The 252919-nt window shown below is 42.9% G+C and overlaps 10 protein-coding genes and 1 long non-coding RNA gene across 12 annotated transcripts; 2 read left to right on the top strand and 9 right to left on the bottom strand.

The window, feature by feature from the left end:
• Positions 1-5479: 5479 nt before the first annotated feature.
• On the bottom strand, positions 5480-34168 carry LOC139387088 (WW domain binding protein VOPP1-like). Its single transcript, XM_071133083.1, has 5 exons — positions 33741-34168; positions 30917-30975; positions 26643-26720; positions 7723-7853; positions 5480-6761 (listed from the first exon to the last, which is right to left on the bottom strand). The coding sequence occupies exons 1-5, from the start codon at positions 33786-33788 to the stop codon at positions 6562-6564; spliced, it is 516 nt and encodes a 171-aa protein (XP_070989184.1). The 5' UTR covers positions 33789-34168; the 3' UTR covers positions 5480-6561.
• Positions 34169-42186: 8018 nt separating this feature from the next.
• On the bottom strand, positions 42187-51648 carry LOC139386691 (biliverdin reductase A). 2 transcript variants are annotated; one of them, XM_071132511.1, is made up of 7 exons: positions 50879-51648; positions 48342-48462; positions 46907-47026; positions 45615-45712; positions 45340-45447; positions 44207-44375; positions 42187-44017 (listed from the first exon to the last, which is right to left on the bottom strand). In XM_071132511.1, exons 1-7 carry the CDS (start codon positions 50991-50993, stop codon positions 43738-43740), a joined length of 1011 nt encoding a protein of 336 aa, XP_070988612.1. In that variant the 5' UTR covers positions 50994-51648; the 3' UTR covers positions 42187-43737. The 2 variants fall into 2 exon arrangements, with proteins under 2 accessions (XP_070988612.1, XP_070988613.1); XM_071132512.1 differs by having other exon boundaries at positions 50883-51026.
• Positions 51027-56292, top strand: LOC139386692 (cytochrome C oxidase assembly factor 1). Its single transcript, XM_071132513.1, has 5 exons — positions 51027-51123; positions 54235-54388; positions 54514-54665; positions 54776-54852; positions 54989-56292. The coding sequence occupies exons 2-5, from the start codon at positions 54295-54297 to the stop codon at positions 55104-55106; spliced, it is 441 nt and encodes a 146-aa protein (XP_070988614.1). The 5' UTR covers positions 51027-51123; positions 54235-54294; the 3' UTR covers positions 55107-56292.
• Positions 56293-76550: 20258 nt separating this feature from the next.
• Positions 76551-138881, bottom strand: LOC139386702 (E3 ubiquitin-protein ligase HECW1-like). Its single transcript, XM_071132526.1, has 28 exons — positions 138741-138881; positions 127271-127604; positions 126708-126815; positions 122841-122935; positions 121570-121645; positions 120257-120426; positions 105209-105351; positions 104809-104909; positions 102904-104253; positions 102709-102810; positions 94106-94256; positions 92307-92431; positions 91967-92100; positions 91564-91749; positions 91189-91323; positions 90923-91028; positions 90727-90823; positions 89824-89907; positions 89628-89731; positions 89358-89472; positions 88591-88704; positions 88148-88300; positions 87726-87824; positions 87146-87275; positions 86815-86961; positions 79579-79693; positions 77450-77648; positions 76551-77238 (listed from the first exon to the last, which is right to left on the bottom strand). Exons 1-28 carry the CDS (start codon positions 138768-138770, stop codon positions 77127-77129), a joined length of 4815 nt encoding a protein of 1604 aa, XP_070988627.1. The 5' UTR covers positions 138771-138881; the 3' UTR covers positions 76551-77126.
• LOC139387406 (uncharacterized) lies at positions 130127-132635 on the bottom strand. Its single transcript, XR_011629157.1, has 3 exons — positions 132561-132635; positions 132037-132125; positions 130127-130362 (listed from the first exon to the last, which is right to left on the bottom strand). It is a non-coding gene; the product is annotated as an uncharacterized lncRNA (long non-coding RNA).
• A 6693-nt stretch (positions 138882-145574) lies between the features above and the next one.
• LOC139387453 (C-C chemokine receptor type 8-like) lies at positions 145575-148043 on the bottom strand. The gene is made up of 2 exons (XM_071133636.1): positions 147894-148043; positions 145575-147671 (listed from the first exon to the last, which is right to left on the bottom strand). The coding sequence occupies exon 2, from the start codon at positions 147651-147653 to the stop codon at positions 146538-146540; it is 1116 nt and encodes a 371-aa protein (XP_070989737.1). The 5' UTR covers positions 147654-147671; positions 147894-148043; the 3' UTR covers positions 145575-146537.
• A 506-nt stretch (positions 148044-148549) lies between these two features.
• Positions 148550-172088, bottom strand: LOC139387189 (collagen alpha-1(XXI) chain-like). The gene is made up of 28 exons (XM_071133254.1): positions 172011-172088; positions 171262-171822; positions 170954-171116; positions 170521-170752; positions 170176-170349; positions 169919-170012; positions 169590-169687; positions 169390-169443; positions 169242-169295; positions 169095-169148; positions 168737-168790; positions 168384-168434; positions 168222-168275; positions 167574-167627; positions 163007-163060; positions 158797-158841; positions 158522-158575; positions 157861-157914; positions 157625-157678; positions 154294-154365; positions 153784-153819; positions 153640-153684; positions 153459-153491; positions 150750-150896; positions 150575-150629; positions 149812-150006; positions 149596-149673; positions 148550-149384 (listed from the first exon to the last, which is right to left on the bottom strand). Exons 1-28 carry the CDS (start codon positions 172066-172068, stop codon positions 149197-149199), a joined length of 2865 nt encoding a protein of 954 aa, XP_070989355.1. The 5' UTR covers positions 172069-172088; the 3' UTR covers positions 148550-149196.
• Positions 172089-177681: 5593 nt separating this feature from the next.
• LOC139386975 (zinc finger CCHC domain-containing protein 2-like) lies at positions 177682-197665 on the top strand. The gene is made up of 13 exons (XM_071132896.1): positions 177682-178585; positions 180568-180682; positions 181238-181308; positions 184675-184746; positions 186681-186769; positions 192295-192374; positions 193008-193091; positions 193285-193345; positions 193439-193562; positions 193739-193880; positions 193990-194103; positions 194325-195656; positions 195979-197665. Exons 1-13 carry the CDS (start codon positions 177800-177802, stop codon positions 196035-196037), a joined length of 3129 nt encoding a protein of 1042 aa, XP_070988997.1. The 5' UTR covers positions 177682-177799; the 3' UTR covers positions 196038-197665.
• Positions 197666-201987: 4322 nt separating this feature from the next.
• LOC139387093 (exocyst complex component 3) lies at positions 201988-208740 on the bottom strand. Its single transcript, XM_071133092.1, has 13 exons — positions 208604-208740; positions 207901-208065; positions 207527-207746; positions 206711-207392; positions 205086-205203; positions 204757-204882; positions 204414-204514; positions 204161-204271; positions 203933-204074; positions 203704-203826; positions 203399-203560; positions 202845-202966; positions 201988-202666 (listed from the first exon to the last, which is right to left on the bottom strand). The coding sequence occupies exons 2-13, from the start codon at positions 208042-208044 to the stop codon at positions 202462-202464; spliced, it is 2256 nt and encodes a 751-aa protein (XP_070989193.1). The 5' UTR covers positions 208045-208065; positions 208604-208740; the 3' UTR covers positions 201988-202461.
• Positions 208741-210022: 1282 nt separating this feature from the next.
• LOC139387001 (aryl hydrocarbon receptor repressor-like) lies at positions 210023-238012 on the bottom strand. Its single transcript, XM_071132939.1, has 9 exons — positions 237946-238012; positions 237503-237567; positions 236137-236318; positions 216015-216148; positions 214847-214936; positions 212619-212754; positions 212159-212292; positions 211704-211906; positions 210023-211353 (listed from the first exon to the last, which is right to left on the bottom strand). Exons 2-9 carry the CDS (start codon positions 237565-237567, stop codon positions 210306-210308), a joined length of 1992 nt encoding a protein of 663 aa, XP_070989040.1. The 5' UTR covers positions 237946-238012; the 3' UTR covers positions 210023-210305.
• Positions 238013-239302: 1290 nt separating this feature from the next.
• On the bottom strand, positions 239303-244646 carry LOC139387050 (MCM6 minichromosome maintenance deficient 6, like). The gene is made up of 17 exons (XM_071133030.1): positions 244519-244646; positions 244288-244434; positions 243840-243950; positions 243499-243748; positions 243217-243382; positions 242916-243064; positions 242638-242788; positions 242412-242553; positions 241999-242140; positions 241775-241882; positions 241481-241636; positions 241228-241356; positions 240756-240917; positions 240411-240522; positions 240151-240327; positions 239565-239701; positions 239303-239425 (listed from the first exon to the last, which is right to left on the bottom strand). The coding sequence occupies exons 1-17, from the start codon at positions 244611-244613 to the stop codon at positions 239303-239305; spliced, it is 2457 nt and encodes an 818-aa protein (XP_070989131.1). The 5' UTR covers positions 244614-244646.
• Positions 244647-252919: the final 8273 nt, after the last annotated feature.

Genomic DNA, 252919 nt, shown 5'->3' with positions numbered 1-252919 from the left:
GCTCAAAAAAATAAAGGGAACACTAAAATAACACATCCCAGATCTGAATGAATGAAATATTCTTATTAAATACTTTTCTTTACATAGTTGAATGTGCTGACAACAAAATCATACAAAAATTATCAATGGAAATCTGGATTTGGAGTCACACAAAATTAAAGTGGAAAACCACACTACAGGCTGATCCAACTTTGATGTAATATCCTTAAAACAAGTCAAAATGAGGCTCAGTAGTGTGTGTGGCCTCCACGTGCTTGTATGACCTCCCTACAACGCCTGGGCATGCTCCTGATGAGGTGGCGAATGGTCTCCTGAGGGATCTCCTCCCAGACCTGGACTAAAGCATCCGCCAACTCCTGGACAGTCTGTGGTGCAACGTGGCGTTGGTGGATGGAGCGAGACATGATGTCCCAGATGTGCTCAATTGGATTCAGGTCTGGGGAACGGGCGGGTCAGTCCATAGCATCAATGCCTTCCTCTTGCAGGAACTGCTGACACACTCCAGCCACATGAGGTCTAGCATTGTCTTGCATTAGGAGGAACCCAGGGCCAACCGCACCAGCATATGGTCTCACAAGGGGTCTGGGGATCTCATCTCGGTACCTAATGGCAGTCAGGCTACCTCTGGCGAGCACATGGAGGGCTGTGCGGCCCCCCAAAGAAATGCCACCCCACACCATGACTGACCCACCGCCAAACCGGTCATGCTGAAGGATGTTGCAGGCAGCAGAACGTTCTACACAGCGTCTCCAGACTCTGTCACGTCTGTCACATGTGCTCAGTGTGAACCTGCTTTCATCTGTGAAGAGCACAGGGCGCCAGTGGCGAATTTGCCAATATTGGTGTTCTCTGGCAAATGCCAAACGTCCTGCACGGTGTTGGCCTGTAAGCACAACCCCCACCTGTGGACGTCGGGCCCTCATACCACCCTCATGGAGTCTGTTTCTGACCGTTTGAGCAGACACATGCACATTTGTGGCCTGCTGGAGGTCATTTTTCAGTGCTCCTCCTGCTCCTCCTTGCACAAAGGCGGAGGTAGCGGTCCTGCTGCAAGGTTGTTGCCCTCCTACGGCCTCCTCCACGTCTCCTGATGTATTGGCCTGTCTCCTAGTAGCGCCTCCATGCTCTGGACACTACGCTGACAGACACAGCAAACCTTGCCACAGCTCGCATTGATGTGCTATCCTGGATGAGCTGCACTACCTGAGCCACTTGTGTGGGTTGTAGACTCCGTCTCATGCTACCACTAGAGTGAAAGCACCGCCAGCATTCAAGTGACCAAAACATCAGCCAGGAAGCATAGGAACTGAGAAGTGGTCTGTGGTCACCACCTGCAGAACCACACCCTTAATTGGGGGTGTCTTGCTAATTGCCTATAATTTCCACCTGTTGTCTATTCCATTTGCACAACAGCATGTGAAATGTATTGTGAATCAGTGTTGCTTCCTAAGTGGACAGTTTGATTTCACAGAAGTGTGATTGACTTGGAGTTACATTGTGTTGTTTAAGTGTTCCCTTTATTTTTTTGAGCAGTGTATTTAGACCCCTTAATAGTTGGAAAAATTCATGTAACAGCCATATTCTGAAATTGAGGGAAAAATTTAAAAAAAATCTATGTACACACAATAACCCTTTATGACAATGCAAAAAACGCATTTTAGAAAATGTTAGCAAATTTATGAAAAAAAAATGATATCACATTTACATAAGTATTCAGACCCTTTTACTCAGTACTTTGTTGAAGCACCTTTGGCAGCGATTACAGGTTCAATTCTTCTTGGGTATGATGCTACAAGTTTGGCACACCTGTATTTGAGGAGTTTCTCCCATTCTTCTCTGCAGATCCTCTCAAGCTCTGTCAGGTTGGATGGGGAGCGTCGCTGCACAGATATTTTCAGGTCTCTCCAGAGATGTTCGATCGGGTTCAAGTCCGGGCTCTGGCTGACAGTGGTGTAAAGTACTTAAGTCAAAAATAAAGTACTACTATTTAAGCAGTTTTGGGGGGTATCTGTACATTACTTTACAATTTATATTTTTGACAACTTTTACTTTACTACATTCCTAAAGAAAATATTTTCCCTGACAACCCAATGTACTCTTTACATTTTGAATGCTTAGCAGGACAGGGACATTGTGAAATTTACGCACTTATTGTATATATTTTTTATTTTTCAATTGAACCTTTATTTAACTAGGCAAGTCAGTTAAGAACAAATTCTTATTTACAATGACGACCTACACCGGCCAAACCGGTGATGCTTGGCATTCAGGCCAAAGAGTTCAGTCTTCGCTTCATCAGACCAGAGAATCTTGTTTCTCATGGTCTGAGATTCTTTAGGTGCCTTTGGACAAACTCCAAGCGGGCTGTCGTGTGCCTTTTTATCAAGGAGTGGCATCCATCTGGTCACTCTACCATAAATGCCTGATTGGTGGAGTACTGTAGACATGGTTGTCCTTCTGGAAGTTTCTCTCATCACAGAGGAACTCTGGAGCTCTGTCAGTGGGATCATTGGGTTGTTGGTCACATCTCTGACATCTCCCCCGATTGCTCAATTTGGCCTGGTGGCAAGCTCTAGGAAGAGTCTAAACATGATGGACATGATGGAGGCCACCATGTTCTTTAGGACCTTCAATGCTGCAGACATGTTTAGGTACCCTTCCCCAGATGTGTCTCAAAACAATCCTGTCTCGGAGCTCTACGGACAATTCCTTCGACCTCATGGCGTATAGATTGCTGAGTATTTTTTTAATTTAATCCATTTTAGAATAAGGCTGTAATGTAACAAAGTGGAAAAAGTCAAGGGGTCTGAATACTTTCCGAAGGCACTGTATACCACAAATGCACTTAATTTTCATAAGACTTTGTGCGACAAGATTCCTTGTTTTTTTTAAAAGCCAAACAGATGGTCTCTGTTCTCCTTGACAAATTGATCGACTGCAAGTCAATTCTGTCACATCATGTGCTCTTCCCCAGCGGGGTCCACCCTATGTTCCCTGGGCCCTGTGCTCCCTCAGTCCCCACTGAACCAATTTCAATCAAAATTGGCACAAAAAACAAAAATATCAACGCAACATGTAAAATGTTGCTCCCATGTTTCATGATCTGAAATAAAAAATCCCTTACATTTTCCACATGCACAAAAAAAGCTTATTTCTCAAATGTTGTGCACATTTGTTTACATCCCTGTTAGTTTGCATTTCTTCTTTGCCAAGATAATCCATCCACCTGACAGGCGTGGCATATCAAGAAGCTGATTAAACCGCATGATAAAAGGCTACTCTAAAATGTTCAGTTTTGTCACAAGACAATGCCACAGATGAGTATTTCTGTCTGTAATAAAGCCCTTCTAATTGGCTGGGCCTAGCTCCCCAGTGGGTGGGCATATGCCCTCCCAGGCCCACCCATGGCTGTGCCCCTGCCCAGTCATGTGAAATCCATAGATTAGGGCCTAATTTATTTATTTCAATTTACTATTTGCTTATATGAATTGTAACACCAGTAAAATCATGAATTGTTGCATCTTGCATTAATATTTTTGTTCAGTATCATTTATATTGTTTTGGGGATGGAGATAATTAGAATAATACCCAGTGTGCTTTGCAAATGTTCATTTTCACACATTTGTCATTTAGCAGACATTTTTATCACACCAGAGTGGCATCACACTTCCATCACACAGTAAATTTGGGGTGATAGAGGGCCACAAAATTGTGAGATACTATTAAAATGTTATAGAAAAGTACTGTATGTTTTATTTAAATTGTAACTAATCACAAAATACATTGCATTGTAGTTCAAGCCAGTGAAATACACATTTCAATTGCTCTTGAGTATTTTGTATTTCAAAAACATGTACGGTAACAGAAATACTGCCCATCTCTGTTCAATCATGCAACAGTGGATCAACTCACCAAAAGGCATGAGTACATCAAGAGTGAAAAATATAAGCTATGTAAAATGTTATCACTCCCTTTTTAACCTGGGTAATATTATGCGTAGTGGAGGATGCAGGATGACACATGAATAAACACATAGCCATCCCAAAACTACACTGCCAGCTGTCCTGAGGCATGAGTAAATACACTTTTTATACTCTAGTAATACAGTGCCTTGCAAAAGTATTAATCCCCTTGGTGTTTTTTCTATTTTGTTGCATTACAACCTGTAATTGAAATTGATTTTTGTTTGGATTTCATGTAATGGACATACACAAAATAGTGAAAATTGGTGAAGTGAAAATTTAAAAATTACTTGTTTCAAACAACAACAACAAAAAAAAGTGGTGCGTGCATGTGTTCCCCCCTTTGCTATGAAGTCCCGAAATAAGATCTTGTGCAACCAATTGCCTCCAGAAGTCACACAATTAGTTAGATTGCACACAGGTGGACTTTATTTAAGTGTCACATGATCTGTCACATGATTTCAGTATATATACACCTGTTCTGAAAGGCCCCAGAGTCTGCAACACCACTAAGCAAGGGGCAACATGAAGACCAAGGAGCCACTGTATAGAGAAGCGATAGCTTTCTCAGAAAACTGAGAATTGACCCGGAGCAAAGTGCACTCGCAACAAACCAGTATATCTAGATTGAAGGTGCCTCAGTCAGAGCACATTTTTCAGGTAAGGTTTGAAAGTGGATGAGGTGAATCATGTAGTGCGGGTACACGCGCACACACACACAAGTTGTATGGACTACTGAGCATCATTGTGTAACAGTATCTTGTGATACAGAGAGCTCTTACTGTGAACAAATATTTTGAGTCGGTGGATTACATTTAGGATGTTGGATAAATAGCATGTAATCGCCGTCATTAAGCAATTGGGGACATTATGCTAATATCCTCAGGGTTTTGTATTCAGTGAAGAGAGTAATCCTGTGAGCCACTGACTGCTGCTGTGCTGCTGCTTCACACCAGGAAAATACATCTCTAGAAAGTCAGCTTCTCAGTGCTTGCAATGTCTGTAGTTCTCCATTCAGAGAACCGTTTTCTGTAACGAGTGTGGCTTACAGTAATTTAATTTCGTTCTGTATTAACAGTTGTTGAAAATAAACAAAGGGTTCATTTAACATGTTTTAAGCTTTTTAAATTAATCGATTAAAAAAAACTGCAGGACGTGTACAAAACACCCATTTATAGGATTTGATGTGTGGCATCCACTTAAAATGAAAATCCATTGGAAATGAGTGAACTAATGGGATACTGAAATCAATGGTTTGTGTTCTACATCAGTACAGCCCAACAGCTTGCCTCAAGTACAGAATATAAGAGCTGGATCATGCTTGAAAATCAGACATGTTACACAGATGTTGACTGACACCTGGTGGTTTAAAGTAATGTATTAGGATTATTGTTGAATGAGAAAAGTGAACACCAGAAACTTGTGATGGGAAATATTGGATTTGGAATCTGTGTACAGAGCATTGTAGTGACATTATCTTGAACCATTTGGAAGGAACACAATACATTTCCAGATTAATCACTTACCCCAGAGCCAAACTTTATTAGGCAAGCTGGTGATACATGTTAACTGTGTACTATGCTAATTCAGGATACCGTGAAAACATTGTGAGAAACAACAACCACAATCTACATCTGAATTCATTAGCAAATTGCATAGATTATTGGCAACACTACTTTAATAAAATATAGAACGCATCACAGGAGGTTGGTGGCACCTCAATTGGGAAGAACGGGTTTGTGGTAATGACTTGAGTGGAATCAGTGGAATGGTATCAAATACATCAAACATGGTTTCCATGTGTTTGATGCCATTCCATTTCCGTTTTCCCCTCCGCAGCCTCCACTGGAAGACATACACAAAATTCATTTTGAGGGACACAAAGGGAAACAGAGTTGGTATTTCTACAGTATGTCCACAGTATTATAGGCTACTAATCTGATCTAATCTACTGATCTGTACTAGGCTGCTGATCTGTACTAGAGATACTAAATGCTACTGATCTAATCTACTGATCTGTACTAGAAATACTAAAAGCTCTGACAGCAGTGATATTAAAAACATAACAGATAGTGGGCAATAATACAGTATCCTGAGTGGGTGATCTGAGTTATGCTCAGATAGATGCTGCTCTTCCAGCTGACACAGTGTTGTTGACAGAGCACCATGCAGGCAGGCAGGCTAGTTGTTAATAGACAAACTGTTTGGATCCATGTCTGTTTTATACCATTGGGTCTCACCTCTGGTCGACATCTTAGAGAGGTGACATGAAAACAAACACTGAGACAAATCCATTGTGATTCAAACTGAGGCTGCTCTCAGACACAGACTAAGCTTAGTCCCGGACTAAAAAGCTATTATAATACATGTTTCAATGCATGCTTTTTAGTCCAGGATCAGGGTTATTCTGTGTCCAGGAAACCAGCCCTTAATGAGCATGGATGTTTTAACCATCGAGATGCTATTCCATTACCATACCAGACTCGCTTTCTACTCGAACGTGGGCCAGTGACCCATCTCTGCACTCAGTTGTGGCAGGGTTGAGAACTCTAAAGGGTTTGAAATCATTTAATTCATTCCAATGTCTTTTTCCTCCTGGTTACCTCTTTTCCGAGGTCTGCAGCACCTGTTCGTAGGGTGGAGGAGGGAGGTTGCAGTAGGCGGGAGGGGGAGGGTGTGGGTAGGGTGCTGCCATGTGGGAGGGGTGGACCGGGTGGGGATGGGCTTGTATGGGGTATGTAGGTGTGAGTATCATCCCTCCTGAGGCTCCATAGTTTTGCATGCCGGGCTGCTGCAGTCCTAGAGGACAAAGAGAGTAGAGAAATGAATGGAATTTACCATGGTCACCATCTATGCACTATGTATTGTGTCAAGTTTTATTTCGTAAGGTTGACGTAAATAACGGGGCCAGCAATACAGGGCAGATCACAACACACACAACACACAATACCACTATCCTCTAGACGTCTGCATTGTGACTGCTACATTTCCTGACTGCTATAGTGAAAGCTGAACTGATGATGATGATGAGTGATGTTTGGGTTTAGAGAGTATGTGTTACAGGCATGAATATGAATAAGCAGCATTTCTCTCCAACAGCTCAGTTTCCATTGGTCCACTCAGGGACAAGGATGGACCATGGTGCAGGATTGAACTAGAACATATTACATTTTACACCTCAACACAGATAACATATGGAATATTAGCACCGTTATGTTTTACTCCAATTCCCTCCGGAGCCAGAACATTAAATATTAATACCAATATTTTCAGGTCAGTGACTGCAGGGTCTTGGAGGAGAGTGTGTGTGTATGAGAGAGAGAGAGGAGAAGGGAATAGGGTGCCATTTGGGACGCAGATCCAGAATCAGTAGTACAGTCAATCACTGTACTGTATGAGATCAGAGACACAGGTCCCATCTGTCCCGATATCAGAAGTTACTGAGGACTGGAGCAAACTGAGAAAAGTTCCTTTGTACTGCTGTGTATAAATTACTGTGGAATAGTTAGCAATGAAATGAGAAGGAGACAAGGACATGAGTAGACGGGTGGAGTGGGAGATAAAGTGAAGGAGATCTGGAGAGAGGATGTGGGAGTGGGTAGTTGAATGAGAAAATGAAGGAGGTGTACTTGGAAAGAAATAGGATATTTAGTGAGGGTAGGGAGAATGGGAGAGGGATTGGATGTATAAGTATGATATGAAGAGGAGGAAGTGGAGGAAGAGGACATGGCACAAGGCGGTTGGTGTGACTGTGACTCACCTGAAGCTGTCATTGGGTGTCTGGTGAATGACACATTGAAGGTGTCCTCAGGAAGTGGGGAGGGGTTCATGCGTCTGCGGATGAAAAACCCTGCCCCACAGCAGAACAATACGCCCATCATCAGCAGGAGCCTGCAAACACAGACAGCAAAACTTGAACGTTTATTCAGAACTTTATACGAGCATCGTCAACTCCAATGTAATATGTACATAGCCTTACAGCCAGAATGAGATACATGAAAGAAAGAGAGAGCTGGAAGATTTTCTGACCTTACAAGGGAAAGAGACCTCCATGCATTGAGTCCTCTGACATCAATGGTAGTCTTTGAAAGACCTTACATGCTCAATTTAATGAAGTTAGAGAGTTCATCCTTGACAGTCTGGACTCTTATTACACAAGTAAAATAATATCCCAATAGCCCAGTATCGATATAAATTGGACAATCATGTACAGTACCAGTCAAAAGCTACACACCTACTCATTCAAGGGTTTTTCTTTATTTTGACTATTTTCTACATTGTAGAATAATAGTGAAGACATCAAAAAAGACTAATCGAAATATGCAGTGCCTTGCGAAAGTATTCGGCCCCCTTGAACTTTGCGACCTTTTGCCACATTTCAGGCTTCAAACATAAAGATATAAAACTGTATTTTTTTGTGAAGAATCAACAAGTGGGACACAATCATGAAGTGGAACGACATTTATTGGATATTTCAAACTTTTTTAACAAATCAAAAACTGAAAAATTGGGCGTGCAAAATTATTCAGCCCCCTTAAGTTAATACTTTGTAGCGCCACCTTTTGCTGCGATTACAGCTGTAAGTCGCTTGGGGTATGTCTCTATCAGTTTTGCACATCGAGAGACTGAAATTTTTTCCCATTCCTCCTTGCAAAACAGCTCGAGCTCAGTGAGGTTGGATGGAGAGCATTTGTGAACAGCAGTTTTCAGTTCTTTCCACAGATTCTCGATTGGATTCAGGTCTGGACTTTGACTTGGCCATTCTAACACCTGGATATGTTTATTTTTGAACCATTCCATTGTAGATTTTGCTTTATGTTTTGGATCATTGTCTTGTTGGAAGACAAATCTCCATCCCAGTCTCAGGTCTTTTGCAGACTCCATCAGGTTTTCTTCCAGAATGGTCCTGTATTTGGCTCCATCCATCTTCCCATCAATTTTAACCATCTTCCCTGTCCCTGCTGAAGAAAAGCAGGCCCAAACCATGATGCTGCCACCACCATGTTTGACAGTGGGGATGGTGTGTTCAGCTGTATTGCTTTTACGCCAAACATAACGTTTTGCATTGTTGCCAAAAAGTTCCATTTTGGTTTCATCTGACCAGAGCACCTTCTTCCACATGTTTGGTGTGTCTCCCAGGTGGCTTGTGGCAAACTTTAAACAACACTTTTTATGGATATCTTTAAGAAATGGCTTTCTTCTTGCCACTCTTCCATAAAGGCCAGATTTGTGCAATATACGACTGATTGTTGTCCTATGGACAGAGTCTCCCACCTCAGCTGTAGATCTCTGCAGTTCATCCAGAGTGATCATGGGCCTCTTGGCTGCATCTCTGATCAGTCTTCTCCTTGTATGAGCTGAAAGTTTAGAGGGACGGCCAGGTCTTGGTAGATTTGCAGTGGTCTGATACTCCTTCCATTTCAATATTATCGCTTGCACAGTGCTCCTTGGGATGTTTAAAGCTTGGGAAATATTTTTGTATCCAAATCCGGCTTTAAACTTCTACACAACAGTATCTCGGACCTGCCTGGTGTGTTCCTTGTTCTTCATGATGCTCTCTGCGCTTTTAACGGACCTCTGAGACTATCACAGTGCAGGTGCATTTATACGTAGACTTGATTACACACAGGTGGATTGTATTTATCATCATTAGTCATTTAGGTCAACATTGGATCATTCAGAGATCCTCACTGAACTTCTGGAGAGAGTTTGCTGCACTGAAAGTAAAGGGGCTGAATAATTTTGCACGCCCAATTTTTCAGTTTTTGATTTGTTAAAAAAGTTTGAAATATCCAATAAATGTCGTTTCACTTCATGATTGTGTCCCACTTGTTGTTTATTCTTCACAAAAAAATACAGTTTTATATCTTTATGTTTGAAGCCTGAAATGTGGCAAAAGGTCGCAAAGTTCAAGGGGGCCGAATACTTTCGCAAGGCACTGTATTTAATATTTGAGATTCTTCAAAGTAGCCACCCTTTGCCTTGATGACAGCTTTGCACACTCTTGGCATTCTCTCAACCAGCTTCATGAGGTAGTCACATGGAATGCTTTTCCAACAGTCTTGAAGAACATATACTGAGCACTTGTTGGCTGCTTTTCCTTTACTCTGCGGTCCAACTCATCCCAAACCACCTCAATTGGGTTGAGGTTAGGTGATTGTGGAGGCCGGGTCATCTGATGCATCACTCTCCTTGTTGGTAAAATTGCCCTTACACAGCCTGGAGGTGTGTTTTGGGTCATTGTCCTGTTGAAAAACAAAGGACAGTCCCACCAAGCACAAACCAGATGGGGTGGCGTATCGCTGCAGAAACACTGACAGTGTCACCAGCAAAGCTCCTCCATGCTTCACGATGGGAACCACACAGGCGACCTCTGCGTCAAAGACACGGCGGTTGGAACTAAAAATATCAGACCAAAGGACATATTTCCACCGGTCTAATGTCCATTGCTCGTGTTTCTTGGCCCAAGCAATCTCTTCTTATTATCGGTGTCCTTAAGGAGTGGTTTCTTTGCAGCAATTTGACCATGAAGGCAGTTGATGTTGAACCATACTTAGGTAGCCTTTTCCCACCTGTGTGGTGTGGGTAGTTATTTTCTGTTTGGTGCGTTTTGCACCTGACGGAGCTGTTTCGGTTGTTCTTTTGTTGCTTGTTGTTTAGTGTTCAGCTAAATGATGAACACGTACCACACTGCGCTTTGGTCCTCACCTTCTTCCACCAACGGCCGTTACAATGAGACCAAAATGTAACTTTTTGGCCTGAACGCAAAACGATTTGTCTGGTGAAAACCCAATACATCTTTCCACCCAAAGAACACCATGCCTAAAGCAAGGCGGTGGCAGCATCCTGTTGTGGGGTTGTTTCTATTCAGCAGGGGCTGGAGCACTTGTCAGGATAAAAGGCAAAATGGAAAGTGCAAAATACCGACAGATTCTTGAGGAGAACCTGCAGCCTTGAATGTCCTTGAGTGGCCTAGTCAGAGCCCCGACATAAATGACTTAAAGAGTGCAGTCACCATGCAATTTGACTGAACTTGAACAATACTGCAAGGAAGAATGGACAAACATTGCACAGTCTAGGTGTGCAAAGTTAGTAGAGACGAAAACAAAGAGACTCATGGCTGTAATTCAAGCAAAAGGTGGTTCCACCAAGTATAACTCAGGGTGGTGTTCACTTATCCAAATAGGGTATTTTGCTGTTTTAATTTGAATTAATTTTCAGATTAAAAAAATAAAAAAAATATTTACCAGGCGACTGTGTGCAAATAAAGCCAGAAAAAGTCAGATTTTATGCGTTTCATTTCAGGCTGTAAGGCAACAAAATGTGAACATTTTGAAAGGGGGTGGTGACTTTCTATACCTGTTATGAATTTTATGAATAATGACTAAATAAATATAACATAGAATTATAACTAACAGAATCCTACCCTGTCACTGTATGATTGTATGAAATATATATCAGAATCAAAAATCTAAATCTGATGTGTGTAGTTCTAGTCAGAATTAGAACAAGGACTTTTTGTTCCTTTTTAATATGAAAGCAGGGTGCAAGTGTGAAACAAATGATAAGAAGAGCTATCAACCGACAATATGTTCTACTGTGTTCCTTACAGGACATTCTGTCCCCATCCAGGTAGGGGAGAGACCTTGGGCTTGTAGTAGATTGTATAACAGGTGGCAGACAATGTATGAGTAGGAGAAGACTTGTGAACTATATTGTCATTGTCTCTGAGAGGAGGAGGGACATTTATGACGAAATGTGAGGTATATAGACCAATGTACAGGAAATGATAAGCAGAGCTCTTGTAAATAAACATGCTGACTATGGTAGACTGGCACAGACAGAGTATTTTAATTGAAGTTCAGTTTATGAACATTGAGAACAAAATTATCTTAACAATATCCACTGTATATGTACATACAGTGCTTTCAGAAAGTATTCACACCCCTTTACTTTTCCAGATTTTTTTGGGTTACAGCCTGAATTTAAAATTGATTACATTTAGATGTTGTGTCACTTCTCTGCACACAATACCACATAATGTCAAAGTGGAATTTTGTTTGTAGAATTTTGGGGAAATTCATTAAAAAAAAATGTTTTTTTTAAATGTCTTGAGGCATTAAGTATTCAAACCCTTTGTTATGGCAAGCCTAAATAAATTCAGGGGAATAAATGTGCTTAAAAAATCCCATAAATTGCATGGACTCATTCTGTGTTCAAAAATATTGGTTAACATGATTTTTTAATGACTACCCCATCTCTGTACCACACACAATTATCTGTAAGGTCGCTCAATCAAGTAGTGAATTTGGTAGACGTGTGTTAAAAAAATATTGAGCATGGTGAAATTATTAATTAGGCTTTGGATGGTGTATCAATACACCCAGTCACTACAAAGATACCGGCATCCTTCCTAACTCATTCGCTGGAGAGAAAGGAAACTGCTCAGGGTTTTCCCCATGAGGCCAACAGTGATTTTAAAACAGTTACAGAGTTTGATGGTTGTGAAATGAGAAAGCTGAGGATGGATCAACAACATTGAGGTTACTCCACAATACTAACCTAAATGTCAGAGTGAAAAGAAGGAAGCTTGTACAGAATAAAAAATATATTTCAAAACATGCATCCTTTTTACAAGGCACTTACTGTAAGTAATACAGCAAAGAAAATGTTTTGTCCTGAATAAAAAGCATTATGTTTGGGGAAAATCCCACACAACCCATCACTGAGTACCACTTTTCATACTTTCAAGCATGGTGGTGGCTGCATCATGTTATGGGTATGCTTGTCATCGGCAAGGAATAGGGAGTTTTTTGTTGTTGATAGAAATAAACAGAATACAGATAAGCAAAAGGCAAAATCCTACAGGAAAATCTGGTTCAGTCTTCTTTCCAACTGACACTGGGAGACTAATTCACCTTTCAGCAGGACCATCACCTAAAACAGAAGGCCAAATCTACACTAGGGTTGCTTACCAAGATGACGTTTAATGTTCCCGAGTGTCCTAATTACAGTTCTGTCTAAATCGGTTTGAAAATCTATGGCAAGACTTGAAAATGGCTTTCTAGCAATGATCAACAACCAACTTGACAGAGCTTGAATAATTTTTAAAAGAGTAATGGGCAAATATTGTAGGTGTGCAAAGCTGTTAGAGACTTACCCAAAAAGACTCACAGCTGTAATCTCTGCCAAAGGTGTTTAACATATATTGTCTAAAGGGGGTGAATACTTATCTCCTCAATATATATTAGTGTTTTATTTTTCATACATTTTTTATAAATGTTAGAAATCTCTTCAATGTTATGGTATTTTGTGTAGATGGTTGATAAAAAGTCAAGTCAATCAATTTGAATCCCAATTTGTAACAACAAAATGTGTGAATACTTTCTGAAGGTACTCTACCTCAATTACCTCATACCCCTGCACATCGACTTGGTACTGGTCCTCAGTGTATAAAGCCAAGTTATCGTTAGCCCACTCATTGTGTATTTAGTTATCATGCTATAATTGTTCTATTATTTATCTCTGCATTGTTGGGAAGATATCATAAGTAAGCATTTCATTGTTAGTTTACACCTGTTGTTTTACGAAGCATGTGACAATAACATTTGATTTGAGGTGAAGGATTTGTTGTAAAATATAGTATAAGGACCTTTCTCTCAAACAGGTGTACTGAACTAAAGAACCAACCAAAGTCAAGATGAACCTCTACGCTGAAGCATGAACAGTCATGCATGCACTAGTTTGTCCACCCGCACCCGCTTGTAATTGCTAATAACCCATCCCTGAATGGGCAAGACAATAGATTTAAGTGCCTTTGAATGGGGTATGGTAGTAGGTGCCAGGCGCACCAGTTTGAGTATATCAAGAACTACAATTCTGCTGGGGTTTTCATGCTCAACAGTTTCCCGTGTATATTAAAAATGGTCCACCACCCAAAGAACATCCAGCGAACTTGACACAACTGTGGGAAGCATTGGAGTCAATATGAGCCAGCATGCTTTCAACACCTTGTCGTCCATGGTCCGAAAATTGAGACTGTTCTGAGGGCAAAAGTGGGTGCAACCCAATATTAGGAAGGTGTTCCTAATGTTTTGTACAATCAGTATAAGTTTCTGCTTATAAAACCAGACATTTTGGTAGGCTATTTCTTAGTCAACTTGTCTATAATTAGATACATGTAGCTTTTCTTGTCATTATGTTTCCATAGAAGACTAAATAAACCCTAGCTCACCAGAATATTGGTACGTCTGCTTCCAGCTAACACTCTCAAACATGTAGATCCCCTGAACGCAGCTCACTCTCCAGCTCACACTGTCAAACACGTATATGCCCTGAACGCAGCTCATTCTCCAGATCCCAATCACCTGAATTCGAATCACCTGTTCACACACCTGTATGTCATTATCACACAGTATTTAGTTCAGTTCTTTGCACCCCATCATTGTGAGATAGTTTGTTTTGTGACACACTTCTAGTCGGCACGCTGGTTTTCCTGTAATTTAATCCTCCCGTGTATGATTATTTTTGCATACCTCACTAAGACACCTTTTGCCTATTCCCTGCCTGTACTTTAGCCTATCGGATTTCCTGTTATCAACCTATTGCCTGATCTCCCAGACGACGTTACTAGCCTTTTCCCTGCCTGTACTGTTGCCTTTTTGGACCCCCTGTGTATGACCTTCTGCCTGCCCCTGGACCCAGCTACCTGCCTCCTCCTGTGGTCCTTTACAAATAAAACATCTGCTGCACCATGTGCTTGAAACCAGCTCTCTGTCTCTGTCCCTCGTGTTCATTACAAACATAAATCAAAAGAATGAATGCTTCAATCTAGGATGAACAAAAATATAAACGAAACATGCAAATTTATCAAGATTTTAGTTTAGTTCATATAAGGAAATCAGTCAATTGCAATAAATTCATTAGGCCCTAATCTATGGTTATCTATGGATTTCACACGGCTGGGAAGGGGGGAAGCCATGGGTGGGCCTGGAATGGGAGCTAGGTCCAGCCAATCAGAATGTGTTTTTCCCCACTAATGGGATTTATTACAGACAGAAACATTCCTCAGTTTCATCAGCTGTTTGTGCGGCTGGTCTCAGACAATCCCGCAGGTGAAGAAGCCGGTTTGGGGGTCCTGGCCTTGCCTGGTTACACATGGTCTGTGAATTTTTTCCGGGTTGGACTTACTGCCAAATTCTCTAAGACGACATTGGAGGCGGTTTATGGTAGAGAAATTGACATCAATTCTCTGGCAACAGCTCTGGTGGACATTCCTGCAGTCAGTATGCCAATTGCCTGCTCCCTCAAAACTTGAGACATCTGTGACATTGTGTTGCGTGACAAAACTGCACATTTTAGAGTAGCCTTTTATTGTCCACAACACAAGAGCACCTGTATAATGATCATGCTGTTTAATCAGCTTCTTGATATGCTACACCTGTCAGGTGGATGGATTATGTTTGCAAAGGAAAAATGCTCACATTTCTGGGATCTTTAATTTCAGCTCATGAAACATGGGATCAACAATTTACATGTTGCGTTTATATTTTTGTTCGGTGTATATATAGTTGACATCAGTAAAGTTTTTCTCTGTCATCTCTACTTTCGCGGAGCAAAGGCGTTTAGGGACCGGGGAGATAATGCAATAACTCTACCCAAAAAAATGTAAAGATTTTCTGTGCAAATTGTCCAAATGACACCAGTTTGACCGGCTTGTATTGGAAATAGAAAGCTGTGAAAACAATCCATGTTTCTGATAATATTTCAGTTTGGCTTGAATGCATATTTTATTTGGTTTAAATAGTATCAGCTTTAATGATGCTGATAAAGATAATGCCTTTTATAGAAGGTATCTAATTGTGCATTTGCATTCTCTCAGGATGCTGAAAGAAATAAATCATATTTCTCCACTCCTGTTCCAGAGTCAAAATGTAGCCAAAATGTATCATTTTACTGCGAGAAATGCTTAATTCTGAAGGAGTTAATATAAAGGTTATTGTAAATAAGAAAGTGTTCTAGCTTGTTATGGCTAGCGTTCCCCTAGGGGGTTATGAGCCCCTCCTTTATAGTAGAATCATACAACCAGAATCTAAAGACGGTGACATCTTGTGGAAGCCCTAGGAAGTGCATGCACATCCATATCTAAAATGGACATCAAATGGCACTGTTTTCAAAATCGAGTTCTCACTTCCTGTTTGGATTTCTTCTTGGGTTTTTGTCTGCCATATGAGTTCTGTTATACTCACAGACATAATTCAAACAGTTTTAGAAACTTCAGAGTGTTTTCTATCCACCAGTAATATGCATATATTCCCATCTGGGAAAGAGTAGGAGGCAGTTTACTCTGGGCACGCCTTTCATCCAAAAGTGAAAATGCTGCCCCCTAGCCCCAACATGTTGTTCTTAACTGACTTGCCTAGTTAAATAAAGGTTAAACAATAAAAAAATAATAGGTTATAGGCCCTACAGTCAGTGTCTGATCTGAAGAGTAGGCTACATACAGTTTCCTTGACATCTCATATGCCTACTTGAAGTCACCTTCTTGTGACTGTCGAATTTGTATAACACCTCATAATCATCACACATACACTTTCCCAAACATTACTTTTCTGGCCCTCCCTTCTCTTTATTTCCAACTCTATATTTGAATTAAACTCCGACATTGTCCTTTTTGCCTCAGTGGATTGATGTACATTTTTTCTGCCTGTTCCTAAAAGCATTTAGCCATGGCGTGTAGACAAGCGTACAGTTAGACCCTAAAGCTTAGGCTTACGCACTAATGCCAGATAGCCTAGAATAATTAATAAAAATTCATGGCTTTTTGTAGGTAGGCTATTGTTTCCTCTTTATTCAACCCACGCTTCAAACACACAATATTTAATGACCCTAAACACGCCTGACCTGTGGATATAACTGCGGGGACTGCAGTTTGAGTCAACCTGCGCATCACTAACATGCATGTATGTTAGGGCTGACCCCATTTAGTCGACTAGTCGATTGTTTGGTCGATAGGCTGTTGGTCGACCGAGATTTCTTTAGTTGAACATATAATCAATAGCCTAACTGTTAAATGTCCCTGGATTTATAAATCATCAATATATATACAGAAATAAGACCAGTTAGCCTCGTGCTAGCCTCATCTCCCGGCTAGCCAACAATGTAAACCAACTACAATATCTCTCTTGCCAATTGGCCTGGACCCGTTGTCGACACAGAGCCCTGCCAATCCATCACGACTGGTCTGCTGATGTAATTTGGCTCTCAACCGGCCTCTGCGTCGTGGATGTCAGTGAAGACCCATCTGCTAGCCCCAGCCCGCTAGCTTTCTGAACGCCGTGTCTCTCTCTCGCCTAGCGTAGTAACGACTACCGAACGGCTCCCTGTTTCATCACCTACTGGACTGTTCATTAACACGGTACTTCATTTTGTTTATCTGTCGGCCCCAGCCTCGAACTCAGGCCCTGTGTGTAGCTAACTGACTCGCTCTGCCCATTCATCAGCCTTTTACCCGTTGCTGTTGTCTTAGCTGTTTACCCGTTGTTGTCTTAACCCTTGTTGTCTTAGCTCTCCCAATCAAAACCTGTGATTGCTTTCTGCCTCTCTCTGTCAATATGCCTTGTATACTGTTGTTTAGGGTAGCTCTCATTGTTTTATTTACTGCGGAGCCCCTAGTCCCGCTCAACATGCCGTAGATAGCTCCTTTGTACCACCCCCCACACATGCGAAGACTTCACTTAGCTTAATTGGTGCCTCCAGAAATGCAACCTCTCTCATCGTCACTCAATGATTAGGTTTATCTCCACTGTACTCGCACTCTACCATACCCCTGTCTGTACATTATGCACTGAATCTATCCTACCACGGCCAGAAATCTGCTCCTTTAATTCTCTGTTCCCAACGCACTAGACAACCAGTTCTTATAGTCTTTAGCCATACCGTCATCCTACTCCTCCTCTGTTCCTCTGGTGATGTAGAGGTTAACCCAGGCCCTGTGTGTCCCCAGGCGCTCTCATTTGTTGACTTCTGTAACTGTAAAAGCCTTGGGTTCATGCATGTTAACATCAGAAGCCTCCTCCCTAAGTTTGCTTTATTCACTGCTTTAGCACACTCCGCCAACCCTGATGTCCTAGCCGTGTCTGAATCGTGGCTTAGGAAGGCCACCAAAAATTCTGAAATTTCCATCCACAACTACAACATTTTCCATCAAGATAGAACTGATAAAGGGGGAGGAGTTGCAATCTACTGCAGAGATAGCCTGCAGAGTTTTGTCATACTATCCAGGTATATGCGCAAACAGTTCGAGCTTCTACTTTTAAAAATCCATCTCTCCAGAAATAAGTCTCTCACTGTTGCCGCTTGTTATAGACCCCCCTCAGCTCCCAGCTGTGCCCTGGACACCATATGTGAATTGATTGCCCCCCCATCTATCTTCAGAGTTCATACTGTTAGGTGACCTAAACTGGGATATGCTTAACACCCCGGCTGTCCAACAATCTGAACTAGATGCCCTCAATCTCACACAAATGATCAAGAAACCTACCAGGTACAACCCTAAATCCGTAAACATGGGCACACTCATAGATATCCTCCTGACCAACTTGCCCTCTAAATACACCTCTGCTGTTTTCAACCAGGATCTCAGCGATCACTGCCTCATTGCCTGCGTCCGTTATGGGTCCATGGTCAAACGACCTGGCCTGGGTATCCATGAAGGATATTGACCTCATCCCGTCAGTAGAGGATGCCTGGTTGTTCTTTAAAAGTGCTTTCTTAAATATGCATGCCCCTTGAAAAAAAAGTAAAGTCTGGTTCACTCCAGACTTGACTGCCCTTGACCAGCACAAAAACATCCTGTTGCGTACTGCACTAGCTTCGAATAGTCCCCGCGATATGCAACTTTTCAGGCAAGTCAGGAACCAATATACAGAAAAGCAAAGGCTAGCTTTTCAAACAGAAATGTGCATCCTGCAGCACTAATTCCAAGGAGAATGGAGAATGAGAGCACCTCCTCCCAGCTGCCCACTGCACTGAGGCTAGGAAACACTGTCATCACCGATAAATTCACAATAATCGAGAATTTCTTTTTTTTTTACCCCTTTTTTCTCCCCAATTTTGTGGTATCAAATTGGTAGTAGTTACAGTCTTGTCTCATCGCTGCAACTCCTGTACGGACTCGGGAGAGGTGAAGGTCGAGAGCCATGCATCCTCCGAAACACAACCCAACCAAGCCACACTGCTTCTTGACACAATGCCCATCCAACCCGGAAGCCAGCCGCACCAAAGCGTCAGAGGAAACACCGTACACCTGGCGACCGTGTCAGCGTGCACTGCACCCGGCCCGCCACAGGAGTCGCTAGTGCGCGATGAGACAAGGATATCCCTGCCGGCCGAGCTGGTCACGGGTGCACCTCAGCCACACTCAAGGTACTAAACAATATCATAACCGCCATCGATAAAAGACAGTACTGTGCAGCCATCTTCATCGACCTGGCCAAGGCTTTCGACTCTTATCGGCAGACTTTGTTTCTTTAATGACTGCCTCACCTGGTTCACTAACTACTTCTCAGATAGAGTTCAGTGTGTCAAATCAGAAGGCCTGTTGTCCGGACCTCTGGGGGTGCCACAGGGTTCAATCCTCGGGCTGAATCTTTTCTCTGTTATACACTGCTCAAAAAAATAAAGGGAACACTTAAACAACACAATGTAACTCCAAGTCAATCACACTTCTGTGAAATCAAACTGTTCACTTAGGAAGCAACACTGATTGACAATACATTTCACATGCTGTTGTGCAAAAGGAATAGACAACAGGTGGAAATTATAGGCATTTAGCAAGACACCCCCAATAAAGGAGTGGTTCTGCAGGTGGGGACCACAGACCACTTCTCAGTTCCTATGCTTCCCGGCTGATGTTTTGGTCACTTTTGAATGCTGGCAGTGCTTTCACTCTAGTGGTGGCATGAGACGGAGTCTACAACCCACACAAGTGGCTCAGGTAGTGCAGCTCATCCAGGATGGCACATCAATGCGAGATGTGGCAAGAAGGTTTGCTGTGTCTGTCAGCGTAGTGTCCAGAGCATGGAGGCGCTACCAGGAGAAAGGCCAGTACATCAGGAGACGTGGAGGAGGCCGTAGGAGGGCAACAACCCAGCAGCAGGACAGCTACCTTCGCCTTTGTGCAAGGAGGAGCACTGCCAGAGCCCTGCAAAATGACCTCCAGCAGGCCACAAATGTGCATGGGTCTGCTCAAACGGTCAGAAACAGACTCCATGAGGGCGGTATGAGGGTCCGACGTCCACAGGTGGGGGTTTTGCTTACAGCCCAACACCGTGCAGGACGTTTGGCATTTGCCAGAGAACACCAAGATTGGCAAATTCGCCACTGGCGCCCTGTGCTCTTCACAGATGAAAGCAGGTTCATCTGAGAACATGTGACAGAGTCTGGAGACGCCGTGGAGAACGTTTTGCTGCCTGCAACATCCTCCAGCATGACCGGTTTGGCGGTGGGTCAGTCATGGTGTGGGGTGGCATTTCTTTGGGGGGCTGCACAGCCCTCCATGTGCTCGCCAGAGGTAGCCTGACTGCCATTAGGTACCGAGACCCCTTGTGAGACCATATGCTGGTGCGGTTGGCCCTGGGTTCCTCCTAATGCAAGACAATGTTAGACCTCATGTGGCTGGAGTGTGTCAGCAGTTCCTGCAAGAGGAAGGCATTGATGCTATTGACTGGCCCGCCCGTTCCCCAGACCTGAATCGAATTGAGCACATCTGGGACATCATGTCTCACTCCATCCACCAACGCCACGTCGCACCACAGACTGTCCAGGAGTTGGCGGATGCTTTAGTCCAGGTCTGGGAGGAGATCCCTCAGGAGACCATCCGCCACCTCATCAGGAGCATGCCCAGGCGTTGTAGGGAGGTCATACAGGCACGTGGAGGCCACACACACTACTAAGCCTCATTTTGACTTGTTTTAAGGACATTACATCAAAGTTGGATCAGCCTGTACTGTGGTTTTCCACTTTAATTTTGAGTGTGACTCCAAATCCCGACATTCATGGGTTGATAAATTTGATTTCCATTGATAATTTTTGTGTGATTTTGTTGTCAGCACATTCAACTATGTAAAGAAAAAAGTTTTTAATAAGAATATTTCATTCATTCAGATCTAGGATGTGTTATTTTAGTGTTCCCTTTCTTTTTTTGAGCAGTGTATATCAATGATGTCGCTCTTGATGTGGGTGATTCTTTGATCCACCTCTACGCAGACGACACCATTCTGTATACATGTAGCCCTTCTTTGGACACTGTGTTAACAAAACTCCAAACGAGCTTTAATGCCATACAACACTACTTCCGTGGCCACCAACTGCTTTTAAATGCTAGTAAAAACTAAATGCATGCTCTTCAACCGATCGCTGCCCGCACCCAAACGTCCTACTAGCATCACTACTCTGGATGGTTCAGACTTAAGAATATGTGGACAAATATAAACACCTAGGTGTCTGGTTAGACTGTAAACTCTCCTTCCAGACTCATATTAAGCATCTCCAATGCACAATTAAATCTAGAATAGGCTTCCTATTTCGCAACAAAGCCTCCTTCACTCATGCTGCCAAACATACCCTCGTAAAACTGACTATCCTACCGATCCTTGACTTTGGGGATGTCATTTACAAAATAGCCTCCAACACTCTACTCAGTAAATTGGATGCAGTCTATCACTGTGCCATCCATTTTGTCACCAAAGCCCCATATACTACCCACCACTGCGACCTGTATGCTCTCGTTGGCTGGTCCTCGCTACAGGTCATCTATAAGTCTATGCTAGGTAAAGCTCCGCCTTATATCAGCTCACTGGTCACCATAGCAACACCCACGCGCTCCAGCAGGTATATTTCACTGGTCATCCCCAAAGCCAACACCTCATTTGGCCGCCTTTCCTTACAGTTCTCTGCTGACAATGACTGGAACAAATTGCAAAAATCTCCCTCACTAACTTTAAGCGTCAGCTGTCAGAGCAGCTTACCGATCCCTGCAGCTGTACACAGCCAATCTGTAAATAGCCCATCCAACCAACTACCTACCTCATCCCATATTTGATTTTGTTTTTCTGCTCTTTTGTACACCGGTATTTCTACTTGCACATCCTCATCTATCACTCCAGTGTTAATTGATAAATTGTAATTACTTATTTATTGCCTTACCTCCTTACTACATTTGCACACACTGTATACAGATTTTTCTATTGTGTTATTGACTGTACATTTGTTTATGTGTTTTTGTTGCACTGCTTTGCTTTATCTTTGCCAGCTCGCAGTTGTAAATGAGAACTTGTTCTCAACTGGCCTACCTGGTTAAATAAAGGTGAAATAAAAATATATAAAAAATGTAGCAGATATTGGATATGGTATAAAGAGGATGTGGCCTACAGGCTGGAGATAAAATGTATGACAATGTAATGAGAAGGACGCTTTTTACATCATGCAGGTTCCTCAGATCAAACAGCCTAACCTATATGGGCACAATCAAATAAAATGTGAACTGTCATGTTAACAAACAACATATCCTAAAATCAGAACAGGCCAAAGTAAAATGGACATTATGGAATGGACAATCACTGTTGTCCAGGTGTTTCACCCCATTGCCATGATCAGTGGTTTCAAGTTTGTTTCTGTAAAAAAAATTGACAAGCTGATTACAGCGAGAAAAAATTGCTTCTGCATTACCCGCTGTGTAAACACATTGCGAATAGGCTCACTATACATCCTTATAAAGTTGGGTAACTGATACTCAGTGCATAAATAGCCAAATTGATTAGTCACAGGAATCAGGACAAATAAAGCCAACGCAATGGCCTGTTTTACAAATGGTGGGCCTACCACATGGATGGGCATCCATAAAATGCCCTTGGGCCGACATGGTAGGCTACAACCAAGTAAGCACAAGCAGACATCTTTTGGATGTCTTTTTTTGATATTGTCCGGACTTTGTTTTTTGGTGTTTTACAAATGGTAGGCTTACCACATAGATGGGCATTCATACAATTACATTTCAGGCAACACTGTAGGCTACACCTCAGTAAACATGGACCAACACCAACGCCTTTTGGACATATTTTCTTGGTGCAGTTCCAGACCGGCCTTGATTTCCACATCCACTGACATTGGTTTTTGGTCTAAATATAGACATCTATAAATGACGTATTCAACTTTCATTCAGAACCAAATATGAGCCTGATTTCAACACCCCCGTCTGTAAAGTATGTATTTTCAACATCTGGAAAATAAGTATTTTCAACCTTCATTCAGAACCGAAAATGAACCAAATTTCAACGTCTGGAAAGTACATCTTTTTCAACGTCTGGAAAAGATGCCTTTTCAGCGTCCTAGAAAATATACATTTGAACATTAAGAAAATACCTTTCACCCTTCCAGACTCATATCAAACATCTCCAATCTAAAATCAAATCTAGAGTCGGCTTTCTATTCCGCAACAAAGCCTCCTTCACTCACGCCGCCAAACTTACCCTAGTAAAACTGACTATCCTACCGATCCTCGACTTCGGCGATGTCATCTACAAAATAGATTCCAATACTCTACTCAGCAAACTGGATGCAGTTTATCACAGTGCCATCCGTTTTGTTACTAAAGCACCTAATACCACCCACCACTGCGACCTGTATGCTCTAGTCGGCTGGCCCTCGCTACATATTCGTCGCCAGACCCACTGGCTCCAGGTCATCTACAAGTCCATGCTAGGTAAAATGGCAACACCCACCCGTAGCACACGCTCCAACAGGTGTATCTCACTGATCATCCCTAAAGCCAACACCTCATTTGGCCGCCTTTCGTTCCAGTTCTCTGCTGCCTGTGACTGGAACGAATTGCAAAAACCGCTGAAGTTGGAGACTTTTATCTCCCTCACCAACTTCAAACATCTGCATTCTGAGCAGCTAACCGATCGCTGCAGCTGTACATAGTCTATCGGTAAATAGCCCACCCAATTTACCTACCTCATCCCCATGCTGTTTATATTTACTTACTTTTCTGCTCTTTTGCACACCAGTATCTCTACCTGTACATGACCATCTGATAAATCAAATCAAATCAAATCAAATCAAATTTTATTTGTCACATACACATGGTTAGCAGATGTTAATGCGAGTGTAGCGAAATGCTTGTGCTTCTAGTTCCGACAATGCAGTAATAACAAGTAATCTAACTAACAATTCCAAAACTACTGTCTTGTACACAGTGTAAGGGGATAAAGAATATGTACATAAGGATATATGAATGAGTGATGGTACAGAGCAGCATAGGCAAGATACAGTAGATGGTATCGGGTACAGTATGTACAAATGAGATGAGTATGTAAACAAAGTGGCATAGTATAGTATAAAGTGGCTAGTGATACATGTATTACATAAGGATACCGTCGATGATATAGAGTACAGTATATACGTATGCGTATGAGATGAATAATGTAGGGTAAGTAACATTTATATAAGGTAGCATTGTTTAAAGTGGCTAGTGATATATTTACATCATTTCCCATCAATTCCCATTATTAGGGTGGCTGGAGTTGAGTCAGTGTCAGTGTGTTGGCAGCAGCCACTCAGTGTTAGTGGTGGCTGTTTAACAGTCTGATGGCCTTGAGATAGAAGCTGTTTTTCAGTCTCTCGGTCCCAGCTTTGATGCACCTGTACTGACCTCGCCTTCTGGATGATAGCGGGGTGAACAGGCAGTGGCTCGGGTGGTTGATGTCCTTGATGATCTTTATGGCCTTCCTGTGACATCGGGTGGTGTAGGTGTCCTGGAGGGCAGGTAGTTTGCCCCCGGTGATGCGTTGTGCAGACCTCACTACCCTCTGGAGAGCCTTACGGTTGAGGGCGGTGCAGTTGCCATACCAGGCGGTGATACAGCCCGCCAGGATGCTCTCGATTGTGCATCTGTAGAAGTTTGTGAGTGCTTTTGGTGACAAGCCGAATTTCTTCAGCCTCCTGAGGTTGAAGAGGCGCTGCTGCGCCTTCTTCACGATGCTGTCTGTGTGAGTGGACCAATTCAGTTTGTCTGTGATGTGTATGCCGAGGAACTTAAAACTTGCTACCCTCTCCACTACTGTTCCATCGATGTGGATAGGGGGGTGTTCCCTCTGCTGTTTCCTGAAGTAATTTATCACTCCAGTGTTAATCTGCAAAATTGTAATTATTCGCCTACCTCCTCATGCCTTTTGCACACAATGTATATAGACTCTCTTTTTTTCTTTTTTTTTCTCTCCAGATCGCAACCCCATAGAAAATCTTTGGAGGGAGTTGAAAGTCCGTGTTGCCCAGCAACAGCCCCAAAATACTTATTTTCCACCATAATTTGCAAATAAATTCATTAAAAATCCTACAATGTGATTTTCTGGATTTTTTTTCTAATTTTGTCTGTCATAGTTGAAGTGTACCTATGATGAAAATTACAGGCCTCTCTCAACTTTTTAAGTGGGAGAACTTGCACAATTGGTGGCTGACTAAATACTTTTTTGCCCCACTGTATATTCACGCCTAGAATAAAAACCTCCAGGCTTGCATCCTAACTGCCAATTTATTCGGAAAAAATAAAGAATTACAGGGAGCAGTTTGAAAAATAATAATCCTGTCCGAATCATCTTCTGGAATAACTGACATTCTGGACTAATAGTTACATAACTGACGTTCTCTAGTAATACTAGTCCTGTGCGAATAGGTCTTTGGTCTAAAGAGAGCAAGGGATGAGGGAATAGGGAATGTTTTTCCTAAACAAATTAGGGATTTCAGAAACACAACTTTTCAGTCAAAAATAGCTTTAATTATGTTGCACCTTCAGCCACATGGACAGCGCAATAAACACTTTGATGTTCTGTGGTGTTCACTGCAGGAGGGAGGAGAAAGAGACAACTGGATGCTAGTCACAGTCACCCCGTGTTTGTTTTTTTAACACAGCGCAGCAAGTCTTAGCCTGGCCCAGCACTATTAAATCAATTTCTAGTCATTTGTGTGTCTTCGTTATTTAATCAAACTGTGTGCTTAAAGCATCAGACAAGCTCAGTGAATATTGTTGATTTGATTAAAACACATAGGATGTGTCAATATATGGAAAATATACGTTTAAAAATGTCAGACGATTCTTGGTCGACAAAGATTTGTTTTAGTCGGGACAGCCCTAATGCATGCACAGAGCAGTTTCTACAATGACTGAATTGCATATTAAGATCATGTCACAACAATCAACCCACTTGGCATACGCTGGTCAATCAATGTTGCTTCCACAATGAAATTTCATTGACCCAACGTGGCATTGATGTTGAATTGACGTCTGTGCCCAGTGGGAAGCATTTCACTGTGAGCCAGCGTAGCTATTCTAAGCTGCAGCAAGAAACCCTCACGTGAGGGCAAAGGTGCTCCCATAGGACCATAAACTCCATGAACAAACCAGTGTCTTATGCATAAATGCACACAAGTACATACAGGGGCTAAGTTGGGTAGAGACAGAGAGAGAAGAGGGTTGAGAGAGCGAGTGAGAGAGTAAGAGAGAGAAAGCGAGAGAGACAAAGAGAAAAGAGAGAGATAGAGCAGGGAGGGGAGTAGGAGGGAGTACATTAAATAGAGTAGGATGAGAAGTTAGACTGGCAAGCTAGTCTTGGGGGAACTCACCAGAAGTACCATAGTCTCTGGATGGAGAGAGCTCGGACACAGCACCGCGTCCCACAACAGTCCTCATACGACCGGCATCTACAACGCACACACACACACACACACACACACACAGACACAGACACAGACACACACACACACACACACAGAGGAAGCCTTACAATCACCAGCATCTAGAAAACTGAGAGAGAAGGCTTTTCTACAAACAGTACAGTCCTCCAATAACCCTCTCAAAACACATTAAGACAAATGGCAGTTCTCATATGCACAGTACTGAGATAAATGTCTGAGACAAATACCAAGAGGCCCAGGAGAATAGACATATCAAGCAGGTGACAAACGCTCTGCAGTCTAAGGTGAATATTAAGTAAACTATTGAGGGAGCACTAGAATTTGTTCCAATTTAATTTCAGTTTGTCTTGAGTCCCTGAGCTGAAGTTGGATATCTACAGTTGAAGTCGGAAGTTTACATACACTTAGGTTGGAGTCATTAAAACTTATTTTTCAACCACTCCACTAATTCCTTGTTAACAAACTATAGTTTTGGCAAGTCAGTTAGGACATCTACTTTGTGCATGACACAAGTAATTTTTCCAAAAATTGTTTACACAGAGATTATTTCACTTATAATTCACTGTATCACAATTCCAATGGGTCAGAAGTGTACATACACTAAGTTGACTGTGCCTTTAAACAGCTTGGAAAATGCCAGAAAATGATGTCATGGCTTTAAAAGCTTCTGATAGGCTAATTTACATAATTTGAGTCAATTGGAGGTGTACCTGTGGATGTATTTCAAGACCTACCTTCAAACTCTGTGCCTCTTGGCTTGAAATAATGGAAAAATCTAAAGAAATCATCCAAGACCTCAGAAAAAAAATTGTAGACCTCCACAAGTCTGGTTCATCCTTGGGAGCAAATTCCAAATGCTTGAAGGTACAACGTTCATCTGTACAAACAACAGTACGCAAGTCTAAACACCATGGGACCACGCAGCCGTCATACCGCTCAGGAAGGAGACGCGTTCTGTCTCCTAGAGATGAACATACTTTGGTGCGAAAAGTGCAAATCAATCCCAGAACAACAGCAAAGGACCTTGTGAAGATGCTGGAGGAAACAGGTACAAAATGATCTATATCCATAGTAAAAACAAGTCCTATGTCGACATAAACTGAAAGGCCGCTCAGCAAGCAAGAAGCCACTGCTCCAAAACCGCCATAAAAAAAAGCCAGACTACGGTTTGCAACTGCACATGGGGACAAAGATCATACTTTTGGAGAAATGTCCTCTTGTCTGATGAAACAAAAATAGAACTGTTTGGCCATAATGACCATCGTTATGTTTGGAGGAAAAAGTGGGAGGCTTGCAAGCCGAAGAACACCATCCGAACCTTGAAGCACGGGGGTGGCAGCATCATGTTGTGGGGGTGCTTTGCTGCAGGAGGGACTGGTGCACTTCACAAAATAGATGGCATCATGTTGAAGGAAAATTACGTGGATATATTGAAGCAACATCTCAAGACATCAGTCAGAAAGTTAAAGCTTGGTCGTAAATGGGTCTTCCAAATGGACATTGACCCCAAGCATACTTCCAAAGTTGTGGCAAAATGGCTTAAGGACAACAAAGTCAAGGTATTGGAGTGGCCATCACAAAGCCCTTACCTCAATCCCATAGAAGATTTGAGGGCAGAAATGAAAAAGCTTGTACGAGCAAGGAGGCCTACAAATCTGACTCAGTTACACCTGCTCTGTCAGGAGGAATGGGCCAAAATTCACCCAACTTATTGTGGGAAGCTTGTGGAAGGCTACCCGACATGTTTGACCCAAGTTACACAATTTAAAGGCAATGCTACCAAATACTAATTGAGTGTATGTAAAATTCTGCCCCACTGGGAACGTGATGAAAGAAATAAATGCTGAAATAAATAATTATCTCTACTATTATTCTGATATTTCACATTCTTAAAATAAAGTGGTGATCCTAATTGACCTAAAACAGGGATTTTTTACTTTTTTACTAGGATTAAATGTTAGGAATTGTGAAAAACTGAGTTTAAATGTATTTGGCTAAGGTGTATGTAAACTTCCGACTTCAACTCTATCTGAACCCCCTGCTGATCAATTGTCAGCATCTGTATGCAGGAGAGCTGATGATGAATGGCTCTCATTGTGATGCCTTTATTTGTATGGTAGGTTCAACGGAACCAAGAGTTTTCAAGTCTTGGTTCCATTGAACATGCCATGTAAATAAAGGCATTTTAATTAATGATATGAAGAGTGCCTTGGTCCTCCTTTCTCTTTGATGATTTTTTTTAACACGTTTTACCAAATAATAACTATCTACAAAGACCTACTATTGTTTACCCTGGCAGCACTTCCCTTCCTTTTTTTGCTACATGCTCTCATTGTGACTTGACTACTCTACACACACACACACACACGCAGGCACGCACGCACGCGCGCACACACACAAAATGTTTTATATGTCAAATACAGGAACCTTTAGGTAAGAATGAATCATACTTAGTCATTGAAGTAAGTAGAAACTCATTCATTTTAACAAATTACTTTTCTAGTTTTTTCTATGTCGATGGGGCAGTGCTTATTGTGTGAGGCAGAGACGTGATTTGGCAGTTCCAGGCTTCAGATCTGCAATGCGCAGAGAGCCGCGGTATCTGATGTTTTTCAAGGGCAGATAGCAGTTTCAGTTTTAAACATAGAAGAGATATGATCTATGGCATCATTACAGATTTCAGAGAAATGTTCATCATCCACTGATCTGCACCGAACATCCAAATCCTCTGGCTAAATCAACGGCAATCCACTTCCATGACAAATCCTCCACAACATTTGAAATACTCCCTCTCCTTCTGTCAGTATTTTGTACTGTATTTTAAAACCAGCAGTACTATAAGTGTGAGAGCTGAATTTCCGGCTTTCAGCATTAAGGCCATCCATTACACAAGTCATTAGCAGCACACCGCTAGGAGAGGGCATAGAGCTGAGCCAGCATTCTCTTAATAGTGCACTATTTCAATTCCACAGTCGCCCTGCAATATACTGTATTTCATTAGATCTGTGTGTGCACTATTTTACAGAGGCAATTCAATCCAAATCCCCCAGTCACTGCAGCATGCTAACTCCCAGTAATGCTTTCTTCTCTCTCCTACCATAACTCCAAGTCCATCCTTAGGCTTTACATTTTTTATAACTCCTACTGATGCACCACCACTGTAGTGCATTTTTAAAAGCTCCTCATACATTGAAAATGAGGCCTTTCTAAAAAGCAAGTGGTAGAATTCTGCAGCCAGCCTAGTGGCTAACATGTTTTTATAATTGCAAAGACTCTGTCTGAAGACTAATTATTAGCCCATTAGTTCAATGATTTAGATAGAAGTCAAAGAGCTTCTCCAATGTGATTTCTCAACCCAGTGGATGCTGTGTAGTCTCAAAAACCAGACCCTCGGCAACACAGTGACTATGGTCTGGTTTCATTGATGGAGTTTTTAGGCATAGAGGAACTACGTCACAGCCTACGTCACTACCTTTCCACTTAAATAAAATACTAAATAGTGGCTAGCAAGATGGAGAGCGCAAAGCTTATTTTTAATGAGTGCATTTTGCAAGTGGCTAGTTTGCATCAACTACCTTAACTAAAACCACTACAAAGGTTTTGTCTGCAAACTTTGGTTTTGAATCCCGACATTATGGCATATCTGCCTGGTGATTTGTTGGGAGTCCCCAGATTTTTTTCACCTTATCAATGTAGGCAGTGACGTAGGTATTCTATGCCAAAAGAGTCCATCGTAGAAGCCAAACCCTAATCACTGTGATGCCTAGGGTCAGGTCCTCGAGACTAGATGCTGTGTTGGATTTGATGATTGGATTTGGAAAAGCTACAGCTTATTCATTATTTCCCTTCGCCGCTTCGACAGCATGCTTTTTGAATGACTGCCAAAATGAGTCTGCTATGATAGTGGAGTGAGTCAAAGGCTGGTATTGACTCATAATAACGTTACCAACCTGGGTTATTTCTCTGTATTCATTTTCTTTAACCAAACACCACCCGGCCTTCAAACAAGCCAGAGGGAATCAATAGACTGCACTCTTTAAATTCACAGTTTAATCTGAATGGCAGAAGGTTGAAAACAAATAAATGTGTCTTATAAAATATTAATGTCTTACTATTAACAATTAATATACAGTATGCTGCAATGTAATTTTGTCTGTGCCCAGATGAATTATGTTACCCGTGTGTATGTACACTATACTTACATGAAATAGATTGGGTAGCCTCCTTCAAAATACCAGCAGTACTTCTTGGAAGCTGTGCACTGTATATGAGAAGAGGAAAACTGGTCATTGATTTATAGTTGCTGGTAGGAAATCAAAGACCAATCTCAGAGGGAAAATGAAGCATCATGATGAAATCATCTTGAAAGGCAGATAAGAAATGAGAGAACATGTTGAATGGCCATTGTGTTGGGCATGTAAACATGTCAACCATGTGAATTCCTTGTAGTTGAATTTCTCTGTGATGTGCCAAATGTGACCACCAAACAGGACTTGGTTGTCTTGTCATAAACATTGGTATTATAAATATCACTTACTTAAGCAAAGTTCATATTTCATGAACCAAACTTTTATTTCATGCTCTATGTTCAGAGGCCAACTCAAGATGATTGTGAACCGCTGACTGCAAAGTCCAGACGAGACCAGAACCCACTCTGCACACATACAATGCAGCCTCTGTCAGACCAGGCCCAGGGCTTTGTGTATAACAAGCCTCTAAATGAGATACTGGAGAAAAACAGGCTGTGGACTCACTATTACTGCCCTCACTGGGCATAATCACAAGCTATTCCACTGTGTTCTTTTCTGAGGCTCTGGCTTGTATGATGATGAGACGTCCACTTTGTTTGATGTCCTTCCATCACCATTTAAGGCATGTGTGACCTGTGAGGCGAGCCAGCTAGCATTCGCCCTTGTTTAATGGGAGTAATTGTGGGAAACACTCCAGCCTTTTTTCCACACCAGCCTGCCAGGTGGATGTTTGTCCACGGTCAATTGCAGCTAGCAGGGTGTCCCTTCCAAATACAGTCATGGCAGGGGGACACAAAGGCAGCCCCTGAGCAGGACTGGAGCCTGCCTTTGTGGTCACGGAAAGGACCACAAAGAGCTGTTTGTCACTGCTTCAGCTCAGTGACAATTAACAATGGTTAGCAGAGGAAGAGCTGCCTCGTGTGTGTGTGTGTGTGTGTGTGTGTCTGTGTGTGTCTGTGTGTGTCTGTGTGTGTCTGTGTGTCTGTGTGTCTGTGTGTCAGTGGAGGCTCCTCAGAGGAGGAAAGGGAAGACCATCCGTCTCAGCGAATTTCATAATAATAACATTGTGAAACATTAAAAAAGGTGATTGTTTTTAGATAAATCTATACTAAATATATTTATGTCACCAAATAATTTATTAAAACACACTATTTTGCCATAAAGGTCTACAGTAGTCTCAGCAGCACTCTTTAGGCTAGCACAATGGTGTAGCCAGGGGAGAGCAAGATTATGTCCTCCTCTGAGTACATTGACTTCAATACAAAACCTAGGAGGCTCATGGTTCTCAAACCTTTCCATAGACTTACACAGTAATTATGACAACTTCCGGAGGGCGTCCTCCAACCTATCAGAGCTCTTGCAGCATGAGCTGACATGTTGTCCACCCAATCAAAGGATCAGATAATTAATCTAGTTCTGAAAGCATAAGCTACAGCTAGATAGCACTGCAGTGTATAAAATGAGAGAGAAATACAATAGTTGAACAGTTTTGAATAAATAAATAATTTTCAAAATTAAGGAAAAGCAAGAGAGAGAAAGAGAGTTAAAAATATATACTGTGAAATATAGTTTTCACTTACTTAGCTAGCGTCAAATGCAGCTAGCTAATTTAGCCTACTCAAACACCCGGCTCAAACAAGGTCGGATGCTATGTTAGTTAGCTGGCTATGGGTATCCAACACTGGAACTCTTCCAAGTTAAGGTACGTTTTGGTTTTATTCATGTATTACCACCGGGGCCCACCGGTGTAACTGCTAAAGTGCTAAAGTGTTTGTTCTAGTAGCTATGTTGACTATGACGTGACAATGATGTAGGCTGTGTGTAGCGGATAGTAGTCATGATATGAAGGTTTGGCTTGGAAAGGTTTCTTCACCTAGATAGATGGAATTATATATACAAGAATTTGTGCGTGATCAGGGGTGTTTTCATTGTGCCTTTTCTGTTGAAAAACTTTTCTTAAACAGAAGCAAACGGAACGAAACATGTATAACCATATCTGAATTTGTCCACTCAAAACTCTTGTTTGCAGATGTTGGACTATTGATTACACCCTAGATCAGCTAGATGCACGCAAGAGTGTGCAAGGCGGCATTGAATGTGGCACTGTCTGTCACCTTGATTACTCAAAATTCTCTCGACCCGAATTACCTACATTGTCAACTTTCATTCATATGCTAGGTTGTAGCAACCTCATGAAAATTCGAATATCATGTAGTAGCCTAAACCTATCGATGTTACATTGAGCTGGGTGAATGGAATATGAATGACAGTCATCCAATATGCTGTAATAGGACATGTTCATAAAACAAAAATCATCCTTCCTCATCTTAAACGTCACCAACCACCATAGGTGTGTGTTGTCTCTTATTTGATGGAACCAAATGATCAGCGGCAAGACAAGGCCAAACTAATTCATATTGTGGTATGATATGATCCAGGCTGATGTAAATATGAGCCCAGTAAGATTGTTATGAAGGCTGAATTTTTCAAAATAATGTTTAATTTCAAGAACATAAAATAGATCTTAATACATTACCACAGAATAGCCTTCGATATACCACTGACTTATGTAACCTTACATAACTGCCTAACTTTCATACGCCTTAATAGTTTTCAATAGCCTACAATTTCTGCAGCAGCAAGGCACATTGTTATGTTGACATTTAATTGGCTTTAATTAATATTTGAGAGACCAACGAGTCAGAATCAAAAAGAGGGCAATAATTCTTCACTTTCATATTGATTGAATTACTGACTATAAATATCAGATACTCACCTCATCCACTAACCAAAACAGAAATATGATTCCACACAGAACTGCCATAATTCACGAGATGTCAACACCGGACAGTAGCCTTGTTCACCTAAACACCGTGATAATCCAAAATTCATCAGACATAGAAATCATTCTTTGTCCATCTCGTCGCATAGTGCGTTTGCAGTTTGGCGAGCCACGGGCCACGACTGTTCTGTGTTTATTTCGCGCTGTCAATCGGTGCCATTGGTTGGTGCGGCTTCAAACAGTCAAACAATCGGAGCTGATCTGTTCTTCACAGTTGAGTTCGTCACTGGCAATTAGCTTTAGCATCAAATCGTATTGTACATATTATTTTTTACAAACGTACGTGTTTTCCCTCTGCACACATACGCGTAAAGATGATCATGATCCACACGACACGCCCCTACAGTATCCCTAGGAACACTGCACTCAAGGACGCAGAAGCACTGCTTGAAAGCGCTCGCAGACCATTCATTCAGAACAATTTTTTTTAACCCATGACAGGCTATGACTCCACACTGCTATAGAGTTGAATACCCCTGCTATAGAGGTTTTGTCATTTGTAAGAGTAATGAGTAATGAATGAAGGATTTAATACATTAATATATTTTCTGATCTTATTGGTGTGGGTGTGTCTAAATGTTGCCTACATGTTGTCTAAATGTTTCATGAGTAGCCCATAGTGTTCTCTCTGATCGCCACCAGTTACTCTCTGTGAGTCTCACAACAGAAGTAGATGGCACAGGCAGGAGCAACACTCATGTCCATCGCCTGGCAACCATATATCCTTCAGATCAGACCAGTATCATGGCCCTGGGTCCGGGTTGCAACAGCTTGTGTGCTTGTGTGCTTGTGAAACATCAATACAGAATAGTTCTCATGCATGCCTCTACAATGCTTTATTATTGGTGGTTGCCTGCCTGAAATCTTAAGCTGTCAATCGGTGCGGCTTCAGACAGTCAAGCAATTGGAGCTGATCTGTTCTTCACAGTTGAGATTGTCACAGGCAAAGTCATTTCCGGGCAAGAGTGTCTGCTGGCATCATGCTTGATGAGTAAACAGTGTTTACTCATTAGGTGTGCTTGCTGAACACAAAGCACAACTCTTGATTTCTTACAAAGTCATATTTAGATGTGCTTGCTGAACACAAAGCACAACTCTTGATTTCTTACAAAGTCATATTTAGATGTGCTTGCTGAAGGCAAAGCACAACTCTTGATTTCTTACAAAGTCATATTTAGATGTGCTTGCGGAAGGCAAAGCACAACTCTAGATTTCTTACATAGTCATATTATTATTAGATTTCTTTAGCCAGCTCTAGAGCTTAAATCTCTGGAGTTTAAATATTTAAGACTGCCCCAACTCAGATTGCTTGAGGATTGTATTATAGAATTTATACTTTTTTAACTATAACAATATTTAAATTATCTCCCAATGCATTTCAATGGCATAAAAAGGCCTATAGACTTGAATGGTCAAAAAAAAGCTACAATTCTAGACCTTTCTCATACACGGTTTAAGCTGTCAACACCAAACCGACATTGAGATGTTCAGACTGGCCCAACTTAGATTTCTTGTCAAAGGATATATGATACTATGTATACCTTTGGAACTATACATTTTAAATTGGCATAAATTAACATGGGTTTGAATGAGAACCATAGGAATACAGTGGTTGCTATTCTAAATGGCCCTGCCCCTACAAGCTACAAGACCAACTTTAAAACGTTCAGGTTATCCTAACTTCAAATTCTCTAAAACCAGAATGAGACAAAATAATATGAGAATATTGTTCCTACTGGAAGATGAGGAAAAATGAGACCTTTCCAGCTACGTGATCATGCTGATATCGGAGGAGCTTGACATTGATGTATCAACGTAGGATCTGGAGCGATGCCATCGGATCAGCGTCAAACAGAAGAACGCTAAATATCCTTGCATGGTCACCTTTAAGCTGTGGAACTATAAGACCAAAGTCAACATTCTGAAGGCACAGGAGGGAAAGGAAATCAAAATCCATGGTCAGTACATTTGATTCCTCCAGGACCTGTCTGCTAAACTGAGGAAAAAACACAAGAGATTAATTCCGATCAGACAGTCACTGGAGGAAAAAGGTATCAAGTCTCAACTCCGATTCACGACAGTACTATGGGTATGAAAGGGAACACATAAAAAGCGATAAGTATACTAGGCTACATACAGTGATTCCCAAGACCAGCTCATCGTAAATTGAGACAATATGTGAGTGGGTGTATGTATGAGTCGGTGTATGTGTAGGTGATGTACAGTGCCTTGCGAAAGTATTCGGCCCCCTTGAACTTTGCGACCTTTTGCCACATTTCAGGCTTCAAACATAAAGATATAAAACTGTATTTTTTTGTGAAGAATCAACAACAAGTCGGACACAATCATGAAGTGGAACGACATTTATTGGATATTTCAAACATTTTTAACAAAATCAAAAACTGAAAAATTGGGTGTGCAAAATTATTCAGCCCCTTTACTTTCAGTGCAGCAAACTCTCTCCAGAAGTTCAGTGAGGATCTCTGAATGATCCAATGTTGACCTAAATTACTAATGATGATAAATACAATCCACCTGTGTGTAATCAAGTCTCTGTATAAATGCACCTGCACTGTGATAGTCTCAGAGGTCCGTTAAAAGCGCAGAGAGCATCATGAAGAACAAGGAACACACCAGGCAGGTCCGAGATACTGTTGTGAAGAAGTTTAAAGCCAGATTTGGATACAAAAAGATTTCCCAAGCTTTAAACATCCCAAGGAGCACTGTGCAAGCGATAATATTGAAATGGAAGGAGTATCAGACCACTGCAAATCTACCAAGACCTGGCCGTCCCTCTAAACTTTCAGCTCATACAAGGAGAAGACTGATCAGAGATGCAGCCAAGAGGCCCATGATCACTCTGGATGAACTGCAGAGATCTACAGCTGAGGTGGGAGACTCTGTCCATAGGACAACAATCAGTCGTATACTGCACAAATCTGGCCTTTATGGAAGAGTGGCAAGAAGAAAGCCATTTCTTAAAGATATCCATAAAAAGTGTTGTTTAAAGTTTGCCACAAGCCACCTGGGAGACACACCAAACATGTGGAAGAAGGTGCTCTGGTCAGATGAAACCAAAATTGAACTTTTTGGCAACAATGCAAAACGTTATGTTTGGCGTAAAAGCAACACAGCTCATCACCCTGAACACACCATCCCCACTGTCAAACATGGTGGTGGCAGCATCATGGTTTGGGCCTGCTTTTCTTCAGCAGGGACAGGGAAGATGGCTAAAATTGATGGGAAGATGGATGGAGCCAAATACAGGATCATTCTGGAAGAAAACCTGATGGAGTCTGCAAAAGACCTGAGACTGGGACGGAGATTTGTCTTCCAACAAGACAATGATCCAAAACATAAAGCAAAATCTACAATGGAATGGTTCAATAATAAACATATACAGGTGTTAGAATGGCCAAGTCAAAGTCCAGACCTGAATCCAATCGAGAATCTGTGGAAAGAACTGAAAACTGCTGTTCACAAATGCTCTCCATCCAACCTCACTGAGCTCGAGCTGTTTTGCAAGGAGGAATGGGAAAAGAATTTCAGTCTCTCGATGTGCAAAACTGATAGAGACATACCCCAAGCGACTTACAGCTGTAATCGCAGCAAAAGGTGGCGCTACAAAGTATTGACATAAGGGGGCTGAATAATTTTGCACACCCAATTTTTCAGTTTTTGTTTTGTTAAAAAAGTTTGAAATATCCAATAAATGTCGTTCCACTTCATGATTGTGTCCCACTTGTTGTTGATTCTTCACAAAAAAATACAGTTTTATATCTTTATGTTTGAAGCCTGAAATGTGGCAAAAGGTCGCAAAGTTCAAGGGGGCCGAATACTTTCGCAAGGCACTGTATGTGCATATGAATGGGAGAGTGAAGGGGGGTGAATATGAATATGTGTAGGAGTGCGGGCGGGAGAGAATGGGTGTGCGGAGGTATAGGGTGTATGTTGTGTGTGATTGAAGAAGAATGTATAAGTAAATGTATAGAGGGGTGTAAATGTGTCTGAGAAGAAGGGGGGGGGGGGGGGGGGCGGAGGTTGGGATAAACTAGGCCTGGGTGGGTAAGAGAGGGCAAGGATGGGAGGTGGTGATAATCTTGGCTTGTGGGAGCAAGGGTTTGTAAGGATGGGTGGCTGGTACTACATAGCTATACGGAATTGTTTTAAGAAATATATGTACTGTATAAAAAATGTGTTTGATTACAAATTATTTTTGGCCTTACTGCCCATGCAAAGGCATTGAATAACATATTCACTACATGGAACAACAGATAGTCACCCCCCAAAAAAAATCTGAAGGAAGTTTGTTCGGAAGAGTCTGTTCTATATCTGAGAGAAATAAGAAAGATTAGGAAACACTTTTTAATTATTATTTTTTACATATATTTAACTTCTTCTTTTTGGCACTAAACAGTCTCTATATATACTTCCATTCATTTTTCAACCGGTACTGGGGGACCTTCAGACCAGTCTTGTGAGGCCTGTGAGCATCCTACAGCAAAACAACAAACACGTGCGTGTTTGTGAGTCTCACCTGTCATTTTGGAGTCACTTTTATTATAAATAAGAATATGTTTCTAAATATTTCTTCACTACTGTGGATGCTATCATGATTACGGAAAATCCTGAATGAATTGGGAATAATGATGAGTGAGAAAGTTACAGACGCACAAATATCATACCCCCAAGACATGCTAACCTCTCACCATTACAATAACAGGGGAAGTTTTTTGGGGGGGGTATGATATTTGTGCTTCTGTAACTTTCTCACTCATCATTATACATGATTCATTCAGGACCTTCTGCAATCATGGTAGCATTCACATTAATGTGGAAGTGTTTGGAAACATTTTATTCTTATTTACAATAAAAGTGACTCTAAAATGACACAATACATTATTTACCATTCATTTCTATTGGGCACAAAATAATCTGAAACACAACCAAGACAAACAGCAAATAAATCCAACAAATTTGTAGAGTCATTGCGTGCAATGAATATGGGACCCAAATACTTAACTTTTTACTACTTTAATACACATACGGTATAAGTTAATTTGTCCCAATACTTTTGCTGCCTTAAAATGGGGAGACTATGTACAAAATGTGCTGTAATTGCTAAACTATTCACACGATATGGATAAAAAATACCCGCAAATTAAAGCTGACTGTCTCCCGAATTTTGTGATATCCAATTGTGATCTTGTCAAGTCTCAAACTTCGCCTCTTCCGAGGAGTTGCAGCGATGAGACAAGATCGTAATCACAAAATTGGGCAAATTTAAAAATAAAAAAAGGTACAGTGAGGTTGTGGATCAGAAAACCAGTCAGTATCTGGTGTGACCACCATATGCATCATGCAGCGTGACACATCTCCTTCACGTAGAGTTGATCAGACTGTTGATTGTGGCCTGTGGAATGTTGTCCTACTCTTCTTCAATGGCTGTGAGAAGTTGCTGAATATTGGTGGGAACTGGAACATGCTGTTGTAATCCACACCAAGTGAAATCACTGCAACACTTAAGCTGCAGTCAGGTTCAGAATGGGTGGAAAGAAATAAGTTAGAAATATGTTCGTTTCAAAAACTGAAAGCATTATATTTGGGACAAATCATTCACTAAACCCTAAACCTCAACAAAATCTTGTAACGAATAATGTGGTAATTGAGCAAGTTGAGGAGACTAAACCATGGATTCTAAACTGTCATGGTCAAAACATATTGATGCAACAGTAGCTAAGACGGGCACCGGTCTGTCCATAATAAAGCGCAGCTCTGCCTTCTAATCAACGCTATCAACAAGGCAGGTCCTACAGGCCCTAGTTTTGTTGCAACTGGACTACTGTCCAGTCGTGTGGTCAGGTGCCACAAAGAGGGATTTAGGAAAATTACAATTGGCCTAGAACAGGGCAACACGGCTGGCCCTTAAATGTACATGGAGAGCTAACATGAATAATACATATGTCAATCTCTCCTGACTCAAAATAGAGGAGAGATTGACTTCATCACCACTTTTTGTTGTGGGAAGTATTGACATGTTGTATGCACTGAGCTGTCTGTTTAAACTACTAAGGCAGCAGCTAATGGGGATCCATAATAAATACAAAACCTTCTCAGACCTTCTAACCCTCGCAAGGCTGCAGGCCCAGACGGCATCCCCGCTCGAGTCCTCAGAGCATGCGCAGACCAGCTGGCTGGTGTGTTTACGGACATATTCAATCAATCCTTATCCCAGTCTGCTGTTCCCACATGCTTCAAGAGGGCCACCATTGTTCCTGTTCCCAAGAAAGCTAAGGTAACTGAGCTAAATGACTACCGCCCTGTAGCACTCACTTCCGTCATCATGAAGTGCTCTGAGAGACTAGTCAAGGACCATATCACCTCAACCCTACCTGACACCCTAAACCCACTCCAATATGTTTACCGCCCCAATAGGTCCACTGACGACGCAATCGCCATCACACTGCACACTGCCCTAACCCATCGGCACAAGAAGAATACCTATGTAAGATTGCTGTTCATCAATTAAAGCTCAGCATTTAACACCATAGTGTCCTCCAAACTCGTCATTAAGCTCAAGAACCTGGGTTTCGACCCCGCCCTGTGCAACTGGGTCCTGGACTTCCTGACGGGCCGCCCCCAGGTGGTGAGGGTATGAGAGTAGGTAACAACATCTCCACCCCGCTGATCCTCAAAACTGGGTCCCCACTAGGGTGCGTTCTCAGCCCTCTCCTGTACTCCCTGTTCACCCACGACTGCGTGGCCATGCACACCTCCAACTCAATCATCAAGTTTGCAGACGACACTACAGTGGTAGGCTTGATTACCAACAACAATGAGACGGCCTACAGGGAGGAGGTGAGGCCCCCGGAGTGTGGTGTCAGGAAAATAACCTCACACTCAACGTCAACAAAACAAAGGAGATGATTGTGGGCTTCAGGAAACAGCAGAGGGAGCAGCCCCCTATCTACATTGACGGGACAGTAGTGGAGAGGGTGGAAAGTTTTAAGTTCCTCTGTGTACACATCACGGACAAACTGAAATGGTCCACCCACACAGACAGCATGGTGAAGAAGGCGCAGCAGCGCCTCTTCAACCTCAGGAGGCTGAAGAATTTGGCTTGTCACCAAAAACACTCACAAACTTTTACAGATGCACAATCGAGAGCATCCTGTCGGGCTGTATCACCGCCTGGTACGGCAGCTGCTCCGATGATAACCGTAAGGCTCTCCAGAGGGAAGTGAGGTCAGCACAACGCATCACAAGGGGCAAACTACCTGCCCTCCAGGACACCTACACCACCTGATGTCACAGGAAGGCCAAAAAGATCATCAAGGACAACAACCGAGCCACGGCCTGTTCACCCCGCTATCATCCAGAAGGCGAGGCCCGTACAGGTGCATCAAAGCAGGGACCGAGAGACTGAAAAACAGCTTCTATCTCAAGGCCATCAGACTGTTAAACAGCCATCACTAACATTGAGTGACTGCTGCCAACATACTGACTCAACTCTAGCCACTTTAATAATGGAAAAATTGATGTAATAAATGTATCACTAGCCACTTTAAACAATGCCACTTTATATGTTTACATACCCTACATTACTCATCTCATATGTATATACTGTACGCTATACCATCTACTGCATCTTGCCTATGCCGTTCGGCCATCACTCATTCATATATTTTTATGTACATATTCATTCCTTTACACTTTTGTGTATAATATAGTTGTTGTGAAATTGTAAGGTTAGATTACTTGTTAGATATTACTGCATGGTCGTAACTAGAAGCACAAGCATTTCGCTACACTCCCATTAACATCGGCTAACCAGGTGTATGTGACAAATAACATTTGATTTGATTCTCCCCTACCAACCTACACGTGCACTCCTGTGTGAATCACAGCAGGCCACCTTGTCATCCCCATGGCAAAGCTCCAGGGCTAAGCTTGGGCGGCAGGGCCTTCTCCAGGGTCGCTCCTCCCTCCAGCAATCTGTGGTTCTAAGTCCATCACCATCTTTCAGTCCATCCTGAAGCCCCACCGCTTTGACAAAGCCTATCCTTAATCCCCCCCCACCCACACACACACACAAAGAAATACACTACTCTCTTCACCATACTGAGCAGCACCTAACCCAAAGCCTTACCCTAAACTGTGTTCATATCCAAATCCCAACCCTACATCACACTCTATCCCTTTCTTGAGCCCACCCCTCTCTTTATTCATGTTCTTGTTTAGTCTGATGTTTTGACTCCTGTTAATTTGTTTGTTTTTGTAGTAACTTTGGGTCCTTGAAAAGCGCTCTATAAGTACCATGTACTATTATGACACACGGTGACTATTTCATCAAGGATGAAAAGCCAGAATCATACAGGAAGATGATCAATCAGGCACACTTTATTAATATGGATACCAGCAAATTATGAATCTTATAGCAAACTATACCGTTACAATACACTCAAAACATGTAAACATTCAGGCATTATAATCCAATATAACAGCACAATTCTCCCTCCTCAACTGATAAAGAAATGTCATTTCCTCTCCCTATAAATTGCTAATAACACTACAGTGACACCCAGTTAAGTGTCCAAACCACACTGGGTAGTGTGTACTTGTGTGACACGGGATGCGACCATAGATATCAATAGATGGGACTGACATGGATGTTAACAATGGAGAGAACTGAGCAGGCCAATAAGGCACCAATTCAGTCTGTCAGCATCCCGGAATTAAATACAACACTAATTTGGAGACCATTGAAATACTGGTTTCTGTTGTGGCCCCATTCAGAGGGATAGTCACTGGGGAGACAAAGAACAGGAGGACTTATTCTACCATCGAATTGCAACCTTAAGACTTTTTGGGGTGTACAGTTCAAGTTTTCACATAATCTTTTTTGTGTTTGTCTTTTAAGTTTCATCACCATCAGCCATGCAGAAGTAGTTTTGAAAAAGAGAGAAAAGGAGAAGGGAAGCGTGTTGCAAGAACAATCACAAGAGTGATTTATTTAGTGCTAACACCAGGGAAGTGTTTTCAGCCGTGGCGTCACGTCTTTGTAAATGAAAATGGCGCTTTATGGTTGAATAAATAGAATAAAGCAACACTGTCAATTTGTCAACACATGACAATACACTCCCTCTCCAAGGAATGAACATTAATCAAATAATACTTTAAAACAGATGTGCCAATTGCAGTCTAACAACATTTTGACAACTGAAGTTGCAGTGTAAATAACACACTTTCACCTGTCAGAGCTATCTAAATATTAATCCGTGCAATATTTAGCTGGGGTATCAGGCAAACACCTATTGTAGAGAGTGAATGATTTGAACATGCAAGGATCAGTATGACACCGTTTTGCTTTCCACTTCTGAGTGCACGTAGCTAAACGACATAAGTCAATAAATGTCATGAGATAAATAAGTAATGAACATATAAAAGCACCACCAGCTAATGCTAAAGCATCATGAGCTGTGTTCAACTACCAGAATGTTATAGTACATGTAATGTAGATTAACTTGAATAAGTAACACAATGCAAACATCAAACTATTAATGGACCTTTCATCAATGTGAAGATGTAGTACATCGGAGGTCTGTTGTGAGTAACAGCCTAACCCTAATATAATAAGCTGACATGCCTTAGAGACCTATCTATTTCTGAAAGGCATTGCACGTCTCCTTTCCCTCATTTATGAATAAAATCCCTTAACATTGCAAAGACGTTGCGAGTGCGTCTGTCAGTAGTACAGCAGGTTACAGTAGCTGTACTGTAGAAGGCTTATTTATGGCCGGATCTTGTGCGCTTGGACATCTACAAGTAGGCCGAGAAGAAAAAAACATAATTTCTAGAAAACCTGGGAATTATGGAAAAGTTACTGTAACTTTGCTGGGGCCCCCCGGTAGGCTGGGACCCCACTGTGTCTCTAGGCGTCCTGGGCTGATCCCTGGCCTTGCTGGCTCAGCTGCTGGATGCGGTCGGCCAGCTCCAGACAGTGGAGGACCCTGTGGCGCTCGGCATGGAGCTGGTCACGGGGGACCTGGCCCAGAAGCTTCTGACTGAAGAGCACCAGGTCCTGCATGAAGAGACCCACCGGCTCCCTGGCAGCCGGGGGAAGCTGGGTCATGGTGCATGAGTCAAAGCGGAAGTTGATATTCTTCACTCTGGGCAGGCCAGGACCCCGCTCCTCAATCCATGTGAGAGGCCTGTATTAAAACCATAATATGTTACAAGGAGGTTATAGTTAACCCAAAGTTTCAGGGCTGGACTACCAGTATTTTCTTTAGATGTAATAAAGGCAATTTTGTTTGAGGCTGGCCGAATAGCTAGGTTTGAGGTGTTGTGAAGGACACGTTATCTGATATTATTACTTGATCCTAATGTACAGTACATACTTCTGCTCTTTAGTCATGAGTTGAGTGGTCATCTTCATGTACTTGTTCTCCTGGTCTTCCTCCATGCTGGCAGCAGTGACAGACAGCTCTCCAAACAGATCCACCAGCCAGGTAAGCCGGGCGATGCCACTGAAAGCTGGAAACCCAAAGCCCGGCTTCAGAGGACCTCCTATCAGACGACACATAGGAACACTACAGTCAGAAGTAGTTGTAAAGGGACATGTAATCCATTGGCTCATTGTCAATCATCATCTGGTTACATTTAGGACTGGTTAGCACACATTTTGCATTGATTTTGTACTCATCACATTACAGTACATACACTGTTGTGGTGCGCATATATATATATATCACACCATAAAGCATAAAAGGAACATGAACCATTGAAGTGAATTTCCCAACAGATACAGTTATATTTCATTTGGTGCTTGCTGCCTCGTACAGTCCAACTCCTAAAACTGCCCTGACTCAAATGTCAGACACTACTCCCTCTGGCTCTTCGACTCGCTCTCCGCTACGATTCTTAGTCAAAAGTCAGCCGCTATAAAATATTGTCTGTCATCTGAGGTTGTGTGGAGCGTTTCAAGTTGAGAACTATGATTTATTATTCAGTCACGGCTGCTTTAGGTGAAGCCCATTCATATGCATTAACTAACTTGTTCCCCAGCAGTGCTCTGATGAATAGAACAGAGCTAGTTTGCATCCCAAATGGCACCCCATTCGCTATGTAGTACACTACCAATGACAATAGTGCACTATGTAGGGAATAGGGTGCTGTTTGACATGCACCTCTAGACTTCATCAATAACACCCTGCTGTATTTCACACCAGAGACCTGTCTGCCTGCCTCACTCCACAGGCTGGCTCTCTTTCACATCAACCTAAATGGGTGTACTGTGGAGACTGAGAAAACAACATTTTACAAGTCACTTTGATGGGAGCTATACTATATCAAAAGCTCTGGAATTAAATATTCATTCCGAACCCTGTGACCTGGACGATGTACATCAAATTGATACATGTTATGCAGTTATTGTAGTTGATGCATCAGTGTTGTATTTGAGGTGATGCATCAGTGGTGCTGGGATTTTTGTGTATTTGTGCTTTACTCCCTGTCCCAGTCTGTCTCTCACCTGTGAAGTGAAGGGATCCTTCCTCCAGCTTTTTCCCTGCTATGTCCTTCTTCAGCTGCTTAAAGTCGGCTGTCAAGAGTTCTATGTGCTCCTCATGCAGGACCACTCCTAGGTACATAGTAGACATAGAACATTAAATACATAGGTGATCAATACTAGTTAAGATACGCGTCTACTACATCATCCCCATAATGTAATCAATATTTCACCATGTCTTCTCTATACACTTCGAATTAACCAAAATAAATCTCTCCCAATGATTATGTCCAGCTCACCTTTTTCCTGAGCCAGGTCCCAGAGGTCCACGGCAGTCTTGTATGTCATGGCCATAGGATATTCCACACAGACATGCTTCCCAGCTTCCAGAAATGTCCTGTGCTCCGTTAGAATATGCAACATAGTATAGGATAATTGAGTTTGTTTGAGTAGCCAAGAAGGGTGTCAGAGACATTGCTTCAACAGAACATTAGTAAAAATTATGAAGACGATTTAAAAAGACTTCTGTACTAGGGAGATGCACAATTCAAATGTAACTTAATATCCCAAACTTCCCAGTAAGAGCCGTTGGTCAATGTTTCAATAACCCAGGGTGTTCAGAGTTTGGAAAAATTCACATTGACCACTCTTAAACTCCTTGTAACTTTCTCAAAAACATTGTTTCCAATTAAATTGACAACAAAAGAAGATAATGAAGTATCCTGTATGAAAAAGTCGTTCAAGAACATTTCAGGGCTCTCCCCCTTTACTTTTCGTTTCCTTTACAGTATGAAGGGCAGTACCTGCTGTTCCATTTAGACCGTTAGCCTGGAACTGTCTAGCAGTGAAACATGATGACTATGTTCTCAACACCCCTCATTAACCAGCCTAAAATAACTCTCCATTCTTTAACAGCCTGTCTAAGCCTCTCTGTACACTCCTAACATTTAGCAGTGAGAGGGAGAGTAGAAAGCATAATTTAAGAGTGTGTTTTCGCTACAGTTTGCAGTCATAATGAGGGCCCTTAGAGAGCAGTAGCCTTGGTCATGCTCTCCAGGGCTTGAGAGGTAGACATCAAACATCTACACATATTGTAATCAGCTGTGGGAGAGGGAGGAGACTGCTCAGGATAATGTGAATGCCAGAGCCCGGGCGACATTTGTTGATACAGCTCCGGAACCGCCTCAGATGTTACCTGATCGATTTACAGTGAAGCACCTATGAGGGTCAAGGACGAAATCTTGAACAACTTGCTAAACTGTCGTGTTACTGTGTGTCCCAACGTTGTATAATACATAGCTTATAAACTACAACTGTTAGACAGTTTGTCTGAGGGCCTGGTAAATGGATCAGGCTCAATGAATGGTTAATTAACCTACAGACTGAGCCTCAGTGGACTGAGAAAGAAAAGCAACAGTGTACTGAAGCTTGACACGTGTTCCAGTGCTGACTCCTAGTGGTGATTTGTAACATGGTGAAACTATAGCTCTGTTGTGTAAGAGCACTTCAGTCAGAAACAAAACTGATGACGGGATAACTAAACAACTACCACAGAGGACCGTCAGAGACATGGGGTCAGTGAGAGTTTTACCTGATGTTTTCCTCATGCACAGCGTTTTCAGTGCAGACGAAGGCCACCTTTATGTCATCTCTCCTCAGAGCATCCTCGATAGTGATCTGTTTCACTCCCTGCTGCTCCTCTAGGGTCCTCCTATGGGAAGACAGCACTAGAGTTGTATTCAGTAGGGGGAAAGTGATTTGAAAAAACATGAACTTGTCAAGAGCACAGTTGAATTGTTCCGTTGTGTAAAGGTTTGCTACAGTGTGCACGACCCAGGCAACATGGTCATCCACACATCCCAGCTGCTGCCTCTGTGATTGAGTACAGGACAGGTCAGTGATTATATATCACCATTAAACAAGATCACGTAATATGATTTTAATCGCCTGGAGCTTCACTCTACAATATTGAAGTATTACAAAAGTTAAAAAGCGCACAGTGAAAAATGACAGGTGACTGACCTTGACTTCAGTGCTTATTTATTTCATATTTTCAGTGCAACAAAGGTCATTGCACTGCAAATATACACTGAGTGTACAAAACATTAAGAACCCCTGCTCTTTCCATGACAGACTGATCAGGTGAAATGAAGGTGAAAGCTAGCTATGATCCCTTATTCATGTCACTTGTTAAATCCACTTCAATCAGTGTAGATGAAAGTGGGGGAAGACACATTAAATAAGGATTTTTAGGCCTTGAGACATGGACAGCTTGGAGCAGACATTTTCTCTCTCTCTCCTATTGAAAAAGTGAACAGTCCGGTTGAAATATTATTGATTATTTATTGTAAAAACAACCTGAGGATTGATTATAAAAAAACATTTAAAATGTTTCTACGAACTTTACGGATACTATTTGGAATTTTCGTCTGCCAGTTATGACATGCACGAGCCTGTAGATTTCTGAACAAAACACACCAACAAAATGGAGGTTTTTGGATATAAAAATAATCTTTATCGAACAAAAGGAACATTTATTGTGTAACTGGGAGTCTCGTGAGTGCAAACATCCGAAGATCATCAAAGGTAAGCGATTCATTTTATTGCTTTTCTGACTTTCGTGACCATTCTACTTTGCTGCTAGCTGTTTGTCTGCTGAGAGAGATGTCCTAACATAAACGCTTGGATAGCTTTTGCTGTAAAGCTTTTTTGAAATCTGACACGCCAGGTGGATTAACAACAAGCTAAGCTGTGTTTTGCTATATTGCACTTGTGATTTCATGAAAATTAAATATTTTTTGAAATTAAATTTGAATTTGGCGCTCTGCAATTCAGCGCATGTTGACGAAAATGATCCCGCTAAAGGGATGGGTGCGCCAAGAAGTTAATACTAGTTGTTCCTGCCAAAACCAGCACCTGGACACACTGCTGTGCACAAGGTTTCTATTTATTTAGTATATTGCAACCATTGTTTTTTGTGTGTTTTTTTTACTGTCAGCAAACAATGAGATGTCTTGGTGCCTCACCTGGAAATGAAGCCTTTGACACTGAGCTTCTCAGCTGCACTGGAAGGCAGAGGGGCTAGCATGTCCCTGATCCTCACAAAGCCTGCTGTCCCGATGCCCACCACTACTGAACCAAACATGTCTGACAGCAGAGAGGAACAGGGAGTTGGGAAGGAAATGGTTAGAAAGAAACCAGTGTCTTGCTCCTTTCAATTCTGTCAAAGCCAACCTACAGTGCATTCGGAAAGTATTCAGACCCCTTGACTTTTCCTAATTTTGTTACATTATAGGTGTTTAGAAATGTTTGAAAATGTATTAAAAATAAAAAAACGTGTTTACATAAGTATTCAGACCCTTTGCTATGAGACTCGAAATTGAGCTCAAGTGCATCCTGTTTCCATTGATCATCGTTGAGATGTTTCTAGAACTTGGAGTCCACCTGTGGTAAATTCTATTGATTGGAAATCATTTGGAAAGGCACACACCTGTCTATATAAGGTCCCACAGTTGACAGTGCACGTATGTGCAAAAACCAAGCCATGAGGTCGAAGGAATTGTCCGTAGAGCCCCGAGGTAGGATTATGTAATGTCAGAACATTTCTGCAGCATTGAAGGTCCCCAAGAACACAGTGGCCCCATAATGATAAAGTGAAAACAGGTTTAGAAATTTTAGCAAATGTATTAAATACAGAACTGAAATATCACATTTACATAAGTATTCAGACCCTTTACGCAGTACTTTGTTAAAGCACCTTTGGCAGCGAGTACAGCCTGAGTCTTCTTGGGTATGACGCTACAAACTTGGCACACCTGTATTTGGGGAATTTGTTCCCATCTTCTCTGCAGATCCTCTCAAGCTCTGTCAGGTTGGATGGGGAGCGTCGCTGCACAGCTATTTTCAGGTTCTTCAGAGATGTTCAATCTGGTTCAAGTCAGGGACTTGTTCAGGGACTTGTCCCGAATACACTCCTGCGTTGTCTTGGCTGTGTGCTTAGGGTCGTTGTCCTGTTGGAAGATGAACCTTCGTCCCAGTCTGAGGTCCTGAGCGCTCTGGAGCAGGGATCAAGGATCTCTCTGTACTTTGCACCGTTCATTTTTCCCTTGATCCAGACTAGTCTCCCAGTCCCTGTCGCTGAAAAAACATTCCCAGAGCATGATGCTGCCACCACCATGCTTCACCATAGGGATGGTGCCAGGTGTCCTCCAGACATAACGCTTGGCATTCAAGCGTTATGGCATTCAGGCCAAATAGTTCTTGGTTTCATGAGACCAGAGAATCACCTTTAGGTGCCTTTTGGCAAACTCCAAGTGCGCTGTCATGTGCCTTCTACTGAGGAGTGGCTTCCGTCTGGCCACTCTACCATAAAGGCCTGATTGGTAGAGTGCAGCAGAGATGGTTGTCCTTCTGGAAGGTTCTCCCATCGCCACAAAGGTACTCTGGAGCTCTGTCAGAGTGACCATCGGGTTCTTGGTCACCTCCCTGACCAAGGCCCTTCTTCGCCAATTGCTCAGTTTGGTCAGCTCTAGGAAGTCTTGGTGGTTCCAAACTTCTTCCCTTTAAGAATGATGGAGACCACTGTGTTCTTGGGGACCTTCCTTGCGGAATAAATGTTTTGGTACCCTTCCCTAGATCTGTATCTCGACACAATCCTGTCTCGGAGCTCTACGGACAATTCCTTCATTCAACCTCATGGCTTGGGTTTTTCTCTGGCATGCACTGTCAACTGTGGGACCTTATATAGACAGGTGTGTGCCTTTCGAAATCATGTCCATTCAAATGAATTTACCACAGGTGGACTCTAATCAAGTTGTAGAAACATCTCAAGGATGATCAATGTAAAAGGGATGCACCTGAGTTCAATTGAGTCTCATTGCAAAGGGTCTAAATACCTATGTAAATAATGTTTTGTGTGTGTGTGAATACATTTGAAAACATTTCTAAAAACCTGTTTTCACTTGGTCAATATGGGGTATTGTGTGTAGATTGATGAGGGGAAAATGTATTTAATCCATTTTAGAATAAGGATGTAACTTAACAAAATGTAGAAAAAGTCGAGGGGCCCGAAAACTTTCCGAATGCACTGTATGTCCAGGACATATCTTGGGTCTTTGTGCAATGTGCACAGTTGATAAAGGCTTCCTTCCTATCAGACCTAAAATGGTGCAGTGTAATAATGAGTACACTAACGTTAGCTATCATGGTGGGATGCCCCGCGACCCCGCGATAGCTATATACATCTCAAGGTATCCATATTACAGATATATAAACTAGAACTAGGGTGGGGTGCTGATCATTACAAATTACAAATGCAAATCATTACAAATAATAGGAACATTCGAGGTCTCCATTGATTTACAACAAGTAATTTTAAAATTAGACAAGAAATTGACATGAAAATGGTAAGTCTATGTTCTGCATGACATCAAGAACAAATACAGTAACACACGTACAACTTCACGAATTTCCTGGAAACAATGCTGCAATGCTGTCCTTGTTGAATGAGTTCCGCATTCAGCACTAATTAAAACTGGTTTACATACAAGCATGATGTCCTTACCTACTTTCTGTATTGCCCTCGACGACAGTAAGTTGACGCAGATGACTCGCTTATGTGAATAAAATGCTACTGTCGAGCTCTTGTCGCTGTGATATAACTGTGTAACAACTTTCATAACACATTTTTTTTTCCAAGACAGTTTGCGTGTGACGTGTACATAGAACGTGAAGTCTCATCACGTGATATGGACGTCTCGCCTCTTATGTGGTTGTACTTTTTGTTATAAAAACAAATTACGACATTAGGTAATTATTATCTTTTCGTTCATTTACATAACGTTTACATGTATTTTAAAATGTATGGATGTGTTTCAGCCAATGACTGGTTTTAGCTCAAGCCAGCTTTAGGTTCGATTTAGGTTTAGGCAGCAATATGGCGACTCCCATAAATACAGCATGAATGTCCTCAGTTCAGTCTCTAATTGAACTGTTGTTGTAGATGACATTCTGCATTATATTTTTAGAGTAGTGCATTTTCCTCTAAATTTAATTTGGTCGTAAAAGTCTTCGTACGAAATGCCTACACCAGATTACAAGAACGTTTAGCTTGAATGAATTTCCAAGGCTGCGCTACAGTGCTATCCTTGGTTGCGCTTACCCCCAAAAGACTAATTACACTTTGAATACCCTAGATGGCGATGTCACAAGAAGCCTAACCTATAACGTTACTGAACAAAAATTGTAACGCAACAATTTCAAAGATTTTACCGAGTTACAGTTCATATAAGGAAATCAATCAATTAAAATGCATTAGGTCCAAATCCATGGATTTCACATGACTGGGTAGGGGCGCAGCTATGGGTGGGCCTGGGAGGGCATAGACCCACCCACTTGGGAGCCAGGCCCATCCAATCAGAATTTGTTTTTCCCCACAAAAGGGCTTCATTACAGACAGAAATACTCCTCAGTTTCATCAGCTGTCCGGCTGGTTGTTCTCAGACAATCCCGTAGGCGTTAGGTGATCGCTGGATGTGGAGGTCCTGGGCTGGCCTGCTTACACTGGTCTGTGGTTATGAGGCCCGGTTGGGCGTACTGCCATATTCTCTAAAACGACGTTTGATAGAGTAATTAACATGAAATTGTCTGGCAACAGCTCTGGTGGACATTCATGCAGTCAGCATGCCAATTGCACACTCCCTCAAAACTTGAGACATCTGTGGCATTGTGTTGAGTGGCCTTTTATTGTCCCCAGCACAAGGTGAGCCTGTGTAATAATAATGTTTCAATAAGCTTCTTGATATGCCACACCTGTCAGGTGGATGGAGTATCTTGGAAAATGAGAAATGCTTACTAACAGGATGTAAACTCATGAAACATGGAACCAACCTTTTATAAGTTGCATTTCTATTTTTGATCAGTATAGATTGACACTAATATGAATATACTGTAGGGGATCATTTTAAGAAATACAGTGCCTATAGAAAGTCTACACTGTTGAACTGTTTACGTTTTGCTGTCAGAAAATTAAATCTAAAAAGGATTACGTTGCATTTGTTTTCATACAGATCTACACAACCTACTCTACTCTACATTTTCAAAGTCATAGAAAGTCATAGAACATTTTCCAAATTGGATAAGTCTCTACCCCCCTAAGTTAGTACTTGGTGGAAGCACCTTTTGGCAGCTGTCACAGCTGTGAATCATTTTTATAAAAATTCCACCAACTTTGCACAACTCTTAGGGTGACATATATCCATTGTTTTTGTCAAAATTGCTCAAGCTCATTCAATTTGGTTGGGAATCATTGATGGACGGCAATATTCAAACCTTGTTCTTTATTTTCAAGAACATTTAAGTCAGTACTGAGACTAGACCACCCAGGAACACACAACACCTATTGGAAAGCCATTCTGGTGTGTCTTTGGCATGAATATCTTTGTAATGTAAGATGCACAGGCGTCTTTCTTTTCACTTTGTCATACAGGCCAGTAATATGGAGTTAATGCAAAGTTGTTGATCCCTATGTATTTTTAAGTATTGTTGTGGATAAGCTTGTCACTGGCAGGAACTGGGGAACATTTTTCATAACTTTATTTTACTTTGAAAATGTGGAGCAGGTTGTGCAGACCTGTAGGAAAAATATCTAATGTAATCCCTTTTTAGATTTCATTAAAGGCAGAAAAATGTGAAAATAGCTCAAGACTTTCTATAGGCACTGTATTTTGTGCAAATTTGTACCTGTGTACAGGTCTTAAGTGGGTTCTCGGGGTAGTCTTGTGTTTTAAGTAGTCTTGTCTTGGCTTTCTCTGCTCCAAGACACTGGACTGTTACTCTCTCCCTGTCTACTTTTTAAAATATATATAAATAATGCCCTACCCAAACCTCGTTCTTTCCTTGTACAATTATAGGCCTACTGCACCCAGTCACACAGAATTTGGTCAGTAAAAGAGGAAATTGTCATTTTAATGTCTGACCTACCCTTAAAATTAGAATCCTTAGTTGCTACATCCATTTTTGTACTTATCAGATAATAAGGCTATTGATTATTGAGGAATATGACTAATAAATGCCTCATGAGCTTACTTAATGGTCGTAGCCCATCAGAACTTAAAATATAAGCTTGTTTTAGGCCTAATGATTGTAAGCAATGTAAATGTCAACACTGTATAGCCTCAAAACATTGTTAAATCTATAATTATGTTTATCATGGATGATCAGTCCTTGCATCCATAGCTATGTCTATACATTTGAGAGTAGTTACATTTATACAGGCACATCACTCAGCTTTTTACTAAAACACAGGCGGGGCGACCCTTTGTTATTGTTTCAACTAAAGATCTTAGCTTTAAAGGGATAGTTCACCCTAATTAGAAATATATATATTGGTTTCCTTGCCCTGTAAGCATTCTATGGACAAGGTAGGACACAAATCAATGCTTTGATTTAATCTGTGCTTCATGTCAAAATCATACTAAAGTATCAACAAAAATGTATTGTGTAACTCAATTAAGTTATTTACAGATGATGTGGACATGAAGCACGGAAATGTTAATGTAGGTACCATTGATTTGCATTGGATTTGTGTCAAACATGCTAAAAAGCTAGCATTTAAAACAGTGGCCAAGTAAACAAAACCAAAGCATTTTACTGCTGTCCATAGACTGCTTACAAGGTAAGGAAACCAATGTAATTTGGGTGAACTATCCCTTTAACAAAACAGATTTGATAAAGACGACAATAAAGAGTAACAGATCCAAAATAAATATTATTATTTTATGAGTTGGATGATCAATTGTGCAAATTATCTGAATGTATGCTCCTTTTGACTCAAAGATTCTGATGAAATGTGGGATGGTTTTGTGGAATTTGTACATTTTGGAGAACGTCTTTATAACTTGTATGTCTGTCATCAAACAGTCCACTCCCCAGGATATTCTTGTCACTGGTACTGTGAGTTTGCTACTCTAAGCAACAATCATGAGGGTCTCCACAAGCAAACTCCAGCAGATGGCCATCTACACCACCTTGTTGACTGGTGCTGGATGCGGCACAATGTATTACCTTCTGCAAAGTAAGTATCACTCAGTGTAGGTGTTGCCATGGATAATTCATGGTTCTTTAATGTAAGAAAGTGAATGAAAGCAAAATGTGCTCATGTAAGTATTTCTGCCTGCCACTCTTTGTTTTCTTTGCTAGAGAACTTCTCACGGTCGGACTACCACCGTCTAGCCCTGGAGCAGCTGAAAGCCAACCAGACAGCCATGGACAGTCTGGGAGCACCACCCCTGAAGGTCCACAACATCCACCTGTCTGACCGACACAACCGGGTGGAACCTTACACTGCTGAGGTAGCTCTCTGGGGATATTCCTCCTGTATGGGAACCAACTAGGAGCATCACCAGCATTACCATTATCCATCACTGTGTGCAAGATATTAATATTACTTTTTATGTTTCAGATCAAAATCCCAGTGACAGGATCTAAAGATGGTGGCTACCTCTACACATCCTCAGTAAGAGACCCCCAAACACTTGGGTATGTACTCTTCATCAATATTATTCTATATAAATACAGAGGAAATTAGAGGAAATTGATTGATCCATATAATGCAATTGAATGCTGTTGTTCATCAAACAGTAAGTACCCTTCTCTCTTTCCCTGGCGCCACTAGGTGGAATTTAACGCAGGCAGTGCTGCAGCTTAGAGAGGGTCAGCGTATTGACCTTCTCACATTCACACCACCGCCAAATAAGACAGAAGGACTTGAGACAGGCAACTGGTCCTCCTGATCTGCTCACCAGTCACCAAAACTACAGTGTGATGAAGGTGTCGCCATAGCTTAATGAATTGAAGTGTCATAGTCATATTTGAAAAAAGCACCAGAGTGCAGTGCTGGACACTTATTTAGACAAAAGGGTATACACAAGCTGCCTCTTGGTTTGGAATAACCACAGTAATGTTGATAATTTGACCAATGTTTATCGACGCTACTGTGTACATAACATTTACATACAGGGAAAATGAAAAAAGTGCTACGTCCATAAAATGTCATGCATATTCATTTTGCTCAGCGCTGTCCTGAGCAAAATGTTCATCCTACTGGTGAGAATGAAAGGACAATAACAGAGCAGCAATTGTGTCATATGCAGTGGTAAAAAACAACAACATATTCCTAGTATAATACAATGCATCTGATGAACATTTCTCCAGATTAACAATGTAAATTGACAGTGTTGGGGAAGCTATTCTGAAAAGAGTTTACCAGCCACCAATTACGTTAAGTAAACTATATTACTCAATCTGCAATGTCATAGAATATAAATAGCAAGAACAGATAACTATGTAATAAGATGTTAAGAGAATGTGTAATTTATCCTATTAAACACAAAAAAAAATGTTGTTTCAGGTGAGAATTAGCCAGGTCTGAAAATTAAGGAAATTCTTGCCTACCTCACCCATATTTTATTTTTGCAAAAAAAAGTAGTGTTTCATTCCATTAGTTACCTACACCACTAGATGGCAATAAAGTCATTAACTATTGAAAACACTACAAATATTTGAATTAGTTTAGTTTAATTACTAACTGAACCACATTCAGTACACCCCAACACTGGTAATTGCTTAGTCCAAAGCCATATCTTAATATCCAGCACTTGAGAAACATTTAGGCAATGGTTCCAGTTGTACTGTACAGTATCTGAACAACCAGAAATGTTGTCTCCCAAGGAGGTATTGTTCTATGTTTTCAGATTGATTTATTCGGATGTGACATTTTACAGTGAAAATTAGATCTGTAAAACGTGGAAAATAAACGTGGAAATAAACAGTCAAATGGCTTTATACAAGTTATGATAGCAAAATAAATTGTACTTGTGAATTCTGAACATACTGTATGAACATTAGGAAAAGAATGGCAAACAAGCTAAACATGAACCACAATATTAAACAGAAAGTGAAAGAATGGAACCAAACAAACAATGTCAGAAGTTTAATTCATTGAAATGCAATGCAGGCAAACAGATATATAGTTTGGCTTGTGGAGTACAGACAGTGTGGTGTGGTAAACAATATACAATCAGTAAAGAGTCCATCTACAGTAGAAGTGCTCATACCCATCTATCAGAAGATTATCTTCTGTAGGGAGCTGAATGACTCCTCGAACCTGAATCGCTTGGAGACGGCCTTGGCATCCTGAGACAGTCTCTGGGTCGGGCATCATCGTTTTGCATTATCCTATGGTGTAGGCAGCCACTACTATCAACTCATAAACAAACATGAAAATGCACATCCTGAGGCTCTGTTCCTAGTGGCCAGTGATTTTAATGAAGGGAAACTGAAATCAGTTTTACCCCATTTCTACCAGCATGTCACCTGTGCAACCAGAGGCGACAAAACTCTAGACCAATTACTCCAGCCACAGAAATGCATACAAAGCTCTCCCCTGCCCTCCCTTCAGCAAATCTGACCATAACTCTATCCTCCTGATTCCGGCTTACAAGCAAAACTCAAACAAGCAGGAAGTACCAGAGTGGTACAGAAGTGGTCCGACAAAGCAGATGCTAAGCTACCAAACTGTTTTGCTAGCAAAGACTGGAATATGTTCCAAATTCATCTGATAACATTGAGCGCTTTACCACATCAGTCACCGGCTTCATTAATAACTGCATCAACGACGTCATCCCCACAGTGAACGTACATATACAGTGCATTCGGAAGGTATTCAGACCCGTTGACTTTTCCACATTTTGTTACATTACAGCCTGAATCTACACACAATACCCCATATTGACAAAGCAAAAACAGTTTAGATATTTTTGCAAGTGTATAAAAGAAAATGGAATATCACATTTACACCAGTATTCAGACCATTTACTCAATACTTTGTTGAAGCAGCGACTACAGCCTTGAGTCTTCTTGGGTATGATGCTACAAGCTTGGCACGCCTGTATTTGGGGAGTTTATCCCATTCTTCACTGCAGATTCTCTCAAGCTCTGTCAGGTTGGATGGGGAGCGTCTCTGCACAGCCATTTTCAGGTCTCCAGAGCTGTTCAATCGGGTTCAAGTCCGGGCTCTGGCTGGGCCACTCAAGGATATTCAGAGACTTCTCCTTAAGCCACTCCTGCGTTGTCTTGGCTGTGTGCTTAGGGTCTTGGTCCTGTTGGAAGGTGAACCTTCACCCCAGTCTGAGGTCCTGAGTGCTCTGGAGCAGGTTTTCATCAAGGATCTCTCTGTATTTTTCTCTGTTCATTTTTCTCTCAATCCTGACTAGTCTCCCAGTCCCTTCCGCTGAAAAACATCTCCATAGCAGGATGCTGCCACCACCATGCTTCACCGTATGGATGGTGCCAGGTTTCCTCCAGGTGTGATGCTTGGCATTCAGGCCAAAGAGTTCAATCTTGGTTTCATCAGACCATATAATATTTTTTCACATGGTCTGAGAGTCCTTTAGGTACCTTTTGTCAAATTCTAAGCGACCTTTCATGTACCTTTTACTGAGGAGTGGCTTCCATCTGGACACTCTACCATAAAGGCCTGATTGGTGGAGTGCTACAGAGATGGTTGTCCTTCTGGAAGGTTCTCTGGAGCACTGTCAGAGTGGCCATCTCCCTGACCAAGGCCCTTCTCCCCCGATTGCTCAGTTTGGCCAGGTGGCCAGCTCTAGGAAGAGTCTTGGTGGTTCCAAACATCTTCCATTTAAGAATAATGGCCACTGTGTTCTTGGGGACCTTCAGTTCTGCAGAAATGTTTTGGTACCCTTCCCCAGATATGTGCCTCAACACAATCCTGTCTCAGAACTCTGGACAATTCCTTCAACTTCCCTCATTGCTTGGTTTTTGCTCTGACATGCACGGTGTCACTGTAGGACCTTATGTAGAAAAGTGTGTGCCTTTCCAAATAATGTCTAATCAATTGAATTTACCACAGGTGGACTCCAATCAAGTTGTAGAAACAACTCAAGGATGATCAATGGAAACAGGATGCATCTGAGCTCAATTTCGAGTCCCATAGCAAAGGGTCTGAATACTTATGTAAATAAGGCATTTCAATTGTATTTTTTTTACTACATTTGCAAACACCTGTTTTCGCTTTGTCGTTATGGGGTATTGTGTGTAGATTGAGGGAAACATTTATTTAATAAATTTTAGAATATGGCTGTAATGTAACAAAATGTGGAAAGGGGGAAGGGGTCTGAATACTTTCTGAATGCACTGTATCCCAATCAGAAGCCATGGATTACAGGCAATATCCGCACTGATCTAAAGGCTAGAGCTGCAGCTTTCAAGGAGCGGGACACTAATTTGGATGCTTATTAGAAATCCCGCTACGAACTCCGACGAGCCATCGAACGGGCAAAGCGTCAATATAAGACTAAGATTGGATCCAACTACGCCGGCTCTGACGCTCGTCGGACTTGGCAGCGCTGCAAACTATCACAGATTACAAAGCTGCCCAGACGAGATAAAAACCTTCTATTCCCGCTTCGAGGCATGCAAATATGAACCATGCATGAGAGCACCAAGACCTTCAAACAGGTTAACCTTCACAAGGCCGTGGGCCAGACGGATTACCAGGACACGTACTCGGAGCATGCGCCGACCACCTGGCAAGTGTCTTCACTGACATTTTCAACCTCTCCCTGACCCAGTCTGTAATACCTACATGTTTCAAGCAGACCACCATAGTCCCTGTGCCCAAGGACGCCAAGGTAACCTGTCTAAATGATTATTGCAACCCACACACTCACAGATACTTACACTGACTCTCCAACACACACACATGCATATTGACGCCACTTACACAGTTTTTTTTTTAATATCCTTGTGGCGACCAAAAAATGTGTTCCCTTTCAAAATCCTATTTTCCCTAAGCCTAACACTATACCTAACCCTAACTTCTAAACCTAACCCCCAACCTTAATCATAATTGTAACCCTAAATCAAATCAAATGTATTGGTCACATTTGTTTTAATGAACCTGTGCCTAAAATATAATTTTTCCTCATGGGGACTGGCGAAATGACCCTACTTCTCAGAATTTTCCTTTGAGGACTTCTGGTACCCACAAGGATAATGAAACAAAAACACACACACACACACACTTTTACACTGCACATTGACTCGGTACTGGTACTGCTTGTATATAGCCTTGTTATTGATATCAATTGTGTTATTATTTTCAAATGTTATTTTCTTACTTTTAACGCTGCATTGTTGGGAAAGGGCTTGTAAGCCTTTCACAGTAAAAGTATACAACTGTTGTATTTGGCACATGTGACAGAAGGTAGTTCCATGCTATTTACTACCGAAGTGAGAAAATGCTCATTATCTATTGTATTGTAGATGTCTCTGACCAAATAGTATGAGATCAATTCAATTCACAATGATTACCTTTTTTCAGAGCATTTCTGTTTGGTTTTTCTCTCCCGTGCACTGACGGACCACTCAATAGTGCAGAGAGTGATGCTTCAAAGTCAAGTTCCCTCACATTCCAATTTGTCTAGATTAGAGCTACTAGCCAAGCTAGCCAAGATATCACTAACTGGGCACTTTCAAACTCGAGATGAAAACATGAATACAATGTAACACAAACTAAATGTAATATGGTCAGAACTATAAATATCTCAGAATGAGTACTGCCGTTGACATACAGCAGCCCCAACACAATTATTAACACAAATATTCACCCACAATCCCACATCTGATGGTATTCCATTTTCAATAAGCATTTCAAATATCCTCACTTAGACTTGTGCAGTCATTGATTAGACATGTCAGGAATTAGACTACAGTCATTTGAGAGCCAAAATGGGCCAGTGAACAAACATATTGCATCATTGCACATGCAGTTTCAAATGAATAAGAAAGTTCAAGGCAAAGTTCACCAATGTTAAGATGGTGACCGTCAAACTATTCAATGTCTGGAATGCCTTGAACTTTATATTGAAGTCATTGGACTAATAATGAAACTAGTCACTTTAGTGCATATAGTTAGCAGATGAGCAGCTGGTCCTAATGGTAGTAAGAAGCTGCAGGTTTCTGCCATCCCTCTAGCCTGCTCTACTCTAGTCAGCGAGGCATTTCAGATGCTAGAGCAGGGTTTAGGTTTAGCTGGATTACCCTCCTACTCAGGCAGAGGGAGACAGGTGTTTTCCAACTCACTGCACAATAAATCCCCCATTCCCTGCAGTGGGGCTTGGGGTATTCACCGTTAGGAATGTGAGTGGCAACTTTCTTTCTGTAAGTTGCTGACTCTCCTCAGCTCTTACATTTTAGTAATTTAGCATATGTTCTTATCCAGAGAGACTTACAAAAGTGAGTGCAAACATTTTCATAACTTTTCTTTTCTGCGTACTGTTCTCAGCAGAGCAAAGCTGGAGGAGGGACCTTGCTCTGCAGTCCTGACCTTTCCTCCTCTTCTTCAGGAACATGGCTGTGTTCTCCATCCCTGTGCTCTTCTCCACACACCTCTTCACTATGGCAAACCTCCCCCTGGAGAAAGATAGGGGACTTAACGTTGAAGGACAAGCCTTAATAATGAGCACACTGCCCCTTACAACAGGATCAAAACACAGGACTACAACGTGATAAACCATTTCTTAATAGGTCTTAGAGAGAGGCTAACTATAGTGATGATAGTGATTGTTGATGTTGATTATGCATTTTAGTGGATAATCAAGATTGTAATTTACATCCAACTGGTCTGTCTTCCCTTGATTAGAAATGTATAGTGAAATTGAATGATTGGGAAATGGGCAATAAGGTGGCACAGACCATCGAATGTTGTCATGGTCACTGAATAGGTCTTTGTCTCCCTGCATTCCTTCTTGATTAAATCATTATTAAACCAAGGCGACCTTCAAGCTCACCCAACCATTCATTTTAATTACCCACTTTAATGCCCAGAAAGAGATCCTGGGTTCATCAATGACCTCATGCAGTATTATTGGCTAGCTAGCTGTCACATTGTGGCTCCCGGCTTAAGGCTCCAAAGACGGTCTCTACCCTCAGTTTATCACGTGCAGTGAGATTCAGGAGTCAGCAAATCAAGTCTTCATACATACACAAGTAAGGACTATAACATGTATCTAAACTATCTAGCATAAGGCCATACCCAATACTTTAACATAATTACAATATGTTTTCCAACTGTTGTAAATAAGTCTGTTAGTAGTAGTAGGTTCCGAGTAGTGCCATCCATGCCTCGATCCAGTTATTCACAGAGGTATGTCTCTAGCCTTTAGCCCTGGCTGACGTTGTAAACCCTGACACTGATAAACCCATTGATGTCCTCAGTGAGAGTCACACTGAGGACCAGGTGCATGGGCTCTCAGCTGTGTGCATGTGAGAAAGTGATTATAAAGCACAGGGTAGGTGGGTTAAGGTGAGAAGACACTCAGCCCAAACAGGATCACTCTCACCACAAATTAATGATCTTGAAAAAAAACAATAACTTAATATATATATTTACCTGATGTTACGAATCCCTTTTGGCCCGACAGTCTAGGGGGGATGGTAATGAGACGCGTAACATAACTCATGCAAATTATAATTGTGACAAAGTAAAAGTGTGAACGTAATAACCAGGACAACTGAAATCTACCGTCAAACTCAAGGTTTATTTGATAAACACACGGTAATGGGGGGAAGCAGGAAAAGGGGCTGAGCTGGACCCAAGGAAAGAAACAAATATGCAAAAACACCCCTAAGCTAGACTAGCCTATTTTAACAACAGCTAACTAACTAACCAAAAATACAGTGGGTGGTCCGTCCAGTTCTAACTAGTGTTTTTAACAAAGTTTACCTACGGGTAGTGTATGCCCATGGGCGACTTGTCTTGGTTTCCCCTTTTCCCACCAGCAAACACCATAAGCAAAAACAATACTCACAGGAGATGACAAAGTGCTATGGAGGTGCTCAAACAAAAGGAGAGGTTAATTAATACACAGAGAGCGAGTGAAAAACAGAGGTCTACAAACATGGCATTTACAAAGAGATTGAGCTCCTGAAATCTACAAAGAACAGAGATCTACAAACATGGCATTTACAAAGAGATTGAGCTCTAGAGCAAACAAATGATGGGGTTTTTAAACCATGGGGAAGGAACTGTGATAGGGTAGGAAACAGGAGGAGGTGTGTCTTCTGATTGATGGGTTGATTGTTGACTGATTGGGGAGTGATGATTTTCACCTGTGAGGGGAGAAGGAGAGAAAAGAAACACACACACACACAGGATACACACACAGGATAACTGTATCCGTAACACTCCCACCCTTAAAAGAGCAACCCTAGGGGGGATTGCGATCACAGTATTTCAATTAATACTCACAATAAAGCAACAACCTTGCAAAACATACAGAAAACATTAGACACAAGACAAAAACTGGTTACCCGATTGTCTTTGGTAACGGTCCGACATAATCAGCCACCACATGCTCAAATGGTTCACCTATGACAGGTATGGGACAAAGAGGAGCGGGAGGAATAACCTGATTTGGTTTTCCTGTTATCTGACAGGTGTGGCATGTCCGATAGAACTGCGCCACATCTTGTTTTAAACCCGGCCAAAAGAAATGTTGAAGGATCCGATCATACGTCTTTGTAATTCCTAAATGACCAGACCACTGGTGATCCTGAGCAAGGGATAACACATTTTGTCGAAAGGCTGTAGGAATCACTATTTGGTAAACAGCATTCCAATCTCCACCCGCGTCAACATGGGATTTCCATTTACGCATGAGGAGATTACCATCAATGAAGTAAGCCACGTTCTTCTTCTTCACCTCTTCCAATGAGACAACACTAGTAAAACATTTAGCAAGTTTGTCGTCAACCTTTTGGTTAGCAATCAGCTGCTCACGAGTGACTGGATTGCATCAGCAATAAGTTCAACGTTCTTTAATTCTTTCCTGGGCTGTTTGTCAGAGGTGATCAACTTCTCAGAGGTATCACACAATCCATCCTCTTGATCATCCTCTTTGAACAGAACAGTGTTCGACAAATCTATCACGTCACCCTCTTGTAGTGCCTGAGCACGAGTGACAGCACAAGCGGGGAACACATGTGGATAACTCTGTGCCAGCTCATTAGAGAGAGAGTGGTCACTTTTATCCAATACTTCCAATACGGGTACTACCTTTCCTCCGGCAATATCGTTACCCATTATAAAGGTCACACCTTTCACTGGCAACATAGGACGTACCCCCACTCTGAATATTCCACTGATTAACTCAGAGTGTACTTTCACAAAGTGCAATGGCACGGGGACAAAACCCATTTCAATACCCTGCACTAACACACTGGAACCACAGTATGTATCGTCAGATAAGGGCAACACATCAGACAATATAAATGACTGCGCCGCACCAGTATCTCTAAGGATTTTAACCGGACGCTGAGACGCTTCGTCATTCGTTAGGGACACAAACCCCTCGGAAATGAATGGTTCATAACTGCGGTCGGGGACTGAGACTTTCAAACTACAGTTACCCTGAGGCACCTGTTTTGTTGCAGACCTCACAACCGTATGAATTAGAGCAACACCTGTTGGTGGCTTGGCACGAAGAGGCATCCCTTGTTTGCGTTTAAGCAGGAAGCAATCATTAATCATATGTCCCACTTTATGACAATAGAAACAGGAACGCTCCTTCTTCTGGCGTGCTTGATATACTACTGCGGGTCGACTAGGGCTAAAGGTAGGAAACTCAGTGGTTCTACTCTCAGTTTGAGCCGAAAACACACTCTTGTGCGTCAACACAAACTCGTCTGCCAACACAGACGCTTCTGCCAGGGAGGATACTTTCTGTTCATTTAGGTAAACTACAATGCGTTCGGGTAAGCAATTTTTAAACTCTTCCAACAAGATTAACTCCCGGAGAGAGTTGAAATCAGTTACCTTACTAGCAGCATGCCATTTATCAAACAGATTTCCCTTGTCTCTAGCAAATTCCACATAAGTTTTACTAGAAGACTTTCTATGAGACCTAAACCTCTGTCGGTATGCCTCAGGCACAAGCTCATAGGCACGAAGAACAGTAGCTTTGACCACTTCATAATTCAAACTGTCCTCTAGAGGTAGCGCTGACAAAACCTCTTGGGCTTTACCAGTTAATTTACACTGAAGTAATAGGCACCATACCTCTTCAGGCCACTTCAATGCTACGGCTATACGCTCAAATACACAAAAATAGGAGTCAACCTCCGACTCTCTGAACAAAGGTACTAAGGCAATCTGCCTACTAATGTCAAACGTGTTTGAGGACACAGCAGGTGAGGACGACTCACTAACAGTGACAGCAGGAACGAAGGCTAGCCTCGCTGTCTCTGCCTCCAGTTCCATCTGGCGCATTTTAAACGTCATCTGCCTCTGTTCTCGTTCTTTTTCTGCCTCAATTTTACACATCTCCAAATGCCGCTGTTCTTTTTCTGCCTCAATTTTACCCATCTCCAAATCTAAATGCCGCTGTTCTCGTTCTTTTTCTGCCTCAATTTTACACATCTCCAACTGGAGAGTCTCTCGCCTAATTTGGGCTCTCTCTTCCACCTCTAGTTGGAACTGTGCTAAACGGACATCCCTCCTGGCATCACCGTTTGACAGTGGGGAGAGTGGTTCAAAATGGGACAATGTGGCTGGTGTTTTAGCCTCGCCCTCATTCTCAGATACCAATGGGCTTACAGGAGCAGCAACATCCCCTACAGGGGTAGTATGCTCAGGCAGCGGTAACACAAGCACCTGCTCTTCCAACAATACATTTAACACCAGCTTTTTAACCCCTGACTTAACTACATTCTGTGGAATCGATACTGAATAATGGTCAGCCAAGGTCATTAAATCAACTCTACGACATTTGTCAAAAACCTCCCACGAAGGGTTATCCAAAAAGGACTTAAAATCAAAAGTAGCCATCTTACACTACTTCACAAGAGCCAACAAAAATAGCAAACACTAATGCTACTTCAGCTATAACGTTCAACACTGAACTATACCACTACAACAATCTACATGAGCGGCATGGGTGTCAGTAAAGACAGATCCCGGATGAGCCTCCACTTATGTTACGAATCCCTTTTGGCCCGACAGTCTAGGGGGGATGGTAATGAGACGCGTAACAGAACTCATGCAAATTATAATTGTGACAAAGTAAAAGTGTGAACGTAATAACCAGGACAACTGAAATCTACCGTCAAACTCAAGGTTTATTTGATAAACACACGGTAATGGGGGGAAGCAGGAAAAGGGGCTGAGCTGGACCCAAGGAAAGAAACAAATATGCAAAAACACCCCTAAGCTAGACTAGCCTATTTTAACAACAGCTAACTAACTAACCAAAAATACAGTGGGTGGTCCGCCCAGTTCTAACTAGTGTTTTTAACAAAGTTTACCTACAGGTAATGTATGCCCATGGGCGGCTTGTCTTGGTTTCCCCTTTTCCCACCAGCAAACACCATAAGCAAAAACAATACTCACAGGAGATGAGAAAGTGCTATGGAGGTGCTCAAACAAAAGGAGAGGTTAATTAATACACAGAGAGCGAGTGAAAAACAGAGGTCTACAAACATGGCATTTACAAAGAGATTGAGCTCTAGAACAAACAAATGATGGGGTTTTTAAACCATGGGGAAGGAACTGTGATAGGGTAGGAAACAGGAGGAGGTGTGTCTTCTGATTGATGGGTTGATTGTTGACTGATTGGGGAGTGATGATTTTCACCTGTGAGGGGAGAAGGAGAGAAAGGAAACACACACACACAGGATACACACACAGGATAACTGTATCCGTAACACCTGACTAAGTGTTTACACGACTACCTGGACAAAATTGGCCCTGGCAAAACGTCCATGAGGGACTAAATTCAGCTCATTCCCAAGAGGCCTGATTACAGCACTCAAACTCATGTTATAAAGCCTGTGTGACTTGTAACTTATAAAAATTAAACTCCCACAAGCTATTTTACACATGGCCACTCATACACATGGTCACTCCTACACACATGGTCACTCCTACACACACACACAAACACACACTTAGATACTACTGCACTGTTGGAGCTAGGAACACAAGCATTTCACTACACCTGCAAGAAGATCTGCTAAATATGTGTATGTGACCAATACAATTTTATTTTATTTGACACACACACTTTGATAAACTAGCACAGAAGAGCGCTAATCAGCGCTAGTCACTAGTGTGTTTCCCCAACATCTCCAGGTTAAAGGTATGACCATGCAGCTACGGGAGGTCTGGCTCAAACTGGATTACAACATATTACCTCTGAATCGCAGACAGCTTGGCAGCCCAATTAGCATGGCTTTAGCCTACTCCTCTGTTGCACTGACCAAATCAAATGTTATTGGTCACATACACATGGTTAGCAGATGTTAATGCAAGAGTAGCGAAATGCTTGTGCTTCTAGTTCTGACAGTGCAGTAATCTAACAATTCCACAACAACTACCTAATACACACAAATCTAAAGGGGTGGATGAGAATATGTACATAGAAATATATGGATGAGCGGCATATGCAAGATGCAATAGATGGTATAAAATACAGTATATGCATATGAGTTGAGTAATGTAAGATATGTAAACATTGTTAAAGTGGCTTTATTTAAAGTGACTAGTGATCCATTTATTAAAGTGGCCAATGATTTGAGTCTGTATGAAGGCAGCAGCCTCTCTGTGTTAGTGCTGGCTCTCTGTTAGTGATACTATGTTGACTAATTACATTATTTAAGGGAATTAACTCACACTAGTACTGAACCTGGCCAACTGTAGTTTACAACTCAACAAGTTATGCACGGGAAAAGATTGTAATACTGTAACTTGTCTCAGCTGTCCAGACAAACCATGAAAAAAGATACATTGATAAGAGTGCTAATCAAAGAGTGTCCATGGTTTTGGAATAGATTACATGCTTTTGTACATGCTTTGGCATGACAAATCTCCTGTGACTTCAGTTCTCTTTATTTTCGGTATGTCAATGGCTAGATTCACTTGCCAGTCTTGCACCCACAGCTGGGGAAAATGACTAGTCAATGGGGATCTGTAATTGTATTTCTTTGTCATCCTGAGAATTTGGTTTGCTTTCTGGTGCAATGTCAAATACCTGAATCTATGTTTAAAAACAAAATAGTCCTTGAGTAAATGATTAGATGAACATACATCTAATGGATGGTGCCTGAAGTTGTTACCACATTGAACATTGATTGAAAAGGACAACCATGCACTATGATTGAAAGCATCCCGAGTTAGGAACATGATTAGAATATTATACACCAGGCAGAAAATAGCCTGTAGCTTTTTTAATAACCCCCAACCTCTTTGCCAGGTATAACGTTGTACACGTCCTGAAATGGCTCTGTCCTGATTGGGGTTTTGATGCTGTCCAGAAGAAGCGCAGTGGCTCCCCTCTCGTTGATGATCCATGGACTGGCTGGTGGAATCATTCTTGGTTAACTTGATGAATACTCTGTATACAGAAATGCGCGCTGTTGTGAGCGTAACAAAGTGTCTTTGTCTTTTATTGCGTTTTGGAGAAGTTTTCCATTTCTGACCAAATTTACAAATGTAATTCTAGCCAATCACCCTGTGTTTAAGTGTCACGTTCTGGCCTTTATTTCCTTTGTTTTGTCGTTATTTAGTATGGTCAGGGCGTGAGTTGGGGTAGGCAGTTTTTCTATGATTTTGGGATTTCTATGTTTTGGCCTAGTATGGTTCTCAATCAGAGGCAGGTGTCATTAGTTGTCTCTGATTGAGAATCATACTTAGGTAGCCTGGGTTTCACTGTTGGTTTGTGGGTGTTTGTTTCCGTGTCTGTGTTTGTTCACCACACGGTACTGTTTTCGGTTTCGGTTATTCACATTACGTTTATTGTTTTTGCATTTCATAGTGTTCAGTGTTGTTTTTGTTATTAAAAACGATCATGAACACTTACCACGCCGCATCTTGGTCCTCCTCTCCTTTAACGGAAGAAAGCCGTTACAGAAACACCCACCAACCAAGGACCAAGCGCCGTGGTAACAGGCAGCAGCAGGAGAGGCAGCACTATTTAGGACTTGGGAAGAGATCCTAGACGGGAAAGGACCCTGGGCACAGCCAGGAGAATATCGCCGCCCCAAAGAAGAGCTGGAGGCAGCGAAGGCGGAGAGGCGCTGGTATGAGGAGGCAGCACGGCGGCGCGATGGAAGCCCGAGAGTCAGCCCCAAAAAACTATTGGGGGAGGGACACAAGAAGTGTGGCGAAGCCAGGTAGGAGACCTGCGCCAACTTCCTGTGCTTACCGGAGGGCGAGAGAGACCGGGCAGGCACCGTGTTATGCTGTGGAGCGCATGGTGTCCCCAGTGCGGGTGCATAGCCCGGTGCGGTACATACCAGCTCCTCGTATCGGCCGGGCTAGAGTGGGCATCGAGCCAGGTGCCATGAAGCCTGCTCTACGCATCTGGTCTCCAGTGCGTCTCCTTGGGCCGGCGTACATGGCACCAGCCTTACGCATGGTGTCCCCGGTTCGCCTGCACAGCCCAGTGCGGGCTATTCCACCTCGCCGCACTGGCAGGGCAACCGGGAGCATTCAACCAGGTAAGGTTGGGCAGGCTCGGTGCTCAAGAGCTCCAGTGCGCCTGCACGGTCCGGTCTATCCAGTGCCACCTCCACGCACCAGCCCTCCGGTGGCAGCCCCCCGCACCAGGTTGTCTCTCCGTCTCAGCCCTATAGGTGCTCCCGCCTGTCCAGCGCTGCCAGAGCCTTCCTCCTCTCCAGCGCTGCCAGAGTCTCCCGTCTGTCCAGAGCTGCTAGATTCTCCCGCCTGTCCAGAGCTGCTAGATTCTCCTGCCTGTCCAGAGCTGCTAGATTCCCCCGCCTGTCCAGAGCTGCTAGAGTCTCCCGCCAGTCCAGAGCTGCTAGAGTCTCCCGCCAGTCCAGAGCTGCTAGAGTCTCCCGCCTGTCCAGAGCTGCTAGAGTCTCCCGCCTGTCCAGAGCTGCTAGAGTCTCCCGCCTGTCCAGAGCTGCTAGAGTCTCCCGCCTGTCCAGAGCTGCTAGAGTCTCCCGCCTGTCCAGAGCTGCTAGAGTCTCCCGCCTGTCCAGAGCTGCTAGAGTCTCCCGCCTGTCCAGAGCTGCTAGATTCCCCCGCCTGTCCAGAGCTGCTAGAGTCTCCCGCCAGTCCAGAGCTGCTAGAGTCTCCCGCCTGTCCAGAGCTGCTAGAGTCTCCCGCCTGTCCAGAGCTGCTAGAGTCTCCCGCCTGTCCAGAGCTGCTAGAGTCTCCCGCCTGTCCAGAGCTGCTAGAGTCTCCCGCCTGTCCAGAGCTGCTAGAGTCTCCCGCCTGTCCAGAGCTGCTAGAGTCTCCCGCCTGTCCAGAGCTGCTAGAGTCTCCCGCCTGTCCAGAGCTGCTAGATTCCCCCGCCTGTCCAGAGCTGCTAGAGTCTCCCGCCAGTCCAGAGCTGCTAGAGTCTCCCGCCTGTCCAGAGCTGCTAGAGTCTCCCGCCTGTCCAGAGATGCTAGAGTCTCCCGCCTGTCCAGAGCTGCTAGAGTCTCCCGCCTGTCCAGAGCTGCTAGAGTCTCCCGCCTGTCCAGAGCTGCTAGAGTCTCCCGCCTGTCCAGAGCTGCTAGAGTCTCCCGCCTGTCCAGAGCTGCTAGAGTCTCCCGCCTGTCCAGAGCTGCTAGAGTCTCCCGCCTGTCCAGAGCTGCTAGAGTCTCCCGTCTGTCATGAGCCGCCAGTCTGCAAGGAGCCGCCAGTCTGCAAGGAGCCGCCAGTCTGCAAGGAGCCGCCAGTCAGCCAGGATCCACCAGAGCCGCCAGTCAGCCAGGATCCGCCAGAGCTCTAGTCAGCCAGGATCCGCCAGAGCCACCAGTCAGCCAGGATCTGCCAGTCAGCCAGGATCCGCCAGAGTCGTCAGCCAGTCCGGAGATGACCTTCAGTCCGGAGATGCCCTTCAGTCCGGAGCTGCCCTTCAGTCCGGAGCTGCCCCTCAGTCCCGAGCTGCCCCTCAGTCCCGAGCTGCCCCTCAGTCCAGTGGGGCCATTTAGTAGGGTTGCCAATCCTAGGTCGGACAAAGACTGTGGTGAAGTGGGGTCCACGTCCCGCGCCAGAGCCGCCAGCGCGGACAGACGCCCACCCAGACCCTCCCCTATAGGTTCAGGTTTTGCGGCCGGAGTCAGCACCTTTGGGGGGGGGGGGGGGGGGGGGTACTGTCACGTTCTGACCTTTATTTCCTTTGTTTTGTCGTTATTTAGTATGGTCAGGGCGTGAGTTGGGGTGGGCAGTCTATGTTTGTTTTTCTATGATTTTGAGATTTCTATGTTTCGGCCTAGTATGGTTCTCAATCAGAGGCAGGTGTCATTAGTTGTCTCTGATTGAGAATCATACTTAGGTAGCCTGGGTTTCACTTAATTTTTGCATCGCCCGGTGCCCCGGTTGGACGGGGCTTGCTCATTTTAGACCATTCCATTGGTCGTAAAATAAAATCTCCACCCACCTTGGGCAATCTTGGAAAAATAAACATTTCCGAGTTAAAGGAGCAGGGCGGGGTCTTGAAATTAAAGGAATTTGATGTCCCTGGCATGCCCCTTGTGAACGGGGTTAGCATTGATTGTACTCATTTTGAAACCGGGCCTCCTGCAAGTGAACCGGGTGCCCCTGTCAAAGACGGCGAAGTCGGCTGAAAACAAAAGTGAGGTATGTCAAGCACGTGGAGTAATTAGTTAAGATTGTGTTTTCACATGCACAAGGGTTTGCTCTTTATTAAAACGTATATCGCTTTACCTGCTTTCCCAAGGAAAACTACAAAAATGGTAGCCTAATGTATAACCTATTTGATCGAAAATGTATGTTTTATGTTTCTGAACGATGCATCATGCTGTTTTGTTGACATTATGGCCCGGTGATGGTCGATTTGACCCTGTCCTCCTCCCTCCCATTTTTTGCACAGTGAGGTGAGGAGCCATATCCCAGTTTACCCCGGTTCAGTCTCATAGAACTCCCACCTTGATCTCATTATGTAGGTAGCCCAGGTTGAGTAGCTTCAAGGGATGACACGGAAACACTACACCCTACTGAGAAATGATATAGGATTGATGGTCATAGGAACAAGCATTAACAATTTATTTATTCACTTTTAAAAAGTCACAAATTTGACTTTGAGTCAAGTAATGCTCTTGGGCTGATGACTAGCTATAGCCGATAGCTGTTTATGTTCTTTCAAATATGAGAAAAGGATATTTGATTTGTCTATAAATAAGCCTATTGTTGTATTCAATGACAAAATAAAACGTCTCTATGAGGCTGGAATTATACTATGAAATTGTGAAAATTATGATAATACCCTTCAGTGTAAGAGCTGTTTGAAAATACTGCCTGAAATTTCAGCTCGTTTTGCATGGGTGGAGGGATATCACCAGGCAGCAGAGGTGGCACCACAGGTCACCTGATGGTAACCAGGTAAAACTCAGGAACCTAGTAAGGTTTGCCCTATTGCCTGGGGCAAGTGAACTAAGCAGTCGGACAAGTTAAGCCTTCTCTAAAGTTGCCCCAGGTGATTTATTTTGACTAAAAACAACAAAACTGTAGGGAATTCCAGTAGGCGTAGCCTAAAACGGATCTTTCTGGCTCATCCCCATTGTTTAAGTGAAAGAATGACAATTTATGGCATTTGAGATATCGCATTAAAGCACAGTTAACTACTATAACTCCCACCTTGAGCCAATCAGTGTAATTGTGTAAATGCCAGATCTCTATGGCAAGACACATCATTCACTCAAGTTTTGTCAAAATTGGCCCAGTGCTGTCTGAGATATTGTGTGTGACTAATAAACATACAAACGAATGTACAGAAGGAGGCAGATCCACTGTCCCTTCCCTGATTTCACAGTGGGGGACAACAATCACAGTAAGGTACTTAATTGTTACGCAGAAATTATTTGATATTGAGATAAAAACAGCTGCATTGGACCTTTTAAGAGGCATTTTAAAAGGGTGTTTCTATATGCAGAAACTCTGATGCAGGCATAGGTCAATTCAAAAGTCTTTGTAATCTAAAATCAAATCCACTCCCATATGAGATTACTATGATCTTACCACAGATGAAAGTTATAATTATTAGTTATAACAATCTTTGACCGTAGTGTCAGTGGCTCTGCCACACTTTGGATGTGTCACAGGACCAGCTACCACCGGCCTGAGGAGAGACACATGAAACGAGGGGTTAATACGATAATAGGAAGGGAGTTGTAATCTATAACACACCTCGTTTATCCTCCTCAGGACTTTGAAGGGCCCCACACACTGCGGCCCCAGCTTCCGGCAGGGCAAGCGGAGGGGTAGGTTTCGGGTCGAGAGCCAGACCCTGTCCCCCGGTACGAACACAGGGGCCTCACTGCGGTGGCGGTCAGCGCTCCTCTTCTGCTGTCTACTGGCTTGCTTGAGGGATTCCTGGACAGCCCTCCAGGTCTCCTTGGAGCGCTGCACCAACTCCTCCACCGCAGGAGCCTCGGTCTGACTCTGATGCCACGGCGCCAGGACCGGCTGGTAGCCCAACATGCATTGAAATGGTGACATGTTCGTGGAGGAGTGGCGGAGTGAGTTCTGTGCCAACTCCGCCCATGGGACGTACCTTGACCACTCCCCTGGCCGGTCCTGGCAATACGACCGCAGAAACCTACCCACCTCCTGGTTCACTCTCTCCACCTGCCCATTACTCTCGGGGTGATAACCAGAGGTCAAACTGACCGAGACCACCAGACGCCCTCCACACTCGGGATGTGAACTGGGGACCCCGATCAGAGACGATGTCCTCCGGCACCCCGTAGTGCCGGAAGATGTGGGTAAATAGAGCCTCCGCAGTCTGTAGGGCCATATGGAGACCAGGCAATGGGAGGAGGCGGCAGGACTTAGAAAACTGATCCACAACAACCAGGACTGTGGTGTTCCCTGAGACGGGGGAAGATTGGTAAGGAAGTCCACTGACAGGTGAGACCACGGCCGCTGTGTAACGGGGAGGGGCTGTAACTTCCCTCTAGGAAGGTGCCTAGGAGCCTTACTCTGGGCGCACACCGAACAGGAAGAGACATAGAACCGCACGTCCCTAGCCAAGGTGGGCCACCAGTACTTCCTCCTAAGACCCCGCACTGTCCTCGCCACACCAGGATGACCCGAAGAGGGTAGTGTGTGAGCCCACCGAATCAATTGATCACAAATACCAAGGGGCACGTACTTGCGACCCGTAGGACATTGTGGAGGCGCAGGTTCCACCCGTAACGCCCACTCAATGTCCACGTCCACCTCCCATACCACCGGTGCCACCAGCCTAGAGGCTGGAAGGATGGGAGTAGGACTGATGGGCCGATCCTCCGTGTCATAGAGTGAGTGCACGGGGAAGGGGGGGGATCTATCGGCACCAGCGGAATTCCCAGCTTGAGGGCGAGTCCACGATCCATAAAGTTCCCAGCTGCGCCTGAATTGACTAGCGCCTTATGCTGGGAAGAGGGTGAAAAATCAAGGAAAAAAATGTATACAAACATGTGACCAACAGGGGGCTCTGGGTGAGTTTGATGCTGACTCACCTGGGGTGACCGAGAAGTGTTCTGCCTGCCCTCTCAACTCCCAGACGAGCTCCTCCAGCACCGGTCGGCCGTGTGTCCTCTCCGACCACAGCTGGTGCAGGAGAAGCCTCCTCCTCCGGTACTCCTCGAAGCCGCCCCCCCTAACTCCATAGGAATGGGAGCGGGAGGGCTAGGAGGTGGAACTGACAGGACCCTTTCTGAACGGGAGTCGTGACAAGTTAACATATCCTGGGAACATATCACTATTCTTTGACACTCATAAAACTAGTGGAAGAAAGTAGGTGCTTAACGAAGTGATTTTTTTATTGACATTCGTTAACAGTATATTTGCTTGAATTGAAAGCGCAGCCTGAGAATTACTGAGCCCAACAGACAACCAAAGAATACTGTCGGGCCAAGAAAATCAAGGAGGACATAGTGGGGACAGACAGTGAAACATACAGTATATACCTCAGAGGGTTTCTGAGAACAAAATAATGGTTTTAAAACGTTCACTAGCTGCCATCTCTTAAAGAGGAAATATCATGTGAGATATTTTCAAAATAGGCAACAGATTGATGTTTGAAAACAACACAAAATGTGCATAGCATGAGACACATTTTCAACAGTAACTTAAACATACTGCATAAAAACATAGTGTAGAAAATAAATAAATAAAAATACATGAATAACTCCCTTCAAATCTTGTACTGTATATCTGACAGTTTGTCATTTCAAAATGATTTCAGGAACATCTTACTGAGTATATTAGACATTGTTATACATTTCCTGTATATCTTACAGCCTTTCAATTTTATAATAGCAACTGTAAATGCACTCACTATACATTCCAGAATCTTAGTTGTCCAAGGAAAGGAACACGAGATAAAGTGAACAGATTGGATCAGAAACATAGGTCATGTAAGTACAGTAGTGTTTAATGTAAGTTTCTGGTGTCTCTCTTCTAATATCAAACTACTATAACGATGCACATGAAAAGATGGGACATATACAATTATTGAATTGGTCTGCAATCAACTCAGTTATAGGCTTATGTCTGTGTGACAGTGGCATGTTGTCATATACAGTGTTTTCATGTTAAGGCATGGCATTTGCAGACTATAACAGCTGTCATATCCTATTATGATAAAGTCGCGATAGCATATGTGCATTAAATGTCAACACGAGGGTAAATTAATAAAGTAACCCTGTGGGGTCTGTCCTAAAGGGTGTGGCATGGCAACCTGGAACTGACAAAAGACACTCCAACATGACGTCCATTTTGAGTCAATTACATTTTCATCATGTCATAGCACATATGGCTGTGGGCAAGGGTAGACATACAGGCGTACACTGAAACAAAAGCAAACATGTTAACTCTGCTAAAACACAAGCGGTAACAGGTCAACAGCATTGTATGCTACTGTATTTATTTCAGCAAAAACTATATTTGCAAGTGATGTTACATTTAAAAATATATTGATTTTTGTTTGAATGGTGGTATACCTATTTCAGGTGAGTTTACTAAGTGTTAACTCCTTACAAGTGCAACAATTATTCAGGAAGAATAAGATCCAGTACAATCTAAACACCATACCCGCAAATTTACTTCAAATCATCTCTCTCTTGGTGTTTGAAAATGATAACAAAAAACTTCAATATGTCCTGTTGTGTTTTCCATGCTTGAAAAGATCTTGTAAAAAACACATTAAAATATATATTTTTAAATTTCCAAAATAATGTGTGGTGTTATTCCCAGTCTACCATATACAGATGAAACAAATACATTTTGTGATAATGAAACATTCATAATATCCTGACTGAATTGTGTTGAAACAAGAGAAAACGCATCTCATGTAAACATCAAATGGTTCTCAAAATCATAAGGGGAAAAATAAGTTTTCACATGGAACACATCAAAACAGTTATTCTTCTGATCAGACATTGGTAATAAAGTGGGTTTCTTCACCTCCCTTCACTCTAATCACTTACAGTGAAACTGTGGTTTGTGTTAATTTCCCAATCAACATCAAGGTTTACATCAATTCCACATATTTAGAGATAACACATCGTTTTGACTTCAGTTACAGTGCAGTATAACAACTAATATCCTTAGAATCCTCCAACAGTCATTTTGCAATTGTGGGAGGGTCTTGCTATATTTTGGAATCTCTCTTGATATATCACAATGTTCACAAAATCTTGGTAAAAATCATATTTACTTGAAGTTCTTTATGGACAATATGCTTTGGTTATTATTTTAGTAGTAATACCCTTCAGCAGCCATTTTGTCCTTGAGAGCTGATGATGAGCCAGTCCTTTGCTGATGTCCTATCCTGGGATAATCCCAGTCGCAGCAGTATTTGAAGTGGAATTGCTGAAGTTGGAACACAACATTTTGATATAATGTTGGTTGTAGTGGTTCTTCACGTGACAGTTTTTGAGGCATTTTTCTCCCTCTTATTATGTGAATTGAGGCATTTCTTTAGTGATAATTGTGGTTGTGATTGGTGATAGATTGTGACGATGCTAGCTGAGGCTGTTGGTGCAGAGATGGACTAGCCGATTCGTTGGTGTGATTTGTTGAGTCATGGCCCTGAGTACTGTTATAGGCTGAGGCCAAATAAGAGCTATTGCATACAACTTGGTTACTTTATGCAATATCCCCTTAACAAAGGTACATTGTAATAGGTGAGTAATGCATGCGGTGGTGGTTGGCTTTTCCTTTTTCTTGTACACTGTACATAGATTGTTAAAAAAGAGAAATGTACAGTCCTCTGGCTGTTGTATTGAAATGTACAGTAAAAAGGGAGCGTTGCATACAGTAGAATCCCCGGTCCTGAGGCACAGGATTCGACAGTAAGATCTTGACTGCTTTCCAAATGGAACCCTATTCCCTAGTGCAGGGTTCCGCACATGATGTTATTTACATGGACATAAAATACTTTAAAAACACCAGCAAATCAGCTCCAAGTAATTTTAACTTTGGAAATCTGTTCCAAAGTATTCCCACGCATAATAGCGAGATATTGTGATCATATACAAATGTAAGCAACGTTTGAAGTGAATGTTTTAGTGAAATATTATATCTGTTTGGGATTCTTGTGGTCAATTTGCAGTCTACAAATGATTTGTAATTACAGTATGTTCCGGCCCCCTGACCATCCCCTCAAGAAAAAATTGTCCCATGGCTAAATCTAGTTGATGATCCCTGCCCTAGTGCAATACTAAGGGCACTATACAGGTAATAGGGTCCCATTTGGGATGCACAATGTCTTTCTCCTTCACTCAAGGCCAAAGGTGCTGGTCTCCTCCACAGCGATAAGCAGTTTATCATAGAGCATGGTGTAGGAAAGGTACGGAGGGAGATCCAGCCGGTTGAAGCATGTGTGTGCCCTGGAAGATAGATATACTGTAGATCATCAGCATTAGACAACCACATCAACTGAATAGTTTTTTGCCAAATGCGTTGTATGTGAAAGTTATGCAGGGGTTTGAAGGATAACATAATTAGGAAAGTTTGAATCCAAAGCATGTACAGACCTATAATAGCCTATAATTTAATCATACAATTCTAGTCTTGGGTAAAGAGTTTACTGTATATTACCTGGGTAGAGCGGTGATCTTGCCCCACTTCTCGATACAGAAGCGTCGCAGGCCGTTGCTGCCCCGTAGTGCGGTGAAGCCCTCGTAGGGAACACTGGAGGTGCCCGTCACAAACTGCAGCAAACGCAACCTCTGCTCGTTGTTGAAGCGCTCCACTGCCCCCCAGAACCACCGGATCACTATGTGGCTGTCATGGTAGCCTGCAATGGAGAAGGCCAACGGAGGTGGTAGCTGGTCCCATACCGGATGTGCAGTAGCCAACTCCTTTATTGTTGCAATGCCATAGAAAAGTTGGCTACAGCATATACAGTTTAGGACCAGGGACTACAGGGGGGCTGGTTCAACAAGGGAATGTGGCATGTGTGTTCAGTCCATCTAACAAGATTGACAATTAAATGTCAATCAACATACAACATACAGTTGAAGTCGGAAATTTACATACACTTAGGTTGGAGTCATTAAAACCCGTTTTTCAACCACTCCACAAATTTCTTGTTAACAAACTATAGTTTTGGCAAGTCGGTTAGGACATCTACTTTGTGCATGACACAAGTAATTTTTCCAACAATTGTTTACAGACAGATTATTTCACTATTTCACTTTCACTGTATCACAATTCCAGTGGGTCAGAAGTTTACATACACTAAGTTGACTGTGCCTTTAAACAGCTTGGAAAATTCCAGAAAAGTATGTCATAGCTTTAGAAGCTTCTGATAGGCTAAGTGACATCATTTGAGTCAATTGGATGTGTACCTGTGGATGTATTTCAAGGCCACCTTCAAACTCAGTGCCTCTTTGCTTGACATCATGGGAAAATCAAAAGAAATCAGCCAAGACCTCAGAAAAAAATTGTAGACCTCAACAAGTCTGGTTCATCATTGGGAGCAATTTCCAAATGCCTGAAGGTACCACGTTCATCTGTACAAGGAATAGCACGCAAGTATAAACACCATCGGACCACGTAGCTATCATACCGCTCAGGAAGGAGACGTGTTCTGTCTCCTATAGATGAACGTTCTTTGGTGTGAAAAATGAGTCCAATATCGACATAACCTGAAAGGCCGATCAGCAAGGAAGAAGCCACTGCTCCAAAACCGCCATAAAAAAGCCAGACTACAGTTTGCAACTGCACATGGGGACAAAGATCGTACTTTTTGGAGAAATGTCCTCTGGTCTGATGAATCAAAAATATAACTTTTTGGCCATAATGACCATCGTTATGTTTGGAGGAAAAAGGGGGAGCCTTGCAAGCCGAAAAACACAGTCCCAACCGTGAAGCACGGGAGTGGCAGCATCATGTTGTGGGGGTGCTTTGCTGCAGGAGGGACTGGTGCTTCACAAAATAGATGGCATGAGGCAGGGAAATTATGTGGATATATTAAAGCAACATCTCAAGACATCAGTCAGGAAGTTGAAGCTTGATTGCAAATGGGTCTTCCAAATGGACAATGACCCCAAGCATACTTCCAAAGTTGTGGCAAAATGGCTTAAGGACAACACAGTCAAGACATGGGAGTGGCCATCACAAAGTACAGACCTCAATACCATGGAAAACTTGTGGGCAGAACTGAAAAAGCATGTGCGAGCAAGGAGGCCTACAAACCTGACTCAGTTACACCAGCTCTGTAAGGAGGAATGGACCAAAATTCACGCAACTTATTGTGGGAAGCTTGTGGAAGGCTACCTGAAACGTTTGACCCAAGTTAAACAATTTAAAGGCAATGCTACCAAATACTAATTGAGTGTATGTAAACTTCTGACCCACTGGGAATTTGATGAAAGAAATAAAAGCTGAAATAAATAATTCTCTCTACTATTATTCTGACATTTCACATTCCTAAAATAAAGTGGTGACTCAAACTGACCTAAGACAGGGAATTTTTACTAGGATTAACTGTCAGGAATTGTGAAAACTGAGTTTAAATGTATTTGGCTAAGGTGTATGTCAACTTCACAAACACATATTACCCATAAAAACATGTTGGGCTAGATTCCCTTACCCACTACATTCACCATAGTCCTACACGTTTTTTTAATTTTTTTTATTTAACCTTTAATTAACTAGGCATGTTCATTGAAGATTCTCCATTAGCTAAGGTCCAGTGATGTGCTTCACTGCAGTCTGCTCACCTCCTCTATACTCTGTGTTGTTCCTCCAGTCATTGAGGTCTATCTCAGCTGTCCCAGCAATGACCAGCTCCAACTCTCTGGCATCGAACACTGACACCAGCCGTGAGTCCACCACCTGGAGAAATATTGCAGGAACATAGAACATAAAAACGATGTAGGAGTGTACATACTGTATGTGACTTGTTTCAGGTAACTAGGCATATGTCGCACATCACTACTTCACAGGAGAGGCATTTGAATGAGAGAGAGAAAGACAGAGAGAAAGATTGCCAGCCGGGCCTGCCGGTGAAACTGCTAAACTGCTTTCTGACTGTACACTGTACCGCATGATTTTTACTAACGTGTTAGCTCTAGTAGCTATGTTGAGTAAACTTTGTAAGCTTGTAAACTTTAATTCATAGACTTCTGTAGGTTTTAGCAGCCTCATGATGGGTACAAGGAAAATGTGAGTATCATGTAGTAGCCTAAACCTAGCGATGTTGCATTGAGCTGGGCGAATGGAATATGAATGACAGTCATCCAATATGCTGTAATAGAAATAAGGTCATGCTAATAAAATAAATAACCATACTCCCTTGGCACTGACCGCCACTTGTGCAGATAATCCTTTCTACCGTAGCTTTTTTGAAAGATATCATGAAGAAGTACAAAAGCATTGCTAATGCTCTCCACTTTCTGGAAGAAGCTAGTGCCATGCTGACACTCTCTGGCTCTGAAAATGAATCAGATGATGAGGAAATCCCTGATGTAGGTAAAAACATTTTCATTGAATCAGATATTGTAGAGTCTTCTGATGACAGTGATGGGGAAGAAAATCAGTGGAATGCCCGATGGAAACAGATTATGATGGCTAAAGAGATGTTAAAAGTTCTGCTGTTCGATTGCAAATATGCGGAGGGAGTTGAAAAGAGAACACAGAAGGCTGTTGTATGAAACAACTGTCTCCGAATTTCATCTTCAAACTTAGGGCAACCATGGCATCTGACAGAGAGGGCGAAGTGTTCATCCATGTATACAAGTAAGATTCTAGCTAGCTACATTTTCAGATATTATATGTTTCTAATTTTGTCAGCAAGTCATTTTCACTGCAAGTTAAAGCTTACTGTTAGCTAGGTAGCTAACGTTAGCTGGCTGGCTCGAGTAGAAATATTATTCACATCTCAGAAATCTACTTGCATTGCTAGTTATAGCCTAATGTTAGCTAGCTATGCATGGTGGCTAGCTATGACAATCAGTATGGGTTGATATTATTGCCACATTCAAAACAACTGGGAACTCGAAACTAGGAACTCGGGAAATCTCAGACTTACAACTTCAGTGCTAATGTTAGCTACCTGATAAGATGGCGCCGGAGATGAAGGCTAACGTTTTGCGTGCCCCCAGCCGATTGTTTTCTTGTTCGTTTATTCGCGTTGATTGTAACTTATTTTTGTACTTATTTTGTACATAATGTTGCTGCTACCGTCTCTTATGACCGAAAATAACTTCTTGACATCAGGACTGTGATTACTCACCACGGACTAGCAGAATCCTTTTTTCCCTTTCATGACTCTGTCGAGCCCGACGCGAATGACATACTGCTTCCTCGGGAACAGGCCCCGATCCCCTTGATCTGCGTGAAGAGGTGGCGGAGAAAGAGGGGCCGAAGGTCAGGCTGCCTTCTGAGAATTCATAGGCGATCGAATAAACCCCCACTTCCCTCCATTCTGCCTGCAAACGTGCAATCTTTGGAGAATAAAATCGATGAGTTACGTGGAAGATTAAACTACCAACGGGACATTAAAACTGTAACATCTTATGCCTCATGGACTTGTGGCTGAACAACGACAATATCAACATACCGCTGGCTGGTTATGCGATGTACCGGCAGGATAATACAGCAGCGTCTTGTAAGACAAAGGGAGGCAGACTATGTATATTTGTAAACAACAGCTGGAGCACGATAACTAAGGAAGTCTTGAGCTATTGCTTGCCTGAGGTAGAGTATCTCATGATAAGCTGTAGACCACACTACCTACCGAGAAAGTTTTCATCTATATTTTTCGTAGCTGTTTACATACCACCACAGTCAGAGGCTGGCACTGTGAATGAGCTGTATTCCGCAATAAGCAAACAAGAGAACGCTCACCCAGAGGCGGTGACGCTCCTAGTAGCCAGGGGCTTTAATGCAGGGAAACTTAAATCCGTTTTACAACATTTCTATCAGCATGTTAGATGTGCAACCAGAGGAAAAAGAACTCTGGACCACCTATACGCCACACACAGAGACGCATACAAAGCTCTCCCTCGCTCTCCATTTGGAAAATCTGACCATAATTCTGTCCTCCTGATTCCTGCTTACAAGCAAAAATTAAAGCAGGAAGCACCAGTGACTAGATCAATAAAAAAGTGGTCAGAGGAAGCAGATGTTAAGCTACAGGACTGTTTTGCTAGCACAGACTGGAATATGTTCCAGGATTCCTCCAATGACATTGAGGAGTACACCACATCAGTCATTGGTTTCATCAATAAGTACATTGATGACATCGTCCCCACAGTGACCATAAGTACATACCCCAACCAAAAGCCATGGATTACAGGCAGCATCTGCACTGAGCTAAAGGTTAGAGCTGCAGCTTTCAAGGAGCGGATCTCTAACCCGGACGTTTATAAGAAATCCCGCTATGCCCTCCGATAAACCATCAAACATGCAAAGGGTCAATAAAGGACTAAGATCGAATCGTACTATGCCGGCTCTGATGCTCGTCGGAGGTGGCAGTGCTTGCAAACCATTACAGACTACAAAGGGAAGCACAGCCGAGAGCTGGCCAGTGACACAAGCCTACCAGATGAGCTACTTCTATGCTCGCTTCGAGGCAAACAACACTGAAACATGCATGAGAGCACCAGCTGTTCCGGAAGCCTGTGTGATCAAGAACTCCGCAGCCGATGTGAGTAAGACCTTTAAACAGGTCAACATTCACAATGGCGCAGGGAAAGACGGATTACCAGGACGTGTACTGTGAGCATGTGCTGACCAACTGGTGTCTTCACTGACATTTTCAACCTCTCCCTGTCTGAGTCTGTAGACCACCATAGTCTTTGTGTTCGAGAACTCTAAGGTAACCTGCCTAAATGACTACTGACCCGTAGCACTCACGTCTGTAGCCATGAAGTGCTTTGAAAGGCTGGTCATGGCTCACATCAACACCATCATCCCAGAAACCCTAGACCCACTCCAATTTGCATACCGCCCCAACAGATCCACAGATGATGCAATCTCTATTGCACCACACACGGCCCTTTCCCACCTGGATAAAAGCAACATCTGCGAGAATGCTATTCATTGACTACAGCTCAGCATTCAACACCATAATGCCCTCAAAGCTCATCAATAAGCTAAGGATCCTGGGACTAAATACCTCCCTCTGCAACTGGATCCTGGACTTCCTGACGGGCCGCCCCCAGGTGGTAAGGGTAGATAACAACACCTGCCACGCTGATCCTCAACACAGAAGCCCCTCAGGGGTGCGTGCTCAGTCCCCTCTTGTACTCCCTGTTCACTCATGACTGCACGGCCAGGCACGACTCCAACACCATCATTACATTTACAGATGACACAACAGTGGTAGGCCTGATCACTGACAACAACGAGACAGCCTATAGGGAGGAGGTCAGAGACTTGGTCGTGTGGTGCCAGGTTAACAACCTCTCTCTCACCGTGATCAAGACAAAGGAGATGATTGTGAACTACAGGAAAAAGAGGACTGAGCGCGCCCCCATTCTCATTGCCAGGGCAGCAGTAGAGCAGGTTGAGAGCTTCAAGTTCCTTGTTGTCCACATCACCAACAAACTAACATGGTCCAAGCACACAAAGACAGTCGTGAAGAGGGCACGACAAAACGTATTCTCCTCAGGAAACTGAAAAAGATTTGGCATGGGTCCTCAGAAGGTTCTACAGCTGCACCATCGAGAGCATCCTGACTGGATGCACCACTGCCTGGTATGGCAACTGCTCGGCCTCCGACCGCAAGGCACTACAGAGGGTATTGCGAATGGCCCAGTACATCACTGGGGCCAAGCTTCCTGCCTTCCAGGACCTCTATACCAGGCGGTGTCAGAGGAAGGCCCTAAAAACTGTCAATGACTCCAGCCACCCTTGTCATAGACTGTTCTCTCTGCTACCGCACGGCAAGTGGTACCTGAGCGCCAATTCTAGTCAACAGCTTCTACCCCAAGCCATAAGACTCCTGAACATCTAGTCAAATGGCTACCCAGGCTATTTGCAGTGCCTCCCCCCTCTTTACACAACTGCTACTCTGTTGCCATCCATGCATAGTCACTATAATAACTCTACCTACATGTACCCCCCCCACCCCCCCGTATATAGTCTCGCTATTGTTATTTTACTGCTGCTCTTTAATTACTTGTTACTTTTATGTCTTATTCTTATCCATATTTTTAAAACTGTATTGTTGGTTATTTCACTGTAAGGTACCTGTTTTATTCAGAGCATGAGACCAATACATTTGATTAGATTTTTTAAGCTACATGTCTAAACAAAAGACTCCCCTTTGCCAGATGATTACATGACCCATCAAGTTAGCCAGTTGTGTCTAGGGTTGATTACGGTCATCTATTTTATTTAATGAACATGTGTATATGTCTAGACCAGGTATTCATTTCCCCAGGGGTACGCGCAATGCCGTTGGGGGTACATCAAATAAAAATGTGATTTTTACATTTTTTTTCCTTCACATTTTCAAACAGTCCATTTATATTTTCCAACGGGGCTGTACATTTAGGTGAGTTTTTTCCCCGCCTGAGTAGCCTCGTTTTACTGCTAAAATAAACATTTTGCCATCTAGTGTTCAGCGAAATAACAACACAATGTCACATACAGGTAGCCTAGTCAAATAATTAACATCCAATCACATGAACCGTTACTCTCTCGTGGGAATTCCACTAACGGTCCGTATGTAGCTGCTGCTCCTGTTGGTATCTGTACTGATGGCGCAAAAGCCATAACAGAGAGACATAGTGGATTGGTAACGCGTGTGCAAGCAGTTGCTCTCGACGCCACTTGGGTACACTGCAGCATCCACGAGAGGCTCTTTCTGCGAAGGAAATGCCTGACAGCTTGAGAGACGTTTTCGATGCTACAGTGAAAATGGTTAACTTTGTTAAAGCAAGGCGTGCAGCGACCATGTAAGGCTTTTACAACATACAGAAGTGCACTGGTTATCAAGGGGCAAATTATTGACACGTTTTTTTCAATTGAGAGACGAGCTCAAAGTTTTCTTTAATGACCATAATTTTCACTTGTCTGACCGCTTGCATGATGACGAGTTTCTCACACGACTGGCCTATCTGGGTGATGTTTTTTCTCGCCTGAATGATCTGAATCTAGGATTACAGGGACTCTCCGAAAATATATTCAATGTTATGGACAAAACTGAAGCTATGATTAAGAAGGCAGAGCTCTTCTCTGTCTGCATTAACAAGGACACAGGTCTTTCCATCATTGCATGATTTTGTGTGTGCAAATGAACTCAAGCTTACGGACAATGTCAAATGTGATATAGCGAAGCACCTGAGTGAGTTGGGTGCGCAATTACGCAGGTACTTTCGTGAAACGGATGACACAAACAACTGGATTCGTTATCCCTTCATGCCCTGCCTCCAGTCCACTTACTGATATCTGAACAAGAGAGCCTCATTGAAATTGCAACAAGCGGTTCTGTGAAAATTGAATTGAATCAGAAGCGCCTACCCGATTTCTGGATTGGGCTGCCCTCAGAGTATCCTGCCTTGGCAAATCGAGCTGTTAAGACACTGATGCCCTTTGCAACCACATACCTATGTGAGAGTGGATTCTCGGTCCTCACTAGCATGAAAATGAAATACAGGCCCAGACTGTGTGTGTAAAATAATTTAAGACTCTGTCCAATACAACCCAACATTGCAGAGTTATGTGCAGCCTTTCAAGCACACCCTTCTCATTAACCTGTGGTGAGTTATTCAGAATTTTCGATGAACAAATAAGGTTTTATATGTAAGATGGTTAAATAAAGAGCAAAATTATTGATTATTATTATTTGTGCCCTGGTCCTATAAGAGCTCTTTGTCACTTACCACGAGCCAGGTTGTGACAAAAACTCACCCTCATTCTTATGTTTAATAAATGTATTGTATAGTGTGTGTGTGTAGCAGGTTTACAATGATGGCAAAAAACAACATTTGAGAGTGCGCTGACCCTGGTGCTAGAGGGGGTACGCAGCTGGAGGTTGAAAGTTTGAAGGGGTACGGGACAAAAAACAAGTTTGGGAACCACTGGTCTAGACAATAGTGACCCATCTACTTAGATAGATGTGGCTGGGGGGTGGTTATAGCATTTCTTTCACACGACCCATCAATTTAGACAAGTGTGTCTGGGTAAGAATCATTTAATATTTATAAAATATTTATCTGGGCACTTTCTATTTTTGATATTGCTACTATACAAATATGCAAGTAACCATTTCACTGTACCGTTTACACCTTCTGTATCCTGTGCATGTGACAAATAAACGTTGATTTTATTTGATATAGTCTGCGTTTGCCAGATGTGTGAATGTGAAGAACCACATGACCTGCACCATAGTCAGATTAGGATATTGGCCAAGGAATAGATAGTGTATTTTTGCTACTTCTTTCACCACTTCTATTCTTGAAATCTTTGGTAGTTTACTACACTACCTTACTCACTCTGTTTAGCACATGGCCTCAAATGTGAATCCTTAAAGATATGGGTGGGGCTAAGGCTTAAGAGGGTGTGAAGAAGAGCTCTCCAGTTGGTGTACCAAAACATTCAAGGGCCATTTTTTCAAAAGTGCGGTTACAAGTTTATTAACTTTCAAAGCAGAACTACTTTCCCAGTGTTCCTCAACTGCAGTGTATGATATACCATTTTCTAGCTCTGAGTTTCTACTTTTATCCAATATAAAAAACACAATTTCAAATAATTGTTTCAAATATGTAACCCAAGCCGGTCGGGTCACATATTTAGACACATTGCTCCCATCATTGATTTGGTGATTTCATTTGATAGTCATGTTCTATTGCATTCTAAGAAACTTTAAGAAATCATATTTGAAGTGCAAAGTGAAAACCCTCTTAAATCATAGCAAGGCTGGAAAAACAATAAACCAAATTGGAAATATTAGAGGGAAATCATGCCATGGCCAATGGTTGTTGCCCTGAGAGTGTTTGCTCTACCTCATAGAAGCCTCTGACCAGTGCCTCTGTCTGCTGGACCACTCCTCTCTCCACCCTCCACTTCACCATGCGGTCAATGTACTCCTTCTTATTCTTTTCTGTCACATTAATGTGGGCCCCTCCAGACTTCAGCTCTCTCTCTGTTACCTGCCCACAAAGAGAGTAATATCCATATAACAATACAGACAAATCTTACAAAGGAAAAGTCCCCATGAAAGTGTACAGTATACTGAAAGATATACACTGTAAAAAAAGAACATGTTATACAGTACTTCAGCTTGCTATGGGTGTATGTGTTTAGACATTGTACGTATTAGTACTTCACACATACCTGTCCGAAGACTTCCTCATTCACAGTGAAGGTAAGGTCCAGCACATCAGTGATGTCATTGTCTTTCATCCACTGTAGACTCTGATGGAACTCCTCATCTAGATACTCCAGATCACTCAGGTCAGTGGCTCTGCACAGGTAAACATATTTATCTCACAGATGAACACATACCTAAGAGGGTGTGAAGGTGTGGGTGTGTGGGGTTCACTAGCTATTACTGCACAAAGCAATCCATTGTCTTAAAGTCAATTAAGGGGAGTGATTAACTTTCTTTGTGTGTAAATGTAAAGGATGCTGATTCTGTCAGTTGTTCTGTCAGTAGCCTATCATCATCATCCAATCTGGAGAGACTTGTCTTTAGTTATCACGCTAGAAAGTCAATCTGGGTTGACTGTGTTAAGTCTAAAACTACTGGCAACATTTATGCCTGATTGCGCACTAATCAATTCTGGATAATGTTTCTTTCTTGTGTACGTGGCAGAGACATGTTTCCATATAGAATAATTGTAAAGGCCAATTCAGACAGACAGAGACAGAAACACAGACAGGCAGGCGTGCGGGCAGACAGACATAAACTCACAGTCTGAGGAGAGCCTTGTAAAAGGGACGCGTGAAGAAGGCATCCAGGAGATATTGGTGGATCAACGCCAGTCCCAAAATACGCCCACTAAACCGGAACCTGCACAAAAACACACAGAGACAAGTCTCACACACAATTACAAATCCAATGCAATGAAAGTGTTTAGGTCTCATCACATGAGACTTCCATGAAACCCATTCATTTTCTGTCTCCAATAAGTAAACGAAGAACAAGCCCATGGTCATGTTCATTAGGACAATGGAAAACACTTGAAAACGCTTTGCAACAGAACACAACAAAGATTGTTTCTCATTTGACAAGTCAAGGTCGTCCCTCACAGTTAGTCAGTTTTCTTCCCTTTGGTGCCTAATGAACACAACCCAGGACAAGTTTAAACCCAGGACGAACAGATGTCCTCTCACCATTCCAGATGGTTCTCTACGAAGGCAGACATGGGGCTGATCTGGACGGTGTACGTGTCGTTGGCTGAGTACTCAAACAGGCCATAGTAGGGGTTGAACAGCTCCTGAGACAGCAGGAAGAAAAACTCTCTGGATGGCCCACTGTAGTCCAGCCTGACGGTGTGGGAAGAGAAGAGACCAGTTATCTGTCAGTAGCAGTCAGTGATGCTAGAAGAATGAAACAGACATGCACTATCCTCTATATAGCCCAAAAACTAGCAGTTCATTCTTTAAAAGATGAGAGGGGGTTCTTTCTTGACACATGCATTACTTTTTCAAGTAACTTAATTGAATTCCATAATTGTAAAGACATGCACTTTCATGCAATGGTTGAACTCCACAGATCAACGTCCCTCTTTGTTGTAATGTCTGTGTTCAGGTCAATAGAAGCTGCTTTGGCTTACCCCTCCTCTCCTATGAAGGTGATGTAGAGCTTATTCCTCTGTAGTTCCTTGCGTGAGTAGGCCATGACCTGGTTAAAGGTACCCTCCAACAGGTGGTCTCTCCGGACAATAAGCCTGGAACACAACAACATCATAGGATGCTGAGCAACACAGACATGGATATACAACATGGTGCTAATTTGCACACACAACCCTAAAGTTTCTTAGAAACAGTAGGGTTGTGGCCTCCCAGGTGGCGCAGTGGTCTAGGGTACTGCATCGCAGCGCTAGCTGTGCCACCAGAAACTCTGGGTTCGCTCCCAGGCTCTGTCGCAGCCGGTCGCGACTGGGAGTTCTGTGGGGCGACGCATAATTGGCCTAGTGTCGTCCGGGTTAGGGAGGGTTTGGCCGGTAGGGATATCCTTGTCTCATCGCGCACCAGCGACTCCTGTGGCGGGCTGGGCGCAGTGCGCGCTAACCAAGGTCGCCAGGTGCGCGGTGTTTCCTCCGACACATTGCTGCGGCTGGCTTCCGGGTTGGATGCGCGCTGTGTTAAGAAGCAGTGCGGCTTGGTTGGATTGTGTTTCAGAGGACGAATGACTTTTGACCTTCGTCCCATACGGGAGTTGTAGCGATGAGACAAGATAGTAACTAATAATTGGATACTACGAAATTGGGGAGAAAAACGGGGTAAAATTTAAAGAGAAAATAAAAAGTAGGGTTGTATAGAGCTGTAACTATACTTGAAAAAGGTGTGAGTGATCATGTTGCTGGACAGTTTTCCTTACTTGATTTTTCCTGGGCCCTGGCCATAGCCTTTAGCCTCCAGTTTCCTGTAGAAGTTGCGTAGTTTGGCCTCAAAGTCTCTCCGGTACGGGGCAGGTGCTCTCGCTCTTGACATTCCTGTTGACAAGCGCATTCAACTCCATGACATGAGACACAGACCACACCAGGATAACCATCTGTGACGTTTTTATTTGACCAATTCTTGAGAATTAACCAAATGTGTGTACATTTTCAACCCACTATCTCTCCATTTGTCATTAGTGCAAACCCACCTGGAGAACTCTGTGGTGAAGACCCAGGTGAACAACGAGGAGAGAAGCTGAAGCCAGGATGGAAGGAGGGTGGAACATATGACATGATTTCCTCTTCAAACAAGCTGCATAGAGAACAAAAAGTCACAAAAATGAAAATAATTACAATACTACAACAGTTTTTTTTTCAGGGGTAATATGAACAGTTGCATCCTACCTCAATAGTATAACCAGGTCTGCATCACATGCCAGTTTCTCCAGTCTTTGGGTACCCTCTGTTCTGATGTAGTGGATCTTTTCCCTGCAAGCACACATGACACTATAATCTGGACTAGACTGGGTAGGTGTGTTTTATCAAATCTGACATAGAATAGAATAACTTTATCATCTTTATTACTGTGTAACTATTCCTATAATTACAGTGTAACAAGTACTCATTAATACACCGTACTTAGGGTTACTTCAGGGTTAGGGTTGAACCGAGATGTGGACATGAAGCTAGGGTTAAGGTTAGGGTTAGGGTTGAACCGAGATGTGGACATGAAGCTAGGGTAAAGGTTAGGGTTAGGGTTGTACCAAGATGTGGACATGAAGCTAGGGTTAAGGTTAGGGTTAGGGTTGTACCGAGATGTGGACATGAAGCTAGGGTTAAGGTTAGGGTTAGGGTTGTACCGAGATGTGGACATGAAGCTAGGGTTAAGGTTAGGGTTAGGGTTGTACCGAGATGTGGACATGAAGCTAGGGTTAAGGTTAGGGTTAGGGTTGTACCGAGATGTGGACATGAAGCTAGGGTTAAGGTTAGGGTTAGGGTTGTACCGAGATGTGGACATGAAGCTAGGGTTAGGGTTAGGGTTGAGGCTTGGGTTAGGGTTGAACCAGGATGTGGATATAATGCTAGGGGTAAGGTTATGGTTACTGCTATAAGTAATAATGAGTAATTACAAGACTTGTTACACTGTAATTACATGAGTAGTTACACAGTAATAAAGGCACTAATGTCAGGCGTTACCCTTTATTTCTCCCAAAGGAACCAATACAGTAGTGAGTGAGAAATATTCAGATTCTCTGAATCTACAAGGTCCTTATTTGAAAAACAAATTCAATTTATGTGTTTATCTACCTCAGGGAATGGTTCCTGGACAGGGCTGGCTGGCGCTCTGTTAGAACTTCTAGTATTCCAGGCTGACGCAGGAAGACCACTATCTTCTCATTATAAGCTGTGAGTGGAATTGAGTTCAGAAGACAGACTTACACAACAGAAACTATATGGTAAATGTGAATTATGACTGTGTTCTTTGTGTATGTACAGTACACACCTTGTGGCACTGGGTCTGGGGGATGCTGACTCCGTATTGCTGCCACCACACTGTTCCCTGGCCGTGACAACAAGGCCACACCTCGACTACGGGAGACCTCAGAGGCCTGAAAAAATACATATGAAAAAAGGATCAGTTATAAACAAGCAAATACATAAATTCAATTTCATATTTCCATCATTCTATTACATGATTGGTACTTATTAAACAGTTACTACACTTAAAAACAAGGAAATGTCTTCTGTGTGCTGTTTGACTCTCCTGACCTCTCCTGCGCTGTAGCTGCGTAGTCTCTGCAGGTGCTGCCTGTGGGTCAGGTGGTTGGGCAGGCAACCGTTCTGCAGGGGGATTCTGGGGTCGATGAACGTGGTCGCCCGGCTGTTGTGGTCCACAAAGAAGTTCTGGACCAAAGAGAAGATGTTACAGGTAAAAACTTACCAAAGTTAGAAACACAAATCTAAACACTGCTAGATCTGAAGGCAAATACCAAATCAATAGTATAATTAGTATACTTATTCAGCCCACCCCACCCCCTCAATCTTCCCACATATTTTCCATCTTTCAACCAAGGTACAATCAGCCCTTATGTGAATAGGTGGGTGAGTTATCTGTGGATGAACTGAGGATCTTTGTCTCTGCACCTTGCCCTGAGGGTCAGTCTTGATCTCCCAGCCCCGGGGCAGTTCCAGCTGGGCGTCAGCGAAGCGGTTGAGGAATGTGACCAGGTCTCTGTTGTGCTGGTACCTCTCAAGGTTACGAGCATCTCTACGAATCTTCAGGATCATGTGCTTCAGGCACGTACTGCTGGTGAACATGCGATAGGCCCCCTGAGAAGAGAAGAAGAGCTCGGCATGACCATGGAAACTAGAAACTCCATATGCAACCAATCTGAACCAAAATGGAAGAATATTCAGCATCTGTTACTGAAGACAATACGTTACTAAGCATTGATATTGCTGTTCAAAGGGAAATGATGCTTATTTGTCAGATGAGCCATGCTGACTGTGTAGAGTTATAAATGTCACTGGGGAGACAGGTACTCACATAGTTGGCGTGGAGGACAGTGAAGAACTCTGGGTGTGTGATGAACTTCACTGCTGGGCTCTGTAGCAGAGCTGTGATTTTCTGACTGTTGACTGGAGATGATGATGATGAGGAGGAGCTGTCTCTTCTCAGCTCTACACACACACACCAGGAGAAACAAAGGAACAATCCACTGAATGGTGACTTATGTACAATTTTGTATGTATGTAGTACTTTGATAAGTCTCTCACTAAACAGGATCTGTGTAGACCCATTAGTTTTACAAAGCAAGACTACACTTAAATAGCACATCAGCTTATTGCATTCTGTAATTGTGACATTGTGGTGTGGTCCTACTCACCATTAGCCATTGGAGGAGAGTCAGTCTCACTGCTGTTGTTGTTGAGGCTTGTTCTCTCACTCCTGCTTCTGCTTTCTTCATTCTCACTCCTGTCTGTGGCCATGGTCCTCTGGATGCTCTGGTACCTGACAAACACACCAGCACACATTTACCAAACATCCAGAAATCAGAGCACCGCTGCCTGCATATAGACCAATTCTTTAAGAGTGCAAGAAACTAGTGAACATGACTTATCATATACTATCTCTTATCTGAGTATGTTTACATGCACAGTAATAATTTGATTCTAAACTGACTATGGCAGTAGGCAGATTATGCAGTAATCATGTAAACACATTACCTCGAAGTAAACATAGGCAGATTAAAACAACTTGTTTTCTGAGCAATCTTTCAAATTATTAGAACATGTAAACATCTTAATCGGTGTTCCAGCGGTGTATTTGATCTGTGTATGTGCTAACACCAGCCGAGAGCCTCCCTCTTTAGACCGAATGAAGTGAGTTCGGAAACAACTGAATATGTGCGTCTTAGAAGTAGTTTTCACATACAAACTGTATATGTGCGAACTCAGAATCAAATATGCTTCCCAGAAATAACATGGACGCTGTGGTAGAACGTTTATTTTGATTGGTGATTTTCTGCATTTATCAGAGTGCATTCAGTAGACTGATTTCAGATCTGTCCATGGAAACAGGATTATGAGGGTATTGGGGTGTTGGTTTAACATGGAATTATGAATCGTTCTTCTTACAAAGCATGTCAACGTTTTAATCAAACTATTATAGTAATCTGACTATCAACAATAATTGCATTATTGTGTGCATGTAACCGTACTCATTGAGTCTATGCAGTCAAATCCAGCTTGAAAGGTCACAATTTGTCTGCCAGTAATATTTAGTGCAGATTCTTAACTGCCCGTAGGGATAAAATACAGTTGTATTCTATTGAATATGGACTTTTGTTATTGAATTCAATGTTAATTCATCCAGAGAAGAGGGGCAGAACTCAAGCTTATACTCACAAAGCCCCAGAGAGAGAGGAATTGAATTTGAGACCATTGATCAATGGATTATACCACCATAATAGTCTTCTACACATGTAAAGTCTGACAATGAAAAAGATCTCTGACACAGCCCTGACACTGTCCACTGCTCATGCTTCCAATTGGACACGCTTCTCATTCCAGACACACACAGCAAATTCCACCAGCGCAGCAATAACCATTTAAATGAATTTCTTCTCCCTCCCTTTCTGTCTCCCCAATCCCATTAAGAGATTTCATGCACTGCAGTTGTATAATAACACTTATGCAATAACACTTATTCACAGCCTGTTCTGCACATTTCTCATTTGATTTTTCTCCATCCAAAATATCTCAGGCATTTGATAGAGGGTTCTTCTGGTAATGGCTCTAATATTAGCCCACCCAAAAAATCACACCTTACATAGCAAGCAGCCACAGCACATACCAAATGTTCAGCACACAAAATATATTGGTATCAGAGATTCAATAATTTGATCTTAATACAAAACTCCCCAATACTCATAAAGAACTGAACCATTTCTATGAAAATCATCCAAAAAACAAAGAGCCTTTACATTCTTCCTACAACCACCAAATGACCCTATATAATGTATGTTTCAGTTGTGCTTTTTGAACATTAAATAAAGAAACAATTCCAAAAGTATCGTAGTGACTTCAAAAAAAGTGGAGTGACTACAACATGACTACAGAACTGTGTTTTGGACACTGTCTCCCTAGCTCTCTTCACTTTCTTACCCTCTACCCCTTCACTCACCTTCTATTGAGCTGTTCCATCTGCTGAACGGATCCGGACCTCCTCATGCCGTCGGGCGTGGCTGCTGAAGTGGGTCTCTGCCACGTGGTGGTCCTGTTGATGTGGTCCACATAGAACACACGACCATGGCTGTCCACACGTGCCTCCCAGTCTACACACACACACACACACACACACACACACACACACACACACACACACACACACACACACACACACACACACACACACACACACACACACACACACACACACACACACACACACACACATAAGCAAACAAGAAAATGCACATCCAGAGGTGGCACTCCTAGTGGCCAGTGATTTTAATGCAAGGAAACAAAAATTGTTTTTTACCAGCATGTCACCTAGAGGTGAAATAACTCTAGATCACCTTTACTACACACAAATCTGAAATCTGACCATAACTCTATCCTTCTGATTCCTGCTTACAAGCAAAAACTCAAACAGGAAGTACCAGTGATGTGCTCAATACAGAAGTGGTCCAATGAAGCAGATGCTTAGCTACAGCACTGTTTCGCTAGCACAGATGGGAATATGTTCCGGGATTCGTCCAATAACATTGAGGAGTTTACCACATCAGTCACCGGCTTCGTTAATAAGTGCATCGACAACATCATCCCCACAGTGATTGTATGTACAATATTAGTCAAAAGTTTGTACACACCTACTCATTTAAGTGTTTTTCTTTATTTTGATCGTAGCGGGATTTCTTATAAGTGTCTAGATTCGTGTCCCGCTCCTTGAAAGCGGCAGCTCTAGACTTTAGCTCAGTGGGGATGTTGCCTGTAATCCATGGCTTCTGGTTGGGATATGTACAGTACCAGTCAAAAGTTTGGACACACCTACTCATTTCAGTGTTTTTCTTTATTTTTACTATGTTCTACATTTTAGAATAATAGTGAATACATAAAAACTATGAAATAACACATGGAATCATGTAGTAACCAAAAAATATATATTTTATATTTGAGATTCTTCAAAATAGCCAAGCTTTGCCTTGAATAGCCAAGCTTTGCCTCATAAGCTTTACCTTTGCACACTCTTGGCATTCTCTTAACCAGCTTAATGAGATAGTCACCTGGAATGCATTTCAATTAACACGTGTGTCTTGTTAAGTTCATTTGTGCAATTTATTTCCTTCTTAATGTGTTTGAGCCAATCAATTGTGTTGTAACAAGGTAGGGGTAGTACAGTCGTGGCCAAAAGTTTTGAGAATGACACAAATATACATTTTCACAAAGTCTGCTGCCTCAGTTTGTATGATGGCAATTTGCATATACTCCAGAATGTTATGAACATTCAGATGAATTGCAATGAATTCCAAAGTCCCTCTTTAACACGCAAATTAACTGAATCCCCCCAAAATAGTTCACTGCATTACAGCCCTGCCACAAAAGGACCAGCTGACATCATGTCAGTGATTCTCTCGTTAACACAGGTGTGAGTGTTGACGAGGACAAGGCTGGAGATCACTCTGTCATGTTGATTGAGTTTGAATAACAGACTGGAAGCTTAAAAAGGAGGGTGGTGCTTAGAATCATTGTTCTTCCTCTGTAAAATATGGTCACCTGCAAGGAAACACATGCCGTCATCATTGCTTTGCACAAAAAGGGCTTCACAGGCAAGGATATTGCTGCCAGTAAGATTGCACCTAAATTAACCATTTATCGGATCATCAAGAACTTCAAGGAGAGCGGTTCAATTGTTGTGAAGAAGTCTTCAAGGCGCCCAAGAAAGTCCACCAAGCACCAGGACCGTCTCCTAAAGTTGATTCAGATACGGGATCGGGGCTCCACTAGTACAGAACTTACTCAGGAATGGCAGCAGGCAGGTGTGAGTGCATCTGCACGCACAGTGAGGCGTAGACTTTTGGAGGATTGCCTGGTGTCAAGAAGGGCAGCAAAGAAGCCACTTCTCTTCAGGGAAAAACATCAGGGACAGACTGATATTCTGCAAAAGGTACAGGGATTGGACTGCTGAGGACTGGGGTAAAGTAATTTTCTCTGATGAATCCCCTTTCCAATTGTCTGGGGCATCTGGAAAAAAGCTTGTCCGGAGAAGACAAGGTGAGCGCTACCATCAGTCCTGTGCCATGCCAACAGTAAAGCATCCTGAGACCATTCATGTGTGGGGTTGCTTCTCAGCCAAGGGAGTGGGCTCACTCACAATTTTGCCTAAGAACACAGCCATGAATAAAGAATGGTACCAACACATCCTCCGAGATCAACTTCTCCCAACCATCCAGGAACAGTTTGGTGACGAACAATGCCTTTTCCAGCATGATGGAGCACCATGCCATAAGGCAAAAGTGATAACTAAGTGGCTCGGGGAACAAAACAGCGATATTTGAGGTCATGCCGTCCCTTGGAGGGGTGCGTCACTTGAGTGGGTTGAGTCACTGACGTGATCTTCCTGTCTGGGTTGGCGCCCCCCCTTGGGTTGTGCCGTGGCGGAGATCTTTGTGGGCTATACTCGGCCTTGTCTCAGAATGGTAAGTTGGGGGTTGAAGATATCCCTCTAGTGGTGTGGGGGTTGTGCTTTGGCAAAGTGGGTGGGGTTATATCCTTCCTGTTTGGCCCTGTCCGGGGGTATCATCGGATGGGGCCACAGTGTCTCCTGACCCCTCCTGTCTCAGCCTCCAGTATTTATGCTGCAGTAGTTTATGTGTCGGGGGGCTAAGGTCAGTTTGTTATATCTGGAGTACTTCTCCTGTCTTATCCGGTGTCCTGTGTGAATTTAAGTATGCTCTCTCTAATTCTCTCTTTCTTTCTCTCTCTCGGAGGACCTGAGCCCTAGGACCATGCCTCAGGACTACCTGGCATGATGATTCCTTGCTGTCCCCAGTCCACCTGGCCGTGCTGCTGCTCCAGTTTCAACTGTTCTGCCTGCGGCTATGGAATCCTGACCTATTCACCGGACGTACTACCTGTCCCAGACCTGCTGTTTTCAACTCTCTAGAGACAGCAGGAGTGGTAGAGATACTCTTAATTATCGGCTATGAAAAGCCAACTGACATTTACTCCTGAGGTGCTGACTTGCTGCACCCTCAACAACTACTGTGATTATTATTATTTGACCATGCTGGTCATTTATGAATGTGTTAATGTTTGAACATTTGAACATCTTGGCCATGTTTTGTTATAATCTCCACCCGGCACAGCCAGAAGAGGACTGCACACCTCATAGCCTGGTTCCTCTCTAGGTTTCTTCCTAGGTTTTGGCCTTTTCTAGGGAGTTTTTCCTAGCCACCGTGCTTCTACACCTGCATTGCTTGCTGTTTGGGGTTTTAGACTGGGTTTCTGTACAGCACTTTGAGATATCAGCTGATGTACGAAGGGCTATATAAATACATTTGATTTGATTTATTTCGGGGCCATGGCCAGGAAACTCCCCAGACCTTAGTCCCATTGAGAACTTGTGGTCAATCCTCATAAGGCGGGTACAAACAAAAACCCACAAATTCTGACAAACTCCAAGCCTTGATTATGCAAGAATGGGCTGCCATCATTCAGGATGTGGACCAGAAGTTAATTGACAGCATGCCAGGGCAGATTGCAGAGGTCTTGAAAAAGAAGGGTCAACACTGCAAATTTTGACTCTGCATCAACTTCATGTAATTGTCAATAAAAGCCTTTGACACTTGTGAAATGCTTGTAATTATATTTCAGTATTCCATAGTAACATCTGACAAAAATATCTAAAGACACTGAGGCAGCAGACTTTGTGAAAATTAATATTTGTGTCATTCTCTAAACCCTTTGGCCAAGAGTGTATACAGAAGATCAGGAAACACAGGTCCGCGCCCAGGAGGTCCATGGGGCGATGCACAATTGGCCTAGCGTCGTCCGGGTTAGGGAGGGATTGGTCGGTAGGGATCTCCTTGTCTCATCGCGCTCCAGCGACTCCTGTGGCGGGCCGGGCGCAGTGCGCGCTAGCCAATGTTGTCAGGTGCACGGTGTAGCCTCCGACACATTGGTGTGGCTGGCTTCCGGGTTGGACACGCGCTGTGTTAAGAAGCAGTACGGCTGGTTGGGTTGTGTATCGGAGGACACATGACATTCAGCCTTCGTCTCTCCCGAGCCCGTACGGGAGTTGTAGCAATGAGACAAGATAGTAGCTACTACAACAATTGGATACCACGAAATTGGGGAGAAAAAGGGGTTAAATAAAAAATAAATAAAAAAATAAAAAAGATCAGGAAACAGACTCCAGTGTCAAATCTGCTGAATTGGAGAATCGCCTCTTGAATCGGGGCAACAGCGTTCAGGTCCCGAAAGATGCCGGTATAAGGGCTGGAATACTTGACAGAGATAACTTGTTGCGAAGGTGAGTGCCTTGTGATACATCAGAGAGTGTGTATTCTGTTACAAAATACAACACTGAAGCAGAGAACATTAAGAATCATCCAAAGTGATATGCTACTACGCCAAGTCTTCCCTGAGCCACCAGTCATACGCTTGTCCGACCCTAGATGTGCGACCCTAAATGACAAATTAGTCCACAGTTATCTTCCTGGGGACTCTCAAAAAACTTGGCTGGACCACAAACCCAGATGTAACCAGTGCAACCATTGCAGAAATATTGCACAGAATAAGTATTTTGTTGACACAGCTTCTAAAATGGAGTATTACGTCAAGCATTTCATTAACTGCAAAACCACTCATGTCATCTATAGATTGGAATGTCCACAGTGCAAGGTGTTCTACATTGGACGGACAAAGTGACGCCTTCAAGACTGCTTAGTGGAACACAAGTACGCCATACGGGTAGGCAATGAAGACGACCCCATGGCAAGGCACTACAAGTCCTTACACCATGGCAACCCTGCCTCCCTACAAGCTATGGGTATTGATCATGTTCCGGCCTCAATTAGAAAAGGGGACCGTCTTAAACAGTTAAATCAAAGGGAAAGTTTTGGAATTTACAAGCTACAGGCCACTAAGTACCCTGGTTTAAATGAAGATATGGATTTACAAGCTACAGGCCACTAAGTACCCTCGTTTAAATGAAGATATGGATTTCTCACCCTTCCTGTAGGGTAGTGATAGGTCCATTTGCTGTCATCTAGTGGACATTTTGCTCCATTGCCCTCAGCTATGTTTAGACTGTTGTTGTTCATGTTTGATGTGTTTGAGTGTACTATGGAATATATTGCTCTCTTATTCTTGACACTTCTCCTAGTCATTTTTAAGGTTATAACTACCTTTCTAGGCATTCTGATACTTCTAGCTTGGAGTTAAATTTTTTGATAACATAGCTACAGTATTTAACTTTTTAATGTGTATAATATTGCTTACTAGGTGTGTCCAATCAATTTTGCAACCAGTCCCTCTTCAAATTAGGGCTAATTGGAAAAGCTGTTCAAAAGAGGACATTGTATTATTTCTTTGTACCCACTGACGAAGGCCATAAAGCTGAAACACGTCAGACCCTTAAAACGTTGTTTCTATTGAACATGCCATACAAGGGCCTCCCGGGTGGCGCAGTGGTTAAGGGCGCTGTACTGCAGCACCAGCTGTGCCATCAGAGTCCCTGGGTTCGCGCCCAGGCTCTGTCGTAACCGGCCGCGACCGGGAGGTCTGTGGGGCGACGCACAATTGGCCTAGCGTCGTCTGGGATTGGTCAGTAGGGATCTCATTGTCTCATCGCGCACCAGCAACTCCTGTGGCTGGCAGTGCGCGCTAGCCGAGGTTGCCAGGTGCACGGTGTAGCCTCCGACACATTGGTGCGGCTGGCTTCCGGGTTGGATGCACGCTGTGTTAAGAAGCAGTACGGCTGGTTGGGTTGTGTCGGAGGACGCATGAGCCTTCGTCTCTCCCGAGCCCGTACAGGAGTTGTAGCAATGAGACAAGATGGATACCACGAAATTGGGGAGAAAAAAGGGTAATTTTTTTTTTTTAAACAAAAAAAAAAAAAAGAACATGCCATACAAATAAAGGCATTTTAATTAATTATATGAAGAGTGCCTTTGTCCTTCTTTCTTTTTAAGGTACACTTGTTAATTGACATGCATTCCAGGTGACTACCTCAAAGCTGGTTGAGAGAATGCCAACAGTGTGCAAAGCTGTCATCAAGGGTGGCTACTTTGAAGAACCTCAAATATAAAATATATTTTTATTTGGTTAATACATGATACATGATTCCATATGTGTTATGTAATAATTGTGATCACTATAGTTGTCTTCACTATTATTTTGCAATGTAGAAAATAGTAAAAATAAAGAAAAACCCTGAAATGAGTAGGTGTGTCCAAACTTTTGACTGGTACTGTACATTTCCCAACCAGAAGCCACGGATTACATGCAACATCCCCACTGAGCAAAAGTCTAGAGCTGCCGCTTTCAAGGAGCGGGAAACTAATCCAGACACTTATAAGAAATCCTGCTACGATCTTTGACAAGCCATTAAACCCTCAAATATCAGTACAGGACTAAGATTGAATCCTACTACAATGGCTCTGACACTCGTTAGATGTGGCAAGGCTTGCAAACTATCACTGATTACAAAGGGAAACCCTGCCGTGAGCTGCCCAGTGACACAAGCCTATCAGATGACCTAAATCCCTTCTATAACCACTATGATTATTATTTGACCCTGCTGGTCATGTATGAATGTTTTAACATCTTGAAAAACAATCTAGCCTTGTACTCCTATAATCTCCATCAGGACAGCCAGAAGAGGACTGGACAACCCTCAGAGCCTGGTTCCTCTCTAGGTTTCGTCCTAGGTTCCTTCTACATCTGCATTGCTTGCTTTTTGGGGTTTTAGGCTGGGTTTCTGTATAAGCACTTTGTGACACCTGGTGATGTAAAAAGGGCTTTATAAATACATTTGATTGATATGCTCGCATCGAGGCAAGCGACACTGAACTATGCATGAGAGCACCAGCTGTTCTGGACGACTGTGTTCTCTTGCTCTCCGTAGCAGGGCAATTTGTGACTTGTTTTGGTAATCAGTGGCTGTATCGGAGGAGGAGTGGTTTAATTTATTTTCTGAATGTATTTCACCAGCTTCTCAGGCTCAATCTCAGAGTGCTTCATTCTGTAACTAGAGGACTCCTGATATCTCCAGGAGTGGTAAGTATAATTTATTTTGTCTTTATCTGTTGTGGTCTAGTACTATCTTTTTGCTAGCTAGGGCCATCTACTTTAAGTGCTACATGTCTTCCCAGTGGCCTACTTGGTGTGTGAACTGCTGACTGCTCATAATTTAAAGATAGTTGTGACACATCAACCAGGATCAAAGGGCAGGGCAATTTGTAAATTGTTTTGGTAATCAGTGGCTGTATTGGACGGGGAGTGATGTCACCTCTTCTAGGCAATCAGCAATTACTACAGGGAGGTGTGCTCCACCTCTGCTAGGCAATTAACAATTAGTGTTAGTTCTTCAGTTTCCCCTGATTTCTCAGTGGCAACTGTATGCGACAGTCATGTCAGTGGCAGTTTTGTTGTGAAACTAAGACCGTCGCCAAAACATAGACTGTTCTGCAGAGTTATTCAAGGAAGGCTCCACACCACTCTCTCACTTGAGTATCTTACCCAGCTATTTACAGATCATCCCATTTCTCTTTTGTATCTTTGTCAACTATGTGTTTGTTTTCTATACCTGTTCACACCTCTCCCTGTAGGCTTTACAGATGCTCTTCACACCTTGGCTGCAACCCTTCTAATTTAGTGTACCCTGCACGCACAACCCATGTGGAATTCTGGGTCCCTGGCAGCATTTGAAACTGCCCATCTGCGGTAAAGAATGACAAGTTCATCTAAACCTACGCTGCCATTCAGTGCCCTTGGAAAGTTCCTCAATGAGCTTGACACCTTGATAAGCTAATTTCCTGACGATGGCATCTGCCTTTGATTAATTTCTTTCCAACTCTCTCCTTCCTCTTTGCCTCTTTTGACCTCACCATTTCCCAATCCTCTCCAACTCACCAGGCAGGCAATACACTTGACCTCATCTTTACTAGAGGCTGCTCGTCTTCTAATCTCACTCCAACACCCCCCCCCCCCATTCTCTGATCACTACTTTGTTTCATTTTCTCCCTTTCCTCCAACCCTAAACACTCAGCAGCTACCTAGATGGTCATGCGCTGTCGCAGGACCTATCATCCTTTCACTCCCTCCTCTCTACCTTCTCTTCCTCTGTATCCACTGCCAAAGCCACTTTCTACCACTCAACATTTCAAGCTTCTACCTCTAACCCTAGGGAACTCTTTTCCACCTTCTCCTCCCTTCTTAATCCTCCATCCCTCCCCCTCCCTCCGCCCTCTCTGCGGACGACTTTGTCTCCACTTTGAAAAAAAGGGTGACAACATCTGCTACCCTATTGAGTCCACTGGTCACACAGAACTACCCTACACCTTGAACTCTTTCTCCCCTCTCTCTCTGGATGACATCATGCAACTAGTGAGATCTGGCCGCCCGACAACCTGCGCGCTTGACCCCATCCCCTCCTCCCTTCTCCAGACCTCTGGATCTCAGATCTCTAGAGACCTTCTCCCATTCCTCATGCATATTCCTTGTTTATCAACAAGGAATATGCATGATTTAACTCAGACAACATTTATACCAAATGCTTACTTGGTGGCAGTGGTTCATCGATGGTGGGGTAGTGATGAGAATCAGGACGCAGAGCAGGAAGCTGGCTAACTGGAGGATGACTGGAAGGTAAGGGACAATCTCCTATGGGACGACAAAAACAGGTCAGTCTACCCTAAGTTATCCAAACTACATCTCCATATCTCAAGTTAGTATTCAGTGAGGAGCTCAACTCACGTCCTATCCTCCCACTGGGCCCAGCCACGGGTGACTCTCCATTTCCCATGAAGCTCTGGGGGCTCTGGACCTGCGTGGATGGGGCCTCTTGCCATTGGGGCATGCCATCCCCTGGCTCCCTGCTCTCTGCCCCGCTCACCTCCATGTCCTCATCCTCTTGGGAGGAGAAAGCACTGCTCCCCTCAGATGTCCTGCTTGCAGCCAGTAGAGGTGCCCGGGTGTGGCCTACTCGGCCCTCGTAGCATGAGCTACTACAGCAGGGCTCCATGTCATCCTCGTCGGATACTCTCTGGTGACCCCTGACCTGGCCCTGGGGGTGGCGGCCCTTGCTGTCCAGCAGCAGGGCCAGGTCGGACAGACGCTCAATGGACAGGCTGCGGGGAAGGGTCCTCCTTGGGCCAGGGGTCAGGGGCTCGGCCTTCTCATCCTCTTCTGAGCCATCCTGGTCCCTGGGGCTTAGCTGGTCAGGGCCTGGGTCTGGGTCTGGATCTGGGTCCAAGTCGGACTCCATCTCAGCCTCAGCCTGCTCTCCCTCCCCGTCCTCCTGGGTTTCTGGCTGGGCAGAGGGCAAGCTGTGGAGGAGGTGGTGGATGCGGATGTAGTGTGAGCGAGGGGTTTCAGGCTCCCCGCAAGCCGAGGCGATGACTGTCTCCAGCTCGGACACAGGCAGGGAGCAGGGCCGGTTCTTACGTCTAGGGGTGGTCCTGACGCGCAGGGAGCAGCAGTCCTCGTCTCCCTCTTCCTGCCCCACTGCCTGCTGTTCTGCTGGCCCTCGAGAGGCTCCAAACGCTGCACTCTCCATGTCCTGCACTACAGCAGAGTGTACTGCAGAGCTGAACTGACCCTCTACTGGGGCACTTTCCACCCCCTCTGCCCACTCAGCCTCCTGCCCAATAGCCCTCTGCTCCTCTGGGACAGCAGGCTGAGGACTAGTGGGGGTCTGCTGGTCCCCTTCCTCACTGTTCTCCTCTACCGTGGGTAGCTTCTCTGCAGCAGCCACAAACGCCTCCCCATGGGCACCATGGACTTCTGGTTCGCTTGGTTCTGTTTTTAGGGTCTCGGCTCTGGAACAGCCAGGCCCTGAGTCTCCATCTCCATCTGTGGGCTGCTTTGAACTCGAAGGCCTTGCTGGATCCCCCTCCATAGGAGTGTCAGTATCTGTATCCCCTCCAATAGGGAGTTCTGGAGCTCCAGTATATTCCTCCTCATCCATGGGGAGTTCAGGAGCCCCCGGATCCAGGCTCATGGTGTCCTCTGCCTGGCCTTGGGCCTGGGAGGACTGGCCTTCCCCTAGGTTCTCCTGCACAGCGGCACACTCAGGCTCCGTGCTGAGAGACATGTCCTCATCATCTGCAGGGGGAGAACAGAGCTCATTACCTCACAGTCAGGGGCCTGGCTACGACACAGTAGGGCATATCCACATTAACTCACACTCTTTTAACTCTTAATAGACTATTCTGTTTCTGCTATGGTATGTCAATAAATATAAAATATTGTATAGACCGAAGCAGCATGACAATATGGCACATGACAATACCAGAATAATCAATGCTTAATATCTGCCTGTCCAAACCTAGATATGACAGTTGATATTTACAGACATACAGTAGATATTATATATTCTAATTGTCCTACCTCTGTATTAAGAAACAGACTAATTGAACCTAAATGAGAGGAAGAAGACAAATAGGATGTGAACAAACCTGGGTTCAAATACTATGAGTTTTGATTGAGCCTACTGAGAGAACCAGATGGGTGGGGTTTGTAACTGTGGGACTATTCCCTGAGCTCCATTACGCCAGGCAAGTTTGATCAACTGCAGATAAAGTGTTTGAAGGAAAACTAGTACTATTTGAACCCAGGTCTGTACGTGTGTGAGATGATGTGTGTGAGAGAAAAAGGAACCTGGATGAATGGAGGAAGTGATCTCAAATCTGAACTGCAGCTGTCCACTGACATGTTCCGTCGGCAGCCTTCGGCCCAGTGTGTAGCTGACCACACGGTCACTATGGAGGAGGAAAGAAAGAGGGGAGGGAGAGAGGAGAGGTGAGAGATAAAGAGAGGGGGGTGAGAGAGGGAGAAAGAAAGAGAAAGAAAGGGAGGTGAACATAGGGTGAAGGGGGGGGGGGGGGGGGGGGGGTTGGGATTCAAGAGGGAGACGTGTTACTTTATGATTCAACCCCCCCACATTTTGGTGTTTGCCCTGAATTAGAGGGCTCTTGTAAAGGGTTTCCAAAATATCAACTCATAAGCATTTGATTATCCTGATAATCCTATGAGCGTCCTGTTTATTCCTGAGCCATACCCAATAGCATGCTTCTCCAGTAGCCGCTGCACAGGCATGGACAGCTTGCCCAGGAAACGTTTGATGATGGGACGACTCTTGGCAAACTTATCTTTCACCTCGATCTCCAGAACGTCCGTGGGCAGAGACACAAAGTTGAAGCGCTGAGGAGAGCGAGAAAGACATAGAATCCATTTTTAAATGCCTGTATAGGGGCTGTGTGTAAGTATGCGTGTAGTGTTAGAGATGCGTGTCACTGTGAGATGCTTGTGTAGTTGTTAGTAGTATTGAAAACACTTGCAGCTACAGGAAACAAAGAGGGAGCTTTCCATGGTGCTGAACTCAAAGTAAGACTAAGTTTAACTTTGGAATGGAGGGAATAATACATATGACACAATGCATTACCCAACCATGTGTAACCTCAAATGACAGTGATGGCAAAATGTAAAGGTAAAGAAAAAATGAAACCTCTTTAAATTGGACATCATTTTTTAAATTCACCCTGTGATCTCTATAACATATGAGCTATGAACTGGCATCCCTCCAGATATCTCTATATCTCTACATGAACTGACCTCTATGGTTGTAGCTTACTGTACTGTTCTGTAGTGTACTGTGCTGTTCTGTACTTGTAACAGAACATTAATGCATCAGATATCACTGGCTCAGTATTACAGTAGATAACCCCCTGCCTGCCTAAAGCATACAGCGAGCATGTTTGCATGCATTTTTTAAATAATTGTCCTAAATTGCAGGTCATATAGTAAAGGGATGTAAAAGTAGTCCATAATGTATACATACAATAGATATAGGATCTGTGGTAGTGGTAGTAGCAATAGTAGAAGAGGCAGTAGCAGTGGAGGCTCCTCAGAGGATGAAAGGGAAGCCCATCCTCAGTGAATTTCATAAAAATATAAATAGTGAAACAATGAAAAAGTTCCCTTACATTGGTATCCCAGGAAATTTGAGGTTTTATTACATACAGTCGGGAGGAACTACTGGAAATAAGAGCAACGTCAACTCACCATCATTACGACCAGGAATACGACTTTCCCGAAGCGGATCCTGTGTTTTGCCCACCACCCAGGACAATGGATCGGATCCCAACCGGCAAACCAAAACAACGACGCCGTAAAAGGGGCAGACGAAGCGGTCTTCTGGTCAGGCTCCGGAGACGGGCACATCGCACACTGCTCCCGAGCATACTACTCGCCAATGTCCAGTCTCTTACTACAAGTTTGATGACATCCGAGCAAGGGTAGCATTCCAGAGAGACATCAGAGACTGTAACATTCTTTGCTTCACGGAAACATGGCTCACTCGAGACACGCTATCGAAGTCGGTACAGCCAGCTGGTTTCTTCACGCATCGCACCGAGAGAAACTAGCATCTTTCTGGTAGAAGAGGGGCGGGGGGGGGGGGGGGGGGGGGGGGGGGGGTATGCCTTATGATTAACGAAACGTGGTGTGATCATAACAACATATAGGAACTCAAGTCCTTCTGTTCACCTGACTTAGAATTCCTCACAATCAAATGTTGACCGCATTATCTACCAAGAGAATTCTCTTCGATTATAATCACAGCATATATTCCCCCCCCCAAGCATCGATGGCCCTGAACAGACTTTATTTGACTCTATGTAAACTGGAAACCACATATCCTGAGGCTGCATTCATTGTAGCTGGGGATTTTAACAAGGCTAATCTGAAAACAAGACTCCCTAAATTCTATCAGCATATCGATTGTGCTACTAGGGCTGGTAAAACCCTAGATTATTGTTATTTTAACTTCCACGACGCATATAAGGCCCTCCCCCGCCCTCCTTTCGGAAAAGCTGACCACGACTCCATTTTGTTGCTTCCAGCCTACAGACAGAAACTAAAACAGGAAGCTCCCGCGCTCAGGTCTGTTCAATGCTGGTCCGACCAATCTGATTCCACACTTCAAGATTGCTTCAATCACGTGGATTGGGATATGTTCCGCATTGCGTCAAACAACAACAGTGACGAATACGCTGATTCGATGAGCGAGTTTATTAGCAAGTGCATCGGCGATGTCATACCCACAGCAACTATTAAAACATTCCCAAACCAGAAACCGTGGATTGATGACAGCATTCGCACGAAACAAAGCGCAAACCACTGCTTTTAACCAGGGCAAGGTGACCGGAAACATGACCGAATACAAACAGTGTAGCTATTCCCTCCGCAAGGCAATCAAACAAGCCAAGCGTCAGTATAGAGACAAAGGAGAGTCGCAATTCAACGGCTCAGACACAAGAGGTATGTGGCAGGGTCTACAGTCAATCACGGATTACAAAAAGAAAACCAGCCCCGTCGCGGTCCACGATGTCTTGCTCCCAGACAGACTAAACAACTTCTTTGCTCGCTTTGAGGTCAATACAGTGCAACTGACACGGCCCGCTACCAAAACCTGCGGACTCCCCTTCACTGCAGCCGACGTGAGTAAAACATTTAAATGTGTTAACCCTCGCAAGGCTGCAGGCCCAGACGGCATCCCCAGCCACGTCCTCAGCGCATGCGCAGACCAGCTGGCTGGTGTGTTTACGGACATATTCAATCAATCCTTATCCCAGTCTGCTGTTCCCACATGCTTCAAGAGGGCGACCATTGTTCCTGTTCCCAAAAAAGCTAAGGTAACTGAGCTAAACAACTACCGCCCCGTAGCACTCACTTCCGTCATCATGAAGTCCTTTGAGAGACTAGTCAAGGACCATATTATCTCCACCCTACCTGACACCCTAGACCCACTCCAATTTGCTTACCACCCCAAAAGGTCCACAGACGACGCAATCGCAACCACAATGCACAATGCCCTAACCCATCTGAACAAGAGGAATACCTATGAGAGAATGCTGTTTATCGACTACAACTCAGCATTTAACACCATAGTACCCTCCAAACTCGTCATCAAGCTCGAGACCCTGGGTCTCGACCCCGCCCTGTGCAACTGGGTACTGGACTTCCTGACGGGCCGCCCCCAGGTGGTGAGGGTAGGTAACAACATCTCCACCCCTCTGATCCTCAACACTGGGGCCCCACAAGGGTGCGTTCTGAGCTCTCTCCTGTACTCCCTGTTCACCCACGACTGCGTGGCCATGCACACCTCCAACTCAATCATCAAATTTGCAGACGACAGTGGTAGGCTTGATTAACAACAACTACGAGACGGCCTACAGAGAGGAGGTGAGGGCCCTCGGAGTGTGGTGTCAGGAAAATAACCTCACACTCAACGCCAACAAAACAAAGGAGATGATCGTGGACTTCAGGAAACAGCAGAGGGAGCACCCCCCTATCCACATCAACGGGACAGTAGTGGAGAGGGTAGTAAGTTTTGAGTTCCTCTGCGTACACATCACAGACAAACTGAATTGGTCCTCCCACACAGACAGCGTGGTGAAGAAGGCGCAGCAGCGCTTCTTCAACCACAGGAGGCTGAAGAAATTTGGCTTGTCACCAAAAGCACTCACAAACTTACAGATGCACAATCGAGAGCATCCTGTCGAGCTGTATCACCGCCTGGTACGGCAACTGCTCCGCCCACAACCATAAGGCTCTCCAGAGGGTAGAGAGGTCTGCACAATGCATCACCGTGAGAAAACTACCTGCCCTCCAGGACACCTACACCACCCGATGTCACAGGAAGGCCATAAAGATCATCAAGGACAACAACCACCCGAGCCACTGCCTGTACACCCTGTTATAATCCAGAAGATGAAGTCAGTACAGGTGCATCAAAGCAGGGACCGAGAGACTGAAAAACAGCTTCTATCTCAAGGCCATCAGGCTGTTAAACAGCCACCACTACCATTGAGTGGCTGCTGCCAACATACTGACTCAATTCCAGCCACTTTAATAATGTAAAAAATGTATCTCTAGCCACTTTAAACAATGCCACTTAATATAATGTTTACATACCCTACATTACTCATCTCATATGTATATACTGTACTCTATACCATCTACTGCATCTTGCCATCTTTATATAATACATGTATCACTAGCCACTTTAAACAATGGCACTTTTATATGTTTACATACCCTACATTACTCATCTCATATGTATATACTGTACTCGATACCATCTACTGCATCTTGCCTATGCCGTTCTGTACCATCACTCATTCATATATCTTTATGTACATATTCTTCATCTCTTTACACTTGTGTGTGTATAAGGTAGTTGTTGTGAAATTGTTAGGTTAGATTACTCGTTGGTTATTACTGCATTGTCGGAACTAGAAGCACAAGCATTTCGCTACACTTGCATTAACATCTGCTAACCATGTGTATATGACAAATACAATTTTATATGATTTTAATTTGAGATAAAACTACACTAAATATATTCACGCCTCAAAAGCACTCTGTAGGGTAGCTCCATGGTGTAGCCGGAGGACAACTAGTTTCCATCCTCCTCTGGGTACATTGACTTCAATACAAAACCTAGGAGGCTCGTGGTTCTCACCTCCTTCCATAGACTTCAAAGTAATTATTACTTACTTATTACTTCCGGAGGACGTCCTCCAACCTATCAGAGCTATTGCAGCATGAACTGACATGTTGTCCACCCAATCAAAGCATCAGATAATAAATTTTAGTACTGAAAGCATAAGCTACAACTAGATAGCACTGCAGTGCATACAATGTGGTGCGTAGTTGACTCAAAGAGAGAGAGAGAGAGAGAGAGAGAGAGAGAGAGAGAGAGAGAGAGAGAGAGAGAGAGAGAGAGAGACAATAGTGGAACAGTTTTTAACAAATACAATTCTTCAAAAATGAAGCAGAAGCAAGAGAAAGAGAGATTTTTAAAACTTTCACCTAGCTAGCAAATGCAACTAGCTAGGTAGTTTAGCCTACTCAAACAGAGAGGGATGCTACAGTATGTTACCTAGCTCACTATGGCTATCCAACACTGGAGCTCTTCCAAGTCAAGGTAAGCTTTACGTTTAATTCATTTATTGCCACCAGGGTCCGTCGGTAAAATTGCTAAACTGCTTGCAAACTGTACACTGTACTGCATGATTGTAGCGGGTTTACTAACGCGTTAGTTCTAGTAGCTATGTTGACTTGATGCCAGCTAATATGGTGACAATGATGTAGGCTGTGTGTGGTGGTTATGATATGAAGGTTTGGCTTGGAAAAGTTTTAATGTCTGGACACAGACAACTGACGTGTTGTGCACTGAAGTCTACAAGCGAAGCCAAAAGGTGAGAGGAGGAGAGAGAGTAGATGCGAGAAGGAATTTTACAACAATCTGGCTGCTATGAAAGTGAACTGTGTTTGCATGTGATCAGGGGTGTATTCATTCCACCGATTCTGTTGAAAAACGTTTCTTAAAAGGAAGCCAACGGAAAGAAACGGAGATAAACATAACTGAATTTGTCCAATAGAAATTTGTTTGCAACTGTTGGACTAATGATTACACCCTAAATCAGCTAGATGCAGGCAATATTGTGCAAGGCGGTATTGAATATGTCCATGTCTGTCACCTTGATTACTCAAATTTCTTTGCACCTACATTGTAAACTTTGATTCATAGGCTAGGTTGTAGCAACCTCATGATGGGGAATGATAGGGAAAATTTAAGTATCATGTAGTAAGTAGCCTAAACCTATCCATGTTACATTAAGCTGGGTAAATGGAATATGAATGCGTCATCTAATATGCTGCAATAGAAATAAGACCATGCTCATAAAAAATGTAAACGGCACAGACTGCCATTGGGCAGTAGTCATACTAATCATGGATTATACCACCACTCTCCTAGTTACTAGTGTGTTAGTGTGATGATTCAAGGTCAGTGTGTTCTGAACCTGCAGCATCATCACAAGCAGACAGGCCTAGCTGCATGGGCCAAGACTGTAGGGGAATGGGCCTGTGTTAGTTATTATCAGGATGATTGACTTTCACTTTTACTGTAGGCCACAGGCTGTAATGTAATGGCTGGGTGAGTCTAGACTAATTGTTCAACCCAAACAATGATTCACAAGTGAAGAGAGATTCCTTAATTTAACCCCTAGAGTTGGTGTCCACACCCCCGCGGATTTCAAATCAGCATAATAAAAAACTCACAATAAACGTCTGTTTTAAACTAGAGATATCTGGCTCTCACAAACACACAAATAACCTGGGCAAAGTGTCAAAAACATGAAAGGCTAATAGTAAAATGTTAAAGTAAACCAACCGATAGTAGACCAATCAGGCAAATCTTAGTCATAAGGCATATTGGGACAAGAGAGGTTTGTCTCAGTGACTTTATGTGCTAGCTAACATAAATTGATGTCCATGTTCTGCAGATTCGTGCATACAGTGCCTTCGGAAAGTATTAGGCCCCTTGACCTTTTCCACATTTTGTTACAACCTTAATCTAGAAGGTTGATTTATAAAAATATAAAAAAGGGATTTTCATAAGTATTCCGACCCTTTACTCAGTACTTTATTGAGGCACCTTTGGCAGCTATTACAGCCTTGATTCTTCTTGGGTATGGCGCTACACGCTTGGCACACCTGTATTTGGGGAGTTTCTCCTATTCTTCTCTAAAGATCCTCACAAGCTCTGTCAGGTTGGATGGGGAGCATTGTTGCACAGCTATTTTCAGGTCTCTCCAGAGATGTTCGATCAGGTTCAAGTCCGGGCTCTGGCTGGGCCACATAAGGACATTCAGAGACTTGTTTTCCGAAGCCACTCCTGCGTTGTCTTGGCTGTGTGCTTAGGGTCGTTGTCCTGTTGGAAGGTTAACCTTCCCCCAGTCTGAGGTCCTGAGTGCTCTGGAGCAGGTTTTCATCAAAGATCTCTCTGTACTTTGCTCCGTTTATCATTGCCTCGATCCTGACTAGTTTCGCAATCCCTGCCGCTGAACAACATCCCCACAGCATGATGCTGCCACCACCATGCTTCACCGTAGGGATGGTGCCAGGATTCCTGCAAACGTGACGCTTGCCATTCAGGGAAAAGAGTTCAAGCTTGATTTCATCTTACAAGAGAATCTTGTTTCTCATGGTCTGAGAGTCTTTTGGTGCCTTTTGACAAACTCCAAGTGGGCTGTCATGTGCCTTTTTACTAAGGAGGGGCTTCCGTCTGACCATCGGGTTCTTGGGCACCTACCTGACCAAGGTCCTTTTCCCCCGATTTCTCAGTTTCGCTGGGTGGCCAGTTCTAGGAAGAGTCTTGGTGGTTCCCAACTTCTTCCATTTAAGAATGATGGAGGCCATTGTGTTCTTGAGGACTTTCAATGCTGTAGACATTTTTTTCTACCCTACCCCAGATCAGTGCCTCGACACAATCCTGTCGCTGAGTTCTACAGAAAATGTATTTGACTTCATGGCTTGGTTTTTGCTCTGACATGCACTGTCAACTATATAGAGAGGTGTGTGCGCTTCCAAATCATGTCCAATCACTTGAATTTACCACAGGTGGATCAAGTTGTAGAAACATCTCAAGGATGATGAATTTCAAGTCAATTTCGAGTCTCATAGCAAAGGGTCAGAATATTTACAGTATGTACAGTTGAAGTCGGACGTTTACATACACCTTAGCCAAAAACATTTAAACTCCGTTTTTCACAATTCCTGACATTAATCCTAGTAAAAATTCCCTGTTTTAGGTCAGTTAGGATTACCACTTTATTTTAAGAATGTGAAATGTCAGAATAATAGAATGATTTATTTCAGCTTTTATTTCTTTCATCACAATCCCAGTGGGTCAGAAGTTTACATACACTCAATTAGTATTTGGTATTATTGCCTTTAAATTGTTTAACTTGGGTCAAACATTTTGGGTAGCCTTCCACAAGCTTCCCATAATAAGTTGGGTGAATTTTGGCCCATTCCTCTGAACAGAGCTGGTGTAACTGGGTCAAGTTTGTAGTGCTTCACGGATGGGATGGTGTTCTTCGGCTTGCAAGCCTCCCCCTTTTTCCTCCAAACATAATGATGGTCATTATTTTTGTTTCATCAGACCAGAGGACATTTCTCCAAAAAGTACGATCTTTGTCCCCATGTGCAGTTGCAAACTGTAGTCTGGCTTTTTTTATGGCGGTTTTGGAGCAGTGGCTTCTTCCTTGCTGAGCGGCCTTTCAGCTTATGTCGATATAGGACTAGTTTTACTGTGGATATAGATACTTTTGTACCTGTTTCCTCCAGCATCTTCACAAGGTCCTTTGCTGTTGTTCTGGGATTTATTTGCACTTTTCGCACAAAAGTATGTTCATCTCTATGAGACAGAATGTGTCTCCTTCCTGAGCGGTATGATGGCTGCGTGGTCCCATGGTTTTGATACTTGCTTACTATTGTTTGTACAGATGAACTTGGTACCTTCAGGCATTTGGAAATTGCTCCCAAGCATGAACCAGACTTGTGAAGGTCTACAATTTTTTTTCCTGAGGTCTTGGCTGATTTCTTTAGATTTTTCCATGATGTCAAGCAAAGAGACACTGAGTTTGAAGGTAGGCCTTGAAATACATCCACAGGTACACCTCCAAATGACTCAAATGATGTCAATTAGCCTATCAGAAGCTTCTAAAGCCATGACATCCTTTTCTGGAATTTTCCAAGCTGTTTAAAGGCACAGTCAACTTAGTGTATGTAAACTTCTGACACACTGGAATTGTGATACAGTGAAATAATCTGTCTGTAAACAATTGTTGGAAAAATTACTTGGTTCATGCACAAAGAAGATGTCGTAACCGATTTGCCAAAACTGTCGTTTGTTAACAAGAAATTTGGGAAGTGGTTGAAAAACGAGTTTTAATGACTCGAGCCTAGGTGTAGGTAATCTTCAACGGTAAATAAATTAGCAAAAAATTTGCTAAAAATATCTAAATACCCGTTTTCGCTTTGTCATTATGGGCTATTGAGTGTAGATTGCTGAGGATTACTATTTTTTTCAATCCATTTTAGAATAAGGCTGTAACGCATCAAAATGTGGAAAACATCAAGGGGTCTGAATACTTCCCGAAGGCACTGTATGTGTCTGGATGGAACACAGCACATGTTATAAAGAGGCCTTAATAATGGATCAATTAATCGAAGCACCACAGCCGGTACCCATCGTTAATCTTTGGAAACGAAGGTTGCCTCGTGCTGCTGCCCCATGAACAACATCCAGAAATAAAACTCAGCTTCAGCATTATGTTTATGCAAGCACGAAGAATGGTATGAGAAATAAATATTAATTTGTGATTGCAGCAGACAGTCATGTGATGTGATTCTGGAGCCCTATAGGAAGATGGAGTGGCTACATCCCAAATAGTACCCTAGTCCCTACATAGTGCACTACTTTTGACCAGAGTAGGCCGTGGTAAAAATAAGTGCACTATAAAGGGAATAGGGTGCTATTTGGGAGACAGAGGGGGAGATCTATTATTGAAAAGTGTTTCAGCTGCTGAGAATAGAACATGACGATGGTGTGAGGCTGTTTGCATTCCAAATGGCACCCTATTCCTTATATAGTAGATGGGCGCTGGTCAAAAGTAGTGCACTAGGAAATAGGGTGCCATTTGGGATGCACATGTGTGCCTGAGAGGCAGAAAGCTGGTGGTGGTGGGGTGCTGTGGTTTATATATAACCCTGGCCTGTACTGATGTGTGCCCTTACCTGTACTCCCATGACTCTCTCTGTCAGGGAGTCTTGAGGGAGCGAAGGAAGGCTGCGGCTGATCTGAATATCAAACAGGGGAGGGTGAGGGAGTAGGGTGCACTTTTCCGCTGCCTTCAGCCTTCCTCACAGAAGCCCTGGATAATTTTGAGGTACAAGTGGGAGACACGAAAAGGGAGGGACCTACTCTATTAGCTAAACTCTTCATTATACAGTCAGATCCAGCATGAAGCCTCCAGAAACCATCACCGCAGGTGTCATACCTCCCCTTATCCATACTGATCATTTCCAAGAATACAGAGTGGCGCTGCTATATCCTTCCCCTCAATATACTGAAGGGGTGTTGATACTGTACCAAAGCAGAGCTGGGTCCGTGACACATTTCCTGCCCTTTCAGGGCGACACCACTTAATTGAACCATTAGCTAAATGAGTACCGGTAACCCAGTAATAGCCTATTATAGGGAGAGAGAGGTGATTTTTACCAGCATGGTAATAAAAGAGGATTATCACATGAGGAAACTCTGAGTCACGGTGTAAATGTATAATTCATACATTATAAATTATAATGCATTTTGACTGTTCTTGTCCTTGAAATAGCTTTCGAAACCAAAGCCCCTGAATCAGAAGGAGACCCTGTCTGCTGAGTAAAGGAAGTGGAAGAAGGGTAATGATGAAGAATATAAAGAGGCAGGGAAGGAGGGAAGGAGGGAGGGAGGGAATACTGCTGTGTTCAGGAGGAGGAGATACAGGCAGGGAGGGAGGGAGTACTGCTGTGTTCGGGAGGAGGAGATACAGCCAGGGAGGGAGGGAGTACTGCTGTGTTCAGGAGGAGGAGATACAGCCAGGGAGGGAGGGAGTACTGCTGTGTTCGGGAGGAGGAGATACAGCCAGGGAGGGAGGGAGTACTGCTGTGTTCAGGAGGAGGAGATACAGCCAGGGAGGGAGGGAGTACTGCTGTGTTCAGGAGGAGGAGATACAGCCAGGGAGGGAGGGAGTACTGCTGTGTTCAGGAGGAGGAGATACAGCGAGGGAGGGGAATATCCCTCACTAAACAAGTCAAATGTTAATAAGCCTACTGCCTGCCAGTCCCTCAAATGTCTTTTCCCTTCCCTCTCTCTAAGAGACATGTAAAATAAAATTCCTCCTCTTTCCCACTTATCCTCCTACCCCCTCTACCTTCCTCTACTCTCTCTCTCTCTCGCTCCCTCTCTGTCTATCTCTGCCTGCCTGCATGCCTGCCTGTTTGACCAATTTTCCGACTGTATGTCCTCCAAAGCACTCTCCTCATTAGCAGTGTAAATGTAAATCCCCCCATGATGAGGAGGAGGAGGAACACAGCGGATGGGTTTAATGAGATCTCAGCATCCCTTGCAATACACATTGTTCCTCAAGTTAATATCGCTCACCAAACAACACTGTCACATTCATACACACTCACTGAATATACAAAATATTAGGAACACCTTTCTAATATTACGTTCCACCCCTTTTTGCCATCAGAACAGCCTCAATTCGTCAGGCATGGACTCTACAAGGTGTGAACGCGTTCCACAGGGATGCTGGCCCATGTTAACTCCAACGATTCCCGCCCATGTTGACTCCAATGCTTCCTGCCCATGTTGACTCTAATGCTTCCACAGTTGTGTCAAGTTGGCTGGATGTCCTTTGGGTGGTGGACTATTCTTGATACACACAGGAAACTGTTGAGAGTGAAAAACCCAGCAGCGTTGCAGTTCTTGACATACTCAAACCAGTGCGCCTGGCACCTACTAACATACCCTGTTCAATGGCACTTACATCTTTTCTCTTGCCCATTCACCCTCTGAATGGCAATCATACACAGTTCATGTCTCAATTGTCTCAAGGCTTAAAAATCGTACTTTAAACTGTCTCCTCCCCTTCATCTACACATTGAAGTGGATTTAACAGGTGACATCAATAATTTACATTTTTATTTATTATATTTAACCTTTATTTAACTAGACAAGCCAACAAGAGATACTAGCTTTCACCTGAGCTGTGTTCAAATACTCATACTAACCGCACTAACCGTACTATATGTGACTTGAATTGAGTATTTAGTGAATTGAGTATATAGTGAATTGAGTATATAGTGAATTGAGTATATAGTTATTGGTCATAGCATGGATATAGTTAGTATGCCAAAAGTTCACGGATGTCGAACTAAATTCGCCAAAATACGAAGTATACAAGCAGTGGACACTATTTCAGTGCATTTAGGGACCATAATGCAATTCTTCAGAAAATGGGCATAGCTTCACAACATTTTCAGATTTGTAGAAAATGGCGGAAAATATGCAGCCGAAGCAAAGAAGTCCTACAAGAGCGGATACAAACTCATTGCTTTAACTAATTATGTCAAATGTTAAGAAAATGTTGAGCAATGTAATAAAGTAATGGCTTTCAAATAAGTTACATTGCATGTTATGTTGGTTGACAATTTGTTAGCTATGCTATCCTTATGAACCGCATAGCATTACAGCAGCATCTACCGGTATGTTAGCTAGTTACCTAACATTAATTGGCTACTAATACATCGAACTTGCCAGGCAGTATATTAACTATATGCTATCTAACTAACTACCCAACATTTATTGACTTGATTATTCACACAATTCTTAGCTAAGTGGTATAGTCATTTTGCGTTTAAATGGACATGGTTAATTCTGGCTATCTACTCAGATTTCAGAGGACTCTCCCGCAGAATAACTGATAAATTTACAAACGCTTAACACGCATTGAATATGGCCGGTGTCTGTAAACTTCGGCAAAAAAAAAAGCAATTACATTTTTGCCAGCAGCACAGTTACAGTCACCAACGCTCTGGATAACATGAAAACAGCCTAACCAGCTCTGCTAGGGCAAGTAAAATGGTTAGAGTGAGGTGTTTTCTCATTTGTTTCTGGAATTATATAATCAACGTTAGCCAGTTAACTTGGCCGCTTGACTACAAATGAACGCTCCGAGAGCGAAACGCTCTAAATTTACGAGGGGACAATCTGACAATGTTCTGCATTTACAAACACCCAGAGTGCACTCTGCCGCACCAGATTGAATTTACAAACACACCGAAAATCATAAAATATTTAGCTAGTCATTTGATATGCTAACAAGCTAGCACGAGGTTGCATAGCAACAGCATCAACTTCCAGTAGACAGGCGAAGCTCTGGTACGCTCAACTGAAACAATACCGTTCACTTACAGTATACTAAAATGAACTAATAGTATGTAGTATATACTCATTAAGTATGTAGTATACGGTATGGGTATTCGAACACAGCCCTGGATTCACCTGGTCAGTCTACATCATGGAAAGAGTGGGTGTTCCTAATGTTTTGTGCACTCATTGTATTTAGAAAAAAAAAAGTATACAGTGCCTTCGGAAAGTATTCACATCCCTTGACATTTTCTAAAATGGATTAAGTAAAACATTTCCTCAGCAATCTACAAACAATACCCCATAATTACAAAGCGAAAACAGGTTTTTAGACATTTTTGCTAATGTATTCAGACCCTTTGCTATGAGAATTGAATTTGAGCTCAGGTACATCCTGTTTCCATTGATCATCTTTGAGATATTTCTACAACTTGATTGGAGTCTACCTGTGGGAAATTCAATTGATTGGACATTCATTTGGAAAGGCACACACGTCTATATAAGATCCCACATTTAACAGTGAATGTCAGAGCAAAAACAAAGCAATGAGGTCGAAGGAATTGTCCGTAGAGCACCGAGAAAGGATTGTGTCGAGGTACAGATCTGGGAAAGGGTATGAAAAAATGTCTGCAGCATTGAAGGTCCCCAAGAACATAGTGGCCTACATCATTCTTAAATGGAAGAAGTTTGGAACCACCAAGACTCTTCCTAGAGCTGGCCGCCCGACCACACAATCAGGGGGAAAGGACCTTGGTCAGGTAGGTGATCAAGAACCCGATGGTCCCTCTGACAGAGCTCTAGAGTTCCTCTGTGGAGATGGGTAAACCTTCCAGAAGGACAACCATCTCTGCAGCACTCCACCAATCAGGCCTTTATGGTAGAGTGGCCAGATGTAAGACACTCCTCAGTAAAAGGCACATGATAGCCCACTTGAAGTTTGTCAAAAGGCACCTAAATACTCTCAGATACTCTCTAGGAAAGACCCCAGCTGGGCCCCGAAGTGAGAGGGCCAGGAGGTATGCGGTCAACAATGCTTGACTCAGGGAGGAGGATGCCCCTGCCATGCATAGTCCCATGGGATGTTGGCTATCATCAACAAGGCAACTCCTATGACTAATTGGGAATGGGACGCAAGCGTAGGATTGATCACCCTGTCGCTGGCCGCCTTTGGGGAGCGTGTATAGTGTGAAAGGCCGAAACACCCTAGGAACCAAAGGTACACTACTGACGATGCGCTCCCCAAATTTCACCAGGCTCACTGTTCATTAACTCTTGGAAGTGCTTGCACAAAGGATAGTAACATCTTATCCTGTGTTCTTGGAATCAGACCATGAGAAACAAGATTCTCTGGTCTGATGAAATCAAGATTGAACTCTCTGGAGGAAACCTGGCACCACCATTTTCAGCTGCAGTGACTAGGAGTCTCGTCAGCAAAGATGAACGGAGCAAAGTACAGAGAGATCCTTGATGAAAACCTGCTCCAGAGTGCTCAGGACCTCGGACTGGGGCCCTAAGCACACACAGCCAAGACAACGCAGGAGTGGCTGCGGGACATGTCTCTGAATGTCCTTGAGTTGCTCAGCCAAAGCCCGGACTTGAGCATCTCTGGAGAGACCTGAAAATGGCTGTGCAGCAACGCTCCACATCCAACCTGACAGAGCTTGAGAGGATCTGCAGAGAAGAATGGGAGAAACTCCCCAAATACAGGTGTGCCAAGCTTGTAGCATCATACCCAAGAAGACTGGAGGCTGTAATCCCTGCCAAAGGTGCTTCAACAAAGTATTGAGTAAAGGGTCTGAATACTTAAATGTGAATGTGATATTTACAGCAAAAAACAAGTCTAAAAACCTGTTTTTGCTTTGTCATTATTGGGTACTGTGTGTAGATTGATGAGGAAAAAATAAAATATACTAGGGTCTAAATACTTCCTGAATGTTGCAGGGATAGTGCTATCAACTCATCACAACCAAACCACAACTGTTGTAACCCATTTTCAGCACTTGTTCTTTTGAGCAAAAACAAGAAAAACAACTTTGGTTACACCTGTGTAAATTCTGTACATCCCAGTTAGTGTTTCCATATGGTTCCAGGTCAACAGTACCTGTATAACATATTGTATAAAGCACCTTAAGACTGTCACTCTGCCTGACTTTATTGCCCTGTTACAGAGAGCATACTCAAGGTTGCTTGCTTTTTCATAGTCCTTTGAGCCAGATAGCAACAATTGTCTTGGAACACATAGAATATAAAGCCTTGTCAGGGCCCTCCTCTCACCTCTCTCTGCCAGCGGGGGTTGATGGTGTTACAGACGATGCTGGAGCGTTTCTCCTGGCCGTGGTGTGGCAGCGCTGGAAAGATGCTGTTCCTGCCGGGATGGATGGCGATCTTCAGGTAGGGGTCAGGGTTGAAGAACATCCCTTTCTTCAGCCCCGTGGCGTGGAAATCTACCAGAGACGATAAGAGTATAGAGGAGGAGACGATGAGGATAAACGGCTTTAAAATTACACCTTTAACGGCTTAAGAAAATCCCATACTTCTGACAAAGAAGAGCAGAGTGCAGTCAGCAGGAATGTCCTTGAGAAAGAGAATGTTCCTTTTAGCTCTGCAAATCAATTTGGTTCAATATCCTGTGTTGCCACAGTATGCTGTACTTCTACAATAGTAGTAGTATGTTCTACTATAGCAGAGCAGAGACAGAATAACTCTCCCTGAAAAATAGGTCTAGACAGAATTATTATTTTGCGTAGCGTTGCATTTAACTTGAACTTCTCTCCAACTCTGCTCTGTAATATTTGTGACAGACATGTCATACAGTAGCATAGCCTCCCAGTGATCTGGGACCAGACAGGGACTACTACAGTCAGTATGTTTGTTCAGTATTTGTAAGCCTGTGTTGATCAAAGCTGAAGACGAAAGGGGAAGAGCTGCTGTCTGAAATCCCATCTGCCTCCCCCTGACATCTCCCATGCAGCTGTGGGGGGAGAGAATCGTTTGGATACACGACTGAGCAAGCTGTCACACCCACCTTTCATCTGCACTACCTCACTGTGAATCAGGTGGAACTGGATCATGCCTCTACTGCTGCTGCTGCTGCTGCTGCATCCCTCAGTTAGGAATCCAACTCAACTCAAGACTGTCGGAAACACTTAGCACAATAGACTCACTGTGCTTTTCCTATGATGAGTCAGGATGTTAGGATGTTTTTGTGACATTTCTACAGATGTGATGTATTTCTTCATGCAGCGTTTGGGAATGAAACAGCGGCATTTAAGTATGGAAGTGTTAGGAGAAAGGAATCCTTTTCATCACCGTCATGTAAGTGTGGGTTTGTCGATATTTCTCTAACTGCTAGCATTCTGTATCATGCCAGTTGGCACAGAACATTCCTTCCTGTAATGCACATGATGTACTCCAGATGGATGATAGTACTGTATCTGAATCCTGGGATGAGTTGCTATGGAGACACAAGCTGTGTGTTGCCCTTTGCCACAGTAATGCTGGCACATGTGCTGGCCCAGCCCTGTAGAGATGCGTTGCCAAGGTAACGTGGTGGTAGGGGGGGGGGGGGGGGGGGGGGGCATGCTCACCTGAGAGGGAGAAGCTAATGAGTCTTCTGCTGCCTGTGCTCTGGGGGACTTCTTCATTTGTGACGGGCTTAAACACCTACACAGAGAGAGGGTGAGAAAGAGAGAGCGAAAGAAAGAGAGGGTTAGAGAGAGATAGAGAGCGAAAGAAAGAGAGGGTTAGAGAGAGATAGAGAGCGAGAGAGAGAGAGAGAGAGAGAGAGAGAGAGAGAGAGAGTAAGAAAAAGTCACATCAGCGCCCGCCTTTACAGCACCTCTCCTCCCTGTTCCTCCTCCACAGGTGTAAGCCTGCCCAAGGATCTTTATAGCAGGCAGGTGGATTTGTGGAAAATAGCCACTGAGAGATGATGGAGGGCCACTGAGAGGTGATGGAGGGCCACTGAGAGATGATGGAGGGCCACTGAGAGATGGAGGGCCACTGAGAGATGGGGGTGGAGGATAAGGGTCATATGCAAACGCACGCACACACACCATCACAGCAGTAACAATACAATGGCATTTTGACAGGCTGTGGCATTGATGTGTTTCTGAGATTGTTCCTCTGGGTGTGATCTCTAGGAGGACAAGTGAGTAGTCATTACAGCAGTGTGGGGGTATGTAGGCTGTGGGGGCAGGGCCTGCATAGGCCTGGGCTAATGCATTTCACTCCCTGGCTGCAGTGGGCCTCCAGCAGACAGCTGGAGTGCCCACAGGGGACCTCTACTACAGTGTACTCCACAGGGACAACACAAGGACATTATCTGATTCCCCTCTCTGTTCACCTCTGGCTGTGGCGTATCTGTCTGTCTATCTCTCAGACTGCTGTCTGTCTGTGTGTGATCTCTCTCAAGACAGGCAATGTCAACCAGCCAATAAGCATACAATAATTTACACTTAGCACCACTTTCAATTTCAGGATTTTCTTTTCCAGTCAATGAGAAAAGAAGGGTAACCAATCTAATGGATTGCTAAACCCATTATATCTGCCCTTTAAATCACGTCTGATAACCCCTAGTAATGCAGGTAACACTGGACAACAGATGACATGCTAACCCCTTTCTGGAACAGTCAGGATTTTTGTTCTTACTTTTCTTACCACTCTAGGCTCTAGTGATAAGCTTCAACCCAGACAATGGAAAAATATATCGTTTAGATGGAAAGACATACAGTAGATCCGTTGTAGTAATTCATCATCTCTTCCCTTCAGTACCCCTTGAGAAGCCCATATGAACATATAGCGCCCATGTACAGTAGCACTAATACCAGGCTGGGACTAAGTAGTCTTACACGCTCACCGGAACTGAGGGGTTCTTCACAGTCAAACTGGGGGTGGTGGCTCGCAGGGCCCCGCTCACACCATGGTAGTATTTAAAACAGATCTTGGTCTCCACTGAGAGGAAAGAAGAGACAGATGACAGAAGAGAGGACAGAAGTTCATTTAAGAGAGATTGTCCTATCTTTTTAGAATGACCTACTGTTTGCATTATACACTATTTCTCTGTTTATTGGCACCTTAATCAGGTTTCACAGTTGGAAAGCTCTCAAAAACAGGCCAGAGACACACCAGCGTGACCTAAGAAAGCTGTTGTGAGCAGCATGCCAATAAACTGGGGGAGAGAGAGCAGACGGTCCTCAGCTACATGGTTATTAGCAGCGGAGCCTGACACAGAGAGATAATACTATCCCTTTAATTACACAGAGAGATAATACTATCTATTTAATTACACAGAGGGATAATACTATCAATTTAATTACACAGAGATAAGAATCTCAGTGGCTGCTTTCCAAGCTGCTAATCTACTGTGGTAGCTAAATGGAGATGCTTGAGAATCAACACCATTGAGCCTACAGGGTGGCACACAGGCACGAGCGAATGGTATTGGCCAAAAGATTGATTGCTGTCTCTGCCTGGCCGGTTCCCTTCTCTCCACTGGGATTCTCTGCCTCTAACCCTATTACGGGGGCTGAGTCCCTGGCATACTGGTGCTCTTCCATGCCGTCCCTAGGAGGGGTGCGTCACTTGAGTGTGTTGAGTCACTGACGTGATCTTCCTGTCTGGGTTGGCACAACCCCTCAGGTTCGTTTCGTGGGCTATACTCGGCCTTGTCTCAGGGTAGTAGGTTAGCCTAGTGGTTAGAGCGTTGGACTAGTAACCGAAAGGTTGCAAGTTCAAACCCCTGAGCTGACAAGGTACCAATCTGTCGTTCTGCCCCTGAACAGGTAGTTAACCCACTGTTCCTAGAATGTCATTGAAAATAAGAATTTGTTCTTAACTGACTTGCCTAGTTAAATAAAGGTAAAAAAATAGGTTGGTGGTGTGGGGGCTTTGCCTTGGCAAAGTGGGTGATGTTATATCCTGTCTGTTTGGCCCTGTTTGGGTATTTATGCTACAGTAGTTTATGTGTCGGGGGCAAGGGTGAGTCTTTTATATCTGGAGCATTTCTCATGTTTAGTCCTGTGTGAATTTAAGTATGCTCTCTCTAATTCTCTCTCTTTCTTTTTCTCTCGGAGGACCTGAGCCCTAGGACCATGCCTCAGGACTACCTGGCATGATGACTCCTTGCTGTCCCCAGTCCACCTGGTCATGCTGCTCCTCCAGTTTCAACTGTTCTGACCTGTTCACTGGACGTGCTACCTTGTCCCGGAACTGCTGTTTTGGACTCTCTCTACCGCACCTGCTGTCTCTAACTCTGAATGATCGGCTATGAAAAGCCAACTGACATTTACTGCTGAGGTGCTGTCCTGTTGCACCCTCTACAACCACTGTGATTATTTTTATCTGACCCCGCTGGTCATCTATGAACGTTTTAACATCTTGGCCATGTTCTGTTATAATCTCCACCCGGCACAGCCAGAAGAGGACTGGCCACCCCTCAGAGCCTGGTTCCTCTCTAGGTTTCTTCATAGGTTCTGGCCTTTCTAGGGAGTTTTTCTTAGCCACCGTACTTCTACATCTGCATTGCTTGCTGTTTGGGGTTTAAGGCTGGGTTTATTTTATATCGGCTGATGTAAAAAGGGCTTTATAAATAAATGTGATTGATTGATTGATAGATATCTGATTCTTGCGAATGAGCTGTCCCTACTGATGAGGTGGGAGGAGCTCTTTGAGGGATGAGTCTTACTTTAGGTAAATAAACAGAAGCAGTGTTAGCTAAATAACAAAATCACCCACAGATGACAACGTATTACTTTAGCAGAACCAGATGAGGGGAGGATAGCACTATGGTAGTTACTCATAGCTGCACTTTGTGTCTAAGCAGAGCTGTCCACACCGGGGCCTACTGTACTATACAGTCAGTGTCGGTTCTCTAGTCTAGAGGAACTAATGGGATCATTTGGCTGTATAAATTATGTCAATTATTTTATTTATGGAATCTCTTCCAAATAGACTTGCTTTAATCTGTACAGAGTAAGAAGGATTTGTGATTCTAAAGGGAAATCCTGAAACTTATGGAATTCTGAAGATACAAAATGGTCACAATGGTAATGAGAAACAAAATGGTTATGAGATAGTTTCAGTGTTACAGTGGGGCAAAAAAGTACTTAGTCAGCCACCAATTGTGCAAGTTCTCCCACTTAAAAAGATGAGAGAGGCCTGTAATTTTCATCTTAGGTACACTTCAACTATGACAGACAAAATAAGGGGAAAAACATCCAGAAAATCACATTGTAGGATTTTTAATAAATTTATTTGCAAATTATGGTGGAAAATAAGTATTTGGTCACCTACAAACAAGCAAGATTTCTGGCTCTCACAGACTTGTAACTTCTTCTTTAAGAGGCTCCTCTGTCCTCCACTCGTTACCTGTATTAATGGCACCTGTTTGAACTTGTTATCAGTATAAAAGACACCTGTCCACAACCTCAAACAGTCACACTCCAAACTCCACTATGGCCAAGACCAAAGAGCTGTCAAAGGACACCAGAAACAAAATTATTAGGAAATGGAAGACATACAAGACCACTGATAATCTCCCTCGATCTGGGGCTCCACGCAAGATCTCACCCCGTGGGGTTAAAATGATCACAAGAACGGTGAGCAAAAATCCCAGAACCACACGGGGGGACCTAGTGAATGACTTGCAGAGAGCTGGGACCAAAGTAACAAAGCCTACCATCAGTAACACACTACGCTGCAAGGGACTCAAATCCTGCAGTGCCAGACGTGTCCCCCTGCTTAAGCCAGTACATGTCCAGGCCCGTCTGAAGTTTGCTAGAGAGCATTTGGAGGATCCAGAAGAAGATTGGGAGAATGTCATATGGTCAGATCAAACCAAAATATAACTTTTTTGTAAAAACTCAGCTCTTCGTGTTTGGAGGACAAAGAATGCAGAGTTGCATCCAAAGAACACCATACCTACTGTGAAGCATGGGGGTGGAAACATGCTTTGGGGCTGTTTTTCTGAAAAGGGACCAGGACGACTGATCCGTGTAAAGGAAAGAATGAATGGGGCCATGTATCGTGAGATTTTGAGTGAAAACCTCTTTCCATCAGCAAGGGCATTGAAGATGAAACGTGGCTGGGTCTTTCAGCATGACAATGATCCCAAACACACCGCCCGGGCAACGAAGGAGTGGCTTCGTAAGAAGCATTTCAAGGTCCTGGAATGGCCTAGCCAGTCTCCAGATCTCAACCCCATAGAAAATCTTTGGAGGGAGTTGAAAGTCCATGTTGCCCAGCAACAGCCCCAAAACATCAATGCTCTAGAGGAGATCTGCATGGAGGATTGGGCCAAAATACCAGCAACAGTGTGTGAAAACCTTGTGAAGACTTACAGAAAACGTTTGACCTCTGTCATTGCCAACAAAAGGTATATAACAAAATATTGAGATAAACTTTTGTTATTGACCAAATACTTATTTTCCACCATAGTTTGCAAATAAATTCATTAAAAATCCTACAATGTGATTTTCTGGATTTTTTTCTAATTTTGTCTGTCATAGTTGAAGTGTACCTATGATGAAAATTACAGGCCTCTCTCATCTTTTTAAGTGGGAGAACTTGCACAATTGGTGGCTGACTAAATACTTTTTTGCCCCACTGTATGTAAAGATTTAGTGGTATATGCTACATCCGTTATAAAACAGCTCTCTCAGTGTGTGGGGGATGTAGTGTACTGTAATGTAGCTGGTTTTGGATGTATTTCCAGAAATGCACTTACGCTCCACAAAATAGGAGTTGGCCTCAATTTTCCACACTATCTGGCCCTTGTGCGAACCATTCACTCCGCGGCTCTTGTAGTCTAGAAAGTTCTCAGACGAAACTTCTTCTGAGAGAGTTGAAAGGGAGGGAGGTGAAGGTGAGATACAAAGTCCCATTACAGTATCACACAAGCATTGTCAGTTCCCTGTGGATACGTAACATTAACTGTGTCTGAGCACCACAACACCACCTTCAGATAACCTCAAATGATAAGGGAAGGCAGACTGGACATGACCTGACCTAACATGACCTGAGTCATCGCATTGCTCTCTATGTAGTGTCCATACAGTCCCTTTCAAATACTGTAGACTTGAATGAACACATTCTAGTTCTTGTCCTACACACCTATTCCTCTTCCCCAAAAGCTAACTCCAAAGAAGATCACATGCAGTATGTATAACAGTTTACAAGATTTGAAATAAGCTGCTCTTCATCTCACTGTCTCTAGCTGCCTCACTATCATCTACTATTACGTATTGCTTTGGTCCCTTCTATGAAAATTACTGTTATGGCAGTGCTCACCGATGAGGTACATGCCAATCCAGTCCCCAGCGTCCACCTCCTCCTTGATGTCCCAGCAGATGAGGATGTCCTGGGTCTGACCGATGGCATAGAGCGAGGTGCTGACGGTGAGCGTTGAACGGCTGTGTGATGTCACCAGGTCTGTGTCGCTGGTCGAGCGGTGCATAGTCGCCACGACCTCAGGAAAGCCGTTCTGGAAGTTGACGTTAGGGAACTGCTCGGGATTGTAGCTGTGGCGGATCGGGTGCTTACAGCGCCGGCGGTTCTGGGACGAACGTGACGGGGATGCCATTGCTGCTCGTCCAAGTCCGAGAAACCTGTTCTGGTACAAGTTCTGGAGAAGAGGAGAGGAAAGAAGGAGAGAAACTGTGAATGGGGAGGATGGAGAGCTAGTACTGGAGAGATTTTTAGGAGGCCAAATGTTAGCATGGCTATTTCTGCGTTTTTGAGATAAAATTCAAAACTTTAATCGCCATCTTTAAGAACATTGCAGGTGTGTTTTTCTGTTGGTTTATTCTGGCAGACTAAGAGGTAGTGATTTGTACCATCCTGCAGAGAAAGTGGAGCTATAGTGGGAATATTACCAGCAGGAAATATAATCCTAAAATCTTTCGGAAGTTTTTCCAATATGTAGCAATAACTTCTGAGTGGGAGGAGAGACAACAATGCCTAGTTAGTGAAGAGGGAGCAACACAGTGCTATGAGTGAGGAACACTCCAAGGTCCTGTCCTGCTCAGACTGTTCAGAGGTGACTGAGTGTGCTGCCTCTCTCTCTCATATGTTTACATTGCCAAAGCAAGTGAAATAGCTAATAAACAAAAGTTAAACAATAAAATAATGAACAGTAAACATTATACACTAAGTTCCAAAGGAATGGAGAGTGTTCAAAACAGTCTGAATGGATTTAACGAAGCCTATGGATTGAGTAGAATATAATATAACTTTATTGCGCCAAGGATGCATGTAGTTACATGTAGTTAATACCAAGCATGAGATTCCCACATTGTAGCCTGTACATTGAATGTATTCACTGATCATGTACTCTACCTTTGCAAATAAAGGTGCGGTTCAGGTATGAACGTCTGTGAGACGTTCCTTTACAGTCATATCCAATAACAGGAGTATCAAACTCCAGTATTTGATGCTGTGTATGTATCTATTACAATCATACCAGCAGCGCAAGAAGTGGGGTGGCATAATATATATATATTTTTTGATCCAGTCGGATAAACACTCCAAATAGCCTTCAACTGCTTGGTGGCATCCGCATGGTCCTAAAGCACATCGTTGCTTTGTTTTTTATAATATTCCAATGATAATACTGGGGAGGCACAAAAATGCCATTTCAGAAAGTGAAAGTTGCACCCCTAAATTATACACTTCAACAGTGTTTACCAATCATGCCCATGGGACAGCAATGGTTACACATTATAACTATGCAATAGACTAGAAACATGATTTAACTGGTTAAAGGCTGATTTGTAACTGATATACACAGAAACAGAATTTAAAAATAGTACACTATACTTCCTATGCATTATGTAAATACTCTAAAACCGGTTCATCTCAATATCTACTTTCCTTCATCTGCACTGATCTGAGGACACAGGATTGGTGTAGTATTTAATCAAATGAGAGACTTAATTTCAACTAGGATAGAATGTGAAACGCTTTATTGAAAGAAGTTATCCAAGTGTTATAAATACATAATACATGCATTATAAATATTATAATTGTAATCTTATATTATAAATAGAAGTTCAGTCTGTTGTTCAATGCACATCTGGTGTGCATGATAAACACAGAGGAATAAAGAGGAGATGAGGAGAGAGGTGTGAGAAAAAGTGTAGTAGACAGAAAGGAAAAGAGGAGCAGGGATGACAGCATATGATTCATGAATTACAGTGCGACTAAATGTAATATTCTCTCAGTTCATCACAATTGTATAATAGTGTCTCTCGTGGTGTCTCCCCAGTTGGCCCGAGCGGGTGAGGTGGCGATGATGGGACTGGGGGTTTGCATCCTCTCTCACATCAAGACATACCTGTAGACGAGAGACAGATATAGCATGCTTAAGCCTTGTGGGTTTTTTATTCTAACACTGTCAGTCATCATAATCATCAGGAGGTGAAATGCAAAACTGACCTTGGATCATTAACTCTGGGATTACTACATCTCTAGCTGCATTTCAGTGTAAAGCATCTATTTAATAATACTTCCTGTTGACACGACCAAGTGACCTCTCACCTCTGATCATACTGTGCCCTCTATGTAGCCAGTTCAGATTCCTGAACTATAACCTTGAGGATTTAGGCAGAAGGGGGGAAGAGGGAGGAAGTGAAGGAGAGAGACGGTTATTGAGAAAATAAGGTAGTTGAAGAGACAGTGTTCAACAGGAATCTGTGTGTCGTCTCACCCGTTGTCCACACTAAGTGGCTGAAAAGTACTTTATACTGGAAAACATACAGACACACGATGACAAACAATATATTGTTTTCTACATTATTTTCTACATAAATAGAAATAATGACCATGTCTTACTATTCTCCATGGTTGGCCCTTTTGCCTGTTCTTTGAAGGTGGAAGGAGCCACAGTTACACACCTGAGCCAGCTTACTGCACAACACAATCCATCAATCAGATTGATACACGAATGTGTAGCTGTGGGTTATAGGGTGTCTAATTGTTCTTCTATTTCAATATGGGTGACTCTTAAAGGAGCCTGTTCTGTTTTTGTACAGACATTACCCTTACCTAAACTGTGAATTGAATAAATGCAGTTGACATAGCAAAGTAAATGGAAGAATACACTTATTACAATGTGGATGGCTCTTAAGAGCCTTTGGTTGTGCATAGTCTAGTCTTTGGTGTTGCCAAGGAACAGCACCCTCTTCGAAGAAGTAGGAGGTGAAGATCTCCCGCACACGGATTGCCTCCTGTGCTGCGTTGTTAGCGCCCATCCTTGAAAAATCCTGCAGATCCCCTCCTGGTCCTCATCTACATCCTCATGAAGTTCTGCAGGACACAGGTAGGCAATCTCAGATGGCCGTGGTAACCAAATCGTTTTGAAGGAATCACCAGTTGCAAGGTATCTGTAGGAATATGGAAGATAGTCAATATTAGACTTTGACATCCCCAGGTCATTGTGGATTTCTAAAGTATAATATCTCTTATAACAAACCATGATAACATTGGATAGACAGATGCATGTGCACACACATGGGCATGTGTAGCAAACAATAGCAGGATCATATCAAGGATAGCATCACAAATAATAATACGGTTGAAGTCTGAAGTTTACATACACCTGAGCCAAATACATTTAAACTCAGCTTTTCACAATTACTGACATTTAATCATAGTAAAAATTCCCTGCCTTAGGTCAGTTAGGATCACCACTTTATTTTAAGAATGTGAAATGTCAGAATAAAAGTAGAGAGAAAGATTTATTTCAGTCACATTCCCAGTGGGTCAGAAGTTTACATACACTCAATTAGTATTTGGCAGCATTGCCTTTAAATTATTTAACTTGGGTCAAACATTTTTGGTAGCCTTCCACAAGATTCCCATAATAAGTTGGGTGAATTTTGTCTCCTGACAGAGCAGGTGTAATGGAGTCGGGTTTGTAGGTCTCCTTGCTCATTCACGCTTTTTCAGTTCTGCCCACAAATTTTCTATGGGATTGAGGTCAGGGCTTTGTGTTGGCCAATCCAATACCTTGACTTTGTTGTCCTTAAGCCATTTTGCCACAACTTTGGAAGTATGCTTGGGGTCATTGTCCATTTAGAAGACCCATTTGTGACCAAGCTTTAACTTCCTGACTGATGTCTTGAGATGTTGCTTCAATATATCCACATACTTTTCCTGCCTCATGATGCCATCTATTTTGTGTGCAGCAAAGCACTCCCACAACATGATGCTGCCACCCCCGTGCTTCATGGTTGGGATGGTGTTCTTCGGCTTGCAAGCCTCCCCCTTTTTCCTGAAAACATAACTATGGCCATTATGGCTAAACAGTTCTACTTTTGTTTCATCAGACCAGAGGACATTTCTCCAAAAAGTACGATCTTTGTCCCAAGGTGCAGTTGCAAACCGTAGTCTAGCTTTTTTTAATGGTGGTTTTGGAGCAGTGGCTTCTTGCTTGCTGAGCGGCCTTTCAGGTTATGTCGATACAGGACTCGTTTTACTGTGGATATAGATACTTTTGTACCTGTTTCCTCCAGCATCTTCACAAGGTCCTTTGCTGTTGTTCTGGGATTGATTTGCACTTTTTGCATCAAAGTACGTTCATCTCTAGGAGACAGAGCGTGTCTCTTTCTTTTTTCACCTCAAATTGACTCAAATGATGTCAATTAGCCTATCAGAAGCTTCTAAAGCCATTTTTCCAAGCTGTTTAAAGGCAGCATGGAAATTTAGTGTATGTAAACTTAGTGTATGTAAACATACACAGTCAATTTAGCGTATGTAAACTTCTGACCCACTGGTATTGTGATACAGTAAATTACAAGTGAAATTATCTGTCTGTAAACAATTGTTGGAAAGATTACTTGTGTCATGCACAAAGTAAATGTCCTAACCGACTTGCCAAAACTATAGTTTGTTAACAAGAAATTTGTGGTGGTTGAAAAACTAGTTTTAATGACTCCAACCTAAGTATATGCAAACTTCCGACTTCAACTGCACATAAATACCACTTGAAGCTTGATGATGAGTTGATCATTTGAATCCGCTCTGTAGTGCTAAGCTAAAAACTAAAATGTGCACACCCCTCTGAGTCCCCAGGACCAGGACTGAGAACCACTGCTCTTCATTGGGACCTCTTCATCTGCAGACAGGCTTTCAAAGCTCTCTGTATCTGAGGGCATAAAACATTGCAATAAACAGACTTCATTTTACTCAAATTAGACAGCACTGAATATTATGTTACTATATCTCTGTTCTCACTTCTAGGGACTGGAACTACACAAAAGTACCCGCCCTATCCAGAATAGCCTACTCTCTCACTTTGACAATTGGGGCTGCTGTCCTTTCACCGTTCTCAATGGCTGTTACCTAGCTACCTACAAATGCATTTGGAGTTTGTTTTTACAATGATAAATACATCAAGACACCTAGCTAAAATTAAGTTAGGTATCTGGTGATATTTAATTAACTTAGCTACACAGTATGTAAAGTTGGCTAGATAGCGAACTGCTACGTTAGCAGTTCATTTGAGTTAGCCTGCACTATAGCTAGTTAGCTAATAATACATTGTTTAAAAAGCTTTTTTTTTTTTACTGTATTTACTTACTTGAATAGGTTCTCCCAGCCATGTGAACGATTGGAAACAGGACAGCAAAGTTTGTTTGTCACCAAAGCGGTTTAGAGCATATTACTATTTACCTGTGAATAAATTCATGAAATAAAGAATGGATTAAACTATTTACTAACCAGACCTTCATACAAACTTGCTATGCTGAATCTCGAACGTGCTGCTACATGCTGCTCGCACACCCACAAGTGAGCCACTCTGGGCGGCACAGAGTACTAATGTACACAAGCTATTATTGTTATTTTATTGTGTTACTAGTTCGTTTTTTTTTTTTTGCTAATCTTTTCTTACTTTTTAATTCTGCATTGCTGGGAAAGGGCTCGTAAGTAAGTATTTCACAATAAAGTCTACACCTGTTGTCTTTGTGTGACAAATACCATTTTATTTGATGTAGGCTAAATTTGGACTCAGGATCAGGAGTGTCGAAATATGATTTCTTTCAGCATCTGAGAGCATCTTCAGAGAATGCTAATGCACACTTAGATAGGTTCTGTAGAGGTGTTACCTTATCAGCATCATAAAAGCTGATAGTATTTCAATCACATCAAATATGCATTCATGCCAAACTGAAATATTATCAGAAACATGTTGGGTTGTTTTCACAGCTTTCTATTTTCTTACAAATGGTCAAACTGATGTCATTTGGAAATGTTCCACAGAAAAACTCCAGTATTTTTGTTCTTGCATTTTCTCCCCATTTCCTAAACGTCTTTGCTGTGTGAAAGAAGCAGAGATGACAAACAAAACTTTACCAATGTCAACTAGATTGAAGCATTCCTTTTATCAATTTATGACATTATTCTGGTGAGCAAGGGTTTATTTAGTGTTCTAGGGCAACATATAATGACAGAAGAGAAGCTCCATATACAGTATCTAATTATAGACAAGTTGACAGCCATCTCGGACTGTAGCCTACGGCGCATTTTTTATATTAGCGCGTTAGGGTCGGGTGCAGGCCTCAGATTTTCACTTTATCACATACAGGAAAGTATTCAGACCCCTTAACTTTTTCCACATTTTGTTACCTTACAGCCTTAATTACAAAGCAAAAACAGGTTTAGACAATTTTGGAAATATATTAAAAATAAAAACAGAAATACCTTATTTACATGTATTCAGACCCTTTGCTATTAGAGTCGAAATTGAGCTCCGGTGCATCCTGTTTCCATTGATCATCCTTGAGATGTTTCTACAACTTGATTGGAGTCCACCTGTGGTAAATTCAATTGAATGGACATGATTTGGAAACACACACACCTGTCTATACAAAGGTCCTACAGTTCACAGTGCATGTCAGAGCAAAAACGAAGCTATGAGGTCGAAGGAATTGTCCGTAGAGCTCTGAGACAGGATTGTGTCGACGCACTGACCCGGGAAAGGGAACCAAAACATTTCTGCAGCATTGAAGGTCCCCAAGAACACAATGGCCTCCATCATTCTGAAATTGAAGAAGTATGGAACCACCAAGACTCTTCCTAGAGCTGAGCAATTGGGGGAGAAGAACCTTGGTCAGGGAGGTGATGGATAACCTTCCAGAAGGACAACCATCTCTGCAGCACTTCACCAATCAGGGCTTTATGGTAGAGTGGCCAGACAGAAGCCACTCCTCAGTAAATGGCACATGACAGCGTGCTTGGAGTTTTCCAAAAGGCACTTAAAGACTATCAGACCATGAGAAAGAAATATACTCTGGTCTGATGAAACCAAGATTAAACTCTTTGGCCTGAATGCCAAAGCGACATGTCTGGAGGAAACTTGGCACCATCCCTACGGTGAAGCATGGTGGTGGCGACATCATGCTGTGGGGATGTTTTTCAGCGTCACAGACCGGGAGACTAGAGACTATTGAGGAAAAAATGAACGGAGCAAAGTACAGACAGATCCTTTTATTTACCCCTTTTTCTCCCCAATTTCGTGGTATCCAATTGTTTTAGTAGCTACTATCTTGTCTCATGGCTACAACATGCGTCCTCCGATACACAACCCAACCAAGCCGCACTGCTTCTTAACCACCAATGTGTCAGAGAAAACACTGTGCACCTGGCAACCTTGGTTAGCGTGCACTGCGCCCAGCCCGCCACAGGAGTCGCTGGTGCGCGATGAGACAAGGATATCCCTACCGGCCAAAACCTCCCTAACCCAGACGATGCTAGGCCAATTGTGCATTGTCCCACGGACCTCCCGGTCGCAGTCAGTTGCGACAGAGCCTGGGCGCGAACCCAGGGTCTCTGTGGTCTCTGTGGTTAAGGGCGCTGCAGTACAGCGCCCTTAACCACTGCGCCACCCGGGAAGGCCACAGACAGATCCTTGATGAAAACCTGTTCCAGAGCGCTCAGGACCTCAAACTAGGGTGACGGTTCACCTTCCAAGGGGACAACAACCCTAAGCACACAGCCAAGACAACACAGGAGTGTCTTCCGGACATGTCTCTGAATGTCCTTGAGTAGCCCAGCCAGAGCCCGGACTTTAACCCGATCGAACATCTCTGGAAAGACCTGAAAATAGCTGTGCAGCAAAACTCCCCATCCAACCTGATAGAGCTTCAGAGGATCTGCAGAGAAGAATGGGAGAAACTCCCCAAATACAGGTGTGCCAAGCTTGCAGCATCATACCCAAGAAGACTTGATGCTGTAATCGCTACAAAAAGGTGCTTCAACAAAGTACTGAATAAAAGGGTCTGAATACCTACGTAACTGTGAGATTTTTGTTTTTTAAATTTAAAAAAAATAAATTAGCAACATTTTCTAAAAACCTGTTTTTGCTTTGCTATTATGGGGTATTGTGTGTAGATTGATGATATATATATCATATATATATCACACACACACACACACACACACACACACACACACACACACACACATAGTCTCTACTCAGTCACTACTCAGTCAATGCTGGCCAAGTGAAAGATGAAGATATGTCTGTTAGTCTGCCCGGGCAGCTGGGCAACACAATAGACCAGACCCCCACTCCGCGCTGAGAACAATCCACCAACACAATGACCCCTCAATAGCCTGTCTCATTAGAGCCATTTTCTGGCCCTCCAGTGTGGAAGTACATGCAGCTGCCAAGCATCCTCTTCAACAACTATGTCACTGTTCTTCAGCAACAAGGTCACTTGTCTGCCTTGATACAACCTCTGTATGGATGGAATGCCACCATACACAACACACACTGTTTAAGAAATATTTGAGCGGAAGTAAAAAAGAGAAAGGGAAGAGCAGGGAAGAATGTGACAATTTGACTTGTCAATCTCTGCTGTGTGTGCAGGTTAAGTAGAATAATTGAGTAGATAGAATAGTTGAGTAGATAAAATACTGAAATGGTGAATAAGCGAGTGTAAAAAAAGGTTAAGGTATACAGTAAAAGATTCATATTAAAACACCAGACAATACTACAGTACAGTGGTTTACTCTCTGTCTATCACTTAACTCCTTTTAGGAGCCATATGAGATAACGTGGCTCAGTGATCATCCGTTTCCCTGTACTATCTGCACTGTGCAGCAACTGAAGACATTAGTCCACTTACATAATACAGCAGGCCAGGCCTACATAGCTCTTCTTTCACATAAGCTCCCAACCAGTTAATACATGCAGGGATGCAGACAGTAAAATTACCCTCCGTATCACCTTTAAAGGCTGCCAACTCATTATAACAATATCACTATACTAGTAGAATGAAGCAGAGTTGTAAATCCCTTGTGATTAAAAACAGTAAAAAGGGTTGAGTGAAATACAAAGACATTTTGTGGAGAAGTCTTGCTATAAAAAGAAAAGGTGCCTCTACAAAGTTGGACAGTTGCCAGCATGATGCATGGAAATGCCCCACTGTAATGAATCCCATACTGTAGGCTAACTACCTCTACATAAAGCTCATGATTTTAATCTAATTGGATTTACTCACTGAGACGAATCTGAAGAATAGGACCTGGTGCACTATCATCCCGCCATCACAAATTATACTACAGCGAATCAGCAGCGTGAGGCTAAACAAACCACATAGCTGATCGCAGCGTGCAATGTGCAACCATGGGAACGCAGCTAGGACAATATGTCTGCATTTAGACAGGCAGCCCAATTCGGATGTTTTTTTCGATAATTGGTCTTTTGACCAATCAGACCAACTCTGAAAAATATCTGATGTGAAAAGATCTGATGTGATTGGTCAAAAGACAAATTAGTGGAAAAAATATCAGAAATAGGCTGCCTGTCTAAAAACAGTCTATATAGCATTATGTTGCATCCAGATACTGAGGTCCTGATACTGAGTGTCTTATTCACAGCACTAGATTAGCAGCAACATCAAAAAAATATCCTTCCAGTCAAAGGAGCAATGTTCAGTCCTCCTAATGCAGCTCAGCACTGGGACTGCCTAGCTGGTTGGTTAGATGACTCACTCAATGCATTTTTTAACTATGTATTGAGCGGTGGCTCAGCATTCTACTTCCTTCTGCTCATTTAAATCCACAGGGCTAAACCAAGCAGGGCTGGAGCAGGGAGGTGCATTTTGGGGGATTTTGTAAAAGTGCTCTCCCATCTCTCATCCATTTAGGAGCTCTACTGTTACTACTCCATGCCCAGAGACGTGAGGAAGACAATAGATTCATCTTGATTAAATGTGCTCAGTAACGTGTATCAAATAGATCAATTCTCCTTCAAATACATGACAGTATAGTAGGTCTAATATATACCAGCCAATAAGAGGCGGTAGGGGTGATCAATTAGGCCCTCAAATCCATTCCAAATGTAAGTGTATAATGGCTGCAGACACTTGGCAGGCAGGGAAATACAATCCCTCTCCAACTTGTATGAGTCTGGGAGAAAAGTGAGTATTGGAGGCAGCAGAGAACAGAGAGTTTACAAGTGGATCCTGACTAGACAAAAGCCTGAAGGAGCTTGAGGAACAAAGAAAGAAATAGTTCAAATTAGTGTGAATTGCTACAAATCCACATGGAGAGTTTAATCAGAAATTCGAAGATATGGAGAGACAAGGGGTAGGATAAAACAGGGTATTATGTGGTTATGTCTCCTTGTTGTTTTAATAAATCAGCAACTCCGGTCAGTGTCTCTGTCATAAGTTGCCCCAGGCAGTTTTACTATATTTTCTTTACACTGAACTATCCCACTTGACTTACACTGAGTAAAACCAAGTAAAGAAAATGCTGTATAAACGCTTAGCAGCATTGCCAGTTCATAAAAGATTGTCTATGGGGGCAACCCACACATGCCAAATAAAATGTATTACATTTTACTTTCCTTGATCGACAATATGACAGACACTGAAACTGTAACAGGAATATTAGCTTGATTTTCCATGTACCTTTCTGGTATTCATAGACCTTTCACTGTGAACAAGCTGTCTCCTCCACAGTGGTGATTTTAACATGGATCAATAGACTGCAGGTCCCCCTTCTACATGGTAGCTTGAGTCTTTGGCAGTTACAGGTGAATCAATAGTAATCTGGTCAATCTCTCTGCTACTGATCAGGATTACTGCTGTTACTGCTACTCATGAGCACTGCCTGCCTTTTATAATGAAAACAGTCTCTATCTCCCTGTGCTGTGTTGAACGGGCTGGAACAGGCTGTGTGTTGTAGGCGGCCTATGGTAGCAGTAGTACTGTGGTAGCAGTACTACTATAGTAGTAATTTAGTAAATTACAAATATTGCCTTCCTCCTTATCTAACCACTCCATTCTATGTAGTGTTGTATTTTAGATTCAAACACAGACACAGAGCAAGAGACTCTCTCTCTCGCTCTCTCTCTCATTTTATGGTGGGGCATCCCTATAGGATTGACCTACTCTGACTTGGTTATACAGACTCGATCAAAACACACCCTACGAATGGAATGTCTAAATCAATACTCACTTTCTAATATCAACAAACACTTCGAGACCTCTCATAGTCAGCCATAGTAGTAAGCTACAGTACAGGGGTGATTTTTAGTGGCTGGCCATGATTTAGAGCACCCATGGAAACAATTTCGTTGTTTGAGAAAATACGAGGCGTCAACCTCAGTCAGTATTATTTTGTAGCACATAGAACTCGTGATCCCATGCATCAAAATTAACTAGCGCTCGATTCAGACACGAGCACGTATCAATTTAGCCACGACTATCTTATTCACAGATGGACAAATAAATGTATCTAAACGTACCTGGGTCAGTGTCACCTGCCTTTGAATCATACTAGATGAAACTTCTCATTCTTATGGCATTTCTCATGTGTGGGTGTTTTAAGAATAAGATATAGCATATCCTCCGTTGGGCCATGTTCCAGGTTTGTTGGACGATTTTCTGGTCATTCGTACGGCGATGCTGCTGTGCAGTGGTCTTTCTCTTGGGTACCACAATGCTTCGACCAATAGCGGACCATTTTGCATCAATTTAGCCTCTGTTTCGCTGCCCCCGCCCATGCACGCATCACGCACAAATTAAAGGCCTACGCTTTGCAAGGCACTCGCACGCATATCACAATTACGTATTTATACTGAACAAAAATATAAACGCAACATGCAACACTTTTACAGTTCATATAAGTACATCAATCAATTGAAATAAATGAATTAGTCCCTAATCTATGGATTTCACATAACTGGGCAGGGATGCAGGCCCACCCACTGGGGAGCCAGGACCAGCCAATCAGAATGAGATTTTCCCCACGAAAGACCTTTATGACAGACAGAAATACTCCTCAATAAAATTTGAGAGAAATAAGCATTTCGTGCTATGAAAAATGTATGGGATTTTCTATTTCGGCTCATGAAACGTGGGACCAAGACTTTACATTTATATATTTGTTCAGTGTATATAAACTCAGCAAAAATATAAACGTGCTCTCACTGTCAACTGCGTTTATTTTCAGCGAACTGGTCCTGGCTCCCCAGTGGGTGGGCCTGCATCCCTGCCCAGTTATGTGAAATCCATAGATTAGGGACTAATTCATGTATTTCAATTGATTGATGTCCTTATATGAACTGTAAAAGTGTTGCATGTTGCGTTTATATTTTTGTTCAGTATAAATACGTAATTGTGATATGCGTGCGAGTGCCTTGCAAAGCGTAGGCCTTTAATTTGTGCGTGATGCGTGCATGGGCGGGGGCAGCGAAACAGAGGCTAAAATGATCCCGCTCCAGAGTACAGGCCACATGTGTAAATATTTGTATGAACATAACAAGATTCAACAACTGAGACATAAACTGAACAAGTTCCACTGATATGTGACTAACATAAATTGAATAACTTGTTCCTAAACAAAGGGGGGGTCAAAATCAAAAGTAACAGTCAGTATCTGGTGTGGCCACCAGCTGCATTAAGTATTTCAGTGCATCTCCTCCTCGTGGACTGTACCAGATTTGCCAGTTCTTACTGTGAGAATTTGCCAGTTCTTGCTGTGAGATGTCACCCCACTCTTCCATCAAGGCACCTGCAAGTTCATGGACATTTCTGGGGGGAATGGCCCTAGCCCTCACCCTCTGATCCAACAGGTCCCAAACGTGCTCAAAGGGATTGAGATCCGAGCTCTTCGCTGGTCATGGCAGAATACTGACATTCCTGTCTTGCAGGAAATCACACACAGGACAAGCAGTATGGCTGGTGGCATTGTCATGCTGAAGGGTCATGTCAGGATGAGCCTGCAAGAAGGGTACCACATGAGGGAGGAGGATGTATTCCCTGTAACGCACAGCGTTGAGATTGCCTGCAATGACAACAAGCTCAGTCCGATGATGCTGTGACACACCGCCCCAGACCATGGCGGACCCTCCACCTCCAAATCGATCCCGCTCCAGAGTACAGGCCTCGGTGTAACGCTCATTCCTTCGACAATAAACGCGAATCCGACCATCCCCCCTGGTGAGACAAAACCACGACTCGCCAGTGAAGAGCACTTTTGCCAGTCCTGTCTGGTCCACCAACGTTGGGATTGTGTCCATAGGCGACGTTGTTGCTGGTGATGTCTGGTGAGGACCTGCCTTACAACAGGACTACAAGCCCTCAGTCCAGCCTCTCTCAGCCTATTGCGGACAGTCTGAGCACTGATGGAGGGATTGTGCATTCCTGGTGTAACCCGGGTAGTTTTTTTAGCCATACTGTACCTGTCCTGCAGGAGTGATGTTCGGGTGTACCGATCCTGTGCAGGTGTTGTTTCACGTGGTCTGCCACTGCGAAGACGATCAGCTGTCCATGCTGTCTCCCTGTAGCGCTGTCTTAGGTGTCTCACAGTACGGACATTGCAATTTATTGCCCTGGCCACATCTGCAGTCCTCATACCAAATTGAGATGGTTTGGGATGAGTCTAACTGCAGAGTGAAGGAAAAGCAGCCACCAAGTGTTCAGCATATGTGGGAACTGCTTCAAGACTGTTGGAAAAGCATTCCAGGTGAAGCTGGTTGAGAGAATGCCAAGAGTGTGCAAAGCTGTCATGAAGGCAAAGGGTGGCTACTTTAGGAATCTCAAATATAAAATATATTTTGATTTGTTTAACACTTTTTTGGTTACTACATGATTCCATATGTGTTATTTCATAGTTTTGATGTCTTCACTATTTTTTACAATGTAGAAAATAGTAAAAATAAAGAAAAACCCTTGAATGAGTAGGTGTTCTAAAACTTTTGACCGGTAGTGTACATGTAGGTAGAGTTAAAGTGACAATTCATATATTATAAACAGAGTAGGAGCAGCGTAAAAGAGGGGTCTGGTAAGCCCTTTGATTAGCTGTTCAGGAGTCTTAAGCCTTGGGCGTAGAAGCTGTTAAGGAGCCTTTTTGGACCTAGACTTGGCGCTCTGGTACCGTTTGCCATGTGGTAGCAGAGAGAACAGTCTATGACTAGGGTGGCTGGGATCTTTGACAATTTTTAGGGCCTTCCTCTGACACCGCCTGATATAGAGGTCCTGGATGGCAGGAAGTGTGGCCCCAATGATGTATTGGGCCGTACGCCCCATCCTCTGTAGTGCCTTGCGGTCAGAGGCAGAGCAGTTGCCATACCAGGCAGTCAGGATGCTCTCGATGGTGCAGCTGTAGAACCTTTTGAGGATCTGAGGACCCATGCCAAGTCTTTTCAGTCTCTGGAGGGGGAATAGGCTTTGTCGTGCCCTCTTCACGACTGTCTTAGTGTGTTTGGACCATGATAGTTTGTTGGTGATGTGTACACCAAGGTACTTGAAGCTCTCAACCTGCTCCACTACAGCCCCGTCGATGAGAAGGGGGCCTCCTTGGTCCTCCTTTTCCTATAGTCCACAATCATCTCCTTTGTCTTGATCACGTTGAGGGAGAGGTTGTTTCCCTGGCACCACACGACCAGGTCTCTGACCTCCTCTCTATAGGCTGTCTCATCGTTGTCGGTGATCAGGCCTACCACCATCGGCAAACATATTGATGGTGTTGGAGTCGTGCCTGGCTGTGTAGTCATGGGTGAACAAGAGTACAATAGAGGACTGAGCACGCACCCCTGAGGGGTCTCAGTGTTGAGGATCAGAGTGGCGGATGTGTTGTTACCTACCCTTACCACCTGGGGGTGGCCCCTCAGGAAGTCCAGGATCCAGTTGCAGAGGGAGGTGTTTAGTCCCAGGGTCCTTAGCTTAGTGATGAGCTTTGAGGGCACCATGGTGTTGAACGCTGAGCTGTAGTCAATGAATAGCATTCTCATATAGGTGTTCCTTTTGTCCAGGTGGGAAAGGGCAGTGTGGAGTGCAATAGAGATAGCATCATCTGTGGATCTGTTGGTGCGGTATGCAAATTGGAGTGGGTCTGGGGTTTCTGAGATAATGGTGTTGATGTGAGCCATGACCAGCCTTTCAAAGCACTTCATTGCTACAGACGTGAGTGCTACGGGTCGGTTGTCATTTAGGCAGGTTACCTTAGTGTTCTTGGGGACAGGGACTATGGTGGTCTGCTTGAAATATGTAGCTATTACAGACTCAGTCAGGGATAGGTTAAAAATGTCAGTGAAGACACTTGCCAGTTGGTCAGCATATGCTCGGAGTACACGTCCTGGTAATCAGTCTGGCCCTGCTACACTGTGAATGTTCATCTGTTTAAAGGTCTTAAGCACATCGGCTATGGAGAGCGTGATCACACAGTCGTCCGGAACAGCTGGTGCTCTTATGCAACAACGCCTCCTCAACCTCAGAAGGCTGAAGAAATTTGGCTTGTCACCTAAAACCCTGACAAACTTTTACAAACGCACAATTGAGAGCATCCTGTTGGGCTGTATCATTGCCTGGTATGGCAACTGGACCTCCCTCAACAACAAGGCTCTCCAGAGGGTGGTGCGCAACGCAAACTACCTGCCCTCCAGGACACCTACAGCACCCAATGTCACAGGAAGGCCAAAAAGATCATCAAGAACAACAACCACCCGAGCCCCTGCCTGTTCACCAAGCTAACATCCAGAAGGAGAGGTCAGTACAGATGCATCAAAGCTGGGACCGAGAGACTGAAAAACAGCTTCTATCTCAAGGTCATCAGACTGCTTAACAGCAATCACTAACTCAGAGAGGCTGCTGCCTACATAGAGACTCACTAGTCACAATAAACAATGCCACTTAAATAAAGTTTACATATCTTACATTACTCATCTCATATTTTTATACTGTATCTTATACCATCTATTGCATTTTGCCTATGCCACTTGGCCATCGCTCATCCATATGTTTATATTAACATATTCTTATTCCATCCCTTTAGATTTGTCTGTATTAGGTCGTTGTTGGGGAATTGTTAGATTACTTGTTAGATAGTACTGCACTGTCAGAACTAGAAGCACAAGCATTTCGCTACACTTTTCGCTAACCATGTGTTTGTGGCCAATAGAATTTGATTTGATTTGATCAACTGTAGCCTACTGCTAACAACTTCAGCTGCAGGTAGCCTAGAGAAGACTAAGCGCCCTGATCCTCTCTGGCCAGGGGAAATGAAGAGGTAATGTCATGTATTTATAGCCTAAACTGTGTATTTATAGCCTAAAATAGGCCTATTTATTTGTATTAAGAGAAAATGTGAATGTGATCAAATTGGTTTTACATTCAAACTTTGGGTGGCTAGGCTACCTTATCAATCCACAATGATTGATTGTAATGAATCAATCAAGACAATAGTCATGACATACTGTGTGAGTCACTTCTTAATACAAATGCAAAGGCCTACCTGATGCAACCCTGCATAAAGCAAACTCAGCCCTTTTAGTTCTATTGTCCAATTGCAGTTGTTGCCCATTTTATTTTAAACCATATGACCTGATTTAAAAAAAAACTCTGGTCCCATCATAACCCATATAAAACCGTTTTACAGCTGATTTATTACTATGTCAGACCCTTGAACTTGGGTCCAGATTGGACCTGGTTAGGTTAGCCCAGTGGTTCTCAAAACTCTTCTCAGGGACCCCCAGATGTTTCAAAATGTCATTTTAGCCCTGAACTACTTCACCTGATTCACCTAATCATGGGTTAGTTGACAAGTTGAATCTCGTGTGCTAGCTTTGGAATATTTCAAATACATGAACCGGCTGGGAGTCCCCAAAGAGTGGTTTGAGAACCACTGGGTTAGCCTACCAGATCAGGAAAAACTCTGGGTCCCAGGAAAACTTAGTATCTCAGTATTTCAAAATGTTTACTTACTTATCTAAAAATGTCAACTTAGTGTGTAGATATTTTTAGATAGTTTCTCGAGATTTTGACTTGCGTATCTCAAAATTTTTAGATAGTATCTCGAAATATTTTGTTGTATAATTTTTTTTAATTCTTGGCGGGAATGGGCTTCCATACCTTGAGTATCAATTATAGACCATGGGCTACTAGAGATTGTGAAACCTTGGAGACTGAAATCATTGATAAATTAAATTCTTTAGTAGTCTTATGTGTCACTTTTGAATAAAGCTATAGTTCCTCTGTGTTATAGAAGGCTTGCTTGCCAGGCTTATGTTTCCTTTGTACTGTGATGAATAGTGCCACCATGTGCCCATTAAGTGTTGCATCACCCTCCCTGAGACCTAAAGTAACTTGTGCTTCTGACATTCACAGAAGCCTGTTTACCTCTGCCATCTGAGTGCTGGCTTTTAAAGGAGGCTCTGTTTGTAAAGATAAGGGTATGTGTTTTCTCACCTGTCTTAGTTGAACACACAAATTGTAAGTCAGGTTAAGCATTTTTTTTAAAATGTTTACCTTTATTTAACTAGGCAAGTCAGTTAAGAACAAATTCTCTGGTTCAGGACAACATATTTTTATCTTGTCAGCTCAAGGATTTGACCTTGCAACCTTTCGATTACTAATAAAACACTCTAACCACTAGGCTACCTGCCGCCCAATCATCTGGTAAATCACTGGTGAACAATTCCACTGAAGAATGATTTTGTAATATTGTTAGGGCTGGTTTCTCGGACACAGATTAAGCCTAGTCCTAGACTAAAAACATGTTCAATGGAGAACCTTCATTGAACATGCTTTTTAGTCCAGGGCTAGACTGTTAGAAAAATTGTTTCTATCTGTAACCTAAAAGGGTTCTTCGGCTGTCCCCATAGGAGAACCATTTGAAGAACCCTTTTGGGTTCCATGTACAACTTTTTCCACAGAGAGTTCTATATGGAACAAAAACGGTTCTACCTAGAACCAAAAATAGTTATCCTATGGGGAGAACCCTTTTGAATCCTTTTGTTTCTAACAGTGTAGGCTTAATCTCTGTCCGGGCAAACCGTCCCTAAATGTTAAGCAAAGTGAAATATAAATAATAGGATGAGTAACAGGATGCTCTCCAACCAGTTTCTGAGAAGAGAAGTGTGAGTAGGGGAAGTCTGAGTAATACCAAGAACAGGCTGCTCTGAAAATAGCTATATTGAATAAATTGTTGGTTTTCTTTCACCATAGTTATGGCAACTAGAATATGGTATGATAGGCCTACAGTACATAGAGTATGATCGAGCATATAATATGCATCTCTCTCAACAGGTAGACCGATATTCAGTTGCTCAACATTCAGAGCCACAAGGCACAAATATATATTTTATTTTATTAGAAATGTAATGCACAGATTCAAAGATAGTAACATCTCAAGTTCCTGAAGCAAATCAAATGTACACTTTCTTTTATAGAATCAAATGATTTAAAATGTCATTTGTATTGTAACTTACAATTTAGCAACAAATGTTGAGTACATCAAGTCAGAAGCAAAAGTACACATAATTGTAATTGCATGTACACATTGTGCTGCGCTGAAATTCCCTGAGAACATTAACATAAAACCCTCCTCAAAGCATGCAAACAGAGCTAAACATCTTGGAAAACATGTACCTTATCAGACATCTTGTACATCATTTACAAATCATATCAACAGTTTGTCCTCTGTAGCTCAACCTGGTAGAGCCTGACACTTCCAATGCCAGGATTGTGGGTTCAACTCCTAGGACCACCCATATGTGGAATGTATGCATGCATAAGTCAATTTGGATACAAGTGTCTGCTAAATGGCATGTTTTTGACCTGGCAGGAGCTCACTAGAGCCACTGTAAGTACCAGCACAAAATGTTCTACTGCTTGAGCTCCTGTTCCTCTTGTAGAATATTAACTCAAGGGGCCTCCTGAGTGATGCAGCCATATAAGGCATTGCATCGCAGTGCTTGAGGTGTCACTACAGACCTGGGTTTGACCCCAGGCTGTGTCGTGACAGGGAGTCACATAGTGCGACGCACAATTGGCCATCTGGGTTAGGGGAGAGTTTGGCTGGGATCTTCAGATGAGCTGTGTTTCCTCCGAACATATTGGTACAGCCGGGTTAAGGAGCGCGGTTTGGCGGGTCATGTTTCGGAGGAGGTATGACTCTACCGAGCCCGTTGGGCAGTTGCAGCAATGAGACAAGATTGTAATTGAAAAAGGGGGTAAAAAAAAAAGAATATTAGCTCAAAAGTATTGTGGAGATCCTGCACCTAAATTTAAACAGTACCGGCACCCTAAATGGGTACCGGAACCTATGCTCTGGCTTGAAGACCAGTTCCTTTCTCATATTCATACATGGTATGTGGACTTTTCTGAGAAGTTATTCTACTGTTGCCACTTTGGCTAGTCATGATATGTCTCTTCAGACATGGGATGCGCTTTGCAAGTAGTTGCCAGAAGTGACTCTGAAACTTTTTCCCAACAAACGTGTAAAAGACAGGGCTCACACAACAGTAGAGGTATGCTATATTCCTAGTGACATACATAGCGTGGTTAAGCACTTCAGAACATGACTCAGAATCATCACTGGTGGAGATCTGGAGGGCCCTCAACAGAATTACAACATTGTATGGGGTCCAGCACACAAAAAACGTGAATATAATCACGAAAATCAGCTTGACTGCCCTGCACTTCCCTCTCATCTGGGTTGACATGATTCGGACCGTGATTCTAACATAGCAGTACATGACCATAGCCAAGGGAAACAGGAAGAAGATCACAAACTGCTGATAGTAACCAACCAGCTGCCATTTTATCATGATCGCATTGGAGAAGCCCGTCTCCTCACAAAGGTATCCGTCACGAGGATCCTCCCGGACATTGTATAGAACCAACTCCTTGACACTGGCCAGCAGGCTGATACACCACACGACTGCCGAGGAGACACAGGCGTAGATCTTCCTCCTCCATTTGGGGGCGTTGATGGCATGGACCACAGCCAGGTACCGGTCAAAGGTCATGAGAGTGAGGAAGAGGATGGAGCTGTAGAATCCTAAGAAGTACAAGCTACCCACTAGCTTGCACATGACCGAGTCAAAGATCCACCCATAGAGGTGGTACAAGGCCCAGAAGGGCAAACTGGAGGCGAACAGCAGGTCAGAGATGACCAGGTTGAGGAGGAAGATGTTGGTGATGGAAGTGAGCTTCTCGTATTTGTAAATAATGCACAGAACCAGCCCATTCCCAATGATGCTTAGCAGGAAATTGATGGTGTACAATATTGGTGTGAACTTGGCTCCAAATCTGTTCACATCAGCTGTGGCACAAAGATTCACCAGTTTATCCACAACATAGATGGGGTCTGTGTAGTTATAATCCATGTCATTTTCATCGCTGAACAAATCCAAGAAGTCTTTGTACTCCGCCATGGTTGTCAGTCTCTTAACCTGTTTAAAGGTTGTAAATATGTTTTATTTTCTGGTCTGCTATTATTAGTATTTGCAGATTGCAAGATAAACACAATATTTAGCTGGTAAATATGCTTTAATTTCTTTAATAAAATTAAGTAAATACAGAGAAACTACTAATTTAAACTACTTAATTTCTCAGTAAATACCCTACAATCTGCAAGTGGACTGTATACTTAAAGCAATACTTTAACAACTTACCAGTGTGACTTTTCTTGGTCCTGGTGTTGTGATTGTCAGAAAGGAAGTGTTGTTTTCCTGTTAAAGTGTCAATGCTAGTATAGTAGGTTGAAGCTTTGTGTGCGAGAGGTGTTGGTACTGCTAGAGATATGTGATCTACTCCAGCCTAAGAGCCTCCCAAACAAGTGGATTTCTTGACACTGTTCAATAGAGGAACCATATTCAAATGAGTAATAAATAGATTGTAACAGGGGATTCAACTACAAGACTACAACAGAAGTTTATTCAAAAAAGACTTCACAGTCAACAGTGTTTTCTCTGATAAGAAAATACATGGAGAAATGTATACATTTGTTTTGAAAATGTGGAAATCAAAATAAGAAAGTCAATTGTAACAGGCCAACAATATTTGAAAAGTATACTACAAACTGTATCAAAATAGCCCATTTGATATATTAAAACATATTGTGAGGAAGAATAATAATAAGATAGATGGAAGTTAAATCAGGAAAAACTGTTCATGGTTACTACAGACAGACGACGCATACTGACAGTAAACATGCTAGTTTCCATCCAGCAGGAGGTTCACTGAACACTGAGAGGAAAATGCAGAAGTTGTGTAACAATAAGCATATCTATGATGACGAGGACAATAAATATGTTTATACCCGTAGAAGTGAAGCAAATTAATGACTGACAAGCTTGATTGAAAAGGAAAATAAATTACTTATAAAAGTAATTTCTACATATAAAAAATATAGTACTTTGTAGTGAAGAGCTAGTAGTTTTAAAGTGAAAGACTTCTGATGCAGAGTCGTATGTTCCTAGTGTTGCTCTTGAACATACAGTAAATCATTTGGGAGAAAACTTTTTCACAATTGCTACCTGTCACTCCAGATCATGTTTAATGCTTTGGATCCAACAAAGAGGTAGTTTAACTAAGGCAGTGCAATTCTCATTGTACGTTTCTATACCTCCTCAACACTGATAGACAGTAAAAACAACATTGTCACTCGGATATTATGAGCCAGTGATGGGGTAATAATATCCCTAATCCCCACTTGTCCTCATCACTTCTGCCTGTTCACTGAATTACCCCTGGCCTGAAGACAGTGTCAAACAACCCTGTTTGGCTGGATACCAATTTGCGTCACTTTGTTGCCCTATATCCTCTGTTTCTTTATCTCAAGTTTGAGTGGATCATCCCACATGAAACAAAGGGTTAACTCACTCACTCCAGCAGCCCTTGATTTTTCAGTGAGCAGTCCTTGACTTAGTTAGTCTTAAAATGTCAAATTAAAATGTCCTGCTTTCCTTGTGAGGCCTAGAAGTTGGGTCCTTTGCTGTAGCGTTCCTCTCTGAGAATAGCCTGGTAGCAGGAGGTGGGGTCACATACGCCATTGGCCCCAGGAGGGCCACGCTTCCCTGGGATGCCGGGGATTCCTGACTTCCCTGGTTCACCTGGAGGCCCTGAGACACCGTGGCCGTCACTGCCTCTGGGCCCCTGGAGACCTGCAGAGGTGGAAGATAAAGACACAAAGAGTATAATTGTTTATCACATATCCCTGACAGCCACAGGGACAATCTACAGACTCCTACATGTTGATCAATTGGTCAGACAGTATGTTGGTCAGTATTCAATTGTAGATGACTGGTATAAATTTGTTTGTGAAAACATGAATAGCATCACTCAACATTCCTACAAGAAGTGGGGGATTCTTACCTGCTGGGCCGGGAGGACCTGTCAACCCTGTGTCTCCATCTCCTTTGGACCCCTTTAACCCCATTGGTCCAATATCACCTGCACATAAGAGCATAGCAAAAACAGCCAGCAAGGTTACTTAATCCCAAAACCATGGAATTGCAATTTACATCAACAGCACTACATAGACTGAAGTCAAATTCTTTGACCGTCAATCCCTGTAACCCACTGTGTTACCTTTATGCCCATGAGGCCCCATCCGGCCTGGCTGTCCTGGGTAACCCTGTAAACCGAGCGTGCCAGGGTACCCTGGCGTTCCACTGGGGCCCTTGGGGCCGGCAGGGCCTGGCTCACCAGGTGGCCCCTTCACTGTCTCACACTGCCCACATTGACTTTTTGGTGCCATCATTGCCAGGAGCTGCGGCAGCTGATCTGGATAGGGAAAATTAGCATTTGTTCTGTATGCAGCACACAATACTAACTAGTCTTGTTTCTGTATTGACACAAAGTACATTGTTGCAATGACCAGTAGTAAGTCTATGACATTTCTTTAGTTTGGAGCCAGATCCTAATTTTCAGGACTACTGTCGGTCTATTATTGTGTAATCTCTCCAAGAGTGTTGCGTGTCAAAAATAGCAACTTGTTCTGACACATGCCCAGACACAGTGATTAGGAAACCATGCACATTGCAGAGGATGCACTTTTGTCACCAAATTGCAGAAATGAAATCTGCATTGGTGCGCTAGATGGAGGCGTGCTGCTGTACACATAGTTCAACAGGATACTACTGTATGTATAGACCTACAGTTACCAACATAGTCACTATTTTGAAACGGCATGGATTTGTGCACTTGGTGAAAAAACAAAACAATGGACGATTGCCTAAATTCCTAGCAAGCATTTTGAAGTTTATCATTTTTAACAGCTGAAAATCTTCAAGAATCCATACAACAGATAATGGTCATGCTCATGCATAAAATAAAAAAGCAGGAAACATACTCCGAAGAACATTAGCGCAAAGCGTCATCAAGTGGTCATCAGTTGGTGGCTTCCCCTGAAAGACAATACATTCACATCAGTATGCTGGTAGTTAATGAGCTGGTAATGACTCTATTGACATTTTTGGGCAAATGGCTTTGACTCGAGTCTAGAGGAACAGATGTGGTCAACTTACAGGTTTGCCTGGGTATCCCAGCTCTCCTGGTTGCCCTGGTAACCCATCTTGTCCAGGAGAGCCGCGAGGTCCAGCAGCTCCCATCAGACCCACGTCCCCCTTCCTCCCCTCCGCCCCTCTGGCTCCAGTATCTCCTGATAGGCCTTTCTAGTGGGGGACAACATCACAGCTAATTCAGTTGGTGTATTGTTGTATGTTTGCAAACATACGAGTATGCAAACAATTAAACAGACAGCAGTCTGTTTAATTCACTTGACTTTTGAAAGCAATGTCTGCATAGGATGGTGTCATTCTGTTCAATATCTTTTTTATTTAATTGAATATGTTCAATGTGAAGACGGAGGGGGAATTTCCAAACCACATACACTACCATTTTCAATGAAAACATACATGAAATTAGTTGCAAAGGGAATAGGAAATATAGGCAAGATGATGACAAGGTTATAAATAATGATTTTTTATTTAAATAATAATTGTGTCCCAAAACATTCCTATATTTGCAGAAATTACAGCCTTGCAGACCTTTGTTTGGCATTCTAGTTGTCAATTTGTTGAGGTAATCTGAAGAGATTTCACCCCATGTTTCCTGAAGCACCTCCCACAAGTTGGATTGGCTTGATGGGCACTTCTTACGTACCATACGGTCAAGCTGCTCCCATAACTGCTCAATAGGGTTAAGATCCAGAGACTGTGCTGGCCACTCCATTATAGACAGAATACAAGCTTACTGCTTCTTCCCTAAATAGTTTTTGCATAGTTTTTCACTGTGCTTTGGGTCATTGTCCTGTTGTGGGAGGAAATTGGCTCCAATTAAGCGCCGTCCACAGGGTATGGCATGGTGTTGCAAAATGGAGTGATAGCCTTCCATCTTCGAGATCCCTTTTACCCTGTACAAATCTCCCACTTTACTACCACCAAAGCACCCCCAGACCATCACATTGCCTCCACCATGCTTCACAGATGGCGTCAAGCATTCCTCCAGCATCTTTTTATTTTTTCTGTGTCTCACAAATGTTCTTCTTTGTGATCCGAACACCTCAAACTTCGATTCGTCTGTCCATAACACTTTTTTCCAATCTTCCTCTGTTCAGTGTCTGTGTTCTTTTGTCCATCTTAATATTTTATTTTTATTGGCCAGTCTGAGATATGGCTTTGTCTTTGCAACTCTGCCTAGAAGGCCAGAATCCCGGAGTCACCTCTTCACTGTTGATGTTGAGACTGGTGTTTTGCGGGTATTATTTAATGAAGCTGCCAGTTGAGGACTTGTGAGGTGTCTGTTTCTCAAAATAGATACTCTAATGTACTTGTCCTCTTGCTCAGTTGTGCACCGGGGCCTCCCACTCTTTCTATTCTGGTTAGAGGCAGTTTGCGCTGTTCTGTGAAGGGAGTAGTTCACAGCGTTGTATCAGATCTTCAGTTTCTTGGCAATGTCTCGCATGGCATAGCGTTAATTTCTCAGAACAAGAATAGACTGACGAGTTTCAGAAGAAAGGTCTTTGTTTCTGACCATTTTGAGCATGTAATCGAACCCACAAATGCTGATGCTCCAGTCTAAAGAAGGCCAGTTTGATTACTTCTTTAATCAGAACAACAGTTTTCAGCTGTGGTAACATAATTGTAAACGGGTTTTCTAATGATCAATTAGCCTTTTAAAATGATAAACTTGGATTAGCTAACACTACGTGTCATTGGAACACAGAAGTGATTGTTGCTGATAATGGGCCTCTGTACGCCTATGTAGATATTCCATAAAAAATACAATTTAAAAAATAAATAAAATCAGCCTTTTCCATCTACAATAGTAATTTACAACATTAACAATGTCGACACTGTATTTCAGATCAATTTGATGTTATTTTAAATGGACAAAAAAAATGTGCTTTTCTTTCAAAAACAAGGACATTTCTTTTTATTTATTTTTTAATTTAATTTTACCCCTTTTTCGTGGTATCCAATTGTTAGTAGCTACTATCTTGTCTCATCGCTACAACTCCCGTATGGGCTCGGGAGAGACAAAGGTTGAAAGTCATGCGTCCTCCGATACACAACCCAATCAAGCCACACTGCTTCTTAACACAGCGCGCATCCAACCCGGAAGCCAGCCGCACCAATGTGTCGGAGGGAACACCGTGCACCGGGAAATCTTGGTTAGCGTGCACTGCGCCCGGCCCACCACAGGAGTCGCTGGTGCGCGATGAGACAAGGATATCCCTACCGGCCAAACCCTCCCTAACCCGGACGACGCTAGGCCAATTGTGCGTCGCCCCACGGACATCCCGGTCGCGGCCGGTTAAGACAGAGCCTGGGCGCGAACCCAGAGTCTGGCGTCCAGCAGTACAGCGCCCATAACCACTGCCCCACCCGGGGGCCACAAGGACATTTCTAAGTGACCCCAAACTTTTGAACGGCAGTGTATATCTGTTTGTTTTCATAGACCATTAGGTTCTCATGAGAGAGTAGAGAATGCAGAACTGACTACTAGATACATTTCCCTTCCCTTCATCAGAATTTGTTTCTATTTGTTAGCATGATAGGACAAATCGTCTTCTAAATACACCTTCTGTACCATAGGTGCACTTTTCAATTACTCATTGTACAACTGAAAAGTTACATTTGTAAATTGAACTTCGACCTATGTCAAATGAAAGGATAAAGTAGAACATGAACTCTCTAAGATGAAATGAATCAGATCAAACTAGTTAAACTCACCTCTCCTTTGCTTCCTTTGAGTCCAGTTTCTCCCTGCAGTGGCAATCATTCACAACATGAGGATAAAAACACTGAAATAAATGGATGGTCTAAAAGGCAGTATGAATATCCTTTAGTTACAGTATCATTGATGCATGCCTCCTAAACAGAGTTAAGAGGTGAAAGGTTAAATGTTACATACGTTTGCCCCAGTGTTCCCAGGAACTCCATTGTTACCTCTCTCACCCTGGAGATATAGGAGGGTAAGGGTGGTGATGAAAAACACCATTCAATGCTGTTGCTCATAATATAACATACATTTCAGATTTCTTGTATTGTATTATACCTGGCTTCCTTTGGGACCAGGTTCACCAGTTTCCCCCTGAAAACCATGACAGATATGTTATCTCGAGTCAGTCATTTTATTATTTTTTATTATATGTATTTGTTTACAAATTGAACCTTTATTTAACTAGGCAAGTCAGTTAAGAACAAAATCTTATTTCACAATGATGGCCTACACCGGCCAAACCCGGACGACGCTGGGCCAACTTTGCGCTGCCCTATGGGACTCCCAATCACGGCCAGTTGTGATACAGCCTGGATTTGAACCAGGGTGTCTGTAGTGACGCCTCTAGCATTGAGATGAGGGCTTGTAAGTAAGCATTTCACTGTCACATGGGCACATGTGACAAATACAATTTGATTTGATTTAGACCGCTGCACCAATTGATAACAGTTAATAAACCAAAAAGCCACTCTACTCTAGTTAAGTTACTTTTGTAATGTAGTTTATACATAAGTACTTACTGAATCAAGCATATGTGAAAGTGTTTATCATTTTGTAATTCATTACCTTGTGACCTTTGAACCCTGGCAGTCCTCGGTCACCAGGTAACCCTTGAACCCCCTGCTCTCCCTCCAGTCCCTGGAGAATCAACAAGAAACCCATTCTTCATAATGGCTTCAACAAAACATAACAGTTCCACTACTGTATAACAATCATACATGTACAGCGGCTTCCGAAAGTATTCTCCCATGGCATTTTTCCTATTTTGTTGCCTTACAACCTGGAGTTGGGGGATTTGTATCATTTGATGTACACAATATACCGACCACTTTGAAGATGCAAAATAGTTTTTATTGTGAACCAAACAAGAAATAAGACAAAAAACAGAACTTGAGCATGCATAACTATTACCCCTCCAAAGTCAATACTTTGTAGAGCCACCTTATGCAGCAATTACAGCTGCAAGTCTCTTGGGGTATGTCTCTATACGCTTGGCACATCTAGCCACTGGGACATTTGCTCTTTCTTCTAGGCAAAACTGCTCCAACTTCTTCAAGTTGGATGGGATCCGCTGGTGTACAGCAATCTTTAAGTCATACCACAAATTCTCAATTGGATTGAGGTCTGGGCTTTGACTAGACCATTCCAAGACATTTAAATGTTTCCCCTTAAACCAGTTAAGTGTTGCTTAGGGTCATTGTCCCACTGGAAGGTGAACCTCCGTTCCAGTCTCAAATCTCTGAAAGACTGAAATGGGTATCTCTCCAGAATTTCCCTGTATTTAGCACCATCCATCATTCCTTAAATTCTGACCAGTCTCCCAGTCCCTTTAGATGAAAAACATCCCCACAGCATGATGCTGCCATCACCATGCTTCACTGTGGGGATGGTGTTCTCGGGGTGATGGGAGGTGTTGGGTTTGCGCCAGACATAACGTTTTCCTTGATGGCCAAAAAGCTCAATTATAGTCTCATCTGACCAGAGTACCTTCTTCCATATGTTTGGGGAGTCTCCCACATGCCTTTTGGCGAACACCAAACATGTTTGCAAATTGTTTTCTTTAAGCAATGGCTTTTTTCTGGCCACTCTTCCGTAAAGCCCAGCTCTGTGGAGTGTAGGGTTTAAAGTGGTCCTATGGACAGATACTCCCATCTCCACTGTGGAGCTTTGCAGCTCCATCTTTGGTCTCTTTGTTGCCTCTCTGATTAATGCCCTTCTTGCCTGGTCCATGAGGTTTGGTGGACGGCCCTCTCTTGGCAGGTTTGTTGTGGTGCCATATTCTTTACATTTTTTAACAACGGATTTAATGGTGCTCCGTGGGATGTTTAAAGTTTCTGATATTTTTTTAGAACCGACCCCCCTGATCTGTACTTCTCCACAACTTTGCCCCTAACCTGTTTGGAGAGCTCCTTGGTCTTCATGGTGCCGCTTGCTTGGTGGTGCCCCTTGCTTAGTGGTGTTGCAGACTCAGGGCTCTTTCAGAACAGGTGTATATATACTGAGATCATGTGACACTTAAATAAAGTCAACCTGTGTGCAATCTAACTAATTATGTGACTTCTGAAGGTAATTGGTTGCACCAGATCTTAATTAGAGACTTTATAGCAAAGGGGGTGAATACATATGCACACACCACTTTTCTGTTTAAAAATATTTAGAATATTTTGAAACAAGTACATTTTTTTATTTCACTTCACCAATTTGGACTATTTTGTGTATGTCCATTACATGAAATCCAAATAAAAGTCTATTTAAATTACAGGTTGTAATGAAACAAAATAGGAAAAACGGCAAGGGGGATGAATACTTTTTCCAAGGCACTGTACATTCAAGTAGTTAGATTCCGTCTTTGTGACAGAGAGCAAAATGAGCCACACACACAGAACATTACTTATTTCCTTTCCATGTACAGTAGTGCAATTTGTATTTTATTCTTCGGGGACTTCTACTTGTTAGTACTGAATGGCACAAGGCCAAAAGCACATGAACCATAGGTCTACAGCAGTAAAACATAATGATATGTATTGTGAGTTATAATGATGCTGAGAGATATGTCCCAATTCGAAGTCTTCTGCCTGAGGTGAATCCTGTATGGAAAAACCCAATTTGCACCCACCAGTACTGAAATACTGTATATAGAGTTGAAGTCAGAAGTTCACATATACTTAGGTTGGAGTCATTAAAACTCGTTTTTAACCACTCAAAAAATGTATTGTTAACAAACTATAGTTTTGGCAAGTCAGTTAGGACATCTACTTTCTGCATGACACAAGTAATTTTTCCAACAATTGTTTACAGACAGATTATTTCACTGTATCACAATTCCAGTTGGTCAGAAGTTTACATACACTAAGTTGACTGCCTTTAAACAGCTTGGAAAATTCCAGAAAATGATGTCATGGCTTTAGAAGCTTCTGATAGGCTCACTAACATAATTTGAGTCAATTGGAGATGTACCAGTGGATGTATTTCAAGGCCTACTTTCAAACCCAGTGCCTCTTTGCTTGACATCATGGGAAAATCAAAAGAAATCCGCCAAGACCTCAGAAAAAAAATTCTAGACCTCGACAATCTAGTTCATCCTTAGGAGCAATTTCCAAATGCCTGAAGGTACCACGTTCATCTGTACAGAAACAGGTACAAAAGTAAAAAGTTTGGCCATAATGACCATCGTTATGTTTGGAGGAAAAAGGGGGAGGCTTGCAAGCCGAAGAACACCATCCCAACCGTGAAGCACAGGGGTGGCAGCATCATGTTGTGGGGGTGCTTTTTTGCAGGAGGGACTGGTGCACTTCATAAAATAGATGGCATCAGGAGGAAGGGAAATTATGCGGATATATTGAAGCAACATCTCAAGACATCAGTTAAATCTTGGTTGCAAATGGGTCTTCCAAATGGACAATGACCCCAAGCATACTTCCAAAGTTGTGGCAAAATGGCCTAAGGACAACAAAGTCAAGGTATTGGAGTGGCCATCACAAAGCCCTGACCTCAATCCCATAGAAAATTTGTGGGCAGAACTGAAAAAGCGTGGAGGCCTATAAAACTGATTCAGTTCACCAGCTCTGTCAGGAGGAATGGGCCAAAATTCACCCAACTTATTGTGGGAAGCTTGTGGAAGGCTACCCGAAATGTTTGACCCAAGTTAAACTATTTAAAGGCAATGCTGCCAAATACTAATTGAGTGTATGTAAACTTCTGACCCACTGGGAATGTGATGAATTAAATCATTCTCTCTACTATTATTCTCTCTACATAAAATAAAGTGGTGGTCCTAACTGACCTAAGACAGGGAATTTTACTGACTTTAAATGTATTTGGCTAAGGCGTATTTAAACTTCCGACTTCAACTGTATAGCATCTTTCACCTATCCCCAAACAGCTGACAAATACCTACATTCAGTCCAGGTGTCCCAGGATGTCCTTCTGATCCACGTGCACCTTGGGCCCCCTACACATGTAGAGATGTGTTAACACACACATTAACACTCCCAGAACACACACAAACTACATCACGAAAAGCACATGTACATAACAGAATACATACACAGACAAAGTATATGCAGCTCATACATACACACACACTCACTAAGGATAGGGGAAATGCAGTAGCGGCAAGAATTCACTAGTTACCTTTGAACCTTCAAGTCCGTAAGTTCCAGGTGGACCAATCGGACCCTGAAGACCCTGTACATGAGTGAAAATTGTTTTTAAAACAATGGCTTAATCATCTGTAAGGCATAATGAAATGAACCTCATTAAAATAATGTGATTTTAAATCATGTTAAATTCTGAGGACTAGACTTTATTATAGATCAAAGGCGAGGCAAATAGTTACTTTTATCACACCAAATGGTATAGGGACAAAAACAAATTGAAAGATACACAGAAAATAATTGGTGAAGAAAATTGTGAAAATGTGAGAATGATTTGAAATCACATGACAATACAATACAATGTCCTCATTGACTTTTCAGTTCTTCTAAAGTGGTCATGTAAGCCACAAGTCGGATAGAAGAACCTCAGTTAAATTCAAGCATAGAGTTGCAATGTCTTGACATTCCAATTGAGGGCAGCAAAGTTGAGGTTCAGCAATGACACTTAAATGTGCTGTACAGTTCCTACTTACACGTACATTCCTATTTTGTGGAGGATCTCGCTCTGAATTTTGCAGAGGAGCGTTATGGAGCAGCAAAATAATTATTTAATTTTCAATAGGGTGAAAAGAAAGGAGAAAGAAAATATGTAATGAACATCAAGCATACTGTACTTTCAGGTCCGATCCGTCACCTACCTCTTGTCCTTTTGGTCCAACCAGCCCCTCTTGTCCGGGTGGGCCTCTCTCCCCCTTGTAAAAACAAGGTCAAATCAAATGTATTAAAAAGGCATTTTATATTGTTTTCAACACACGTTTTACAGTTACTCTTTCACTGAATATTTCATTAGTCATTTGCTGTCTTAGGAGGCAAAGAGAATGTCATAATGACACAGAGGGTGAGCCAACCAAGTCATTGATTGCGCCATGGCCAACTACTGGATTATATTGTCTAAGTTTGATCTGTTTATTACCCGAGGTCCAGCAGGCCCCATCTGCCCGGGAAGGCCTCGGATTCCCTATGAAGATTATGAAAAAACAGAGATATCACACTCAGGAGAACTATGAAAAAGGCAAATATCTACAGTACCAGTCAAAAGTTTGGACACACCTATTCATTCAAGGGTTTTTCTTTATTTTTACTATTTTCTACATTGTAGAATAATAGTGAAGACACCTAAACTATTAGTAACCAAAAAAGTGCTAAACAAATATAAATATATTTAATATATTTGAGATTCTTCAAAGTAGCCACCCTTTGCCTTCATGACAGCATTGCACACTCTTGGCATTCTCTCAACCAGCATCACCTGGAATGCTTTTCCAACAGTCTTGAAGCAGTTTCCACATATGCTGAACACTTGTTGACTGCTTTTCCTTCACTCTTCGGTCCAACTCATCCCAAACCATCTCAATTGGGTTGAGGTTGGGTGATTGTGGAGGTCATCTGATGCAGCACTCCATCTCCTTCTTGGTCAAATAGCCCTTGCACAGCCTGTAGGTGTGTTGGGTCATTGTCCTGTTGAAAAACAAATGATAGTCCCACTCAGCCCAAATCAAATGGGATGGTGTATCGCTGCAGAATTCTGTGGTAGCCATGCTGTTTAAGTGTACCTTGCATTCTAAATGAAACAGTGTGATTGTGTGACACCTCCACACCATCACAGCTCTCCTCCATGCTTCACGGTGGGAACCACACATGTGGAGATCATCCATTCACCTACTCTGCGTCTCACAAAGACACTGCGGTTGGTAACCAAAAATCTCAAATTGGGACTCATCAGACCAAAGGACACATTTCCACTGGTCTAATGTTCTTTTCTCGTGTTTCTTGTCCTCCTGAAAGTCTCTTCTTCTTATTGGTGTCAATTAGTAGTTGTTTTCTTGCAGCAATAAAACAATGAAGGCCTGATTCACAAAGTCTCCTCTGAACAGTTGAATTGTGTCTGTTACTTGAACTCTGTGAAGCGTTTATTTGGGCTGCAATTTCTGAGGCTGGTAACTTGCAGCAGAGGTAATGCTGGGTCTTCCATTCCTGTGGTGGTACTCATGAGAGCCAGTTTCATCATAGCAACTACACTTGAAACGTTCAAAGTTCTTGACAATTTCCGGATTGACTGACATTCATGTCTTAAAGTAATGATGGACTGTCATTTCTCTTTGCTTATTTGAGCGGATCTTGCCATAATATGGAATTGGTATTTTACTAAATTGGGCTATCTTCTGTATACTTCCCCTAGCTTGTCACAGCACAACTGATTGGCTCAAACGCATTAAGGAAATAAATTCCATAAATGAACTTTTAACAAGGCACACCTCTTAATTGAAATGCATTCCACATGAAGCTGGTTGAGAGAATGCCAAGAGTGTACAAAGCTGTCATCAAGGCAAAGAGTGGCTACTTTGAAGAATCTCAAATATAAAATATATTTTGATTTGTTTAACACTTTTTTCGTTACTACTATGTGTAGTAATATATATGTGTTATTTCATAGTTTGTGTTCACTATTATTCTACAATGTAGAAAATAGTAAAAATAAAGAAAAACCCTGTAATGAGTAGGTGTGTCAAAACTTTTGACTGGTACTGTATATCAATAAACATGTACAGTATCATTTCTACAGCTCTATTTCAGCACAGCTGAGGGTCTCTTACTGCTCTTGAAATATCCTGGAAACTGGGAAGAAAGCTGTATCATGATGATGATGATATTGTGCACATGAAATTAGAGGCCCACTTTCTATTTCCAGTTCCCATGTTTACCCGGCTGGCAATGACCACAATATCAACCTAGTTTACAGCCAGTCAGAGCTTTCACCCATTATCTACAGTAAGTAATGACACTCATGGGACTTAGGGAGGGAGCCATGATGATGATTAAAGTTAGCAGAGAGGACAACATAAACTGTTAGTTCCACTCCTTGTGATGCATTGCAGGATTTTACAGTTGTAGGATGGCTTGGCTGACTGGCTCATTAGGACTTTCATACATTTTTCAATACAGTTAGATTTTACTTGATTTCCCCATAAACAGGAACATTGTAATTATGGGCAAAGTGGCACAGCAGAATGGCATCTGAGGGCACTGGGCACCACACCTAAGTTCAAATAGTATTTGTTTTCTTTCAAATACTCTGAGCTTGATTGGAGAATGGCATGCGAGGGCACTGGCTACATTAGCTACATGTCGAGCCACAGGGTTTAATGTTGTGCGAGAGCCAGACTACAGGCTCGTACATTTTTGGGGAGTCAATATTTAATGGTATAATATTAATCAAACTCCTCTTGATATTTTTGGTAAGCACATTAGGTGCTGTATCCATTTTCAAACAGACCAGCTTAAATTCAATGTTGTCTGTGAAATGCTCAAAAAAAACAGGCTTGCATTGCATTAGACAGAGACCAGATAGACAAATACAGTTGTCAATATAATCGTCTATCTCCACCTGGTGGCCTTTCAGTGGTCTCTTTAAATAGGTTGAAAACAGGAAAGAACGTCCCAATGTTTACCTCATCCACCTCATTGAGGTGAGAACTGGTAGTTACTAAAGTCTTTTTGATTAGCCTCTAGGACTAGGTGTACTTCTGCATTAATCATTCATTTGATCCCACATAACCCTTGTTTACTCAATGGAGCAGTGGAGGCTGGTGGGAGGAGCTATTGGATGACGGGCTCATAGTAATGGCTGGAATGGAAAAAATTGAATGGAGACCTCCCTGACCAAGGCCCTTCTCCCCCGATTACTCAGTTTTTCCGGGCAGCCAGTTCTAGGAAGAGTCTTGGTGGTTCCATACTTCTTCAATTTAAGAATGATGGAGGTCACTGTGTTCCTGGGGACCTTCAATGCTGAAGAAATGTTTTGGTACCCTTCCCCAGATCTGTGCCTCGACACAATCCTGTCTCGGAGCTCTACGGACAATTCCTTTGATCTCATGGCTTGGTTTTTGCTCTGACATGCACTGTCAACTGTAGGACCTTACATAGACAGATATGTGCCTTCCCAAATCATGTCCAATCAATTGAATTTACCACAGGTGGACTCCAATCAAGTTGTAGAAACATCTCAAGGGTGATCAATGGAAACAGGTTGCACCTGAGCTCAATTTCGAGTCTCATAGCAAAGGGTCTGAATAAATAAGGTAATCTACGTTTAAAAAAATATATATTTACAAAAAAAAAAATACATGTTTTTGCTTTGTCATTATAGGTTATTGTGTGTAGATTGATGAGGGGGGGAAAACAATTTAGTCCATTTTAGAATAAGGCTGTAATGTAACAAAACGTGGAAAAAGTCAAGGGGTCTGAATACTTTCCGAAGGCACTGTACGCAGTATTTCCAAAGACTATGAAAGAGGAGACTGAATATTACATCATAGTGGTTCTCATCATATTTCTATGGTTTGGAAAAAGGAAATTAAGGTTGTTAGAGATCAACACTTAATCTTCTTTAGTAGAAACAAGGTAGTTAGTGGATGTAGGCTACATATGGATTACACACAGATGCTATCAGGTCTTTTTAGCAATTGGTCAAAATTATTTTTAGTGAAAGGTTTAACCCAAAGACAGATTCTGCCAAGATGGTTGTGGTTATTGGTGCTCCCTCAGCCAGCTGGTTCAGATTCTGGCCAGGGGACACAGTACCACACTAAAACATTAGCTGCATATATTACTCAAGGTTTTCATGCTACTATTGTGGACAAGGAGGAAATGTGGCTTAAAATATTTTTTTGTGGACACGGTAGGGACAATGTTTATTATTTTATGTGTTATATCAATGTGTATTTTAATTTTTCTGACAGATGATAAACATAGACAAATAAGCTTAGACATGTTTTTATGTTTAATCATATGAATAGTTTTCTATACACCAAGTGTGGATCCTGGGGTCATGTATACACCAAGTAGCAAACATTGTGGTTGGATGAACACCACATTTGGAGAAAAATCTACGCAAACACCATGACTATTTTGAGTTAAAAGTCCTTAATGTCATTTTAGGTGACTTTATAAACGATCCATGGTTTTAGTGTATATTGGAAAAATATAGTTGCTATGATCATTTAAAGGGAGCAGGTAGTAGAATGCATAGGAGTGGATGAGGATGATGAGTAAATGGACTGGCTTAGTGAATGGTTCCAGCTTTTATTAAGAAATAACGTTTCATTTGAACAATGAAGACTCACCGGAACTCCAATCTGTCCATCACCACCATGAACCCCAACGTCTCCTTTCTCGCCCTAAACATAATAAAACAGAAGTATGATATTCGCATACTTGATATACTGAAATAGCTACTGTAACATGTGAAAATATCCATTGAGCTTTGAGACAAATGACCGCCTCAAGTTGGGGGGGTTTCCATACCCCGTCAGTGAGGTATAAAACTATCAGTCTCAACAAAAAAATGTAACAAAAAATGTATTCTAAATCCTCACTAACACAACATACACAATATTAATTTTCCAAGGTGAGTGTAGAGTGCAGCAGTAGAACAGAGTGCACGAGAGAAGAGACGATCCTTCTCAAACACTCATACACCTCCAACATAGGTTTATGATATAAACCACAGACCACAGTACACGCTGCTCAGTCAGGTTTTCAATAATAAAGGAGGTAAGCAGGGAAAGCTGTGGGTTTATAGGTCCTGACACACAGAGGGCGGCATTTGAAGTGCTTTGCCTTCCTGAACATCTAACAGGCACACGTGCGACAAAGAGCCTATCATTAGCAACATAAGAGGTCTGTATGATCTTATAAAAAGACATGGTAAAACTGTAATGGCTGTAAATATTGAGGATGACAAGTGTTGATTATGGCTTTCAAAATGTGTAACCAACACAGTGTGGGAGATGTTATCCAGAAAAGGAGTTAGTATCTACCGTCAAACTTATTGAATGCTCTTCAGTTTTAGCCATGCTAACTACATCTCTGCAATAATGCATGTTCAATTACATAAAAGCTCAGAAATTAAAACTGCAACCAAGGCATGAAATCAAGAAAAACCCTGTTATCAACATCTCAAATTACATAGCACCCAAAAATGCTATAATGAATACTGTATACTATATCACAATTACTCATGTGATTCGCCAAATTACAAGACATTAGTTACATTTTTAAGACACTGGAATCCTATTTTGGAACACTCTTAGTAAAAAGGGTGTTGGATGTTGAATTGTGTTCTTGTCTTGTGTGTTTTAAATATAGCATTGATTACTGTACTCACATACAGAATGAACATGTTCTGAACAAGTTCACACAAGTCAGTCATCAATTTAACCTTTCATGTCAATACACGGAATCTATCTATTTTAATCTAAAATGTTGGTTATGCAAAATTAAAGTCTGAAAGATTGTTGAAAATGCTAAAGTGTATCACATCAATCACACATCATGGTCAAAACTTGATTGAGTATGAGTCACTTACAGTGGGGAGAACAAGTATTTGATACACTGCCGAATATGCAGGTTTTCCTAATTACAAAGCATGTAGAGGTCTGTAATTTTTATCATATGTACACTTCAACTGTGAGAGACGGAATCTAAAACAAAAATGCAGAAAATCACATTGTATGATTTTTAAGTAATTAATTTGCATTTTATTGCATGGCATAAGTATTTGATCACCTACCAACCAGTGAGAAATCCGGCTCTCACAGACCTGTTAGTTTTTCTTTAAGAAGCCCTCCTGTTCTCCACTCATTACCTGTATTAACTGCACTTGTTTGAACTCGTTACCTGTATAAAAAACACCTGGATTTCTGGATTTTTGTTTTAGATTCCGTCTCTCACAGTTGAAGTGTACCTATGATAAAAATTACAGACCTCTACATGATTTGTAAGTAGGAAAACCTGCAAAATCGGCAGTGTATCAAATACTTGTTCTCCCCACTGTAGGGGAAGTACTTCAAAGTATTGTGATTTTTCATGCACAGGAAGGAACAATGTTTCTCCCCGTGTGGAACGAAGCATTCTATTTGACATGGATGTTTAGGCAAGATTGTGCAAAAATGAGTATTCTTCTCTTGCTTTTGAGGCTGTGCCTTACTCTAAAGCAGGGCTCTCTAGCCATGTTCCTGGAGAGCTAGCCTCTTGTAGGTTTTCAATCCAACCCTAATCTAGCGCACTTGATTCCATTATATTAACCAGATACTCCAGTGACCGCTCTATCAATTTAAACAAATATCTTCAAAAATGGAAAGCAGTCGGGAGGAGGCAAGACCATTCTAGCAAATGAGAGGGCAGAGACACGTGTGAACAACAGGCACAACTCCAATATAAAGTGTTTTTTCTCAAAGTTGCCAGGATGTCATGTGACCTACTTATATCAGTACATTCATAACAACCTAAGCATTACGAAACATCTATTCAATCAAATAAGCCACACGTAGCAAATAAACCATTACATTTTTTGTTAACCAAAGTCAACACTCTCATTGAACTCCGTACAAAACCTCCTTGAGTGAAACAAACAAACAAAACTGCACCTGCTAGAGAAAACATATTTGGGGCCCAGTTATCCCTCTCGTCTTGCCTCTTCCTCTCTGCTGATTCTAATAATTAGCTGGTTGATAATCTGAATCATGTTAGTTACAACTGGGGTTGGATTGAAAGCCTACAGGAGGGCCAGCTCTCCAGGGACAGGATTGGAGAGCCATGTTTTAGAGTAAGGCACAGCCTCAAAAGCAAGAGCAGAAAACCCATCTTTGCACAATCTTGCTTCATTCTACATGCGGCGGAACATTGTTCCTTCCCGTGCATGAAAAATCACAAGAACTTATTTGATACAGGACCTCACACCAAGCTGTTTTCTGAATTACAACAGGAATCCTTTGTAACTTAAAACTATGAAATTATTTCCACACAACCATTTTTACTCATCTAGGATAGCAATTACCCAAAACTTTATGAGACTTCATCTGACATGTAACTTTCATTCAAGTTTTACATGGAATTTTATGCATGCGTCTCAAAACATTCCTGTGCATTTTGATCCAAGTGTAGCCTGGTACTGATAGACTTTTTTTCCTATTGTTGTCAATGCAAGTACGCTGGCTGGTTAAACCAAACCTCTCCGACATCTAAAGTATGGTGTGTCTGGTTTTTACAGCTGCTGTGTCCTGTGAGCTTCAGGGCCGTGATTACAGAGTGCAGCAGCCAAGCCCGCTGCTGCGCCATGCCGCACTGTGAAAACCCAACCCAATGAACAGGCTTTCATCTGGGCCACCACATCAAACCAGTCGGTTAGCTGATCATGCACTGGATCCAGACCAGCAGGCTAGAACTGGGGGTGGGACTGGGGATGGGGAGCTGGGCTGGAAAAGCTGGGGTTTTGCTTGAAGAATTATTTGGGGACCTTGGCTTCTAATCCAAAATGAGAGGGAAGGTTGGGAAAAAATGTATATAAAAAAATACATATTTAGGACACATTTAGCTGATAATAAGCCAAGGAGTTCCAAAAAAAGTATTTATTCAATGAATTTGAGCGAGAGGATGACCATTAGCCATGACAGTGACTCACTGCAATTACAAACTACACTCAAAATAATATGTCACCAAGATAAATATTATCTGTGTACAGAAGATTTTTACAGTTAAATCAAATGGTGGCATCCCTGGTGTTTTACAATTTCAGCAAACCAGTGTGAGGTTTCACTTGTACTTTTCATGGTTACAATGCGCAAATGTCACATCCCTCACAAAACCGTTCCTCTCCAATTGCAAGACGACACAAACATCTTACTAAGCCAAGACCTTTATCAAAGCTACTTTACGGGTAAGTGTGCATAGTTTAATAAGCCGGTAAATGGTAGGGTGTCACTAATTTACACCACTCCAAAAGGAAGGGACATGTTCCCTGGGCGATAAACAGATGCTGGGGCAGATGCAGAGCTCTGAAAATAGATTGCAGGAACAGAAGCCACGCTCCGCTCTGCAGCGCTCACCCCTCATTATAGAACACCGAACTCACGCCAGGCAGCGAGCCAGGTTACACATACTACTACTGGAAGCTGAAACGATCCTTTGTGTCCCTGGATCTCCTAGATCCACTACAGATCCAGCCCACACACCACAAAGTTCCCTCAGGAAAAATAAACCTTTTAAGTCTAAGGCTAGTTTACTAGGTACTGATGGGCATATGAGTATTCATTGAATATAGCCTGCATTACAGTATGTAGTTGAAAGCATCATCAGTTCAACATCTAATTAAACACAGGGTTATAGGGTTTAGCTACAAAAGTAATTATCCACAAATGGGGTAATGAAATGATCCCCATTCATTAAAAAAAAATAAAAAAATAACTGAACATATATACAGTTCAAATCTGGGTAACCTGCTTCCTGTTCTTTCCAACCAAAGCAAAGAACATCAAATATACTTTAGTCAATGTTTACAAGTGAACTAACAATGTTCCTACCTCCCGCACCCACCACCTCAACTCTAGAATTAGCTTATGCAGACTTTCCGCCACCTAGACTAGCTTGTGGAAGTGTCTTTATATAGAACTCTGAGTGAAACTCTAACATTTCAAACCTCCTCCTATGGAACCACCAACTCCATAGGAAAAGGAAAGATTAACCACAAATATTCCCTCTGAACCCCCCCCCCCCCCCCAAAAAAAACCCCACAGATATCATCTCTAACAAGATGTCACATAGCTCGCAGTCCCTTGCATGTCACATCTGCCATCGCCTACAGACGATTCCATGTCACTTTATGAAGGAATGTGAAATGAAATCTCAACTCACCTTCACTCCAGCTGGTCCAACAAAACCATCCTTTCCTACTGGCCCTGTGTCCCCCTGCACAGAAAACAACATAATTTCAATTATAAAATGCTGTATAGTAACCCTGGACTTCCCTCTGACCAACAAGCAAACTGATACTGTACTGTTGTCATTGGATGTTTTGTTATACAGAATAGGGTTGGGCCAACATGATTAAATCAAATATTGTGATGTTTTATATTGGCGTTAAGTGCAAGACTACTCTATTTGAACTTTACAAATCAAAAAACTGTTCAGTTTTATATGTTAGGGTGTTGTGTTGAAAATGAAAATATGTTTAAAATTAAGTCTAAATGAATACTCTAAGCTTTATTTTTTTCGCCATACTGAGGTTATTTAATGAGAATGTGACTTTAATATAAAGAAAAATATAAGCATAAAAATTGCAGTCTGGAACTATCTAGTCATTAACGGTGCAAAGTTATTAACAACGGATATCACAATATATTGTAGAAGAGGTCTCCTTAGATATCGCCCAACCCTAGTACAGGATAAATAGCACTTCTCATACAGCGATGAAGAAAATGCTGTTGAATACCAGACAGTTCCACACCTTACACAGATATGAACATGAAGGTCAACATACATAATAGGTGTATACAAGCTTACATGTGGTCCATGCTCCCCTGGTGGTCCCTGAGCTCCTGCTTCACCTGGACTTCCCTGTACATATGAAAATGTTGGAGAAAAAATGTCTGCATTAAAGAGTCAACAAAATATAGCACTACATTCAATTGCCATAAAATATTTCTGACAAAGTTTGTCTCTTACCTTTTCTCCTGGAATTCCTGTGGCCTCCAATTTAAGTTGTCTCTCAGGTCCCTACAATGGAAACAGTCTTTTAAAACCCTTGTCCATTGGCACCGCCACCATTATATGGTCTTTAAGACCTGACTCCCTCGGAGTATGTAGTGTGTTATTAAGGTAGTCTGAGAATACGTCTATCGTCTACAAACACTAAATTAAACTGGATATTGGCATTTTGTTTTCATCATTCATGTCTACACTACTTGCACCTGCTTAGTAGTCTGCCTATTACGCTGGGCTGCTCTCACAGCCGTGTGTGTGTGTGGGTGTGTGTGTGTCTCTCTATAATTACACTTTATTAAAGGGTCATGACTCACTGTAGGTCCTGGAGGGCCAGGTCTGCCTTCAAGGCCTGGTGCTCCCTTGTCACCCTGCAGCCAGGATGAATCAGCTCAATCACAAAGACATGACCTCAATTCAAAACTACAGTAACATGGTTTAGGCCCGGGGCCTTTAGATCTAATAGCGAGATCAAATCAAATCAAATTGTATTTGTCACATACACATGGTTAGCAGATGTTAATGCGAGTGTAGAGAAATGCTTGTGCTTCTAGTTCCAATCATGCAGTAATATCTAACAAGTGATCTAACCTAACATGATGAACCATACAAAGAATTATGTGATATGAAAATTATTTGTTACAGTATATTGTGAACCTATCTCATGATGCTTACTTTGGCCCCATTGAGTCCTGCTTCGCCCTTATGCCCTGGTATGCCCGCTTTGCCCTAAGTTGAATAATGAAACCAACATTACAAACACAGTGGCAGTAAGTATAATCAGCAAAATGCAGAAATTGTAGTGACATATATTTCACTCACATTGTTCCCATTCTTCCCGAGTTCTCCTGCCATTCCACGTTCACCTGGCTTCCCCTTCACAAAGAAAATTAGCAACAATTCATCAGAATCACCATTGATCCTCATGTTTTGAAATGAGATATATTTAAGATAGATAGCCAGTACTCACAGGCTTACCGTCAGGACCAGGTGGCCCCTCCCTCCCTTTCTCACCTCGGAAGCCCTACAGGGTTCAAACAGACAAGCTATGAACTAGAGATTTACATACAGTCATCCATCTGATGGAGTTGGCATTTTGTTCTGTACAGCTGTTTTGTCATAAATCTCTCAATCAATTTATGATTTAATTATTTATGATTTAATTATCACCATAGGCCCAGGAAGACCAGGAGGCCCAGGTTTCCCCTGAGGGCAGTTACAGCTCTCCACTGCTGCAGGTTGTCTTTCCAGAGGACACTGGGAGCAGAAAACAATTTAATATAACAGGAACAACCCAACAAGTCTACAAATGTAATGTAATAATTACAATGTAATGTAAAGACAGACAACCAACAAACATACTCACCCTGTCATCCTCCTGTATAGAAATAAATAGAGAACGATAATGATATGAAGATGAAATTATCTTTGCCCCCCCCCCACCTTCAATAGAAACCTTCAGTGACATGTGGAAGTAAATTATGAGTCTCGTAGTTACAGTATCATTACACTCACCACAGAGTATATTTCACACGCTGTCTCTTTCTCACTTTGCTCTGGATCGCAGTAAAGCCTCAGTTTTTGTATCTCAATCTAAAGAAGGATTACAAGACGAACATAGTCATGTTACTGTGTCATTATAGTAAATAAAGTTCATCTAAATATAGAAGCTCCCTTAAAAAGAAAGCAAACCATTATTTGTACATATATGGTTGTTGCATTTCTTCAAGTTTGCACAACACCCATTGTTACTCACAGGAACAGTTGCTTCCATCTTGACCTTCTTGGCGACCTGTATCTTTCCTTTGATGTAGATGGGAAATACAGGTTCTAGTAGCTGCTCCTCTATCTGCATGTCGTCCAGGTAACAGATGATACGTCTGGGTTTAACAAGCAGCTTCAACTGGTGCCACTCTGAGTCAAAGAGTCTCTGTAGAAAAAGTAAAACTTGTTGAGTAGGTAACTATCATTTCAAAACATAAAGAGCTGGTTTCCCCAGACACATTTAACATGCGTTTTAGTCCAGCACTAGGATTAATATGTGTCCAGGAAACCAGTCCAAAGGTGTTGGGGGTCGTTATGTCAGTGTGTTTCTATAGACCTTAATTCCTCTGTCATTGAAAATGACACACTGTTCTTTCTTGTTGACACTGGTGGTTGTGCTGGTGAAGATGACAGACTTGTCCAGTCCATTGAGGGTCACAGCGAACTGTTTCAGCCCGTCCTGAGAGAGCACTCTGATCAGGTCCAACTTCAAATGGTTGGTGGGTCTCTTCAGGCGTAGAGTGGCCACAAACACATAGGAGGGAGGCAGACCCTCAGGGAAGATGGCCCTGGAGGATCAATAAAAATGGGTTATACTGTATGTAGAAGTGTGTTACAGAAATCTCATGTGAGCTCTAAGGAGTTTACTGTCAGAGTGTGTGTGTGTGTGTGTGTGTGTGTGTGTGTGTGTGTGTGTGTGTGTGTGTGTGTGTGTGTGTGTGTGTGTGTGTGTGTGTGTGTGTGTGTGTGTGAACGGTCAGTCCCCCTACCTGGTGCTGTCGGTGAGGTCCAGTCGGGGGCTAAGCAAGTAGGAAGTCTCTGACATCAGCGAGCCCTGGACTTTCTTTGCTTTCATGTCGATCTGCATTCTGGACAGCAGCTCAAATCCCTTTACATTGGCTGTTCCAGGGATCTGCATTGGGCACACAGACTCTGAGAGAGAGACAAACAGACATAGAGAGCAAGTCAGTTTAGACCACAGTTATTTCATCTTGGAGGTTTATGACACATGCACTGTGCATTATGGAAATGTCTCAAAATAAGCTATCTAAGCTATCATTAGCCATCCCAGACTCACCCTCACACAGCTTCTGCTCCATGGCGTCTCGGATGTTAGCGATAGAGCTGTAGTCCTCAGCGTAGAGAACATATGTAGAGGGGGGATTGTTGGCCATGGACACCAGCTCGGAGTTGGTGATCTCGTTGCCCACGCCCACAGCGAACAGGATAATATTCTGGGCCTTGGCTTCCACGGCAGCGTCCACCACGTCGTCCTGGCTACGGCCATCTGTCAGCACCACAGCAATGCGGTTCCTGGCAGGCTGTGTGCGGTTGGAGGACGGGAAGACGTGCTGCGTGGCAAATTTGATGGCCCTGCCCGTCTGGGTGTTGCCCCCCAGGTACCGGATGGTGTTGATGGCGCTGACCAGTTCCTGGCTGCTCAGGTGTTTGCCCAGCGGAATCTCCAGACGGGGCGTGTCGCTGTACTGGACCACGCCCACCTGGGTGTGACGGGAGCTCACGTCAAAGCCTCTGGTGATATTGACCAGCCATCGTTTGGCCAAGTCAAAGTCTGGAGTGCCCACGCTGGAGGAACCGTCGATTATGTAAATCAGGTCGTTTGATGCTGTGCTACAGCCTGGAATCAAGGAAAGAAGAAATCTTACCCACCTCGCTGGCTAACGACATCAAAACCAGTCATTATAAATCTGCATTAATATGACAATATTGACATTATAGGCCTGTGTACAGTAGTAATATTAGTTAGAAATTGCAGGCACAATGTTAATCATTATCATTAATTGCAATACATAAAAATGTATTTACCCGCTTGAACGTCAACATCTTCCACTAAATTATCTCCCCTCAGATGTGGAAGGAACATCCATGTTAATACAGATCCTAATATCCATTTCTTCATTGTTGATCAACAGTACTGCAAAGTTCTCCTTGAATTAAATGAAGATGGAGGATACAAACTAAATGGCAAAATACATATTGTAAATATGTAATAAGCTAGCAAAACATGATTAAGCCAATAATAGCAAAACATGTAAAAATGACTTTCAAAGTCCTATGCGATAAATTAATGTTGTAACCAAAACTGCACATTGATTGTACATGTTTTACAGGAATATCAATTTGACTTTTGCCCATTACTCCAGTACATTTTTAAGAGAAACTTTAACAATTGTTAAGACAGTTATCTTACCTTCACTCTTTACTCATCAGCTGCCAATATACCAGTCATCAATGTAAATGCAAACAGTCCTGCAGTAACACAGCGCGTCTAGATTTACTGAAACAGGCTACTTACTCCCTGCTGTACAAGATGACAGGCTGTAACATAGCTAGCAGACATGAATAGATGTTCCTGGAAGCCTTTTTATACCAAACCAAACTGTGACGTGGACCTGAGACTTCTCAATGAGAACCTAGTGGCTTTGGGTTGGGATGTGGATTATAGGGGAGTGGTTACACCCAGCCTCTGAAGCATGCGTGTCTGCAGCCACCTGAGAGAGGTACTGTAGCGTCAAATCTGTTGCTGAAATCATATGCTGCTTTATAGGTCAAATATACTTGCTTGTATATCTGGTTCCATTTTGTGGAACAGACGGTTAAAAGCCCTTGCTGCTGAATCCAAAGCTCCCATTGTACATTGTGGTAGTTTAGCAGACACTCTTATCCAGAGCGACTTGGAAATGTTTTTTGGGGGATTCAGTTCATTTGCATGGCAAAGAGGGACTTTGGAAATAATTGCAATTCATCTGATCACTCTTCATAACATTCTGGAGTATATGCAAATTGCCATCATACAAACTGAGGCAGCAGACTTGGTGAAAATTAATATTTGTGTCATTCTCAAAACTTTTGGCCAAGACTGTACATATGGACGAGCAATGTCAGAGCAATACGGACTAAGATACAGTACACTAGTATAGAAAACAGTATATACACATGAGATGAGTAATGCCAATATGTAAACATTAAGTGACTAAGATACAGTAGAATAGTATAGAATACAGCATATACAGTGCCTTGCGAAAATATTCGGCCCCCTTGAACTTTGCGACCTTTTGCCACATTTCAGGCTTCAAACAAAAAGATATAAAACTGTATTTTTTTGTGAAGAATCAACAACAAGTGGGACACAATCATGAAGTGGAACGACATTTATTGGATATTTCAAACTTTTTTAACAAATCAAAAACTGAAAAATTGGGCGTGCAAAATTATTCAGCCCCTTTACTTTCAGTGCAGCAAACTCTCTCCAGAAGTTCAGTGAGGATCTCTGAATGATCCAATGTTGACCTAAATGACTAATGATGATAAATACAATCCCCACCTGTGTGTAATCAAGTCTCCGTATAAATGCACCTGCACTGTGATAGTCTCAGAGGTCCGTTAAAAGCGCAGAGAGCATCATGAAGAACAAGGAACACACCAGGCAGGTCCGAGATACTGTTGTGAAGAAGTTTAAAGCCGGATTTGGATACAAAAAGATTTCCCAAGCTTTAAACATCCCAAGGAGCACTGTGCAAGCGATAATATTGAAATGGAAGAAGTATCAGACCACTGCAAATCTACCAAGACCTGGCCGTCCCTCTAAACTTTCAGCTCATACAAGGAGAAGACTGATCAGAGATGCAGCCAAGAGGCCCATGATCACTCTGGATGAACTGCAGAGATCTACAGCTGAGGTGGGAGACTCTGTCCATAGGACAACAATCAGTCGTATATTGCACAAATCTGGCCTTTATGGAAGAGTGGCAAGAAGAAAGCCATTTCTTAAAGATATCCATAAAAAGTGTCGTTTAAAGTTTGCCACAAGCCACCTGGGAGACACACCAAACATGTGGAAGAAGGTGCTCTGGTCAGATGAAACCAAAATTGAACTTTTTGGCAACAATGCAAAACGTTATGTTTGGCGTAAAAGCAACACAGCTCATCACCCTGAACACACCATCCCCACTGTCAAACATGGTGGTGGCAGCATCATGGTTTGGGCCTGCTTTTCTTCAGCAGGGACAGGGAAGATGGTTAAAATTGATGGGAAGATGGATGGAGCCAAATACAGGACCATTCTGGAAGAAAATCTGATGGAGTCTACAAAAGACCTGAGACTGGGACGGAGATTTGTCTTCCAACAAGACATTGATCCAAAACATAAAGCAAAATCTACAATGGAATGGTTCAAAAATAAACATATCCAGGTGTTAGAATGGCCAAGTCAAAGTCCAGACCTGAATCCAATCGAGAATCTGTGGAAAGAACTGAAAACTGCTGTTCACAAATGCTCTCCATCCAACCTCACTGAGCTCGAGCTGTTTTGCAAGGAGGAATGGGAAAAAAATTCAGTCTCTCGATGTGCAAAACTGATAGAGACATACCCCAAGCGACTTACAGCTGTAATCGCAGCAAAAGGTGGCGCTACAAAGTATTAACTTAAGGGGGCTGAATAATTTTGCACGCCCAATTTTTCAGTTTTTGATTTGTTAAAAAAGTTTGAAATATCCAATAAATGTCGTTCCACTTCATGATTGTGTCCCACTTGTTGTTGATTCTTCACACAAAAATACAGTTTTATATCTTTATGTTTGAAGCCTGAAATGTGGCAAAAGGTCGCAAAGTTCAAGGGGGCCGAATACTTTCGCAAGGCACTGTACATATGAGTTGAGTAATGCCAGATATGTAAACATTATTAAAGTGAGTAGTGTTCTATTCCTTGAAGTGGCATGTGATTCTTAGTCTATACCAATTGATCACATTTTGGCTGAAATTTGTAAGTTACCTGGTAGTGTTTCATAACGCATTTATTCAAGACAAGAGTAGGTCTATACAGTGTTTGGTGTAATCTACTGAAGCAAACTACAGGGCCTGGTGGATTGTAATGAAATACTGCCATCTGTCGACAAAGATAAGAAAACTCATACAGAATAATACAACCCAATTTATTAGATGACCTTTATCTGAGATATTGAATGAAAACTACACTGTGAGCAATATTGTGTGAATATATTTCAGTGAACTGCGCGTTTAACAGTTTCATGCCACATATAGCAAATATAATTAAATAAAATGTTATAGAACGGAATAATAATGTATTGAAACAAATATTTAAAAAAACATGTTGTTAGCGTTCATGAGCGAATATAACTCGGGTGCAATGAGTTATCACCATTATCACCACCCGATGTCCTGCTAGATGAAGTTAGGACCCAGCAGCAGCTAATGAAAGTTGGGAGGAGTCAGCGATGCAATTTCGAGTGGTATAGTCATGAGCGCTCGTAAATATTACCGTTCTCCTAACAGCAGGATATTGTTGGCAGCACGATCGCTGATTTTTGTTAAAACATTTTTTTTAAAGAGTCCCCCTGCAAAGACATGCTAGACTGGCAATATCAAATTTATTTTTGCACTTTCTAAAGAAATGCTGATATAAATAATACTTTTTATATTGTATGTCAAATTACCCATTTATTTTTTCAAAGGTGATTGAAACCACCTTTGAAAAACGTCTTTGATAATTTGATATTTAATTAATTTATACCAGAATTTCTTTAGAAAGTTTACACCAATACTGGTATGTTGAAAGCTATCTTGTACGCTATATTTAAATAAATATACTTTTAATAAAATACAAATATATGTAATTGAAATAACTCAATAGAGCCTGCAAAACTTAAATTAGTCACTTGTGCTGGGCATTGGGTTTAATACAATGTGCTGGTGACTCATTACTCCACCCACTCCATTCACTGCAATATAATGTATATGGAATTACATATTTGTTTACAGAGAAAAATAATAATTCTTTGCAGAGGTAAAAGTGGGGTTGGGAATAATCAGTAGCATGGTCTGTAGAGTCCATATATGGTTTTATTTCTTGGGCAACTGATGTCTAAATAGCCAGCAGTACTTTTCACTCCACTCATTCCATTGGTCCCATAGTGTATTGCATTGGGACCAATGGTGTGGCTGGAGTAGAAAGTGCTGCTGGGTATTTAGACCTCAGTCCCCCAAGAAATGACACCATCTATAGATTCCATAGACCCAAGTGAGTGATCCCAACCCCACTTTTACCTCGGCACATAGAATTGTTTTTCTCTATAAGCCAATATGTAATTTATAGGCCTAGAATGTATTGCATTGCAGTGAATGGAACTGGTGGAGGAGAAAGTGCTATTGGGCATTTAGACCTCAGTCCCCCAAGTAATAACACCACATATAGATTCTACAGATCCTACTGAGTATTTCCAACCCCACTTTTACCTCAGCACATAGAATAGTTCTCTCTATAGCCCATTGTTGTTAACATAACAATATGAACATTGTATTTTCGATAGTGATCTTAAATGTTTTTAGAAGCATATTTGTAAATGCTTCCATAAAGTCATTATTGCATTTGCTTATAAGCACAATAAAAACAGACATTAATAAAAATGTAATATATTTTGAATTACACTGTAAAAAAATATAAATGCAATATATAATGTGCTGGCTCCATGTTTCATGAGCTGAAATAAAATATCCCAGAAATGTTCCATACGCACAAAAAGGTGACTTCCCTCAAATTGTATGGACAAATTTGTTTACATCCCTGTTAGTGAGCATTTTATCCTTTGTTAAGATAATCCATCCAGCTGACATGTGTGGCATATCAAGAAGCTGATTAAACAGCATGATCATTACACAGGTGCACCTTGTGCTGGGTACAATAAAAGGCCACTCTAAAATGTGCAGTTTTGTGACAACACAATGCCACAAATCAATTCAAATTGTATTTGTCACATGCACCGAATACAACAGTTGTAGACCTTACAGTGAAATTATTACTTACAAGCCCTTAACCAACAATTATTTAAGAAGTTAAGAAAAACAGGAGTGTGCAATTGGCATAATGACTGCAGGAATGTCCACCAGAGCTGTTGCCAGAGAATTGAACGTTAATTTCTCTACCATAAGCGGCCTCCAAGTTCGTTTTAGATAATTTGGCAGTACATCCAACCGGCCTCACAACCGCAGACCACGTATTACCATGCCAGCCCAGGAACTCCACATCCGGCTTCTTCACCTGTGGGCTTGTCAGACACGGAGGTAGGTGGGTGCTCAGGAGTATTTCTGTCTGTAATAAAGCCCTTTTGCAGGAAAAAAGGAATTCTGATTGGATGCAGCTGGCTCCCCAGTGGGTCAGCCTGGCCCACCCATGGCTGGGCCCCTGCCCAGTCATGTGAAATCCATAGATTAGGCCCTCATTTATTTATTTGAATTGACTGATTTCCTTATATGAACTGTAACTCAGCAATATCTTTGAAATTGTTGCATATTGTTTATATTTTGAATCAGTATAATGAGCCACATTGTAATGTTTAGAAATGAGGGCCTTTAATCTGAAGGTTTTTAATAAGGTACAACGTGACGTCATCGTTTGTGCTGCTGGCAGAATACTAGTCTTGAAAATTTGTTACTGAGCCAGCTATAATCGCAGTAATTTCCGTCGAATATCACATAACCACTCGGCTGCGGTGTACGGATGAGTACTGAACGATTATGTAAAGTTCTGACACATTTGAATGAATTGATAATTGCTAACAAGTCCTGCCGAAGAGTTGATCATGCTGAAAATTAAGATTCCCATTCGAACGGCGGAAGGAGACCATACCGTCGAAGACGAGCAGGAAAATACCGATTGCAGCAGTCACACTATTGATTCGGTTCCATATTGTAGTGTGAGGTTCAAACATTCAACGGGGGAGTCAGATCGCCAGTGGCAAATTGACAAGAAGGCTGTGTTTGAGTGGTTCGGCTTGCACCTCAGCCCAGCGAAGCGGATAGAGTTTATGTACGGACTACTTCATATGTGTCAACCACTTGAGATTCGCTTTTTGGGATCATGTCTTGAGGATCTTGCACGGAAAGATGTCCACGTTTTCCGGGACTTTGAGATAACAGCAAACTGTCAAACTGACTTGGCCTTCCTTAAGGACGTTAGCGACCCTGTTGTGCGTTCCAAACTACTTGTCTACCTGTCACTTTTGCGATCTGGAAACAGAGAATGTGCGGACACACTGTATCGTGCTTTGAGCCATATAGACCCAGCGCTGTACTTAAATACTTATCATGGCGTTCCTTTATCTCCACGTGGTGGGAACACTCAGAATGTACCTGATCAACATTGCCCTCGCGAGGGTGGAATTGAGTCTGGGAGATCTGTGCATCCCAGCGGGACTCCACTGGAGGCAGAGTCGGGTTCCCTGGAGCACTTGGCGCTGCTTTTCACCATGGCCTCACTACACCCTGCGTTCCCTTTTTACCAGAGGGATACTGTCAGACACCAGTTGGATAATGTGGAACTGGTCTTAGAGGAGAGAATGGATTGCCACAAACGCATGAGTTTCCAGGTAAACACCACTTGACAGTGGCATGTTTATAGTGACCGCCATTGTAAACAAACTCGTACTATTTGGGACCGTGGGAGGAGGGGCTGTCTTGTATTTAGAGTTTATAGTCTCCGGGTTACGGCGTATTCCCGTGATTGACTGAAGTGCAGCTCAAGAGTTGAATTTGTTTCTTCCTCATTTTACCACCTCTCCTTAGATTAGCTTCTTACTTACCTCACTCCTTATGGTCACAGGGCAGGTGAAAGTAGCTAACTCCTCTGATTGGCTTCCACCATATTTACTATCCAGTGTCATTAGATCATTACAGGTGAGGAAACGACAAGAAAGCCAGTGAAGGCACTGGTACTGTGACTATTGAGATGCATCCCCTGGGGGCCTCAATAAGACTTTCTCGAGAATTACTTTGACAAGAATGAACTATATGTATTATTAAACAAGGATCACCCCTTTTTCTAAAATGTTACTGGCCACCTTAGCCATAGGAATGAACAGATGACGTTTTAATCAAAGTCTCTATATAGAATCAAATATTCTCAATTTCAGCCATCTTAGTTTAGATGGCATAATGTAGCAATTTATTTCTGGTAAATTGGGGCCAAATAATTGATGTAGGAATATGCTGTAATAACATGTACTGGCTTGTGGGGTCAGTAAAGAGGTTCAACCCTTTCATGCCAAGTAGTAATGCAAAGCACTGTTTAATTTCCAAGAACAGTCGTGAATGCCATGGCCATATGACTACAGACTGAGTTCATTGCGCTGTCACAAAAGGACAGACACCATAGACTTTGAATGAAGATCACTTTCTCAATTTGCCTTAGGGCAATTCCACATTAATGGAATTATGCTGAGACTCCGATTTTTCAATTTAAAATGTATGCCAAACAAAAAACATTGATTTCAAAGTTTCACAAACCATACAACTCTATGCGCAATGACTAATTTGAACAATTTACACAGTAAAACAAAAACATTTACTGGAAAACTGTGCAGATGCAAAGTTTGTTAACAGAATTGCAGTAAAATATCCCTCTGTTATTCTGTTACCAAACTTTGTATCACAGTTCTTTCTGTAAATGTGTTTTTGTAAAATGGTCAGTGGAAATTGTCAAAAGTAGTCCTTGTGCATAGAGTTGTATTGTTGGTTAAATGTTCAAATCAATGGTGTTGGTTTGGTATACATTTTAAAGTGAAACATCTGACACTGTAATTCCGTTACCATGGAATTGCCCCTTGTGCACCAGGAGAATAGAGAGAGAGTTTATCTGGCTTTAGCAGACATTCTGGCCATGGCTACTGTGTCTTCTGTCATCTTGTCCACAGCAGCTAGCTACAGTAGCCTATATGAATGGGAACACCCAGCATTCTTGTTTATGATTGCATTGTGATCTAACTTTGCATTGTGTTGGAGAAACCTCTCTCTCTCTCTCTGTGATCCAGTGAAAAAGCCAAGCGTTTTAATGAGACACACCCTCTTACTCATGTCTGGCTGGCTGACTGCTCTCTTACAGGGACATTCTGTAATTCCGTCTTTTTATTTATCTGTTATTTTACCAGGTAAGTTGACTGAGAACATGTTCTCATTTGCAGCAACGACCTGGGGAATAGTTACAGGGGAGAGGAGGGGGATGAATGATCCAATTGTAAACTGGCTCTCAGCATAATGGCTTGTCTTGGCTGGCTCTCAGCATAATGACTTGTCTCATTCAGACAGTTAGTTAGCCTACACTTTCCTGTGGATTGGCAGTATTTCTAATCCAAATGGAGATGATTTATGAATAGAAATGAAACTGAAAAGAGAGTTATTCTCAAAGCATGCGGAGAGGAGAAAATTAGTATTGGTTCCAGTTGTTCAGTGCTGTAAGGGGGCAGTTGTTTGAAAGGTATTTGACTGTACTTGTGCATGTGACATTGAAACTTGATTGGGGGAGAAAGCACAAATGCATACTAAACCATCAATCTCTTCACTTTCCTGGTTGCAGCAGAAGCAGCATGCCCTTCGAAGGGAGGATCTCAGCCCCAGGAGCACTGACAAGGGTCAGTCGGCCTGCTGTATTCCCAATCAACTCCCCAACAGGACATCATCCCAGAGAGAAGGTAGTCTCAATCCGGTTTGTCATTGTGTCCTCTGAGGTCTCTCATTCCCATGTTGAGAGGAGTGTTCAAAGCAAGATGTATTTTAGCCTAGTGCATTTGAGGTGAAACGAGACCCAAACTATCAGATATGATACAATAGACAGGATATATTTTAAATTATCTGTATTTTGAACAGTAATCGAAATTACATTTAGATGAACACAGTGGCATACTGCAGTTTTGTGGAAAATTGATAACTTCCTGCAATTCTACACATTTATGTCATGGGGCAAAGAGAAACATTTGCAAAATGTTTGTTTTTTTTGTTCATGCAATATTTTATGCCACATTGGCAATCTGAAGCTCAGGACCCCAAAATGTCAGTTTTATAGCTAATCTCATGCTATTTTACACATTTTGCCATGAGGCTGAGAGAATATTTTGCAGGTAATTTTAAAGATAATTTCCATTGCTTATGACATGTTCATATACTATCTGGGGAGGGGAGTGCAGGGGTATGGGTGAACAGCAATTAAATACTCAAGAAAATAACCCTGGTCTTCTCTCTTCTTGCAGAAGTTCACATTGACAAGATTGTGCTAAAGACGATATCTTGGAACCGAGTAAACAGTGAATACAGTATTGAGGTATGTACTGTAGGTTCATGTTTGGACTCTGTGCCTTGGTATGTTATTTTCCTGTGTATTTTATTCTTCTACATTTTGAGGCATACCTGCTGAAGGATCTAGATATACTTTATGTTTTATTAGGTGCATATATGGTGGGCCACCAGATTACTTTGTGCTACCTCCCATTCATCATGCAACATTCTCTTACAACATCTGGACAGGCAGAGATCTAAGACTTTGCCTGTCCCTTAATCAATTGGCCCAGCGTCGTCCGCATTAGGGTTTGGCCGGGATAGGCCGTCATTGTAAATAAGAAATTGTTCTTAACTGACTTGCTTAGTTAAATAAAGGTAAAATAAAAATCAACAGTCAGGACTGTATGGCCAGGCATCATTATGACAGGCAGGACTGTGCTAAGGATGAGAGCAAGACAGAGAGAGAGCCAGGTTAAATAGGACAGCAGGAAGGATTGCGCCCACCTAATCGCATGCTGTCCTCCGTTGCATGAGAACACAATCTGGTGGAAATATGTCCTAGCTCGTTTGCCACGCCAAAACATCTGCCGTGACTGTTTTTACAAGCCTGCGGCGGCGGCATATCAGCCTGTAAAAACGTACGGTCTTCAATTTAGACTAGAGGTTTGAAGGACTTGAGGTTAGCTCCAGGATTTTACAGCACTGAAATGATGAGGGGTCATCTTGACTGCTTTCGCTCAGATAGCGGTAGTAGTAATAAAATAGACTAACATCTGACCAAAGTTGTCCTTATCTGTGGACTAGTCATGTAGCTTGTTGAGTAGCTAGAACAAACTAAACGGTTCAAATCAGATCTATGTTATGTGGATAGCAAGATGGGCTGTATTGAGACTTCTGAATAACATCAGTTAAAGGAAAAGGACACAAACTATATTTTGGTATTTGTTTCATTCATCCATTTCTGCATGTCACCAATCAAGTTTAAGATGTATGACTTTCAAAATACAGAAATGATCCCTGTATGATGCATTTTGTGTCGTGATGCAAAATAATAATTCATTTAATTTTTCTGCTTAGTCTGCTCTACAGAGACAGTGGTACTGAGTGTGCACTAGTGTGACCTGTGTGGAGGTGTGTCACTGATATGAATGTCTAGGCTAGATGATGATGGCCTATCTATGATGGAAGTGAGGGATTTTTATTTTTCCCTTGGTCTATGGGAAAGACATGTCTCAGTCGAGGGGATTGTGTCCAACAGGGCATAGATAGAACCTCGCTTTCCAGTTTTTACGGGTGGTAGAGAAGTAGAAGGGTTTAATATGTTATTGAACCCTACTGTCTTATAGCCTACTTGAAAAGGATGCAGTTAAGAGGCACTGTGTTAGAAATCAACTGGCACGCTCTTGGCTGAAATGTGGAAGGGGACAGTGATAAAATGTTGTTGCCAGCCAGTGCTAGAAACACACACTAGAGAGAGGGGTGGCTTGCTGGGCAGTGCCATCTGCTCCGCTGGGCATGGTGTATTAGTATGTTAAAGAGACCAGAACATGATCTTCAGCACAGGATGCACGTCACTCTGTCTACTCTAGGCCTGCCCCAGATGTCCAGGCTACTCTTCATGGTGTTGTGAGAGTACCCTGTACAACTAGGGCTGTGCTGAGGCCTACAGAGTTTTGTGTAAAACAATGCTGTGAGAGTCTGTTTACTATGCCTAGGCTACCTCTCACAGTGCGTGCCACTGGTGATGTACAGCACTTTGCCGGACATGCTAGCTGTTTTCGGCGGCACATCATCACTTCAAACGCATTCCGTCGTGGTGTTATCGGTTGGCCTACTACTACTGGTAGTACCGGTAAAGTGTAAGTTATGAATCATAAATCACCATACAGCTGACACATTTTGATTTCATAAATAATTTTGAGTTCAAGTTGGTTGTCCAACATACTATCAGCTGGCACTACATCTTTGCTGATGAATGTCCTGATCTCTGTCCAGTCTATTGGTTAAATTACATTGTTGTTTCGTCTTTTAATCGCTTCTAATAGATCTGAAAATGATACAATAACCATTCATTCAACCGACTGTTTGTTTATAATGAGGGACGTCCCACGTTTAACCTGGACACACAAATAGTAGGAATTTGCGCAGACTTCAGTCATGACTGCATGAGAGAGAAATGAAACATCTGCATGTCGCCTGCAGGTGCGAGTGTGTGTTTCACTGTCCAATCCCAGGTTTGAACATGATCCGAGCGTGTGATCTGAGGCTGTTCGGTCTCTTGGGCATCAACTTGGGAAAGCCTCAAGGGAGAGCAGACAGTGCATTATAAACAAAGAGCCGCATATATTGGCCAAAAAATAACACATCTGATATATCTATATATATATATTTTTTTTTTTTCGGTGTGTAGAGAAAAGTAAGGTGGGGCATCCGACAAATTAAACTTTGTCCGGCCTTACTGTTCTGGCTTGTTAAATTTGAATTTGACAAAGAGCAACAGATTTGTCATATCCCACTTCAAGTTGTGAGTGCTTTTGCATTCACCTTTGTCAGATCAGGGATCATGATGAAGATGGAATAGGGTGCTGTTTGGGGACTCCACTCAGCCATTTGAACTGTTTCCCCTAGAATTTAGCTAGGGGGGTCCGGGGGCACCAAAACATTTTTGAGGCCCTTGTTGGCTGCAGAGACATTTAGCTTCTTCTTTTTTTTAAGTGAATTTCTTGCAATTATACACATTTTGCCATGGGGCAAAAACAAAAAAAAGTTTTGAAGATGCACTATGCAGAAATCCCTCAGCCAGTTCCTGGTTGCTAAAATTCTAATAGTTTGCCTGATTTCCGTTTATGTGATCAAACAAGCAAGTATAGTGTAGAGAATCATTGTACCATCTAAACTGCTGGGAAATATCTTTTCCATAACCAAAAATATTGTTACTCTGTGATGGACAGGGTAGAGTAGAGAATGCCAGTCCGTGAAAGAGCTGTTTTTAAATTGACACAATACCTCTTAGCAAAAGTGTCAGCTAGAGATTACATGCAAGAGCTTGTAGGGATTTGTAGTTTTGCATAGTCTACTTTGATGCTAATTAGTATTTCCAAATCTGAGAGTAAATAGAGCCGAGTACATTGATAAAAGTGACCTTGTCTGAGAGAGATTTACACGCCTATGAAAAAGTCACGCCAGGGTAAGCCTACATGAAACTTTACTTTAAGTGGTTCTAAAATCCACTATGGGAAAAAATTTATGATTGGAGCCATTTCCATATTTGACCGCTAGGTTTAATGGGTATTATAACTCATACAGTGGTACTCTATTGCATCATGCTGTCAAAAGCAATGTATCGGATGTGTGTTTAGTAAAGCATACTTATGATGTGATGTTGTCTCCTTCTCTTCCCCTCTTCTAGGTCCAGTGGTCTGACTCAACATGGACCACAGTGACCAAGACTCACCATGAGCTGGGCGACTTCCTGTCCAAGGTACAAGAGAAAAAACACATCCCCATCAATAGATTATAGGCCTAGAATATACTGGATTTAATGTCAGGAGAAATGAAATCACACACTCCTCCATTTGTACAGAGAGGTCTCTAAATGTTGTCTTATAAAGGTCAACCCAGATGCTGTTTTACTTTCCAAATGTTGTCATGTGTTTTCTAGTCACTGAATGCTCTGTGTGCATGCTAATAGAACTAATGCTAATACTGTGACTTTCTGTATTCAAATGTATTTCTTCGTCTAGCTTAAAGTATGGGAACCCTTGGATTTAATAACTGGTTGACCCGCCTTTTGGTAGCAATAAGCTCAACCAAACGTTTTCTGTAGTTATGGATCAGACCTGCACAACGGTCAGGAGGAATTTTGGACCATTCCTCTTTACAAAACTGTTTCAGTTCCACAATATTCTTGGTATGTCTGGCGTGAACCGCTCTCTTGAGGGCATGCCACAGCATCTCAATCGGGTTGAAGTCAGGACTCTGACTGGGCCACTCCAGAAGGTGTATTTTCTTCTGTTGAAGCCATTCTGCCATTCTGTTGTTGATTTAACTTCTGTGTTTTCGGTTGTCTTGTTGCATCACCCAACTTCTGTTGAGCTTCAATTGGCGGACAGATAGCCTAACATTCTCCTGCAAAATGTCTTGATAAACTTGGGAATTCATTTTTCCGTCGACTATAGAAAGCTGTCCTGGCCTTGAGGCAGCAAAGCATCCCCAAACCATGATGCTCCCTCCACCATACTTTACAGTTGGGATGAGGTTTTGACGTTGGTGTGCTGTGCCTTTTTTTTTCTCCACACATAGTGTTGTGTGTTCCTTCCAAACAACACAACTTTAGTTTAATCTCACCACAGAATATTTTGCCAGTAGCGCTGTGGAACATCCAGGTGCACTTTTGCAAACTTCAGACGTGCAGCAATGTTTTTTTTGGACAGCAGTGGCTTCTTCCATGGTGTCCTCCCATGAACACCATTCTTGTTTAGTGTTTTACGTATCGTAAACTCATCAACAGAGATGTTAGCATGTTAGAGATTTCTGTAAGTCTTTAGCTGACACTCTACGATTCTTCTTAACCTCATTGAGCATTCTGCGCTGTGCTCTTGCAGCCATCGTTGCAGGACGGCCACTCCTAGGGAGAGTAGCAACAGTGCTGAACTTTCTCCATTTTATACACAATTTGTCTTACCGTGGACTGATGAACATCAAGGCTTTTAGAGATACTTTTGTAACCCTTTCCAGCTTTATGCAAATCAACAATTCTTAATCTTAGTTCTTCTGAGATGTCTTTTGTTTGAGGCATGGTTCACATCAGGCAATGCTTCTTGTGAATAGGAAACTCAAATGTTGAGTTTTTTTATAGGGCAGGGCAGCTCTAACCAACATCTCTAATCTTGTCTCATTGATTGGACTCCAGGTTAACTGACTCCTGACTCCAATTAGCTTTTGGAGAAGTCATTAGCCTAGGGGTTCACATACTTTTCCCAACCTACACTGAATGTTGAATAAAAAAAAATAAAACCTGTATTTAACTTGGCAAGTCAGTTAAGAACAAATTATTTTTTACAATGACGGCTTAGGAGCAGGTGGTTAACTGCCTTGTTCAGGGGCAGAACGACAGATTTCTACCTTGTCAGCTCGGGTATTCGATCTAGCAACCTTTTGGTTACTGGCCCAACTCTCTAACCACTAGGCTACCTGCTGCCTTGTATTCAATATAGACAAGAAAAATACAATAATTTGTGTTATTAGTGTAAGCACACTATGTTTGTCTATTGTTGTGACTTAGATGAAGATCAGATCAAATTTGATGAAAAATGTATGCAAAAATCCAGGTAATTCCAAAGTGTTCACGTGCTTTTTCTTGCCACTGTATGAATGTATATGATAACCGCTCGTGATTCCCTGAACCCCATACAGAGGTCCACTGAGCCCTTTGAGAAGGGCCTGGTGAGGTTACTGGCCCAGGAAGAGCAGTATGAGCCCAGGGACCTGGAGAGGACACTACAGTGAGTTTGTTTGTCTTTGTTTTTGTCTTTGTTTGATCATTAAGCTCAGAGCAGCACAAAGCGTAATTGGAAATCTCAACAGGGTTTTTATAATGTCAATACAAAAATATACACTGCTCTAAAAAATAAAGGGAACACTAAAATAACACATCCCAGATCTGAATGAATGAAATATTCTTATTAAATACTTTTTTCTTTACATAGTTGAATGTGCTGACAACAAAATCACACAAATTACCAATGGAAATCAAATTTATCAACTCATGGAGGTCTGGATTTGGAGTCACACTCAAAATTAAAGTGGAAAACCACACTACAGGCTGATCCAACTTTGATGTAATGTCCTTAAAACAAGTCAAAATGAGGCTCAGTAGTGTGTGACCTCCATGTGCCTGTATGACCTCCCTACAATGCCTGGGCATGCTCCTGATGAGGTGGCGGATGGTCTCCTGAGGGATCTCCTCCCAGACCTGGACTAAAGCATCCACCAACTCCTGGACAGTCTGTGGTGCAACGTGGAATTGGTGGATGGAGCGAGACGGAGCGTGGATGGAGCGTGATGTCCCAGATGTGCTCAATTGGATTCAGGTCTGGGGAACGGGCGGGCCAGTCCATAGCATCAATGCCTTCCTCTTACAGGAACTGCTGACACACTCCAGCCACATGAGGTCTAGCATTGTCTTGCATTAGGAGGAACCCAGGGCCATCCGCACCAGCATATGGTCTCACAAGGGGTCTGAGGATCTCATCTCGGTACCTAATGGCAGTCAGGCTACCTCTGGCGAGCACATGGAGGTGTGCGGCCCCCCAAAGAAATGCCACCCCACACCATGACTGACCCACCGCCAAACCGGTCATGCTGGAGGATGTTGCAGGCAGCAGAACGTTCTCCACGGCGTCTCCAGACTCTGTCACGTTCTCAGTGTGAACCTGCTTTCATCTGTGAAGAGCACAGGGCGCCAGTGGCGAATCTGCCAATATTGTTGTTCTCTGGCAAATGCCAAACGTCCTGCACGGTGTTGGGCTGTAAGCACAACCCCTACCTGTGGACGTTGGGCCCTCATACCACCCTCAAGGAGTCTGTTTCTGACCATTTGAGCAGACACATGCACATTTGTGGCCTGCTGGAGGTCATTTTCCAGGGCTCTGGCAGTGCTCCTCCTGCTCCTCCTTGCACAAAGGTGGAGGTAGCGGTCCTGCTGCTGGGTTGTTGCCCTCCTACAGCCTCCTCCACGTCTCCTGATGTATTGGCCTGTCTCCTGGTAGCGCCTCCATGCTCTGGACACTACGCTGACAGACACAGCAAACCTTGCCACAGCTCGCATTGATGTGCCATCCTGGATGAGCTGCACTACCTGAGCCACTTGTGTGGGTTGTAGACTCCGTCTCATGCTACCACTAGAATGAAAGCACCGCCAGCATTCAAAAGTGACCAAAACATCAGCCAGGAAGCATAGGAACTGAGAAGTGGCCTGTGGTCACCACCTGCAGAACCACTCCTTTATTGGGGGTGTCTTGCTAATTGCCTATTATTTCCACCTGTTGTCTATTTCATTTGCACAACAGCATGTGAATTGTATTGTCAATCAGTGTTGCTTCCTAAGTGGACAGTTTGATTTCACAGAAGTGTGATTGACTTGGAGTTACATTGTGTTGTTTAAGTGTTCCCTTTATTTTTTTGAGCAGTGTGTGTGTATATATATATTTTTTTACCCCTCCACCACCTCTTCGGAGGACAACTATCCTAGTTTTTTTTACAGCTTTTTTGCTACATATACATACATGGTACTTTTATATATAACAACAATACATTACCAAACAAACTCTTTAATCCCAACCCTCAGACACGCTCATCTCGTCCCACCTATCACCATAGACCACCCTCTCAGCCCATCCCACCTATCACCATAGACCACCCTCTCAGCCCATCCCACCTATCAGCATAGACCGCCCTTGTTTGGTTTCCATGTGCCATGTATTTTTCAATTGTTCTGTGATGTTATACAACATTTTTTAATCTTTCTAATAGTATATTATCCACAGATTGTGAGCTAAAGATGAAAACCTTTCCTGCGAGTATTATTATATTATTTATTGATTGTCTATGGCTTTCTAGATCGCCCAACACTGCTATTTGTAAGGTTCATTTTAAGTGTATGTTGTGATTTGTTTATTTTTTTACCCATTCCTGAACCTGTGACCAGAAACAAGCTACATAGTGGCAATACCAGAATAAGTGATCTATTGATTTTGTCTGTTTGCAACAAAATCTACAGAGCTGAGATTGTTGTATGCCATATATATATATATATATATATATATATACAGTGCCTTGCGAAAGTATTCGGCCCCCTTGAACTGTGCGACCTTTTGCTACATTTCAGGCTTCAAACATAAAGATATAAAACTGTATTTTTTTGTGAAGAATCAACAACAAGTGGGACACAATCATGAAGTGGAACGACATTTATTGGATATTTCAAACTTTTTTAACAAATCAAAACTGAAAAATTGGGCGTGCAAAATTATTCAGCCCCTTTACTTTCAGTGCAGCAAACTCTCTCCAGAAGTTCAGTGAGGATCTCTGAATGATCCAATGTTGACCTAAATGACTAATGATGATAAATACAATCCACCTGTGTGTAATCAAGTCTCCGTATAAATGCACCTGCACTGTGATAGTCTCAGAGGTCCGTTAAAAGCGCAGAGAGCATCATGAAGAACAAGGAACACACCAGGCAGGTCCGAGATACTGTTGTGAAGAAGTTTAAAGCCGGATTTGGATACAAAAAGATTTTCCAAGCTTTAAATATCCCAAGGAGCACTGTGCAAGCGATAATATTGAAATGGAAGGAGTATCAGACCACTGCAAATCTACCAAGACCTGGCCGTCCCTCTAAACTTTCAGCTCATACAAGGAGAAGACTGATCAGAGATGCAGCCAAGAGGCCCATGATCACTCTGGATGAACTGCAGAGATCTACAGCTGAGGTGGGAGACTCTGTCCATAGGACAACAATCAGTCGTATATTGCACAAATCTGGCCTTTATGGAAGAGTGGCAAGAAGAAAGCCATTTCTTAAAGATATCCATAAAAAGTGTCGTTTAAAGTTTGCCACAAGCCACCTGGGAGACACACCAAACATGTGGAAGAAGGTGCTCTGGTCAGATGAAACCAAAATTGAACTTTTTGGCAACAACGCAAAACGTTATGTTTGGCGTAAAAGCAACACAGCTGAACACACCATCCCCACTGTCAAAAATGGTGGTGGCAGCATCATGGTTTGGGCCTGCTTTTCTTCAGCAGGGACAGGGAAGATGGTTAAAATTGATGGGAAGATGGATGGAGCCAAATACCGGACCATTCTGGAAGAAAACCTGATGGACTCTGCAAAAGACCTGAGACTGGGACGGAGATTTGTCTTCCAACAAGACAATGATCCAAAACATAAAGCAAAATCTACAATGGAATGGTTCAAAAATAAACATATCCAGGTGTTAGAATGGCCAAGTCAAAGTCCAAACCTGAATCCAATCGAGAATCTGTGGAAAGAACTGAAAACTGCTGTTCACAAATGCTCTCCATCCAACCTCACTGAGCTCGAGCTGTTTTGCAAGGAGGAATGGGAAAAAAATTCAGTCTCTCGATGTGCAAAACTGATAGAGACATACCCCAAGCGACTTACAGCTGTAATCGCAGCAAAAGGTGGCGCTACAAAGTATTAACTTAAGGGGGCTGAATAATTTTGCACGCCCAATTTTTCAGTTTTTGATTTGTTAAAAAAGTTTGAAATATCCAATAAATGTCGTTCCACTTCATAATTGTGTCCCACTTGTTGTTGATTCTTCACAAAAAAAATACAGTTTTATATCTTTATGTTTGAAGCCTGAAATGTGGCAAAAGGTCGCAAAGTTCAAGGGGGCCAAATACTTTCGCAAGGCACTGTATATGTATGTGTGTGTATATATATACATATATATATATGGCAAGAATTTTATATAATCATTTTAATTGAAAAACTCTTAAGTGTTGAATCAAGTGTAGTTTTTTTGTACCAATTCATAAACCATGTGCCATGGAATTGGTACATCAAATCTCCTCCCATATATTTTGCAACCTGTATGGTGCAGCTGTCAACAGTTTTGTCCTCAGATGAAACTGGTATATTTTTCTATTTATGCCAATTCCTTTCAGCCAATTTGTATCTTTAATATATGGCAGGCAAACAAGTTCCCAACCTTCTCCCTTTTCCACTTGCCTCCTCCATTTTTGTGGTAGTGCTGCAATCCAGTTAGTTGTACATTTGGATTGAGCAGATATTCCCATATATTTTCGATAACTGCATATGTGACATATCTCCTCCATTTCTATTCATAATGTCATTAATAAATATAATACCATGAAATAATGTTTTTCTTATTAATCAATATATTTGAGTTTAACCATAACATTTGTTGTAATATTTGTTCTATCTTTTCTGGAGGATAAAACTGAAATTGTAACCAGCTTTGTATGGCTTGTTTAAGAAAGGGCTATACCTTAAGCTAAATTTCATTTTCAATTAGTTGGAAACGAGAAGTTGTAATCTGTATGAAAGCAAAAAAGCAATTTTGAACAACGGATGAGCTTTTCTTAATAATCTACTGGAGAACCATTTTGCGTTTAAGTATAACTTATGTATGAGTGAAGCTTTAACAGAGAGGTTTAAAGCTTTAGTATTTAATCATTTTAACCCCCCAAACTCATATTCATTATGCAAATAGGCATGTTTAATTTTGTCTGGCTTAGCATTCCAAAAAGAATGAAATATGTTTTGCTCATATGATTTTAAAAACAAATCCTCTGGAGTAGGCAATGCCGTTAGTATGTAAGTAAGTAAACTGTGATAGGACCAAATAGTTTATCAATGGAATTTTCCATAAATAGGCAAGTATTTACATCTCCATGGTTGCAAAGTCTCTCTATTTTTGCTAGCTTTCTATTGAAATGAATTGTGGTAAGTTCATTTATAATTTGAGATGTGAATACCAAGTATGATACTTGAAGCTCAAGCACTTTCCTGTTACCTTTTTTACATGTTGCTTTACTCTCAAGCCTCAATATTGTGTAGAAAGTAGAGTAGTCTACCCTCTAGTTGTTGTCACCAACGCTTCCATAAGCTCCAGTGTTGTCAGTTATGGTGAAGAACCTCAGGCTTCACATATGTCAGAACCATAGAACCCAGGCAATGATATCTAGGTCAATGGTGATGATGTCATTACCAGAGGGATTCGCTGGCCATCCTTTACAGATATGGATGGGATCACTTTTTCTGCCCTTCCACTCCCATTCAAGCCCCACCAGCACTTTGACTTCCCACTCAAAGTGTACCATAACCATACCTTGCTGTTTGATGTACTAGTATACAACAGGTGATTGTACACATGAAATTTCAATTTCCAAGTCACCTTCTCTCTCCCTCTTTCCCTCTGTATAATTTATATCTCTAACCCCCCCCCCCCCCCATCTCTCTCCACTGTGACAGGGAGATGCTTCTGTCAGCCCCAGCAGCCTTCAGGCGGAGACGAGAGGTCTGCAGGTTCCTCCTCCCCCACTGCAGCCACTGTAAGTGTCTGTGCCCCTGTCTCAGCCTTCAGGGGGGTGAGATATCATATGCTCCACTGACCTTTACAGGAATGCATGTCTACATGAACCATCCACATGATTGGTTGGGGATACCTTGGAACTCGGAGCACAATTACCCCTCTCTCTTCTCAAATAATTTGTATGTGGATTGATCTGGTCGGTTCCTAATGACTAATCGTACCAATGAACATCTTCTCAGTCATCCTAACTCCATATTTTTCACTTCCTTTGACAACGCCCTGAGTCATGTTTCAGTAGTGCTACCAGGGGACATGTAAATCCTCCAGAAATAAGACACGCACTGCTTGATGGCAAGCTTAGAGAATAAACCCAGCTTCACAGTGAACACTTCTCAGCATAGCTGCAGGGCCAGGAGGCTGTTTTACCACATGAAACCCCAGCCATTATAAATTGACTTAGTGAAATTATTATAGTTTCCTCAAGCATCCATTGCTGGTTGGTTTTACACAGCTGCATCAAATTGACCACAGAAATTCATAAACCAAGAGTGTATTTCTTTTGTTAGAGATGTGGAAAAGTTGTGATGTTGTGTAGGCAGGAGGTCTCGTCGCACATTCCCTAATATCTCACCATCCGGTCTCTCCTACCCAGATAACACAGTACCTCCTGGAAAGACCTGTAAGGCACCTGAGCACTTTAAAGAAGACTGCACTGAGCCATCCAGTCAGGACCATGGTGTGTGTGCTGTATGGTATTAGTTATATTGTCTTTAGGCAGAGTAATGATTTATTTAGCATGTCTGTCATTCTTTGTGGGGTTGAAATGACATCGTATTTGTAAATGGCTATTTCATAGAGACAGATATTCGTTGCCTGTAGTTGAAGTTCACTAGTACTTCTCTCTCATCATTCTCCTCTCCCTCACCCAGACATAGGTTCTCACCATCTAAGGCATCAGACGGCGTGCAGCAGCAAGAGGCTAGGCCAGGGGTAAGAGCTCTACATGTTCAGTCCAAGACTTGTGACCTTGTGTCTGATGCACTGATGGGTTATACTAAGAGGATCCCTGCTTTCACTTTACAGCACACGGATGACAAAGAGCAGCCAGAGTGAGAGCCAGAGGCCTGCTGTTCACGCAGAGCACAATGGAGTGATGCAGAGGAGGAGGAAACCAGGCATCATGACCTGTAGGCCAGACCCACATCAGGTCAGTCGCACTGGCCTCTCCTTTCTCTCTCTGGCCTGGCCATTAGAGACGCTGGTAGGTTGGCGGTGGAGGACTGTCAATGTGCTGTATACTGCTGACTGGCATTTGTTATTTTTTGTTTCGATAATACTCATTTGAATCTGTTTAGGGTGTTAAATAACCTCCTCTCTCTTCAGAACGCAGATGAGAAATGGGCTTTCACTCCAGAAAAAAAGAGCAGAAGAAGACTTGGTGGAAGGAGAAGTGATGGGGCTAAAGGCTACATACCCAGCAGCTTCATCAGACCACAGTCAACACACATGACCAGACAGGGTGCCAGTAAGAGGAAGTAACCAATGGGTGTAGCAATAGCCTACCCTATTTGTTTTCCAGCTTGACAATTAACATTATAACAACATGTATGTTGTGTGTTCCTTTACCACTGTAGAGCCGGTCCAGAACAGGTATGGAGACACGTGGTCCGATAGCTCCAGTACTCCCTCCAGTCCCCAGCACGAGGCACATGAGAGCCTGGATAATGAGGACCTGGAGGACGAGAGAGGTGAGTGGCCCCTCTAAACCCTGTCTGCCCCCCTCTCTTTTCTGTCGGGAACTCATGGGGTTTAATCCTAGTCCTGAACTAAATAGCACTTTCATTGGAGATTCTCCATTTTAGTCAAGGACAAGGCTTTAACTGGTTCTGGGAAACCGGACCGTGACATCGGAGTCTTTAGTGCTGTTGAAACTCAAGATGTCTTTTTAATGATAGCTTCTCTCCCCCAGACACTGCTGAGAGTTACTCAGACCACTCCATCCAGGAGAAGAGGGCGAGTGATCACAGCAGGGTGGAAGTTGTAGCTACTGTACACGCTATAGTCCCTGTCCCCTACAGAGAAGAGACATCCTACACTGGCAGTCCCCTGAGTGTACACACTCTATCAATGACGGTCCAGAATGGGAAAACCATGCCAGACAGGACGGTCATGGTCACTCCACAGCCGGGGGACTGTTCACCAGCAGATGGGGCACTGACTGGGACCACCTCCATGGTTCCTCAGGAGTCCATCCCAAGCCAAGCTTCCCTGGGAGACCCTGAGAGGCAGAGGCACGTGTCTGCCCCCCTGAGCTCACCTCAGCTAGCCAATGCAGGATCCAGCATTCACCTAAAGCCCCAGTGTTATATGACCCCTACCAGCCCAGAGAGTAGAAGTACTAACCCCCATCACCAGCCCCCAATGAGCGCCATCAGTGTCATCCCCCTGACCTTCCACGTGTGCCCCCTGAGGCCAGCATACACCAGCACTGACCCAGCCTCCACCGCCACCCTACCCCTAGCAGCCTCTCTCCCTGACCCTAGCACCAGGACCCAAGCCCTGGCTACGCCCACCAGCCTACCCACCCCTACCTCCGTGACACCCTCCTCAGTGGCCACTGCCACTCCAGCTGCAATCAGCCAGGTTCAGGCCACTCTGCCCCCAGCCATCCCCACTCACACCCCCGGCCCCGTGGCCAGCCCAGCCCTGACCCTCATCCACAGCACAGCCCAGGGAGATGGTGCCTCCTTCAGCAGCTCTTGGGTGGCAGCAGGGCAGTCCCAGACCCAGCAGCAGGCCCTCCCTCCACAACAACAGCAGATGAGCTGCAATTCCTGTGGTTGCCGTGGCAGCTGTGGTAATAGCCACTCTACCGCCCCCAGCCCCAACTTCTCCTTCCCTCCCCAGCTGGGGCGCCAGGTCTTCAGCAATGCCCACCTCCCTCTCTTCCACCTCCCATCCATGTGCAGCACTGGATATCCCAGCCACCGCAGCCAGGTCCAACACCAGAGCAACGCCACCACCCAGCTACCTTTCTACCCCCCTCCACCTCACACGGCCACCCCCACCTCCACGCCACCTCCACGCCACTCCCACCACATGCTGGTCACCCAGGCTGGTTACAACCTGCAGCAGATGGCAGCGGCTCCCTTCAACAGCTTCTACACGCCCATGTTCTCCTCGTTGGGACTGGGCACGGGCACGATGAAGAGCAGTGCCAACGTCTCTTGCTATAACTGTGGGCTAACCGGGCATTATGCCCAGGACTGCAAACAGCCCTCCATGGACGCCGGGCAGCAAGGTAATATTGGCCAGGCTAGTGGCAGAGAGAGGAGGTGAAGTCTCTCAGAGATTCCTCATCCTTAGTTTCAGCATAGGAAGGCAAAGCTTTATTTGGTAACGTGTTTGTTTTTTTTGTTCACTGTGTTTTGCACTGTCCAACATTTTTATGTCTGAAGCTGGATTGTCTGAATGAGCTCTATTAAATACCCAGGCCAAGTGTTAAAACATGTTTTGATAGGACTGACTCTGAATCTGAAAGACTAGCATAGACTATGGACATCACATTTCTTTAGGTTACTTGTTAGGCACGCGACACTGACACACTCCTGTGTGTGTTTCAGGTGACTTTCGGCTGAAGTACACGGCCGCCCACTTCTTTGAAGCAGACCAAACTGACTGACATGAGGGGACCAAGGCAATGCTTTGTTTCTCACTACAGTAAAGATTCCAGAAAATGTTTTCGTGGGTTGAGTTTTTCACCAATTGTATTACTTTGCAAATATCCAGACTTGTTTCTCAGCAGAGAATGGAATCCTGTATCATTCTCAGACTTTTCAGGACGGTGGTATTTTGCCCTGAAGTACAAGACAGGCTCACGTTTCCAGACTAGTCTATTAAAGAAAGAGAACCACGTCTTTAAATGGTGCGGTGGTAAACTTGCATTTAATAAGGATTAATGGATTGGCTGAAGGTTGTTATATCCATATTTCAAAGGTCTTTTTAGTACTTTTCAATTAGTTTCTTACTTTTTTATATTATCTCATAGGTGTTCAAAATGCAAGATACAGTTTCAAAGCAGCTAGTCGTTAACCAGCTAATTTTATTCATGTGAGAACAAAATATGTGACGAACCTCACGCTCCTATTTTTTGGGGATTGTGATAAAGCGGAGAAAAGATGCATGGTTTCTAAGATAAATATGTATGACATAATTAGGTTTTTGACAGAATATGCTGACTACCATAAATACCCTGTATTTGATTTGTTTTACAAGCTAATGGTATTCCATTGGAGGGAAATTTTGTACGAAAAAATTGTTTTATTGCCGTTTGTTACCACTTGATATAATGTGAAGCGTGTATTAAGTCAATCCTGTCTCATTCATGATGTTAATGCTGCTGCTGTTTGGTTTGTTTCCTGGGGGCAAAAATGCACTAATTTGTGTGTATGTGGGTGGGTCATGTCCCCAATGCTCTCAGGCAATGAGGGTACTCTTGTGGTTGTATCCCTTGAGCGTCTCTCCTCTATGAAGAGATTTATTGAGGTCCAAATCAACCCCCCACCCACCCCTAGGCACTTGGGTCGATCCAAAATCACCCTAGCCACTTCGGAAATCTGAATGCATTGGATAGGTTAAATCAATGGTGAAAGCTTTACCTGAGCTTGCCTTCTGATAAGCCAAGTGGAACTCTTGCCATATTGCCTTCACCTAATACAATACTTCCTGATCTAAGGTTTGATTTTTGGATTGGGCTACAGAATCAATGGTCCCTTGTCCTACCGCCATGCATGTACTGTACCTGTTGAATGTGTGGCTCCTGCCTGTTTGTGTAGGCGTGTCCAGCTCTTTGTTGCCAGAACGTATGTGCCATATTCCTCCTTTCTCATGCAGCAAGGAGGTTGTATTATGCATGTAAGTGTGTATTTGTGCACAGCAGTAAGGGGCTAACTTCACACACATACCTTGCCTGTATGATTGACAACTATACAGAATAACTTCTGTATTAGAAAAAAGGTAACACGGTCGTTTGTGGGTTTGAAAGCCACTTGTCTTTCACTGTTCGTTGAGGTGGATTGTTTTGTGTTTTCCACACACAGGCAAAAAATATGTAAACTATTTGAAATTACATTCAGGTAAAATCACTGTTTTATAAAGTGGAACTTATCCTCTGTTTTTCTGTAAGCAGCTTTTAATTTTTTAATTTTTTTTAAGCATTTTCTATTGGATTTCAGAGGCCAAGTTGTTGACTTTATTTTAATGAATATCTTTATTTTGATAAAGAACATTAAAGTTGAGTGGAAAAATAGACTATCAAGCTTGGGTTGTATTTGTTTAACTTCTCTATAGTTAAAGATGCTGTGCTGTAGATTAAGGTAGTGTTACCTCTGATGCGATGACTGTATTACTAAATGTTAACATGTAGTTACTGAAAGGGAAGAAGACAATAGTTCCTTCCTGTGCTAAATTAAGCTACCAGAATGTTTTTCAGTTAAGTTGGTAGCAATCAAACAGCTAAGTTTTTATATGGCGAGAAACCCATACTATAATGAACAAAAATAAATGTGTTACAGTTCATATGAGGAAATCAGTCTATTTAAATAAACAAATTTGGTCCTAATGTATGGATTGTACATGACTGGGAATACCGATATTTATTTATTTATTTATTTATTTATTTATTTATTTATTTTATCTGTTATTTTACCAGGTAAGTTGACTGAGAACATGTTCTCATTTGCAGCAACGACCTGGGGAATAGTTACAGGGGAGAGGAGGGGGATGAATGAGCCAATTGTAAACTGGGGATTATTAGGTGACCGTGATGGTTTGAGGGTCAGATTGGGAATTTAGCCAGGACACTGGGGTTAACACCCCTACTCTTACGATAAGTGCCATGGGATCTTTAATGACCTCAGAGAGTCAGGACACCCGTTTAACGTCCCATCCGAAAGACGACACCCTACACAGGGCAATGTCCCCAATCACTGCTATGGGGCATTGGGATATTTATTTTTTTTAGACCAGAGGAAAGAGTGCCTCCTACTGGCCCTCAAACACCACTTCCAGCAGCATCTGGTCTCCCATCCAGGGACATCAGCAAACCGCTCCCCCACACGATGCCATACACATGGTCTGCGGTTGAGGCTGGTTGCCAAATTCTCTAAAATGGCGTTGGAGGCGGCTTAAGGTAGAGAAATGAACATTACATTTTCTGACAACCGCTCTAGTGGACACTTCTGCAGTCAGCATGCCAATTGCATGTGCCCTCAACTTGATACATCTGTAGCATTGTGACAAAACGGCACATTTTAGAGTGGTCTTTTGTCCCCAGCTCAAGGTGTACCTGTGTAATGATCATGCTGTTTAATCAGCTTTTTGATATGTCACACCTAACATGATCCAAGTGAATGGTTTATCTTGGTAATGGACAAATGCTCACTAACAGGAATGTAAAAAAAAATTGTGCACAAAATCTTGAGAAATACACTTTTTGTGTGTATGGAGCATTTCAGGGATCTTCTATTTCAGCTCAGGAAACATGGGACCAACACTTTACATGTATTAATAATTTTGTTCAGTGTATATCGTGTTGGCAAAATAAATTCTTCAGTGTTTTTATCCTTTGATTTTGAATATCTAAGGTCTTTTCAGTGTTATCTCCATTGAACAATGCTTTTGACTATTTACTATTGTATTAACGTTTTTCACTTGTCCCGGGTCAAATCAATTCTGTACTGTACAGTCACCAGCCAGAAGGTGGCAGTGTATGTTAAGTGTAGATATCAATGTTGTACTTGATGAGAACAGTATTTATAGTAGGAGCAGTAAGGTTTTTTTTTTTTTTTTTGATATTGAGTCCAGGTTGAAAATAATACTGATCAGAAAGAGGGGTTTCTGTATTTCAACATTGCATAGAACTATGTCAAATCGTCAATGTCGAGGAAGAAATCTTATTTCATCAGCATAGTAAAATGTGTAAGTCAGAGACATCTAGATATAACTAAGGCTATTACTTATTTCACTACATTGACAACAATTCAATGTAACAAGCAGAAAACAGAATCGTCCTGCCAACCATTTGAAAATGTATTCTGTATACCAAATGCATTGAGCATGCTTCCTCTCTCACTTAAATTAATCTGTTGTAGCCTATTTAGATCATGACTGAAGCCAGTGAAACCCTGTTGACCAGACAGTCTGTTAGCATTAGGAGATTTTCTTGGAATAGTCAAGTCAAAGCAAGGTTTTAGTAGCCAGCCATTGGCACTGTGTGTAAAGAAGAGTGGTGGATCAGTTGAGTGACTGATGACTCTGTGATAGAGCTGCCAGTGGCGCGTTCAGCAGGATGGAACATTCAGATAGAAATAGGCTATGTAGATCAAACATGCCTCTGACATGTAGAATAAAGAATCACATCAGCTATATTCATGGCCTTTCTATCTGCAACGTTCGGCCCAGTAGTCTCATTTGAACTGGAAACCAGACCATGCAGGGCTGCAGCTGACTGGAGCACGCAAGCCTGTGCTCTTGCATGGCACACGCATCATCAACCCGAAACCCTGGATGACATACACAAACTACTGTTTGTTTGGGTGTATGTCATCCAGGGTTTCGGGTTGATGATGCGTGTGCCATGCAAGAGCACAGGCTTGCGTGCTCCAGTCAGCTGCAGCCCTGCATGGTCTTGTTTCCAGTCACAGCATGGCAAACGCAGCCCTGTCATTGGACCACACTGAAGCATATGGAGAAAACGGAAAGACATGTTTAGTATCCCCATCATACCTGATCCCGTATCAACTGTAAACTTCATGTTAAATTTGGGACAACCTCATTTTAATTCTAATGGAAGTATACAAATGACACTAAAATCTCAATATCACAAAGCTACCCGTTTCAAAACTAACACCAATCACAGCTAGGGGTGGGTGTTTCTAAGCTCACAGAGAGCCAATGGGACAGAGCCCATAATTATGAATGGTCACGCAACATTCTGATGGGATTACGCAGGCCTCCTAATTGTCCCTAGAATTTCTAAGCAAACAGCTGAAGGCAGGGCTTTCTCCTATAGAGCTCCATTTTTATGGAATGGTCTGCCTACCCATGTGGGAGACGCAAACTCGGTCTCAACCTTTAAGTCTTTACTGAAGACTCATCTCTTCAGTGGGTCATATGATTGAGTGTAGTTTGGCCCAGGAGTGTGAAGGTGAACGGAAAGGCTCTGGAGCAGCCTTTGCTGTCTCTGCCTGGCCGGTTCCCCTCTTTCCACTGGGATTCTCTGCCTCTAACCCTATTACAGGGGCTGAGTCACTGGCTCACTGGTGCTATTTCATGCCGTCCCTAGGAGGGGTGTGTCACTTGAGTGGGTTGAGTCACTGATGTGATCTTCCTGTCTGGGTTGGTGCCCCCCCTTGGGTTGTGCCGTGGCGGAGATCTTTGTGGGCTATACTCGGATGGTAAATTGGTGGTTGAAGATATCGCTCTAGTGGTGTGGGGGCTGTGCTTTGGCAAAGTGGGTGAGGTTATATCCTTCCTGTTTGGCCCTGTCCGGGGGTGTCCTTGGACGGGGCCACAGTGTCTCCTGACCCCTCCTGTCTCAGCCTCCAGTATTTATGCTGCAGTAGTTTGTGTCGGGGGGCTAGGGTCAGTTTGTTATATCTGGAGTACTTCTCCTGTCTTATCCGGTGTCCTGTGTGAATTTAAGTATGCTCTCTCTAATTCTCTTTCTCTCAGAGGACCTGAGTCCTAGGACCATGCCTCAGGACTACCTGGCATGATGACTCCTTGCTGTCCCCAGTCCACCTGGCCGTGCTGCTACTCCAGTTTCAACTGTTCTGCCTGTGGTTATTATTATTTGACCATGCTGGTCATTTATTAACATTTGAACATCTTGGCCATGTTCTGTTATAATCTCCACCCGGCACAGCCAGAGGAGGACTGGGCCATCCCTCATAGCCTGGTTCCTCTAGGTTTCTTCCTAGATTTGGCCTTTCTAGGGAGTTTTTCCTAGCCACCGTGCTTCTACACCTGCATTGTTTGGGGTTTTAGCCTGGGTTTCTGTACAGCACTTTGAGATATCAGCTGATGTATGAAGGGCTATATAAATAAATTTGATTGATTGATTACTAACACCACTGAAAAACTGGCCCCACCCCTCCCCTGCAGCTGTCACTGTGGTTCCCCCCTCTCCTTCCACTAGGCTTTGCTACCCTACCCAGTGTGATGTGTCCCCTCTGGCTGTTTGTGCCTTTCCCCTTCCGCTGCTCGGTTAGTCACAACAGATAGCGTGCAGCCTGATTAAACATTTAGAGATATTACACAGGCAGGGAAAGAGGAGAGTACCCATACCTCTTAAATCAAGAGGCAGCATGCTGCAACAGTCACACGCGGAGAGGGAGCAAGATTAATGAAGGAGATCTCAATCGTATTGTTGTGAGGAAGGATGCAGTAGGGCAGGCAGACAGGTGCTTCTGCAAAGTAATGTCTTAACTGAAGCTTTTTCACAGCAGGCCTCAAATGAGCTCAGCCAACCAATTCAGGGTTTCCATGTGTGAGTGCACTGTACAGTAGTTTGGCATGTTTCAGCATGTTAACACCTCTCCCTGACAGAAGAGTAAATTAGGAAAACAGACTGACAGGGGAAAGGATTTATTTAATAGATGTTCTAACAGACATTCAGCATCACGGACTGACAAAGTTTCTTACTGGAACAATTTCTGTTCATTGTACATGGAGGGGTGGGTGGTGAGTCCCATTTCAGTAACAAAATCGCTTGTTAGTGTTCGACGGTTGTTTCATCAAGTATCATATCCTTACAGATCCTTAAGGACTACAGTCCAAGCCTTTCATTGGATGTCAGTGGAATCGGATTCACAAGTGCAAAAAGTGACAAATCTGGATTCGGTGATTTTCTGCAGTCTCTTTTCTTCGTGCCCTGTGAGCCAGGGTCGTAATCTCTAGGCACCAAACAAAAAACAACTGAAACAGGGAGGGACTATCCGAACTTGTCCAACAAGGAATGCTTGTTTTCGTTTTCTGTTGCAAAACATTTTGCTACGTTGTGCATGAATGAATACGACCCAGGTGTATCTCTCCAGACTGGTTATTTATTTCAGCAGTTTGTTGGCAGTGGCGGCCATAGAGGAGGACATGGAGGTCATGGTCACGGTGGGGACGGTGATGTCCTTGAAGATGGGCTGGGTGATCCCTGCGTAGGTAGGCTTATTCTGGTTCAGTGTCTCCATGATCATCTGCTTCATATCTCGGCTGGCATCCCCTCTCATCGCCAGTAAGGCCACGATGTGCTCCTCCCTATGGGCCAACAGAGGACAGACACAATCAGACACCTATGATAGCAATGGCTATCATAAACAATCTATAGTAGTAACAAAACATTGTATATATCTGGAGTAAATTCTACTGCCAAAATGGTTCTATCGAAAACCATGATACCCATCTAGCCTGTGTGTTCAGTGAGGTATGATCTGACCTGATGTCAGGGTATTTGGACACCAGCGTGGAGACCTCCAGGTAGAGCAGGGTGGGGTCTGTGAGTTTGAACACCTCGGCTATAGCAGCGATGGCATCACACAGCCGGTCAGTCTCCTCACCCTGGAAGAAGACAGAGACAATAACTTAAAGCATTACAAACACACACTATAAATACTAATTACTGTAACAGAGGATGAAATGATCAGATAAGTAGTCTTCATTACATCAAATGACTGAAGGAATGAAACGTACAGTAAATCAAGAGTCAGGGAATTTAGAACTAATTCAGTGTTTCCCAAACCTGGTCCTACAGTTTCTTTGTAGCCCTTGACAAACACACCTCATTCAGCTCAATGAGTACTTGATGATTATTTGACTAGTTGAATCAGGTGTGCTTGTCCAGGGTTACAAAACACACGTGTACTGTTGGGGTAATGGAGGACCAGGGTTATAATTGACTAAAAAAAGGTATCAAGATGCCAGTGGTTTCTAATCCAGATTTCTTTAGGGGGAAAAAATCTTCCAGTATCAAGTTGAAATAAAACCACTCACAGCAGTGAGTTTCCTGAAGAGGAACTTGAACTGCTCAGCCTCCTTAATCATCCTGTCTGCTCCCTCCCTCCTCTCATCTGCGTTCTTGAAGGTGATCCGTTTCTGCATCACAGCCTTGATATACTCCACCACCACCCTGCGATGGGCCTCGCTGGTCATCTCCTAAACATATCACACAACACACTCAGTCACATACACAGGATGTACATGCCAAACTGCTCTCGGTATGGATTTCTCCATATCAATCAATTGGCCAAGCCTTTAATTTGATATGATGATATCAATTGATTGATTTCGCCATGTACCGTATTGAAAGGCTTCTTGATCTTGGCGAAATCGTTGAAGTAATCTTCGACTGTCACACAGATCGTGTCCACTGCATGGGTCCCAGTCAACCACTTCCTGGTCAGCAACTCATTGAGATGATGCTGTAGAAATCAAAACCATGGAATGTTACCACAGAATCTACATTCAACATAACCGGATTCATGGCAAACATTCTGACAGTCTATAAATATTAGACTAAGTTCTGACCTCCAAATCTAGGAAGACTTCATCCAATAGAAACTGGCAGCCGTCTTTGGCCACGTCGTTCAGGGTCTTCTCTATGGCAGCGTCATTCTGGGTGGGCTCCGTAGATTTAAAGTATTTCTTCTTTAGACTGTTAATAGACTCCCTAGGGGCAGAGGTATGGTTAGGTACACATTAGCCACATTAGGTTAGAGACTGAAATATTTACAGAGAAATGTCAACGGGACTCACTTGAATGTATGACAGTTGTTTATAATGGCGATCATGTATTGGACGTAGCACTGAGGGAGCTGCCGGTCTCTCAAGTGGTCCTCCTTGTAGGCAATCGCCTCTTCCCTGTACCTGAACAGAAATACAAAACAATTGTAGATGTCAAATACAGTATATCAGGGATGGAATGCTTTGTAACGCACCTTTACTGCCATCAATGTAAACAACTAAACACTACACAATTACTAACACAACATTATGAAACCCTTGTTACCTGACGAGAAATGAATTCATCTGTTTTAAACAGAGCTTCAGGACCTGCTCTTTGAATGTCTCATTGATCTGGGCTGCCACTTGGAGATTCTGCTCAAACATCTGATGAGGACAGAAGAACAAACATGTCAGATGATGACACCCCCCCCTCCTCTTCCAATAGACTTAAAGTACACACTAGTGACTCACTGTAGTATTTATTCAGCCAATTCTAAGATCCCAATTTTGTTATATACACATTGTCTGGTATAGTAACCTTACTATAGTAGCAACTAGTCCACTTAATCTCTAACCCACGACTGGACTCAGGGTGATGTCCCAGAGAGGTGGATACTGTGTTATACCTGGAAGACGATGGCAGGGAGGGTGGTCTGGTAGTACCCGTCTTGATCCGCCTCTGGTTCTGTCTCTTTAAACCAGTCCTTCTTGTCTGTCTCCAGAGCCTTGCGCAGCCAGCCAGTGATGTTGGACTGTTGAAGGGTGAGAGAGGGTCAGCCAGAGCCCTATTAACTTTGTCTTTAACAATTCATGAAACATTTCATTAAAGGCGGATTCCCTTGTAAAGACTTCGAATGGCAAGTCCAGGTTTACAAACGCGGAGACTGGGTTGTATATCTGACAAGAGCTGTCATAGAGTATGTCACTGTAATCATAGTGTGTTGTCTGGACTTACAGTGAAGGTCTGCAGGTATTTGCTGAGCAGCTCATCCACCACCTCTTGAGGCAGCAGAGGATCCATCAGGTTGATGTCATACTCTGTCAGCAGCTCTGGGTGACCCATCATCTCCTCACTGGAACAAACACAGTGGGGTGTGGGAATATTGAAAGAGAACCCTGACTGTACTATACTGTTTGTGGAAATTCATATGTTGCATGTCTTTTAATGTAACAGACCGACAGACAGCTACAGACAGAACACCATGGCATGCTCGTGCACATACGGCAGGGTTCCCTAACTGGCAGCTGGCGGTTTTATTTGCCCCCCCAAGTTTGAGCAAAACAATGTGGAATTTTTATTGTCTGACATTTTAAGACTGTAAAAACACCAAGAAATCAGCTCCAAGTGATTTTAATTGAAGACATCTGTTCCCGAGTATTCGCACGCATAATAGAGACGTGATTGTATACAAATGTAAGCAAAGTTTGAAATGACTATGTTTAAATCAAACATTATATATGTTTGGGCTTCTTGCAGACAAATTGCAGTCTACAAATGTCTTGTAATTATGTTCTGTCCCCCCGACCATCCAGAAAAATATAAAAATTGGCCCGTGGCTGAATCTAGTTGACAATCCCTGACATACGGCAATGCCTGAATATAAATGATATACACAGATACCCAGAAATATAGGCTACTCACAAGCAGTCACACAAACACACGTACTCAGAAACACACACAAATTCACAGAAAATCAGAGTGAATATCTATAATTAAACAGCATCAGTCAATCGGTGGTTGTGGTTTCCATGGTAGCCTAATGCTCAGCAGGCTGATGCTCAAGTCATAATTGGATATAAGGCTAGTTCTTTGTGTTTTGAATGTGCATACATTACATCCCCAAGCTGTTCATTAATCTTTCTCTGTTCAATTCTGTTGTTGCATGCGATGTGCATTCATTGGATTATCCACACCAGTTTTGCTTAAATCACATGCCATGCCCTACCTCTTGTGCCTGGGGACTTTAGCTTTAAATATTGAGTTAATTACTCTTTGCAGCACTTACAAGTCCTTCCCATATAAGGAGAGTACAACAGTATTTCCGTGACTATGTTCCCTCTATATCATTATAATGATTTTGACAGAGTGTGAAATAAGTTTCCTCTCTACACACACACGAGATAAGTTACCTCTCCACAGACACGAGGAGAGAGGTTAAAATGGTGCAGGCCAACATTTTTATAATGGGAATACCTCCTCCTCTCTCTCCTTAGTGTTCAACTCTTCACATTGTAAATTCAAACAAGATATTCCTACAATGGAATGAACGGTATAACTATGACAACAAGATCTATAAAGATATTCAGCAGCCTAAACTGGTTGCAGCAGCACAGAGCTAATGTACTACAACTCCTGCATATTGCACTCAGCTATGATTGGACTGGTGCCCAGTTATCACTGATGCGACAGCAGTCAGAGATGGAAGATCAGAGCATCACCTGTATTCAAAAAGCGTGCTGATCTAGGATCAGGCTCCCCCTGTCCATATAATCTTATTCACTATTATCTAAAAGGCTAAACTGATCCTGTATCAGCACTCCTACTTTGAAACTCAGTGAATACGGGCCAAGACAGGATACCTTTTGTATGTGTTGAGGACCCAGGTGAGGAGGGACACAATTTCATTGGCCTCCAGGTCTTCTGCAGCCAGCTCCTGCACCCGCATGGACACGGCGTTGTGGTAGAGCTTAAAGAATCTGTCAAAGGTGTTGTAGTGTGGTGGGAAGCACTGCACCATCAGGTTCTTCACCACAATCAGGTCGTCCAGTACGTACTTCCTGGTGATCTCTAGCAGCCTCACCATCCACATCTTGTCTGCCTCACGCGTCACCGACTGGCTGCCCTCGATGCGTGTGGTGACTGTGCCTTCCAGCACTTCAAACATCTTCTCTTTCCAGCTCTTGGGCCGGCCCGGGGGGATAAAGCCGGTCTGCTTCTTGCGGTCCAGCATGCGCCGGTCGATCTTCTCCTCACGCTCAATGATGCGCACCACTGAGACCAGCATGGTGGGGTCGCGGCGCACCGTGCCCATGGCGCGCTGCAGCACCATCCACAGCTGCTTGGCCAGATCGTCAGATAGGCCCTGCACCTCGCCAAAGTAGTTGCGGATCAGGTTCATGTCGTGAGTGTTTTTGCTGTCCATTCGGTACTGCTCGTACATGAGGTCGTCCCGCGAACACTCCAGATCCATGAGTTTACGGTGGGCCTCTAGCAGCTCGGCCTGCTCAATCAGAACCTGGGTGTCTGCGACTATCTCAGGCACTGCACAGGAAGGTGATGATATACATTAATAATATATTGTAACAATAGTCAGTAATTACACAAATGCACAGCGACACAACAATAATAGTTTCTAATTAAGTGGTATCTCTGAGGTATGTAGTTGTGTAGCGTACCTGAGAAGATATTCTTTAAGTTCTCGACGGCTGAGGCAAGCTGACTGTGTTGGACCACGGCGTCTTTTACATCTTTGAGGTTTTCAATAGTGTTGATACTCTGCCTCCAGTCCTTACTAACATCTGCCAGGGAGTTCTGGATGTCCTTTACATCCCCAAGGGCATTGTGGAGCTGACTGAGACCTGTGCGGACCCCATCCAACTGGGACTGGATGGCAGCCTGGGGAGAGTGATACAGACCATGTAAGGTGCTTCAGGCCAGAGCCATGTACTTACAATAAATATACAGCTCTCATTCAGACAATAGTTAGGGCTTTATGAATAATAGGGCTGTACAGAATGTATTATGTCTTCTTAGAGTCATAATTTTCTACCTTCAGTCGGGCTTCTACTGAAGCTTTCTTGCGGGCCTCTCGCCGGCGATACTGCTCCACTTTGTCCAACTGGTCTGAGCGCTGCAGCATCCCTGCCACTCTCTGCACGGCCGTAGCAACCGCCTCCCTGTTCGTCTCCTCCATGACAACGACGGCAAGTTGTGTCTATCAAAGATCAAGATGTTCACGAAACTGAATTTTACAAGTTGTGATTACGACCAAAATGCTGAAACGCCCTGTTGATAGGTCGACGACGTTATTAATCCGTTGGTACTAACGGTGTGTGGAGAGGGTGCTCATTGCATAGCAGGGTAACGTTAGCTAGACCAACAGTTAGCTAGCCTGCTTGCTAACGCTAGCAGCCTTGGCTAATGCTACTTAATATTGCTATAAAATGTCAGCAAAACGTTAGCTAGCTACTACAAGCTGGAAGCGAAGACAACTGTCTCATAAAATGTATTTTACTGGAGTACAGTAACTATTGACTACCTAGCAAGCAGCGGCCCATTTGCAATCATGGTAGGGTTGCCATCTAGCAGCCAAACTAGCTAACGTTAGCAAGACAACTAAGTTAGCTTGCTAACTAACGATACCGAGGTCGACGAGAGGAAGGACACACACGGGCCATTAGATAAACACAACGCTATCCCGTGTACAAAACACGGGATAAACATTTGTACACGAGATAAACACAATATCTTACCAACTCCAATAATCGGTTTGAATAAGTAAGAAGTCGTTCGATTAATATGATATTAATTCCAACACCATCAACTGCTTTTCCTGGTTGACAGGTCCCGAGCGCCGCCCAGCTGACTGCAGCGCCCTCGAGAGGATCCTCTGTGTGCAATTTTTGGCAGACTACGCAATTTCTCAATACTTCATTTTATAATCCCTTTGCTTTTTATACAAGTCAGTAGCTACTATGTGTAAGCGCATAAAATTGTTTTTATTTCCCCAACTGTACTAAGCACTAAATGCAGACACATTCTCATAATAAATAGCATTGCTTTCTATACCGGCATCCAGCATCAATTAAATTCAATAGGCATCTAACCTACAATTGTATTTTTTTTGGCACAATGAAATTATAAAACAGATGATACTATTTCGTTTATTTTAACAATGATAAGAGTATTATCCGTTTTATGATATTATTGTGCTAAATAGTGTAATATTCTATGTTAGATGCCTATTGAATTTAATTGATATCTGAAACTTGTATGACTGTAATCCTTCCTGAAAAATGTAGCATACAGTGCAACAAGCAGGCTGTTGTATCGATTCATTGTTACACTGTATTACTACAAATCTTTTATTGTTTCACTCATGTCGGGTTGGACTGGCCATCTGGGCAAATGGCAGAAATACCAGTAATAAAAAATACACAAATAAAAAGTGTTACCAAAAGTTGTTTAGAAACAAGTCTGCAATTAAAGTATTACAATTTGTAGAATAGCTTTGAAAGAAAGAAATTCATTTACAGATTTTTATTTTAAAAACAGCATAATAGAATGCTGTAGAAATGTTGCAGCTATGCAGCTATGGAATATGTAAGGGAATATGTCATAATTTCACATACTGTATTTTTTTCAATCTTTTCAAAATATAATAAAACATTGGCTTCATAAAACAGAACTACAGTTCCTAACATTTCTTTTGAATGTACTACAATTTTACAAAAATGTACAAATATAACAATGGACCACGAACATAAATTAAAGTATTGCTGTGCAATACATTTGGACATTATTATGTTCAGATACCGCCTTAGACATTAATGTGTGTAAATAGCTGTTAAGTGACGCTTTGTTAAATCTCAATTTATAACACTGTCTTTAAAACAAAAATGACAAACTCACTGTTAAAATAATACATTAATTCAACCTATCAAAGAATAATTCATTTAATTCACTTTTAACAAGCAACACCTGTTAATTGAAATGCAATCCAGGTGACTACCTCATGAAGCTGGTTGAGATAATGCCAAGAGTGTGCAAAGCTGTCATCAAGGTAAAGGTGGCTACTTTGAAGAATATAAAATCTAAAATCTATTTTGATTTGTTTAACACTTTTTTGGTTACTACATGATTCCATATGTGTTCTTTCATAGTTTTGATGTCCTCACTATTATTCTACAATGTAAAAAATAAAGAAAAACCATGGAATTAGTAGGTGTCCAAACTTTTGACTGGTCCTGTAAATCTGAAAAAAAGTTATATTTATCTTGTGTGTCTTATGTACAAAGTCCTTATTAAAACACCTCTCTTTGCTTCCATATATTTTTGCTTTGTAACACTGCTGATTACCTGAGATTAAATAACTACCCACCCTGCCATATTATGCATCAATACAATAAAGAAGCAAGGTGGTGCCCAGATGGTTTATGAGATTTTTCATTGACCTCATTGCATGTAGATATATGGGTTTGGTTTGTGTACAATATCATTCAATGCACAGTTGTGAATCATATTTCTCTGCAGGGGTATTTGGCTAATGTCATGTCCATTGTCAGACCAAGGAGGTGAGTCCATGGGTTCCCTCTTTATAGAGTGGACCAGATGATTCCTGAACTCGTAGTTCAGTTTGTTGTCTTGCTGTATGTAGCCTTCATGCTCCACAGTACCATTCCCATACACATTGCTGACCATACAGTTTGCTCCCTGACTGCTACACAGAGGGTCTGAGTAAAGTATCCTATGATCCTTCTGAGCCCTGCTCCCCACTGGGTATAAGTATTTGTGGTATCCGTTGAGCGTTGGGCTCATGTTGGTCTTGTTCCTTTGGCAGGTGGTGTATTGGTCATAGTAGTCAGCCTCCGACTTCACCTGTGGTTCTTCTGAGTAGGCCATGCTGTAGCGCTTCTCATTCCCCACCCAGGCTAGGTTGTGGGGCATGCTGTAGATGTTGCAACCGTTCTCAGAGTCAGAGTCCTGCTCTGTCTTTATGGCTGTCTCAGGCAACACCATGCCATTGTAACAGTCAAGATGGCCGCCCATGTAGTTGTTGTCTGCCTTCATGCCGTCCTCACAGAAGCTCTCCGCCTCTGGGCTGTGGAGGCCTCCGTACAGTTTGTTCTGAGAGGCATCCTGTCTTTTAGCGTGATATCCTGGAGACATCCTGTAAGGTCCAGACTTCCCCAGGTTGTTGTACTTGCCTTGTCTGCATGGTATGTAGCTGCTGCTGGGGCCCTTTCTTATGGTGGACCCGGTGCGGATGTCCCATGGGTGATTAACGCTCTGAGCTTTGGGCCCACCACCCATGGAAGACAGGCAGAAGTTGATGGGCTCCTCCTGGGTGTAGTAACCATTGTTCCTATACCTGATGCCGTCTTTGGAGAGGGGTGTCCATGGGGTATAGTGGCAAGGGTCTCTGCTAGAGCTGCTGGACCAATTCAGAAGCAATACGTCACTGCTGTCACATGAACCTCTGGTGTTTCGATGCCTCTTGTCACTGTGGGAACACAAACAAAGATGACAGACAGCATTCCTTTATTTAGGAAAATGGCTAAGGAAAATATATCCATGGTCATGTATGCATTATATAATATTCTAGTTGTGTACATTTACAGTATGAAGTAGTAATTTGACTGAATTCAGCATACCCAGTGATTGGATTCTGAAACTGATGCTGTAATAAACATGCGTCTTAAAATGTAAATTGATTGTAAGCTAAATGGTGTACATGCCTGGCTCCTTCAAAAAGTGTTTAGTAAAACCATGATATAGACAAACACAGTATTTAAAAAAGAATGCTCACTGCTCAGCTCTCCCCATGCTCACCACTCCCACAGTACTGCTTACCTGTGCTTATCTGGTGTGGGGATGACGGGGCCCTTGTTCTTGTTCCTGATCGTCGTGCTCTTCATCTTCGGCTCTGTGATGGAGGGAATCATGAGGGGCACGGCCACACAGAACAGGGCCAGCTGGGGGGGCAGCAGTGCCCCGGAGTCTGTCTTTTGCTTCTGGCCCTGCAGGAACTTCAGGCTGCCCTGGAACTGCATGCTCTGCCAAACATAAAAAATCAATCAAACAATCAAAGTGAACTATAAAGCCCTTTTTATGTCAACATATATCTTCATAGTATTTGTGCTTTACAGTAACAGTAACCTAATCTAGACCCCCAAGGAGAAAGTGCACATACATTACTGAATAGCCAATCAGAATTGACTTCATACTGTGTGGAGCATAGCGGTTAATGCCGTTTGTAAAAGAGTGGATATTGTCAGGTACTTGTGCGAGCCAAGGTACTCACTCACCAGGAAGCCTGAGGTGCTGTCCAGCAAGCAACGGACTCGGGAAATGAAACAGCGCGTGAGGAAGGAGGTGCGCTCTAGAGGAACACCGTCAGGCTCCTGGGCATGGAAGAGACTGCTCATCACAAAGTCATCACCTACAGGACAGCCAAAGCATTTTTGTTAGTACAACCTATGTAATAAACGCTCTACTTTAAATTTGTTTTGGTCTCCTAACCACCAATATTACAGTGAGGGGTTTAGGATAGTATTGCAAATGACAAATAAAATACAGTATCCTTTCTTTCTTTCTGTGTCTTGTATACAGCAACTAATGTACTAATCCCTTTGTCCCTCTACAAAATGGTCATGAATGGAAACTAATGTAAATGACAAGTTGCATGTGATCATGAGGGGCTTTCCTGCATCCTTTAGCAGTTCCACAGAGAGACAAAGGTTCTGTTGATGGAAATGATCTACACACCAATTCCTGTGGCTGAGTGCTGGTCCAGGGAGGCCCCCTGGGTCCCGGGGTTCATGGCCCAGTGGAGTTGTCTTCTGAACTCCTGCCGCTCTTCCACATGGATATAATCAAAAACATTCTGGTGCATCACATCCGTCTACGGAGGAGAAGAGGGAGAGGGGAGGAGATGGGGAGGAGACGGGGAGGAGAGGGGAGGAGATGGGGAGGAGATGGGGAGGAGACGGGAGGAGACGGGGAGGAGACGGGGAGGAGACGGGGAGGAGATGGGGAGGAGAGGGGAGGAGAGGGGAGGAGACGGGGAGGAGACGGGGAGGAGATGGGGAGGAGACGGGGAGGTGACGGGGAGGTGACGGGGAGGAGAGGGGAGGAGACGGGGAGGAGATGGGGAGGAGACGGGGAGGAGATGGGGAGGAGACGGGGAGGAGACGGGGAGGAGACGGGGAGGAGACGGGGAGGAGTGGGGAGGAGACGGGGAGGAGACGGGGAGGAGACGGGGAGGAGACGGGGAGGAGAGGGGAGGAGAGGGGAGGAGACGGGGAGGAGATGGGGAGGAGACGGGGAGGAGACGGGGAGGAGAGGGGAGGAGAGGGGAGGAGACGGGGAGGAGACGGGGAGGAGATGGGGAGGAGAGGGGAGGAGACGGGGAGGAGACGGGGAGGAGAGGGGAGGAGACGGGGAGGAGATGGGGAGGAGAGGGGGAGGAGACGGGGAGGTGACGGGGAGGAGCAGTGGTAAAGGAGGAACGAGTCATCAAACATTCAGCCCTCCAACCAATTAACCCCCAGTTGTGTTTGGTCAACGCATTGACCTCCCCACTTAACCTGTGTCACGGTCGGGTGAAACACATCTATGGTCAGACGCCATGGAGGTTTCTAGACAGACACCGCAAGTGTCAGCCTGCAGCGAGCCCACTGAGAATTTAACTCTTCTGTTTTTCGGTTTCCCACCGCTGACCAGAAGGGTGTGGGAGGGAGGGAGGACCTTCTGTGACAGACTCGGTTCAATCAGCATCCCTCCCTCTATGTGGGAGATCTTGATTCTAAACATGGCATAAACTTCTTTTTTCAAATAATTGTTTTTGTAGATGAAAAGCTTAGATGTGAAACGAAAAGTCAGAATGTATAAAGAGCTTGTAACTGTGCTGTCATCATTACCGAGTGTGTTCAGTCATTTCAAACTGCTTTGTTTAACTGTTTGCCAGTCAAAGATCTATAAATGATGATTTAAATAAATAAAACTGAGGAGTAAATAGTGAAAGCATTAAGTAATGACTTATATACAATGTGTATCACAGCAGGGTAATTGGTGACAACAGTTGAATCGGTGAGGGATGAGTTATGACTCCCTGCAGTTTGCATGTATAATATAGATCCCCGACCTCCCCTCTCCTCAGTTAGTGGGATGATGGGTGGCCCTCCTCGCTGCCTTGTTTGTGCTTTGCGTGACACTAGAGCTGCTTGCATGAGGACAGACGCAACACTATCCTGATGAAAAACCCTGCAACCCCAGCCCACACTCGTAATTCCTCTCTTTTTTCCATCTCAGCTATACCCTCTGTTCATAAAACGACAGACTCCCACTAATATATTCAACCTTCCCATAATATCCGCTTCTTTTGCATGCAACGCTTTGAACACTTGCCCTGTGAAGCGCCCCGCTTGTTGAACACACAGCAACACCATCTCAATTCCCATCAGAGGAACGATCACTGTCTCTTTAGTCTCCTTCCCATGTTAAAACCCCAGCTTTAAATTAGGCCTAATAGAAAGCTATTCACTCAAAAAGGACAGTTACAAACTTGCAAAGTAAATTAAATGGAAAAGTTCCAGCTGTTTGCTTCTAGAATAAAATAAATGTTGTTAAAATCCAGTGAACTACACAATTGGCTATTTTCAACTTTTGACATGGTTGGTCATATGAATCTTTTTCATTCAACCACAGTTTGATTTCTGTTATGTTTAATTTAATTACTAAAAGGGCATGGCCTTGTAATAAAAAACAATTCTATGTCAATTTTGTTATGTTTTCTATTGTTGGTGGTTTACTATAAAACAGTTTTACAATGCTGTATAATGTTTCCTCAGAATGTAATTTTCTATGAAAGGCTTGTACAATGGTACTGTACTTCAACTACATTTATTACGGCTTGATTGATCATTGACCCTCAGTAGCAAAGTGAATTCTGATTTATCATGACTTTGAGAACACAAGGTGTGATTGAAACATACCTGATGAAAGCCCAAGTAGTCAACAATGGAGGTGGAGGTATAGAAGATCAACCCATCTGTGCTCACCACCAAGGCAAACCCAGTCAGGGACTAGAAGAGACAAGAGACAGACCCACATGTTAATACACAACGGCATTAACAGTCATGTTAAATGTCTGAACATGAATTCAGGATATCATCTCTTTTAATTGAATCAGAAAATGTTCTGTATATTTGTCCTCTGTATTTCTTATACTTTTCCAACACTTTCAGTATTACCAAAGTCAACATTTTGTTTGCCTTAAAACTTACATAATAAATGTCATTCATGCTGTATGTGTGTACTAAGAACACACAGGGGACAAACTTCAGTTGCACTTGATTGATGAGTAGTTTGTTGATAAATGTTTATTTCCGATAATGAATGGATATCGGAATGAAACATGCAAAATATTCTCTTCATGCCTCCTGATTTGAAGAGAAAAACAGGGAGAACTGGAGGAAACAACACACAAAGTTCCTCATTGACTTCTCTGTGTTGGCTGGTGCTGGAGCTGTTGTGTTTGACATTGTCGTGACTCTGGCCTGCTCCTTGGCAGGCCCTGTCACCTCCCGTCTAATTCAAGTCAGCCCAGGTCAGCTGGGCCCTCTTTTCCCACTCTCTGGTGTGATACTGACCTAACCGTGTCACCATCTTCATTCAGCAGCATCATGGTCGGCTGCTTTGGTGTCACGCTATTGTGGGAGGGGAGGGCGGGAGTTCGGGCAGGGCGGGGGTTTGGGGAGGACGGGTATTCTGAGACACGGAGGGCTGAGGGTAGTTCCGGGCGGAGGGTTGGTCTTACTCATCATCCAACCAGCTCCACTTTTGTGCCACGATATCATCAAGACATGTTCTAAACCTCAATAATCAATGTGGCTAAATTCAACTTTGTGTCATTTTTTCATTCAACAATTGTATTTATTGTGTATTTTAAGAAAAAACACAGTCAGGGCAGACTGCATTTCATTCTGTTTAATGAACATGTTGTATTTATGGTTTGTTAGTCTTAAGCTTAAGCTTTCACCAACTGGGCACAAGACTATGATGTCCCATTCCTTTCTGTTTTCCAGCCCTATCAGTCCTCTCATCAGTGATCTCTTGGGAGGACAAATCACAACCTGACCCTTCTGCTCCACTTGGTCTCACCTCCAGTAAGAGGTCACTCTCCACCACGCTGCTGCTGGTCCCCGGGGTCCCCATGGACAGGCTCTCTTTCCTGGTATCCTGGTGGTTCCCAGGCGACTCCATGATGTGCTTTCTGCATGGCTTCTCCTGGATGGCTGGATGAGAGAAAAAAAGACAACTTTCAAGGGACTAACAGGTTTATTACTGTAGATGTGGAGTGTATGATAAGTAATCAAAAAAATGTTTTGCCTTTACCTCCCTTATCTCACCTCATTTGCTCACATTGTATATAGACTTATTTTTCTATTGTATTATTGACTGCATGTTTGTTTTACTCCATGTGTAACTCTGTGTTGTTATTTGTGTCGAACTGCTTTGCTTTATCTTGGCTAGGTTGCAATTGAATAATGAGAACTTGTTCTCAACTTGCCTACCTGGTTAAATAAAGGTGAAATAAAAATGAAATAAATATCAGACGATTAGGGTACATTAAAAAAGGTAACTAATTCTCCATTCCAAAAGAACAATTCTCACAATTCAGATTTCAATTCATACTGATATGAACTCATTACTGCAATATGCACACACAGAGAGGCAGTACAGTACACACACACTGTGGTGACATGTTCCTAAAGGGTTCATATTTTCCGTTTATGAGGTATTTAACTTTTTTTACAGCATCATTTCCTATCTCCCTTTTTCTTGAAGTTATGATTAAAGGGTGTGTGGATCCTGCATTCTGTGTCCAGAGAGAGGCAGTGTTTACACCTGTCTCCCTGGGAAACACAGAGGAGAGAGAGGCAGTACAGTACCAGGCTGCCCCTGCTCCTGGTCCGCTCTGCTGCTTCCCTGTGCTGTGGCATCTTCCGGACGGCAAAGGAAGGGAGAGCACAGAGCAGAAGTGACTGTGCCCAGAGTGCGTGTGAGAGTCCCTGCTGTCTGACAGCCTTTGCGTGTTCACAGCACAAAGATACAGTATATTCACCAGCGGCACAAGGGGGTCAGGGAGGAAAATGGGCGGGAAATTGGCCCCAAGCCACCTCATTAGCGTATTCCCACCCTCCTGGCTCCCTGGCTGCCCCCTCCATGACTAAACCAGGAAATCCAGGTCAGGATCACTAGAGGGAGGAAGGGAGAAATGGATAGAGAGAGAGGGGGAGAGAGAGGGAGTAGGAGCTGGCTGGCTGAGGTGACACTGTCACGCAACTAAAACGTCTGTCAATCTCCTCCACATCCCTAACAGTGGTCTGGCGCCTGTTCAAGCCATTGCATGTAAGATGGCAAGCTACATTAGCCTACAAAGAATTTCATAATACCTACAGCTGTTAAATATTGACGACCGCTAACTTACACAGAATTCTCTGCCTAAACATTAGGCCCAAAATGCAACTGAAACAACATACCTAGTAGATGGGATAAATAATGCATGCAGTTACATTTATATGTATAGTGTTACGTACAAACATACGCTGTCAGGGTAATAACTAAGACTGTGGGAAATCCATGGCATTATTCCTTATGGAATTGTCCAAACATCATGTCCTTAAGTTGATATACCTTTTAGCATCAACAGTCTATACTGCATGCCATGACAACTGCATTGGTGAAAGCATGGATAACATGGAAATGCACTCTATCAATTGTATTATTTCTACTTTTAGGAGTGCGCTAATGGAGCTAACCCACAAACACATAGGCAAGCAGGCAAACACATGCACGGACATGAGCTAACACACACACGCTTGGTGGCAGGCACACACACACACACACACACACACACACCTCTGGGGATGATATGAAAAAAAACTGAATAGTAGTAATAGCAATCGTGCCAACAAATCCTCTTCCAGCCATTCCCTATTGGTCGGAAACGGCCAGCATATGCTTTGCTGGGAATTACTACAGACAACTTGGTATGTTTCATAGAAGGCACATTCAATATAATTTCCACTCACAATGGATGTTAATGCTCACTTACAACAAAGAGGTCACGACTTATATGAGGGCAATGATGAAGAGCACGCACATCTTTGCCCTTCCTAAGATAATGATACCACATACAGTACAAAGCATCTGAGCCTCATCTGGAAGAACCAGTGAAAACAAGAGAAAATTGTTTGCACAATATGTCCAGTTAGATTACCACTGGTTTGACATTTCCACATTCAGACAAACTGCTTGAACTGACCACAGGAACTCAATGGGAGAGGTGCCATTGTTACAGTCAATGATCATTACGCCTCAATCACAGCGGATCCAGTGAAATGTAAACACAAGCTTCCTTTAATACACTTGCCCTCAAACACACAATGGGCCATTCATATTTGCTTCTGTTGTCCTCACAGTCACAGCAAGGGCAAGGCATAAATCATTCAGATGACGTTTCATTCTTTAATCACGTTTACTGTACTCTTCCTTCAGAGGCTTGTGATGAGTATCTACTGTATCTGTTCTAGATGTTGTTTTATTCAGTAGGTTGTATGAGATGAACACTAAGCACTGCTTGTGACTGTATACAATAAGTATGATCAAATGGATCATATGGAGGGAGTGATCTTTGTCAAAGGTACGCACGCATTGTTACACGAGATGGAGAGGAGCCATACTAGTTAACTAGGTATGCCCAAAAAATGGACCTATTACCATCAACTGAAGAGTACATGGTGTGCTTGCTAGTTCTTAATTCACTGATGTATTTACAACGGAATCCACTAAAGTGGCTCTGGTTCATAACCACATCACAGCACCAATCACTCTTCATCAGGAGACTGAAGCTTTTGAAAGTACACCCAAATTGACTTTGACATTGAATTGCCTGGATGCTATTCCCTCTACTCCACGTAGTTTATTCTCTCTATAGTTGTCTCATGGCGTGATTCAAGCAGATAGAGTTGACTTCATCGGTCTGCCTGTGACACGATTTCTAATGAATGTTCCCTCCACAGTCCATGGAAATCCGACTCATCACAAGGATTCCTCATGTGATCGGTTGCAGGGCAAATCAGCACGCTAATCCAGGCCATGATTTCATTATCACGTGCTCCAGTTGGAGGTTTGGCTCTCCATTATCAATACAAACAGCAGTTTTCATCACGCAAGCCTGAAGTGGGGATCTGGGAGTGGTGCGTTGGGGTAGGAGGGGTGGGATTGCTGCTGGATGGATCCCAGCATCCACCACCACTACACATCACCTTTAAGGCCACATAACATCCCACCAACCCAGCAATCAGGCAGAGGCATACACCTGCTAGCGGGGAGGGAGAGATAAAGGGAAGAAGGGATGTGTAGCTGTGGAGGGGAAGGAACGACCGACTGAAGATAGAGTCAAGCAGTGGCGAGTGGCAAGCCAACAGTTACCTACCACCACTCACATCACCAGCCATTCCTTCTGTTCTGTCCATCACTCCCAGGCTGTGGGGAGTGGGCACGGGCAGGCAACCACTGCTTAGGACTTCAGAATAGCATGACATATACAGTACCAATCAAAGGTTTGGAGACACCTACTTAAACAAATCTAAATATATTTTCTATTTGAGATTCTTCAAAGTAGCCACCCTTTGCCTTGATGACAGCTTTGTACACTCTTGGCATTCTCTCAACCAGCTTCACCTGGAATGCTTTTCCAACAGTATTGAAGGAGTTCCCACATATGCTGAGCACTTGATGGCTGCTTTTCCTTCACTCCGGGGTCCAACTCATCCCAAACCATGTCAATTGGGTTGAGGTCGGGTGATTGTGGAGGCCAGGTCATCTGATGCAGCACTCCATCACTCTCCTTCTTGGTTAAATAGCCTTTACACAGCCTGGATGTGTGTTTGGTCATTGTCCTGTTGAAAAACAAATGATCAGTTCTTGCAATAATATGGACTTGGTATTTTACCAAATAGGGCTATCTTCTGTATACCACCCCTACCTTGTCACAACTGATTGGCTCAAACGCAATAAGAAGGAAATCAATTCTACAAATGAACTTTAACAAGGCACACCTGTTTATTGAAATACATTCCAGGTGACTACCTCATGAAGCTGGTTAAGAGCATGCCAAGAGTGTGCAAAGTTGTCATCAAGGCAAAGGGTGGCTACTTTGATGAATCTCAAATATAAAATATATTTTGATTTGTTTAACACTTTTTTGGTTATTACATGATTACATATGTGTTATTTCATAGTTTTGATGTCTTCACTAGTATTCTACAATGTAGAAAATAATGAAAATAAAGACAAACCCTGGAATGAGTAGGTGTGTCCAAACCTTTGACTGGTACTGTAAGTCAAACGACTGTAGCCAGCAATAGCATCCATGTTAATGTTGATGTGATGCTGCCTTGGAGGAAATAGCAGGAAAACTAATGATGCACTTGTGTTATGAAGCTCCAATATTAACACAGTCTTAAAGAGGTACAGTATCTATGGCTGGATGTTGTACTCTTAGTTGCCAAAATGTCCCTCTGGTGACTATTGACATGGGTTGGTCACTGCTGCTATACTGGCAGACTCTCACCAGAAACAAAAGAGGACAAAGTCAATTGTCCACAGACCATAAAAATGAAGGAATTGTTATTAGTGGACCAGACTTAATTCAGCTGAATGTTAACATGGTGAGACTGTTGAGGTCAAACTAGAAAATGTGAGAATACAAACCACCCATTTAAAGATGTTAAAAGCAAGCTTGGATCCCACAGTTTCTGTGCCAGGACTTAGTGACACGTTGACTGTGTCTGAAAAACAATACCATCCTTTATATATGAATATTGAAGCGGTTGTAAGATTGTCTGAGCGGTTTGCTGAGTGGCAGAAGAATCCTATTGTCTACCATCAGACAACGGACCCCTCCCCACTAGCTTCAACTATGTCATTGCTGACCTGAGCCAACACCCCAGAATAGTTCAAAACTACCTGGTGATATAAGAATAGGGGATTTGGAAACTCAAAAGTGTTTTGTTCTTTGGGAATAAGTCAAAGAGGAAAGAAATAGAGTGAATAAAAAAAAAGAGATAGCAAGCAACACCATTGCATGACTATTGCCTCTCCTGTACCAGTGTGAGAGAAACAGAAGAATGTGTGGGTGTGATTTCACCTGTTTTGTGTCAGCTGAGTAAATACTTCCTATCGAGAATGGGGAGGGGAACAGAAAATAACAGAGCAGGGAATTATTAGGTAAAAGGGGGGGAAGAGAGTGTGAAGCTGTGGGACTCCCAAAGCGTGCCGTGTAAATCCTTCCCCTGCACGGAATCCCAGGCGTTGCGTGAGGGGGGTTCCGGCGGCTCCCGCTCCTGCTCTCCTCCCGCCTGGCTCTGAGCGTGCTCTCTTTCAGTAACATCCCAACACTTTTCTGTGGTGTGCGGCATCACTCCACAACAGGCCCTGACAGGGTCAATGAGGCCTGAACACTTCAGGTTAAAAGCCTGCGGTGTGACAGACCCAACAGTGTTCAGACGTTTTAATCTGTCACCCTCATGGCACTCAACGCCTGTGCTGTGTTTCCGAGCCCAAATGGGGAGAATTTCACAGCAGACAATGGCTCATATACTGACACATATACATACTGTAATTTACACGCAATCCACTGACTGGAGCCAGGGCAGCTTTCAGTGCTTGACTGGAAAAACATGGTGGGGAGAATCTTTAAATCTGTGGTCTAAAAGGAAAGCAGATGTCTGCTACTTCACACATTGACACGGAACACATGAAAACAAAAGGTCCATAAACCAAGCTTCATTACTATAGGGGCATGCTGCACATCCAAATGCCGTATCTTTTTAAATAAAGAGTCAAATACAACAAGAATGTTTTCAGTTATAGAGCCGTTGTTGTAATAGTGAGGACAGTTAGCAACAGTCAAATAAAATTCCTACAGGTTGTTGTAAAAATACTCAGAGGACCACTAAGTAATATCGCTGAACTGAAGAATTGCATAGTTCATTGTTAATTTCAACAATATCTCAATTTGTGGTTGAAAATAGTATTTTTTCCCCACAGAAAAAGTTTGGTTCCAAATACACATTCCTTTCTCATATACTGTATCAGGCCTGATGCAACAGCTATCTGACTCTGACATGATAGATATACCTACAGCATGAAAGCTACAAAACTGTATCTTTATCTTTTGTTTTAGTAAAGAATATATTGAAAAGGACCAACCCTCTCTCTCCCTGGGATACACTGCTGGGGCTGTTGTTGATGGGAGGATACATGCTAATCAAACCCAGACACTCCCCTGACAGACAGTCAACGTTACATTTACAACCAGATGTGTGTTTATGCAGGGGAAATAGTGTCGGTGGGAATGGAATGACAACACTGCCCAAATGCTCTGGTTCATGATCTTTTTGTTGCGGTGCGTGAATGAGGACCCAAAAGCGAATCAACTTAAACAGAGCTTCTTTAATTACCAAACATAGGTAGGCTCAGATGGACCGGCAGATTCCGACAGGACAGGACAAGGTTACAGCAAACATGACGACAGTCTGGTTCAGGCATGAATGACACAAACAAACAAGAATCCGACAAGGACAGGAGCAGAAACAGAGAGAGATATAGGGACCTAATCAGAGGGAAAAAGGGAACAGGTGGGGAACGGGGTGAATGGGTAGTTAGAGGAGACAAGGGACAGCTGGGGGAAAGCGGGGGAGAAAAGGTAACCTAACACGACCAGCAGAGGGAGACAGGGTGAAGGGAAAGGACAGAGACAAGACAACATGACAGTACATGACAGTACCCCCCCACTCACCGAGCGCCTCCTGGCGCACTCGAGGAGGAAACCTGGCGGCAACGGAGGAAATCATCAATCAGCGCACGGTCCAGCACGTCCCGAGAGGGAACCCAACTCCTCTCCTCAGGACCGTACCCCTCCCAGTCAACTAGGTACTGATGACCACGGCCCCGAGGACGCATGTCCAAGATTTTACGGACCCTGTAGATAGGTGCGCCCTCGACAAGGATGGGGGGGGGGGGGGAAGACGAGCGGGGGCGCGAAGAACGGGCTTAACACAGGAGACATGGAAGACCGGGTGGACGCGACGAAGATATCGCGGAAGAAGAAGTCGCACTGCGACAGGATTAATGACCTGAGAGATACGGAATGGACCAATGAACCGCGGGGTCAACTTGCGAGAAGCCGTCTTAAGGGGAAGGTTCTGAGTGGAGAGCCAAACTCTCTGACCGCGACAATACCTAGGGCTCTTAGTTCTACGCTTATTAGCAGCTCTCACAGTCTGCGCCCTATAACGGCAAAGTGCAGACCTGACCCTCTTCCAGGTGCGCTCGCAACGTTGGACAAAAGCCTGAGCGGAGGGGACGCTGGACTCGGCGAACTGAGATGAGAACAACGGAGGCTGGTACCCGAGGCTACTCTGAAAAGGAGATAGCCCGGTCGCAGACGAAGGAAGCGAGTTGTGGGCGTATTCTGCCCAGGGGAGCTGTTCTGACCAAGACGCAGGGTTGCGAAAAGAAAGACTGCGTAAGATGCGACCAATAGTCTGATTGGCCCGTTCTGCTTGACCGTTAGACTGGGGGTGAAAGCCGGAAGAGAGACTGACGGAAGCCCCAATCAAACGGCAAAACTCCCTCCAAAATTGAGACGTGAATTGCGAACCTCTGTCCGAAACGACGTCTGACGGAAGGCCATGAATTCTGAAAACATTCTCGATGATGATTTGTGCCGTCTCTTTAGCAGAAGGAAGCTTAGCAAGGGGAATGAAATGAGCCGCCTTAGAGAACCTATCGACAACCGTAAGAATAACAGTCTTCCCCGCTGACGAAGGCAGTCCGGTGACAAAATCTAAGGCGATGTGAGACCACGGTCGAGAGGGAATAGGAAGCGGCCTGAGACGGCCGGCAGGAGGTGAGAAAAATACGCGCATGGGTGGACCTTGTCGTCAGAGAGGGAGCGCTGAGAAAGGATGGCTCCCACTCCCACCTCTGACGCGTCAACCTCGACAACGAACTGTCTAGAGACGTCAGGTGTAACAAGGATAGGAGCGGATGTAAAACGATTCTTGAGGAGATCAAAAGCTCCCTGGGCGGAAACGGACCACTTAAAGCACGTCTTGACAGAAGTAAGGGCTGTGAGAGGAGCTGCCACCTGACCGAAATTACGGATGAAACGACGATAGAAGTTCGCGAAGCCGAGAAAGCGCTGCAGCTCGACGCGTGACTTAGGGACGGGCCAATCAATGACAGCTTGGACCTTAGCGGGATCCATCTTAATGCCTTCAGCGGAAATAACAGAACCGAGAAATGTGACGGAGGAGGCATGAAAGGTGCACTTCTCAGCCTTCACAAAAAGACAATTCTCTAAAAGGCGCTGGAGGACACGTCGAACGTGCTGAACATGAATCTGGAGTGACGGTGAAAAAATCAGGATATCGTCAAGGTAAACGAAAACAAAGATGTTCAGCATGTCTCTCAGGACATCATTGACTAATGCCTGAAAGACAGCTGGAGCGTTAGCGAGGCCGAAAGGAAGAACCCGGTATTCAAAGTGCCCTAACGGAGTGTTAAACGCCGTCTTCCACTCGTCCCCCTCCCTGATGCGCACGAGATGGTAAGCGTTACGAAGGTCCAACTTAGTGAAAAACCTGGCTCCCTGCAGGATCTCGAAGGCTGAAGACATAAGAGGAAGCGGATAACGATTCTTCACTGTTATGTCATTCAGCCCTCGATAATCTATGCAGGGGCGCAGAGACCCGTCCTTCTTCTTGACAAAAAAAAACCCCGCTCCGGCGGGAGAGGAGGAGGGGACTATGGTACCGGCGTCAAGAGCTACAGACAAATAATCTTCGAGAGCCTTACGTTCGGGAGCCGACAGAGAGTATAGTCTACCCCGGGGGGGGGTGGTTCCCGGAAGGAGATCAATACTACAATCATACGACCGGTGTGGAGGAAGAGAGGTGGCCCTGGACCGACTGAACACCGTGCGCAGATCGTGATATTCCTCCGGCACCCCTGTCAAATCACCAGGCTCCTCCTGTGAAGAAGAGACAGAGGAAACAGGAGGGATAGCAGACATTAAACATTTCACATGACAAGAGACGTTCCAGGAGAGGATAGAATTACTAGACCAATTAATGGAAGGATTATGACAAACTAGCCAGGGATGGCCCAAAACAACAGGTGTAAAAGGTGAACGAAAAATTAAAAAAGAAATGGTTTCACTATGATTACCAGAAACAGTGAGGGTTAAAGGTAGCGTCTCACGCTGAATCCTGGGGAGAGGACTACCATCCAGGGCGAACAAGGCCGTGGGCTCCTTTAACTGTCTGAGAGGAATGTCATGTTCCCGAGCCCAGGTCTCGTCCATAAAACAGCCCTCCGCCCCAGAGTCTATTAAGGCACTGCAGGAAGCTGACGAACCGGTCCAGCGTAGATGGACCGACAAGGTAGTGCAGGATCTTGAAGGAGAGACAGGAGTAGTAGCGCTCACCAGTAGCCCTCCGCTTACTGACGAGCTCTGGCCTTTTACTGGACATGAAGTGACAAAATGACCAGCGGAACCGCAATAGAGACAGAGGCGGTTGGTGATTCTCCGTTCCCTCTCCTCAGTCGAGATGCGGATACCTCCCAGCTGCATGGGCTCAGCACCCGAGCCGGCAGAGGAAGATGGTAGTGATGCGGAGAGGGAGGCGACGGAGAGCGCGAGCTCCTTTCCACGAGCTCGGTGACGAAGATCAACCCGTCGCTCAATGCGAATAGCGAGTTCAATCAAGGAATCCACGCTGGAAGGAACCTCCCGGGAGAGAATCTCATCCTTTACCTCTGCGCGGAAACCCTCCAGAAGACGAGCGAGCAAGGCCGGCTCGTTCCAGCCACTGGAGACAGCAAGAGTGCGAAACTCAATAGAGTAGTCTGTTATGGATCGATTGCCTTGACATAGGGAAGACAGGGCCCTGGAAGCCTCCTCCCCAAAAACAGATCGATCAAAAACCCGTATCATCTCCTCCTTAAAGTCTTGATACTGGTTAGTACACTCAGCCCTTGCCTCCCAGATTGCCGTGCCCCACTCACGAGCCCGTCCAATAAGGAGAGATATGACATAGGCGACACGAGCAGTGCTCCTGGAGTAAGTGTTGGGCTGGAGAGAAAACACAATATCACACTGGGTGAGGAACGAGCGGCATTCAGTGGGCTCCCCAGAGTAACACGGCGGGTTATTGATTCTGGGCTCCGGAGATTCGAAAGCCCTGGAAGTGGCCGGTGGATCGAGGCGGAGATGGTGAACCTGTTCTGTGAGGTTGGAGACTTGGGTGGCCAGGGTCTCAACGGCATGTCGAGCAGCAGACAATTCCTGCTTGTGTCTGCCTAGCATCGCTCCCTGGATCTCGACGGCTGAGTGGAGAGGATCCGAAGTCGCTGGGTCCATTCTTGGTCGGATTCTTCTGTTGCGGTGCGTGAATGAGGACCCAAAAGCGAATCAACTTAAACAGAGCTTCTTTAATTACCAAACATAGGTAGGCTCAGATGGACCGGCAGATTCCGACAGGACAGGACAAGGTTACAGCAAACATGACGACAGTCTGGTTCAGGCATGAATGACACAAACAAACAAGAATCCGACAAGGACAGGAGCAGAAACAGAGAGAGATATAGGGACCTAATCAGAGGGAAAAAGGGAACAGGTGGGGAACGGGGTGAATGGGTAGTTAGAGGAGACAAGGGACAGCTGGGGGAAAGCGGGGGAGAAAAGGTAACCTAACACGACCAGCAGAGGGAGACAGGGTGAAGGGAAAGGACAGAGACAAGACAACATGACAGTACATGACACTTTTTATAAAACAACATATTTTTGTAATATTAAAAACATGAGAATTACCAACACCAATCTCAGATGTCAGAAACCATGGTGATTGGACTAACATTGACCATCATAATGACTCTTTACCTCCAAACTTTGAAGGGGGAAAAAAACTCTCAATTCTGGATTTAAGGCAATCATTTTAATCCACTGACAATTAATCAAGGAGAGCAACGAACACCTACCCCCAAAATAATGCCTTTGTAGGTTTTGGAACTATTAGTGATCTAATTTGCTTATGTAATCAGATTTTGAGCTATGGCCAACCAACTATGTGTAGAATTACCCAAATGATATACCCTCAATTCCATTCCACTTTCGAAATCAGTCTTCAGAATTCCAGGCCAGCAGGCCCTCGTAGTTGTTCCATTAACTATATATAATGCCATTGTTGTAGGTTTTATGTTTGAGAGACAGCCATTTAGCCAAGGAGCAGATTGCATAAAAGCCAAGTGACATCATGGGAGTCATAAAGAAGAGCCGAAAATAATCTTAATACCAATCTTGGTTTATGTGTTGTTCTGTATGGTTGCTTGCATGCAAAATAAAACTGAGCACACAAAAAAGCAAGCCGGGGTTGAGTAGAATGTGTTTTCAATAAGTATTTGTCCCGCCTTGCATTAAAGGTCCAATGCAGCAGTTTTCATCTCAACATGAAATAATTCCTGGGTAAGTACCTTACTGTGATTGTTTTCAATTAAAATTGTTAAAAAGAAACTAAAATAGCTTCTCAAGCAATTTTGTTTGGACTGTCTGGGAGTGGTCTGAGTGGAGAGGGGGAAACTGAACTAACTGGTGATGTCACCTGGCAGGCCAAATCTCCATCCCACCCAAACAGGCTAGAAATTCAGGCCGGGTCTTTTCAAACAGCTCTTATGCTAAAAGGGCATTATCATCATTTTCACAATATTGTTCCAACCTCTGTTGAGTGAAAAAAAAAAAACAGCAGCGTTGCAGTTCTTGACACAGTCAAACCGGTACACCTGGCACCTACTACCAAATCCCGTTCAAAGGCACTTACATTTTTTTGTCTTGCCCGTTCACCCTCTGAATGGCACGCAAACACAATCCATGTCTAAATTGTCTCAAGGCTTAAAAATCCTTCTTTAACCGGTCTCCTCCCCTTCATCTACACTGATTGAAGTGGATTTAACAGGTGACATCAATAAGGGATCATAGCTTTCACCTAATCAATGTATGTCATAGAAATAGCAAGTGTTCCTAATGTTTTATACACTCAGTGTATATAAATCACAGGAAAATCACATTGTTGACTGCACTGGGCATTTAATCAAATCCAACATAAAGCCACTGACCTTTAAAGAGCGACTGCCCCTGAAACCAACCAATCTCTTGAAAATGGCCAATGTGGCATCGATATGAGTCAGAAACCTTTATTCTAGTATCAAAATTGACTAAAAAGTATAAATAAAATAATTTTGGTATAAAGTCAGACTTGTTTAAAACAGTTTGGAACCTCAGTGCGTCACAACGAGTAAATTAAGGATGGGTTTGGATTACAATAATGTCAACAAATCATGCTGCCTTTTGCCAAACTCCACGTGTAATTCACACCTCCGCCCTCTTTGTGTCCCTTCATTAAGTAGGGCTCTGTTGTTTCATCGCCCCCAACGCAATCAAAGGTCACGGCCGTTTGAGACTGAAAAGCCCTAGTATACCACAGAAGAAGAAAAAAATACTCAACTGACCACTCTAATAATGAAAATAAATGTTCTCAAAAATGGAAGGCAGTCGGGAGGAGGCAAGATCAGGTGGGGCCATTCTAGACAAAGACAGGGCATATCAGTACACTTGTAACAACTTAAGCATCACAAAACATCTATTTGATCAAATAGGCCACACGCAGCAAATAAGCCATTACATTTTTTGTGAACGAAATTTGACACACTCATTGATACCTGGGTCTTATTCACAAGGGTGCCCTGATTACAGCAATGCAACAATCGAACACTATATGAAACAAAACAGCAATCAAATGACAGCAAATTACCTTTGAATAGGTCAATAGCCTACAGATTAATATGAGCAAAACGCAATTGCTGAATTTATGTAGATATTCTACACTAAGTGTTTTGTTAACTTTCAAATGTAGGAACAGATCCATGTAGAATAAACCCTTTACATAATACCATAGAAGCAGTGTTCTACTAGTATACTGTAGCAATGTGCACCTTTCATTGTCATTGCCAGCCAATACAGATACTGTGCTACCGCCATTTTGTCTGGTGTTAATGGGGCTACCTTTGCAAACATGTCAGAGTGGTGTCCCATATACAACAGGAGTTCCCTGATCCTGGTGCAGAATACACAGGGTTTCTCCCTCCCCATATTGACTAATACCATTCAATTGACCTTGTCACGCTGTCTTGTCAGACCCAGTTGTAAGTATAAAACAGCAAGATTTATCTCAAAAGATTGTCATACAAACCAGCAAATGTAGAGGCTAATAACAATTGCCCATGAGCATTTCTCTCTAAAACACATCTGCCAGTAGAGTAATGAGGTAGAGAAGTGAATTAGACAAGAGGAATATGCAGCTGCCAAGCATAAGCAATGCCATGACTAATGCATTCAGACCAGAGCCTTTAATTCTTTAATTTCATTGGCTTGGAACATGTATACAGCAGTACTACACAAAGCAAAAAAGTCTGGGTGGCTATGGATGGGTAAAAAGTATACGAAATAATGACATCAAGGACACCAAATAAATATATCAACCTTCTAAACGCTGACTTAACTACGCTATAAATGTCATAGAAAGCTTTTAAGAAAGGTACAGTATAATAACTCACATTGAAGTCAATGGAGCTTCCTGCTCCATACCACCTCTAGACTGGGTATGTGAATCAATCTTAACATCTGTAAAAACGTATGTCCTGGTCTCTGTGTAGTGCTGTAAAGGCAATAAGGGTCACTCATTTCTGCAGGGCTGGTCTTCTACTCGTTGCACTGATCTACAGATCGTTTTCATAACCGTTTCTGAGGTCAGAACCCAGTCTGCTGCAGTCACGCAACTGCTCGGCTGGTGAGCTTAACTACACCACTACTACACGAAGAGCCTCTTAAAGAGACCGTGTGCCGACTTCCTAAGAGGCTAAAAGTCATTACTCAGTCACAAGTAGTTACAGTACTTACCTGTATCAGGAGGGCTCTACTGTTACTAACACTGTGAGGTTTTCCTCCTCAATGGCTCTAAGAGCAAACATGTTCACCTCTCGTCCTTGTATTTTTGAGTGATACCTTTGTATCAATCACTGGGTTTTGTGAGGTGAACTGGATGAGAGGCAGGGAGGAGGTTTTCATTTCTAGGACTGATTTGCAGGTTAGTGTCTTTCATGACGAATCTTGTTCTGGAGGCAGCTCTGCAGTGGTCACTAGCCGGCACAGACACAAAGTCGTAAAATCTGATTTAAACCTAAACATAACCTTACATTTTTTTTTCTTCATTTTTACAATATATCCAATTTTTACTTTGCAGCTGGCCCATATAGCGGAAATCACTCAGTTCTGCCTACAGGACTAGACTCATCCCAATAAACGTCAACCTGCAACATTTCACCCTTGCTGATTGACATTACTGTGAGTAGCTACTACAGTAATGCGAGTCTTCAGAGGGTCCGTGTAAGGTGCAGAGGAGAGGATAAATCACTGGGAATCTCAAGAAGAGTGGCGCAGCGGTCTAAGGCACTGCATCTCAGTGCTAGAGGCGTCACTACAGACCCTGGTTCGATTCCCGGCTGTACCACAACATTGATTTGGAGTCCCATAGGGCGGTGCACAATTGGCCCATCATCATCCGGGTTAGGGTTTGGCTGTCATTGTAAATAAGAGTTTGTACTTAACTGACTTGGCTAGTTAAATAAAAGGTTAAATCAATAAAAAAAATCTCCAAAATAAAGAGAAGCCTATATAAACATCAGTGAAGTTACTTGAGGAGCGAAATCTGAAATCTAAATAAGACTACTTACTTTCACAGCCATGTTGAACCTACATATTATGAAATTATATCATTGTTGTTTACACATTACCGTAACTACCATAATATACCTACCTAATTTAAAAGCTTAATTAACAAATTAATTCAACTCAATTGTTACTGCCTAAATCCCCAGTCCGAGATCTTATCTTTCAGTTTTCAGGGGTTTGTTCACGTATGGTTCACATATGGTGCTGTCCTGCAGTCTGCAGATGGACAACTTATCCCTAGTAATGGTAGCTCTTCCAACACCAATTAGGTTACAGGCCAAAGTGACACCCAAGCTGATGGAAGCAATTGTGCGTCTGTCTCACGAGGGCGACAGAGCTGGTGAGAAGTTTAGCTATCATCTTAGTTCTAATCAGAGATTACGTTCTTGAGACGATAGAGTTGTATATGAAGTGACAAGTGGTAGAGTGACTAGTCCGAAGAGCAGTTGGATTTGTTGTAGAAAATCATGTCCGTTGAAACACTAGAAGCCCTGAAGATGGTATGCTACTACTGTATGCTATTACAGATGATCAACCCCTGTCATCCTCACTTTTGAACATTTGTCTATTTGTCTGTTTGCATTAACATACATTTGTTGTCTTGCAGCTTTCATTGTTATCATGCCAAAATGCATCACAGTATCAGTGGTGAAAATGCTTGTTAAGAGGGTGTGACTAGAGATTAAGCTGATGGAATGTTTTTTATGATCTGATGTCACATTAAAAATCACAGTTTAGACAAAAGGGCTTGTGCCAAATCAGTTAGCACTGCAGTCTCTGCAATAAGACCAAGAGTAGTGCCCCTGCCTTATGACATATTGGGGTCACTACCTCACGCTATTGCATGCAGACAAATCAGAATATATTTTCACTCCGTGAATATCGCCTTTGAGCTGATTGAACACTTTAACCGATAATCTGGTGACTGAATATCAGTGAAAAGCAGTAAAAATACAAAAAATACATTCACTGGATCAAACATACTGTACATACTATATGATATAATATGACATCTGTAAAGAATGATAATCATTTTCAATGATAATAATTATGTGTTACAAACAGAACAAGCTAAATTAATTGTACCCTTTTCTAAAAACACATGAAGAGAACAATAGCTTTCTGGATTAAGTGTAACAACAAATGGGATTTGAGAAAAGCTAATATGATTGTAAATTATCCTGGCCCATATTAGAATCGGGAGTTAATTGCTTGGATCCATTGGAAGGAATGTTTCTGATCCGTATTGAAAAACAGTCTATTCAAACATGATGACTAGAAACAAGAGGGAACTGGAATTTCCCCGATCTGCACGCAAGCTGAAGGGAATCTGCCAGAGAAGGTTTTGCAGCTGCCAAACAGCAGTGTAACACTCTGCCCTCCAGTAAACATGGAGATGGGAGAACTCAAGACCTCTTCTGTTTACTGGTTCCATTTTAGCCCCTTGATGATAAACACTACATGTAACTGGAATGAGAAATAAGGAACTGGAACCAGACTGCAGTGTGAAACATCACAATTCAAAGCATTCACAGTACTTACACCAAAAGGTTTTACATAAAAGTAATGCTTTCTCATTGGTACTCATTGGTATGTGCCTCTCTTTGTACCAACTGTATAACATTTCAAAACCCTGTCACTCATCACTCTCAATGTCATTAAATCAAACCTAGAACATTTTCTGCATTTCCCTATGAAGACTATCAGTCTGTACATACAGTGTGTTTCCAGAAGAGCATTTAAAGGTTATGGACGATTACCCAGTCTACCTCTCTTGCTTTCATGTGGTCAAATCCACTCACCTGGCAGCGCCTCAAATACATTAGCTCGGATTAGCTTCATTTTAATTACTTAATTTGGCCACATCTGGGATATAATTCCCTGAAAGTCGGATCTGATTCAACAATTTAGGTACAGTATATAATTATTTGATTTGATTATAACCAATTCAAATTGTGTTTACAATACGCGACAGATCATAAACAAAATCAGAAAATAATCACATTTGAAAGCCATCATTCATATTCACACACAGCATCCTCCTCGTGTCATGTGAAGGCATCAGATTCCGACCAAGCAAAGCTGATCTATAAAACCCAACATTGTGGCATAGTGCACTTGGTACATACCTTTCTTTCTTGAGCATTACAATGAGCCCTGAGGGCAGCCCCGGGCCTTGCCAGGGAGCAGTCACGCGATGTACTCGGGAGAAAGTGGAGAATTCATTAACTCTCTGATCTGACTATGCCTTCCCTGACACTTTCACTAGTGCACAATTACTCCCTCATGTGCTGGAGCACATCACAGCTTCCTAATATCTTTCATGATCTTTTCCCCCGTTACTCTGTATTCCACAGAAATACACTGTCATGTCGGCTCATAGAAATCAAACAGGCAAGTTAGCTGGCGCTGACAAGACGCTCAGCATACATCAAGCTTCAGGTAACACTTTAGGAACAGGCAGCATGGAAAATGACATGATTTCTATGGACTTTTGGGGATTCTTATGAATCCATCACATCCTTTTCTAGTCTGATCAAAGAGAAGCCTTTTCATGATGAATGTGCAACAGGCAGTATCAGAACCATGGTATTATTTACCATTGACACTGTGATCCTACCTGCAAGGACACATACCTGAAACCACAGTGAGCAGTGTAGTTTGTACTAGTTCTATCGTTTTATATTGACGTTTTAGTCATTTAGCAGGCGATCTTATCTGGAGCGACTTACAGGAGCATTTAGGTTTAGGTGCCATGCGCAAGGGCACATCCCATGCTCAGTGATTCAAACCAGTGATCTTTCGGTTACTGGCCCAATGCTCTTAACCGCTAGGCTACCTGCCACCCCATCACTTTACCTGCCCTTTTATAATTGAGCTCACTGCAATGAAGTGAAGTGCATGCCTCAATCCTATTAACCACTCTGTGAGCTTATTGCGATCAGCAGTGAAGACCGTACAAGAGTGCGTGATGTCTAAATGGGCCTGATGAACAGAACCTGACAAGGGGAACCACAGCTGCTGACAAAAAGGAGGAACAGTACATAGCACAACTTGTACTGCACACCCATTCATAAGGCCATAGGGGTTTACAGCGTTATTATGCTCCTGTGTGGCTAAGTCGGTAGAGCATGGTGCTAACAACGATTCCCGCTGGGACCACCCATACATAAAAATGTATGCACACATGACTAAGTCGGCTAAGGGCTGTTCTTAGGCACATCGCAATGCGGATTGCCTGGATACAGCCCTTAGTCGTGGTATATTGGCCATATAACACAAACCCCGAGGTGCCTTATTGCTATTATAAACTGGTTACTAAATTAATTTGAACAATAAAAATAAATGTTTTGTCATTCCCGTGGAATACGGTCTGATATACCACGACTGTCAGCCAATCAGCAGTCAGGGCTCGACCCACCCAGTTTATGATATATGATATATCCTTATACAGTATCCTTTAAAAGAACAGCATCGATCCCCCTTACTCACACACTGTGTCAGCTGAATGAGATACGTCATCAAGATTGTTCACAAATGTACTTAGCAAATAGCACACAAAATGAGAGATGACTGAAAAACAAGAAAACCACAGTTCTGGCACACATCCTGTGTTAGTGGTGTAACAGCTACAGCATTGTCTCAGGCTGTAGCTGTAAATAACATCTGCTCTAAACTTGAAGGTTTGTAGGGTGCTAAAAACCTATTAAAAAACAACCACCTGTTGAAACTGGAATATATTCTTGTGTTTAAGGGTCAAATCTTAACCAATATTTGTAGTGCTTCATTTAGTCTTATCCAGGGGTCATAAAATCAGACTTGGTGATCAACTCGGGAAGTTGAGTACTGGGTGATCAAATTTGAGCATAATTGTGCCCGACAACAGTCCAACAATAGTGTTGGGACAACAAAGGATTTCGTTCTGCTGCATGCTGTGCTCTCAGCTTGTCCTTGATGGACCAAAATATTTAGTGGTTTGGGGTCTGCCACTCACGCCTTTTGTTGTGCAGTGCCAATCTACACAATTATTGACATGAGATTATTCATGCAAAGATACCCACCAGCTCCAGCATGGCCACAGAAAGAGACAAGCTCATTACATCCCTAATGAGGGAAAGTGCTTTAATATTTGTTTTCTGTTCTGCTGTAACTGTAGATGGGAGATTTCAATTGGACAATACAATTACTTTAAGTTTGTAGCTATTGATATTAGTGAAAAGAGCAGAGCTACTAATTTCCGTCATTAGATAGCATATCTATCCTTTTTGTTCAAAACAGGTAAGCTACCTCCAGTATGAGCTTTGCCTTTGATGCAATTCAAAGCTTTAAAGATGTACAGTATATTGCAAAGAAGTCATAAATAGCTGATGGCTGACACCTCATTTAACATGTGGCCATTTGAGTCAAAACCTGTTCTGAATCAAATTAAGTTAACACATGTAGCAACCCCACCTTGACCTAACATATTTAATTACAGAAGGGACTGGAAATGACACAGAAAAAAATAAGAAGGTACATTTAACCAACATATAAATAAGCATATTGCAATAGTTCATATAGGCTACCAGGCATGTTAATCCAATACAATGATCAAGGGTGCCACAGTGGCGTCATGCATGCATGGGTAAAATATCTGTTTGGTCATGTTTTCCACCTTCATTTTCTCAATGTAGTAAACCTTGTCAAATACGTAGAAAAGTAGGAGAGAGGTAGGAGTGTGCATGGTGAAAATATCAAAAGGCTCGTGATGTCTTGTATGCCTGCTGTAGCGGTCCATGAGATAAACAGCAGAGCACATGTAGAACATAGTTCAGCACTACTTCAGAAACTTCAGCTCTTATCTAATGACCATCTATCTAGCTGTCTGAATGTGTTACACCCAGCCTGATGATTCATACCACCCCTTTTGTATGATAAATAACATTCTTTCAGCTGTCTAAATGTTGTCTAAAATGTTGTCTAAATGTTCTCATTAATAATGTTAACAGAATTATGGCTTCATGACAGGGAAGCAGCACTAGGGTAAAATAAGTGTGGCAGCACAGTGGATGTGATGCAACTCAAGTGTACAAAACAATATTTTCATTATAAAAACAAATAAACTTTGTAAGGTTGTGATAATGAATTGCACAGTACTGTATGCATATGATATAGAATGTACACTAGTGCACCATAAAGTGTGACATCTAATATACAACAGATCCTGCAGTAAAAATAAATCATTTTCATACTACAGTATAGGTTGTAATCTTAGCATTCAGGGCCAAAACCCGCATGCTCGCTGTCACGATAAGGTGTACCTGCTGTCCCGAGAGACTGTATAGGGTGTAACTGCACCACATGGGGACGCTGTGCTGTCCGTACCTTGAAAGAAGCTTTTGACCCGGAGGTAGCTGACGCTGAGGCGGAGCACTGAGAGCTTGTCCAGTTTGGAGATGATGTCTGGGGTGAAGGGTAGGAGACTGGCCAACCGCTCCAGCTCTGCATTCAGACGGTCACGGTGCCTCTTAGACGGGTTGGTCTTCTGGTTGGCCGCTGTCTGTTTTCTGTCAGATATAGAGCCAAATAATTTAGCAAGGTTAATTGATGTTATGAAAAATAAATAATCTAGGAAGTATTAGATCAATCTCCTGAGGCCAAAAATACAGTGCTATTTCCCCAATGATGACTGGTTTATTCAATAAGCAAGCATGCATTAATGACATGCATTAGTCTCCTCTGGTATATTAATCAATAGTTATTGGAACCTGTATCATGTCTAAGGGGATATTTTGAGAATGGTCAGGGGTGGTCTGTGGGGTCTGAGAAACAGTCAAGTCCTTGAGTAAAAAGTAAAAACAACAATGACTAAATAATGAAGAGGGAAAGCCTCTGTAGCTAGCAGGTCCTTCAACAGAATAATGCTGAAGAGACAAATGCTCACAGATGAGCATGAACTATATCAAATAAACTGGTGTAACAGGTGTACTGTACCAAATCTTACTCTCCAATGTAATAATGTAAATACATGGTATTAGCACCACAATTCAAAGTGTAACCAAATACCCTTGGAAATAAACACAATATAACAATGAATGCTTTTGGGTTTGATGCTCTGTTTAAATTGTAGCCTATGTTTGAACATAAATTATTTTTGTCAATTAATTTACAAATGTGTGGAATATCTATCAATGCCAGACTTTAAACAAGGTTACTGTCATTATAGAATATATTTTAGTTTGCACATGTAACCAACAGGTATGCATTTCATGTGAGATGAACTACTAAAATCAAATAGGTTGATTCTAAGAACTCATGACTACTATTGTGTTGTCATGTGTTGCTGCCATCTTTAGGTCTCTCTTTATGTAGTCATGTCGTGATGTGTGTTATGTCCTATAATTGTATTATATATTTTTTATTTTTAATCCCAGCCCCCATCCCCACAGGGGGCATTTAGCCTTCTGGTAGGCAATCATTGGAAATAAGAATTTGTTCTTAACTGACTTGCCTAGATTAATAAAAAATATATATTATTATTGAATGTAACAAGTCACTTTTGTACAACTTTTGCACATGTCAAATAGAATCATTCATTCATGATCGGTAGTGTGCAACAGATGAGAAATAGATGGTTGCATTATTCCAATCATATAGCTTGCTTGATAAGATAGGTCAATTATGATTTATTTAATCAAATAAAATAAAACATTCAATACATAAGTGACAATATCTGGTAGTGGTACTCAACTGTTTTTGGATGGGCTTCCTTCTCTTCCTCCCAGCATATAAGCAGTCCCCAGGTGGAATCATCATCTGAGTCAATTAACATGAATGCATTACTGGTCTCAAGAAGACAAAGCCTACACAAAGGGCATATTACGATAAAGAGGTCGCAAGTCCCCTTCAAGCAACAATACGGATTGGTGTTTAATATTTATTCATTCATCTATCACAATAAACAACGGTAAGAGCTGCCACAATGAAACTCATTTAGCATCCCGTTATTTCACAACACCCGCATACGTTTACATTCCGGGACCAATGGCATAATAGCGTGGAAAAGTGTAATGCGTAGTAGCCTAAGCGTAGGCATACTAAACCATCGATTCAAGGGAAATTACCTTTGCTGATACATTTTTTTAATTAACACATCTACTAGCTTACATATTGTATACAAATGTAACAACTCACCTAAAGGCTGTTCCAATCAATTTGCAAATTAAAGTTAATAGGCAGTCCTCAACCGTCTAGAGCCCCGTAAATGTACAATTTGTGAATAAAGTTTAACAAAAAAAACTAAACTATTGCATACAATACAACTCTCAGTAAATGTGCTTTATCAGTCGGCGGTCTTCTTGTCAGGGATGTGGTGGATGTTATATACCCGATTGGGTGGCGTTAAATTCCACGTAGGCTATTTCAGGTGGCGGATTCATCCCAATGACCTGGCATGCCCTTCGCACGCAACTCTCCGGGATGCTCTTCAGGACTGGGACCCACAAGCAGTGTCGCACTTCTCAGAGTTTAAGCCAGTGAGCGAGGGTCTCTTATTATGGATATTATTTAATATTTACATATAATGGAATACGTTCATTTACAAACGAAATAGTATTAATGTAGGTTATATCTACCATTAGCATTCATTTTGACGTTTGGAAAGGGAGAGGAATGGAAAGAGCCACAGCAATTTTCCGGGAGGACAATAGCCAACATTTTCATGTTCTCACATTTAAAAAAAAATTTAACTTCACTTTCCTACGTAACGAAGGGTACAAGACACCAAATTAAAAACAGGGTGAGTAGCCAATTGTTCTGGAATAAATATGTAAAAATTGTCATTGGATGTGCTACTGTAGCCCAATAATGTACTAACGGAGAATAGAGTCTATGGGCTAGTGCTATTGTAGCCAATGTAAACGAACTTCTGTTAAACATAACGTATTAAAATAGAGTGTGTGCATCTAGGTTATGCTAAAGTCTATTCAATGTATTGCATCGTCGAAATCAAACGAGGGGGACAGTAGAATAATGCCTAAACACTGCATGAATGTCCCCAGAATTAGGGTCAATGGGTTCTTAATAAGACAAATCCTTCCTAAAAAAATAAATACAAAAATAATTTTATTCAGTGTATAATATTCTGTCATCAATAAGAAAAGAGAATTTTGTGGTAATACTTCTTTAGAACCAATGGCAATTCATGACAAAAATGCTAATATTCTTGCACATAATAAAGCCACTCCCCTAAATGTCCCACTGACATGAGCATGAACCATTGGCCTGAACTCTGGGCCACCAGTACAATGATAGAGGAAAGTGCACCATTTAGTGAGCACAACACATTGCAAAAAATATATTTATTGAAATGCAGACATGAGCAGTATGACAAGTGTTCAATGTTTTTTTAGAGACAGTACATTGATCGTCAATAGCAACATGCCAGCAAAACAAGTTGACAGTTGGCTACTGTAGCTGCAATCACAAATTCCTTACAGATAAGCCTGAGTTCAATTACTTCCACAATGTCTATGGCTGAGGTGGACCCTACCTAATCTTCCAGGATGTAATTGGGGTTGACCACTAAGAAGGGGTCCTCTTCGATGACAGGTTCCTCTCCCTCATCACCAACTTTCTTCAGCCCAGTCTTCGTTAACTCTATGATAATGTGGTCCTATAATGAACACAATACAGAGCATGTCACTCACCAATTTTACAAAACACTTTTGTTGTCAGATCAAAATCAGAAATGTTCTTCAAACAGTCAAATATTTTATGGTCTTGGTGTGTCTTGTTTCCAATGCTTTACTTACATAATGGATTAGTCTGTGAAGCACTTTCTCTATAAGATTCTTCTTGGCAACCAGCTCAGCTTCTGACTCTATCTCACTCTCCATTTCTTTCAGGTACCAGTTAATCAGCTCGCTCATCTTCAGTGAGGACTCATCAACTAAGAATTAAACATTTGTTAAACCTTGGAAAAACTAGTATCTTTTTGAATTCATGACATAAAAACTTTGCAAAGTAACATTTCAGTTTGTTAAAATGGTGAATCTGCAGTTGCTGCATCTATTTTTTGACTTAATGATATGTACACACACTGATTCTTGAAGTATATAACTTAGAAATGCCTCATGAGCTTAATTCCATGTCACCACATAAGAACCCAAAATATACGCTTGTTTTACTCCAATATTTGTAATATATTGGAGTAGACAAACACTATATCCTCAAAACATTGTTAATCTATATTTTTAATATCTATATATCATTTCTTCTTAATCTTGGTCGGTCAGTCCTTGCATTTCTCCAGCCCCATCCCTCAGCTTTTTACCAAAACAGTGGCAGGATGAAGCTTTGTTATTGTTTCAACTGTAGATGGCCCCTTTAAGCTCTTACTATCTTCCATCTTCTGCATGTGAAAAACAATGAGGTTGGAGACCCTTCTGTACTCAGCAAAGGTCATCTTGAGGGCAGGCTTGGCAGTGCTGGTCTTCTCAGGTCTGCCTGCCCCATGCTCTGTGTCCATAGCCTCCTCTGCATGATTGTGATTAGTGCCCCTCATGTCACTATGATCTGGAGAGTGAGGGTGGCAATTTAATGTATACGTGTATCACTTTCAATAAATATATTATTTCACAAAGGTGACCGTTTCTTACCATTCATTTCCCCATTGTCTTGTTCCTGGTCGAAGTTGATATCTGGGGAGTCGACGCGGATGACAGACTTGTTCAATAGCCGGAAGGCCTCCTTAACGTGTTTGGGATGCACCTTTAAATAAGTAAACTTAAAGGGTGAAAATGTGTTGTACAGTCAATTTAACTTCAGATATCAGGCAAGCTTATTCATTGCATGAGCAAAATTGCTGAACCACCTCTGTTACACAAACAACCATAATTATTAGCTTTAACAAGTAATGAAGACAAAAATACAGTTGTATTCTACAATGTATAGGGGCCTATACATATGGGGATGTATACTTCAGTAGTAGGTGTCTGACCAACCTCATCTGAGCAGTAGAGCCTGGCCATGCCCTCAGATAGTCGGAGCATGCTCTCTAGCTGCCTGACGGTGATACGCCAGGCTGACTTGGTGCTGCCGCTGCTGTCCCGCTGACGCAGACGCTTGTACTGGTCCACCACGAACTCTTTTGCCTCTGCTGTGATCTGGGGTCAAAGTGCACCACACCAACGACAGGGAACAGAAAGCATGTTACGGTAGGTAGGTCTTACTGAACGCTGCATCTGGGCGGCAGTGGTTAGAGTGTTGGACTAGTAACCGGAAGGTTGAAAGTTCAAACCCCGAGCTGACAAGGTACAAATCTGCCGTTCTGCCCCTGAACAGGCAGTTAACCCACTAGGCTGTCATTGAAAAGAAGAATTTGTTCTTAACTGACTTGCCTAGTTAAATAAAGGTAAAATAAATACAAATCTAAGCAGCCCAACACGAGGAACACAAACATAGGGAAATTATAACCTTTGGCTTAAACTGCCGAGCAAACAGTATGTATCTCTGTATCTCATCAGTGGCGTAGACTCGCTCCACAGACTCCATGTTTCTAAAGTGCAGGTCTACGATACGCCTGGCTATGGCATAATCTGTCACCTAGACCACAAGACAAAGGTGAAAATGCAAAATGTGTCAAGTTTCCAAAACATACATTTCCATTCAATATGGGCTTACTGTAGGAGTTGAAAAAGTTAGTGAAACCCTCAATTTTCTCTCTTACCTCATTGCACTCATCAATCAGAATGAAGAAGAGGTCAAATCTGGACATGATGGGTGCTGACATGTTGACGTTCTGTTTCAGAGACTTAGAGCGGTTGTATCTCCCGTCGATGGGGTTAGCAGCCGCCAGGATGGAGGTGCGAGCATTCAGAGTGGCCTGAACACAACACAGTCAAACAGCTCACAACTCAAACCACTGATACTCCCTCTGCACTGAGTAGTAATAAGTATTGCGGAATTATAATTATAAGAAATAAATTGTGTACAGCTACAGCACTATTCCCACATAGCATACCTTCACACCAGCCTTAGTGATGGAGATGGTCTGCTGTTCCATGGCCTCGTGAATAGCTACCTGGTCTTTCAGGTCCATCTTGTCAAACTCATCAATGCAACAGACTCCCTGTGGATGTTGATAACAGGACAAAGTTAGATCAAAGCGCACAGTGCCCCCCAGAGGACATATGAACGAACTGAAACGCATAAGATGACTGTCCTGTACTGAAACACAATGCTTACGTTATCCGCCAACATGAGGGCCCCAGCCTCGATGACAAACTCATGGGACTCCTCATCTTTCACTACAGCTGCCGTCAACCCGGCCGCGCTGCTGGCTTTCCCACTGGTGTAGATTGCCCTGGGCGCAAAGTCCTCCACGTGTCTGAAGTAGGGCATACCACACACATCCATCAGAGTTAAACACCAACCTTTACCCTCAAAACATCCACACCACTCCTGCTTCCATCATGTAGTAGGCTACATTGCTATGAGGAATAATGAGACCTCCAGAGACTAGCAACACAGGCTGTGCAACACTAGTAAACAACTCGAAATGCTTCTGTTAAAGCTTTTTATTTTTCAAACTGGTTTGAGTTAAATTTCAAATACAACATATGTAGGTTATACAAATAGGATAGTGCTTGGTGATTTACTTTAGGAACTGGCTCTTGGAGGTACTGGGGTCCCCAACGATGCAAACATTAATATCCCCCCTCAGAGATGTGCCCTCCATGGTCGTCTTGCCAACACCGCCAAAGAGCATCAATAGGATTCCACGCTTGATCTCATTATTCCCTGAAATATTTTCTCAGGTTAGGCAGTGCATTTCAAAACAGATGTTTTAACAGTTTACATGACAAATCTATTCAATTTCCACACCATGGATAGTGGGGAAGAGGCTGGTACAGAGGTTGTGGTAGAGGTTCTTGTCCTGACTCATCTCAAACACTTTCTCCCACTCCTGAACAGTCATCTGGTTCTTCACACTCTCTGCAGTCTGGTCTTCCTGTCGTAGATCTTTACCACCAAACTACACAGGAACACAGTTCGTGGTTTACAATACATAGTCTCTAGATCCATCTCCCTCGCTAGAGGCACCTTCCCATGTTAAATACATTTTAAATAAATCTAAATCAATGTTTAACTAATGGACAAACCTGAGGGTTAGTGGGGGCCACGTAGCAGGCTAGGAAGGCCAGTCTGTAGGACAGATCCCTGACACCTAGAGCCTTCAGTCCCTGGATCCCATCTGCATCAAAGCCCTGCCTCCCCCCAGTCACTCTGCTGCTGGTCTCTGCCCTGGTGCCTGCAGTGCATACATGGAGAAAGTACAGGGGAGAATGTTACTATTATGCACCATCGCAATGGTTTTTTATTCAGGGTCAGGTATGACTTTAACCCTCAGAAGGCCATCTTGTGTGTATGAAAAGGCATGGTGTGTGGAGGGAAGTTCCTCACCTGACACAGCCAGGGCAGCGACATCTGGTACGACGATCAGTGTGCCGGTGAAGTCACAGCGGTCCCCTGCCTGAGCCATCTCCACAGCCTCTGCCCTCAGGATCACCTCCACACTGCGGGGGATGGAGCCACGAGGCAGCTCCGCCTGGGTCTCCTGGATACGCACCTATATGAACACCCATGCATACACAATTAGAGCCCTGATATATCATGCTATGGTTTCCTTGTCTGCTGGAGGGTCAATCTGGCCTGGTGGACTCATGCAGTCCAACCTCTTCGTACCTTCTGAAAGTCCACAAAACGGGACTTGTTGGGGTCCAGCATGAAGTGACGTCGATTGGCACAGACTGGGTTCTTACAAATGTTGGGCAGGGTGTATTTAAACTGCTGCTCAACATCTTTCATAACGGACTGGCATTCCAGACACAGGAAGGTACCACTGACCAGCTCAGGGTGCACTGGGTGTGTCCTCACCACCTGGCCACTGATACGCAGTAGGGACCCAATCCGGGCCGTGGAGAGCTCTCGGATCCTGTCAAGGGACAATACAATCAACTTAACACTTAAGGTAAGTAATAATGTCATGTATTCAGAGAGATCTGGTTCAGTAGTTTGATCATTACTTTTGTCTTGATGGAAAGTCAGAGAAGGCCACATAGAACTCTTTGGCTACTGGCATGTTCCCATGATCTCTTGCAAAGTAACGCACTGCTCTGCATAGGAATGGGTATACCCTGGGGATGACAAAACATGGACAAGTAGCAGGTAGCCTAGTGGTTAGAGTGTTGGGCCTGCAACTGAAAGGGTCGCTGGTTCAAATAACTGAGCCAACAAGGTGAAAATTCTTTCAGTGCGCCCTTGACCATGGCACTTCATCTTAATTTGCTCCAGGGGAAGATACTGTAAAACACCAAATTTCACTGCATCCATCTGGTGTGTGAAAATGAAACATCAAATGTATTCCCTTCGTGGATTGATTGGACAAAATTGAAATGTTTAGTAACTTGCTGGTTCAGTGGAGAATTAGAATGAGTTTTTTAGCCAGGCCTACCAAATTAGAATTTCAATTACCTGTAATACTCCTCCTGAATAGTGGTAGCTAGTTGCTGATTGAAGTGCTCAATGTTGGTGAAGTTTACAGTCAGTGTGTTTCTCTCTGGTCGAATGAGCTCCTCAGCATCAGGTTGATACAAAATCTCCCCGTTTGTGTCCTGAAACCTGTGTGTAAAAGTGAGGGGTGAGTTTACGCATTGATTATCACTCATATTAAGCACTATTATTGGGCTCGTCCAAACAACTTACTCCTCCAAGAACTCAAGAAATAACTTCTGACATTTTTCTGAAAGGTCATCTTTTACGGAAACTCCTGCAGTGCTGGTCTCAGCTGCAGGCTCCATCCTGAAAAATTATGACAGTTCTATTGATGGAAGAGGGTGCTTTGTTTGCCAACCTCCCCTGCAAGCTGATGGAGAAACAATGCACACAGGTGTGCCATCGAGTATAATTGGTATTTAGCTCCGCCCACAACTGCACCTCTTGAGGAGAAAAAACTAAAGCTGCGTTCACACAGGCATCCAAATTCTGATCTTTTTTTTCACTAATTGATCTTTTCATATCAGATGTTTTTCAGAGTTGATCTGATTGGTCAAAAGACTAATTAGTGAAAAAAATATGAGAATTGGGCTGCCTGTCTAAAGCCTTGTTCACACTGGCTGATTGAAGTGACTCAAATACTATTTTCCCATATGAAAAATTATATAATATAATATTAATTTACTCAACTTCTATAGAGCTGTTCATTACAGTGCTTGAAAAAGCAAAACAAACAAGAATCAAACAATACAGATATATGATCTATATGATCTGTTTGAGCCTTGTGTACGATACCTTCAGAAACTATTCACAACCCTTGGCTTTTTCCACATTTTGTTGTGTTACAGCCTGGATTTGGATTACATTTAGATTTTGTGCTAATGGCTTAGACATAATACCTCATGATGTCAAAGTGGAATTATTTTCAGAAATCTTTACAAATTAATTAAAAATGAAAAGCTGAAATGTCTTCAGTTAATAAGTATTCAATCCCTTTGTTATGGCAAGCCTAAAGTTCCTTAGTAAACATTTGCTTAACAAGTCACATAAGTGGACTCACTCTGTGTGCAATAGTGTTTTAACATGATTTTTGAATGATTACGTCATCTCTGTACCCCTCGCAAATGTAAGGTCCCTCACTCGAGCAGTGAATTTCAAACACAGATTCAACCACAAAGACCAGGGAGGTTTTGCAATGCCTTGGTAGATGGGTAAAAAAAACAAAAAGCAGACATTGACTATCCCTTTGAGAATGGTGAAGTTATTATTTACACTTTGGATGGTGTATCAATACACCCAGTCACTACAAAGATACAGGTGTCCTTCCTAACTCAGTTGCCAGAGGGGAAAGAAACAGCTCAGGGAGTTCACCATGAGGCGAATGGTGACTTTAAAACAGTTACAAGTTTAATGGCTGTGAGAGGATAAAAGTGAGGATGGATCAACAACATTGTATAATGAACAAAAATATAAATGCAACATGCAACAATTTGAAAGATTTTACTGAGTTACGGTTCATATAAGAAAATCAGTCAATTGAAATAAATTCCTTAGGCCCTAATCTATGGATTTCACATTACTGGGAATACAGATACGCATCTGTTGGTCACAGATTCGTAAAGTATTCAGACCCCTTCACTTTTTCACATTTTTGTTACGTTACAACTGTCGTGACTTTACTTTCATTAATCTGATGACTGTTATTTATTTAATCCTCTAACTATGTTTAATTGTTACCTGATTAAATTAATCATGTAACAATAAACTCGTTAGCAATTTGGGGCACCACGGAAGAGGTTGTTTAAAGAATTAAACTCTAAAGGTCTTTACCTATCACATCCATAAAACAGTCAAAGTATTAATCATTACCTCTTATCTTATCATTCCGAACAGTCGTAACCATCTTGGATCTGCAAAATCCCCAGTCTCACTCATAATTCAGTATTACACAAATTGGTTTAATTATTTATTTACTAGCTAACGAAATAATAACACAGAATACACACACACACTTACTACATGAGACTAAAGTCCCTAGCGGATTGACACAATATAGATTTTACCCAACGACATAGAGAGAGAGAGAATAAGACACTTATTGTTGACATTCTATAACTATTCTCACATTAATCATATACTGTGCACAAAACGTTTGGAAAAAGAAAACATGATTGTATATATGTGTGTTTGGCTTTGTCCGTCGTGTTGTCCTGAACAGAGATACAGAGTTCAATCTTAAAACTAAATCACATGTGGTAAACCGTGGGGTGTTGGGTTGAGCGTGCAGAGATTGACACAGAGGTTTTAGTCCGTAAAAACAACTTTACTATGACAGACCACCATCCTTTTCCACCATACTTTTTCCTTTTCTTCCTACCTCCCATGCATGCCTCCCCAGGTCCCTCTTCCACAGTGCCTGGAAGAGAGGGCAGTGTCGACCGAGGAGAATGGACACGGGTAGGTTAGGAACAGCTTCCACGCCCATCTGGCACTCTTCCCTTGGGGTGGTTATCCTCACTGGCACCGTTGGGTACCTCTTTGTGTCCCTGTGTACACAGGACACTGTGACCTCCTTGTCCCCCGGTTCCTCCTTCCCCTCTCGCGTGAGCCACTGCGGGTGGGCCAGGATTACCAGGATCACCATGCTGCCGGAGTCCAGCAGAGCGCTGGTGTCGATGCCATTGATTCGTACAGGATCCATTGGAGGGGCCGTCTCGGTGTGCGCCCAACAGAAGGTGAAGTAACTCGCCATCCGGGTTACCACAGATCTGGGGGATGTGGAGGGCATGGCCTCCTCCTGGCTGGGACAGCTCCACGCAAGGTGCCCCGGCTCACTGCACTCATAGCAGCGTCTCTGATCTGGGTCCAGCAGCATCGGTTTGGGTCACCCTCCCACTTCACAGCCTCGGCTGGTTCCGTCCGGGCCCCCGTCAGCCCCTCGCCTCTCTTTGTGTTGTTTGTCCCCCTCAACGCGTCTCCTCTCTCCGCTCGGGCCCCTCTCAGCAGGTCCTGGGTGTTCTGGTGAATTTCCACCGCGGTCAGCAATTCCTCCAGGCACTGGGGGTTCTGCATGCTCACTGTCTTCTTCATCTCGTATGGCAGGACCTGAAGGTATTTATCCAGGACGAACTTGTGAAGCATCGGGAGGGACATTACTTTCGTCAGTAGCCAGCCCTTGGTCAGGCGCACCAGGTCGCTCATCTGAGCACGGGGGGAAAGGTTGGGGTCAAAGGTCCAGACGTGGACCAGTTGTGCACGGCGTGCGAGATTGAACCCATAACGGCTCAGGATCTCGCATTTGAGTCCCTCATAATTCACGACCTGGTCAGCATTCAAATCGAAGTAGGCCTTCAGGGCCTTTCCAGAGAGGTAGGGTGCCAACAGACTGGCCCACTTGGACTTGGGCCATCCTTCCTTCCTCTCGAAGGTGTACAAATGCGACTCCATGTCATCTTCCTCCCTTAGCTGAACCAGGAACTGATTCGGGCCAGACTCCTGAGCCCCCCCTACCTTCAACTGGGCTACCTCCGCTACCAGTCTGCGATTTTGTTGTTGCTGCTCTTCCAGTGCTTGCTCCTGGAGAGCCTGTTGCTTCTGCTGGCTGAGGATGAACTGAGCCACCAACTCCTCCATGGTGATCTCCGTACGCTCGACCCCACGGTACCCAAAGCTACTGAGACGCCCGCATTCTCCACTATATGTGTTGGGTTGAGCGTGCAGAGATTGACACAGAGACAGGGAGGTTTAAGTCCGCAAAAACAACTTTACTATGACAGAAAATAAACATAACAAAGAAAATCACTTAAGTTTGGCTCGGTCCTTCTTCTTTACTTTTGTTGATCTCCCCCCATTCTCCCTCGCAGTGTGCCACAGTGCTCATTTTATTTGGCCTCCACAGCTGGTTGGCACTTTCCCCTAATTACCTCCACTTGGAGCTGTCCATGTCGGGGTGCCCAGCTCCCGTATTCCCAGCAGAGGGAGCCAACGTTGCCTCACGTACCTCACACCATCCCCTGGGGTAGACCTCCTGGGATACCACACACATTACTATCTTAACAAAAATATTTGAATAATTTGTCATATTATATGCACAACATTTTGGATGAAAACTTGACAGATAAAGGGGATTTACTTTTCAAGGGGATACTTTTCAAGTTACAGTATTTCCGTTATACAGTTTTTAATGACATCACAATATGAAAATCAATATTACATTAGTTTTCCATAGTTCCCCACTGACCATTCTCCACATTGTTATGTTAGAAATATTGTTCCGTTATTCAGTTTTTGGATATTAAAGTCTAGTTACATTTACGATCGAGTGTGAGCTGTCAACCCAGCAGTTCCCTCCTTCCCCCTTTGCGGGTTTGGTTATTGTCAACCATTGCCAAGCTGATCTGAGCCATTTGATCCTCACAGGACAGTCATGACACAGCATTATTCTAAAATGGATTAAATCGTTTTTTCCCTCATCAATCTACACACAATACCCCATAATGACAAAGCAAAAGAAGGTTTTTATAAATGTTAGTAAATGTATTACAAATAAACTGAAATATCACATTTACATATTCAGACCCTTTACTCAGTACTTTGTTGAAGAACCTTTGGCAACGATTACAGCCTCAAGTCTTCCTGGGTATGATGCTACAAATTTGGCACACCTGTATCTGGGGAGTTTCTCCCATTCTTCTCTGCAGATCCTCTCAAGCTCAGTCAGGTTGGATGGGGAACATCGCTGCACAGCTATTTTCAGGTCTCTCCAGAGATCTTTGATTAGATTTAAGTCCGGGCTCTGGCTGGGCCACTCAAGAACATTCAGAGACTTGCCCCAAAGCCACTCATGCATTGTCTTGGCTGTGTGCTTTGGGTGTTTGTCCTGTTGGAAGGTGAACCTTCACCCCAGTCTGAGGTCCTGAGCACTCTGGAGCAGGTTTTAATCAAGGATCTCTCTATACTTTGCTCCATTCATCTTTCCTTCGATCCTGACTAGTCTCCCAGTCCCTGCCACTGAAAAACATCCCCACAGCAGGATGTGGTTTCCTCCAGATGTGAAGCTTGGCATTTGGGCCAAATAATTAATTTATGGTTTTGTTAGACCAGAGAATCTTGTTTCTCATGGTCTAAGAGTCCTTTAGGTGCCTTTTGGAAAACTCCAAGTAGGCTGTGTCGTGTCTTTACTATGGATTAAATTATATGACATGCCATTTTATAAAATCAATTCTCTGTAATTAAAATTACTTGATTCAACTAATCATGTAAATGTAATTAACTAGGAAGTCAGGGCACCACTAAATAATGTTTATAGAGCTGTTGTCTTCCGAACAAACTCTTAAAGACCTGGTAATCTTTTATATCAATAGCAGTCAAATTAATCGTCACCTTAATCGTCACCTCATAATCATCACCTTATTCTCATCTGAACGTTGTAAAATTCTTGGTTACCTTCACGAACCCTGGCTAACAAGTTGAATCAGCAATACAACATTTGGTTTAATTATTTACTAAATACCTAAATAGTCACACAGAATTACATATACACAGGATGGAACATTGATTACTAATTATGCCATAAAAGAAAATGTCCCTAGCGGACAAAACCGATATGACGGCTGGTTACACAAAGAAGGGGGTTGGGTTTGAATGAAAGAGCGGGAAGACTGAGGAACAAAAGGACTGGGTCTCTATCTGACCTTATAAAGCTATGCTATCGTAAATACAGAATCTTATGTATTATAAATAACCGCACATTCGGAAAAGGAAAATGCAAGAAATATATTTACTCTGAGCTGCATTGCCCAGCAAAGCTCTCCCTTGTCCTTTGAAGAATATTTCTGGGCGGATACGTTGTAGTCTGTCGTCGTGTCGTAGAACGGATACGTTGTAATACCCTGTCATTCTGAAGAGATTGTCCGTCATTTCCTAGGCCACGCACGTTTACAGCTGCTGCTGATAACTTGACATCTAGGATGTATCACTTCTTTAGTGAATAAGAGTTCAACATTCATTCTAAATTGCCATATTAAGCTCATGCTATATTTTGGCTGGTATAGTCAAAATTAACCCTTCCAGCGTGGCGATCGTCACCTCCATGTTGAAATTAGCCCTTTTAAACGTATGGACACCAGTCCTCACATCGTCGGGAACACAATGTTAATTACGTAAGGTTGTAGTTGATATTTGCCCTTTTAAATGTATGGACATCAGTCCTCATGTCATCGGGAACACAGTGTTAACTTTGTAAGGTTGTAGTCGTTCAACCATTCACAACGCTGAGGTTGGCTTAGTCCACTGTGAATTGGGTCACGGGGGCTCTTATAGAAATGTAGAAAAGTGGTTGGTTCATCATTTCCAACCAATGCCTATTCACGTGGGTGTGGCCACTGAGTGAGCATATTTTACTTATGAAAACACGTCTCTCATTTTAAAAGATAAAATAACTTATCATTTTTTCACAAATAGTTTCATATTTAAACATTTAAATTGCACAACAATTCCATGTGAATCTGATAACTAGAATGTGTAGACTTTCCAAGATACAATTTATGTCGTCCTATCATCAGTAATAATGTCTCCGACGACAACTGATCTGACATCATATGTTTTAAGTACTAACAGATACTTTCAACTGGTTGGATTATCGAAATATTACTCCTTTCCCAACCTTTTGATGTTACCATACTCTCTCTATGTTAACAAAGGGCTTTCCAAGAGTCCATTCTGTAGAGCAGAGAGAGAAAAGGGAGAAAGGTATTTGTCATGACAGCTGTCATGTACCTTTTACTTAGGAGTGGCTTCTGTCTGGCCACTCTACCATAAAGGCCTGTTTGTTGGAGTGCTGCAGAGATGGTTGTCCCAGCCGAGCAGGTGTCCACATACTTTTGGTTATTTTCATATCAACTCAATGATTAAACTTTTACATGCAAAACGTCACTTAGGGAACCTAACACCTCGATCACACCGGCAGTGTCAGTGGGTTTTGTTACACCAGAAGTACATTGATTTCTAATGGAACGCTGCGTTTGCATTGCAGCATTGCTTTGCAGAAGCAGTTGCTGTGTGTTCTCTGTGGTGTATACATTTGATTTATCGAACGTATGCATCAAATTGTATACATAGACGACTTGACAGAAATGGTAGCAGAAGGTGAATTTTGAACTTTTGTTGCACATGCATCCAGATAGTGTGTCGTACCCTTTTGCGCAATAACGTAATGCTGTAGGTGTGATCGAGGTGTGAAAGGCGCTGCATGTTCAATCCAATGTCCTGCATTGGCCGTGCAGCATTTATGGTGATATGGCCTCTGCAGAATTCAGGGCATTCATACTTCTTGTGCTTCGCTGAGCAGCGCAGAGCTGTCGTGAAGGAAGTTGTCAAGTAATTGAGTTTGTGTTTATACAGGACCTCCCGCCCTCACCTACCGTCAATCAACCTTGTCAATGGAGAGCCATACGGAGCCACCATCCCACCCTCAGCCTGGACTGTCTTCCCGACAATGCACACCTTAACAAAGAGGCAGTCCCTACCTTGTCAGGACGTTAAAGGATTGCCAGTCCAGCTCACCCCACAGGAGCAACAGAACAGCCACCAACTCCCTGAGACATATCAAACAATCCTTTAGACCTGCATCTGGTGGTGGTCTATCCAGGTCCACCTCAGCACTGATCTACCAGACCAGGCCCGCCTTAGCATAGCTCAACTAGATCCGGCCCATCACAACACATCTCTACCAGACCTGGCCAATCACAGCACAGCTCACCCAGACTCGGCCCATCACAACACAACACAGCTCAACCAGATCCGGCCCATCACAACACATCTCTACCAGACCTGGCCAATCACAGCACAGCTCACCCAGACTCGGCCCATCACAACACAACACAGCTCAACCAGATCCGGCCCATTAAAACACATCTCTACCAGACCTGGCCAATCACAGCACAGCTCACCCAGACCCGGCCCATCACAACACAACACAGTTCAACCAGACCCGGCCCATCACAGCACAGCTCTACTAGATCCGGCCCATCACAACACATCTCTACCAGACAAGGCCCACCTCAACTCAGCCCAGCTCTACACAGCACCGACCACTACATTAGGGTCTGGCAAAACACTGTTGAGGATAGTGCACCACATGATGCAGTCCACCCCATGTATCATTCACATCATCAGCCATCATATTCTGAGAGTTTGGAGCTTCACCAGCCACACTGCCCTCCACACCACTCTCCTCAAGTCCCCCCACAACCTCCCTCCCAGGCTAATTTTGGTTACTCTCCCTACTCCCATCCCCAGGACAGGCCTGGGACATTCCTTCCCCCTATGGCAGCCCCACCCTGCAACAGGAGCCACACCAAGGCCTCCTGTGCACACTCAGAATAGAGCATTGGCAGCCATTCCGATCTCTTGCAGCAGCTCCACTCCCTTGGCAGGAGCTTCAGCTGGGTGGACAGAGCTCTGCCAACACTGCTCTCCCAGTTCCCGCCCCAGCCACTGCATCCAGCGACTTGAAGGACGTCTGTCAAATGCTCAGTCTACTCTGCTCTCAAGTGGTTGGCATGGACCTTGGCAAAGTCTCAGCTCACTCAACAAATAGCTGCAGATGACC

Source organism: Oncorhynchus clarkii, chromosome 28 (assembly GCF_045791955.1).
Source record: "Oncorhynchus clarkii lewisi isolate Uvic-CL-2024 chromosome 28, UVic_Ocla_1.0, whole genome shotgun sequence".
NCBI lineage: Eukaryota > Metazoa > Chordata > Actinopteri > Salmoniformes > Salmonidae > Oncorhynchus > Oncorhynchus clarkii.
The sequence above is the reverse complement of the archived record's forward strand: the minus strand, read 5'-3'. Positions and strand labels throughout refer to the sequence as shown.

Bases quoted from the DNA above. Each gene is read 5' to 3' on its own strand.
- LOC139387088 (XM_071133083.1), bottom strand. From the start codon at position 33,788: ATGGCAGTTCTGTGTGGAATCATATTTCTGTTTTGGTTAGTGGATGAG. The intron at 30,976-33,740 runs GTGAGTATCTGA...TCTCATATACAG, and splicing joins TGTTTTGGTTAGTGGATGAG to TGCACAGCTTCCAAGAAGTA. The intron at 7,854-26,642 runs GTGAGTTCCCCC...CTGTGTTTGCAG, and splicing joins CAGAGACTATGGTACTTCTG to GCTCCTGCTGATGATGGGCG.
- LOC139386691 (XM_071132511.1), bottom strand. From the start codon at position 50,993: ATGAAAGTTGTTACACAGTTATATCACAGCGACAAGAGCTCGACAGTA. The intron at 44,376-45,339 runs GTGAGAGACAGA...GTCGTCTGATAG, and splicing joins AGGATCCCTTCACTTCACAG to GAGGTCCTCTGAAGCCGGGC. The intron at 44,018-44,206 runs GTATGTACTGTA...GTTTTAATACAG, and splicing joins CTCATGACTAAAGAGCAGAA to GCCTCTCACATGGATTGAGG.
- LOC139386692 (XM_071132513.1), top strand. From the start codon at position 54,295: ATGAGGGTCTCCACAAGCAAACTCCAGCAGATGGCCATCTACACCACC. The intron at 54,666-54,775 runs GTAGCTCTCTGG...TTTATGTTTCAG, and splicing joins TGGAACCTTACACTGCTGAG to ATCAAAATCCCAGTGACAGG. The intron at 54,853-54,988 runs GTATGTACTCTT...TGGCGCCACTAG, and splicing joins AGAGACCCCCAAACACTTGG to GTGGAATTTAACGCAGGCAG.
- LOC139386702 (XM_071132526.1), bottom strand. From the start codon at position 138,770: ATGATTCAAAGGCAGGTGACACTGACCCAG. The intron at 89,908-90,726 runs GTAGATAAACAC...GTGTGCTTGCAG, and splicing joins TCCAGGAACCATTCCCTGAG to GGAAAAGATCCACTACATCA. The intron at 89,732-89,823 runs GTAGGATGCAAC...TTCTCTATGCAG, and splicing joins GACCTGGTTATACTATTGAG to CTTGTTTGAAGAGGAAATCA.
- LOC139387453 (XM_071133636.1), bottom strand. From the start codon at position 147,653: ATGGCGGAGTACAAAGACTTCTTGGATTTGTTCAGCGATGAAAATGAC.
- LOC139387189 (XM_071133254.1), bottom strand. From the start codon at position 172,068: ATGTTCCTTCCACATCTGAGGGGAGATAATTTAGTGGAAGATGTTGAC. The intron at 168,435-168,736 runs GTGAGTCATGAC...TTTCCATTGTAG, and splicing joins CTGGCCCTCCAGGACCTACA to GGACCTGAGAGACAACTTAA. The intron at 153,820-154,293 runs GTAATGAATTAC...CATGGTTTTCAG, and splicing joins CAGGGTTCAAAGGTCACAAG to GGGGAAACTGGTGAACCTGG.
- LOC139386975 (XM_071132896.1), top strand. From the start codon at position 177,800: ATGCTGAAAATTAAGATTCCCATTCGAACGGCGGAAGGAGACCATACC. The intron at 181,309-184,674 runs GTATGTACTGTA...CCCCTCTTCTAG, and splicing joins ACAGTGAATACAGTATTGAG to GTCCAGTGGTCTGACTCAAC. The intron at 186,770-192,294 runs GTGAGTTTGTTT...CCACTGTGACAG, and splicing joins GACCTGGAGAGGACACTACA to GGAGATGCTTCTGTCAGCCC.
- LOC139387093 (XM_071133092.1), bottom strand. From the start codon at position 208,044: ATGGAGGAGACGAACAGGGAGGCGGTTGCTACGGCCGTGCAGAGAGTG. The intron at 203,827-203,932 runs GTCAGAACTTAG...TGATTTCTACAG, and splicing joins AAGTCTTCCTAGATTTGGAG to CATCATCTCAATGAGTTGCT. The intron at 203,561-203,703 runs GTACATGGCGAA...TGATATGTTTAG, and splicing joins TCAAGAAGCCTTTCAATACG to GAGATGACCAGCGAGGCCCA.
- LOC139387001 (XM_071132939.1), bottom strand. From the start codon at position 237,567: ATGATGATTCCACCTGGGGACTGCTTATATGCTGGGAGGAAGAGAAGG. The intron at 214,937-216,014 runs GTGAGACCAAGT...TGTCTCTTCTAG, and splicing joins AGAGTGACCTCTTACTGGAG to TCCCTGACTGGGTTTGCCTT. The intron at 212,293-212,618 runs GTGTGTAGATCA...GCTGTCCTGTAG, and splicing joins GCACTCAGCCACAGGAATTG to GTGATGACTTTGTGATGAGC.
- LOC139387050 (XM_071133030.1), bottom strand. From the start codon at position 244,613: ATGGAGCCTGCAGCTGAGACCAGCACTGCAGGAGTTTCCGTAAAAGAT. The intron at 243,951-244,287 runs GTAATTGAAATT...TGTCATCCCCAG, and splicing joins ATTCAGGAGGAGTATTACAG to GGTATACCCATTCCTATGCA. The intron at 242,141-242,411 runs GTAAATCACCAA...GCCCTACTTCAG, and splicing joins TCCAAGAGCCAGTTCCTAAA to ACACGTGGAGGACTTTGCGC.